This window comes from Tursiops truncatus, chromosome 14 (assembly GCF_011762595.2).
Source record: "Tursiops truncatus isolate mTurTru1 chromosome 14, mTurTru1.mat.Y, whole genome shotgun sequence".
Lineage (NCBI taxonomy): Eukaryota > Metazoa > Chordata > Mammalia > Artiodactyla > Delphinidae > Tursiops > Tursiops truncatus.
Genome location: NC_047047.1, coordinates 7,957,913 through 8,220,849, shown reverse-complemented (window position 1 = coordinate 8,220,849; position 262,937 = coordinate 7,957,913). Strand labels below are relative to the sequence as shown.

Below are 262,937 nucleotides of genomic sequence, written 5' to 3'. Positions count from 1 at the left end.
CGATGAACGGCAGATTTCACACGGACTGCTCCATTCAGCGATTTAGGCGAGTTTGGAGAGACACTGTCTGTTCCTGTGAGTACTATACATGTTTTCAAATTCATTCAATCTTTCAACAGTGACTTGAGTGTCTACTACATGCCATAACATGAAACATTCTGCCTTTCCTGAGGAATTACTCACCTAGCTTGAAAGCTTTAAATGTGTGATATCTTTAGGGAGGTGTTTTAGTTTAAAATACTTTTGTCTTAAGTGTGTTTCTTTCCCTCCAACCTGACCCTTTTTCTCTTTCACTTTTTAAAAAATTGAGCAGAGATAATATAAAAATTCATTCTAAATTAGAAGTGAAATTTTCTCTTCCGAACTCAGTACTAAGGAAAATATTATCAGCTAGGAGCCTTAGGCTAATGAAGGAAAGTTGTTTCTTAGTTCAGAAAACATGTTCTTATCAAAGAGACATCAAAGAGATGCTGTCTCACTTTAAAGAAACCACCAACACAAGTTTATTTTGTTTGGTTTTTAAAGAGGGGCAAAGGATGATTCTCAAAAACATTACGTTGAGCAAAAGAAGCCAGGCACGAAAGAGTACGTATATATGAAATTCTAGAAGACTTGAAACTAATCTACACTGACAAAAAACAGATCAGTGTTGGCCTGAGGCTGCGGCTGAACTGACTGCAGTGAGTCAGTCAGAGGGAACTTTTTGGGAGAACAGAAATGTGCTATATCATGATTGTGACAGTGATTACACAGATATGTACACTTGTCAAAACTCATCAGGCTATACATCTATTTATATGCAAATTATACCTCCAAAAAATTGATTCAAAAACAAGAACATAAATGCAATCTGGAGCTGGGATCTGAATGGACAGGAATTCTCAAGGGAATGAGAATGTATATGTTTCTCTTTTTTTCTTTAAAGAGCTTTATCAAGGTATAATTTATGTATCATAAAAGTCACCTATTTAAGTGTACAATTCAATGCCTTTTAGCAAAGGTACAGAGTTGTGCAACCATTACCACAATTCAATTTTAGAAGATTTGCATCACCCCAGTAAAGTCCCTCATACCCATCTGCATTAGTCCCATCGGAGCGTTTGCTTTATTGTGACTTGAGGAAGTGGGTTAAGCAAGTATCTTAAGTTGTCTGAGCTCATTTGCTAGGGACCCGGAGGACTGTAGCCATTGTGAGCTTAGCTGTGGGTGCAGCCTCCGGTCACTTCGGGGTCCCCACAGAGGCAGGCTCTTCATTTGTGCCTTAATTTTTTCTGCGAACACAGTCACAAGCATATTTTTTATGCCCCTCCACGGACTGCAAATGGCCAGGCATAAGGAAGCCTACGGCTGTCCTTTGGGTGCATCCTGCTGCTCTCTGTGCCCCGAGGTCTGCCGGTCACGGGGCAGCAGAACCCCCTTACCCCAGCTGCCCCTGCCCGGCTCACCTGCTTCCCTTCCGTGCCCAGGCTACAGGGCTCAAGTGCATCGCCTCTGTTCCTGCCAGCTGTCCTGGAGCAGGCCCAGGAGGAGCTTGTCCTACCGGTCAGCTGGTGCTGGACGCAGCAACAAGAGCAGGGCTGAATATCCCCGGAGCAACACAAGTAAGTGGAGAGACCACAGGAAAGATCATGGTAGACTTGGAGCAAAAAAAAAAAGCCCCACTTTGAACAGCAACAGTGTTTAATCTGAAAAGGCTTGCACATCCTCAGGCATAGGGGGGTAACGCTGCAGCCTTGATCTGTGGAAGTCAAGGGTCAAAAGCCAGCAGAAGGTAAGAATTTGGGCATCTCCTCCACGTTTCCATAGAAGGCCAGGGTTAAGAGATGTGCTCAGGACTACTTGTTATGTTCCTCCCAGTGAGTCTACTGAAGGAGTTTAGCAGTGAACAAAATTAACATAATTTATTCATATATAGAATATCACAAATTTAAGAGTATGTGTTACAGCTCCTTCACAGGAAAGGCTGAGCTGAGGCTCTACGTGAGAGAGTCCGTAGCTGGTTTGCATAGTTCTGAGCTGCAGAGCAGGTCAAAGACTGGAGGGTGTTGAGAGTGGTGTGGACAGACTGTTTGTCCCTGGGACACTACTATTAGTATTACAGATATGTCTTAAGTGTGTTGGAGCTTGTGTTAAGTGCGCCAGCAAGTTGCTCAGGGGCTCCTTGCCTGAGCAAGTGGCCTATATACACAATTATGTTGGGACGTTGCTGTCAAGACTGGCTACATCATGTGCGGGGCCCAGTGCAAGATGAAAATGTGGACCCCTTTGTTTACTAGGAGGAAAGGGATTTTTCTTTTCTTTTGTGGTCTCTATATTCTCTCGACCTGATAAGGTGTTTTTAAATTCTCTCTTTTTTTTTTTTTTTTTTTGCGGTACATGGGCCTCTCACTGTTGTGGCCTCTCCCGTTGCAGAGCACAGGCTCCGGACGCGCAGGCCCAGCGGCCATGGCTCACAGGCCCAGCCGCTCCGCGGCATGTGGGATCTTCCCAGACCGGGGCATGAACCCGTGTCCCCTGCATCGGCAGGCGGACTCTCAACCACTGTGCCACCAGGGAAGCCCTTATTTCTCTTTTTAATGTACGTCATGCATGGGAATTGTCATGGGGCAAGTGCAGACCCTCCCAGATGCCTAGCACCCCAACCTACAATTCAGTCACGGACAAGTGTGATTGACCTCGACCTTCTCTGAGTCCAAGCCCAGCCCCCAGCAGGGGTAGAGGGCAGTAGTGGCTGCTGGGCAGGGATGGGGGATGAGCAACTGAGCTCTGGGTAGCTGGTAGGCAGCAGGAGGTGGGACTACATGTGAGCAGAGCCTCCAAGCCCCTGGCATGCATTCCATTGTTCCATTGGACTTTAGCCACAAAACACAAATTCAAAGATCAAATCATTAAGAGTTTCAAGATGGCAACCACAGAACACTAAGCCCCAAGCACGGGGCCCCCTTCTGAGCCTGTGGCGCTGTGTGGTCACACACTGGTCACAGGTCTATGCAGCCGACCTAGATTGCCACTTACCCTTTGTCACTTCTGTCCAATCTCCCACTGGCAGGATTTATCTCCATGTGCCAGGAACCCCTGCATAAGGTTTTGGAAAGGAGCTGGGTTGACGATGGCGTTCCTCCTTGCTCCTTGGAAAACTCAATCTTCATGAATTGAATTCTCCTCATCTACACCGTGTAAATAGCTTCCTTTCAGAAATGCTGTGAGGGTGAAATGAAATAAGAAGAAAACATATATGTTTACACTTATGGTTGTATTATTTTTGAGCCTCTGGCATCAAGCAAAATGCCTAAAATTGGGAGAAAAATTCTTTGTGCCCATGATCCCTGAGTCATTTCTGAGGGCAGTGCCAGCCACGTGCAATATTTTGATTCAAGGCTGTTTATCTTCCAGGTCTCCTTTTTTTTTTTTTTTTTCTTTTTGCAGTACGCGGGCCTCTCACTGTTGTGGCCTCTCCCATTGCGGAGCACAGGCTCTGGACACGCAGGCTCAGCAGCCATGGCTCACAGGCCCAGCCGGTCCGCGGCATGTGGGATCTTCCCGGACCGGGGCATGAACCCATGTCCGCTGCATCGGCAGGCGGACTCTCAACCACTGAGCCACCAGGGAAGCCCTCCTTTTTATTTATCTATGTAACCTCCCCTCCAACTCGTAGCACACTCCTTCCCCTGCTGCCTGCCATCTTGTTCAGTGTCACTCAGCCTGGACTACACTCCCTGGCAGTGGCCTATGGTTCACGCTCTCCTGATTCTCATCAAAATGTACCTGCCTAGCATCCTACATGCTTAAGGCTCTGCAAGGTCTTCAGAGAGATTATGTGGTAATGTACTGATAATTCGAATTATTTTTCCATTGCTTTAGTAGACCGAGACATTAACGATATTTGCAATAAAGCAAAAAACGTTAATATCTTAACCCAAGAAGTAAGTCAGCTAGGAATTTCAGAACCCTTAGAGCCATTGGGGGAGATATTTATGAATAGCTGAGAACACTGAACAATAGAGTTGTGAATAAAGCTGGCTTGCCTTGGGGATAGAAGAATCTTCACTCCAGAGGAACAGCTGTAACACGATTTGCTGGGCCAGAAGCGCAATTTCCAGGCACAGAAGCTGCTGAATTTGGCCCTCTGACAGGCCATGTTTGGTTGCGATTGCCTGGTTTTGTAAAATTTGAATGCAAATGCAATTAAGTGGGGTCAGCCTCTCTGGTTCACCGGAGCCCCACACCCCTATTGTCTGAATGGCTCCTCCTTGGCTGGGTCATTAGGCCACATGCTCATTGTAGAGAGGAGAGGTTGGTTTGGTTAAATGAAAGGCCAAGGCCAGAGGGCCTGGCCCTAGCAAGGCTCTGCCCTGCCCCTCAGATCCTTTGTCAGTTTTTTGCAGGATGGTCCAGGTGTGCCTTCACTCCCAACGGCCAAGACCTGGAGTTTCCCTTGCCTGGTGTACTAGTTTCTAAGGGCTGTAATAAATTGGATGGCTTAAGACAACAGAAATTTATTCTCTCCCAGTTAAAGAGTTTGAAAGTCCAAAATCAAAGTGTTAGCAGGGTTCGTTCCTTTTGGAGACTCTGCAGGAGAAACTGCTCCACGCATGTCCTAGCTTCTGGTGGGCTGCTGGTGACCCTCGGTGTTCACTCCTACTTCTGCTTCTGTCTTCACATGACATTCTCCCCTGTGTGTGTGCATGTGTGCATGTGTGTGTGTATCTGTTTTCACTTCTTATAAGGATACCAGTCATTGGATTAAGGCCCACCCTAATCCAGTATGATCTCATTTTAACTGATTATATCTGCAAAGATCCTATCTTCAAATAAAACTGTGAGGTTCTGGTAGATGTGCATTTTGGGGAGATACTGTGCAACCCAGCAACCCTGAGCTAAAGAAGAACCCAGAATGTCTAGGAATTTACGTCCCTCCAATGGAAGTAGGTATAAATATTCCACCACCTGACTATATAATTTGTAGGTCCCAGTGCAAAACGAAAATGTAGGGCCCCTTGTTAAGAAATTATTAAGAATTTCAAAATGATGGGAGCAGAACACTAAACTAAGTATGGGGCCCTTCCGAGTGTGGAGCCCTGTATGACCGTGGACTCCCGTGAAGCTGTCCCTGCCCTTGCCTCTGATTAGGAAAACACAGAGGGGACTCATGCACCGTCTCCACTGCTCACTGAGAGCTCAAGCTAACGTTACTCTGTGGGTAATGCACCCTTGTTGGCTTCCTTCATTTCCCAGTCCCACTTCCTCACTCCCCTACTGGTTATTTACTTCCTAATACATCCCTTTCACCTAAATCCCCGCCTCAGGTTTACTTTTGGGAACTGACGGTCAGACAGGCTCTGCTCTAATTGGATGACCATTGAAAAGGCCTTCGCAAGGCAACAGGGGCTTAAAGAAAGCGAGAGTCTCTATTCCTTTTATCCATATAAGAAAAACTCCCAAAATAAGTCTTAAAGATACATCAGTGGACTTCCGGGAAGATAGAGTAGGTGCAATTTACCTATTCCTCCCACTAAGTATATCTGAAAGCCATTGACATTGTATACAAAATAAACATAAGGAGACTCTGAAGGGTGGAGAGGAGAAGGCAGACTAGCCTGGGCTTCAGGATCCAAGAAATGACATGGTGGTGAGTTCCCCAGATTTTTTTTTTTTTGACCTTTTACATTCCAGACTTAGAGTAGAAGATGATGGAAGCCTGGAAATGCCAATGGTGCAGACAAAAAAAAAAAGCCTCAACAGAGCCTGCTCTTTTAGCCAAAGGATCAGGAAAGGGACCACCTACAAGACGGGAAACTGTTAGACAATAACTGCTCTCCTCCAGCTAAATACTACAGAAAAGCCTGTGGCCCCACTCCCACCTATTCCAGCAAAGGCTGAGTAGGAAGCCTAGACCTCCACCCTTACCAGGTGTAAAGAAATGCCCCAATCACCCAAGTAGTGTTTCAGAAGCCTAGTGAAGAATCAGGATATTTGCTATTGCCCGGCAATAACTAGGCCACTCCCAGATGGTGTCAGTGGGGAGCAGTAAATGACAAACTCCGACTTCTCCCAGACAGGGAGGTACAGCCTAGTGAGGAGCCAGAATTTTCACCCCCACGCAGTAGTAATGAAGAGCCCCATCACCCTTGAGTGTCAAAGGAGGCCAAATGGTGAACCTGGACTCTACCCTGCCCTGCAGAAAGAAGGTGGCAACCTCACTTCTGCTGGAGTAGTGTCAAAAGAAGCCAACTAAAACAGAAGGATTGAATAAGAACCAGAGTCTCATAACAATACTAAAAATGTCCAGGCGTCAATAAAAAAAATCACTCATCATTGTGTCAAGAACCAGAAAGGTCTCAAACTGAGTAAAAAAATACAATAGATGCTAACACCAAGGTGACAGAGATGTTAGAGTTATCTGATAAAGATTTTAAAGCAGCTGTGATAAAATACCTCAGTGAGCAGTTATGAAAATGCCTGAAGCAAATGAAAAAGTAGAAATTCTCAGCAAAGAAACAGAAGATATAAAGAAAAGTCAAATGGAAGTTTTATAAGTGAAAAGTACAATAACCAAACATGTAATAGATAGGCTCAACATCAAAATGGATGAAATGGAGGAAAGAATATGTGGACGTGAAGATAGAACAACAGAAATTACTCAGTCTGAGCAACAAAGATGAGATAGCTGAAAACGATCAACACAGCCTCTGGAGTCTGTGGGATTGTAACCTAAAATTTAATGCTATTTCACTGGATTCCCAGAATGAGAGGAGAAAGAGAGCAAGGCTAAAATATTCCTGGAAGAAATAATGGCTGAAAACTCTCAAATTTGTTGAGAGATGTAAAACTACAGATTAAGGAAGCTGAGCAAACCCTAAATAGAATTAACATAAAGAAATCCATCCAGGACACAGTACTGTCAAAGTGTGAAAATCAAAGAGAAAGAAAAAAAGTCTTAAAAGCATCCAGAAAGAAACATGTTATCTATGGGGGGAAACCAATCTGAATGACAATATGGTGGCCAGAAGGAAGTGGCACAATATTTTTCAAGTACTGAAAGAAAAGAATTGTTAACCCAGAATCCTATATCCAGTGAAAATTTTCTTTAAAAATGAAGAGGAAATCAAGGACACTTTCAGATGAAGAAAAACTGAAGAAATTTGTTGCCAGTAGAGCTAACCTAAAATAATGAATAAAGTAAGTTCTCTAAACAGAAAGGAATAATGAAAAAAAGAACCTTGGAAAAGCAGGAAGAAAGAGCACAGAAAAAATATAATATATTCTCCCTCTCTTCTCGATTTTCCTAAATTCTGTTTGATGGCAGAAACAAAAATTGGAGCACTATCTGATGTGGTCTAAATGTACGTAAAGGAAATACTGGAGAACATTGTATTGTTAGTGGGAGAGAGCAAAGGGCCATAAAGGGAAATAAATTTCTATGCTTCACTCAACTGGTAAAGTGAGAATAGGACACTGTGACAATTTATGTATGAATAATATAACATCTAAATCGGCTACCAAAAAAAAGCTATAAAAAGAGATACACTCGGGCTTCCCTGGTGGCGCAGTGGTTGAGAGTCCACCTGCCGATGCAGGGGACACGGGTTCAGGCCCCGGTCCGGGAAGATCCCACATGCCATGGAGCAGCTGGGCCCATGAGCCACGGCCGCTGAGCCTGCACGTCCGGAGCCTGTGCTCCGCAGCGGGAGAGGCCACAACAGTGAGAGGCCCGTGTACCGCAAAAAAAAAAAAAAAAAAAAAAAAAATATATATATATATATATATATGAATACGAAAGACGAAATGCCTCCAATCAACAATCTAAGCTCCCACCTCAAGAACCTAGCAAAATAAGATAAACCTGAAGCAAATAGAAGGAAGGAAGTAATAAAGATCAGAGCAGAAATCAATGAAAATAAAATAGAAAAAAATAGAGAAAAGCAAGGAAATAGAGCTGTTTCTTTGAAAAGATCGATTAAATGTAAAACCTCTGGCAAGACTGACAAGAGGAAAAAAAGAGCTAAGACAGAAACTACCATTATCAGAAAGGAAACAGTGGATATCATTACAGACCCTCTACCTATTAAAATAATAATAAGAGAATACTACAAACAACTCTACCCACAAAAATTTGATAAAATGTGAGAAGTCCTCAAAAACGAACTACCACAACTCACATTTATGAAATAACTCAACTGAATAGCTCTATAAATATTATGAAATTGAATTAATAATTTAAAATTTTCCCTCCAAAGAAAAAACTAGTCCCCCCAAATTCTACCATAAGGTTAGAGATTTTACACCAGTTCTACACAATTTATGCTGGGAAGTGGAAGAGGAGGGAACATATCCCAATTTGTTTTATGAAGCTTGTATTACCCTTACACTAAAACCAGACAAAGGCGGGGGGTGGGGGGGCTTCCGGGAAGATGGCGGAAGAGTAAGACGCAGAGATCACCTTCCTCCCCACAGATACACCAGAAATACATCCACACGTGGAACAACTCCTACAGAACACCTACTGAACGCTGGCAGAAGACCTCAGAACTCCCAAAAGGCAAGAAACTCCCCACGTACCTGGGTAGGGAAAAGGAAAAAGAATAAACAGTAACAAAAGGTTAGGGACGGTACCTGCACCAGTGGGAGGGAGCTGTGAAGGAGGAAAGGTTCCCACATACTAGGAAGCCCCTTCGTGGGCGGAGACTGTGGGGGGCGGAGGGGGGAAGCTTCGGAGCCGCGGAGGAGAGCACAGCAACGGGTGCGGAGGGGAGAGCAGAGAGATTCCCGCACAGAGGGTCGGTGCCGACCGGCACTCACCAGGCCGAGAGGCTTGTCTGCTCACCCGCCGGGGCGGGCGGGGGCTGGGAGCTGAGGCTCGGCTTCGGTCGGAGCGCAGGGAGAGGACTGGGGTTGGCGGCGTGAACACAGCCTTGAAGGGGTTAGTGCGCCACGGCTGGCCGGGAGGGAATCCAGGAAAAAGTCTGGACCTGCCGAAGAGGCAAGAGACTCTTTCTTGCCTCTTTGTTTCCTGGTGCGCGAGGAGAGGGCATTAAGAGAGCTGCTTAAAGGAGCTCCAGAGACGGGCGCGAGCCGCGGCTAACAGCACAGACCCCAGAGACGGGCCTGAGACACTAGGGCTGCTGCTGCCGCCACCAAGAAGCCTGTGTGCGAGCACAGGTCACTATCCACACCCCCTTCCGGGGAGCCTGTGCAGGCCGCCACTGCCAGGGTCCCGGGATCCAGGGACAACTCCCCCGGGAGAACGCACGGCGCGCCTCAGGCTGCTGCAACGTCACGACGGCGTCTGCCGCCGCAGCCCCGCCCCTCCCTCCCCCCGGCCTGAGTGAGCCAGAGCCCTCGAATCAGCGGCTTCTTTAACCCCGTCCTGCCTGAGCGAAAAACAGACGCCCTCCGGCGACCTACACGCAGAGGCGGGGCCAAATCCAAAGCTGAGCCCCTGGGAGCCGTGAGAACAAAGAAGAGGAAGGGAAATCTCTCCCAGCAGCCTCAGAAGCAGCGGATTAAATCTCCACAATCAACTTGATGTACCCTGCATCTGTGGAATACATGAACAGACAACGAATCATCCCAAATTGAGGAGGTGGATTTTGAGAGCAAGCTTTATGATTTTTTCCCCTTTTGCTCTTTTTGTGAGTGTGTATGCTTCTGTGTGAGATTATGTCTGTATAGCTTTGCTTCCACCATTTGTCCTAGGGTTCTATCCGTCCATTTTTTTTCCTTAATAATTATTTTTTTATTTAAATAACTTTATTATATTTTATCTTACTTTATTTTATTTTACTTTATTTTCTTTCTTTCTTTCTTTTTTTCCTTCCCTCCTTCCTTCCTTCTTCCCTCCCTCCCTCCCTCGCTTCTTTCTTTCTTTCTTCTACTAATTCTTTCTTTCTATTTTTTCTCCCTTTTATGCTGAGCTGGGTGGATGAAAGGCTCTTGGTGCTGCACCAGGAGTCAGTGCTGTGCCTCTGAGGTGGGAGAGCCAACATCAGGACACTGGTCCACAAGAGACCTGTCAGCTCCACATAATATCAAACGGCGAAAATCTCACAGAGATCTCCATCTCAGCACCAGCACCCAGCTTCACTCAACGACCAGCAAGCTACAGTGCTGGACACCCTATGCCAAACAACTAGCAAGACAGGAACACAACACAACCCATTAACGGAGAGGCTGCCTAAAATCATAATAAGTCCACAGACACCCGAAAACACACCACCAGACGTGGACCTGCCCACCAGAAAGACAAGATCCAGCCTCATCCACCAGAACACAGGCACTAGTCCCCTCCACCAGGAAGCCTACACAACCCACTGAACCAACCTTAGCCACTGGGGACAGACACCAAAAACAACGGGAACTACGAACCTGCAGCCTGCAAAAAGGAGACCCCAAACACAGTAAGATAAGCAAAATGAGAAGACAGAAAAACACACAGCAGATGAAGGAGCAAGTTAAAAACCCACCAGACCTAACAAATGAAGAGGAAATAGGCAGTCTACCTGAAAAAGAATTCAGAATAATGATAGTAAAGATGATCCAAAATCTTGGAAATAGAATAGAGAAAATGCAAGAAACATTTAACAAGGACCTAGAAGAACTAAAGATGAAACAAACAATGATGAACAACACAGTAAATGAAATTAAAAATACTCTAGATGGGATCAATAGCAGAATAACTGAGGCAGAAGAACGGATAAGTGACCTGGAAGATAAAATAGTGGAAATAACTACTGCAGAGCAGAATAAAGAAAAAAGAATGAAAAGAACTGAGGACAGTCTCAGAGACCTCTGGGACAACATTAAATGCACCAACACTCGAATTATAGGGGTTCCAGAAGAAGAAGAAAAAAAGAAAGGGACTGAGAAGATATTTGAAGAGATTATAGTTGAAAACTTCCCTAATATGGGAAAGGAAATAGTTAATCAAGTCCAGGAAGTACAGAGAGTCCCATACAGGAAAAATCCAAGGAGAAATACGCCAAGACACATATTAATCAAACTGTCAAAAATTAAATACAAAGAAAACATATTAAAAGCAGCAAGGGAAAAACAACAAATAACACACAAGGGAATCCCCATAAGGTTAACAGCTGATCTTTCAGCAGAAACTCTGCAAGCCAGAAGGGACTGGCAGGACATATTTTAAGTGATGAAGGGGAAAAACCTGCAACCAAGATTACTCTACCCAGCAAGGATCTCATTCAGATTTCATGGAGAAATTAAAACCATTATAGACAAGCAAAAGTTGAGAGAGTTCAGCACCACCAAACGAGCTTTACAACAACTGCTAAAGGAACTTCTCTAGGCAAGAAACACAAGAGAAGGAAAAGACCTACAATAACGAACCCAAAACAATTAAGAAAATGGGAATAGTAACATACATATCAATAATTACCTTAAATGTAAATGGCCTGAATGCTCCCACCAAAAGACACAGATTAGCTGAATGGTTACAAAAACATACCCATATATATGCTGTCTACAAGAGACCCACTTCAGACCTAGAGACACATACAGACTGAAAGTAAGGGGATGGAAAAAGATATTTCATGCAAATGGAAACCAAAAGAAAGCTGGAGTAGCAATTCTCATATCAGACAAAATAGACTTTAAAATAAAGACTATTAGAAGAGACAAAGAAGGACACTACATAATGATCAAGGGATCGATCCAAGAAGAAGATATAACAATTGTAAATATTTATGCACCCAACATAGGAGCACCTCAATGCATAAGGCAAATACTAACAGCCATTAAAGGGGAAATCGACAGTAACACATTCATAGTAGGGCACTTTAACACCCCACTTTCACCAATGGACAGATCATCCAAAATGAAAATAGATAAGGAAACACAAGCTTTAAATGATACATTAAACAAGATGGACTTAATTGATGTTTATAGGACATTCCATCCAAAAACAACAGAATACACATTTTTCTCAAGTGCTCATGGAACATTCTCCAGGATAGATCATATCTTGGGTCACAAGTCAAGCCTTGGTAAATTTAACAAAATTGAAATTGTTTCAAGTATCTTTTCCGACCACAACGCTATGAGACTAGATATCAATTACAGGAAAAGAGCTGTAAAAAATAGAAAGACATGGAGGCTAAACAATAGACTACTTAATAACGAAGTGATCACTGCAGAAATCAAAGAGTAAATCAAAAAATACCTAGAAACAAATGACAATGGAGACACGACGACCCAAAATCTATGGGATGCAGCAAAAGCAGTTCTAAGAGGGAAGTTTATAGCAATACAATCCTACCTTAAGAAACAGGAAACATCTCGAATAAACAACCTAACCCTGCACCTAAAGCAATTAGAGAAAGAAGAACAAAAAAACCCCCAATGTTAGCAGAAGGAAAGAAATCATAAAAAGCAGAACAGTAATAAATGAAAAAGAAATGAAGGAAACGATAGCAAAGATCAATAAAACTAAAGCCTGGTTCTTTGAGAAGATAAACAAAATTGATAAACCATTAGCCAGACTCATCAAGAAAAGAAGGGAGAAGACTCAAATCAATAGAATTAGAAATGAAAAAGGAGAAGTAAAAACTGACACTGCAGAAATACTAAAGATCATGAGAGATTGCTACAAGCAACTCTATGCCAGTAAAATGGACAACTTGGAAGAAATGGACAAATTCTTAGAAATGCACAACCTGCCAAGACTGAATCAGGAAGAAACAGAAAATATGAACAGACCAATCACAAGCACTGAAATTGAAACTGTGATTAAAAATTTTCCAACAAACAAAAGCCAAGGACCAGATGGCTTCACAGGCTAATTCTATCGAACATTTAGAGAAGAGCTAACACCTATCCTTCTCAAACTCTTCCAAAATACAGCAGAGGGAGGAACACTCCCAAACTCATTCTACGAGGCCACCATCACCTTGATACCAAAACCAGACAAGGATGTCACAAAGAAAGAAAACTACAGGCCAATATCACTGATGAACATAGATGCAAAACTCCTCAACAAAATACTAGCAAACAGAATCCAACAGCACATTAAAAGGATCATACACCATGATCAAGTGGGGTTTATTCCAGGAATGCAAGGATTCTTCAATATATGCAAAACAATCAATGTGATAAACCATGTTAACAAATTGAAGGAGAAAAACCGTATGATCATCTCAATAGATGCAGAGAAAGCTTTCGACAAAATTCAACACCCATTTATGGTAAAAACCCTGCAGAAAGTAGGCATAGAGGGAACTTTCCTCAACATAGTAAAGGCCATATATGACAAACCCACAGCCAACATCGTCCTCAATGGTGAAAAACTGAAACCATTTCCACTAAGATCAGGAACAAGACAAGGTTGCCCACTCTCACCACTATTATTCAACATAGTTTTGGAAGTTTTAGCCACAGCAATCAGAGAGGAAAAGGAAATAAAAGAAATCCAAATCGGAACAGAAGAAGTAAAGCTGTCACTGTTTGCAGATGACGTGATACTATACATAGAGAATCCTAAAGATGCTACCAGAAAACTACTAGAGCTAATCAATGAATTTTGTAAAGTAGCAGGATACAAAATTAATGCACAGAAATCTCTGGCATTCCTATACACTCATGATGAAAAATCTGAAAGTGAAATCAAGAAAACACTCCCATGTACCATTGCAACAAAAAGAATAAAATATCTAGGAATAAACCTACCTAAGGAGACAAAAGACCTGTATGCAGAAAATTATAAGACACTGATGAAAGAAATTAAAGATGATACAAATAGATGGAGAGATATACCATGTTCTTGGATTGGAAGAATCAACATTGTGAAAATGACTCTACTACCCAAAGCAATCTACAGATTCAATGCAATCCCTATCAAACTACCCCTGGTATTTTTCACAGAACTAGGACAAAAAATTTCACAATTTGTATGGAAACACAAAAGACCCTGAATAGCCAAAGCAATCTTGAGAAAGAAAAAAGGAGCTGCAGCAATCAGGCTCTCTGACTTCAGACTATACTACAAAGCTACAGTAATCAAGACAGTGTGGTACTGGCACAAAAACAGAAAGATAGATCAATGGAACAGGATAGAAAGCCCAGAGATAAACCCACGCACATATGGTCACCTTATCTTTGATAAAGGAGGCAGGAATGTACAGTGGAGAAAGGACAGCCTCTTCAATAAGTGGTGCTGGGAAAACTGGACAGGTACATGTAAAAGTATGAGATTAGATCACTCCCTAACACCGTACACAAAAATAAGCTCAAAATGGATTAAAGACCTAAATGTAAGGCCAGAAACTATCAAACTCTTAGAGGAAAACCTAGGCAGAACACTCTGTGACATAAATCACAGCAAGATCCTTTCTGACCCACCTCCCAGACAAATGGAAATAAAAACAAAAATAAACAAATGGGACCTAATGAAACTTCAAAGCTTTTGCACAGCAAAGGAAACCATAAACAAGACCAAAAGACAACCCTCAGAATGGGAGAAAATATTTGCAAATGAAGCAACTGACAAAGGATTAATTTCCAAAATTTACAAGCAGCTCATGCAGCTCAATATCAAAAAAACAAACAACCCAAACCAAAAATGGGCAGAAGACCTAAATAGACATTTCTCCAAAGAAGATATACAGACTGCCAACAAACACATGAAAGAATGCTCAACATCATTAATCATTAGAGAAATGCAAATCAAAACTACAATGAGATATCATCTCACACCAGTCAGAATGGCCATCATTGAAAAATCTAGAAACAATAAATGCTGGAGAGGGTGTGGAGAAAAGGGAACACTCTTGCACTGTTGGTGGGAATGTAAATTGATACAGCCACTGTGGAGAACATTATGGAGGTTCCTTAAAAAATTACAAATAGAACTACCATATGACCCAGCAATCCCACTACTGGGCATATACCCTGAGAAAAACATAATTCAAAAGGAGTCATGTACCAAAATGTTCATTGCAGCTCTATTTACAATAGCCCGGAGATGGAAACAACCTAAGTGTCCATCATTGGATGAATGGATAAAGAAGATGTGGCACTTATATACAATGGAATATTACTCAGCCATAAAAAGAAATGAAATTGAGCTATTTGTAATGAGGTGGATAGACCTAGAGTCTGTCATACAGAGTGAAGTAAGTCAGAAAGAGAAAGACAAATACCATATGCTAACACATATATATGGAATTTAAGAGAAAAAAAAGTCATGAAGAACCTAGGGTTAAGACAGGAATAAAGACACAGACCTACTAGAGAATGGACTTGAGGATATGGGGAGGGGGAAGGGTAAGCTGTGACAAAGCGAGAGAGTGGCATGGACATATGTACACTACCAAATGTAAGGTAGATAGCTAGTGGGAAGCAGCCGCATAGCACAGGGATATCGGCTTGGTGCTTTGTGACCACCTGGAGGGGTGGGATAGAGAGGGTGGGAGGGAGGGAGACGTAAGAGGGAAGACATATGGGAACATATGTATATGTATAACTGATTCACTTTGTTATAAAGCAGAAACTAACACACCATTGTAAAGCAATTATACTCCAATAAAGATGTAAAAAAAAAAAAAAAAAAACCAGACAAAGACATTCAAAAAGAGAAGTTTATACCAATATCCGTCATGAATATATATGCAAAAATCCTTAACACAAGATTAACAAATAGAATTCAGCAATATATAAAAAGAAGTATACAATACAACCAAGTGAGGTTTATTCTGGGGATGCAAGACTGTTTAAGTATCCAAAAACCAATTAAAGCAGTCCACTAAAATACCAGGAGAAAGAGTAAAAATCTTTCTGATGAAAGAAAGAAGAAAAAAGAAGAAAAAAAGAAAAAAAAAATGTTTAAAATCCAATTCATGATTAAAACTCTCAGAAAACTGAATATAGGGAAACTTCCTCAACTGGGTAAAGAACACCCACAAAACCTTATAGTTTAGACTGTACTTATCGGTGAAAGACTGAATGCTTTCCCCCTGAGATCAGTAATAAGGCAAGGATGTCCACACTCACCACTGTTATTCAGCATAGTGCTGGAAGGCTAGCCAGTATAATTAGGCAAGAAAAGGAAATAAAAGGCATGCAGATCAGAAAGAAAGAGCTAAATTTGTCCCTATTTGCAGAGGCCACTTTTGTCTACAAAGGAAACCCCAAGGAACCTACCAAAACCAAAAAAGCAAAAAATTGTAACTAATAAGTGAGTTTAGCAAAATTGCAGGTTGTAGATCAACATGCAAGGACATATATACACTACCAAACGTAAAATAGGTAGCTAGTGGGAAGCAGCCGCATAGCACAGGGAGATCAGCTCGGTGCTTTGTGACCACCTAGAGGGTGGGATAGGGAGGGTGGGAGGGAGACATGAGAGGGAGGGGATATGGGGATATATGTATATGTATAACTGATTCACTTTGTTATAAAGCAGAAACTAACACACCATTGTAAAGCAATTATACTCCAATAAAGATGTTAAAAATAATGTAAAACCTTTGCTATTCAAAAAAGCCCCATTAAATGTATATCAAATCAGAAGAAAATCAATTGTATATTTGGATACTAGCAATAAACACATGGAAACTAAAACTTTAAATGCATTATCAATTTACAGTCATTAAAGAAAGAGAATTAGGTGTAAATGTAACACAACCTGTTCAGGACTTGTATACTGAAAACCACCAAACGCTCCTGGTTTATTCTTCTTTTTCAAATAGTTTTAAATACCCAGTTCCTTTTCCTTTCCTTATATATTTTAGAATAAACACTTGTACCTTGCTGGTAGGGATGTAAAATGGTACAGCAGAAAGACAGTGTGGCAGTTTCTTTAAAGACTAAACCTACAACCGCCAAGCAACCCAGCCATTGTCCTCATAGGTATTTTTCCTAGGGGAATGAAAATTTACAATCACACACAAAAATGTACAGGCATGTTTACAGCCATAATTTATAATAGAATACTTCATTTGGAACTTCATTCCAAAAATTGGAAACAACCCAGATGTCTTTCAACAGAGGAATAGTTAAGTAAACTGTGGTACATCCATACCATGGAATTCTACTCAGCAATAAAAAGGAACAAACGATGGGTACACGCAACAACTTGGATAAATCCCCAGGGAGTTATGCTGTGCGAAAAAAGCCAATCCCAAAAGATTACATGCTGCATGGTTCTATTTATGTAATATTCTTGAAATGACAAAATTATAGAAATAGAGAACAGAGTAGTGGTTGGCCAGGGTTTAAAGAGTGAGTGGGTGTGGGAGGGAAGTAGACGTGGCTATAAAAGTGCGATGTGAAGGATAAGGGAGATGCTCTGTATGTCGATTGTATCCATGTCAATATCCTGGTTTTTATGCTGTAATATAGTTTTGCAAGATGTTACCTTTGAGGGAAAGAGCATAATGGGTACATGGGACCTCATTGTTTTATTTCTTTCAACTGCATGTGAATCTACGATTATCTCAAAATTTTAAAAGTTTAATTAAAAAAAGAAAGGACGTACAAGGGGTTTTCAGTAATGTTCCATTTCAGGCTTTAACTACCCTTGATTTTTCTTTTTTCTTTTTTTCCCCCACCTTTGCAGCAATTACTACAATTGTTCCGTGCCTTCCTAGACAAGGATTTCCACAGGAAAGAGGTAAGAAGTAGACCTTAAAGAAAGAACTCTATCTTTGATAAACAAACAAACAAAAATCTCACCCCAATATTTGTAAAAATGCAGGCTTATTCAAAAAATGCAGGGTATTCAACTCCTCCATAAAATCTGAGAGTGTCAGGACCTTGTCAGTGTCCCTGTTTCTGCTGGTGTTGGCCTCTGCTTTGCCACTGAACGGCCTGGCCCTCTGAGTTTTCCTCCACCAGTTCAGGGAGAGGAATATTCCGTGCTTCTTTGTGACAGTGGCCAAACTCCCACAGAGGCTGACAGTTTCATTCCGGATCCACTATACTCCGCCAGGCCACCAGAGGACTCTTAACTTCCTGGGTGGTGGTTGGCTTCTGTGTCATAACCAATGTTGATGCCAAGTTCACCTTCCTGTGCCTGATCATGAGAGCTACCTTCACCTTGTTCTTGCGCTGAGGTGAGTCTTGGGGCTGTACTGTGAAGGTCAGCCATGTCTCGAGGGTGCTGATGGCCTTCTTGTGTATTGTAGGCTGTTTCTGGAGATTGCAGACCTTGAACTCTGTTACGAAGGCTGTCCGCTCTCCCACAAGCACACTTCAGAATGGTCACCATGAGCTTCTCTTTGTGTCTGAGTCTCATGAGTTTTTTCTATGGCAGCAGCCTGCTTAAAATCAAATAGACCACATATCTGGAGGCCAAGAGGTGAATTTCAGGTCATGCTTTTTTTTTTTTTTTTTCACTGTAGTAATACTCCTTTTGTTCTTTGGAACTTACTGATCTATTTTCTTCCTTAAAGATCTTTTGGAAAGCAGGGAATGGGAATTGGGTTTCTGTAAGAGAGAGCATGGGTTTTTCTTTCCTGGGCGTCACCTTGTGTTTGATGACATTTGGAAACATATTGGATCATGTGTTCTACGTCCTGATTTCCAGAAACACATTTGATGAACTGAGGGCCTAATGTATGTGTTATGTCCTTCTAAGAGGTATCATGCAGGCACTAGAGGAAGATTCTGCCAGGGCCACTGTAAAGTCATAATACAACATTTCTCAAACTGAGATCCCAGGGAATGGTGAATTTATAAGAAATTTAAAATGCTCGTGTTTTTATTTCAATGATGACCTCATAATACCCAATAAAAATACTAATGTAAACATGTTTGGGATCACCTGGATGACTCCTTATGAAGATATCACCATTGGTTGGCTCAGGAGAAAAGAGCAAAGGAGAACATAATACATGAACAGTGCATTCTTCCAAAGTAAAGGCCAAATGATGCCACGGCTTTAAAGAAAGTTTCACAAGAGTTCAAAGGGAGAGAATGGGAGAACGGAGTCGTCCAACAGAACACAGTGGTAGAGGCAGTGCCCTGGAACATTATATTCCAATTGTTAGCAGCAGTTTATGTCCAGCAAAGCAGTATTAGCCATTGAATTGACTTAATACTGTCAATTATTAATGAATAAAAGTAATTGAAATTTAATAATAATATATATTGATTAAAATTTTATTGGATTTGTTGTTTTGCTTATTTCAAAATCTCTAAAATGGCGTGCATAAGGAGTTTATATCTAGTTTTAAGTTTACATATTTAAGTACTATTTTGATTAATATAATAAAAACCAATAGTGGAAGTTCACAAGAATGCTTTTCCTTTAAGCATTATGCTGTCATATAGAATAATTTTTGAACTGGAAAGTTCCTCAGAGATTTAGTAGAGAGGAAACTTAAACCCTAAGAGATTAAAGGATTTTTCCAAGGTCAGACAGCTAATCCCCAGCAAGGCTGTTATAACACCAGGTCTTCCTGGTGTCCAGCCTGGGCCCCCTTCCAAGGCACGGCTTTTCAGAAAAGTGATGCAGGACGGTGGATTATGCAGCCCCAGATGGTTGGATGGAGATGTCTTCTCTACAACAGAGGCTGGTTACTCTACTTGTTCTTTCGCAGACCCCTGACTCACAGAATACACCAACAGTGGGCCAAACACAATTGAAAAACAAGAAGTTCAGAGACTAGATTGGACATCAGGCCCCGCCCACCAAGGCCAGCATTCCCATCTACTCCACCTCTATTACATTTGAATAAGTGCAGAAGATGACAAATGACGTGCTGAAGTGCTATTTTTAACATTTCTAGATGGGTGCCACAGATTGTATGCAACAGAAAATGGGTCACTCTACGGTTCTTTGTTGGTAGGTTCTCTTCTGCTTAAAAAAAAAGACCTATTTCTCTGAGGGCATCATTACTGAAGCAGGCTGATAAATTCTGAAATTTAAGTTTTTTAACCTTGAGTAGATGGTCAAATGACAGACTTTCAAGCTTTGAACTTGTGCTGTTTGTAGATGAAACCCATCTGAAATATTCTAACATAATGTACAGTTCATTGGTTTTAGCTACCCACCAAATGATATAGGAATGTCCCCAGGTAATTTCTAGGGGTGCCCAGGGGTACTTTCCAAGTACTTATATATACATCTAGTTAATTACCAAATGGTGTTGGCCATTTCTACAGTTTAATTTCCCCTGTGCTGGCCCTGTCTATTGGTTAGCCCCATCACTTCCATTTCCCAACTGTTTCTTAGGCCCACTCCTGCCCTGTTTCCTGCTGACTGTTTCTCTGAGAGCCCCACTCCTCCCACCTTGGCCAGGACCCCTGCATCTCTTCCATGGTATCTGCCTGGTCCAGGCTCCCAGAATTTGGCAGTTAAAGGATTTATAGCCTACTTGAAGATGATTCAGTGTAGACGGTGTAGTGACATTCACTTTTTCTTCCCCCAGGGCTGTTAGTTACTGTTGGAAGCTCCCTAATCAGGAATATACTCTCTGTATCCACTGGAGTCAGGGCTTCTTCACCTGGAGTCTGTTGACCTCCCAGGAGGCCAAGGATAGCATTCAGCAAGTCTGTCCCTTTGGATAGGGAAAAAAATTACATCTTCACTTTCACTATCCTCAAACTGAAAAAATGCATTTCCCTTAATTGTGAAAGTAGGTAGCAAACCGCGGTAGAAGGAAAGTACCAAATCTTCTGCCACAGCAGATGCCTCAGGTGTTTGCATGGATGTTACAATTGTTATAGACATCACCAAATATTGTTTATATTCATCACTACTTTAAAATCACAATAATTATTAGACCTTCCACTAGATCTTGTTAAAGTGTTACTGACACAAAAATGTTGAGAACTGTATTTTAATAGACTTGATTGCATTTACAATCTATGTATTTTATTTTATTCATTTGAAAGCTTTTTTTTTTTCCCCTGAGAAGGGGTCCATGGTTTTCCCAGACTGCCAAAGGGGTCCGTGGTACAAAATGCTTAAGAAACGCTTCCCTAGAGGGTTAACTAACACAACAGATGTTAGAAATTATTTTTCCCCCAGATAATCAGAGCTGTTCAAATTATGAGTCTGGTCTTTTCATAACTGGGGCACAAGAATCAGAAGACCTCGCTGTCTAACCACTTGCCAGTTAGACCAAGATCTTGGACCCCACTTGGTCTACCCTTTTACAAAGGACATTCTCTCCTGGCTTAACCAGAAGCCTGGCTGGTCTTGTAGCGAGGACACTGCTGTGTTGGCTTTGGAGTGACCCTTTCTGGCAAGGTGTGTGTCATGATTGAATTGTGTCCTCCAAACTATGTTGAAGTCCTCACCCCTGGTACTTGTGAACATGACCTCCTTGAAATAGGGTCTTTGCAGATGAAATCAAGTTAAGATGAAGTCATACTGAAGTCTAATCCAATATGACTGGCGTCTTTTTTAAAAAATTAATTAATTAATTAATTTTTGGGTCTTCGTTGCTGCGCACGGGCTTTCTCTAGTTGTGGCAAGCGGGGGCTACTCTTCATTGCGGTGCGCGGGCTTCTCATTGTGGTGGCTCCTCTTTGTTGCGGAGCACGGGCTCTAGGCATGTGGGTTTCAGTAGTTGTGGCTCACGGGCTCTAGAGCGCAGGCTCAGTAGTTGTGGCACACAGGCTGAGTTACTCCGCGGCACATGGGGTCTTCCCGGACCAGGGCTCGAACCCGTGTCCCCTGCATTGGCAGGTGGATTCTTAACCACTGCACCACCAGGGAAGTCCCATGACTGGTGTCTTTATAAGAAGAGGAGAAGAGACACACAGGAAGAAGACCATGTGATGACGGAGGCAGAGATGGGAGTGATGCCATTGCAAGCCAGGGAGCATCAAAACTGCCGGCCACCACTGGAAGCCAGAGAGAGGCAAGGAAGGATCCCACCCAACATCTCAGAGGGAACAGACCCTACCAACACCCTGGTTTCAGTCTTGTAGCCTCCAGAACGATGAGAGAATACATTTCTGTTGTTTTAAACCACCAAGACTGTGGTATTTTGTTAGTGCAACCCTAAGAAACAAACTCAGTGTTTGTCAGAGTATCTAACAAAGAGAGTGGAAACTTCACGGAAGTCACAAAACCAGTTGTGTGACTTTTGGAGCCTAGTGGCTAATAAGGTTTGTACATGTGGCAGAATCTCATCTGAGCCTAACGCTGATTGTTAGGTACCATCTGATTGTGAGGTTGTGGGGAAGGAAATATATAGCAGCCACCCATTTCCAACTGGCAGAGCCTAGAGATACCCAAAATAGCAGTAAAATTGTTGGTCCTCGGGGTGAGCTTAGCTCCGTTGAAAACAGAATGCCTCTCCCTTTTTGCGTTACACTCAGCTAAAGCTGCCCCCATCTCACAAACATTTCAAGTGAAACCATCTCCTTACATTTTTACTCATTGCCCCTTCTTTCCCTGGGGCTCAAACTCAACTCCAAGGAAGGTAGGGTGGGGACCAAACTCATGGGCAAAATCTATGCTGGTTCCATGTCACTGTGTCTCCCTTTTCCTTAGGGTGAGTTCCCTCCCCAGGGGAGCTCAGTCCCTTCCACAGGGACGTATGCAAGTCTACCCAATGGGTTGCTAGCCCTCCACCTAGTCTACTTCCTGGGAGTGGGCAGGGTCCTGTTGGAACCCTCTTCTTTATCAACATAATAGCCTATTTACCGGAGAAGTCAAACTAGATTAGGGTACCAGTTCAGACACGCATTTTAGAAGATGCTTTGAGCTCTTAAGCAGAAGTGTTCTGGGGCCTTGACCTTCTTACTTCCTTGATTTGGGCACTCAAGCAAGGGGTGGTGGAGGATGGAGAATCTGTAGGGGCAGGGACATCTTGTTGCTTGGAGCTCTATGCCTCTGAAGTCCCTGTTTCCTTCATGTTTGGCTCTCAATCTATGTCCCAGACAATTCTTTCTTCCACTAAGACATCTGCCTTCTGCTCTTGCCTAGAAATGTGTACTGAAGTCTACTTCCGTGCCCAATATATTCATATCCTTTAAAACATATATCCATATATATATATAGCCTTTAAAATACACTAGAGCATTCCTAAGAGCCACCCAATCTTTCAATAAATAGTTTCTCCCAGGCCAAATACAAAGTCAAATATTAACCTGCATAAATCTATATACATGTAATCCAATCTTCAAACATTAGAAAAATAGCCCTCAACCTTCTCCTCCATTCCAGAAGAAGAAACTCTGCAAGTCCTTTGGTCTCATACCAAAGCTTCTTTAAAACACCTAGTCTTGCCCTCCAAATCAAGTTTTCAGTGGAAGAAAAAGCTGTGGCTCAAAACGTCTGTGAACCAGCCCTTCATGTTACTAAACTACCCGCCTCCTCCCTCTGCTATTTTTGGCCAGTGAACCAGCTCCCATTTATTGATTGATTGAGATATAATTCACATACCATAAAATCCATCTGTGTTTAATATATTCACAGAACTGTGTAACCAGCGGCACTATCAAATTCCAGAACATATTCATCTCCGCAAAAAGAAACCCTCTGCCTGTTAGCAGTCACTTCCCATTCTCCCTTCCCCGCCAGGCCTTGCAGCCACTAATTTAATTTCTGTCCCTTTGGATTTGCCTGTTCCTTTATCTTTTTTTCAACCCTTTTCCAGTCCCAGTTCTACTGAATTAACACTTCTTTAGTGAAGGCCTTGTGAGCGGGGAAGCTCTGTGCTCTGACTTTGAAAGGCCGGTCGTATTCAGTTCTCTTTACTCGTCGTGTAAAGAAAGAGGAGCAGGTGGCTGTGCAGATGGCCAGGAGGGGCTGGGAGTCAGGTGTTAGGGAGGTGCGGTGGAACAGCACAGGCCCCGTGAAAGAACACCCAGCACCCTGACTTTGTCAGCTAAAGTCACACATGCTTCATTAGCAAGGAGGCTTTGATAACCATGGAGAATGTTTGCCAAGCTCAGGAACCTTTGTTTCTAATTCCTGGAGAGTTGCTGTGGGAGGTTGCTAACTTTCAGTGCAAACAGAAACAAACTTAAATGTCCACAGAATGCCTGGAAACTTGATTCTCTTGGGCACAGTCCACTTGGGCCCCATTTGTCCTCATGACAACCATTTGTTGGTTCTGGCACTGCCTGGTTGACATCACTGACGTTCTCCTTCATGGCAGGGCTATTATTACATCACCAGCTAACTAAAGCCCTACAAGATGAAAATAGTTTTAAAGATACCTTTGGAGAATACCATTTAGCCTTAAAATATATAAAAAGAGGTAAATTCATTTTGCTAGTTTTTTTCTAAATGAATCTATAGTTATTCTAGGTTTACTTTCAATTTTGAAAGTATGATATACATTTGCAAATAATAATAGAAAAGGGCATTTGTTTGTTTGTTGCTTTTAAATAAAATTCTGAGCAATTTTCAGCAGTGTTTCTTTCTTTTAATAGTACCTGCTACTAGTATGTAGAATGGTAAATATTTTTACCTTGGAATTTCATTTCAATTAATTTCACTTTCTTTATACATTTCCATATCATGGCCTCATTTATAATCTCATATGCTTATAACAATTTATGCATTTTGTACTTACTGATAGTATATTACAAATTAAAACTAAAAACTTTTAGAAATATTCAATTCATTAAAAAATAACAGTAAACATTTTATGTTACATAAACAATATATTTTTAATAAAAGTAAGGATATTTTCTAAAACAAAAATTTTAGTGACAAGAGTGGCATTGTTTTACATTTTTGCCAGTCTCTTGAATGACTGTCTCAAAAGAAAGTATCTAGATTTTCATATGTACTTTTTAAAATAGCAGCTTTAGGGATTTCCCTGGTGATCCAGTGGTTAAGACTCTGTGCTCCCAAGGCAGGGGGCCAGGGTTCGATCCCTGGTCAGGGAACTAGATCTCGCATGCTGCAACTAAGATCCTGCGTGCTGCAATGAAGATCTAAGACCCAGCTCAGCCAAATAAATATTTTTTTAAAAAAACAGCTTTATTGAGATATAATTTACATAGCATACCATTCATCCATTTAAAGTGTATAATTCAATAGTTTTCAGTATATTCAGAGTTGGGCAACCATCACCGCAATTAATCTTAGAATAGTTTCATTACCCTGAGAAGAAACCTTGTACCCATTAGCATTCACTCCTAGTTTCTCTTACCCTCCACCCCCATGGCCCTGCATTAGGCAATCACCAACCTATATTCTGTCTCTGTGAATTTGCCTATGCCGACATTTCATATAAATGGAACACATTACATGGTCCTTTGTGACTGGCTTCTTTCACCTAGCATAATACTTTCAAGGTTTATCTATTTTGTAGCATGTTTCAGTGACTCCTTCCTTTTTATTGTGAAATAATATCCCATTTTATGCATATACCACATTTTCTTTATCCTTTCATTTATGGACATTTGGCCATATTTCCACTTTTGGACTATTTTGAGTAATGCTGCTATGAACATTTTTGTACAAGTTTTTGTATAGATATATATTTTCATTTCTCTTAGGTATCTGCCTAGGAGTGAAATTGCTCGGTCATATAGTAACTCTATGTTTACCATTTTGAAGAACTGCCAGATGGCTTTCCACAGTCTATTTCCTATTCCATCAGCAATGTATATGGGATCCAATTTCTCCACAACCTCTCTGACACTTGTAATTATCTGCCTTTTTTATTTTTGCCATCCTAGTGAGTGCAGAGGATTATCTCATTATGGTTTTGATTTCCCCAATGCCTAATAACAAGCATCGTTACACGTGCTTGTTGGCCATTTGTATATCTGCTTTGGAGAAATGTCTACTCAGATCCTTTGTCCATTTTTAATTTGGGTTACCTGTTTGCTGTTGTTGCTGAATAATGAGCCTGAATTACGAGGTCTTAAATACAAGACCTTTCTCAGATATATGATTTGCAAATATTTTCTCTCATTCTGTGGATCGTCATTTCACTTTCTCTGACCAGGGATCGAACCCGCGACCCCTGCATTAGGAGCGCAGAGTCTTAACCACTGGACCGCTAGGAAAGTCCCTCATTTCACTTTCTTGATTCTATTCTTTTAGGCACAAAAGTCTTCACTTTTGATGATGAATTATTTATGTATATTTTCTTTTATTGCTTGTGCATTTGGTGTCATATCTAAGAAACCACTGCCTAATACAGGGTCATGGAGTTTAAACCTATGTTTTCTTCTGAGAGTTTTATATTTTTAGCACTTACATTTCGGTCTTTGATCCATTTTGAGCTAATTTTTGTATATAGGAACTTCATTCTTTTGCCTGATGAGATTCGGTTGTCACAACACCATTTCTTTTCCCATTGAGTGGTCTTTGCATCCTTTTTGAAAATCAATAGACAATAAATGTGAAGATTTATTCCTGGACACTCAATTCTATTTTATCAGTCTATGTGTCTATCCTTATGCCAGTATCGTACTGTGTTGATTATTGTAGCTTTGTAGTAAATTTTGAAATCAAGCAGTATGAGTCTTCCAACTTTGTTCTTCTTTTTCAAGATTGTTTTGGCTTTTCTGGGTCCCTTGCATTTACATATGAATTTTAGGTTCAGCTTGTTAATTTCTGCAAAGGTCAGCCGGGATTTTGATAGGGATTGCATTGAATCTGTAGGTCAGTCTGAGGAGTACTGACATCTTAACAATATTTAGTCTCCCAATCCTTGTACATGGGATGTCTTTCCACTTAATTAAGTGTTCTTTAATTTCTTTCAACAATGTTATGCAGTTTTCAGAGTATAAGTTTTGCACCATTTTTTCTTAATTCTACTCCTACATATTTTATTATTTTTGATGCTATTGTAAACAGAAGTTTTTTCTTAATTTCACTTCCAGTTTGTTCATTGTTAGTCTACAGAAGTACCATTGATTTTTGTATATTGGTCTTATATCCCCTAACTTTGCTGAGCTTGTTTATTAGTGCTAATAGTTTTTTGTTTGTTTGTTTGTTTGTTTTTAGTGACTTCCTTAGGATTTTCTATATATGATCATGTCATCTGAAAATTGGGTTTTACTTCCTCCTTTCCAATCTGAATGCCTTTTATTTCATTTTCTTGCCTAATTGACTTGGCTGGAACTGCCAGTATAATGTTGATTATAAGTGCCAAAGCAGATATCCATGTCTTGTTCCTGAAATTAGGAGGAATGCAGCCAGTTTTCACTCTTAAGTCTGATGTTAGATGTGGGTTTTTCATCGATGCTTTTTATCAGGTTGAGAAAATCCCCTTCTATTCCTAGTTTGTTGTGTTTTTATCACGAAGGGATGTTGGATTTTGTCAAATGCATCTCTGCATACCTTTGAGATAATCATGTGGGTTTTGTCTTTTATTCTATTAATAAGGTATATTACATTGAACCAATCTTGCATTCCTAGGATAAATCCCACTTGATTTTATAATATGAAATAAAATAGCAATGTTGATCTCTGTTATATTAAACTCATTGGTCTGTCTTTGAATGGTCTCTTTTGATAACACATAATTTTGTAATATCATGTGTTGGTCATTTGGAAAATATTGGTTCACTGAGTATACAGATCTTTCAAATAGTGACACAATTTAGCATATAATATTTAAAACTGTTGTTAATGTTATAATCAATCTCATCAGAAAAATATTTAGGTGTTGAGAAGCTGTTAAGTTTGTGGTGGTGGACACTAATCTTCCAAAATTCTGATTTTCATTTGAGATCATAAATTTCATCATGAGTAACAAATACTATCAGTAGTTTTCTTAAAGTGATAGGCTCATTTTACTCATTTTTAGGAAAACATCTGCCAAGTACCCAATCCTGAATAATCATAGTTTGTCTATCAGTTGTTCTTTCAAGTAAAAATGATGTTCTGTGAAAAAAGTTCAGCTCACAACACAAATAATCTCTCAATTAGTTTTTCTTTAGGGGGACAGCCACTGTATTTTGGTATACAGCAATGTACTATTTTGTCACAATACATGTTGTCAAAGGTTTGATATTTAATAAAATAAATAATTTTAATTTGAAAAAAACTCAAATGTTGAAATTTAATAAAGTGAATAGATTTACTGCTTCATGAAGGACATTCTTAGGTGAAATTGTCTTTTCTTTCCCCCTTGTATGTAGTGGAGAAGAATATGATGACTTCCAATACAGTGTGGAGCCACTGCGTGGCTCCCTGCTAACATGCTAGCAGTTTTACCCACCATAGCCTTTGTGACATCAATAACAATGTCAATACAGTGATGAAGAAAAATAATATCTTAATATCACTATAAAAATCGTTTTAAATTGCAGATCCCCTAAAAAGGTCTCAGGGACCCCTAGGGGTCCACCGATCACACTTTGAGAACTGCTGTTTTACGGAAATTATGCATAAATGTCACAAGTGACCTCTATAGGATTAAACTGTTTCTTTCCCCTAAACGTGTTCAGCTGTCACTGCTGCACCTTAATAATCCATACTACCGGAAGCGTACGTTTGATTGGGAGAAGTGATCATTTCTAAAGGTTGTCCTGGTCCCATAAATCTAATTTTAGTGCATTTTCACACAACTGTGATGACCATACATGGCTGCAAGCTAGCTTTCATTTTCACTGCTTTGCTTAAATGATGACAGCTGTATCTTTCTCGAGTATAACAGCTTCTGGGATGGAGAGACATAAGCACAGAGAAGTGGGCCAGATTGCCTAAATAGGGAAAGTTTGGGAGCTTACTTATCTTTACTAAGATTTTAGTGATGAAAGCAAATGTAAGTGAGTTTTTTTGGCCATGAACAGTATTCATTTCAGTTCCCCTTTCCTTGGGTTTACACCAAATGGTACTGGATCTAAGTTTCAGGAGTCTGAAACTGCCAACTCCTTCTTGTCTTGAGAAAAAGAGTAAAGAGTTATGTTTCTCTGTTCTGACTCGGGCTTAGAACATGTGAGCATGTGGTTCACACCCATGTAAAGGTGATGATAAAATCATCAAGAATGAAGATGATAAGATTAATAAGGAGCTGAAAATTGCTAAGTACAAAAGAATGCCACCTTGACCATACCTACTTTAAGCAGTAGAACATCTAAGAAGACGTATTCCGAACTATCATACATGAGCAAATTCATCAAATTCTTATCAAAAATCGAGAACATTCTTTCTTTAGCTGCTAAAGTGAGGCATATAATTAACCTATTAAAGGAACTTGAACTAATAGTTAGATCTGTTTTTGGAGTTTCTTGAGCTATTCCTCCTCCTTCACTAAATCATTATTTGATTTTCTTTGGTTTTGTCTGTTGGGTCCACCAGGCTTGGTACCACATGCTGGTAGGCCACAGGCAATGGATGTCTTGAGGCCCTTAGTGAAATAATGTATGTGCTGAGAATAGCGGATGAGGGGACCCATCTGCCTACACATATACCGGTAAAAAGTATGCACCATAAAAGTTTTTCTTAGAGAGTATTTATTGGAATAATTATCACCAAGGGTCAAGACACCAGTTAAGATTTTCCCAACCAGTACAAGAAATTTTACAAAGGATAATGATGCTCTGGAATAGTTTTGACGAGGTTGGACTTGAAGATAGGTTCACTGAAAAACATCAACGTGAAACTTGCCATTGTGTCCAAATGCTGGAAAAGGGCAATGCTAACATAGCACTTATTGCCTGTCATCATAATGATTATAGACATTTGCTAAGTACTATAGTAGGTGGTATAGGAAGCAGGCAAAGCAAACAGTCACTAACTTTTAGAGCGTTAGTGCATATGGTAGATAAGTCCAAAGACAGACACTTTAAAAAAAAAAAATTGAAGTATAGTTGATTTACAGTGTTGTGTTAGTTTCAGGTACAGCGGAGTGATTCACTTATATATATATATATATATATATATACACACATATGTATATGTAAAAATTATTTATAAACATTTATATTATATATAATATATTATATATATTTATGTCTATTCTTTTACAGATTCTTTTCCATTATAGGTTATTACAAGATATTGAATATAGTTCCCTGTGCTATACAGTAGGTCCTTGTTGTTTATCTATTTTATATGTATTAGTATGCATCTGTTAATCTCAAGCTCCTAATTTATCCTTCATCCCCTTCCCCCCACCACCGCTTTCCCCTTTGGTAACCATAAGTTTGTTTTCTGTCAAAGACAGACTCTTAAAAGCCAGAGTTTCTTGAGGAATATGTGGACTCACTTGAAGGAAAAGAAAACAGCCACTATTGCCTTACGGTGTGATATTTCTTAAATATGCAACAACGTAAGCTAGTAGTAAACTCCTTGGGCTTACAGCACACATATAATGGTAAAACCGAAAGAAATTTATAAAATAAACATGAAAAAGTGACCAAACCCAGTATAATTCAAGTTGACTTCTCCTGGGATATGGTGCTGTTGTGCATGAGAATATCACTGCCTGTCCCCGGTGCAGTCGCCACTGCTGGATGTGACGTGATGACTTTTTCCCCACCACTGGTCTCTATCAAACTACAGTGAAAGTTTCTCACATAGAGGTAGCTTTGACAGTCATTTGGCCTTTACTGGGCAGAATGTATCATCTCATATTCATGGTATCCTCCCAGTTCTTGTCTAATTATTTGAGGCATTTAATTTCTGACACCAACACATCAATAAACATGTGTAAATATGGTCACTCAAATCCCACCGGCTAGCAGGACGTCATTCAAATACTCATGAATTCATCAAGAATATAGCTATATATTTTTAAAGAAGGTGAATAATGGAAATGAAAACAAAATTAATAAATTTCCATAGAACATTCATAGATATTCCAAAAGAAATTTAAGGAATATAGGGTTGGGAGTCCAGTTTGAGAAACATTGTTATTGGCTATTCTTTGATGTATTTAAAAATATATTGGTTTCTTTTATGTTTAGACATGGCTAAGTGCTACATTCAAAGGGAAAGGTGAGTGGGCCTGGGGGAGAGGACCCCAGCAGTCAGTTCAATGTGAGAATGCAGTGCTAGAGTCACGGTGCCACAGGAGTGCCAAGTAGCCTGAATGGCCCAAGAGCAGAGCAGTGAGAATAAGCTTCATGGGAGGAGCAGCTGAATGGAGCCTTAGGCAGACAGTACAGAACAGTGACTTGCATCCCAAAGGGTGGTCCATGAAAGGGAGGCTCAGGGCATCCCAGGACTCATAGAGAAACACAACACACAGAAAGATCTGGTATGGCCATCAGAGTAATGATGCTAAGGCTATGCTCAATTTTGATCATTGAGGTCAACATGTTGTACCCAGTCAATTAAATCAATGACTTTCCTTCACCCCTTCTTCTCTCTACCCAGTGAATCAACAACTGTGTAGCAAGCAGAATTAACTGACAGGTTGCTTTGCCAACTGTAGCCCTTATACCACATTAGATTCAATATTCTACCCCCAGCAATCAGGTTCCTGAGAAGAGTAGCCATGACCATGCTTTAGGAATGCGTGGTCCTCTTATGTGTTACTTCGTAGTGAGTGAGTTGGGAAAAGTCCTTACCGGGTGTATTGGTTGTGGTCCCAGGCATTGAAGGTTTGCCAATGACATCAACACAGGGACTTGATTAAGGTTTCTAAAGCTTAGTTTCAGCTAATACTGATTAAATTCTTAATTTTCAAGCTTTACTTTTTTGAATAGGCTACATATTTATATGGTATAACATTCAGAAGACATAAAACAATATTTAGTGAAAAATCTTCTTTCCATTGGTGTCCCTAACCACTCATTTCCCCTCCCTGGAGGCAACCAATATTGCAGTCTTGGTCTCCTTCCAGAGATAATTTATGCACAGACAAGCAATCACATATATATGCTTAAAGAAAATAATTGACTAGCGTCAGATTTTCTTATTGTAAATGACATTAGGAATGTATTTTCTTTCATTTAAGGGGGAAATGGTTATTAGTTTTTCAAATTCTAAAATAGCACATACTTATTATAGAAAATCTAGAAACTACAAAAAGGAAAAGGAAGAAAATGAAAATTCCCCATTATCATACCATTTGGAGATAACCTCTGCTGACCTACAATGATTTATACTTCCTTCTAGTACTTTTACTTGGTGCACACGATATATTACGCTGAGGTCTTTTTGTTTTCACTTATGATAGTGTTTCAACCTTTCCGAGTCATTAAATGTGACTTCTACACCGTTTTTAATGGCTTGTTTGTGTAGACCATAATTTATTTACCAAGGCCTCTTGTTTGCAACTCACGTTGATTACAATTTTACACCATTATAAACCTTCACTTGTTATATATTTAGTCTTTATTGATGATGTGGTAATTTAGGTGCAAGTTTCCTAAGGGAAAAACTGTGCTTATCTTGATTAGTTATCTGCCTACAGCACAGTGCGTGGCTGTGTGAATTTAACTATTAAAAGACCAAATTTGCAATAAAAATGCAATTTTAAGGGAATTAAACCTCAAAAAGTATTTATCTAAGTGAAATTAAACATCAGAAAAGATTAGTTTTCTGATTTCTCATGTAAATTGCTTTTTGGACGACTGGACAGCATTCTTTCACCTATGGCTACAAATCCTGTTGAAGACACACCAAAGGTTTGCTTATTCTCTTGCATAAAAAGAAGAATTGTGACCAGGGCTCTTAAATACAATAACAAGGTCACAAAAAGGGTCTTCATTTTTGGTAAGCTGCACTCTCTGTGATTCTTACTGTAGTAGGACAGAAGGGTACACTTTACACCACTGGAATAAACAGGCTCTGGGGCACCCATATCAGCTGAAAACATCACATAAAGCACTCTCCACATATGACTGTAAGACAGCGCCATTCAACACATTACAAAAAGCTACTTTCTCAAAACAATCCCCTGTTCCTCAGGGAAGGTCTGTTTTAAAAGATGATGGTCACTAGACAATGGTGGTCTTGTTTACTTTTCTTCTAAGCCAGGCAACTGACCCCTTTTAGCTTGTTCAGTCTGCAAAGAAATCTTTTACATCCTTAACTGTGAGTCTCTGCGGTGGGAACAAAGAAGGATGCTTCCAGGGCAAAAGGCAGACAAGGGAGAGAGGAGGGCAGATAGAGCAGGACGTCATGGAAGTTCCAGTTGTGGCTCAGCCAAAGGTTAACACCCGAAGTTAAAAAGAATGTCCAGAGACTGCCCGACCCTGTGTTGACAAAGCCTTTGCCAGGCCATAAAGACATCCACAAAGACCAGGGACACTGAGGGCTTGGTGGTAACAACTGTGTCAGGGACCATGGCATTGGGGCTCCTCCTCTCAAGGGAAACGTGCACAGTCAGGCCCAGGTCTAGGTTTACCCTTGAGCATGTGAAAAGAAGTCCCCTGCAAATCTTTGACTTTGAAAACATTTACAGAGAGAGAAGAGAAACAATTGCAGGCTACTTTCTTGTCTGGCAACTAGACGTTTGTCTACGAGCAAAAGGAAGCTCTTTGCTGCGTCTGTCTTTCCCTGAAGGTTATGAAAAGCGCCTCCACTTCTCTTTAATTTTCTTATAATGATCCTTAAGATGCTGATGGAGAAATTTCCAGTAATCCCGGAATGATACTTGTAACCTTAACTTGGCCCATGTGTACCCCAAATGCATCTGACTTCACAATGGATCCAACACACCAGAGAAATTACAGTTCTGCCTCTGTCAGCAAAAGTTCATAAAGTCAGCTCCGTAAACTTTGAAACATATGCCACCATTCTTTTTTTTTTTAACTTTTATTTTTAAATAATTATAGACTCACAGAAAGTTTTAAAAATAGTAGAGAGAGTTCCCTGTAGTTTTCCCCCAGCTTGCAATATGAACATCTTATACAGCTAGATCAAAGCCAGGAAATTGACACTGACATCGGGACTACTGCCACTATTCATTTTGACTTCTGACAGCATAAGAACTGAAAGTCCTAAAACCTAAGAAAACGAATAAATTCCATCTCCACACTATGGAGAACAGTATGGAGGTTCCTTAAGAAACTAAAAATAGAACTACCATATGACCCAGCAATCCCACTACTGGGCATATACCCTGAGAAAAGCATAATTCAAAAAGAGTCATGTACCAAAATGTTCATTGCAGCTCTATTTACAATAGCCCGGAGATGGAAACAACCTAAGTGCCCATCATCGGATGAATGGATAAAGAAGATGTGGCACATATATACAATGGAATATTACTCAGCCATAAAAAGAAACGAAATTGAGCTATTTGTAATGAGGTGGATAGACCTAGAGTCTGTCATACAGAGTGAAGTAAGTCAGAAAGAAAAAGACAAATACCGTATGCTAACACATATATATGGAATTTAAGAAAAAAAAATGTCATGAAGAACCTAGGGGTAAGACAGGAATAAAGACACAGACCTACTGGAGAACGGACTTGAGGATATGGGGAGGGGGAAAGGTGAGCTGTGACAAAGCGAGAGAGAGGCATGGACATATATACACTAACAAACGTAAGGTAGATAGCTAGTGGGAAGCAGCCGCATGGCACAGGGATATCGGCTTGGTGCTTTGTGACCGCCTGGAGGGGTGGGATAGGGAGGGTGGGAGGGAGGGAGACGCAAGAGGGAAGAGATATGGGAACATATGTATATGTATAACTGATTCACTTTGTTATAAAGCAGAAACTAACACACCATTGTAAAGCAATTATACCCCAGTAAAGATGTTAAAAAAAAAAAAAATTCCATCTCCTGATAAGATCTACTGCTACCAGGTTCAAGTTCTCCACACTTCACCCTGCTCAGACTACTTTCGTTTTGTAATACCCATGCCTTCTTTAGGCAGAGAAATGCAGTTCTTATAATCCCTCATCTTGAATACATGGAGCAGACCTCCCTTGCCCCTCACTCCCTGTGCCCAAGAGAGCCTTCCATCATTCTACCAGGAAGGCAAGGTGCAATCTTTGCGGGGGGTCTCCCCTGGTGCTGTACTTTAATGGTCTTTTGCTTTTTAACATTTTTGGGGAAATAATTATAGATTCACAGAAAGTGGCAAAAATAGTACAGAGAAGTCCTTGGTACCCTTCACCCAGTTTCTCCTGGGCACTTACTTTAATGTTCATTTGTTAGGTTACAACGTTTGGAAAAAACAATCAATTTCTGTTTGGGGTTTTTTTTAACTAGGAAATATAGAAACTTTTCTTTAAGTCCTTTCATCCAGTGAAAGAAAATCTATCATACCCAAGACTCTCTTATTCAAGTGACTGGGGCTAATTATTAACCAGTTAATTGAAAATGTCAGAACCATAAAACGATACACAGATCTTAGATAGATACCTCATTTTAATTTGGCTCATGTCAAGATGTAAAATCAATCTTTTGGTATAGGGCTGTAGAAAAACTATTTGTACCTCAGTGGAAAATGATGTGTTGTCTATAGTGTACTTTTCTGCCGTATCAGATTGATTCTGTAAATCTATAGTGTGGGTAACTGCTAGACATGCAAATTCTGTCCCATCTGGTAGAGATGGGCTTCCCCCTCTCCTGTGGAAGAGCCAGTCTGTGTCTATTTGTATATTCAATTCAAAATTACTCCATGTAATTTTTAAAAATTTTTTCTTTGAAGCACTTATAACATCCGCCTGGTTCTTTCATTTGATGAGTTTAATAGAATCTTAACGTGTGTTCATTTTTATATCTGAATGAGAGTCATGATTTTACCTTTTTGTTAGGGTCAAGGCTACTTCCTTTGAATATTTGTCTACTGTTGAGAGTTACTTCTCTTTTTTTCAAAAATCACACTCATAACATGTCACAGACAACAACGATTTCCAGTTTCACTCTCTGTAAAGTGGAAATAGAGCTTAAAGATTGGCAAGCTGAGTACTTCTAGATTTGTAGAACTGCTTGTTCCTTCCCCCAGTCACTTTCCCCCAGGGTGGGTTTTACCCATTCCTAACTCCATAGCAATGTTACTTAGTGACTCACCTCCATCTAGGACTTCCAAAGCATTCATCCTAAGTTTCACAGAAATACTTTTTTCTTTTGAGACAGGCTGTGATCTGGAACCTGGGACTCTTTGCTGCAGTGCTTGCACCTGGACAAATGTCTCCTCTAGCAACAGAATGCAAAGAAACTATAAGGGACTAAAAATAACTGCACACATGCGCAGTTGGGGTGAATTAGGAACAACAAGACACAAAAAGGCCACCAATCAACTGCCGCTTCTGAGGAGCTGGGAGCAAAAGCAGGGTCCTGCGCATGATCCCTGCGCACGGCACCACCAAGGGGGTGGGCAGACCACCTAAGCCCCCGCTTTGGCCCCCACAGATCTACCCCCACCCTCGCCCCATTTAAGGGACCAGCTCACCCCTCCCCCAGCCCCCAGGGAGCGAGCAAGGGCACCTGTTACTTGTTTTCGCTCCCTGGTGCTACAGCACGAGTCCCAGTAAAGCCTTGCTTGAATTCCTTGTCTGGCCTCTTATAATTTCTATTGATTAAAGAGTCCAATATAGATACGGGGTGTGTTGGGGGGAAGGGGGTGGGATGAATTGGGAGATTGGGATTGACATATGTACACTACTATGTATAAAATAGACAACTAATGAGAACCAACTGTAGAGCACAGAGAGAACTCTATTCAGTGCTCTGTGGTGACCTAAATGGGAAGGAAATCCAGAAAAAGAGGGATATATGTGTATGTATAAGAGATTCACTTTGCTGTACAGCAGAAACTAATACAACATTGTAAACAACTATACTCCAGTAAAAGTTAATTAAAAAAAATAAAGAGTCCCAAGGACCCAGGCCGGTAACACTTTTAACACTTATATTTCATTAATTTAGAACTTATATTTCACTATCTGGGGAAAGAATATTTCAGGAGGACGAACAGTAAATATAAAGGCCTGTCTGCACTCAGGTTAAAATTCTACTTCCATTACCCAGTTTAAAAAAATCAAATCTGGGTTGGGATGGGAGGAGGATTTTGTCAGTGACTGGGCCCCGAGCATGGCTACTGGTGATGTTTGCTTTCTCTGTGGCCCTCTGGACCAGCATCTTGGGTAGGTTCAAGGGCACAAGGAGACCTGGCCACGGCGAGAGTGGATTCTGAGCTGCTGGGAGTGTGCCGTCCAGGGCAGCCCTGGCAGAGTTGGCTTCGCTGGGCCTCCACAGCTGTTGTCCATCGATTTGACTGTCTTCACCCTTCTTGTCAGGCTGTGGGACCTCCTTTAGTCTGTTTGCATTCCATCCTCTGGTTCACAGCCAGGCTCCTTCCAAGTCTGTTCCATGTCTGTCCTAGCAGCTTGACGGACACCTATAGGAAACCCAGACTGACCAGCCCCTTCCCTGAACTTCCTTATTATCTCTCTGCAGCCCTTTTCCTCCAGGTGCTACTTTCCTTCCAGGTGTATTTCCCTGTGCTTTGCCCTTTGGGTCAGTACATTCTGGGTTCTCTGAATCTACAAGCTTATACGTTATTCACAATTTGCTTTCTCCTCTGCATCCATGCTCATCGCTCTGGGCCCAGAAAGAAGTCTCCTGACTCCGTCTCCCACTGAGCTCTCCTTTCTTGAAAGGCAATGAGCTGCAGTTAAAGGCCCACCTCATATGCACACACGATAGTTCATCCAATTCCTGTCCTAGAGAGCTGAGTTCAGATACATGATGTTATTTTGATATACAGAATTTAAGAAGGGTAGTTTGTTTTCCTTCACATTTGTACCTTACATCACCCTGGGAGGTATGAAGGCATGTATGTTTTATGATCCCTGTCAAATGAGACATGACACATGAGAAAAATGATCAGAGACTGTAATTAACCTGACCAAGGTCACACAGCTAGTAGGTGTCTTTATTCAGTGCATGGGCCCCTTGGTCCATCATCTCTGATTCCTATGCCCTACAAACTTCCTTTTGGTACACTTTGGATAGGATAGGTGTGGCCCAGGGGCATAAATTATTTTATTTTATTTTTTTTTAGAAATTATTTTATATTTATCAGTTTTCTGATGTTTGGTTTATAAGCCCCCAAATTGGAAGTTCTATTTAAAATGAAGGGCCGTTGATTACAATAATCAATTATATAGTCACTGAGATACCCATGTGTATCTGAATAGATGAGGGCATACAGAGCAATATGTCCCAAATACTGGGCACCTAATTTTATACCATTAACAGGTACCTTTCACTAAAGGGAGACACAATCACCTTTTTGCTTCTCTATGTAAATAAATTTATTCTTTCACAGAATGGTTCTGTGGAATTTGTGTTTCACATTAGTCATCATTTACTTCTTGTCCTATTCTTTCAGGAAATGTAGCTGGGGTCTTAAAGACAGGCTTGCAGCTTTGCATTAGCACTAGGCTTTCATCAAGAAGATGGAAAAGTTTTCAATAGAAGGAAGAAACCTACTAATTATGTATTCTTTTGAAGCCATCCTTTCAGTTAAAGAGTTCTTCAAAAGACAAAAAAGTGGCCTTCAGGTAAGGACTTTCTGGAGTTTTGCTTAAAATTTCACTGCAGTTAAAAATCAATACTTCTCTGTCCATTATCTGTGAATGATTCAAGAACCAGGTTAATTTATCGGTCAGGAGGAAGGACACGTGTGAAACTTGAGTAGGGTGAAGGGGAGAGCAGGCTCTGGGGCTTGGAAGGTGGGGGCAAACTCCTGCCAACTTAAGCAAAGAGATGGGATCAGGGGCTCCCTCTTGTGGGGGGCTCTGGGTGAGTGAGGCCTGGGGGGCTCAGCTTGCCCCATGGAAGCCTCAGTTACGGCAGGATTCTCCACCTCCAGCGGGGCGGGGAGCTGGGGGAAGGAGCCTCAAGTAAAGAAAAAGGCAGCCGCCTTTCTCCCCGGGACCTCTGAGCTCTGAAATCTGAGTGCCTATTGGCCCATTCCCAGAGGCGGAGCAGTCATCCTGCCTCACCTCATCTTGCAATTCCTGCTCAGCCCCTCCCAGCAACCATGCAGGCTTTGGAAGGCATTGTACAAAGATGCCTTCATTTTTCTGTTTGAGATTTTATTTATGCTCTTCTCACTTCTTGAAAGGCACTGAGCTACAGTTAAAGGTCCTTCCCATACACACTTTCAAAAATGTTGAGACCAGAGTAGAATTATAACAGTTGAGAGGTGAAAGATGGGAGGGAGGCAAATAACCTCAGAAAGATACTTCAGGTGAGCCTAAGGCATAGCCAAAAAAACCCCACAAACAAACAAAAAACAACCCGACAAGAGGCACACTTTTCCATAGCACTAAATTCCTAGAGAAGCTTGTAGGGCATTTGAATTGGGGCTTATGGCAACATAATGGTGTCTTTAATAGATACTTTTAGAACATATAATCTTCAAATGATCATTATTATATTAGCATTTTACAAAAGCCCTTGGCATATGACATTATAAACCCTGTCTCTGTGACAGCATTTCTATTTGAGTAAGAAACCCTTAGTATATAATTGTAGCTGGACCGCGTGTGTGTGAGCGTGTGTGTGTGTTTTCTGAGTTTCCATATACTCCGCGTGCCCTTGCTGCCACATTCCGCCAGGCAGCCTCTTCTTTACTTTATTTCCACGTAGCACAGTGGAAAGCAGAGTGTGTTTGGCGGCAACTCTTTCTGACTGCTGTTCTCCAAAAGCCCAAGCCTTGGTTTATATGGCAGAGAGAAATTCCCACTGCCCAGTGACTCTCCTGTGTTTCCCAAAGTTCCCCACCTCCTAGTAATGAGGTGGGGTCATGTGACTTGCTCTGGCCAATGAGTTGTGAGTGGAAGCAAACATATGACTGCATCAATATAATTGTGTGTGTGTGTGTGTGTGTGTGTGTATACGTGCGTATTAACATAAAATGCATTTGTTCTGTAACTTGATTAAAAAATAACTCAATAACATACCTTGGAGATCTTTCTACATTATTCCAAATAAACTTATTTTTTTTAACTACTATATTACAATGAGAATATACCATAATTTCAACTACTTCCTTATTGATGGACATTTAGATGATTGCCATTATTTTGCTATCATAAAAACTCTTTTACATATTCTCAAGGAAACCAAGTGGAATGGCTTGGTAGAAAAGTATGTACTTTTACAGTTTTTTAAAAACTGATTTAAAAAATATTCTCTTAAATTCAAATTATTGGTATTTTACCTGGGATTTTCACAATTAGATTCATCAGTGAGAATGTTGTAATTTGTTTAATGTTATCCTCTTCCTCTCTTTCCTCTTCCCTTCACTCCTCAAGAAGTGTGAGTATTGATCTAATTGGATCAGATTTCAGGATGCTGCTGGTGCCAAGGTTAGAGCGTGAAGCTGTCCACCAGGTGTGTTTCTCCCTCTGGCACTTAGCTCTTTCGCAAAGGGGAGAAGAGGGCAGCAAAACCAGAGCTTACCTCTTCTGGTGGGCAGAGCCTCTTCTCTCCTCCTCCCACCACATATTTGCCCCTCCAGGATTGGCAAGACGCCGGTAGAGAGATCTGAGCTTAGAAGGAGAGAGAGGCCCCAGCCTTGTGCCCAAGTCTTGTGCACACAAAGTGTTGCCAGGTCACCCTGCCCTAGGGTCAGAGGGCCCTAAAATGAGGAGATGTCTTATCTCCCATTGCCATTTCCAGTTTGTCTACTCCTCTCCTTAGGAACCACAAGACGAGGATGACTCAGCCAATGCAAGATTCAGGCCCCTTCCTGAATATCGCTTCCATGTGATCAAAATCTCATCCCAGGAGTGTTGGTTTTGCCAGCTTTTAGTGTAAGTATCTATTTTGAAGAGTGATTTAAAATTTTCAAGTGTTTGGGACTTCCTCCTTATATAAAATATTGTTCAAGTCTTAATTCAGCTATTGGGATATGACTGTAGACTCAAAGGCATCCAGTTCATCGAAAAGCCACACTGAGCTGCAAAGGGGTTGATTAACAGGAAGTGTGGAAGGCAGAGGCCATTAGAAAATGGGCCTGCTTTATGCCATTTAAAGTTGAAATGTGTTCTGTTAAAAGCCCATTCAAGTCCAGTGAGGTTTTCATTGTGGCATTAATATCCCATTCTAAGGGAATACTGTACAGCTGAGACAGCAGAACATTTCTTTTGGAGAAAGCTAAAGCCAGCAATTGACCATCACAGCACGTAATTACGAGGGTGGGGTGTTGAGGCAGGCTGCCCGGGTTCAGGTTCTCCAGCCGCCTTTTACTTGCTGAGTAGCCTTGGAGAAGTCGCTTGATCTTATGTCTCAGTTTCCTTGTCTGTCAAATGGGGATAATCATGGTATTTCCCTCCTGGAGTTTTTGTGAGGATTGAATGAAGTGATATATTTAAAGCGCTTAGAGCATTGTCTGGCATTCAAGAAATTCTAGCTATTATTTTTAAATGTCGAGTAACAGTGAACATAGTAATTGTCAAGGGCAGAAGAGTTATCCTTAAAAGCCCTGTTCCTCATGGAAGATGTTAGGTTGAGAGCCGCAAGCCTACATTCACTCCTCAAACAAAGAACAGTGAATTGAAGAATATCACAATATATACAAATGTCTGTTTGGACTTTGCCCACCCCAGCTATCTCAGGCAGCCCCTAGGTAGCCAAACTCCCTGGACCAACAGTGCCAACCAAGGTTCAAGAGCAACGGCTGCCTGATCCAGGTGCTTCGCTCCCCACTTCCTCCTTTCTATTTAGGAATGCTACTGTGTAGCATTAATTCTCTCTCAGACTCTTTCTCATACATACATACAATTCTCTTGAATTAACATTTTAATTTTTCTCTGGTTCCAGTTTTTGTGATGGGCTCAGGAAAATTGCTTTTCCTCCTTTTTTTCATTTATCATCATCCTTGCCCCTCACCCACCGAGATTCTAATCATGATCATAAGCCCAGCAGTGCCAGTGATGGGCTTGTTTAAGGAAAAGGAAAAACCATTCAACCTGAAAAGTAACCAGCAAATAACAGGTCAAATAACAATGTAAGGGCTGTCACAAGGCAGGAGGCAGTGCCAGGTGTGTGGCACTGAAAACTGATGCTCTGAGTCTGGACAGGTGGAAAGAAATGATTGGGGCTGTTGTGTCCCCAAGGGTCAAGTGAAGACAGAGGAGCTTGAGCTCGCCCTGTAGGCCCTGGGCAGGTCTGTGGCTCCCAAGTTGTGGTGATCCAGGTGAAGGGGGTGTTGGAGTAAAGGCACGTGTGGTCAAAGGCAGGGACCAGGTTAGTCTTCCTGCTGGAGGGTTTGAGTTGTGGACAAAGAGGCTGAAAGTACAATACGGACCCTGAATGTTAAACTCAGGTTAGACATTACTTGAAGGATGGGAGTGAAATAATAAATGCTAATTACTGAGTTTGATGGTAGGATACAAAATATCTGTAAAATGTAAATTCAAAACAAACGTGTGACAGTTCAGTCCAATGGAATATCACAACTGTGCTAAAGGTATTCTTATGCCAGACCAGCAAACAAAAATGAGGTGACCCATCCTGTGGCTGGCTGAACTGAAGTCCATGTCAGCTTTGCAATACTTCAAAATGGCCTAAACTTCTGCTCACTTATCTGTCTACAGTTTAAATAATTAATATTTAACATTTCCTAAGAATTTATGCTTATAGGCACATAAATGTAAATGACAGAAGCATAGAGTCATCTGCAGTGACTTGCATATAATTGGCAAGTGTCCCAGGGAAGGGAGAAGGCATGGGGTGAAGGTGGAGACAGGACTGCCTGGTGTGACAGCATGAGGCAGTGGGTTTGGTTCAGCGGATGCTGTGCGCTCCATCTCACCCACCTGACCCAGAAATATGAGTCTGGCAGGGTGTGGACAGCAGGGATTAAGGTGGCATTGGCAAACGTGGGCGTGGGCGTGGCCGTTGTGCTACTTGCCTTCTGAACAGAATCTTCAGTACTGCTGAGTTTTTGTTTGTTTTTGGGGGGTGTGGTTGGCAGATGTCATTTGCAGGGCCAATGGTACACAATCTACTACCTTTGCATAATGATTTATGATCTGAGATCAAACCTTTCCGTACTTTTAAAGTTATAAAGGCATTAAAAGAATGTAGGAAAAGTAAACCCCTGTAGATGAAGTAGACTTTTCTGTCGAGGACAGAATTATTCAGTTCTAATATTAACTATGTTTTATTAGATCTTTGAGCCTACAAATAATCTGGTCACTTTTTGAGTTTTAAAATCTAAGACACAGTTTAATATCCCAATACATATAGTAAAACAATTCTTGCCTGTGGGATCTCCTCTTAAGGATTTAAAGACGCTTTTCACAAGCACAATTTTATTTCCGAGTGACTGAAAAATCACAGACGCATATTTTGAGCTCTTTGCTTACTCGTTAAGGTACAAATAAAGTAAGAGAAAATAATGCCTATAGGAATACTTATATCCAAAGATATGAGGAATTTTGGTAACTGAAGCGCCCTCCCCCGCCCCCCCCACCAGTTGCAAATTTGCAAAACCGCAGCACACTGTCCTTCCAATCCGTCTGTCTCAGCTGGACCCGGTACCCAGTCCCGCGCCGCCCCACGGCGGAACCACCTGGGAGCCCCACCCGTTCTCCTCTGGCTCCGCCTCCACGGGGGCCGGCTCGGGAAGCCGCGCCTTGATTGGCGGTGTCCGAGCAACCGCGGCGACGCAGTGGTCCACAGGTCGCGCTCGGGTCACGGAGATATCGAAAAGCTGGAATCTTATTGCGCCAAGCGCGGACCCTGCGACCGCTTTTTCAACAAACGGGATGCGTGGCTTGCCTGTCCTCTCGGGCCAGACGGCGCCCCTAGCATGGGAGGGTGGCTGCTGAACAGGAATCGCCTTGTCATTCATCTGACAGGTTGCCCAGTAAGTGTGGGATACTATCCCCTCACGTCAGAACCTCTGAGGTGCCGAGGTTTCCAGCAAGCTGCATAGGGAAACCTTGGGAGCATACAGTTTCCGAGCTGGACTAGCCCCCGCTTACAGATGCGGAAAGAGACCCAGAAAAGCGCAGCGACTTGCTCTGACTCACTTAACTAATTCCTACGAGGGTCAGACCCAGAAACAAGGGACCGACCCCTCCTATTTCAGAGCTCTTTGCACCATTCCTCACTCCCAGGGAAAGCTCGGTCGCTCTGGTAGAGAACCAGCTTAGAAAAGTTTTGTCTGTACTATAGGCCAGCAGTAATAAGGTGAAGCAGGTAGAGTTTTCCAAATATTTAAGCTGAATTAATGCATAATTAAGTCATGCACGGTCCCTCAACCTCTGACCATATAGGACCTGCTCTCTTAAGGCGTCAGGACTTCCACAGGGGCTCACCCCAGGACAGCCCTGGGGCAGCTCTTGGCCGCCTAGAACCGGCACGCCCTAGCAGCCCCAGGCTGGCTGTACACGGAGCCCCTAGTTACCTTGGCTGGGACCTTTTGGACTGTGCCAGCTTAATCAACTTTATATTTTTTCCCCAAATTCTGCCTGCCCGACCCTGCCTTCAGCTCAGACTTTCACTTCTTTATTTATTTTTTTCTTTTTTCCATTTATACTTTTTCTATTTAGGAAACCCCTTTCTATTTCCCCAAACTTTGGCTCTTGGGATAGCTTTTAAAACTTAGGGAAGTGCTCAACTGGGATTTGTTGTTTCTAACTTCTGGGTTCCTCTATATTGTAATAACCTCAGAAGAAGAAACTGAATTATAATAGGAATAATAATAGCATAGTAATATCTGGGAAATGTCTGTTTAAAGAGACAGCTGTTTCCTGCCCTGAGAGTCTTTGCCTTGTTTGAAGATCAGGATTCTCAGTAATTCTGAGCAATCAATTTAATTCAACTCAACACCTGTACAAAGTACCTGCTGTATATCAGGCACTTTGCTGAGGACATTCATGTAGTTTGTCCCTGTAGTCATTGAACCTTCTTTCAATCTAGGGAGGACAAACCTGAAGTGGCCAAGGCCATATGGGTGAAGTATCAAAGCAAAAACTAGGGCTTTCCCAGGGGGAGGCTGCAGAAGGTTGGTGAGAGGATCTGGAGAGTCTTAACGAAGGAGCAGGGTTGGAAATGGGCCTTCAAGGCTAAGATTCCATGCAGGAGAACGACCTGAGAGCAGCTTAGATGTAGGAAAGCAGGAAGGCTGTGTGGAAGGGTTGCTTTGTCAGTTTACTTGACAACTTTGCTCTCGAAGGCTTCCTTGCTCTGACAGAGTAGCTCTTATCGCATCTGTGTAAATGATCCCTTCTGTCGGAGGTGCCCTTTCTCTCCTTCCTTCTTTGTTTTCTCTGGATAAGTTCAACTTTCCAAGCTTTCACTTCCAACAAAATGGGTATTCTCAAGCTAAAAAGCCTGAAGGATCAAGATCTGAATTAGAATGACTCATGTGGGTTCTCTGATCCAGTAGAGCCAACCAGACATAAAAAACAACTTTTATTTAAAAAAAAATCATTCGAATGCAAAGGAGACTGGGGCATACACCTTAGCTGGAGGATTCAGTTGTCTTTTGTTTGGAATTGAGAACACGTCCCTTTGGCTTAAAAACAAAAGCTATGACTCTTCTGAGATCTTCTTTAAGGTTCCAAATCCAGTTTAGTAGTCTTGACAGTTTATGTAGCTGTGCTCCCTTTTTAACCTAGGGCCTGTAGCTTCCTCTAGTAAGAAGACTACAGGAGGTGGATGAATGTGTTTGAGAAGGAGAAAGATTAACTGGAAATGGTGAAATAGTGAAAAATATTCTGGGACTTCCTTTTTCTTGTTTCTGTAGGAACCACTGGCCAAATTTAAAAGTTCTTCAGCTGGCAGTCTCTGTTGGACAGATCTCAAAAAGAGAGTAGAAGCGTATTATTAGTCTGCCTTCCTTGCTCTTTTCATGTTCTGTGATTCTAAAGGAGGAGGAGCCCAAACTTCATAGCTCTGGGGACATGGTGGGTAAAAAGAGGCTTCAAGAGGGCTTCCCTGGTGGCGCAGTGGTTGAGAGTCCGCCTGCCGATGCAGGGGACGCGGGTTCGTGCCCCGGTCCGGGAAGATCCCACATGCCGTGGAGCAGCTGGGCCCGTGAGCCATGGCCGCTGAGCCTGCGCATCCGGAGCCTGTGCCCCACAACGGGAGAAGCCACAACAGTGAGAGGTCCGCGTACCAAAGAAAAAAAAAAAAAAAAAAGAGGCTTGGAGAAAAAGTGGGTATATGAAACAAAGTACTAAAGGGTAATTACTGTTTTTATTTTAGCTTAAAAACATCCATGTATTAGCTCACAAACATGCAGTAATATAAAGGGTAATGACTTTTAAGGAATTTATTTGTACATAGTTCTTACCAATACATCAAGTGCTCACCCACACATAACTCATGTATTGCCACATTTGTTCCTTGCAGTGGACCTGGGAGTTAGGGTGTATTACCAATGTAGAGAGGAGGAATCGCTTGCCTGAAATGGCAGAATGGACCTACACAGAGTTGTCATTCTAAATCTTCACAGTCCTACACGATGGTCTCCAAGATACTCTTGTAACATTCTCATCAAATTGAGCCCTTGTAGAAAGATCTTCACCAATAGCATGGGTTTGTGTACCTTAGGAATTCAACATATATGGACAATACAAATTCACATAAACCTTAAAATAGAAATCATTATCTTTAAAAACTTGAAAATGATAAGCCAGGAAGTTTATTGAGCCTGAGCTCTGGTAATAAAGGTTAGTGCTCTGTCTTCAGTGAGGACCCAGGAGCCCTGATGGACAGCAGTCTTACTGGAAGGAATCAGTAAGCTTGTACCGTAGGACCAGGCTGGAGGTCACTTATCGCCATGGCAGAGAGGTTAAGAAACGGCTTTGACTTCTGCCTCTGCTTTACTGGCTATGGGTCCTGAACAAGTTCTTTAAATTCTTGAAGCTTCCAATTCCTCAAAGGTAAGTGGGGTGATAGCAGTGGGTAACGGATACCATGATGAGGAATTTGTGGGTAGTGTCTTTAAAAAGCTCAGTTCCTGGCCAACAAATGGAAGTTGCTGCGGTTGGTTGCATTACTGTAAAGTTCACAGAACATAGACTCTGGAGTGGGTGAGAATCTCAGCTACATCCCCCACCAGCTGTGAGAACTGGGCAAGTTAGTTAAGCACTCTGTCTTGGTTTCCTCATCTGTATGATGGGAATAATAGTACTACCTACCTCATAAGGTTATTGTAAGGAAAAGTATATACTACACAGAACATATATAAAGTTAAATCAATGTTTGCTAATAATAATACTTCTAACTTCTTTTCACAAAACCTCCCCAGCGTGGGTCGGATTGATTTCTGTTTGACTGAATTTGCATGTCGTAACACTGATACTTTCAGAAAATAGGGTTAGAGTTTTAGAAATGGGAAAAGCGAGTTTTTCCATTGTTGAAAAATGTTACATTCCAGGGAAACACATTTATATGCATTGCACATTCTAGATACAGAGGGAAGCAGAGGTTTCTACTCTTTCTCCAAGTCATCAGGCCCTGCCTGAAGTTGCAATGAGTGGGTTAAGATTACATTACAGTCAGGCTCCTCCTTCCCTGTGTGTGCACCAGCTATGTTTAGGCAGGTCTGGATCAGTTCAGTGTGTTGTATATTGCATTGAGTCTGGTTTTTCTCAGAACAGCTTGGCTACATGAGCCAGAACGTTTAAGTGCAGCTTTCGAGTGAAGTCCCAGAGAATGAAACGTGGGAAGGTGAGTCCCTGTATTCTATCAGGGCTGAGCCTCTGTCTGGTTGCCCCCATGTCCCTAGCTCCCAGTTAGCCACTCCACCTGAGAAAAGGTTTGTTTCCTTTCAGCGTTTTATCCTCTTTATCCTCTTGGAAGAGAAAGGTCAGGTGTGATTATAACTGGAATACTGATGTGTCATGAAGGTTCAGGAGCGAATGTTTATTTTCCAAAATGGAAGAGTTTTGTATTTTTCTGATTATAAAAGTAAATCTTGTCTTAGAAATGTTTAAGTAGTGTAAAAGTTTAAACAATATAGAAAAGGCAAGGACTACACGTGCTTCCACCACACAGAGAAAACTACTGTAAAAATTGGCACATATCTTTCTAGATGTTTTTCTGAGTGTCTGTGGGTATACACATGTAGACATTGAGTTTTATGGATACCTTTTAGCCATACATGTAGACACTTTCTTTGCCAACAAATATACAGTTTGTATTATAATTTTTACCTGATAGAATTCCAGTGAATGGTTGCACTGTAATTTATATTAAACCAATCCTTGGTTGATGTTAGATTGTTTCCAAGTTTTCGGGAAGTCTGATGTTGACAATTGCCCTTACAGGAGGTCCCTATGACTTAGATCCTAGCTCAGAGATGGAGGTATCAGGCTCATCTTCCACCATCTCTGAGCAGCAGCTGCGGTGGCAAGAGGGACTGAGCCACGCCAGAACAGACTGGGCCAAGCAGAGTCTCATCTCTTCTGAGGAATGGCTTCAACTGCACGGGCTTAAGAGCAACAAATTGACCTTGAAACAGATTTTGTCACAGATTGGATTTCCACGTTGTGAAGGTATAATACTCACAAAGCAACACTGGCTGGAAAACCCAACCAGCATGCTGCCCTTTAGCCTTTGACGAGGTCGCATCAGTTCTGAAGGTCCCTCAAAAGCACAGGTCTCTGAGTTTATTTTGATCTCACATCCTTATGGGTAAAAAAGGTTTGCGCACAGACCCCCAATATATATATCAATATATTATTTAGATGTACAATCATCAACCCACATATTAAATATTAATAATGCTTAATTTCATTCTTTCTTCTTCTAAAGATGAAATAAGAAATAAATAGGAGTTCTACCCCTTGTCCCCGCAGATGTCTTGCTCACCCCCTGGCCTATGCAAACCCTTCTGGAGGCTATGGATGAGAGCAATAGCTGTGTGTGGTTTCAGGGAGAACGTGCTATTTTCCTGTTGTGACCTGCCTGTTAAAGGTCCAGTATTTTCTTAAATGTCTTAGTTAGAATGTTAGTTTTCAACTCCCAGGAGTACCGCCCTCCAACAGGGAGTATGGAAACGTGTGAGGGTTTTTTTTTTTTAAAGGACATGTTGACTTGAGTCGCTACTGAAACGTAGGGCCTGGGGACCAGAGATACTGAGTGTCTTACATTGTGTGATTGCCCACCCATTGGGACTGTGCTGGCCCACATTTCAGCAACACCCCACCTGAGGGAAACACTCCTTCAGTCAGGGCAATTTTCATTACTAGGATTTTATTCTGAATTTGTCAATTAATTAATCAATTAAACGTATTTTTTGAGCAGCCGTTAATACTGTGTTTTTCACATTTTTCACCAGTTCCCTTGACAGCTTTGTTCCATGCTGGTAATAAGGAAGATCTAGGGGATGTGGGCGTTACAGACTGATCTGGGGGCCCATCCTAAGGGCAAGGCCTTGCTCTTCAGGGCTCAAGCTGTGCCTTCTTATTTATCCTTCCACAAAGGCTAGTACAGCCGACCCTGTACCATCTAAATACCTTTTAGATGTGGGGGAGTCTGCGAGAGTCAGGGTCTGTGGGATTCCTTTATAAAGAAACAAACTGAAAGCAGTTTTATCTCATGTTTCAAATAATTATAATTCAGTCATTAATATTAGCAAAATAGCAATTCTTTATATTTTGTCAAGGAGTTTTCCATTTAAGATCATGAAGGATATTGCTCCGTAATTTTCGTTTCATGTCCTTGTTAGGTTTTGGCATCAGGGTTATGCTGGCCTCATAAAATGATTTGGAAGTATTCCCTTCTCCTCTATGTTCTGGTGGTGTTTGTATATGATTAGTACTATTTCAACTTTAAATGTTTGACAGAACTCACCAGTGAAACTTATCTGAACCTGGAGTTTATAGGAAAAGTTTCATAAGAAATTCAGTTTCTGTAATTGACGTAGAACTATTCAGGTTTTCTGTTTCATCATGTCAGTTTTGGAAAGTTGTGTTTTTCAAGAAATTTGTCCCTTTCATGAATGTTTTCTAATATATTGGCAAAACATTGTTCAAAATATTCCCTTAACATTTTTTAAATACCTGTAGAATCAGTAGTGATGTTCCCTCTTGATATTGATAATTTGTGTTTTCTCTCACTTTTCTTGATAAGTCTTGTTAGGGGTATATCATACCTCTTTTCAAAGAATCAAATTTGGGGTTTGTTGATTTTTTTTTTTTCTGTCCCTTGTTTTCTATTTCATTGATATCTGCTTTGATATTTATTATTTATTTCCTTCTACTTACTTTGAGTTTAACTTGCATTTCTTTTTCTATTTTAAGGTGGAAACGTAGATAATTGATTTTAAATCTTTCTTCTCTTCCCGTATAGGTATTTAAAGTTATAAGTATTCCTCTAAGCATTGCTTAGGCTGAATCGCAGACATCTTGATAGGTGGTGTTTTCATTATTATTGAGTTTAAAGTATTTATTTCCTCTTTTTCTTAGATTCATATTCTTAGATTTCTTAGATTCATAATCTTTTTTCTTAGATTCATGTTTTTTAAGAAATGCGTTTAATTTCCAAATATCTTAGGACTTTTAAAGATATCTTTTTTGTAGTTGGATTTCTAATTCACTTCTATTGAGGTCAGAGAGCATCTCTTAGTCTTTGAAATTGACTGACATTTAACTTATGGCCCAACGTGTATCTTGCTGCACATTTCATACATGCTTGAAAACAATGTGTATTCTGCAGTTGTTAGGTGGTATCTATAAAGGTTAATTAGGTCAAGATGCTTGATAGTATTGTAGAGATGTTCTATGTCTTCAGTGTTTTTTTTTTTTCTAGTGGATTTGTCCATTTCTCCCTTTAGTTCTGTCAGTTTTGTTCGTGTAGTTTGAAACTCTAAATGCATACACATTTAAGATTTTCATATCTGTCTGATGAATTGGCAAATTTTAATAATTTTGAAATGTCCATCTTTATATCACATGGTAGTTCTTGTTTTGACATTTACTTTGTCTAATATTAATATAACCACTACAGCTTCCTCGTGCTTCATTTTTACATGGCATATATGTTTAGACTCTTCACTTACAAATTATCTGTACTCTCTGTCTTTAAAGAGTGCCCCTTTAACCCAGTCTCATAATCTGTCTTTTAATTGTAGTTCGGGTCTCTACATTTAATGTAGTAATTGACTTAGTTAGATTTAGGTTTACCATTTCACTGTTTGTTTTCCATTTGTCCCATCACTTTCTTTCCCCTCTGTTTCTCCTTTCCTGACCTCTTTTGGGTACATTGAATATTTTTGTATTTCATTTAATTCCATTTTTATTTTCCATTTGAATTGCAATAGGATTTTAAGGTATACCGTTTTTTAAAAAATAAAGTTTTTTTTAAAATTTTTATTTATTTTATTTTTGGCTGTGTTGGGTCTTCATTGTGGTGCGCGGGCTTCTCATTGTGGTGGCTTCTCTTGTTGTGGAGCATTGGCTCTAGGCACGCAGGCTTCAGTAGTTGTGGCACACAGCCTCAGTAGTTGTGGTGCACGGGCTCAGTAGTTGTGGTGCACAGGCTTAGTTGCTCTGCGGCATGTGGGATCCTCCCAGACAAGGGCTCAAACCTGTGTCCCCTGCATTGGCAGGCAGATTCTTAACCACTGCGCCACCAGGGAAGCCCAAGGTATACCTTTTTGCATTGCATTTTCAGTGGTTGCTCTAGTGATTATATCCATAACTTGTCACGGTCTGGTAAAAGTTAGCTTTGCACTACTTCATGTAAAATGTAAGACTCTTATAACAGTGTAGCTCCACTTATCCCCCACACCTGTCCTTGGTGTTATTGTTTTAGTATATTTTATTTTTACATATATCATAAACCTCACAATCCAGTGTTATAATTATTGGTTTAAAGAGTCATTTGTGTTTTAAAGAAATTGAGTGGGAAAAAATAGCATCTTAAAATCCATATATTTACTGTTTATAATATTCATCCTTCCTGTTAAGATTTGAAATTCCATCTGGTGTTTTTTCCTAAAGAATTTCTTTTAAGCATTTCTTGTAGTGCTGGTCTGCTGGTGACAGAGTTTTCTCAGTTTTTGTTCATCTGGTATTGTCTTTATTTTTTTTCTCTTTTTTTGGATGATTGATTGATTGACATTTTTAAAATTCTGAAATGATATATTCACAGGAAGTTGCAAAGATAATATAAACAGATCCCACATACCCTTCATCCAATTCTCCCACTGGTTACATCTTATAAAATCATAGTATAATACCAAATCCAGGAATTTGACATTGATACACTGTCTGTGACTAATTCTACGTAATTTTATTTCCTGTTTAGATTTGTGTAACCACCACCACAATCAAGATACAGAACTGTTTATCACCACAAATATCTCCCTTGTGGTACCCCTTTATAGGCATACAGATACTCTATCTCCCAAAATCCTTAACTCCTGGCAACCACCAGTCTGTTTTTCACATCTATAATTGTCTCATTTAGAGACTGTTTATATATATGGAATCATATAGTACATGACCTTTTGGGATTGGCAGTTTTTTCACTTGGTATTATTTCTTTGAGGTTCGTGCAAGTTGTTGCATGTATCAATAGTTTGTTTCTTTTTATTACAGAGTAGTATTCCATGGTATGGATGTACCACTGTTTGTTTATCCAGTCACCCATTAAAAGACGTCTAGGTTGTTTCCAGTTTGGGGCTATTACAAGTAAAGCTGCTATGAATAATTGTTTACAGGTTTTTATGTGGACGTAAATTTTCACTTCTCTGGGATAAATGCCCAGGAATGCAATTGCTAGGTGGTATGTTAAGTATATGTTTTGTTTTTATTTTGTTTTGTTAAGAAACTTGCCAAACTGTTTTCCAGAGTTGTTGTGCTATTCACATCAGTAATATATGAGGGATCCAGTTTTTCCACATCATATCAGCATTTGGTATTGTCACCATTTAAAAATTTTAGCTGTTTTAACAGTTGTGTAGTGATATTTCACCGTGGTTTCAATCTGTATTTCCCTAATGTCTAGTTTTGTTGAATACCTTTTCATGTGCTTATTTGCTATATATCATCTTTGGCAATATAAATGTTTCTTCATGTCTTTTGATTGTTTTTTAATTAGATTGGTGTCTTAAATGTTCATTATGTATTCTAGACAGAAGTCCTTTGTCACATACGTGTTTCACAGATATATTCTCCTAGTCTGTAACTTCTTTTTTCATCCTTTTAACAGAGTTTCTCAGTGCACAGGTGATGGGATCCAATTTATTTTTTTTCTTGTATAGATCTTGCTAAGTCTCAGAGTTTTTGTCCCCCCTTCTCTTCCTGAAACTTTTATGATTTTACACCCTACATTTAGCCTGTGATTAATTTATTTTTTGTATAAGGTTGATTTTTTGGGACTATGGATATCCAATTTCTCCAGCAACATTTATTGAAAAGACTATCCTTTCTCTTTTGAATTGCTTTTCTATCTTTGTTAAAAATTAGCTGGTTGTACTTATATGGGGCTACTTCTGGGTCCTCTGTTTTGTTCTATTTATCTGTATGTCTGTCTCTCCACCAAACCCCATACTCTTGATTACTATAATTATATAATGTCTTGACATTGGGTAGACTGATTCCTCCCTCTTTATTCTTTTTTCACAATTGTCTTAACTACTACTCTATTTTCTTTGCCTTTCCATATAAATTTTAGAATAACCATGTCTGTCTACAAAAATATTGCTGGGATTTTGATAGGAATTGCATTAAACCAGTATATCAATTTAAGGAGAATTGGCATCTTTACTATGTTGAGTCTTTCAGTCCATGAATATGGAGTATCTCTTCATTTATTTACATCTTTGATTTCCTTCAACACCTGTCTTGTAATTTTCAGTGTACAAGTATTGGACATGTTTTGTTAGATTTAGTGCGTATTTCATTTTTCTGAGCAATTATAAATGAAACTGTATTTTTGATTTTGGTTTCCACATGTTCATTGCTAGTATGTAGGAATATGGTTGGTTTTTTAATGTTGATCTTTTATCCAGTGACCTTATTGAACTCACATATTAATTCTACGAGGTTTTCTTTGGTTGCTGTTGATTCCTTGGGATTTCTAGGTAGACCATCATGTCACCTCCAAATAGGGAAGGTTTTTTTTTTTTTTTTCGGTACACGGGCCTCTCACTGTCGTGGCCTCTCCCGTTGTGGAGCACAGGCTCCAGATGCGCAGGCTCAGCGACCATGGCTCACGGGCCCAGCCGCTCCGCGGCATGTGGGATCTTCCCGGACCAGGGCACGAACCCGTGTCCCCTGCATCGGCAGGCGGACTCCCAACCACTGCGCCACCAGGGAAGCCCAATAGGGAAGGTTTTTATTCTTCCTTTCTGATCTATATGCCTTTTATTTCCTTGTCTTGTCGTGATGGCTAGAACTTGCAGTATTAGTTTGAATAGAAGTGGTAAGAGTAGACATCCTTACCTCATTTCAGATCTTAGGAGAAAGCTTTCAGTCTTTAACCATTAAGTATGATGTTAGGTTTTTTGGTAGATTAAAAAAAAAAAATCAAGTTAAGGAAGGTCCCTTATATTTCTAGTTTTCTGAGAGTTTTTATCATGAATGGGTGTTAGATTTTGTCAAATGCTTTTTCTGTGTCAGTTGAAAGGTTCATGTGATTTTTCTTCCCTAGCCTGTTAATTTGCTTGATTATATTGATTTTTGAATATTGAACCAGCCTTGTATCCTGGAATAAACATGACTCCATCATGTTGTATAATTTTTTTTATACTATATATTGCTGAATTCTACTTGCTAATTTTGTGTTAAGGAGTTTTGCATCTATATTCATGAAGGATATTTGTCTGTAGTTTCTCTTTTTTTATACTGCCTTTGTCAGATTTTGGTATCAGGGTAATGCTGGCTTCATAAAATGAGTTGGGAAATGTTCCCTTATCTTCTATATTCTGGAAAATATTGTATAGAATTTAATTCTTTCTGTGTTCAGTAGAATTATCCAGGGAACCTATCCAAGCCTGGGGATTTCTTTTTCTAGAAGTTTTTAAATTACAAATTTCTTTCCTTAATAAGGTATAGGACTATTCAAATGATCTATTTTGTATTGAGTGAGTCGTGGTAGTTTGCGTTTTTTGAGGAATTGATTCATTTCATCTAAGTTGTTTAATTTATGTGTGCAGAGTTTTTTGTAGTATTCCATTATTCTTTTGATTCTGTAGGGTTTTAAGTGATAGTCCCTGTTTCATTCCTGGTATCAATAATTCATGTCTTCTCTCTTTTTTTTTTTAAATTAATTTATTTTATTTATTTTTGCTGTGTTGGGTCTTCGTTTCTGTGCGAGGGCTTTCTCCAGTTGCGGCAAGCGGGGGCCACTCTTCATCGCGGTGCGCGGGCCTCTCTTTTTGCGGATCACAGGCTCCAGAAGCGCAGGCTCAGCAGTTGTGGCTCATGGGCCTGGTTGCTCTGCGGCATGTGGAATCCTCCCAGACCAGGGCTCGAACCCGTGTCCCCTGCATTAGCAAGCAGATTCTCAACCACTGTGCCACCAGGGAAGCCCTATGTCTTCTCTATTTTCATCTTTGTCAGTCTTGCTAGGGGTTTGTCAATTTTATTGATCTTATTAAAATACCAGTTTTTAATTTAATTGATTTTCTCTATTTTTCTTTGTTTAATTTCATTGATTTCTGCCTTGATCTTTATTATTTACTTCTGCATGCTTTGGATTTTATTTTGCTCTTCTTTTTCTAGTTTCTTCAGGTGGGACCTTTAGATTATTGTTCTGGGACTTTTCAGCTCTTCTTGTGTCAGGATTTAGTGCTATAAATTTCTTTCTTGAGACTGCTTGAGCTGTGTCCTTCAAATTTTCGTATGTTGTATTATCATTTCATTTCATTATCAATTCATTTTATTGTATATCATTTCAGTTAAGAAAGTATTTTTTATTTCTGTTGAGACTTCTTTGATTCAAGGACTTTTTTTTTTTTTTTAGAAGCATGTTATTTAGTTTCCAAGAGTTTGGAGATTTCTCTCATCTTTTTAAAATTTTTTTTCTCTTTTTAATTTCTATTTTAACTTTTTTTTTTTTTCAAACCCTTGTGTCGAGGGCTGACTTTCAATAGATCGCAGCGAGGGAGCTGCTCTGCTACATACGAAACCCCGACCCAGAATCTCTTACCTTTTTGTTATTGATTTCTAGTTTGTTTCCACTGTGGACAGAGAACATACTCAGTTTCAATTCTTTCAAATTTTTCGATGTTTGTTTTCTAGCCCTGGATATGGTTTACCTTGGTATATATTCTGTGGTACTTGAATGTGTATTCTTCTGTTGTTGTATGGAGTATTTTTTAAAATAAATGCCAATTAGATCCTGTTTATTCTTGCTGATTTTCTGTTTAGTTATTCTATCAATTGTTGACAGGAGTGATATTGAAATCTCCAACTATAATTGTGCATTTGTCTGTTTCTACTTTCAGTTCTATCAGTTTTTACTTTACATATTTGCTGCTCTATTGTTTGGTGCATGTACGTTTAGAATTGCAAAGTCTTCCTGGTGGATTGACACTTTTATAATTATATTATGTTCTCCTCTATCCTTAGTAATATTCTTTCCTCTGTAGTTTACTTTTTTTACATTATATGGCCAATCCTGCTTTTTTTTTTTAATATTTACATGACTTATCTTTTTTGTCCTTTTACTTTTAACTTATACATCATTATATTTGAAGCAGGTTTTTATAGACACCTTATTATTGGGTCAGTTTTTAAATCCTCTTTGCCAATCTCTTTTAATTGTTGTATCTAGACCAATTATATTAAATGTAATTATTTATATGTTAGAGTTTGTTTGACATTTTATTTTTTGTTTTCTGTTGTTTTCCATTTATTTCTTTTTCTTGCCTATCTTTGGGTTACTTAAACATTTTTCAGAATTTAAAAAAATTTATAGTATTTTTTGAGTATCTCTTCACACAGCTCTTTTAGTGGTTGTGCTAGGTATTACATTATAAATATGTAACTTATCAAAGTCTACTGGTGTCAGCATTTTATCAGTTTGAATGAAGAATGGTAACTATTTCCCTTTATGTCCCTTTAATCTCATTTATAATATGCTTTATTGTTTATCTTCATACATTGAGAATCACATTAGGCTGTACTATACTTTTTAATTCAACCATCAAGCAATTTAGAAAATTCAAGAAGAGAAATCTGTTTTATTTACACATATTTATGCTTACTGTGTTCTTCCTTCCTGATGTTTCAAGGTTCTTTTATCATCTCCTTCCTGTTTATAGAACTTCCTTTATTTATTCTGTAAGAATAGCTCTGCTGGCAACATTTTTTTTTTCTTTGTCTGACAATATCTTTATTTCTCCTTCATTCCTGAAGAATAATTTCACCAGATATAAGATTTGGGGTTGACAGTTCTTTTCTTTCAGCACTTAAAAGACATTGTGCCACTTCCTTCTGGCCTCTGTGATTTCTGATGAGAAATCCACTGTCATTAGAATTGATTACCTATATTAGTATGTAAATGTTTTTACCCTAATGTTTCTTTATTCAGTTCATTACATCTCCTTTATACACTTTCATATCATGTCCTCATTTTTAATCTCTTACAAGAATTTATGCATTTTACATCTGTTGATATTTATCATATTGGAAGTTAAAACTAAAACCCTTAAAAATATTTATTAATTCATTTAAAAGTAACAAACCCATTATATGTTAACATAACATTTTTAAGAAAAAAATGTTTTTTAAAATAAAAATGGTAGTGAGAAGAGTGGCACTGTTTTACATTTTTGCAAATCCCTTTAATATTTGTCCCAAAAGAAAACAGCTAGATTCTCATATCTGCTTTTTAAAAAATAACAGCTTTATTGAGATGTACTTTACATACTATACGATTCACCCATTTAAAGTGTGCAATTCAGTATTTACAGATATGTGCAACCATCATCACAGTCAACTTTAGAACATTTTCATCACTGCAGAAAGAAACTGTGTACTTCTTAGCTATGCACCCTGCCCATCAGGCCCCAGCCCAAAGCAGTCTACTTTCTGTCTCTATAGATTTTCTTGTTCTGGACATTTTATATAAATGGAGTCATATAATATGTGGTGTTTTGTGACTGACATCTTTTACTTTTAAAAAAATTAATTAATTAATTTTTGGCTGAGTTGGGTCTTCGTTGCTGCGCGTGGGCTTTCTCTAGTTGTGGCGAGCAGGGGCTACTCTTCGTTGTGGTGCATGGGTTTCTCATTGCTGTGGCTTCTCGTTGTGGAGCACGGGCTCTAGGCAGGCGGGCTTCAGTAGTTGTGGCACGTGGGCTCAGTAGTTGGAGCTCACGGGCTCTAGCGTGCAGGCTTAGTAGCTGTGGTGCACGGGCTTAGTTGCTCCACGGCATGGGGGATCTTCCCGGACCAGGGCTCGAACCCGTGTCCCCTGCATTGGCAGGCGGATTCTTAACCACTGCGCCACCAGGGAAGTCCCTGACATCTTTCACTTAATGTGATGTTTTTAAGATTCATCCATGTTGTAGCATGTGCCAGAACTTTATTCATTTTATGGCCAAATAAAATCAGGAGATGAATTGTATGGATATTCCACAGTTTGTTTATCCACTTACCAGTTGATGGGTGGAGAGCTGATTCTTATTCTAGCAAGCAGTTAACTTGGTTGGACTCAAACTCCAAACTCTGCCTCCCTTATTAAATGAATGCAAATCTCACCAATTTCCTTTTTTCAAGGATTAATGCTACTCCAGTTTCTGCCTCTTCTTGATTGCTCTCTAGTGCCTTCAACTAGCTATTTTAATATTTTGTCCAGGGCTTATAATTTTTTTCTGTGTGAGAGTTAGCCAATAAAATCTACTTCACCATTATTGGATGGGGAATTCATAATGCCTTAATTTTAATTGGCTTTTAATTTAATTTTAATACAGCTATGGAGCCTTATATAGATTCACCTTCTTCAATTCTCAGAAAATAGCCCTCCCTCCTGACTCCAGATAAATGTCTTAGGTAAAGAGAGAATGCTGCTGGTGATTTGACGCTGCTCTGTAGATGTCAGTCAAGATGTTGAAATCAGGGGCTTCCCTGGTGGCGCAGTGGTTGAGAGTCCGCCTGCCGATGCAGGGGACACGGGTTCGTGCCCCGGTCCGGGAAGATCCCACATGCCGCGGAGCGGCTGGGCCCGTGAGCCATGGCCGCTGAGCCTGCGCGTCCGGAGCCTGTGCTCCGCAACTGGAGAGGCTGCAACGGTGAGAGGCCTGTGTACCGCAAAAAAAAAAAAAAATGTTGAAATCAGGGGCTTCCCTGGTGGCGCAGTGGTTGAGAGTCCGCCTGCCGATGCAGGGGACACGGGTTCGTGCCCCAGTCCGGGAGGATCCCACATGCCGCGGAGCGGCTAGGCCCGTGAGCCATGGCCAATGAGCCTGCGCGTCCGGAGCCTGTGCTCTGCAATGGGAGAGGCCACAACGGTGAGAGGCTCTCATACTGCAAAGAAAAAAAAAAAAAAGATGTTGAAATCTTAGAAATGAAGATTTTAAAGATTGAGAGATTTATTGAGTGAGGTTATTGCTGATGGGATTCAAGTATCCATTCTTTGCTCTTTACTATTATGGACACTGAACTTCAGGACTTGTGAATTTTATCATTCCTGGTGATTTGGGACCAAACCTGGTCTCTAAAATTCAGCCTTGCCCCTTCTGCCTTTCCCAAGTAGGCCGTGATCCTGCCTCCCTAGAAAGGCAAAGGAAAGGAAGTGTTGGATCGAAGAGTACCACCACTCTCTCTACCACCTTTGAGACTTAATAATACTAACAATAACGGCAACAATAAAATAATTATCACAATAAAACAGCTCCATGAAGCCTTACCTCATCTCTGTCCTGCCAAGTCATAATTAGTCCTTGAAAGCTTCTGTTAGTTCTGCGAAGGAGTAAACATATGTTTCAGGAAGCACTGTACTCCCATTCTGTAAGCACTGTGTCTAGCGCATAGCGGTGCTCAATGAGTGTTTATGGGACGGATGTTGAACAGCTGAGCATATGCTCTGAGAAGAAAGTGGTCTTGACATCCTGTATGAGTGTTCTGACTCTATTCCCTACTTGCTTCATCTCACTCATTTATTCATGAATCCCCACTCGAGAGAACAGTAGATAATATCTAAGTTTAATTTTTAAAATTCTGAAAACTAAGCCCAAGTCCTGAATAAAAGATCTCCGGAATTAAACACAGTTTCTATGTCATCTTTTTGACCTCTGCCTTAATCATTCTGGACAAAAGAACCAGGAGACCAAGAAACAAACCCTGTTCTTCCTCCCCGTTCATTCATGCATCACAGGATTTCACATGTCGTAAACAGTCACATTTATCATAGCACCTAGAAATACTTCGTTATCTAGAACAGAATACTAAGCATCACGGATTATTGGTGTCCCTGGGGATATAATCTGATGTCAGAGAATAGCATTTTGAAATAAAAATAAGTGTTGATAATGTACCATTTTGACTGCTTTTCTTTATAAACATGCAGATTATGTGACGTCTCTGGGGAGACTTGTGGCTTCCCGGTATGCAGACGGCCTGTTTCCACGGATCTATACAACGGAAGATGGCAGAGCGTACAATGTAAGTCAGAGTTCCCTCGATGGATGGCCAGGTCCTGGGACATGCTACTGAGGTCTACATGGAGAGGCAAGCAGGCCAAGGCCTTATCAGGGCTGGAGGATTTCTTCTGTGTGTAGACAGTGGTGAATGTCACGGCCCAGGAACTGGAGAGAGAAGCACTTGACCCATTAGAGATGAGAGCAGAAAGGTCTTGACCGGAGGTGAAAACCTTTGCATATCAACACTTTGTTTTGCCTGGAAAATAAAGAAACAAAGCAGTATGACAGAAGTTAGCTGACAGGCAAGCACAAGCTGCTGTTATCTGGTAGATGCTCTAGGAATAGAGGACCCCTGATGCAGGTAGTAGTGGACAGAGATTGAGTGGCATCTGTTACTGGAGTCCTTCATTCCCAGCAATTCAACACGTGATTCCTGCGCACCCTTAACACGTCAGGTGCTGTGCACACCCCGGCCACCACAGGGAGCTCCAGAGACACACGTCCCATCATGTTGCTTCCTGGATACTTTTTCATGTCACTTTACATTCACGTACCACCTGGATGGTTATTTCTTAACATTTAAAAAATGTACATTACTTTTATTTTCATTTTTATTTTGGTGGCGCTGCGCAGCTTTTTAAATCTGAACCACCTTAAAATCAATGTGGCAGTATTGAAAACGTCTGTCTTTGCCATCTAATTCCACCCACATGGCCCCTATGACATGGTCCCACCCTGGTTTCTGTGTTGTGGTAGAGGTTTGTAGTAAGTGCCGTGAACTCTGGCGAGGGAGTTAGGAATTCTGCCGACACGGGGGCGTGGGGAGGGGGCTGGGATGAGAACGAAAGGAGTTGAAGGCAGAGGGGCCAGCGTGAAAACGTAGAATTACATGGTGTGTTCCGAAGACACATTTTCCTTAACCATTTAGGTGTTTGGGGGTGTTGTGAAGATTGTTAAAGTTGTTTTTTTTTAAAGTACCAGATCTTTTAATGTCTGATTCTTCACAGCATAGGGTACACTTTTTTCTTATTCCTTTCGTCTGTCTCCTGCCTCCCTACACCCTGAAAGGCCTTGCACGATTTTGCCTGACCTGTGTGAACGATGCTTTATTTGTAAGTCACCTTTCAGGGGCAGCCCCTAGAGTGTTGGTGGCAGCCCTGGGTGATCAAGTGATCCAGGTACAGGGGAGCTTGGCCTGAGAGACAAGAGGACATAGGACAAAGGCTGTGAGCGGGAGGATGGGTAGTGGGGTGGCATCCCTTAGAGGAAGCCAGGCAGATGTGCTGGCATGTTTAGAAGCATTTTCAGAAATATTTTTGGCATATTATGCTTAGGCAGATGTTTCAGTGAGATTTTTTTTTTTCATCTGCCTTTGCTGATCTCTCTTTTCTTCTACCTAATTTCTCCCCCAGCCCAACCCAGTTTTCTCTGGAGTGTCTGAATTTTATCTAGATTTGTTGAATACAAATTTTTTTAATTTAATTTTTTATTAGAGTACATTGTTTATTAACATTGTTGTGTTAGTTTCAGGTGTACAAAGTGATTTAGTTATACATATACACATATCCATTCTTTTTCAGATTCTTTTCCCATATGTTATTACAGATGATTGAGTAGAGTTTCCTGTGTTATACAGTAGGTCCTTGTTGATTTTATATACAGTAGTGGGTATATGTTAATCCCAAACTCCTGATTTATCCTCCCCCCGCCACCTTCCCCCTTTGGTAACCATAAGTTTTTTCTCAAAGTCTGTTGAGTCTGCTTCCGTTCTGTAAATAAGTCCATTTGTATCATTTTTTTAAATTCCACATATAAGTGATATCATATGATATTTGTCTTTCTTGTCTGACTTCACTTAGTATGATAATCTCTAGGTTGAATACAAATTTGATGTCATTTATGAAACGATACAATTCAACGCCAGATGCAAATATGATACAGATGCATTTTTTGTTATATTCATTCGTTTTATTTTTCAGATTCCACATGTGATTACACAATATTTGTCTTTCTCTGTCTGACTTATTTCACTGAGCATAATATCCTCCAGATCCATCCATGTTGTTGCAAATGGCAAGCTTTCATTATTTTTTTATGGCTGAGTAATATTCTATTTATGGCTGAGTAAAATTCTGAGTAATATTCTATTCTATTGTGTGATATATGTATATATATATATATCACATCTCCTTTATCCATTCATATGTTGATGAATACTTACGTTGCTTCCATAGCTTCCATTATCTGGCTACTGTAAATAATGCTGCTATGAACATTGGGCTGCATGTATACCTACGAATTAGCATTTTCATTTTATTTGGATATATACCCAGGAGAATTGCTGGATTATATGCCAGTTCTATTTTTAGTTTTTTGAAGAACTTCCATACTGTTTTTCATAGGGGCTGCACCAATTACATTTCCACCAACAGTGTAGGAGGGTTCCGTTTTCTCCATTTCCTGAGCATTTGTTATTTGTGGTCTTTTTTTTTAAAACATTTTTAAGGCTTTTCATCTCTATTTTAAAAAAAATTTTTTTTTACTTTATTTTTTACTTTTGGCTGCATTGGGTCTTCCTTGCCATGCACGGGTTTTCTCTAGTTGCCGCAAGAGGGGGCTACTCTTCATCGCGGTGCGCGGGCTTCTCACTGCGGTGGCCTCTCTTGTTGCGGAGCACAGGCTCTAGGTGCGCGGGCTTAGCAGTTGTGGCTCTCGAGCTTTAGAGCACAGGCTCAGTAGTTGTGGCGCATGGGCTTAGTTGCTCCGCGGCATGTGGGATCCTCCCGGACTAGGGCTCGAACCCGTGTCCCCTGCATTGGCAGGCGGACTCCCAACCACTGCGCCACCAGGGAAGCCCTATTTGTGGTCTTTTTGATGATAGCCATTCTGACAGGTGTGAGCTGATATCTCATTGTGGTTTTGATTTGCATTTCTCTGATGATTAGTGACGTTGAGCATCTTTTCATGTGCCTGTTGACCATCTGTATGTCTTCTTTGGGAAAATGTCTATTTAGATCTTCTGCCCATTTTTTCCATTTTTTTTTTAATGGAGATTTTTTTCTTTATTGAGAAACTTGGGTAAGACTTGGGTACATCAAATAAAATCAATTTCTGGGGGGAAAAATCAAAACTCACAATAGAAAAAAAAAGTTAACACTGTCTGCGCCATATCAGAACCCAAAGAATATAATCTTTCAATTGAAAAATTCTAGGCGCTTCAGAATTGACCTTTTGATACAAAATGACCTACTAAATTTGCAATTTGTGGGTCTTGGTGTTGAGGTCCATAGGACGAGCTAGGGCATCTTCAAACCTTGAGCTGAATTCCATGAGGGGTTATTTGGCTTTTGAATCGGTTTGTCCTTGTCTAAGAGGTAGCAGCAGCAACAGCGCTCACCTTCTGGCCACCTTCTTTCTTGGCATGATGAGCCTGTAGGACCGCCACAGCTTCATCCACCTTGGAGCGGAGAGACTCAGGGACTCCAGCACGTGCAGCAGCTCCGAGCTGTCAATCTCCAGCAGCATCCCCGTAATCCTCCCGGCCAGGTTTGAGTGCATCATCTGGTTGAGCAGGAACAAACGTTCACCCAGCATCTGCTTCTGTTCCTGGGGGTGTGCTGCGGCCAGCATGGAGACCGTCAGTGGCTCCTGCCCTTGCATATGGACCACAAGCTGGGGTGCCTGCAGGGGCTGGATGGCTGGGTGAGGGCTGCGGACACTGGAGGCGTATTCGTAAGGTGCCACAGCCCGAGCAGCAGCGGCAGCAACAGCAGCACGAGGCGCTAGGTTCTGCCCAGCTGCGGAAACACCTCCAGACTGGCAGCTGTCAGTCAGCCCTTGCTGGCGGCACCAGCCCCACCAAAGTCAATAGCCAAGCGGTCTGGGCACTCAGACCCGACTCTGAGTGGTAGTAGGGAGGCTGCGAGAGGCTGGAGCATTACCAGCTGGAGCCAGATGGCGAAGGGCTGGACGACGCCCAGACTGGCGTATAGCACTTGGCATTCCTTGGAAGCCTTGAGGTCTCCCACCTTGCTGCCAGCGTGGATTAGGCCTCATCTGTGCTAACTGGTTAGGTAATACGGAGGTCTTCCCTGAGCCTGTGGAACTGCTGGCACAAAGTAGCCCCCAGCTGCAGGCTGGAACTGATTTCAGATGGCATTGGCAGGGAGCGCTCTTATCCCAACCACCCAATGCATATACTGGTAGGTCAGGTGAGCCTTTCTCTCTTCCTTTCTCTGGGCCAGGGCGACATACAGTGGCTTGGAGCCCATGATGCGTCCGTTCATCTCTGTGACTGCTTTGGTTGCCTCTTCAGGGGATGAGAAGCAGACAAAGCCAAACTCTTTGCTTCTCCCATCCTCCAGCATCACCTTAGCACTGGTGATTGATCCCAAAGGAGAAAACTCTTTCCTTAACTTCTCATCATCAATGGTCTCATCCAAGTTCTTAATGTAGAGATTCACCCTCTGACAGTGACTAATTCTCTCCTGTTTCAGCTGTTCAAATTTTCGCTTTAACTCGGCCTGCTGTTCCACTTTCTCCTGCGCACGGCCGACGAAAATGACTTTCCCACTGATTTCTTTTCCATTCATCTCTTCCACGGCCTTATTGGAATCCTCGTGCTTTACGTAACTCACAAAGCCAAAGCCTTTGGATTTCCCACTGGGATCTCTCGTCACCTTGACACTTACCAAACTGGCTGAATAGCTCTTTCAGACTCATCATCCACCTCTTCCCCAGAGTTTTTCGTGAATTCCTTGGCTTTGGCTCCAAGCTCAGCTTCTCGCTCTTTTCGAGACTTGAACCTGCCCACAAACACTTTGTGGTCATCGAGGAGCATGCAGTTCATCTTCTCGATGGCCCTGTCGGCAGCTTCCTGGGTCTCGAAGTGGACAAAGACGTAACCCTTAGAGCCGTTCTCATCACACACTACCTTGCAGGACAGACTGTTTCCAAAAGCAGAAAAAGTATCATAAAGTGCCTTGTTATCTATAGATTTGTCCAGGTTTTTGATGAAGACGCTTCCCACGCCAGATTTTCTCAAAGAGGGATCCCTCTGAGACTACGTTACCGATTGGCTTTCTCTTAATCACATCAAAGTTCATGGTATCCAAAGCCCGCTCAGCGTCAGCCGGCTGCCGGAAGTTGACGTACGCATAACCCAGGGAGTGGCGGGTGATCATATCGCGGCAGACCCAGACGGACAGCGCAGACCCAGACGGACAGCACAGGCCCCGGAGGACTGAACTTTTCGTTCAGCACGGCCTCGGTGACGTCTGAGTGCAGGTCACCCACGTACAGGGAGGCTATGGGGTAGCTGCTGGCTGCAGCGTTCATCTCCCCACCACCCTGAGCCCCGCCAGGAGGACTTCTTAGAGGGACCACACAGGACAAAGGGGGTTTCCGCTCGGAGCCGTGGCCCGTGCCGCGGCTCACAGGTGGCAGTGAAGCTCAGAGAAGCTGGAGTGGGCTCCGCGGGCCGGAGAGGAGTCTGGGGGCGGCTCGGAGGAGACTGCCAAACCGCAGACAAAAGGCTCTCAAAACCAATATGGCCCTCCCTGGGAGTTTGCAATTTTCAGCTGTCCTGGTCTGGAAGCTCCCAATTTCAAAAAATGAAAAAAATTAAAACGGGGACTGTCCTCCAAATTACAAAAATTCTTCCAGAGGCAACCCCGTGGTGCCCACGGCGGCCTCCGGAACGTGCGTTTCTCTATAAAAATAGGCCTCGGGCTCCTGGCGGTTTAAGATTACGGCAGCCCGGGAAAACGGGAAACCAAATATTTGTCGGTGCCGACTCTGCAAGCCCCCGGGCTGCCCGAGCGCGCAGGCGCCACCCACGCCAGGCAGGCGAAGGGCAGCGCGGACACGTGCAGCGCGGAGGCCGGCGTGCGGGGGGCGGGGGCGGCGGGCTCGGGCTGCCACGCGGCGCGGCCGGGTGGCGTAAGGAAGTGCGTGGACGCGGGCGCGCGAGCGGCTCACCACCGGACCGACGGGCGGGGACTGACGGGCGGGGACCGACGGGCGCCCGGGGGCGGCGGCGGCGGCGTGGGGCAGGCAGGAAGCGTGCCATAGTGACTTCCCCACGGGTCCTCTGAGGAGGATTCGCTCTTTTTTTTCTTTTTTTTTTTTTTGCGGTACGCGGGCCTCTCACTGTTGTGGCCTCTCCCGTTGCGGAGCACAGGCTCCGGACGCGCAGGCTCAGCGGCCATGGCTCACGGGCCCAGCCGCTCCGCGGCATGTGGGATCCTCCCGGACCGGGGCACGAACCCGTGTCCCCTGCATCGGCAGGCGGACTCTCAACCACTGCGCCACCAGGGAAGCCCTCTTTCTTTCTTTTTTTAAAAGATTTAAAAGCGTTTCCGGATTTCTTTTCTTTTTTATCTTTTTCTGTTTTTTTTTTCTTTCTTCAGGCTGCTAGGCCTGAAAGCGGCGGAGGCTGCGGCGACCCAGGGCGGAGAGTGAGTTGTTTGTTTTTTTTGATATTGATTTGTATGACTCTATATTTTGGATATTAATCCCTTATCAGTCATATCATTTGCAAATATTTTCTCCCGTTCAGAAGGTTGTCTTTTCATTTTGCCAGTGGTTTCATATGTTGTGCAAAAGCTTTTCAGTTTAACTAGGTCCCATTTGTTCACCTTTGCTTTTTTTTCCTTTGCCTTAGGAGACAGATTCAAAAAGATATTGCTGCGATTTATGTCAAAGAGTGTTCTTCCTATGTTTTCCCCCAGGAGTTTTATGGTTTCCAGTATTACATTTAGGTCTTTAATTCATTTTGAGGTTATTTTTGTATGCGGTGTGAGAAAATATTCTAATTTTATTCTTTTACAAGTAGCTGTCTAGTTTTCCCAGCACCACTTATTGAAGAGAGTGTCTTTTCCCAATTGTATATTCTTGTCTCTTTTGCATAAATTAATTGACCATAAATGCATGGGTTTATTTCTGGGCTGTCTGTTCTGCGTCGTTGATCTGTGTGTCTGCTTTTGTTCCAGTACCATACTGTTTTGATTGCTGGCTTTGTAGTATAGTCTGAAGTCAGGGAACATGATACCACCAGCTCTGTTCTTCTTTCTAAAGATTGCTTTGGCTATTCGCGGTCTTTTGTGTTTTCATACAAATTTTAAAATTATTTGTTCTAGTTCTGTGAAAAACGCCATTGATGTTTTGATAAGGCTGGCATAAATATATAGGTTGCCTTGGGTAGTATGGTCATTTTAACAATATTAATTCTTCCAATCCATGAACACAGTATATCTTTCTATCTGTGTCATCTTTAATTTCTTTCATTAGTGTCTTAATAGTTTTCTGAGTACAGGTCTTTTACCTCCTTAGATTTATTCCTAGGTATTTTATTCTTTTTGATGTGATAGTAAATGGGATTGTTTTCTTAATTTCTCTTTCTGGTAGTTCATTGTTAGTGTATAGAACTACAACAAATTTCTGTATACTAATTTTGTATCCTGAATTCATTGATGAACTCTGGTAGTTTTTTGGTGGTGTCTTTAGGATTTTCTATGTATAGTATCATGTCATTTGTAAACAGTGACAGTTTTACTTCTTCCTTTCCAATTTGAATTCCTTTTATTTCTTTTTTGTCTGATTGCTCTGGCTAAGACTTACAATACTATGTTGAATTAAAGTGGCAAGAGCAGGCATCCTGGTCTTGTTCCTGATCTTAGAGGAAATGCTTTCAGCTTTTCACCATCAAGTATGCTGTGAGCTATAGGTTTATCATATATGGCCTTTATTTTGTTGAAGTCTGTTCCCTCTATATCCACTTTGTCGAGAGTTTTTTTTTTTATCATAAATGGATATTAAGTTTTGTCAGAAACTTTTTCTGCATCCATTGAGATGATCATATGATTTTTATTCTTCAGTTTGTTAAAGTGGTGTATTGCATTTATTGATTTGCAGGTACTGAACCATCCTTGCATCTCTGGAATAAATCCCACTTGATCATGATATATGATCCTTTTAATGTATTTTTGGATTTGGTTTGCTAATATTTTGTTGAAGAGTTTTGCATCTATGTGAATCAGTGATAAGCCTGTAATTTTCTCTTTTTGTGATAATCTGGTTTTGGTATCGGTGATGCTGGCCGAATGAGTTTGGAAGTGTTCTTTCCTTTGCAATTTTTGTGGAATAGTTTGAGAAGGATAGGTGTTAACTCTTCCCTAAATGTTTGGTAGAATTCACCTGTGAAGCCATCTGGTTCTACATTTTTGTTTTGGGGGAGTTGTTGGTTTTTTTTTTTATTACTGATTAAATTTCATTACTGATAATTGACCTGTTCATATTTTCTGTGTCTTCCTGGTTCCATCTGGGAGATTTGTGCATTTCTTCTAGGTTGTTCATTTTGTTGGTGTATAGTTGTTCATAGCAATCTCTTATGATCCTTTGTATTTCTGTAATGTTGGTTGTAAGTTTTTCTTTTTCATTACTGGTTTTATTGATTTGGGCACTCTCTTTTTTTCTCTGTGAGTCTGGCTAAAGGTTTATCAGTTTTGTTTATCTTTCAAAGAACCAACTCTTAGTTTCGTTGTTATTTTCTATTGCTTCTTTAGTCTCTATTTCATTTATTTCTGCTCTGATCTTTATGATTTCCTTCTTTCTACTAACTCCGTGTTTTGTTTGTTCATCTTTTTCTAGTTCCTTTAGGAACTTTTTTCCCCTCTGCCTTTGCTAATCTCTCTTTTCTTCTACCTAATTTCTTAAAGTACCCCTGAGCATTTTCAGATAAAAATAATTCTGTAACTAGAAAGGTTAAACACAATCTGGAAACACGTTTTTTTAAAAAGAGTGCTATATTTTTGAATAGATTTCATCACCATGTTTCCTTCTATGGGGAATTATCCAAGGGTTTTTCAGTTGAAAGATTGGAAGACTTCCTCCTGGATTATGTGGAGTTTGAAGGATCATCTATGAAACTGTTATTAATGTACAGTTCTTGATGGCATAGCCCATGACTCAGTGGGCCCTATTGTTCCTGGCTGCAATGTGGTTCAAATGACTTGATTTGGTGTGCTTTTATTAATTTTATTTTATTTTGTTACTTTTATTTTCATTAAGTTGACAGCCAAATCAGAACTGATCTATCAGTATGTGGAACACTTAACACAAGCTGTGGAGAGCTACAAGCAGCGGATGGACTGGCTCACCAGCAACAGCCGGCAGATATTTGGTGTCATCTTGGAACAGTGCATCACCATAGTGCTGGATTGTGGCGGCATGCTGGAGGAGGAGCTTAATCTGTGCCAAGATGCTCTAATCATGGTCCTCCAGGAGCAGGTGGCTCACATAGCCAAGTTCAATATCATATGGTGAGTTCCCATAGGAAAGGAGTATTTCCCTGAAACTTCATGAGGAATTTTCATGTATTTGGAGTTAAGGAGCATAACTAACACAGTTAGATCTGTGGGGAGGGAGGAGCTATAATCTTGTAATTTCCTAGAATATATCATTCCAGCAGAAAACCCACAATGAGTAAATCTTAAAAACTTTTATCTGCTTTGTATATGGCATCTTAGTTTTCAAATTGGAAGATACTTTAAAACGTTGTTTTCTTCAGTGTATGGTATGGCAAGGTCAAAATATAAGAATGTAAATTCTTAAAATTCCTTCATACGTTTTAGACTTTAGGTTCAATAATGAATTCCAGTGTCACAAATTTCACTGCTTTGCAGATTGAGTTTGCAGCTCATATTGATTTCCCCTGTAAGTTGACCCCCTTTAATCAGAACAACAGGTGGCTGGCTTTATAGACTTTCCCATATTTCAGATTTTTCACAATCAATTTTTTACAGATTCTTGTATTCAAGAGAATTTGGACTTCAGCACTGACTTCTCATGTGGAACAGTGGCTGTACTTCCCTGACAGAAAACATCTGGATGAGAGGGACATCTATCTAGTTGAGTTTTTCTTTTTTAAATCTTTTTTTTTTTTTTTTTGGTGGTACGCGGGCCTCTCACTGTTATGGCCTCTCGCGTTGCGGAGCCACAGGCTCCGGATGCGCAGGCTCAGCGGCCATGGCTCATGGGCCCAGCCGCTCCGCAGCATGTGGGATCTTCCCAGACTGGGGCACGAACCCGTGTCCCCTGCATCGACAGGCGGACTCTCAACCACTGCACCACCAGGGAAGCCCGAGTTTTTCTTTTTTAAGTAAAATATTTTCAGCTAAACAGATGACACCTTTGAGGATGCTGCCTAATTGTGTTCTAGCCCAAGTTTCTATTTCTGTCGCAGTTATATTATTGAAGGAATTAAGTGATTAAGTCTACAGTGCTTTAGCTTCCTTGGAAATGTGTAGCATAGATGCCACTCAGCCAGATTCTCTACCCAAAGGGCCACACAGAGGTAAGGCAGCCTCTGTATCTGGAGGTGGGCTAGGAGGGGCAAATCAGGCTGATTCATTTAGTCCAGGATTCACGTAATTCTTATAATTACAAATTCATAAGTGATTCATAAAATTCGTTTAATTATAAACACAGAGATAAACTCAAGTGGCCCTTGTTTTTTGGGGGTATTCCATCACATTTCTAAGCTCAAATTAAATGACTGAATTAAAATGTTCCAGGATTTAAAAACTTACGGTCTGCTGAACTCAGAACAATACTATTTTTGATCCAAAAAAAGGTAACTGATGGGAATCTTTCAGAACAATGAAAACAATGTAATAAAAGAATTAGAAATAAAATTGTGGGGTAACAAAATTGTTGCTGATTTGCAAATCTTAATGCTGTGAATCCTTATAAACTTAACTATTCACAGAAGACAGTTGCATCTAAACCTTCCTATTTTTTTTTTTTTTTTGCGCGGTACGCGAGCCTCTCACTGTTGTGGCCTCTCCCGTTGTGGAGTACAGGCTCCGGACGCGCAGGCTCAGTGGCCATGGCTCACGGGCCCAGCCACTCCACAGCATGTGGGATCTTCCCGGGCCGGGGCATGAACCCGTGTCCCCTGCCTCGGCAGGCAGACTCTCAACCACTGCGCCACCAGGGAAGCCCTAAGCCTTCCTGTTTATGAAAATAACTTTCCTCAATAATTTTTTTGACATTAAAAATTTTTTATTGAAATATAGTTGATTTACAGTGTGGTGTTAGTTTCAGGTATACAGCAAAGTGATTCAGTTTTGTATGTGTATATACATATATTCCTTTTTAGATTCTTTTCCATTATAGGTTATTACAAGATATTGAGGGTAGTTCCCTGTGCACGTTCCTCAGTAATTTTAATGCAATTGTTGATGTTCGAATTTTTGAGATTTTTAAATTCTCCTGTAAGCATTGTTTTTCCCAGTCAGTACAGCTTATGGAAGGTCATAGTGCTTTGGAAACCTGCCTTAAACAGCTCGCCTGTTTTCTCGGTAACTTTGAGAGGGCTGGGAGCTGTGTTTTCTTTCTCTCAGCTCTGGTGACATTGGGTGTCTTGCTGCTCGTAGCTGTGAGACTGAGGGCTGACAGCTACATCGAGCACTGCCAGTGACAGCCCCATGCGGTCCCTTTCAGGGTTTCTCAAGAGCCTGTGAAATGGCAGGAAGGTGCTGTTCCTGTGACTGCACAGTCCATAGCCGCTGCCATCAGCTGGGTTGAGAAATCGCCTTTTGAGCTGGCTCTGAGCCAGACTAGCCGCTTAGACGCTCTGCTGGAGGCGGGGAGAGACGAATCGGTAAGTGTGTGTCTGTGTCTGCTCCCACGTCACTCAGTATCCGCATACTGCCTTCCAGCCGAGCTTGGGCCCTTCCAATTGCATCCCACAGAGACTGCATCCTTGGCATTCAAGAGCCCCAGCAGTCTTAATCCTGTTCACCTCTGAATTTGGAACCAATTGATAAATAGGTGACCGGCCCCAGATGGGGATCAAAAGAGCATCTCTGGTGATGGCAGGGCTGGACCAACCAAAATGAGACTCTAACACCTGAGCCTGGCTGGGCTTCCCCTAGGGGGCGTCATTGGGGCCGCAGGGCAGGCCCTCATTTCGCCGCTGCCAGGAGAGCCACGTGCTGCTCACAGCCCCCGAGCATCGAGAAAGGAAGGGAGTGAGGCCGTGAGTGTGCACCTCTAATGCTTCAGTTCCACTCTTGCTCTCCTGGCAATTAGATAAACCCATCTCTTATGGGAGGAGAGGTTGGAAGACTCGTCACTGAACCTTGAGGATGAGGAAATAGGGTTTCCCAGCATCCATGCTCTGAATCTTTCCCAGTTCCTCTTCTTCACAGATGGGTCTATCATGTGCTTTCCAAGGTGAAGTGTATCCCAGTCAGTGTGTCATCCGTTCCTGAATGCTGATGCATTCACATAAGCTTTTTGATAGGGACCTTTCGGATGTAAAGCTTTACCTGGAAGCAGTGATTCACTGGTGGTGTTTTATATCTCTTTTAGCCACAAGAGTGTGTGTTTTTGTGAGCAGCTCTAATGGTGGGACTGTTAAGGGTAGTGACGGCTAGAGAGGAAGTACTCTGGGCACATGAGGTCCTTAGGCCAGCCTTACTCCCCAGGTAGGGATAGGTCTGCTTTCTTTTGGGATACAGATGCTTAACTAATCCTTACTAATTGATTAATATTAATTAATACTTAATTGCTTCTTCCACTCTGGAATCCCGGGGATTCTGCAGGTTTCAAGCTTTACTCTGCCGCATTAAGAAGTCCTTTCTTGGGCAAGGTGGCCATGTGCTGGCACCTTCAAAGGAGAGCTCCCAGTGGTCACCAGACTGTGTTTATTGATACTGAGGGTGATGGTTTGAAATTGGAAACATACTGCTTATCCTCAGAAACCCAGAGGAACAAATGTTTCCCATTAAAGAAGAATGAAATGCAAGCAACTTTGTTCTTTGGCCTTTTAAGTTTGTTTTAACATCTGTAAAAATTCAAATGTCTGGACACCTTAATAAGCATTCAAGAAATGGAATATTTCACAGGCTCTTGGACGTGTGTGTGTGTGTGTGTGTGCACGTGTGCGCGCGTACCTGGGTGCTTTCCTTCTTTGTCTGTTTACCTGGCTCCCTGGTCATAGGTGGCTCTGGCAACCTGACCTGACTGCAAGATTTCCTGGTGACCTTGACTTTCTGTTTTACTTCCCTCTGGTTTGTATGTCTCCTTTCTCTGGGGGGTTTTTCCCTATCCCAGGGAATGTGTAACAATTTAGTGAGTTCCAGGGAAGTTCTGTAGAAGAGGAATAACCAAGAAAGAAGCTTCCAGGCACTGGTCATCAAATGTCACGCGAAAACTCTTGAGAAGAGACCACGGGGTATGAAAGATGCTAAACATATTCAGACCGTGGTATTCTCCACCCAGAGCTTATATCTGGCTGTGGTCCTGAGGAAGAGTTTAGTAAATGCAACTGCCTCCCATATAAAAATGCCATGCTCTGTGTCTTACAAGGAGTAAAGAAAAGCATGCACGGGGACTTCCCTGGCAGTCCAGTGATTAAGACTCCGTGCTTCCACTGCAGGGGGCATGGGTCTGATCCCTGGTTGGGGAAGTAAGATCCTGCATATCTTGCGGAGCGGCCAAAAGCAACCCCAGAAAAGCATGCATGTGTTAGGGGTGGGGAGAGAAACGGTTCCCATAAAGACCCGCTGCTCTGCCCTGAGCCCCTCACGTCCACCCCAGTGAGTTTCCAGTTGGTCCATGTGGCTGCAGTTTGCTATGAACGGAAAGGATTTAAAGCTTAAGAAGTGTCTTGAACAGTAAATCTAAAACCCCAGCCTTTTCCTGCTCACGATAACCTGCTTTGAGTTTTCATCTCCCTCCGTGAGTGGATCCTGAGAGGAAGCAAGACAGTGGGTATTGTCTCATGTTCAAAGATTAACAGGGAAGTGGGTTTTTGTACCCGTTCCACGTGAAGAGGGAGGGCTGACTGATGGGCTTGGTTACGATGGGGGAGGATGCCCAGAGCCCACTGGCCTCCAGGACTGGTCTTTGTAACCATGGGTGGGCCAGGAAGGTTTACCAGAGACAGATGACAGAGCGTGAGCCTTCGGGCCCAGGAAGAGCCCGGGCCGAGCGTGGGGTCTGTTTAAATCGTGTATCTCGTAGTGGCGCACGAAGAGCACTGTTGGTGGATGAATTACTGGTGTACCCTGTAAAAAAGAACCTGGTGCATGGGAAGGGCAGCCCCTGGAGTACTGAGGAGGTGTTTAGAGCGGCTGGTGTTGCCCTCAGAGCCCAGGCATGTGTCTGGCACAGGGTTTCTACTCTGCAGCGTCCTCTGGTCCCTGGATGCGTCTTTTGGAAGTTGGTAGCTTCCCTGGCCTTGTTGAGGAGGGGTGCTGTGTCAGGGGGCCCTGGATGGCCAGCTGACCCAGGACGAGAAGGGTCCTTAGGAAAGAGATGGCTGTTTACCCAAAGCCCCAGTTCCCAGCTACCTAAGGGAGGGGGACCTGCCTTCTGCTTTCAAAGGCGCCTGTATTTCTCTTTGTGTTCTCTCATCCTCTCTTCCATCTACCCGATAGGCACAAATTTGTTTACTTGTTTTTAAAAAAGTCATATTCACTGAGAGACTAGGTGGGTGAATTAGAGGCAGACCCCCATGATTCCATAAGGAACCTTCACCACTGAACAGTGAGCAGAAGGCCTGGCCACATCGGTCATGACCCTGGCACTTCATTTTCCTCCTTGCTGCGGCTCAGACAGGCATCACATCTTTTCATCTTTGCCTTAGCATTGCCTAGCAATGGCAGTGCCTAGCATGGGCTCGATAAATGTTTGTTGAACAGTGAAGGAATAGAAAGGAAATAATGTCAATATTCTTGAGATTGGGGGTTAGATGTGGATCCAAGAGATTCCCGTCCCCAAGCTATGGTACGGATTTGAGTTTTTTTGAATTGAAGGGAGGTGGTCTGCATGGAACCAGGTGGGTGAATTTGCTGAGCCTTGTATGCCTGCGATGGGGATGTAGGGTTGGAATAGGGATCCTGAAGCCCAGGAGGCCGGAACGTTGGTGGTGGTTAATGGTGTTAGGAGGAATCTGAGAAGGGAGCTGGGGCAAGGGGCAGTCACCACCTTGGGTGCAGGGTGGGGCGGTCAGAAAATCCAAATGGGCTGAACCAGGGAGGGCGGCCACAGGCACAGGGAAGATCTGGAAGTTAGATCCAAGCTCTGGAGTTGGTCAACACTGTTGTAATGGTCAAAGTTGCATGAAGGAGAAGACAGAATTTGCTGGACCTCTCACTGCTGTTCCGGTTGACTTTCATTTTTGTTTCCTAGCAAAGTGGGAATTTTTACACCCAGAGGCCTTGGGAGCTTCTGACAGGCTGGAGCAGATGGCGGGCAGAGTGGAAGCAGCTGCTCCCAGTTTGGTTCTTCTTTTCCCCAAAACCCATGGCTGGGAAGATGGCAAGACCTCCTTGGTCAGGCGGATTGCAGGTTACCTTGGGAAGCTGCAGAACATGTGGCCCGACAGAATAAGACATATCAAGTGAAAACATAAAGGCTCCAACCTATTTCACGTAGTATAAAGTGGCAAGAGTTTTTGAGTCATGGTTAAATAGCTGCATGGAACCCAAATATTTTCTATGTCTGGTGTTATCAAATTTGGTACAAATCAGCATTTAAGGTGATGCTGGTCAGTGAAGAAGCTGCTCCAGGTCCCCTTGCCCTCAAGGAGCACAGAGGTCCTGGTTAAGGAGTGAGGATTCCCATGAGGGTAATTCCCTTGAGCCAGACAACCTCCTGGACCCAACTTTTGGTCAGTGGTAGTGAGATTGGGGGTAGGAGCCTTGGATGCTGTGGGGACCAAGAAAATGAAAACAGTGCCCACCCCTGGCCACCTTCTTGTTGCATGATCTCGCCTCTCCAGTTCTGGGATTCACCGTCATCTCTAACACGCGAGGACCAGTCTTGCCATGATGAGCTGACAGAGTGCAGTGGCTGAAAAAAGCAAGGACAGAAGTTCGTGAGGTCAGGCAGGCTGGGTTCACTGGCTGCTCACCCGGGTCAAATAACCTGTCCAGGCCTCAGTGTCTTCATCTGTAAACTGGGCATGATAACAAGAATTCAAATTTATGTTAGCTTATCATCCCCAATAGCAGACGACCTCAAAGCCATTTCACTTTCAAAGGCATTTTGCCAAATTTGGGGGGATAGTAGCAGGTAGCATATTTATCGTCCTCTTTGTTTTTCTAAATGTCATTATGCGAGCAGAAAGGAGAGGCAGAAAGGCAGTGTGCAGATGGTGGTGAGGTAGCTGGTCTCTGGGAAAGCATACTCCTGGAAATCTGGAGCACAGATAACTGAGAGTTGACCGAAAACACAGGCAACTAAGAAGCTGAGTAAGGACCTTAGTGAATAGTGAATAACCCCATAGCCTTAATTAATGAAGGAAAGGAAATCCTGACTCACTGCTGGCTATAGCAATTTCTGGTTTGCTGAAGTCTCGAGGGAAAAAACATCTCTGTGTGAGGATTTCAGGCTCTTGGGTTATTGCCAGAGCAAAGAAGCTGTCTCCACAGCATGCGGTGGAGACAGAGGGAGTCAGAAGCTGCCGACAGACCAGCCAGAGTTGTTTGTCCTCACTCACTTCCCTGTTGATCTACCAAACCCTAGAATATACTCCCTGGGTCTGTTCCCCTGTCTTGAGCCATGTGTGTTCTTAGACCCTCTGAGAGGATGAAGCTGTCCTCATGCTAAACTTGGGCACCAACACAGCTGGAAAACTAGTAACTGCAGCTCACTGGAGCCTATTCAAGACGTCTTACAGAAGGTAATGTCTAACACCAGGAAGAGAACAACATAGAATGCATTTTCTGGAAGAACAGTATTAGTTGTATAATTAGGAATCTGGAGAACACTTTCTTCCTCCTGTCAGTGTGTTTTCTGCTTCTCAGGTGACTGACTGGGAGAAATGTACAACCTTCCTCAGTCTTTACCTCCCATGAGGTACTTCTGAAAATCAGGGACTTTGTGATGAAGGGCCTGAGAGAGAGAGTCACGGGGGCAGGAAGACTCTTTGTGCCCAGCCTGGGGAGGAATGTTGCTGAAGTAGGCTGGGCTCAGCTCCCACCCCGGCGGTCTCCTAACTCCCAGCCGGGCCCCTCTGCCACCCTCTCCCCACCTGCCTTCTTGGGCACAGCCTGCCCCCTGCTGCCACAGACGGGGTGTCCTAAGCAGCTGGGAGCTGACCCTCAGCCCACCTCTCTCTGGGCCAGGTAGCTTTAAGTCCCAGCTTTGAAGGCAAGGTGAGGTAATTGACTATTTACCGTCAGCTAACTGGGGATGTGTGATTAGAAGCTCATGAATCCTAAAGGGCTGGTGACATCTGTTTATCCCTTAAAACACAATACAGGGACTCCCCTGGTGGTCCAGTGGCTAAGACTCCCCTCTCCCAATGCAGGGGCCCACACTTGATCCCTGGTCAGGGAACTAGATCCCACATGTATGCCGCAACTAAGACCCGGCGCAGCCGAATATATAAATACTTAAAAAAATACAGTATATTTTCTGGGGGTTTCTGCCCCGTTATCTGTGGAGACAATCACTTAGGCTGCTGTTAGGGGCAGGTTTAGGTGATATGTGTTCCTGGCTCTACCTGTGGTTTTACTTTGTGTGATTAATATACATACCTAAGCGTATGCCATCTCGTTGAAGCTCAGTCATGAAGTCAGCTGCATAATCTCCCTTTTCACAAGTGAAGAAACTGAACCTAAACCACTTGCCCGAGGTTACAGAACTCCTCAGTGGCAGGGGAGACCCTTAGAGCAGTGTGGTTAAGGGTGAGGCCCAGTGGATGGCATCGACATCTTTACATTAAGCAGGGCATCGTCTCCTACCTGGGTGAGGTATGCATCTCCCAGGTTCCTGGTTTAAAGCTGGGGTGTGTGTGTGTGTGTGTGCGCGCGCGTGTGCGTGTGCGTGTGCGTGTGCGTGTGTGTGTGTGTGTGTGTTTCCTGACTCCTGGCCTGGCGTGGCTCCTGACTGGCCGTGTGAAGGCAGGACAGCCTCACCTCCCCAGGCGAGTGTGTGTCCCGGAGGTGAGACCAGCTGGGAATATGCCCTCCTTCCCACACGCAGCCTCAGACGGAGGATGCCTGAGCCGGCCCTGCAGAATTCTGGCACCGCCATAGGGAATGGCTAATAAGCTTCCTGCCCCCAGTGGCCGGCCGACACTTCCTTCATTCGTGGACTTGCATAACTTATTCGTGGGCTCGGAGGAAGCTCTTCTCCAAATCCACCAACCATATCCTTCCCATGCAAAGCCTGACACTTCTTAGCACCGGGCCTTGAATATCTTACTTCCTGACTTTGGCCCCAACACATCGTCATGAAACATTGAGCGGTGCTGCTCTTCTTTCTGCCCGCTTATTTTTTTAAAGAGGCAGGTTTATAGAGAGTATATTGCCGATGAGTCTGGTTCACAGCTAGGGTGCCTCAGGGAAATAAACTGTTGGTATCACTGTTCTGCAGGTTGAATCCATTTATTACTTTGTGGCGGGGGATGTTCCAGAGGAATCCAAGGAGCTTCTCCTTCAGGGGGCTTTGGAGGTCCCATATCCTGTCCACATGGTGTCCTTCAATGCCAGACGAGAGGGCACGACAGCTTTCTTAAAGGATCTGAGTGCCAAGACCCGAAGCAGGTAGGCAGAAAAGGTGCTCTGGGAAGACTGCGAGCGAGCTGCGTGCTTGCCTGTAGTCGACAGTGGGTCTTGATTCCTAGCGGTCTTCCTGACCAGTCGGTTGCTGTGTTCTCCTCTTTCCAGTAGTCTTTAGTCTCCATTCACCTTTGCTCCTCTACCTGGCATTAATCTTGACTTTTTTTTCTGACGCTTTGACATTTTGGGGTCTTGCTGACCCTGGACAGACCGCGCCTCCCAGGTTAGCTGATTCGTAAAGACAGTTAAAAGACTCACCCGGGACGGAATGCACCTTTTATGTGCAAACTAACAAATCCAGCCCACACTCTCAATCCAGGCTCTCGTACCCTAAACGCTGTCTGTCCCCTGTCCCAGTCACCCCAGCGCCAGGTACCAGACAGCTCAGGACAGCCCCTACACTCCAGCACCCGCTGAAATCATTTCAAAGTAGCCAATCCTAAGCCTGCTTACTCTGCCTCACCCATTTCTTTCTGCAGGATCCACAAGAAAGACTTGCCCATGTTTTCCCCTTGTTCTCTCTGCTTCCTGACCAAACCTGGGGCTTCCCTGTGTGGCCCTGTGTGGTGTGGCATGCCCCCATCTCTTTGGAAAAATATTGGTTCTGGCTGCCACAAGAAAACACCACAGACTGGGTGGCTTAAATGACATATTTATTTCTCACAATTCTGAAGGCTGGGAAGTCCAAGATCAAGGTGCTAGCAGATTCTGTTTCTGGTGAGAAATCTCTTTCTCTCTTGTAGGCAGCTGCCCTCTTGCTGTGTCCTTCCATCCTTCCATGGAGGACAGAGAGAGACAGAGAGACAGAGACAGAGAGAGAGAGAGGGAGACACAGACAGAGAGACAGAGAGAGAGGGCATGTAAACTCTTCGGTGTCTCTTCTTAAAAGGATACCAGTCCTATTGGATCAGGGCCCCACCCCTATGACCTCATTTAACCCTAATTACCTTCTTGTAAGTCCTGTCTCCAAATACAATCCCATTGAAGATTAAGGCTTCAACACAGATATTTGGGGAGGTGATGGGCGGGGGGCACAATTCACTCCATAGCAGAAACTGTGAGTGGCAAACTATCTTTTCTTTTTTTTAACATCTTTATTGGAGTATAATTGCTTTACAATGGTGTGTTAGTTTCTGCTTTATAACAAAGTGAATCAGCTATACATATACATATATTCCCGTATCTCCTCCCTCTTGCGTCTCCCTCCCACCCTCCCTATCCCACCCCTCTAGGTGGGCACAAAGCACTGAGCTGATCTCCCTGTGCTATGGGGCTGCTTCCCACTAGCTATCTGTTTTACATTTGGTAGTATATATAAGTCCATGCCACTCTCTCACTTCATCCCAGCTTACCCCTCCCCCTCCCCGTATCCTCAAATCCATTCTCTACTTCTGCATCCTTATTCCTGTCCTGCCCCTAGGTTCTTAAGAACCTTTTTTTTTTTTTTAGATTCCATATATATGTATTAGCATATGGTTTTTGTTTTCCTCTTTCTGACTTACTTCACTCTGTATGACAAACTGTAGGTTCATCCACCTCACTACAAATAACTCAATTAAGTTTCTTTTTTATGGCTGAGTAATATTCCATTGTATATATGTACCACATCTTCTTTATCCATTCATCTGTTGATAGACACTTAGGTTGCTTCCATGTCCTGGCTCTTGTAAATAGAGCTGCAGTGAACATTGTGGTACATGACTTTTTGAATTATGGTTTTCTCAGGGTATATGCCCAGTAGTGGGATTGCTGGATCATATGGTAGTTCTGTTTTTAGTTTCTTAAAGAACCTCCATACTGTTCTCCATAGTGGCTGTATTAATTTACATTCCCACCAACAGTGCAAGAGTGTTCCCTTTTCTCCACACCCTCTCCAGCATTTATTGTTTGTAGATTATTTGATGATGGCCATTCTGACCGGTGTGAGGTGATACCTCACTGTAGTTTTGATTTGCATTTCTCTAATGATTACTGATGTCGAGCATTGTTTCATGTGTTTGTTGGTGATCTGTATATCTTGTTTGGAAGAATGTCTGTTTAGGTCTTCTACCCATTTTTGGATTGGGTTGTTTGTTTTTTGGATGTTGAGTTGCATGAGCTGCTGGTAAATTTTGGAGGTTAATCCTTTGTCAGTTGCTTCATTTGCAAATATTTTCTCCCATTCTGAGGGTTGTCTATTTGTCTTGTTTAAGGTTTCCTTTGCTGTGCAAAAGCTTTTAAGTTACATTAGGTCCCATTTGTTTATTTTTGTTTTTATTTCCATTTCTCTAGGAGGTGGGTCAAAAAGGATCTTGCTGTGATTTATGTCATAGAGTGTTCTGCCTAGGTTTTCCTCTAAGAGTTTGATAGTGTCTGGCCTTACATTTAGGTCTTCAATCCATTTGGAGTCTATTTTTGTGTATGGTGTTAGGGGGTGTTCTGATTTCATTCTTTTCCATGTAGCTGTCCAGTTTTCCCAGCACCACTTATTGAAGAGGGTGTCTTTTCTCTATTGTTATAGTCTTGCCTCCTTTATCAAAAATAAGGTGACCATATCTGTGTGGGTTTATCTCTGGGCTTTCTATCCTGTTTCGTTAATCTATATTTCTGTTTTTGTGCCAGTACCATACTGTTTTGATTACTGTAGCTTTGTAGTATAGTCTGAAGTCAGGGAGCCTGATTCCTCCAGCTCTGTTTTTCTTTCTCAGGATTGCTTTGCTATTCGGGGTCTTTTGTGTTTCCATACAAATTGTGAAATTATTTGTTCTAGTTCTGTGAAAAATGCCACTGGTAGTTTGTTAGGGATTGCATTGAATCTGTACACTGCTTTGGGTAGTATAGTCATTTTCACAATGTTGATTCTTCCAATCCAGGAACATGGTATATCTCTCCATCTGTTTGTATCATCTTTGATTTCTTTCATCAGTGTCTTATGGTTTTCTGCATACAGGACTTTTGTCTCCAGAGGTAGGTTTATTCCTAGTTATTTTATTCTTTTTGTTGCCATGGTAAATGGGAGGGTTTCCTTCATTTCTGTTTCAGACTTTTCATCATTAGTGTATAGGAATGCCAGAGATTTCTGTACATTAATTTTGTATCCTGCTACTTTACCAGATTCATTAATTAGCTCTAGTAATTTTCTGGTAGCATCTTTAGGATTCTCTATGTATAGTATCATGTCATCTGCAAACAGTGACAGCTTTACTTCTTCTTTTCCGATTTGGATTCCTTTTATTTCTTTTTCTTGTCTGATTGCTGTGGAGAAAACTTCCAAAACTATGTTGAATAATAGTGGTGAGAGTGGGCAACCTTGTCTTGTTCCTGATCTTAGTGGAAATGCTTTCAGTTTTTCACCATGCGAACGATATTGGCTGTGGGTTTGTCATATATGGCCTTTATTATGTTGAGGTAAATTCCCTCTCTGCCTACTTTCTGGAGGGTTTTTATCATAAATGGGTGTTGAATTTTGTCAAAAGCTTTTTCTGCATTTATTGAGATGATCATATGGTTTTTCTCCTTCAGTTTGTTAATATGGTGTATCACATTGATTGATTTGCATATATTGAAGAATCCTTGCGTTCTTGGGATAAACCCCACTTTATCATGGTGTATGATCCTTTTAATGTGCTGTTGGATTCTGTTTGATAGTATTTTGTTGAGGATTTTTCATCTGTTTTCATCAGTGATACTGCCTGTGGTTTTCTTTCTTTGGGACATGTTTGTCTGGTTTTGGTATCAGGCTGATGGTGACCTCGTAGAATGAGTTTGGGAGTGTTCCTCCCTCTGCTATGTTTTGGAAAAGTTTGAGAAGGAGAGGTGTTAGCTCTTCTCTAAATGTTTGATAGAATTCACCTGTGAAGCCATCCCGTCCTGGGTTTTTTTTTTTGTTGAATGATTTTTTTTTTTTTTTTTTTTTTGTGGTATGCAGGCCTCTCACTGTTGCAGCCTCTCCCGTTGCGGAGCACAGGCTCCGGATGTGCAGGCTCATTGGCCATGGCTCATGGGCCTAGCCACTCCGCGGCATGTGGGATCCTCCCGGACTGGGGCACGAACCCGTGTCCCCTGCATTGGCAGGCGGACTCTCAACCCTTGCCACCAGGGAAGCCCTGTTGAATGATTTTTAATCATTGTCTCAATTTCAGTGCTTGTGATTGGTCTGTTTACATTTTCTATTTCTTCCTGGTTCAGACTCAGAAGGTTGTACTTTTCTAAGAATTTGTCCAGTTCTTCCAGGTTGTCCGTTTTATTGGCATACAGTTGCTTGTAGTAATCTCTCATGATCCTTTGTATTTCTGCAGTGTCAGTTGTTACTTTCCTTTTTCATTTCTAATTCTACTGATTTATTTCTTCTCCTTTTTCTTGATGAGTCTGGCTAATGGTTTATCAATTTTGTTTATCTTCTCAAAGAACCAGCTTTTAGTTTTATTGATCTTTGCTATTGTTTACTTCATTTCTTTTTAATTTATTTCTGATCTGATCTTTATGATTTCTTTCCTTCTGCTAACTTTGGGGTTTTTTTGTTCTTCTTTCTCTGATTGCTTTAGGTGTAAGGTTAGGTTGTTTATTTGAGATGTTTCTTGTTACTTAAGGTAGGATTATATTGCTATAAACTTCCCTCTCACAGCTGCTTTTGCTCCATCTCATAGGTTTTGGGTTGTCGTGTTTTCATTGTCATTTTTCTCTAGCTACTTTTTGATTTCCTCTTTGATTTCTTCAATGATGTCTTGGTTATTAAGTAGTGTATTGTTTAACCTCCATGTGTTTCTATTTTTTACAGATTTTTCCCTGTAATTGGTATCTAGTCTCAAGGCATTGTGGTCAGAAATGATACTTGATACGATTTCAATTTTGTTACATTTACCAAGGCTTGATTTGTGACCCAAGATATGATCTATTGTGGAGAATGTTCCATGAGCACTTGAGAAGATAGTGTATTCTGTTGTCTTTGGATGGAATGTCCTATAAATATCAATTAAGTCCGTCGTGTTTAATGTGTCATTTAAAGCTTGTGTTTCCTTATTTATTTTCATTTTGGATGATCTGTCCATTGGTGAAAGTGGGGTGTTAAAGTTCCCTACTATGATTGTGTTACTGTTGATTTCCCCTTTTATGGCTGTTAGCATTTGCCTTATGTATTGAGGTGCTCCTATGTTGGGTGCATAAATATTTACAATTGCTGTATCTTCTTCTTGAATTGATCCCTTGATCATTATGTAGTCTCCTTCTTTGTCTCTTGTAATAGTCTTTATTTTAAAGTCTATTTTATCTGATATGAGTACTGCTACTCCAGCTTTCTTTTGATTTCCATTTGCATGGAATATCTTTTTCCATCCCCTCACTTTCCATCTGTATGTGTCCCTAGGTCTGAAGTGGGTCTCTTGTAGACAGCATATATACGGGTCTTGTTTTTGTATCCATTCAGCCAGTCTGTGTGTTTTGGTTGGAGCATTTAATCCATTTACATTTAAGGTAATTATCGATATGTATGTTCCTATTAACCATTTTCTTAACTGTTTTAGGTTTGTTATTCTAGGTCTTTTCCTTCTCTTGTGTTTCCTGCCTAGAGAAGTTTCTTTAGCATTTGTTGTAAAGCTGGTTTTGTGGTGCTGAATTTTCTTAGTTTTTGCTTATCTGTAAAGGTTTTAACTTCTCCGTGGAATCTGAGTGAGATTCTTGCTGGGTAGTGTAATCTTGGTTGTAGGTTCTTCCCTTTCATCACTTAAAATTTGTCCTGCCACTCCCTTCTGGCTTGCAGAGTTTCTGCTTAAAGATTAGCTCTTAACCTTATGGGGATTCCCTTGTATGTTATTTATTGTTTTTCCCTTGCTGCTTTTAATATTTTTTCTCTGTATTTAATTTTTGATAGTTTGATTAATATGTCTTGGCATGTTTCTCCTTGGATTTATCCTGTTTGGGACTCTGCACTTCCTGGACTTGATTGACTATTTCCTTTCCCATATTGGGGAAGTTTTCAAGTATAATCTCTTCAAGTATTTTATCAGTCCCTTTATTTTTCTCTTCTTTTCTAGTACCCCTATAATTCAAATGTTGGTGTGTTTAATGTTGTCCCAGAGGTCTCTGAGACTGTCCTCAATTCTCTTCATTATTTTTCTTTATTCTGCTCTGCAGTAGTTATTTCCACTCTTTTATTTTCCAGATCACTTATCCGTTCTTCTGCCTCAGTTATTCTGCTATTGATTCCTTCTAGAGAATTTTTAATTTCATTTATTGTGTTGTTCATCATTGTTTGTTAGCTCTTCATTCTTCTAGGTCCTTGTTAAACATTTCTTCTGTTTTCTCCTTTCTGTTTCCAAGATTTTGGATCATCTTTACTGTTACTACTGTGTGTTCTTTTTCAGGTAGACTTCCTGTTTCCTCTTCATTTGTTTGGTCTGGTGGGTTTTTACCTTACTCCTTCATCTGGTGTGTGTTTCTCTGTCTTCTCATTTTACTTAACTTACTGTGTTTGTGGTCTCCTTTTCACAGGCTGCAGGTCTGTAGTTCCCGTTGTTTTTAGTGTCTGCCCCCAGTGGCTAAGGTTGGTTCAGTGGGTTGTGTAGGCTTCTTGGTGGGGGGGACTAGTGCCTGTGTTCTCGTGGATGAGGCTGGATCTTGTCTTACTAGTGGGCAGGACCGCATCCAGTGGTGTGTTTTTGGGTGTCTGTGACATTATTACGATTTTAGGCAGCCTCTCTGCTAATGGGTAGGGTTGTGTTCCTGTCTTGCTAGTTGTTTGGCATAGGGTGTCCAGCACTGTAGCTTGCTGGTCATTGAGTGGAACTGGGTCTTAGCGTTGAGATGGAGATCTCTGGGAGAGCTTTCACCATTTGATATTCCATGGAGCTGGGAGGTCTCTGGTGGACCAATGTCCTGAACTCAGCTCTCCTACCTCAGAGGCACAGGCCTGACACCTGGCTGGAGCACCAAGACCCTGTCAACCACATGGCTCAGAAGAGAAGGGAGAAAAATAGAAAGAAAAAAATAAATAAAATAAAATAAAGTTATTAAAATAAAATATTTTTTAAAATTATTAAAAAAAATTAAAATGTAATTTAAAAAAAGAAAGAAAGAAGAGAGCAACCAAACCAAGAAACAAAGCCACCAATGATAAGTGCGAAAATCGATACTAAAAAAAAACGGACAGACAAAACCCTAGGACAAATTGTAAAAGCAAAGCTGTACAGACAAAATCACACAAGGAAGCATACACATACACACTCACAGAAAGAGAAAAAGGAAAAAAAATACATATATATATATTTCGGAAAAAAAAGGAGGAAGAGCAACCAAATCAATAAACAAATCTACCAGTGATAATAAACTCTAAATAGTAAAGTAAGATAAACATAAAACCAGGAACAAATTAGATGCAGGAAGCAAACCCCAAGTCTACAATTGCTCCCAAAGTCCACCACCTCAATTTTGGGATGATTCGTTGTCTATTCAGGTATTCCACAGATGCAGGTACATCAAGTTGATTGTGGAGATTTAATCCGCTGCTCCTGAGGCTGCTGGGAGAGATTTCCCTTTCTCTTCTTTGTTCCCACAGCTCCTGGGGTTCAGCTTTGGATTTGGCCCCGCCTCTGCATGTAGGTCACCTGAGGGCATCTGTTGTTGTTTCAGACAGGACGGGGTTAAAGAAGCAGCTGATTCGGGGGCTCTGGCTCACTCAGGCTGGGGGGAGGTAGGGGTACGGATGTGGGGTGAGCCTGCGGCGGCAGAGGCCAGCATGACGTTGCACCAGCCTGAAGCGTGCCATATGTTCTCCCAGGGAAGTTGTCCCTGGATCATGGGACCCTGGCAGTGGCGGGCTGCACAGGCTCCCGGGAGGGGAGGTGTGGATAGTGACCTGTGCTCGCACACAGGCTTCTTGGTGGCGGCAGCGGCAGCCTTAGCGTTTCATGCCCGTCTCTGGGGTCCACACTGGTAGCCGCGGCTCGCCCCTGTCTCTGGAGCTCATTTAGGTGGTGCTCTGAATCCCCTCTCCTCACACACCCTGTAACAATAGTCTCTTGCCTCTTCGGCAGCTCCAGACATTTCCCCGGACTCCCTCCCGGCTAGCCGTGGTGCACTAACCCGCTTCAGGCTGTGTTCCCGCAGCCAACCCCAGTCCTCTCCCTGGGATCCGACCTCTGCAGCCCGAGCCTCAGCTCCCAGCCCCCACCCGCCCCGGCGGGTGAGCAGACAAGCCTCTTGGGCTGGTGAGTGCTGGTCGGCACTGATTCTCTGTGCGGGAATCTCTCTGCTTTGCCTTCCGCACCCCTGTGGCTGCGCTCTCCTCCGCGGCTCCGAAGCTTCCCCCCCCACCACCCGCAGTCTCGGCCCGCGAAGGGGCTTCCTAGTGTGTGGAAACCTTTCCTCCTTCACAGCTCCCTCCCAGAGGTGCAGGTCCCATCCCTATTCTTTTGTCTCTGTTTTTCCTTTTTTCTTTTGCCCTACCCAGGTACGTGGGGAGTTTCTTGCCTTTTGGGAAGTCTGAGGTCTTCTGCCAGCATTCAGTAGGTGTTCTGTGGGAGTTGTTCCACATGTAGATGTATTTCTGGTGTATCTGTGGGGAGGAAGGTGATCTCCATGTCTTACTCCTCCGCCATCTTGAAGGTCTTCTTGTTAACTATCTTTTCAATGGTAGCTGTCTCCTGATCTGTTGGCCTCACTATACCTGAATAATAATAATAATACCTGCATTTCAAAACAGCCCCGTCTGTGCATGTGAGAGAGTTTGTGTCTCTTGTAGAGAGAGACCAGCTCCTTATGTGGTAACAAGGAGAATGGCTGAGTTCTTTCCTAAGTCAGCCTGTCTAAAATGGGTAAAATGCCCACTCTTGAGCATTTGTTCTCAAATTTAGCTGCTCATCATATTGGCCTGGGAGACATGGGCTTCACCTTGCAGGCTGATTCTGCACACTAGAGGGGAGTCTGGGAATATGCAGTTAGGCTTTCACTTTGCAAAGGCCTTTCACTACCTAGGAATCTTGATTAAAATGCAGATATCTTGACCACGGTCCCAGAGATTCTGATTTTCAGGGTCTAGGGAGGAACAGGGATATGCATTTTTAACAGGATCCCTGGTGATTCTGAAGACCAGTGCTCTGGCTTCTCATAAAGCGCTTTGAAATCTTTCAACAGCAGGTGCTTGGCTTCAATTCTGGGCTCTTGAAACCCCCAAATACAGAAGGGGCTCACTGCCCCCACTTTTGCTAGTGGAGAGAGAAGAACCCAGCTGGCAGGGCCACCTTTCTTGCTGGTCCTCTGCTCAGCTCATGTGGGACACTCTCTGGGAAGGTGAGAGGCCAGGGAGTAGTTTAACACGGGAGAAGCTGCAGTTCAGCCCCTGACTTTCAGGTCATGCTCCGTGGAGAGCGGATTCTGCAGAAGAGGACGGGGTACACCCGGGCCCTTCTGTCCCTCCTCTAGTCCTGGGAAGTGAGGCCAGCCCACGACCAGCAGTGCCCCTGCCCGCTCTGCTACCTGCCAGCCCACCTCCTCCCGGGGGTCCTGGATGGTCTCAGTGCATCTTTTGCTGTTGAGCCCCAGCTGAAGAGCAGTTATTATCAAACTGTAAAGGGCGTGTCCTGAGCATTTCAGCTTGCAGGGAGGCTGGACTCTGTGTCCCCCGGTGCCTGAGGCTGTGTCTGGACAGAGCCACCAGCTCTCAGACACAGCGCTACACTCCTCAGACTCTCCAAAGAGCCTGACTTAATCGTGATTTGCTTTCTGCACAAGCGAGGCTGTATTAGCCAGAGGAAATGTCTGCCCTGTTCTTCAGAGTAGAAAATTCTGGGCAAAGGCCTTGGCACTCAGAGTGTGAGGCCTGTCAGGACAAACCTCGATCATCCCCCCGTCTGTCCTGCAGGGAGGTTGTGGTGAGACAGGTGGGGACCTGGGACCCTTTACTGCAGTGCCTGCAGCTGGACAAACGTCTCCTCCAGCAACAGAATACAGAGGAACTATAAGGGACTAAAAATAACTGCATGCATGGGTAGTCGGGGCAAATTATGAACAATAAAATACAAAAAGGCCAAAACCCAGCTGCCATTTCTGAGGGCCTGGGAGCAAAAGCAGGGTCCCGAGCATGATCCCTGCGCACAGCACCACCAAGGGGGTGGGCAGACCACCTAAGCCCCCCCTCCAGCCCCACCCACTGATCCACCTCCACCTTCACTGCTTAGCAAGGGAAGCTGCTACTTGTTTTCATGCCCTTGTGCTGCAGCAAGAGTACCGATAAAGCCTTGCCTGAATTTCTCTGGCCTCTTTTATCAATTTCTATTGATTAAAGAGTCTGAGAACCCAGGTTGGTAACAATGGGACGAAGGAAACTGGGCATTTCTGTTTTGGAGGAAGCCCCTGCTTTCATTGTCCCAGTGTCACCTGAAACCCTTTAGAAATAGACGAGACTGAGGCCTTCTATGGCCCAGGCAAGGCCCACAGACCTCTCCCGCCATCTGCCCATTCTTCTGTCCATCCCAGCTCATGTTTCAGGATTCTTTTTGCGTCATGAGTGGCGATAGGCAGGGATGGTACTCTTGAGAGGCCGGAGGAGCATTACTCAGAGATCTCCTCTGCCATCTGAGAGAAATTTCCTGCTATTACTGATTTTTTGGATTCCAGACAACTGGCTTTGAGGGTGCGATTTAGCCCATCATCACCTGCAACACTACACCAGTGCTTAAAAAAAGTTTTTTAAATTGAAATACAGTTGATTTCCAATGGTGTGTTAGTTTCAGGTATACGGCAAAGTGATTCAGTTTTATACACATATATGTGTATATATGTATACATGTGTGTATATATATATTCTTTTTTAGATTCTTTTCCATTATAGGTTATTACAAGATACTGAGTATAGTTCCCTGTGCTATACAGTAGGTCCTTGTTGGTTATTTTATATACAGTAGTGTACATATTTTAATCCCAAACTCCTAATTTATGCCTCCCCCCTTCCCCCTTTGGTCACTATAAGTTTGTCTTCTATGCTATGAGTCTGTTTCTGTTTTGTGAATAAGTTCATTTGTATCTTGTTTTTAGATTCCACGTATAAGTGATATCGTATGATATTTGTCTTTGGCTCACTTCACTTTGTATGATAATGTCTAGATCCATCCATGTTGCTGCAAATGGCATTATTTCATTCTTTTTTATGGCTGAGGAATATTCCATTGTATATATACACACATCTTCTTTATCCACTCCTCTGTCAGTGGACGTTTAGGTTGCTTCCATGTCTTGACTGTTGTGAATAGTGCTGCTGTGAACATTGGTACATGAGCGCCTTTTTAGCTTCAAGCTGCTTATGAATCCCCTGGGGATCTTGTTAAAGTGCATATTCTGACTCGGCAGATCAGGTGGGGCCCGGGGAATGTGCATCCCTAGCCAGCTCCCAGGTGCTGCTCCTAGGACCACACTCTGAGAGGCTGCCTTAAAAACGTGCCCACACTGAGTTCTTTTCATTAGTGCTGATGCTCAGGTCCTGGGGAGGTGTGTATTTGCCAAGTGAAAGTTGACTGAAGCCCCTCAGCAGTGGGCAGATGAGCCAACGCTGCCTCTTGTCACCAGCTTTCAACAGTGAACCCGCAGGGCTCTGGGCACTGTTGGGCCCCTCATTAGCCTCTGGGCTTGTCCAAACTGTGTTTACATGATTGAACCCTGGGAACAAAAGGATAAGTCTAAGCACAGGGTATCATTTTTCCAGGGTCGATAAATACCATTTGGTTGAGCTAAGTATCCTCTAATGAACAGAAGAGTCATCAGTTAAAGTCCCAGTGGCTCCGCAATTCTCTGGTGCCTTCCACCTTCCTGTCTTTTATTTGTGGGAATTGACAAGGCACAGGGAAAAGCAGTGAACACTTGGAAGATGCCTAGCACCACAGAAGAGCAAGTTCCCAGTCTTGGGAGGATGAATAGATAATGCGCAGATACCACTTACTAGCCTGATGTGGCCTATCTCTTCCTGTTTCAGATTCCATGCATTTGCAGAGAGAACAGAGTGCGTGGAACTTCCTGCCTTCCCCATTAAGGATGGCGACAGTGTAATTACTTGGAATTCAAGGAAACTGAAAGGAAAACTCCCTCCAGGTACCTGGGATGGAAAAGAAACAGTGTACTTTATGTCTTAATAACTTCAGATGATCCCTAGCCTTAGCTCTAGGGCAGGACTCACCCTACCTTTTGTATTATTCCTGTGGTGCAAGGGCAGAGTTCTTGGATGTTAGTGGAGAATTTGGCAGCCTGGCAACCAGGCATAAGTGTATTACCTAGGGAAGTGGCCTCAGTGAGATGTGTCTCCTAACTTGGGAAACTTCTGGAGACCTGGCCCCAGGCGTGTCAGCGCACTCTTAGTTCTTGGCAAGGCAGAGCTGCTCTGTTGCCCAGGTTGGCTGGAAGCTGTAGCGAGGATGCCCTCACTTCTTGTGGGTTTTCTGTTGCTTCCCCATCAGTGATGGCGGTGTTTCTACATGCACATGAGGGATGGACCTGCCTCTTGTGAGGGCCAAGGCCACACAGGAACCTCTATGGAGGCTGAGTGAACTTCCCCTTTCATTCAAAGGATGTGATCAGAGAGTTTAACAGGCGTAGAGAACGAGGTCAGGAAATAAGTGAGAAATAGTACTGTGATTCGGGAAACCAGCACTAGAAGGTTCCTCAGGAAGCAGGAGATGGGAGTTTCTTCGGGGAGCTGATGAAATTGCCAAGTGCCAACTACACTGAGTAAACGCCGCCGAGAAGAGCAGGGACGGCAGCTCCTGTGGGACCGTGACATGATGCGGCGCGGGGGTGGTTAGAAGTCTGAGAAAGCCCACCCCCACCTCCACCTTCCTGCTCGTTTTTACTAATCAACAGAAGGATTTCTAGCTTCAAACAAGGCAGGAATTACTCTTTGGGGGTTGTTTGGGGCTGGGGGAGAAGCTGCAGGATACACGTGCTTGCAAGTTTCCTCTGTTTACATAACAGTGTTGCAAAGGCTCCTGGGAGAAGGGCCCTGGGACTGGGTAGGAGGCATTTGCAATCCCGGGCTAGGGGGTCAGGTGGAGACCCAGGCAGGGGGTTGAATCACAGAGTGTGTCCTAGACACACACTTTGTGGATTCAGATTCTTAGTGCCCCAAAGCAGAGCTGGGGAGAGGTTCCCGTCGAGCTCGTCAGGGCCGCTGCCTTAGGTAACTTACAGCTTTGCTCTGATGGTGAGGTGGACATTTCCAGGGAATTTGAGAAAATGTCAGTTGATAAGCAAGATTGATGCTAATCTAAGAAAAAAAGTAATTTAGGATGTATGCCATGCCTTTGAAAGTAATTTACAAGATTAAGCCTAGTGGGCAATGAATCAATGAAGTTAAAGAATGTGAGATGTCACCAGCTCCCCAAGGTGTGCCAATGACCATAAATGGGGTTTCATTTGGGCCTATGTGTTCCTTGGCAACTTAGTTATAGAGGGAAGCATGTCTGGCTGCATAGCTTACATTTTCAACAACCACCGTCTTTCCAACCCCTGTGAAGCATACGAATCAAATTACAGATAAAAACATTTTTCTTAGAATGAAATGCTCAGAGCGTGGCCTGCCATTCTAATGCCATTTCAGTGATCACATGTTCTGAATTTGGGAAGAGTGTCCCAGATCCTAAATATGTGATCTTGTCTCCTCAATCCTTCAGAATGTCCCAGGAATGCCAACATTTCAGAGCCTACCTCTCCCACTCAAAAACTGGCCAGAAATCCTTGAGACGATTCTTGTTTGCAAAATGTGTGGTTTTCAACCTCACTCGGGCTCAGAGGCAGTTCTCCAATCTTTCCCTGATCAGTTTCCCCTCCCTGCTTCCCCATCATTTGTCTCAAGCATTAATCAGTATGAGTTTCCTCAGGCCCTCTCTAGTTTGGGTAGGGAGGGTGTCTCCTCGGGAGATAATTTTGCCTTCTGTTGTGTAGAAAAGACAGACCATCAAGTGAGGGGCTAGAGAAGCATTGCTCAGAGAAGTGAACTGGCAACTGAAAGAAATGTCCTGCTGTTTCTGACTTTGAGTTTCTAGACAGTTGGCTTTTTAGCCTGTGAGTTACCATCACCCCATGTACCACATCAATGCAAAAAACCTCTGTAGTCAAAATAATAGTTTTAAAAATTGTTGTGAAATGCACATAACATAAAATTTACCATTGTAACCATTTCTAAGTGTTAAGTATATTCCCTAAATCCAGTAGTGAGGTGTCAAGTACATTCACCTTGTTGTGCAACCCAGTCTCCAGAACTCTCTCCATTTCGGAAAATTGAAACTCTGTACCCATTAAACAACTTCCCATTTGTCCCTCCCCACAGCCCTCAGCACTTAACATCCTACTTTCTGTCTCTGAATCTGACCGCTCTAGATGCCCCATATAAGTGGAGTCATACAATACGTGTCATTTTGTGACTGGCTTACTTTATTTCGCATAATGTTCTCAAGGTTCATCCATGTCATAGCATGAGTCAGAATTTCCTTCCTTTTAAGGGCTGAATAATATTCTGGTGTGTGTGTGTGTGTGTGTGTGTGTGTGTGTGTGTGTGTGTGTGTGTGTGTGTGTGTGTGTGTGTGTGTGTGTGTGTGTGTGTGTGTGTGTGTGTGTAGGGTGCAATATCTCATACTATCTCATGACATGATCCCAGCCATCCACATCTCCTGAAGCAAATCTCTCTGTTTCTAGAAAGGAATGGCTTCTCACCTGCACGAGGGCGGGGCTGGAGCAGTGGCTTTGCACCGGGATCCCAGGACGTTGGCAGCACTTGGCTGGGTGGGTCATAATCTCAGGCTCCCAGGAGTTGAGTTCATGAACCTGGGCACTGAGTAGACTTCTCCCCTTTCCCTTCCAGGGATGACTTTCTGCCTTAGAAATTCTGCTTTCTTCCGGCGCAGGCTCCATCCCGTGTAGGAATGCTCCATCAGCCTCGGATGGATTCCCCTCACTGGGGGGAGCAGGATCTGTGATTTAGATGTAAGAAGGGTGGGGGATCTAATATGGCAGGTGACGCTGACCTGAAGCTGCAGCTCTACACTCTTCCTCCTCACGGCCATCCTTCCCCTTGGCTTTCCGCCCAGAGTTGGGTGGGTCCCTGCTCATGTTTATATTCACGGGGCATACAGCAGGGGCTGGCTGCTCTGTTGCGTAGCCAGCACCTTCCATGTAGGTGTCCTTGCCTCTTTCTCTGTTTAACTGCTCTCTTTGACTATTTACTGGGGAGGGGAAAGGTTGCCAACAGAGCCTAGATTGCTATGGGACCAGAGTGATGATGCTACCTTCTGGAGCTCCTCTGAGCCACCCAGTCCCCTGAAGTTTGGCTTTCCTTCCCCGTTAATGAGTGTGGGTTCTCGTCACAGTCTCTGTGTACTGTGAAATATTCATCTCACTTATAAGCAAAATAAAAGAGGCATGTTGACTTTCCCCGAACTCCAGGCATGTTTCCTTGGGAAAGATTTCTCTCCAGGACTGAGCAACACTTTCCCCATTCTTGCCCTGGGTCTGGGCTCTCCCTCCCCCACAGTCTCCTAGCAGTCACTGACCGCCGGTTAAGGAGTAGGCCTGATGGGCAGGTAGCGGGGGTCTCCTTGTCTTGACACCTGGCTTGTAGAGATCTGTGGACAGTGCTCCCGCCTATCTTCCTAAAGTCTTTGAACATGGTGTTACTGAATGCAAGTTCATGTGCCTGATCCGTAGTGAGGCCAAACAGTACTGAAATGTCCGAGTTTGGAGCAGAGAAAGGTTTACTGCAGGGACACACAAGGAGATGGGTGGCTTGTGCCCAAAAAACCCCAAACTCCTTGAAGGGTTTCAGCAAAGCACTTTTAAAGGCCAGGTGAGGGAGGGGTGTGGTTAGTTGTTGCAGACTTCTTGGTGTTGGATTCCTTTGCCCTTGCAGCTGTCCACATAGGTCAGGTCACGATGTTCCTGTAAACCTCCAACAAGGCAAATGTTATTCTCTGTCCTGCAACCTTTTATCTCTGTATGAATGGACTCTTAAAGGTCAGAGCCCTGAGAGTAGGCTATCCTGTATACTTCAGGCTACAGGCAACATTCTCTTACAAAAGATGCAGAGCCAGCATGATTAAGCACAGGCAACAAAGCACAAAGGGTTACAGTAAAAGGAACAGATCTAACATGGAGTCAGATTTGTTCTTCCTGTTACAGTGTCAGCCAGGGCTTGGCTGCAGTGATGGTCTTCATCTGTCCTGTCTAGTAGAGCTATGGCTACTGCTGCTGCTGAAATAGTCCTTCTTTCCTCAGAGTCTGAAATAGTGGCCTGAAAATCATCTTCTACACCCCTCTATTTCTGGGTCTTCTCAGGGAGTCAGGGAAACTCATCATTTAAGCAAACTCCAACAAGTGGCCTTTTTGCTGATTGCTTTGTGTCTGATCAGGACTTAAACGTATTCCGTGATATTCTTTGAAACTCGGTTTCATCCCAGGCCACTGGTGTTCCCCAAGTCAGCAGTGACTTCTGAGAGGCCACACCCCTCAGCACTCCAGTTCCTCCTGGGTTACAGCCGTCCACTGGAGATGAACTGGCTCCAGTGTAATGGTTTGTGGGGGGACACTGCCCACTGCCCCTGACGGGCTCAAGTGAGGCTCCCTAAGTGGCAGATATGAGTGTCTGGTCACAAAAACAAGTCCAGCCAGACACTTTCTTTGATTTCTAGAATTCAGTTTAATTTTTGATTCCAGTGCCCTTCTATCCCAGTGGATTGGGGGGACATTAACCCCAGTCATTCCCAGGGACTCCTCCTGAGCTTTTCCCACAGCTTGGAGATCCTAGGCAGTGCTAAGGCATTGGGAGGGGTCTCTAGTAATTAGACATCTCTTCCTGCAAACCGCCCTATAAATACCCATTGTCCCCGTCTCACGGCCACTCCAGGTTGAGCAGTTCTCTGCTGCTTCTGTGCTGGCTTCGGATGTGGGAGTCGTTTGCAGACTCTGCCCCACCCCCGTTCACCCTGCGCCTTGCTCCCAAGGTGCTGCAAAGACGCGGAGCCAGTTCCCACCCTCTCCTGGGATGCTCTCCTCCTCTCCCCCAAGCCAAGGGGAATGTCCTTCTAATCTGGGATGACTCCTCTCTACCTCCTGCTTCTTAAAGCTGCCTGCTCTGTAAACCCCAGCGCCTCTCCTCAGGGGTTAGGCTTAAAAGGAAAAAGCCAGAATGTCTTGCAGCCTATTTCATCTTTCTGCTCTGCCTTCTTTGGGGCAAGGAGAGAATGGCTGCTTGAATGTGGAGGGAGTGGGTAGGGAAGAGAAAGTAGAGGGAGAACAGATTACCATCAAAAATATGATCCAACGACACGCATAAATACGACCTTTTTGTAAGAGTGAAACCCTAACCCCAGGATGGGTTTTCTGTGGAGGTAGATAATATAACTAGTTACTTTGTTTTTTGATTTTATAAAATGACACTTCAGGAATCAGTGCTGGAGAATGGAAAATGGAGGGTTCGTGCGTTGTTAAGTTGGTGCCACATGTAGCTTTGGAGCTGCTCTGTTAAATATGGGAGCCGCTGACCACCTGTGGCTACTGAGCACGGACATGTGAGTCCGATTTGAGATGTGCTGTAAGTATAAAATACACCCTGGATTTCAAAGACTGAGTGAGGAAAACATGTGAATTATGACATGAAGAGTTTTTAATATAGATTATATGTCACAATGATAATAGGAACATATGGGTTACGTCAAATATATTAATAAAATTAAGTTTTTTCTAAGATTTGGCTACTAGAAAATTGGAAATTATACTTGTGGTTCACCTACCATTGAATTAGTATTGGATAGCGCTGCTCTAGAGCCATGCTAGCTGCCCCGTCGACTACGTAGCTGTGTAACTTTGGGAAAGTCATTTAACCTTTCTGCTTCCTTTCCTCATCTATAAAATGGGAAAAATAGATTGTTGTTATTATATTATATTATGCTATATTATATTATATTAGTTGTGTTAAATGATGAGGAGGCAGAGAGGAATAAGGCTCTGTCCTATGTTCAATGAACGCAAATGCGGTAAAATCAAGAGCCTGGGCTTTGGAGTCAGGCCTGGGTTTGGATTTGTCACTTAGCTGTGTGATCGTGGTCGAGGTACTTAACTAATCTGAGCTTTAGCTTTCTTAGTTATGAATGGGGATGATGATGTTTACCTTATGGGTTGTTAGGGATATATATATATATATATATATATATATATGCGTGTGTGTATATATGTGTATATGTGTGTATACACTGTATGAAACACTGTGTGTATACACACACACACACACACACACACACACACACACACACACAGTGTTTTATGTAGTACCTGGCTCATGGTTAGCCAGTCAATAATTATAACTGCTGTTACTGCCATGACCATCATCATCCTGTGGGTTACCCTACTGTTATTACTACTAGGTAAGCAACTTAAAGACTAAGTTCTTCTCCCGTTGCAGAGCAACAGGCTCCAGACGCGCAGGCTCAGTGGCCATGGCTCACGGGCGCAGCCGCTCCGCGGCATGTGGGATCTTCCTGGACCAGGGCACGAACCCATGTCCCCTACATCGGCAGGCGGACTCTCAACCACTGCGCCACCAGGGAAGCCCTTAAAGACTAAGTTTTTTTTATCACCTTTACTTTTCTTCTGTCGTCCCAATTCCCATGTTTGTTTTAGTTTTAATATTTCTGCTATTAAGTACATTCTGTTCTCACTTGTAGTCCATCTCCTTTGGTTTCCCCAGCCACCTCTTGGTTGGCTAAAATTTATCTTCTAATAGGTTCCTCAAGGAGGGAATCAGAGGAACAATATTGCCAGGGTTTCCAAATGTTCTTTTCTCCGTTTTTATACTTAAAGGACAGCTTGGCTGGATAGAACGCCCTTGGCTCACTTTTTGTTTGTCTTGTGTGTGTTATGGGTGGTGCTGCAGTGTCTTCTCATAGTGTGTGCTGCCGAGAAGAAATCCAAGGCCAACTTGATTTTTTTCCTTTGTAAGTGACTTTATCTTTTTGCCTGGTTGCTCAGAGGTTTCTTTTATTCCACCAGCTTTATTGAGATAAAATTGACGTATAGTATTGAGAAAATTTAAGGTGTACAATGTAATACACATATATATTGTGAAATGATTATCACAATAAGCTTAGTTAATGCATCCATCACCTCACATAATTACGCTTTTTTGCGTGTGGTGAGAACATTCAATTAGAAACCTTCAAGTGTATAATACTGTATTGTTAAATGTAGTCACCACACTGTACATTAGATCCCCAGGACTTAATCATCTAATAACTGAAAGTTTGGACCCTTTGACCAATTTCTCCCCATTTCTCTCAGCCCCAGCCCCTGGCAACCACCATTCTACTCTCTCTTTCTATGAGTTTGGCTTTTTTTGTTTCCACATATAACTGAGATCATACAGTATTTGTCTTTCTCTATCTGACTTATTTCACTTAGCATAATGCCCTCGAGGTCCATCCATGTTGTTGCAAATGACAGGATTTCCTTCTTTCTCATGGATGAGTAATATTGCATTGATATATTTCAAATTTTTGTACCCATAAAAAATATATAAAATCACATTTTCTTTATCCATTCATCTGTCAGTGGATGCTTCGGTTACTTCCATGTCTTGAATATTGTAAATAATGCTGGAATGAACATGGGAGTATAGATATCTCTTCAAAATAGTAATTTCATTTCCTTTGGGTATGTACCCAGAAGTGGGATTGCCGGATCATATGGTAGTTCTATTTTCAATTTTTTTGAGGAACCTCCATCCTGTTTTCCATAGTGGCTTCACCAATTCACATTTCGCACCAACAGGGCACAAAGGTTCCCTTTTCTCTACCTCCACACCAACACTGTTGTCTCTTGTCTTTTTGATAATAGCCATTCTAACAGGTGTGTGGGGATATCTTTTGCATTTCCCTGGTAATTAGTGATGTTGAGTACCTTCCCATGTATCTGTTGGCCATTTGTATATCTTTTCTGGAAAAATATCTATTCAAATCCTTTGTCCATTTTAATTGGATTGTTTGTATTTTGCTATTAAGTTGTATGAGTTCCTTATATATTTTGCATATTAACTTTCTCTAAGATAGATGGTTTGTAAATATTTACTTCCATTCTGTAAGTTGACTTTTGTTTTGCTGATAGTTTCTTTTGCTGTGCAGAAGATTTTTAGTTTGATGTAGCCCCACTTGTTTATTTTTGCTTTTGTCGCTTGCTCTATTGGTGTCATATCCAAAATAATTGTTGCCAAAACCAGTATCAAGGAGCTTTTCGCCTATGTTTTCCTCTAGTATTTTACATTTTCAAGTCTTATGTTTAAGTCTTTAATCTGTTTCAAGTTAATTTGGTGAGTGGTATAATATAGGGGTCCAATTTCATTCTTCCGCATGTGCATATTCAGTTTTTCCAACACCATTTATTAAAGAGACTATAATTTTTCTGTTGAGGATTCTTGGCTCCCTTGTCAGGTATTAGTTGACTGTATATGCATGGGTTTATTTCTGGGTTCTTTATTCAGTTCCATTGGTCTGTGTGTCACTTTTATGCCAGTACCATATTGTTTTGATTACTATTGTGTTGTAATAGAGCTTGAAATCAGGAATCATGATGCCTCCAGCTTTGTTCTTATTTCCCAGTATTGCTTTGGGTATTCAGGGTCTTATGTGGTTCCATATGAATTTTAGGATTGTTTTTTATATTTCTGTGAAAAATGCCTTTGGAATTTTTAAAAATTAATTAATTCATTAATTTATTTATTTTTGGCTGCATTGGGTCTTCGTTGCTACTCACGGGCTTTCTCTAGTTGCAGCAAGCGGGGGCTACTCTTCATTGCAGTGCATGGACTTCTCATTGCGGTGGCTTCTCTTGTTGGGAGCACAGGCTCTAGGTGCGTGGGCTTCAGTAGCTGTGACATGCGGGCTCAGTAGTTGTGGCTTGTGGGCTCTAGAGCGCAGGTTCAGTAGTTGTGGTGCACAGGCTTAGTTGCTCCACGGCCTGTGGGATTTTCCCGGACCAGGGCTTGAACCCCTGTCCCCTGCATCGGCAGGCAGATTCTTAACCACTGTGCCACCAGGGAAGCCCCCTTTGGAATTTTAATAGGAATTGCCTTGAATCTATAGATGGCTTTTGGTAATATAGACATTTTAACAATGTTAATTATTCTAATTCACATACAAGAGATATTTTCCCATTTATTTGTGTCTTCATCAATTTATTTTTATCAATGTCTTATAATTTGTCAGTGTACAGATCTTTCAACATCTTGGTTAAATTTATTTCTAAGTATTTTATTATTTTTGATGCTATTATAAGTGGGATTGTTTTCTTTATATCTTTTTCAGATAATTTGCTGTTAGTATGTAGAAACACAACTGATTTTTGCCTGTTGATTTTGTATCCTGCAACTTTACTGAATTTGTTTATTAGTTCTAATAGGTTTTTTGGTGGAGTTTTTAAGATCATATCATCTGCAAACAGAGACTATTTTACTTCTGCCTGTCTGATTTGGAGGTATTTATTTATTTTTCTTGCCTGATTGCTCTTCCTGGGACTTCCAGTACTATGCTGAATGGGAGTAGTGAGAGTGGAAACTCTTTTCTTGTTCCTGATCTTAGTGGGAAAGCTTTCAACCTTTCACCACTGAGTATGTTAGCTGTGAGTTTGTCATATATGGTTTTTATTATGTTGAGGTATATTCCTTCTGTACCCAATTTCTTGAGAGTTCACTTCATGTTCATTTATCATGAAAGAATGTTGAATTTTGTGAAATGCTTTTTCTACATCTATTGAGAGAATCATGATTTGGTGTATCACATTTATTAATTTGTGTATGTTGAACAGTCTTTGCATCCCAGGGATAAATCCTACTTGATCACAGTGTATGAACCTTTTAATGTGATGTTGAATTTGGTTTGCTAGTATTTTGTTGAGAATTTTTGCATACATATTCATTAGTGATATTAGTCTATAGTAAACTTTTCTTGTAGTGTCATTTTTTGGCTTTGGTATAAGGCTAGTTCTGGCCTCATAAAATGAGCTTGGAAGTGCTCCCTCTTTTTCAGTTTTTTGGAAGGGCTTGAGGAGGATTGGTATTAATTCTTAATCTGTTCAGATTTTCTTTTCTTTTTTTTTTTTTTTTTTTTTACAATTTAGATTGGTTTAATCTTGAAATGTAATCCAGTAGGACTAAAAACTAAACATTTCACGTCCTGTACCAAACAGTAAAATACTCGAAGGCCGTCAGGATCCTTTGACTGATTAACATCAATAAGGGAACCTATTTTTGATGTGGTAAAAGAAATGTGTTCATCTCCAATTACAATTTCAAGCTCCTGCTGGCCAGCCCTGTCAGAGGGAGGCCACAAAGCATCATCTTCTTTTGTAATTTACTGTCATCAATAATTCTCTTCAGTTCTTCCATTACACTCTTGTGTACATAAGCCTCCCTTCTGATCATGACATCATTTTTATAATTGCTGTTGTTGGCATATCTTAAGTTTTCCATCTGGCCAAAACTCCAACTCCAGAAACTCGTGTCCAAACTTGCCCTTGTGCCCTACATAGTAGTGTAGGTAGAAATCACTGGCTATAGCCATCCTTGTCCCCGAAAAGCCCACCGAAGGACCAGCTGACATGCCTCCAGGCACCTGGCCCAGATTTTCTTTTTCTTCATGATTCAGTGTTGGTAGTTTCTATATTTCTAGGAATTTATCCATTCTTTTAGGTTATCCAATTTGTTGGCATGTGATTATTTATAATAGTCTCTTATGATCCTTTGTATTTCTATTGTGTCATATTTAGATTTCATTTCTAATTTTATTTGAGTCTTTGCTCTTTTTTGGGGGGTGGATGGGTCCATATGGTTTATTGAATGGATGGATGGAGAGAAAATGATGATGAGGAGCAGCTGCCAACTCAAGAAAAAAATCTCTTGGTTATTGAAGTCATCCAGGCACAGCAGAGGGACCAGGGTCAGCCTTCCCTGGCCCTCCAAGGGCACTGCTGTCAGGACTCAGAGCCAGCTAAAGGGGATGCCAAGCCCCCAGTCCCAGTGCTTTGCCCCTGATCTCTCATGCTGAGTGAACAGTTCTCCTGTGATGCTCTGAGCAGGCAGCAGGGAGCTCTTCACATGGAGACCTCACTGTCCATTCTCTGCCCCACTGGTGTCCATGAACAATAGGAATCTTGGGGAGAAATACCAGCAATCCCAGATCCCACGTCACCCCAAGGTCACTGACTCATGGGACTTCCTCAACAATCTCCAGATCTAAGGCTGACCTGTTATCTGGGAGCCAGGCATGCCTCTTGGGGGCACCATGTTGCATCTGTGGAGTCTACTAAGCAAAGGCACTGTCACAGGGTTTCTACCTCCCACCGAACCGACCTGAACTCGTTCCAGTGTGAGATCCAAATATAGATGTGTTGACTGGTTTCTGTCAAGAGACTCCTTAACTTCAAAGACAAAGTGAACCCCTGCAATCTGGGCGCCAGCCTGGTCACCATATCACGGAGGGGGGCAGCAAAGGCCTGAGCTCTGAAGGGAATGGCAGGAGAAAAAAGATAGTGTGTGAAAGATCCAGGGTTTGGAAGGGACAACTGGGCCCTTCAGACATGGAAAAATGTCTTTCAGTAACTCCTCTCCCTGTACTATCGATGACCAGGGCACAGGCAACCCATGATCACTGAGTCTTTGCTCTTTTTTCTTAGTCTAGCTAAAGGTTTGTCAATTTTATCTTTTCAGAATACCGTCTTAGTTTTGTTGATCTTTTCTATTGTTTTCCCTGTCTATATTTCGTTTATTTCTGCTCTGATCTTTGTTACTTCTGCCATCTTTGGACTCATTTAGTTCTTTATTTCCTTGAGGTGTAAAGTTAGGTCATTTATCTGTGATCTTTCTTTTTATCTTTTAAATGTAGGTGCTGTTGCTATACACTTCCCTCTTAGAATGGCTTTTGCTGCACTCCATAAGTTTTGATATTTTTTTGTTCTGTGTTTCCATTTCTATTTGTTTCAAGATATTTTTTGATTTCTTTTTTGATGTCTTCTTTGACTCATTTGTTCAGGAGTGTGTTGTTTAATTTCCACACATTTGTGAATTTTCCATTTTCCTCTTTTGATTAATTTCTAGTTTCATACTATTATGGTTGGAAAAGATACTTGGTATGATTTCAGTTTCCTTACATTTGCTAAAGCTTATTTTGTGACTTAATATATGATCTATCCTGGAGAATGTTTCAGATGCAATTGAGAAAAATGTGTATTCTGGTGCTGTTGGTGGTATGTTCTGTATGTGTCTCAGGTCCATTTGGTCTAAGGAATAGTTCAAGTACAGTGTTTCCTTATTTACTTTCTGTCTGGGTGATGTAACCATTGTTGAATGTGGGGTATTGAAGTTCCCTACTATTATTACATTGTTATCTATTTCTCCCTTCAGTTCTATTAATATTTGCTTTAAATATTTAGGTGCTTCAATGTTGGGTGCATATATACCTACAATTGTTATATCCTCTTAATGACTTGGTCTCTTTATCACTTGGTCCCTTTTTACATAGCGACCTTCTTTGTCTCTTGGGACCAGTTTTGATTGAAAGGCTATTTTATCTGATATAAGTATAGCCACTTCTGCTCTCCTTTGGTTACCATTTGCATGGAACATCTTTTTTCATCCCTTCACTTTCAACCTGTGTGTGTCCTTAAAGCTAAAGTGAGTCTCCTATAGGCAGCATGTTGTTGGATGTTTCTTCTATCCATTCAGCCACTTTGTGTCTTTTGATTGGAGAATTTAGTCCATTTACATTTAATGTAATTATTGATAGATAAAGACTTACTATTACCATTATGTTATTTTAATTTTTTTAGTTATTTTGTTCCTTTCTTCCTCTCTTACTGTCTTCCTTTGTGATTTATTTTTTGTAATGGTATGCTTTAATTCCTTTATTTTTTGTGTAACTGCTAAAGGTCTTTGTTGTATTTTTTGTATATGTGTGGCCACCACAAGGCTTACGTAAAACATCTTGTAAGATATAACAGTTTATTTTAAGCTGATAACAACTTACTTTCAATTGCATACAAAACCACTACTCTTACTCTCCTCCCCACATTTTATGCTATTGATCTTTTTATCTTGTGCATCCATTAACAAATTATTGTAGCTTATATACTGTATATAATTATAGCTTATACATATTGTAGCTTATTTATTATTGTAGCTTATTATAGTTGTTTTTAATATTATTGTTTAACTTCTGTGCTAGAGATAAAAGTGATTTACGCACCATGATTACAGCATTTGGGTATTCTGAATTGAACTATATAATTACCTTTACCAGTGAGTTTTATACTTTTATGTATTTTTAAGTCGTTACTTAGCATCCTTTCAACTCCCTTTAGCATTTCTGTAAGGTAGATGTAGTGATGATGAACTTCCTTAGCTTTTGTTTGCCTGTGAAATTCTTTATCTCTCCTTCATTTCTGAAGGACAGTTTTGCTGGGTATAGTTTTCTTGGTTGGCAGTTTTTTGCTTTTAGCACTGTGAATATTTCATATCAGCTCATTCCCTCATGGCCTGCAGACTTTCTGCAGAGAAATCTGCTGATAGCCTTATGGGGGTTCCCTTGTTCATGATAAGTCATTTTTCTCTTGCTGCTTTCAAAATTTTCTCTTCATCTTTGACTTTTTACATTTTGATGATAGCGTGTCTCAGAGTGATCTTCTTTGGGTTCGTCTTGCTTGGGGTCCTTGGGATCCTTTGAGATTCTTCTACTTAGATGTCCATATCTCTTTCTAGATTTGGGAAATTTTCAGCTATTATTTCTTTAAATAATCTTTCTGCCCCTTTCTGTCTTTTCCTTCTGGGACTCCTATGTTGTGACTATTCATTTGCTTGAAGGTGTCCCATAATACATATAGGTTTTCTTCACTCTTTTTCATTCTTTTTCCTTTTTGTTCTTATAATCGGCTAATTTCAAATCATCTGTCTTCAAGTTTTCTGATTCTGCTTCATGATCAAGTCTATTGTTGAGGCTCTCTAAAGAATTTTTCAGTTCTGACATTGTATTCTTCAGGTTCAGGATTTCTGTTTTGGTTGTTTTTTATGGTTTCTGTTTCTTTATTAAACTCATTTTGTTCATGCATTGTTTTCCTGATTTTGTTTAGTTATCTGTGTTCTTGCATTTCACTGAGTTTCTTTTTTTGTGTGTGTGCGGTATGCGGGCCTCTCACTGTTGTGGCCTCTCCCGTTGCAGAGCACAGGCTCTGGACGCGCAGGCTCAGCAGCCATGGCTCACGGGCCTAGCCACTCCACAGCATGTGGGATCTTCCCAGACTGGGGCACGAACCCGCGTCCCCTGCATCGGCAGGCGGACTCTCAACCACTGTGCCACCAGGGAAGCCCTCACTGAGTTTCCTTAAGATGATTATTTTGAATTCTTTTTCAAGTAATCTGTAGGTCTCCATTTCTTTGGGGTCAGTTACTGGATCTTTATTAATTCCTTTGATGGTGTCATCTTTGCCTGATTCTTAATGATTCATGTAGCCTTGCATTGGTATCTGTACATTTGAAGAAGCATACACTTCTTCCAGTCTTTTCGGACTGGTTTCCATAGGTAAAAACCTTCTCCTGTCTGTTCCCTGGGCTGATGGACTACCTCTGAAATCTCAGTTGTGCTGGGTTAGACCCAGTTATATGGCTGTTGCTGGGTCTGTAGTGGGATCTTAAGTTGGCAGGCTTGTTATCAGGGGCTGGGACAGGTGTGGATCCTGTCTCGTCTCTGGGTGAACGGGACTGCCTCCAGTACCTTGTTCAGTAGGGTGTTCTGGGATAAGGATCCTCTTCGGGTTCCACAGTTGGGTCCTTAGACAGCAGGTCTATTACTAGGTGTGCAGGGGGCATGGCTCCCACTAGATCCCTGGGAGGACTGATGCCTGGTCACTGGATGGGCCCCTAGGTGGGCAGGACTGGCCCTGGACCATGGCTGAGAGGGGCTGGAATGGGGCCCCAGGGTTGTTTGAGATTCTATAGCCATGTTTGAGGTCTGCAGACCTGGCCCTGGAGGCACAGATGTGTATGTCTCCCACCAGGTCCCTGGGCAGGTTGGGCTCAGTGGTGTGGACTGAGGCTGGGAGGACCTGGAACTGAGTATATGTCCTTTTCAGAGTCTCTTGGAGCACAGACAGTAGTGTGTACTACTGGGTCCCTTGCTGGCAGGTCTGCTGGTGGACTGAAGCTGTGTTGAGGTTGGAGCCCAGTACAGGGTCCTTCTGGGGGTTCAGACTGGAGAGTCTCCCACTGGGGCCCTGGACCCTAAGGACTGCTGGCAGATGGAGGCTGTGAGGGGTTTAGAGGCAAGTATGGGGCCCTTTCTGGATCTCTGGGGGTATAGACAGGTATTTCTCCTGCAGGATCCCTGTGCTAGCAAGACTGTGGACAATGGCTGGGATGGGCTGGAGCCCAATTACAGGGCCTCTTCAGAATCCACAATCTGACTGAGTTTGGGGGCTTACCTCCAGGGGCTCCCAGACTGTGGCCAAGAGGGGCTGGAACTGGTTCACGGGCCAATTTAGGGTCCACAGCTGGGACCGAGGGCTGTATGTCTATCACCTGATGCTCGGGTGAGCATGGCTTCTCCTGGGTCCTTCGGCATATGGTGCTGGAGACAGGACCAAGCCAAACAGGGCTGTAGCCAAGTTCTCAGGGGCACAAAGCTGTTTCTGTTTCTGTAGCGGGGAGCATGGTTGGTAAGTCAGCAGCATGGGGCAGACCTGCCTTCTCAAAACACCTCTCCTTGGTCTTGGACTTCGCAGTCTCCTACCTGGATCCCAAAGCTCCTATGAAGACACTTTCAAAGCTCCTGTGAAGGCACTTCTGTCCGTGGGTGGATGCCAAATTATTGTTGTTGAGGCAGGGATATGATCAAGGGATATCTTGTTCAGCCATTTTGCTCCAAAGGATTCTTTTTTTTATCTTTAAATCCACTAAGTCCTAGGATATGTCTCAGCGTTGACTGCTGTGGTTGATATTCCCTGGTATGTAGTGTGCCCTTTAATATGAACCTCTAAGACTTCTATTTCAGGCAAGTTTCCTTGAATTATACTTTAAAATACTTCTTCTGCCCTGTTGTTTTATTTATTACTATTTTTAAATTTAACAAACACTTGGACATTGCTTGGAATATGCCAGGCACTGTTCCAGCCTCATATCAAATTTTAACCCACTTAAACTTCCTAACAGCCCTATGGAGTAGGTACTAACATTATCCTCATTTTAGTGACGGGGAAACCAAGAAAAAAAGTGGTTAAGAAACTTGTCCAAATTCACATTCACTTCATTGACATGAAGTCAAATACTTCATTTTCTTAACCGTTGTGCCAGGCTGGTTTTCTTCTCTCTTGGTGACTCACTTTGTGTGTTAAAGTACGATAGCTCTCCTTTGACTGTCTCCTATTATTTTCTCTCTGATGTTTTAGAATACTTTATTTCTGCTTGTGTTCACCTTTTCTAGTTTCTTATAGTGAGTTCCAGCGTATATTTTCTTCGTTGATTTCCCACCATTTTCATATTAATTTCTGTGATTTTTTTTCTTCTTTCCTGACTTTTTCATATTTCATCTCTTCCTGTTATCTTGCCATCACATTCTTGAGTTTTTGCATGTCTGCTTTGTTTTCTTCCTTCAAGGAGATGATGGCTTCATATATATTTTTAAATTCTTGGTGAAATATTGGATCATAATTTTCATGTATTCCCTGATAATGTTTTTAGTGAGTGTTATTCATCTCTTGGTAATTTTGCTGCTCTTTCCCTCATTTTTTTCTTATGTTGTTCTTTGGATGCTGTGTGCTGGCTTCCTCTTTACTATTCACCACTGAAAGGACACAAGATAGGTATCTGCTGGTGGTTCATATGGGAGATGGTGTGGGGAAGGGGCTATGCTTCATGGCTAAACGCACTCTTCTTTGCTGTTGCTGAGAGTGGTTCCTGCAAATAAGTTTTCTCTGGGTGATAGTTTGTGATGCTCTCCCTCTTGCCTTTCTGAACCAAGTCGGCAGACCCCAGCAGGTAAATGGGCAAAAGAAGTTAAATACAAAAATGTTCAATTTCACTACTGTTCACTACTAATTGACATTAATTTCTTTATCAAAGCAAATTCAGCTGGGAACGGTGAGATATTATTTTTATGCTAATTCAGGTTCAGTGAAATGGGTATTCCATATACACTGCTGATGTGACTTAGATTGTCTTAAAACTTTTTTTGGAAAGTAATTCAGTGTGAGACATGACCCCAAAATGTTTAATCATGTTGATCCAGTATTTTCACTACTAGAAATCTATCTCCCCCAGAAGTCTAAAGTACAGAAAGAAATACACCACCAAAAAAGATATTCACACCATTCACTTATTAATCTTTCTTTCTCCACTGATGTATGTGGATTCCTTTGCAATATATCGATATTACATTCCTGTATGTGATGGGCTTGCCCTGGGCCATCTACTCTGCTTCATTGCCCGGTCGCACTCTACTCTTGATTGGTAATGACCTTTTGACATTCAATTTGTTTTTCTCTCTGCCCTGTATATTTACTGTAGATGTGAAAAATGGGTTTGATGTTATCCGAATAAACCTTCATTTTGTGTATTGCTGGACTGAATATTCTAAGTGGTGAGCACGTATATTCTCAGTTTCTGTGCTGTCTTATTCAACACACACTTTTTCAACACACACACATGGGAGCACATGTATTCTTGGTTTCTGTGCTGTCTTATTCAATACATGCTTTTTCTCATACTATACACTGGCTTTTAAAGCTTTTCATTTTTTGCCCCCAATATATTTTCCTTTCTTCCTTTCTCTTTTTTCTTTTCTCCACTCCTCCCCTACCCTGTTTATTAGTATAGATTTGGGTAGGTCTAGTGATATAATTAGAAAGCAAATAAAAGATTGAGTTGTGAGGAGACATTCAAGATGGCAGAGGAGTGAGACCTGGATATCGCCTTCTTCCCCACAAATACATCAGAAATACATCAACATGTGGAATAACTCCTACAGAACACCTGCTGAATGCTGGCAGAAGACCCCAGACCTCCCAAAAGGCAAGAAACTCCCCACGTACCTGGGTAGGGCAAAAGAAAAAACAGCGACAAAGAATAGGGACGGGACCTGCAGCAGTGGGACGGAGCTGGGAAGGAGGAAAAGTTTCCACATACTAGGAAGGCCCTTCGTGGGCAGAGACTGTGGGTGGCGGAGTGGGGGAAGCTTCAGAGCCATGGAGGAGAGCACAGCAACAGGGGTGCAGAGGGCAAAGCGGAGAGATTCCTGCACAGAGGATTGGTGCCGACCAGCACTCACCAGCCTGAGAGGCTCGTCTGCTCACCCGCTGGGGCGGGTGGGGGCCGGGAGCTGAGGCTCGGGCTTTGGAGGTCGGATCCCAGGGATACGACTGGGGTTGGCTGCATGAACACAGCCTGAAGGGGACTAGTGTGCCACGGCTAGCCGGGAGGGAGTCCGGGAAAAAGTCTGGAGCTGCCAAAGAAGCAAGAGACCATTGTTTCGGGGTGCGTGAGGATAGGGGATTCAGAGCACAGCCTGAATGAGCTCCAGAGATGAGCACATGCCGCGGCTATCAGCTCGGGCACCAGAGACAGGCATGAGATGCTAAGGCTGCTGCTGCCACCACCAAGAAGCCTGTGTGCGAGCACAGGTCACTCTCCACACCTCCCCTGCCGGGAGCCTGTGCAGCCCGCCACTGCCAGGGTCCCGTGATCCAGGGACAGTTTCCTGGGAGAACACATGGTGCGCCTCAGGCTGGTGCAACGTCATGCCAGCCTCTGCCGCAGCAGGCTGGCCCTGCGTTCCATACCACTCCCTCCCCCAGGCCTGAGTGAGCCAGTGCCCCCGAATCAGCTGCTCCTTTAACCCCATCCTGTCTGAGTGGAGAACAGACGCCCTCAGGTGACCTACATGCAGAGGTGGTGCCAAATCCAAAGCTGAACCCCAGGAGTTGTGCGAACAAAGAAGAGAAAGGGAAATCTCTCCCAGCAGCCTCAGGAGCAGTGGATTAAATCTCAACAATCAACCTGATATACCCTGCATCTGTGGAATACCTGAATAGACAATGAATCATCCCAAACTGAGGCGGTGGACTTTGGGAGCAAGATATCACAAAGAAAGAAAACTACAGGCCAATATCACTGATGAACATAGATGTAAAAATCCTCAACAAAATACTAGCAAACAGAATCCAACAGCACATTAAAAGGATCATACACCATGATCAAGTGGGGTTTATTCCAGGAATGCAAGGATTCTTCAATATATGCAAATCAATCAATGAGATACACCATATTAACAAATTGAAGGAGAAAAACCGTATGATCACCTCAATAGATGCAGAAAAAGCTTTTGACAAAATTCAACACCCATTTATGATAAAAACCCTCCAGAAAGTAGGCATAGAGGGAACTTACCTCAACATAATAAAGGCCATATATGACAAACCCCCAGCCAATATCGTTCTCATGGTGAAGAACTGAAAGCATTTCCACTAAGATCAGGAACAAGACAAGGTTGCCCACTCTCACCACTATTGTTCAACATAGTTTTGGAAGTTTTCTCCACAGCAATCAGAGAAGAAAAAGAAATAAAAGGAATCCAAATCGGAACAGAAGAAGTAAAGCTGTCACTGTTTGCAGATGACATGATACTATACATAGAGAATCCTAAAGATGCTACCAGAAAACTACGAGAGCTAATTAATGAATTTGGTAAAGTAGCAGGATACAAAATTAATGCAAAGAAATCTCTTGCATTCCTGTACACCAATGATGAAAAATCTGAAGGAAAAATTAAGGAAACCCTCCCATTTACCATTGCAACAAAAAGAATAAAATACCTAGGAATAAACCTACCTCTGGAGACAAAAGACCTGTATACAGAAAACTATAAGACACTGATGAAAGAAATTAAAGATGATACAAACAGTTGGAGAGATATACCATGTTCTTGGATTGGAAGATTCAATATTGTGAAAATGACTCTACTACCCAAAGCAGTGTACAGATTCAGTGCAATCCCTATCAAACTACCAATGGCATTTTTCACAGAACTGGAACAAAAAATTTCACAATTTGTATGGAAACACCGAGTAGCCAAAGCAATCTTGAGAAAGAAAAACAGAGCTGGAGGAATCAGGCTTTCTGACTTCAGACTATACTACAATGCTACAGTAATCAAGACAGTATGGTACCGGCACAAAAACAGAAATATAGATCAATGGAACAGGTTAGAAAGCCCAGAGAAAAACCCATGCACATATGGTCACCTTATCTTTGATAAGGGAGGCAAGACTATACAATAGAGAAAAGACAGACTCTTCAATAAGTGGTGCTGGGAAAACTGGACAGCTACATGTAAAAGAATGAAATCAGAACACCCCCTAATACATACACAAAAGTAAACTCCAGATGGATTAAAGACCTTAATGTAAGGCCAGACACTATTAAAGTCTTAGAGGAAAACCTAGGCAGAACACTCTAGGACATAAATCACAGCAAGATCCTTTTGACCCACCTTGTAGAGAAATGGAAATAAAAATAAACAAATGGGACCTAATGAAACAAAGGCTTTCGCACAGCAAAGGAAACCATAAACAAGACGAAAAGACAACCCTCAGAATGGGAGAAAATATTTGCAAATGAAGCAACTGACAAAGGACTAATCTTCAAAATTTACAAGCAGCTCATGCAGCTCAATATCAAAAAAACAAACAGCCCAATCCAAAAATGGGCAGAAGACCTAAATAGACATTTCTCCAAAGAAGATATACAGACTGCCAACAAACACATGAAAGAATGCTCAACATCATTAATCATTAGAGAAATGCAAATCAAAACTACAATGAGATATCATCTCACACCAGTCAGAATGGCCATCATCAAAAAATCTAGAAACAATAAATGCTGGAGAGGGTGTGGAGAAAAGGGAACCCTCTTGCAGTGTTGGTGGGAATGTAAATTGATACAGCCACTATGGAGAACAGTATGGAGGTTCCTTAAGAAACTAAAAATAGAACTACCATACAACCCAGCAGTGCCACTACTGGGCATATACTCTGAGAAAACCATAATTCAAAAAGAGTCATGTACCACAATGTTCACTGCAGCTCTGTATACAATATCCAGGACATGGAAGCAACCTAAGTGTCCATCGACAAATGAATGGATAAAGAAGATGTGGCAATATATACAATGGAATATTACTCAGCCATAAAAAGAAACAAAATTAAGTTATTTGTAATGAGGTGGATGGACCTAGAGTCTGTCATACAGAATGAAGTAAGTCAGAAGGAGAAAAACAAATACCGTATGCTAACACATATATATGGAATCTAAAAAGAAAAAAATGGTTATGAAGTACCTAGGGGCAGGATAGGAATAATGACGCAGATGTAGAGAATGGAGAATGGACTTGAGGACATGGTATGGGGGAAGGGTAAGCTGGGACGAAATGAGAGAGTAGCATTGACATACATACACTACCAAATGTAAAATAGATAGCTAGTGGGAAGCAGCCGCATAGCACAGGGAGATCAGCTCGGTACTTTGTGACCACCTAGAGGGATGGGATAGGGAGGGTGGGAGGGAGTTGCAAGAGGGAGGACATATGGGGATATATGTGTATGTATAGCTGATTTGCTTTGTTATAAAGCAGAAACTAATGCACCATTGTAAAGCAATTATACTCTAATAAAGATATTTAAAAAAAATTATTGAGTTGTATCAGCAGTTTGCTTACTGCAGCTTTCCTTGCCAATGTATTAAAAAGCCTTTAAAAATTTGGACCAATTATATTGCATTTGTGCCCATTATCAATTCAAGATTTAAAAGGCTATAATTATTCTCTAAGGTTTCTGAAGTCCTTTGGACTACTCCAACTCAGATTAGTGGAGACTGGATAGATTAGATAAATGCATAGCTACAAGTTCTTATTTCACTTAATTTTGATGTGTGATACTTGTTGATAAATAGCTATTTGTAGGAATCTGCATTTCTTGTAATGGGTTTGATAAATGAATTGTAATAGTATCTACAAATAAGTTAATTATGTGTGAATTTTAACGAACTTTTAGGCCTCATGTTTTGGGGCAAATCCGTACATCATCGTCTTCCCCTGAGATAGCAAAAAGTAGTTGTAGGCTGAGAACAATTTTGTCTTGTTTCTTGCTTCCTTGCAAAGACAGCACTAGATACATCGTGTACAATCATTTCTTTATTCTGTGCCTGCTTTGGATTCTTATATGTACTTGGAAGAATTTCCCCCCCAGATTGAATTTTTTCCTGTCTGCTCATTTTCCCAGGACTGCTCTTTTTGGGCGATAGAAAGCTTTTCCAGTGTTTTGACACAGGCAATATGTGCTGCCTAGGGTGGTACCTTAAATAGTGCATTACAGTAAAATTTGTTTCTACATTACTTCCTAAGAGTTCCTGGGCAGTTTTCTTTGGCTGTCAGGAATATTTAGAGAGAGGACGGGAAGAGGGCTAAGGTTCATGGCACCTACTGCATCAGCCCCGCTGAGCTCTTGTGCATATGGTGGTGCCTGCCCGCCTCAGGAATCAAGAGTAAATTGCCTCTCACCTCTGATTCTGTGGCCAGGTGCTGTCCAAAGACCTTCCCCTGGATTTCTGAGAACTCTTAGGGGAGGGGGGATACCCTTCTATTCTCCTTGCCCCCTGGGATCCTCTGTTTGCCTGGCTCTGTGTCTAGTTTTTCCATGATAGTCTGGATGAAAATTCAGCTCCTCTCTTTATTCCCTCCCACCATCCTCCTCACATACTCTTCATGAGGTGTGATATTTTTTTTAAAAAATATTTATTTATTTATTTGGCTGCGCCGGGTTTTAGTTGTGGCGTGCGGGATCTTTAGTTGTGGCATGCAGGATCTTTTTAGTCGTGGCATGTGGGAATCTTTCAGTTGCGGCACGCATGCAGGATTTAGTTCCATGACCAGCGATCGAACCCTGTCCCCTGCATTGGGAGTGTGGAGTCTTAACTGCTGGACCACCAGTTAAGTCCTCATTAGGTGATATTTTAATAGCTGCTGCTGAGCCACTGGAGGAGGAAAGAGTGACATACATTCTCCCTGGCTCCTCCCTTCTGTTTCTTCCTTTTGCCTCCTGAAGCTTCTCAACATTTCTTTTCAAGAGCAAAGCCTGCCACTGAGTCTCCCCTCCAAGCCTGACAGCTGTGTCTTGTCCTTGGGGTTCATTGAGCTTCTTGGACCTGCTGGTTTATAGTTTTCATCAAATTAGTAATACTTTCGCCATTATTTCTTGCTCACAGGTCTACAGGTCAACTGCAGATTGATTAATTGAGGAGGGACGTGTCCTCCTTTAACTAGTGCTCTCCAGGATATAGTTCTGTTGTGGCCGTCAGCATGAGCAATGAGCACAAGCGCCAGGCCAAGCCGTGCAGCCCTACTTACGGCCTCTGCTCATGTCACACCCACTCATATTCTGTTGGCCAAAGCACATGACATGACCAAGTCCCACATCAAGCAGATGAGGACATCTACTTCGCTCACACCGAGGTGGGGAGGGGAATGAATATTTGCTAAACAGCAGTGCAAAAGCTCTCACAATGTTTTGTTCTTGCATGATTCTTTTTCTGGCTCTGGCAAACAGCGTTTGCTGGAAAGTGAATCAACTTTGGAGTCAGACCTGGATTCAAACCCTAGTTAGTTTTGCCACTAACTACTTGTGTGACTTTAGGTAAGTTACCTAACCTTTCTGAGCTATGTTCTCTTAGTTGTAAAAATGGGAAAAATCACATTTACCTCATATGATTGTTGGGGGAGTTAAGGCATATAACACCCATGGTAATGTTTAGTACAAAAATGACATTCAATTAATATTAGTTTCCTTTTAGGATTCCAAGTGGGCTTTTATTGTAGACATTGGCTCTAGAAAGTAAAATAATCCAACAGGACAGTGAGCATTTTCAGACTAGTTATGATACTAACCAGTTTATTCGCATGCATAGTGATGGATGGGAATCGGAATTTGGAAGTAGGAAGTGAATACTGTACTGATTAGCTGCGTCCCGATTGGAGGTGGATCCATTTCCAAGGTTTATATTAAGGGTAGGTGACCAGGACCTTTCTAGAGGAAATCAGGAGCACCTGTTCATCTACTAGCAGTGGTACCTAGGATTATACTGTGGGGCCCTTTCTCGGCATGACTTTCCCCCACTTCCCTATTGTCAGATTGGGTGCAGTGAGAGGTGTGAATGGTGCAGGAATATTTGTCAGTTGGATGTGGTAATTTTCAGTTCTCGGAAGCTTTCATGATTGGATGGGATGGATTGTTCTGCATGGGAGCTGGGTTATTGCTGACTTGGGAAGGAACTTTAACTGCTGGTCCTTTCCAGGGACTGTATCTTTAAGGGGTACAGTCCTAATTCCATGGGAAGCTGCTCCTTAAGTTAGGAAAGCCTTGTGGGCCCAGAGTGAGGGGTCTACGTAGTGGTCTGGGGGCTCCCTCTCAGGAAGGAAAGAGGCTTCTGATCTCTAGGGTTCGGAGCAGACCTCATCTTTTACTTTGGTTTTTCTCTTCTATTTTGTCCTCAACATTTTAATTAAACTGAAATAGTAAGTATGGACTGAGAAAATCACATTAGAGTAAAATTTTTCACTGAGGGCCTGGCACCAGCCTAAACAAAAGTCAATCATTTTGGCATTGATGTGGCTAGCTCGAAATCTGGACTCATCGGTGAAGCTGACAGTGGACTCATTTTCCACGCCAGGCTCTTCAGAGTTGAGAATGCAAGACATCCAGTGGTAGGATGAGCACCCAGGCTGATGGCCGTGGTTGGAGCTCTGAGCTCCCACTTCAAGCCAGAGCTGGTATCTTATACCAGAGGAGGAGGAAGGGGGGGGGAGGGGAAGGAAGAAGAAGAGGCAGATGCAGACACTTGAGGGGCAGTCTTAACTTTAGCGTGTTTCATATGTACAGCCACACCCACAGCTCAGGACCCCCTCATGGTTCCAGATCAGGGTTAGGCAGCTGAACACCTTTCACTTCTAGCCCCGTCTCCCACCATCAGCCATCATTAGTAGATCTGTGATCGCCTCTTCCTTCTGAGCCTGGACTCCCCTCGGCCAGCTCAGCCCAGCATGCTGGCCAGCCTCTGCTCCTTGAGCAGAAGCGGCAAATAGGTTCAGTTGCTGATCACCATACTTTGCTCATGGGATAAGAGAAAGACTGCAATGAATAAGTAAAAAGCAGTGAGTTTTGGAAAAGATGAAAACTCTAATTTGAAAAGATACATCTACTCCAATGTTCATAGCAGAACTATTTACAATAGGCAAGACATGGAAGTAACCTAAATGTCCATTGACAGATGAATGGGTAAAGAAGATGTGGTACATATATATGATGGAATATTACTCAGGCATAAAAAGAATGAAATAATGCCATTTGCAGCAACATGGATGGGCCTAGAGATTATCATACTAAGTGAAGTAAGTCAGAGAAAGACAAATATGGTATCACTTATATGTGGAATCTGAAAAACGGATACAAATGAACTTATTTGCAGAACAGAAATAGACTCAAAAACATTGAAAACACACTTATGGTTACCAAGGGGGGAAGGGTTGGGGAGGGATCAGTTAGGAATTTGGGATTAACAGATACACATGACTATATACAAAATAGATAAACAACAAGGGCTTACTGTACAGCACAGGGAACTATATTCAATGCCTTGTAATAACCTATAATGGAAAAGTATCTGAAAAAGCATATACACACACATATATGTATAGTATAACTGAGTCACTTGGCTGTACGCCTGACATTGTAAATCAACTATACTTCAATTTTCTTTAAATGGGGAAAACAGGAGTGAATTTCAGGTAATAGGAAAAGACAGTGTTTTTCTGAGAGTGTTTTTGTTTGTGTCCAGTACTTCTGGCAAAATGGTGTTAGAAAATCTGTTCTGCTCAACAGTATTATTCTGAAGTCCGAAAATGGTGTAGCTGTAAAAATTGGATGATTCTACCTTTGGAAACTGCAATTTTTTGTGTGTTGGTGGAGAAAAATGCATGAACGAAACTCAGTATTACAAAACCAAAATTTATGTGTTTTAAGGTATGTTCAGGCTGACAGCCTTAAGGAGAATAAACAACCAAGTCCTCATTCTTGGAAGACACTTGTGATCTTTAACTCGATATTTCAGGTTTGCTGGCCCATCACTCAGGCTTGACTTGGCTTCTTTGCTGCTAAGCTCTAATTTAATATAGAAGCACTGACTGGCGCCTGTTTATGGGCTACTGAGAGCAGTTCTCTCAGAGGTCTCCTTTCTGCTCCCTAGACCTCAGTTTAATTCAATGGATGGAGCTGGAGCAGCTGCACGTCCAAAATCGCTGCCACATTCCAGTGTACAAGGCTGAGACTTTGTCTCCGAAGTCCTGCTCCTTCTAATAATGGCTTGCCTTGGATTTCTTGAGACAGTCCTCTTGTTGGCAAAGCATTTATGAAACGCCTTCTGTGTGCTTTAGTGTCTCCCTAGGGGCGAGGAGGAGATTCAGAAGGAATAAAAGACAAGTTTCCTCTTCAGGGAACCCTAAACTCTTAGGATATCAATTATGCTTCTGCTTGATGATTTCCAAGTTGCTCCTTCACAAAAAGGAGGGGATATTTGTATACGTATAGCTGATTCACTTTGCTGTACAGCAGAAACTAACACAACATTGTAAAGCAATTATGCTCCAGTAAAAATTAATTAAAAAAAATAGTAAAAGTGGGAAAAAAACGTTGCTCCTTCCCATCACAGCTGCAGGATCTCAGTTTAGGATTTAAGACTTGCCCACCTACACTCAACCCTCTTGTTCCCTTAGTTCACACCTTCACCTAATGTGTAGGAAGGTCTAGTTTTCCCCACCAGAGAGTAAGTCCCTTTAAGGGCAGGGACCCCCTGTATTTTTTTCCCCCATAGTGGGTTTAAATCCTGGGTTCCTTGTTTATTCTTAGCCTGTCACCAGGACCCCTGCACTGCTCACTGGAACCCTCTCTTGGCACCGGGCCGTGGTGGACTCAGCCCAGTTCTTTAGTCACCAAGATAATCAATCTCTTAGAATCACACTGAAATAATCAAGTGGGTTCAGACATCCTGCATCACCTAACAAAACACTGAAGCATAGAGAAATCTCTGAAAAATCTTTTAAAAATTAACTTGAATTACCAGGAAAAAGAGCTAGTGTAGATTCCTGATTACATTTGAATACGCTTGTTCTGGTTTCAAGGTGAGGGATCTACTCCACATATATTACTTGAAAGTGGAGCATTGTGCTGAGCTCTGGGGTTACAATGATGAAAAAAGGGGGTCCCTCTCTTCAAGAAGCTGATGTTCTGGAGCAGCCTACAAGGTGTCAGGGATGTACCAAGGAGAGTAGTTACAAAAAGGGATAAACGTAGTTCTGTCCTCAAAGTAATAACAGTTTGATAAGGGATGCAGTATGCCGATAGTAGAAGCTCAACCCTGGAGAGCTCTCAGAGTTAGTAAAACCCATCGGGCCTGCCCGTGGGTGACCGCCCATCCCAGCACAGGTAGATTACAGCTAAGCAAGCAAGTGTGTGCTACAACTCAGCAGAGTGCAGCTCACCAACCATCATCGTCTACAGATCACAATTACAAACTGGGTGGTTTCCATACCAGGAAGAGATGAGCCTATAAGCCCCTTGAAGGAAACTAAAAGCAACCAGTACATAACAGATGAGGTTTGCTTACACAAATCCTGCATTGTGGTAATTTTTGAGGATATACAAGGACAGTGCTCCACATGGGAAGAGTACGGGGAGGGGGAGTTGGAGACAGACAGACCTGAGGCCGAAGCCTGACTTTATCACTTATTAGCTGTGTGGCCTTGGGCAAGTTCCTTAACTTCTCTGAACTGCAGTTTGCTCATCTGTTAAGTGGGAGTGATGAGCCCTACTTGGGTGATGGCTGTAAGAACAAATGAAGTAGTATGTTTAAGTGCCCAACATAGTGACTGGCACATAGTAGGTACAAAGTCAATTTTACTTTCCCCCCCTTCCTCCCTCTTTTTGTATCAGCAGGAAGCAGCCATTATGAAATACATCTAAAATAAATGACACTCTTAGAAATAGTAGAATATTGTGAACCATATCAATGAGAGTGGCCTGGAACGGGATCTGGAAGATGGTATGTCAAGGACTCTCTGACACCTTGAAGGTCAGACACAAAAAAGAGCTCTGACTCTTTAGGAGCATTTCTTTAGGGCAGAAATAGGGACATCAGGGTATTAGAATACCATTCCCAGAAATCACCCAACTTTTTTGTTTTTTCTCCAAGCATATGCTGGATAGAAATGATAGAAATAAAAGCTTCGCAAACTTTTGTTGCAAGAGACTCACGGGGATGCTTGTAAGAGTCCAATTTCCTGGATTCCCACCCTCAGAGTGAGTCTGGGGTGCGGCCTAGGAATCTGCCTTTTGATAAGCTGATGGGGGGTTCTGACACAAGTTCTGAGGACCACACTTTGGGAAGACCACCCTGGAGGGGGAGCCGCTTCAAAGCTCACACTGTTTCCTATTCACTCTGTATTTCCAGTGCCCAGATATCATGGGCGTTGATTGAGTTTTGTTGAAGAAATGAATGAATGGTGACTCTCCGAGAAGATGTCCTGTTGTGAAAAGGATATTTTTAAATGATTGGCTTCCTGGTTTCTAGGTTAGTCTCTTGTGAGTTTAGAGTGAAATAATGAGTCTCCTAAAACTTACTCATTCCTGAATGACCTGGCAGAGCTGGGAAGAGACCCCTCTATGTGAGTGAGACCCAGTCCCCAGTAGCCCATGTGACCTACCATCCCCGAAACAGGTTTCCATTGAGGTCAGGAGGCAGAGCAGATACTAGCGTGGGATCACTCCTGCAAAACAACAGTCCTAGCCTTACTGTTTCTCTCTTGGTTCAGAGTTGGTTGACAGAAATCAGTGAGCAGCCCTGTGAGCATCTTATAATTCTTTTGGGCACTGTAAGTCCCTTAGAACCGAAAGAAGTGCAGGCCTTTTATGTGATTAGGAAAGCTGAAAAACAAAAACTTTGATAACTTTGCTCTAAAGGAAACTCATAAAGTTCCTTCGAATTTACCATTTCGTTAAAACACTTACCTTTGAGTTGGTGTCTTCTGAACGGCATTAGCGATTCTAAATAGAATAGATTTATCCAACTAAACTTTATTCGTGGGCATTTGGGGCATTTTCTCTTTAGATATTGCTTCTCTATTCTTGTGCCTGTGTCTTTATCACCTGTTTGCTAGTAGCCCACAGAGTCTGGGCTCATGCTTCTTACTGAGTTTTGTGGAACACTTGCTCTCTACCATGGGGAGAAGAGTTATGGTTTATATACAGGTTTTCTATGTGAATATTGGACAATTAGACTGCATTCCATTTGCATTGTACAGTGTTTTACTTAGAAGAAAGAGGCCCCAGGAGATGGTACCATAGCCGCCTATTAAGAGTTGTCCATACTTGGTATTTGAAACTGCTTTTAAGGCATCATGATGTTTGTGAAACACATATATTCCTTGTCCCAAGAAAACATTAGACATTTATCAAGATGGTGAAATGACTCTATTTGCTTTAAATTCATTAATGGTTAATTTCCATAGGGCGAGACTGAGCAAAATATCTTAATATGTAATTAAAACAAGGAACTGGGAATGCTTCCATTACAACAAAAACTACTGATTTCACCACTTTCAATCCCTTTATGGATGTAATATACACCCTTTTACCAGACGCATATTGTAATTTTAGGTCTCTGGGGATTTTAATTACCTCATTGTTTATTATTATTTTTAAATGTTATATCACTTTCTGAAAATAGAGGTGCTGTGTTTTCCTGAAAATACTGCCTTTTATAGTCATATTCAACTCTTTCAGGTCCTGAAGACTGAGTAGGCATTTAGGGCTCAGGCAGTCAGCAGAGTCTCCACCCAGGGGGGCCAGTTCTTCCCCCAGGAGTCCCGGCGATGGGGAAAGGGCCACAGCAGGACTCAGGGGGTGGTCTGGGATTCACGGTTGCTGAGGGTGGTTTTAATTTAATTTAATAGCCCTTCCCTTCCTGCCCCTGGTATTGCTAATATTTCAGATATGGGGGTGAGGGGGTGGGGACCTTGCCTTGCTGTGGCACGAGGACCTAAAAAGAAATGACTTACTGCTCTAGGGCATGTCACTGTTAATGTCTGAAACACCTAGGGTATAGCCATATGCTCAAATGATATAAGTCTGTTACCATTTAGAAGAGTTTCTTGCATTATTGGGGGTTGTCGGTTATGAGACAGAGCAATCCCTTGAGGAAAGAATGCATTAGGTGCTCCATCATTGTTTCTTTGTAATAAAGAAAAATGAAAAGAAGGAAGGATAGGAATCCTTACTGGAAACCCTGGACCCTGTGCTGAGTGCCGTGGAGGATACAAAGGGAGAAGAGACATTCTGCCCTTGCAAACATAAACCGTAATCCAACACAGCAGACTGATACTGCAGGAAAGCTGTCGATCACAGCTCTCGGCCCCAGGATGGCCCTGGACCCACCGCTGAGTGGTGAGCTGTGCTGTAAGCAGCTGCTTACTAAAAATAAAGCTTCGTGTTTGTGAAGGATTGACTTAAATGAGCCTGGATTCAAGGTCTGGATACACTAATTCACCATCTCTGGCTGATGCTTCTTTATGCTCTTTGGAATTGGAGGTTGGCCGGCCAGGCAGCCAGGAATTGCATATGGCGCCAGCCTCTTTAATTGCGTGTGTCCTGGCAGCAAAAGCACCGAGAGCAGTGGCTGTGGCTGGTTCATTTCATGGGAATTGAAAAGGAACAGGAGGCAGATGGCTGTTTCCTGGGGTGGCGGGGCAGAGTTTGATGGTGGAGTCAGGCTGCTGCCTTGAATGAAGGGTGGGGCTGGGTGAGTGCAGTGGAGGGCTCTGAGCCCCCTGATAGGGAGCATGGGGGAGTGCAGGGGCCCTGGAGGGCTGGGAGGATGGTGCTCTTACTGGGTTCATGGTGACAGACTAATAGAGGGGGTGTCATGGCGGGGGCCTTGAACCCTGGATTTGAATGCCAGCTCAGGGTTCACTGGCAGTGCCCACCCACCACATATACTAAGTGCTCAACAAATATTTGCCACGTGAATAGATGACTGACTTGGACTCTGACAACGGGACTTTATCCTACAAGTGAGACAAGCAAGATTTAACAGGGAGGTGGTGTTTGGTGGCAGGTGGGTCTCCTTCATATGTTAAACAAGCCAGTCAGTACCGGGTGCTGACAACAAACAGCAGCTTGATGTGACGTCACCTCCAGCTAGTGTCAGCATTCTGTGAGCCTTCAAGTGGTCACCACAAGGCCTATGGGGGATGTCAGGGGTTGGGGTGGGAGGGGGCCGCTGGGGTTGGAGGATCTTTTAGGTCACCTGGGTGTCTGTCTGAGGAACCATATCCTGTCTCTGTGCGCGGCAGGATCCGCTGTGGTTTCATCTCCTTTCTGGTTTGGCCTGGAGAACTTCAAACTCACAAAGCTCTCTGAATACTGCAATCTCCTGTGCCCTGTCCTCCACGCTCTTCTGTTTCCAGTGGGGCCGTCCTCCTTGGCTGCAGCCGTCTGATTTCCCAGCTGAGCTCCTTAGAAATGACCCAGATAAAAATGGCAGCCCTTCCTGACTGCCTGTCGAATAACTTGAAATAAAACCTCTCCCTTCTAAGTTAGGCTTTTTTTTTTTTGGTTGCGGTACGCGGGCCTCTCACTGCTGTGGCCTCTCCCGTTGTGGAGCACAGGCTCTGGACGCACAGGCTCAGCGGCCATGGCTCACGGGCCCAGCCGCTCTGCGGCACGTGGGATCCTCCCACACCCGGGCACGAGCTAGCGTCCCCTGCATCGGCAGGCGGACTCTCAACCACTGCGCCACTAGGGAAGCCCTAAGTTAGGCTTTTTATTGCCTGTGGTTTTTCTTGTCTGCTAGCTGGTTTTGTTTCATTATGTTTTGTTCTTAAAGCAAACCAAGTTAAATGGGTAGTTTTGAGTTGTTTTGTTTTCTGATCACCAGCGTAGGAATCTGTAGCTGCCGGATTATAACGACTAAACCAGTGGAGTGAGAGTCTGATGACTGCTTGCTCAGGAGAGCACATCCCAGGTCACTGCTGCCCCTTAAACGGACTTTCCTGTCCTTGGATCAGCCAGCGGCAACTGTATTTCCTTGGAAGTTTTTCCTTTGAGGCTGAAGGAGTAGTCTCCTCCTTCTTAAGATGTTATTGACAAGCCTGGGGGAAATGGAAAGCCTTGACTCATTTGAAACTTTTAAAGAGAGAATTCTGCTACTTAACACCTCCAGGCTAAAGCAAGCAGCTGGAAGCCAGTTTTGCTTTCACAGGGTCAGAAAATCCTGGGGGCTCCAGGTTTGCAATGGGTAGCAGCCTGCGATATTTTTGGAGTTCCAGCGTGGAGCTGGGTACTCATCACGTTTCACTCCTCGGGCTATTGATGGCTGTGGAGCCCTGGTGGCCATCCATCTCTGTCAGGGCTTGTCACTTGCTTCTTAATAAATATAGCTATTAATACTCTCTCACTTGATCTGGCCAACTTCAGGAGGGCCAGAGCTCTGGTTTCCCTTAATTCCGCCCCACCCTTCCGGACTACATTTTAAAAGTCAGAAACATCAACTCTGGTCTGCCCTGGTAGCTTAAGGTCAGTCTTTTGGCCCAGGGTGGACGAATCTCCTGGGGCGGCCCCTACACCTGATGGCTGTTCTCTTTCTCTGTGGTTGTGGGATCTCAGGCATCTGTGGACTGTTCAGTGGGATGCCATCAGCAGCTTGGGTAGGGACCTCTATAAACCAGCCGTCCCTTTTCCAGGACACCTAGTCAGGGTGGCTGAGTTGGTACAGTTACACCAACTTGGGTTTGACACCTTGCTCTGCCACTCTTGAGGGTATGACCTTGGACAACTAACTAGCTCCACCTCAGTTTACACAGCTGGGAAATGGGGACAGGAATAGAATTTGCCTGGAGAACTGTGAAGAGAGATGAGAAAATGTTTCGAAAGGCCTAAGCACAATGCCAGGCACGTAGCAGATACCCCAAAAAGGTGTTTATCATTAGAGAATCGGGACTCAGCTTACTTAAGTAATAACAGCATCCGTGTTCTCTGAGCCGACTGTACACAGTCTGTGAAGTAGATTTCTTGTGCATGTTTGTTTTTAAATAAACTTTTACTGGAATGGAGTCTTTAAAACTAGAGAATACGCCTGCTAAATTCTTGTCTGAGCAACCTTTTAGAAGCACCCCAGAGCAGGGACTCCCCTGTAGCCCCCACGATGCCGTGAGTGGTGCCAGGCTGGCGGCTGGGCCCGCGGCTGCCACTGAAAATGGGTGAGTGGCATCTTCTAAGCACGGTTGCCTGTTGGAGTCACTGCTGGCCTCGTATGCACAGCGGGCTCTGGCGGAGAGAACTGTAGGTTCCCATACAGTTGTAAGAAATAACAGAAATGCCCACATGCTCTTTACTGGGTTTCCCCCATGGTAGCATCTTGCAAAACTATAGGACGGTATCACAACAAGGATATCGATATTGATGCTCTCAGGATACCACCCCAGGTTCCCATGTGTTGCATTTTATAGTCATACCCATCCCCCTCCTGCTCCTATACCCTCCTTAACCTCTGGAGGTTACTAATCTATTAGAGCCAGGATCCTGGTGGAGGCAGAGCCTCTGTCCCAGCCTTGGACTTCTTACCCATGGGATGAATGTCTATTGACTGATTGCTAAAATGATATAAATGTCTATATTAATTAAGCCATATCATTAAAAAAAATGTCATACAGCCAAACCAAACCCTTAACTGAGACACGAGAGGTCCAGAAAAGGAGGCCAAAGAATTGTTATTACATTAGGGAAAAACAGAGTTGTGAAGGTGGTTTCAAAGAAGCAGGGAATCTCAGCTTAATCAAGAGAGGTGAGGGGTTGTTACTTCCATATACCGTTGTTTCCCTTGCTCACAGTGATCACCCTGGCTTTTATTGGGTGCCTTTGAATATTTTTATTCTTTATCTTATTTGAGTATTATCAATAAATTCATCTTAAAATATCCTGACTGCCACAAATATTTACTTTATAAGGATTTATTACCTCCTAAGGTCTGCATTTACGATTTCTTGAGATGACAGCGTTTTCTTAGGGATCTCACTTCTGAATCTCAGAAAGACGTTAGTGGAGCAAATGGAAGAGGGTGTTCAGAAATATTCTAGAAACTTGGCCGGGCTGTGCCAGGCTTGCTAGGACCACCAGAGCATTCTGGGGCCTTCCACAGCTGCCTGCTCACACGTGTTTCCCTTCCAGGAGCTGGGGTCAGAGAGGACGTGTTTCTCATCTGGAGGGAGATGCAGGAAGCCAGCAGCACGTTGGCCCAGATCCAGAGTCTGGTGGCTGAGCCTCCCAATACCGACGTGGCCACAACAGATCACGGTGGGTGCTGTTTACGGGCACGAGTGTAAAAGAGTCATAACTGCTACTGGTTGGGGATGGGGGCTGTTTCCATGTTCCTCACCAAGGAGAGCTCCTTAGCCCAGCTCCTGAGGGGACTCTGCAGAGCTCTGCTGTGCTCCGTGTGTGTGTGTGTGTGTGTGTGTGTCAGTGTGTGCACATGTGTGTGTCTGCAGTTTGTCAAAGCAAAATCAGAGTTCTATTCAGGGACTATTGCAAGAGGGGAAAAGAGACCTCAGTATGGAAGTGGGCTCAGTTATGAATAAACATGGACCAGTGGGGATTTACAGGCAAGGAGCAGGGTGGAGGGTTGGTGGGTGGAAAATTACCAAGAAGAAACATCAGGGTTAAAAGGGAATTTCTGGCTAAACCTATCTGATAGGATTCTTGCTGAAGGCGGGCCGAGATGATCAGACATCACCTGGGGGACAGGGGGAATGAGGAATTTGCTCAGGTATGGGGGGTGGGGGATCCTGGTAAACTGTCTTCTCAGGATTTTTGCTAAAATTAGGCTATGCAGAGACAAACACGGAAGTCCATAGGTCAAGATCCAGTTGAAAAGAGGATTCAGAGGAACCTGGGTTTGCAGTGAGAAATCTGGTTGTAAATCCCAGCTCCATCACTAGATTAACCTGAGTCTTATCTCTTTGAGCCTTAGTTTATTCTCCTGTTAAATAGTGATAACATCAGTCTTAAGAGATTATTGTAAAAATTAAGTAAAATAATGCATGCTTTGCACCAAACAGGTACTTGGTAAATGTTAGCTCCATCTTTTCTCTTTCACAGTTAGGGCAGTGAGAATACTGATTCTTCGTCCTGAGTTCTTGAGTTAGTAAAGGATTTTCCTCTGTAGGGGACTGGTTTCATTTAGGGCACGGCTGGTAATAACAGTAGTTAACAAAGCACATACCTTACACGTCAGGCACTGTTCTAGGCACTTCACAAGTATTAGCTCATTTCATCGTTACCACAATCTTATAGGATAGCTGCTACTTTTATCTCCATTTAAGGTTAAGTAACTTGCCCAAGGCCATGCCAGAAGTAATGAGGCCAGGACTCAAAACCTAGTTCTTCAGTAAAAATACTGATGTCTGGCTCCCAACCCAGACATTCTGATTGAATCCATAAAGGATGCAATCTGGACATTGGGAGTTTTGAGAGTTCCCCAGGCAATCCTAATGTGCAGCAAAGTTTGGAAGCCCCTGCCATGCTGTATTGCCTCCTGGTACCCTGCCTGTGTTACAGAGGCATCAACAGGGGAGGAGAGCAAGAAGGCCAGGCTGGCTGGGGTCAGGGATGCAGTTGAAGAGGAGAAGCGGGGAAGGGGACACGAGTAGAGGGAGGAGGAGGTAGAAGGCATGGGTGAGCTTGCCCTGTGCGACTTAATAAATTCCTGGCAACAGTGGCTTTTTCCTGTGAGTGGGTGTCCTGACTTGGGTCTGGGGCAGCAGCAGCTGCGGTTGCTTCCCCAGGACCAGCTGTCTGGGGTTTCCAAGGAGGGGCCCAATCAGGCTTGTCTGGAGGGGCTGCTCACTTGTGGTGACACCCGTCCCCCCTCAACGTGAGCTTAGAGTCAAGGACTCAGAGAGTCCTCTGTCATCCTGAGAGAATGAAAATGAAGCAGGGGACCTGGGATAAGGCAAACATTCATGCCAGACAAATACTCGCTGCTAAGGTGTCTGGGGGAGTGCTATGGACTGAAATCTGTCCCGCCAAATTCAGATGTTGAAGCCCTAACCCCAGTGTGTCTATATTTGGAGAAAGGGCCTTTAAGGAGGTAAAGTTACATGAGATCGTAAGGGTGGGGCCCTAATCTAATAGAACTGGTGTCCTAATAAGAAGAGAAAAGAGATACTGGAGACCTCTCTCTCTTCACACATCACATGAGGACACAGCCAGAAGGTTGCCATCTACAAGCCAGGAAGAGATGCTTCACCAGAAACCAAACCTGTAGGCACCTTGATCTTGGACTTCCAGCCTTCAGAACTGTGAGAAAATAAACTTCTGTTGTTTAAGCCACCCGGTCTTTAGTATTTTGTTATGGCATATTGAGCAGACTAACAGAGGGAATATTGAAGCTTGGGGTAATCTTGAGGGTTAACAGAAGGTTTTTAGATGTTGTTTCTAAAGGAAACAGAAGAGCTATTGGCCTATGTAATCTTTAGAAAGATAGATTGTCATCCCTTTGTTTCAATCTAAAACATACACAGAACTAAAAACCAAAATAACTCCAAGCATAAACTTTCAAAACATGCTTTTTTTTGGGGGGGGCTGTATTGGGTCTTAGTTGTGGCGCACAGGCTCTCTCGCTGAGGCACATGAGCTCAGTAGTTGTGGCATGCGGGCTTAGCTGCCCCGCAGCATGTGGGAACCTAGTACCCCGACCAGGGATTGAACCCGCGTCGCCTGCATTGGAAGGCAGATTCTTTACCACTGGACGACCAGGGAAGTCCCAAAAGATGCTTTAAATGTACCGTTTCTATTTTTTTTAGTTTATTTTATTTAATTTATTTTTATTTTTGGCTGCATTGGGTCTTTGTTGCTGCACACTGGCTTTCTCTAGTTGCAGCGAGTGGAGGCTCCTCTTCGTTGCAGTGCACGGGCTTTTCATTGTGGTGGCTTCTCTCATTGAAGAGCATGGGCTCTAAGCGTGCGGGCTTCAGTAGTTGTGGCACGTGGGCTCAGTACTTGTATTTCGTGGGCTCTAGAGCTCAGGCTCAGTAGCTGTGGCGCACGGGCTTAGTTGCTCCGCGGCATGTGGGATCTTCCCAGACCAGGGCTCGAACCCGTGTCCCCTGCACTGGCAGGTGGATTCTTAACCACTGAGCCACCAGGGAAGTCCCTACCATTTCTAAAAAGGAAAATTTGGTCAGGACCTTTCCACTGTTGGATACCAAAAGAAGCTTTTGTAACCTTGCTTTGGCCCCAAAGGCCACATGTAGCATCTGACTTGCCCCCATTGCTGCCCACAGCCCAATGTTATTGAAGCAAAGGCTGTGTCAGCCCAAGACCCTGCGTCTGCTTTGTGTGAGGGCAGCAGCCATTTTCCATGTTTGGCTGCCCAGGGCCTGCAGGCCAGAGGAGATATGGTAGCCATCTGGAGAGGGGAAGGGTAGGATGGAGGAGATCAGGTGAGCTGTCATTACACGTGGAACCTTCATGTGAGTTAGACAAAGTCTTCCTTCCTGGACATAGCAGCCCCCACCTGCCCCCTCGGCTGGGTGCACTGGTTCAGGGACCAACTGGCACCTATAGGACCAGGACCGGGAGGGCAGTTCCTGGCAGGGATGACTCATCAGCCTGATACCTGGAATAAGAAGATGGGGAGGCCACACAATCTGGCCATTGGTAATTTTGACCTCTTTTAATTACCAAGAGCGGTGCATGATAATTCCCTGAGGGAAAAAAAAAACTGACAAAAATATATGAAACATTGGTTTTTAAAGGCGCTTGACACCAAGCAACCAAGGCCAGTGGTCTCTGAGATACAGGAAAATCCAAGGTAAACTCTGATTGTCCCAGCTTAATGCTTAGTGCTCTGAGAGAGTTTCCAGGCCATGGTGTAGGGAGAAGGATCCCAGGTAGAGCAGAGCAAACTTCCAGGTTTGAGAGGCAGAGTTAGGAGTCCAGGGAGATCAAGATATCAAGATTTCACGGGACAAAGTACCAGAGAGGAGAGAGGTGCACAGAGAGAGAACTCTGGAAATCTGCAATGAGCCCCTCTTGTGATTTCTGCTCAATATTGATCATTCTATGAGGAAACTACCCGAGGCTGGGGAAGATCCATTGGAAAGAATTAGAAAGAAAGGGTTTAGAGCTCACACAGGGCCAGGAACAGTGCCTGTTCTTACCAGCCTGATTGGAAAAATTTATAAGTCACAGAGCACTGGGTAGACTACTTGGGAAGGTCTTGCCTCAGTAATGGGGACTGACTAGCCTTAAACTGAGCTCTGGGCCCTTCTAAGAAATCATCAAAGCAAGACATGAAAGTAGAGAGTTCTTTATGGGTAACTTAACTGCATCTCAGAACAAAGCTCAAGAAGATTTATAAGAATATAAAATCATCCAGTACCTAACAAGGTAAAATTCACAGCAATTGGTATCCAATCAAAGTTTACTAGGCATGAAAAGAAGAAAACTGACACAGATGTTAGAATTGGCAGAAAAAGACATTTAAACAGTTACAACTGTATTCCATATGTTCAAAAAGTTAAGTGGAGACAGGGAAGTATTTTTAAAAAATACATGTTGAACTTCTAGAGATGAAAATTCTTAGGGAAGAAAATATCTTACTTGGAAACATGCTGAATGGGATCAATGGCAGATTAGACATTGCAGGGAAAAAGATTAGTGATCTTGAAGGCATAGCAATAGAAACTATCCAAAATAAGACATACGGAGAAAAAAAACCCAATAATAAATAAAAAATAAGAACAAATAACAGAAGAGCATCAGTGAACTGTAGGACAACTTCAAGTAAACAAATGTAGATGGAATTCCTGAGGAGAGGGGAGGAGGGAGAACAGAAATATATTTGGAGAAATAAAGATTGAAAAATTTCCAAATTTGATGAAAATTATAACTTAGAGATCCAAGAAATTCGATGAATGCCAAGTACAAGAAGATGAGGGGAACTGTACCAAAGGACATCACAATCAATTTGCTTGAAACCGCTAAGGAAGAGAAAATGTTAAAAGCAAGCAGAGCAAAAAAGACATTTTCTGTAAAAGGAACAGAGATAAGCATGACAGCAGATTTCTTGTTGCACGTGAAAAGACAGTGGAGTGACATCTTATTTTTTTTCATTCAATACCTTAAACTCTCAATCTAGAATTCTAGATTTTGTGAAAATATCTTTCAAAAACAAAGGCAAAATAAGGACATTTTCAAATGTACAACAGCTGAAAGAATTTATTATCAGCTCATCTGCACTGCAGGAAAAGTTAGAGGGAATCCTTCAGGCAGAAGGAGCATGTAATACTTTGATATGGAAAGAAATGAATGGCGACATGGTTCTACACAAAGGAATTAAGGACACTGGGAATAACTGCATGGGTAAATAGGTGGTATTTTTCTATTCAGATACCGTTAAAAGACAGTTGACTGTTTAAGCTAAAATAATAACAGTGTACTGTGGGGTTTATACCATGTATATAAAAGTTAAGTGTATGACAATAGTAGCATAAAAGCAGGAGGGGAATAGCAGCATTATTCATAAGTTCCAAGGATGAACAACCCAAAAGTCCACCAACAGATGACTGGATAAACGAAGGGTGGTATATACAGACAATGGAATATTATTCAGCTTTAAGAAGGAAACTCTGACACATGCTACAACACAGATAAACCTTGAAAACACTATGCTAAGTGAAAAGCCAGACCCAAAAAGTGGTTACCTGGGGCTGGTGGGATTGGGGAATGGAGGGAGTCATTTAATGGGTACAGAGTTTCTGTCTGGGATACTGTAAAAGTTCTGGAGTTGGATGGTGGTGATGGTGATTCAACAGTGTGAATGTACTTGATGCCACCTAAAACTGGTTACAATGATACATTTTGTGTTATGTGTATTTTACCACAATTGTAAAAACAGCAAACCACTGCATTGCAAAAAAAAAAAAAAAAAAAAAATCCAGGAGGGGAGAAATGGAAATATGCTATTGTAAGGTTCTTACACTATGTGTGGGGTGATATAATATCAATTGAAATTAGACCATGATACATTGAACATGTGTACTATAAACTAAAATAACCACTAAATAACAAAGCAAGCCAACAAACAAGATAAATTGGATTTGAAAATACTCAATCCAAAAGCTGTCAGGAAAAAAAGGGAGAGAATTAAGGACAGATGGGGCCAATAGACAACAAATAGCAAAATGATTGACAGAAACCTAACCATGCATATGGCAAAACTTACCAGTTTGTACATTTTAAATGTATATGGTTTATTGTTATCAATGATCAATTATACCTTAACACAGCTCTTAATAAAGTAACACAGGAGGCTGTGCATCTCTCCTGAAGTGCTGAGCTGTTCAGAGACATTGGTGTTGGCATATACGAGCATTCTATGTGTTTGTGTGTGTGTCTGTGTGTGTGCCAGGTATGGCTCTCAAACGATAATATGGCCTTTCTCACAAAACGTTCAAGAATTTGTCCAAAGTTAGGGAGACTTTACTCTTCTTTGGATGATGCTTCAGCTCAAAGCATTTCAGGAACTCTGCATTTGCAGTAACCTTCACAGACATTTTGTGACTCACTAGAGATAATTAGTCTAATCATGTTGTGTAGTGATGCCGAAATTGGACTCCGCGTACTTGTTTGGTTCAGAATATCAAACTCAATGTCAAAAGACAAGGAAAAGGCAAAAGGTCCACTCAGGCTCTGTAGGAAGTTCCGTCAAGGAGCTCTACGGGAGTTTTGAGCACTTTTTTTAACAAGTGGAGAAAGAGATAATGCTCATTTTTATTGGCATTGTATTAAATAACTGGCTGGATTTCCCTGTAGTCATTGGTGATGGTGAAGTACACAGGTTTGGAGTTACAAAGACATTAATCTTGGCTCTGCCCACTCCTGTGTGACCCTGGACAAGACATTTATTATCTGTGCCTCAGTTTCCTTATTTGCAAAATTGGGATAGTGATAATACCTACCCAATGTGCTGTTGTGAGAATTAAATGAGAAAATATATGTAAAACACTCAGAACTGTGCTGACACATAGAATGTAATGATAGCATAAAAAAACTTTGATCCATTTATTTATTCTTTTGTTTATTGAATGCTCACTGTACATAGCTCTGTGCTAGACAGTGAGTATAATGACGAAAAACAGACATGGAATGGCCCCTAATAAAGCAGGATCTTGTACCATTTCTTGTTCAGGAAGGGTAGAAAATCAGAAGCACATGGAAGTATAATTCCCACCTGGGGAAGTATGACTAAGGAAAGGTGTGAGCTCCTGAGGTTTTTGGGGTAAAGGAAAGCCTCGCTGAGGAAATAACATTGGAGCTGATATCTGAGGGTTGAGGGGGTGAGTTAATGAGATGAAGGGTGGGAGTAAGGGAAGAATTTACGCTAGGCAACAGAATAGCGCATGCAAAGGTCCTGAGGCAGGAAGGAGCATGGCACTTTAGTAGAGCTGGAAAAGATGAGTGTGGCCAGAGCTCAGAATTCAAGTTAGCAATTGGCCTATGATGAGTCTGGAAAAGTACCTAAGGACCAGACCATGCTGGGTCTGGAGTCCATGGCATGAGAAGTCAGTTCTTCTTTTTTTTTTTTTTTGCGGTACGCGGGCCTCTCACTGTCGTGGCCTCTCCTGTTGCGGAGCACAGGTTCCGGACACGCAGGCTCAGCGGCCATGGCTCACGGGCGCAGCCGCTCTGTGTCATGTGGGGTCTTCCCAGACCGGGGCACGAACCCGTGTCCCCTGCATCGGCAGGCGGACTCTCAACCACTGCGCCACCAGGGAAGCCCAAGAAGTCAGTTCTTAATTTCAGACCAGTGGGAACCCAGTGGAAGCTTTTAAGCAAGGGAATGATAAGATCAGATTTGTATTTAGAAAAAAACCACTTTGACTATTGTGTGGGAAAAGATTGGAGGGGAGGGACCAAGTGAGGATGAGGGAAGAGAGTTAGGATGTTAATATAGACAAGAAATGAAAGAATATTGGACTAGGGTGATAGTATGTGAAGATGATGCTAAGTGGGCAGATCTGAGGGAGAATTCAAACATTGAACCTGGCAGGACTTGGGTTAAAGAAGATATAGGTGTCGAAGCTAAGCTCCTAGATGAATATTGACGAAGCTGATTAATAAGCAGCAAGTGAGAGTGCTAGAAAGGGCCAGTATTTTGTTTAACTCAAGCATACGTTTTCTCATGTGTAGTGAGCTCTGTATTTTCTAGACAAAAAACACAAACATACAAACATCTGCATAAGAGTAGCATGTAATGCTTCCACAAATCAGTGTTAAGGCTCTCACTGAAAAAATCCCCCCAAAATGTGGAAGAAGAATTATTTCATTAGGATTCTGTAGATGTGGTGCATTTAATTCAGGAAGGTTATTGGAATGTAATACAAGATATGATGAAATGTCAAAGCTAGAATCATGTTAGAAAGTGACTGTGTTAAATGAAAATAAAAATTCAACTTATCAAGATTTGTGGGATGCAGCAAAAGCAGTGCTTAGAGGGAAATTTATAGCATTGAATGCAATTAAATTAAAAGAGAGGACAGATCCAAAGTCAATAAGCTTCCACCTTAGGAAACTAGAAAAAGAGGAGCAAATTAAATGCAAAGTACACAGAAGGAAAAAATGATAAAAACTGGAGCAGATATTAATGACGTTGAAAACAAAATCTGTAAAGAAAGTCAACAGAATCAGAAGCTGGCTCTGGTTCTTTGAAAAGATCCATAAAATCAATAAACCTCTAGTCAGGCTAGCTAAGAACGGAAGAGAAAACACACAAATTACAAATATCAGCGATGAAAGAGGAAACATCACTAGGGATCCCATATTAAGAGGGTAGTAAAGGAATATTATGAACAACTCTGTGCCTACAAAATTGATAACCTGGATGCAATGGACCAATTCCTTGAAAGGCACAATCTGTCAAATCTCCTACAAGAAGAAACAAACAATCTTAATAGGCCTATATCTGTTAAAGAAATTGAATCAATAACAAACAACTGTCCACAATAGAAAGCACCAGGCCCTAAAAGTGACTCCTGAAAGCATCAAGAGACAAGTGACTCATCACATGCAAGTGATCCCCAGTACAATTAACAGCTGATTTCTCATCAGACACCACAGAGGCCAGAGGCAGTGGGATGAAATATTCAAAGTGGTGAAAGAAAAAGTCTGTCAATGAAGAATACTATATCTGGGAAAATTATCCATCAAAAGGAGGAAAGATTAACACATTCAAGATAAAAACTGAGAGATTTCATTGCTAGAAAACTTGCCCTATAAAAGATAATAAAGAAAGTCTTTAAGGATGAAATGAAAGGGTATTAGAGAGTAACTTGAATCCACATTATAAAGATAACTACATGGGGGGCTTCCCTGGTGGTGCAGTGGTTGAGAGTCCGCCTGCCGATGCAGGGGACACGGGTTCATGCCCCGGTCCGAGAGGATCCCACATGCCGCGGAGCGGCTGGGCCCGTGAGCCATGGCCGCTGAGCCTGCGCGTCCGGAGCCTGTGCTCCGCAACGGGAGAGGCCACAACGGTGAGAGGCCCGCGTACCACAAAAAAATTAAAAAAAAATAGATAACTACATGGGTAAATATAAAAGACAGTATAAATGTAGCTTTTGTTTGAACTTATTCTCCTATTTGATTTAAAAGACAACTGCACATGGCAATAATTATAAATATGTGTTGATGGGCACATAATGCATAAAGATATAATTTATATGAGAATAACAGCACAAGGAGTGGGGAGAGAATGGAGCTATATAGGTGCAAAGCTTTTGTGTACCTATTGAGATTAATTTGGCATTTATCTGAACTAGATTGTGGTAAGTTAAGATATTAAGTGTAGTCCTGAGGGCAGCCACTAAAAATATAACTCAAAAAAATTTAGTAAAAGAAATGCCAAGGGAATTAAAATGGTATACTAGAAAATATCTTTTTGGACACAAAAGGCAGTAATAGAAGAATAGAGGAACAAAAAAGATTTAAGACATATAGAAAATAAATAGCAAAATGGCAGATGTGAATCCTACCATATCATTTACTATATTACATAAAAATGAATTATACACTTCAGTTAAACAGCAGAGATAAACACATGGATTAAAAAAAAAATGTTCCAACCGTATGCTGTCTACAAAATACACACTTTAGATTGAAAGATGCAAATAGGATGAAAGTCAAGGATGGAAAAAGACATACAAATAGTAACAATCAAAGAGCTGGAGTAGCTATGCTAATTTTGGACAAAATAGATTATAAAACAAAAAATTTTTACAAAGAGATATCTGATAATAATAAAAGGGTCAAGTTATGAAGAAGGTATTATAATTGTAAACATATATGCACCTAACAGCAGATCTTTAAGCAAAAACTGGCAAATTGAAAGGAGAAATAGTTCAACAATAATAGTTGAAGACTTCAATATCCTACTTTCAATAATGATGGAGGGACTTCCCCGGTGGTCCAGTGGTTAAGGCTCCATGCTTCCATTGCAGGGGGCACGGGTTAGATCCCTGGTCAGGGAACTAGGATCCCACATGCCGCAAGGTGGCAAAAAAAAAAATGAGTGGAATAACCAGGCAGAAGATCAATAGAAAACTTCAACAACACAATAAATCAACTAGACTTAATAGATATCTATAGATATCTGTTCCACGCAACGGCATTATAATACACATTCTTCTCAAATGCACCCAGATTATTCTCCAGAAGAGACCATCTGTTGGACAATAAAATAAGTCTCAATAAATTTAAAAGGATTAAAATAATACAAAACATGTTCTCTGTTGATGCAAGATCAAAAAAGTGGCAAATATTTTAATTTCCCAAGGGAAGCAGATTCAGATCTCTGTCTTGGTTTAATTCTAGTATTCCCACTCTAAGAGTTGCCATTCTCACTACCGCAAGAATTTCAGGTTCTTAACCTTAAATTCCCAAACTCCATTAATCCTTTGCTCGTTTCTTAATCTTGATTTTTCCACTTTATACTAAACATCTTGAATTGGTCTGTGTTTCTCTTGCCGTGTCATGCTATCTTATAAAGAAATAGTTACCTCTGGTATAATTTGTGGCCTATGTCACTGATCCTCAGCTATTTTCAATTTATTTTCAATGTCATTTTAGACATAGACACATGAAATGTGTGGCTTTCGAAATTCTTCTCTTGGAGTCTGTGCTCTACTGGTGGGTTCTTCTTAGCCTTCATGCAGGTTTGTCATGAGCTATTGCTCCTTATCTCTCAGTGTCTAGTTGCAGGTATCATCAGAAAGTAAACATTCTTCCTGCAGCTGCCTCATCCACAGCCTACTCGTAATTTTTTGTAAGCTTCCTTCTTTCAGAATCACGGGGCAGAAGAAAAAAAATTAGAAAACAGAACGATATCTTTGAGAGGCATTAGCTCCTCTCCCACATCCTATCCATTATCCGTGCTTTATGTTCTTTATTTTTACATCTGCTTCTTTTTTGCCTCTTTGTTCATTTAACTTCCTTCCCCTCCTGCTTACACCCCCTGAAGATTATAGGAGTTAGAGAACTCAGGGTTGGGATCTTTGTTTTGCTGGTTTATTGAAGTTGCATAAACCATGGAACCCTTCTTTTCAACGGATTCTACTTTGATTTTTACAAGCATTACAGGTAGGAAGTAAAAATCATTTTCAGGGGAGAAAGGGCCTAGAATTCATCAAGATTCTTTCCCAATCTCCCATGAACGTAATGGTTGCACACGCTAATCATCACTCCCAAGATTATTCAACAGTCCACTCGGGGCAGACTCTATAGCTGCCAGTTTGGACCCAGGCACATATTAGAGATGTGACGTCAGGCATGTCACTGCATCTCCTTGTACCCCTGCCCTCGTGTGTGCACCCCCTGGGGCACTCCAGAGAACCTTTACCCCAATCTGCCCGGTGAATCAGTTGTGCAGAGTATCAGTGGGTACCTTTCTCTGCCCTTCCATCTCCTCCTCCCCCTGGCTTGGCTCCCCTCCCAGTGCCAGGCAAACGTGCTCAGCCCTCGGTGCTTTAACAAGTGTCGATGAACAGAAGATATCAGTCCGTCAGCAAGTGCAGTGCACAAAGTGTGTAACTGCCCGGAGACAGTCTACTCTCCTGAGCCACGCTCTCAACACCTGTCTCTTGGGCTCCCGACCCAGGTGGGCCTCATCATCCCACCTTCAGAGAACCCTCAGTCCTACCAGCTGCTGCCTGCGGAGCCTGTTGAAATCTCACCCATCTCACCAGCAGGAGTGTCTGGATTTCTTTCCCTGGCAGTTGCCCCCTTTCTCCTTCCTCTGTCTCCCTTCCCAGCTGTCCTCAATTCTTCCCCCCCTTTCCTTCTCTTCTCTTCTGTTTCCCTCCTTCCTCCCTTCCCTCCTTCCTTCCTTCCCGCCTTCCTTCTTTCCCTCCCTCTTTCCTTCCTTCCCTCCTTCCCTCCCTCCCCTCCCTCCCTCCCTCCCTTTCTTCCTTCCTTCCCTCCTTCCTCCCTCCCCTCCCTCCCTCCCTCCTTCCTTCCTTCCCTCCTTCCTTCCTTCCCTCCTTCCTTCCCTCCCTCCTTCCCTCCCTCCCCTCCCTCCCTCCCTCCCTCCCTTGCTTCCTTCCTCTCTCTTTCCTTCTCTCTCGCTTGCTTGCTTGCTGTTGGACACCACTTCCAGCTTCTTTGTAACTGTCTCACGGTGCCACTTCCCACATGATGTGCTACTTTTCCTGTGCCACTTCCCACGTGCCACTTTTCACATGGTAGCCAAGGGCTGGTTTACTGTCTCATGACACTTGTGATAACAGGGATGTTGGACAGTGTGTACCAAGCTGTGATCTATCAAATAAAAGCCCTACAAAATGTTCTGTGGAGAAAGGGCTTAGACTAAATGCCTTTAGGAAATACTATGCATGCCTCTGCTCATGGTGAGACCCACTGCTGATTCCTACAACAAAGGCTTTGACAAGCCCTTCATTGAAAAACCTGTTGAAACTGTTTATTTTCAAGCTCTCCAAACTTTTTGCTAAGGAACCCTCTTTCTGAGTAATAGCCACTGACATGCAGTAGAAGTAGAGTCTGTGGAATACACTGTGGGAAACATTGAACTTGATGCTCTGTGAGGTTGGTTCCAGATCTAGAGCTGTAGTTTAGTCATTAGCTGACTGTTCCCTTGAAAGGCACATGGGCCATGGCAGGAATGAGGTGCTGGACAAGTAACTTTCAGTGGAGGAGGATGGGCCTCTTAGTCATGGTTCTTCAGAGACACAAAACCAATAGGATATGTGTATATTTAAGTGTGTGTGTGTGTGTGTGTGTGTATGTGTATGTATACATGTGTGTATACATGTGTATATAGAATTAGCTCACATGACTGTGGAAGCCAGCATGTCCAAAATCTGCAGGGCAGGCCAGCAGGCTGGAGACCCAGGGGAGAGCTGGTATTGCAGTTTGGGTCTGAAAGCAGAATTCCCTCTTCCTCAGGGGACGTCAGTCTGTCTTCTACTAATGCTTCAGCTGAATGGAGATGCCCACTCACAATACGGAGGATTATCTGTTTTACTCAGAGTCTGCTAATTTAAATGTTAATCTCACTTTTAAAATACCTTCATAGAAACATCTAGAATAATATTTGTCAGGTATCTGGGTAGTGTGGCTCGGCTGAGTTGACACATAAGATTAACCATCGCCAAGGGGAGGGTAGTTATGGTGACTCTAAGTCATTGATGGCTGTGAGCCTCTAGAGGAGGAGTGGGCACTGACGGACTGTGTCCAGTTTGTCTCTTTGCCGTGGCCCTGGCTGTAGCTGTGATGTTTCGAAAGCACTGGCCGGTAGGTCTTACTCCTTGAAAAATGTTCTGAGATTGATAAGTAAGACAGGGGCCGGGTGGCAGGTAAGTTATCCTGTGACATGGATGTGATCTGCCCATGGATTAGAGAGAATCTAGGATGCACTGTGAGGTCACATCTCTATCATACATAAAGGTATTATCCTTGGCTCCATAGGTGAGAATTTATGTAGCACATTTAATTAAGACAACTGCAGGGGAAAGGGAAGGACCCCTTAGTGACTTGTAATGAATGGATGACTCCCTCGCCACTCCTCTCCTCTCCATGGGAAAATGAGGCTCAGATGGGGGTGGTGTAATTAGCACTGAAAGTGAAAAGATTTCACCCTTTCTCTCCTTTCTTCAGCTTTGGGGCACCTATGCTCTTTGGTTTTGTATGCTTGGCTGCCCCTCCTTTCCTTTATGAAGTTCAAGTTGCTTTGGGGTCTTCCTCCAACCCCTTTTCAGAGGGTAATTGGGAGCCTGAATCATACCCTCAGGGTGACTGCACTGCCTGGTCCTGGGTGAAGCTACAGTCAAAACTTAGTCTCTGGCTCTTTAAAAATCCCTTCTTAGAATTTGTTTGATGTGTTTTTAGGAAATTCTTTTATGATTGGCTTGAATTTATAATTGATAAAAGGCTCTTGTCTTTTCAAAAGAAAGCAACCCAAAAGAGAGCAAAGCATGTGATGGGTGTGTGTGTTGCTATGGAAATAATTGAATGAAAACTTTATTTCCTGCTTACACCTATTGATCATAAAGGAGGGAGGAGAATAAAGTAGGAGTAAAGAGGAGACAAAGGCTTAGAATGTAATCAACAATAATTGAGGAAAAATGGTCACCCAAAGGGTTTCTCCAAGGAGGCTGACCCCCCTGACGAAAATGCCTCCAATTTCCTTTTGCTTTTTCCCTGCGATGCAGGAGAACTTGCAGGAGAACCTTGGGATCAGAAGCTCTGGGAAACCTCTGATTTCAGTCCCCTGTGCAGATTGAAAAGACACTTTGTGAATCACGTAGAAACCAACTGCTGACATCGGGGATGGTGTCCAGAGGGGCTTTTGATGCCAGATTGGTTTAAAGTTCAAAAGCCAAAATCAAGCTTCTTTGAGAAGTTCCAGCTCCAGTAGGTTTCAGAGTGCGTTATTTAAAAGCTGTTCTATTAAAATTTGAGGACATACGTAACATTAATGGACAGATCCTTTATGTGTTATTGAGAAATAATTGGCTCTCAAGTGTTTTATTTCTTCAAATATTATTCTAATTATATATCCCCTTAAATATAGTCATGGATAACTATGGGTAATATTTTTGTTTCCCATTAAAAGTATAATTTAACATGAATCTGTCTGACAGAAGCATAAATGGAGCGATCGCCGAATCATAATTTAGAAAGCTCTCTTCATCTCACCCTAGTGTTGGCTGCACAGTATAATCGCCTAGGGAACTTTGAAAAATCTCAACGTCCAGATCAGTTAAAACAGAAGCTAATGCATGGGGCCCAGGCATCAGTATATTTTTAAACTCCTCAGAGGATTCCAGTGTGCAGGGTTGAGAACCACTGATCCAAGTGAAAATAAACTCTGTAGGGCTGGTGGACCTGATACGTGGTAGTACCCGTTTTAAAAACCACCTCTCTGCACAGCACCTTCTCCCGGTTCTCCTGAGGCTCTACTGGTCCCACTGCGGCTAAGAGCTTCTTAGCCTTTCTGCCTTCCTTGCAGGGGCCTCATGCAGACAAATGTTATCGGCCTCTCTCTGGAATAAGAAAGCCCTCATTTGTAGCATCTGCTGATTTTCAGATTTTGTATTATGCTCCCGGCAGGCATGGTCAGTTTCACCACGCGCTACCACTGAGCCTGGAGTCGGGAGGGAAAGGGGCACAGTCAGCTCTCACGGGCCAGCTCCAGACACCATGCCTCCTCTGTGCCCGCCCTCAGATACCCCACTCTCCCTTAGGTGGCCATAGGGGTTTTGAGCCACATGGATAGATACTTTGCTGTTTGTATGATAAGCTGGCTTCTCCGGTGTTCTGCTCAGGTAACATAACACCTCCTCCCCCTTAGAGAGTACAGATAAGATTTGGCAAACACCAAGGGAATGCGCCTAAGGCTAGGGATACTTGGGCAATTGGCCTTCTTGCTGTAATTGATCATGTGAGCCTGAGGCGCCTGAGCTGACCTGAGGTTCTTGAGCCTGCAGAGTTGAGAGCCAGGCTCTGAATCAGGATAAATTCACCAAGTTAACAGGGGAGCTCCTGTCCCTGATTCCCCTCCCCACTCGTTACTACGCACTTTCACATAACTTTTCATATTGAGTCACTTCGACACCCTTAGGAAGGCCAAGCAGATGCTATCTGCAGGTGAAGAATTCCACTGAAGCTCAGAGAGGTTAAATGGGGTGACTCACCCAAGTTTGAGCAACTTGCCCAAGCTAGTAAGTAACGGGGCCAGGACTTGAACCCAGAGCTTCTGACCCTACGGTTAATGCTCTCCTGCCTTGCCTATCAGCCACCTCCCCCTCTGCATGCGTCCAGTCAACTTAGGTAGCAGAGGAAGTGAAATGAAAAGTAGCAGATTCCTGCCTTCCAGTCTTGTGAACCAATTCTCTGCCAGTCCTGCTTTGGAAAGCATGCTTCCTGAAAAGAATGTGAGCTAACAAAGAACATGTTTCTTTAAAATATTAAGTTGAGGATGACATATGAAAGTCTTGTGTCATATGAACGGCTGATGAATTGTGATTCCAAAACTACAATTAGGAGCAACCTCTGCCGAAAATGAGTCGAATCCAGAGGACACCTGGGACTCTGAGAAGTGGCTACAGAAATACGGTTTGAAATCCCAGAAGCTGTCATTTTATGATGTCATTGCTGACTGCTCCTTCCGCCATGCTGATGGAGTTGTTGATATAAAAGCCAAACCAGAGGACGAGTCGGTGCAGACCAGTGCGGTAAGTGAAGTGAACCCCTAGACGGGGATGCCCTGGGAGGGGCATCGAGGACCAGGGCTGGACCCAGGGCAGGACCAAGGTTGAAAGGCAGCATGAATGCTGCCTTTGAAGAAGGATGCCCTTCTGCTCCCTGCCTTACACTTTTCTGAATGCTACTTGTGGGAGTGGAGCTCAAGTCTGAGAATGGCTTCTAGATATAAGTGAATTAGACAATCATTATACATAAGCCAGGAGCCGTGCTTATGGAAATTCAGGCATTGTGTCAAAAAAGAAGCCCTTTGTTTCCCCGTATTGAATGGAAGAGAGAAACTGCTGGTGAATATGCCCCAAAGCAGGCATTTCTCCGGTCCTCTTGGACCGTCACTGTATTGGAGCTACATTATTCAAGTGGCTACCAGCCAGCATTTACTGGATTTCCAGTAAACATAAAATTATATTCTCTAAGGGGTTATAGCGTGGTAAGGGTCTATGCTGTAAACTTTTGAAAGGTGTAGTTCCCTTGTGACAGTGGGTCTGAAAGGAATACAGCTTCTCAAAATGCCTGGCTCTGGCTCGTAGTGGAAGGATAATGATCTGTAGTAGTGGCTCCTAACCTTTAGGGTGCATGAGTCACTGGGTTGGAGGCCGGGCCCAGGAAAGTGCATTTATAACAATCCCCAGAGGATGCTGAAGCTGCTGATCTGGGAGCCACACTTGGAGAAACACTGGTGTGTAGAACAGGACCCAGAAGACTGTCCGAAGTTTAGAATTAGAGAAAGACTGAAAAGTGTCTCCATATGAAACAGAAAATCAGGGTAAAATGAATATTGTAAATCTGTAAAACTGAGGGACATCTCTTTTAGAAGTTAGTGAAAACCCAGATACACACTGAAGTGAGAGCTAAAATGCAAGCCACGGAGCAGACATGTCAGTCACAGCAGCCCAGCAGAGACTACTTGGAGAGGAAGTCAAGGTCCTTCCCAAATGCAGTGTCCCTTTATGTATTCTCTAAGGCTCTGATTCAGTGTCAAGATCATCATTGCGAAACCTCTCAATCCTACAGAGGTGAAACCCCCGTCTCCTTGACACTCCCTCTTAGGCTGCATGGCCACTGGTTCCACACGTCCACCCGAGGAAGCGCTGTTTTCCTTTGGGGCCACGTTAGCCACATGACGTTGTGTTTTTGCCCCCTGATTGCCGTTTACAATGAACTGCAAGGAGGAGAATGTCAAAATTGAATGAGAAAAAATGCAGAATTGACGCAAGACTTGTTTCCTGGCTTACATATTGGGATCCAGAGTAATTGCTACATTGCAGGGAAATCTCATTTGTGGGTTTCCTCCCTCAGTACCGTTTTCTGCTTTTGTAGACCTTTTTCAGTAATGTTATTAGTTCAGGAAATCATACCTAATTAAATTTTCATTTTTAAAATACGTTAGGCCCTGAATATTTTAAAATATGAATTCGTGTCAATTTGAACATAGCTTACTGCAGGCTCCCAACAGTGTGGTATGCACAGGTCTTCTCTAATACTGATTTTTTCCTTTGCTTTCTTGACAAATTTAAATGAAATTTTACAGGGATGGTTTGAAGAATTTGGCTTTATAAATGGGGAATTTTACCTCAAACTTCTGACACTAACAAATTATAATAAGGTAAAAGTTGAGAAGTGTACAGTATAGCTGCCCTCGTTCACCAATGAAAAAGGGACAATTTTATTATTTATTTATTTATTTTTTTGTGGTACACGGGCCTCTCACTGCTGTGGCCTCTCCCGTTGCGGAGCACAGGCTCCAGACGCGCAGGCTCAGCGGCCATGGCTCACGGGCCCAGCCACTCCACAGCATGTGGGATCTTCCCGGACCAGGGCACGAACCCGTGTCCCCCGCATCGGCAGGTGGACTCTCAACCACTGCGCCACCAGGGGAGCCCGACAATTTTATTTTTAGTATTTGGGGCTACGTATCTGAAACTGGATTTATACCTAAAACTGTGATGTGTGTGTAAGGTAGAAAGAAACTGAAGCTGTGAAATAGGTTGATTCTTTAGGGTTCCCCCAGACTCCCACTGGGAAGGACCCCCTAGACTTTTAACTATAAAAACTGCTTTGTAGGTATGGATCCAGGAAATTGAGACACTGAGAAATAAATGACGAAAAATGCCTTGTTGTGTAGCATTTCTAAGATGGATGAGCAGGGGAGGAGAGGAGACAAAAATGCATTTCTAATTAGGGAATTTGCAGGCAAAGTCTAGTAACTTGATGTCTTGGGGCACCCCTTGAAGTCACGTTGCATTCATGGCCACTTATGTTGCTTGAGCACAAAGCCAGCCCTGATGTTCAGAAACCCACTCTAGTCTCATCACGTATTCCTCCAACAAATATTTATTGAGCCTTCACTATGTACCAGGCAGTGTGGTATGGTGGAAAGTACACCGGAGTTGAATGAGAAGACTTGAGTGTAAATACTGCTTCTACCAGTTGCTAAATATGAGATGTTGAGCAAATAATTTAACCTGTTTGAGTCTCACTCTCCACATCTGTAAAATGGGCGGTGTAAAGTCTGAATTTGAAAATTGCACGTATAAGCACGATGCCTGGCACTTAGGAGATGCCCACTAGATGTTGCCTTCCTTGTTTTCTTTATTACAAACATGGTGAGTCAGAAAGGAGCATTTATGGAATGCCTGCTCACTTTATATGCAAGGTGAATATTTGTGCTCTTGTATCACACATGAGAAAATGAAGTCCCAGGGCCTCCAAGGGGTTAGACAACTCAGCTGAGATCTCGTGGCAGGTAGAGGCAGGGTTTGAATTCACATCTGTTGGGCTCTCAACGCTGTGCTTTTCCCATTTGGACACTCTGGTGCCGGACACCTGTGTTCTCGTAACTTCTGGTCTGGTGTGTTTCCATTTGGAAATGCACAGGGCACAGTTGGGAAATGCCACCTGATGGGATTCAGTGTAGGGAGCACATGGTGAGACTGAGAGAGAGGATGTGTTTCTCCTTCCATCTTTGCACTGCGGTGGAGACATGGTTCGCCTTCCTGCCTGCCTTGAGAACATCAGGACTGATCCCATTATGTGCTTCAACCCTGCCTACATCAGTCACCCCTGGACCCCTGGATTCTCATCCCTGTGTGGCTCTGGCATCCCTTCTGTGAGCCTCTTCCATCCCCCACTGACTCCTAAAACCCCTCCACTGTGCCCTCTGGAACTGGAAGTCATCAGCAGACCCTCCGTAGCCTCACATACTCTGAAATGTTCCCTTCACCTGCTTGTCTGGGTTCTTGCTCAAGGACCCTAGTTTCTCTCCCATTCTCCCTGGGTCTGTGGGCACAGAGGTGGGTGGTGACCTCCTTGCTTCTCTTTGCTGTTTCTTGATCATTCTCCCTCCCTCTTCCCAGGTCATCAGAATGTACCACCCAAGGTACCTTCTGTATCTGACACCCACTGAGCCTCAGGTCACCTCCATCCATCCTTGAAGATTATAGCTTCTGGCTTGCTGTCACTGGCTCCAGCTGTTTCAGTCCTTAGTGATGTCAGTTTTTTGTGGATGACCCTTCCCATACCCAGACCTTTCATTTCTCTGACCTGTTCAATGACCTTCTCCTCCATTCCTTCTCTTCCATCCTGCCATGGCATACCCTTGACCTCGTCATGGCAAATAACTGTGTAATCATAACCCACATAATCAATTCCAAAGGTCCCACTCTTTTTAGGTCATTTCCTCTACTACACTAATTCCAGTCTTTCAGCCCCATGGGGATATACAGCTGGTTGTTTCTGTGACCTTTTCTCTGTCCTCTATCCTTTGTCCCTTTCATAATCCTCAGCTACTCCCCATGCCTTACATTCTTGCACTCATCTGGCAAAACCCCAACCTTTGTTAAACCCAGCTTTCTGCCTTATACTCGTGCAGTTGACTCTGATGAAGGAAACTGGAGAAAAACACACAGCCACCTGGTTTCACTTTAAATTCCTGACGTCTGATTTCAGGCAGATCTTTTGTGCCGCTGCCCCGCACTCTGCTCGGGTTTACCATCCACTCTGACTCCTGTTCTCTGAGATGCCTGCCTCCTCTCTCCTCACACCTCCAACACCTCCTCCTCCCCACCCGCCCTTAGCAGGAGACCTTGCTTCGCAGTTCACTGAACACTGAAGTGAACATCCGTGAACATTTGCCTCCACGTTACAAATCCCCGGGCATCTGCACCTGTACGCTCTACCCCTGTTTCTTCTAGGATGGCTGAATTGTCCTCACCAGCCAACCCTTCCACGTGTGCACTGACCCCTCTCCTCTCTTTCATCCATTCTCCCCCTTTCTAGTCTGTGTCATTATTATTGTCCTCATTTCTAGATCTTTCCTGTCAGCATAAAAAACATGGCGGTACTCCTCCCATCTTAAAAATACAATTCGTTGACCCCCGTCTTCGTCTCTGGCTCTGCCTCTTCTGCCTTATTCCTCTGTTCATGTTTGGAACCCAATGCCTCCATAGTTTTGTAAATTCTTTTTCTCTAATCCCATAGTTCTCCCGTGCTCTCTTGAATATACTCCAGTGAGGCAAAGGTCTCACTCTTTCCGAGGAGCCCTGAATTGCTAAATTCAGAGGTTAATTCTCAGTCTCTTTCTTACTTGACCTGTTATCACCAGTTGCTATTGTTGGTTACTTCCATGAAATTCTTTGGCTTGCAGAAAATACACTGTCTTGTTTTTCTGCCCAGCTCACTGGCTAACCTTTTTTTTTTTTTAAATCAGAGAATTTTATGAAACATTTTATTTTTTAAAAAACTTTTTATTGGAGTATTGTTGTTTTACAATGTTGTGTTAGTTCCTACTGTACAGCAAAGTAAATCAGCTATATGTATACATATATCCCCTCTTTTTTGGATTTCCTTCTCGTTTAGGTCACCCCAGAGCACTGAGTAGAGTTTCCTGTGCTACACAGCCGGTTCTCATTAGTTATCTATTTTATACATAGTATCAATTGTGTATAAATGTCAATCCCCCTCCCCCAGTTCATCCTGGCTAATCTTTCTCAGTCTTCCTTGTTGTTTCGTTCTCATTTTCCCAATCTCTATCTGCCGAAGGGCCTCAAGGCGCAGTCCCTGGACCTCTTCTCTATCTGCTCTCATTCTCTGGATGACCTCATCTGGCCCCGTGGCTTTTAAACTGTGTGCGTGCTGGTGACTTCCAACTTTAAAGCTCCAGCCCTGAGTCCTTCCCTGGCCTTTGCCGGACTACTTGCCGTGTTACTGGGATGTCTAATAGGCATCTGGAACCTAACACATCGACACTGAATCCCCATCTTTCCCTTCAAGGCTGCTCTCCCATAATCTTCCTCCCATCAATTTATTGCCACTCCACTCTTTTAGTTCTTTGGGCCAAAAACCTGGAGTCATTCCTGACTCCCCTCTTTTATCTCATACCCACATCTGACCTCTCATTAAATCCTGTCAGTTCTACCTTCATACTATATCTGTAAATCAGCATCTGGCCACTTCTCACCATTCCTACCCCTGGTCCAAGCCACCTCACTGATCTCCTGACTCTGCCCTTGACTATCTACAGTCTATTCTCAGCAGAGTATCCACAGTTATCCTTTAAAATGAAAAAAGGGGGCTTCCCTGGTGGCGCAGTGGTTAAGAATCCACCTGCCAATACAGGGGACACAGGTTCGAGCCCTGGTCTGGGAGGATCCCACGTGCTGCGGAGCAACTAAGCCCGTGTGCCACAACTACCGAGCCTGCGTTCTAGAGCCCGCGAGCCACAACTACTGAGGCTGCGTGCCACAAATACTGAAGCCCACATGCCTAGAGCCTGGGCTCCGCGACAAGCCACCACAACAAGAAGCCCGTGCACCATTCACTGAAACTAAAGCCTGCGCACAGCAACGAAGACCCAACGCAACCATAAATAAATAAATTTATTTTTTTAAAAAACCCGAAAACTGGTTAGAAATGAAACTTTTAAATTGTGAGTAAGACAAGTATAAATTGTGTCATTTTTCTAAGAGAATAGATCTGGAAAGTTCTCATCATAAGAAAAAAATTGTAACTGTGGGGTGATGAAGGTTAACTAAACTTACCATGGTGATCATTTCCCCGTATATCCATATATCAAATCATTATGTTGTACACCTAAAACTAATAAAATGTTAAATGTCAGTTGTATCTCAATTTAAAAACATTGTGTCGCTTCTTATGTTAAGGCCCTTGGATGGTTCCTTTTTTCATTCAGAGGACAAGCCAGAATCATTTCCGTCAGTGAGCAAGCTTCACAGCATCTGCTTCCTGGTCCTCCTCCTCCTGTTTCTCTGGCTTCATCTTGCTCTTTCGCTCACTCACTATGTTTCGGCTATACTGCCCTTCCTAAAAGTCTACAGACATGCTAGGCAAACACTTACCTAAGGGCTTTTGTCATTGATGTGTCCTCAGACTCCCCCTAGACCTCCGAAGGGCCACACGCTTTGTTCCCTCAGATTTCAGTCATATTTCATCTTCTCTCTTTTTTTTTTTTTTGCGGTACGCGGGCCTCTCACTGTTGTGGCCTCTCCCGTTGCAGAGCACAGGCTCCGGACGCGCAGGCTCAGCGGCCATGGCTCACGGGTCCAGCCGCTCTGCGGCATGTGGGATCTTCCCGGACCGGGGCCCGAACCCGTGTCCCCTGCATCGGCAGGCGGACTCTCAACCACTGCGCCACCAGGGAAGCTCTCATCTTCTCTTTGAGGCTTTCCCTTCTAGGTTTTAACTTGCCCCTTCCCCTCCCCTGTCCCTCAGCATTCTCTCTTCTCCTTCCTTGCCTTATTTGTCTCCACAGCATTTGTCATCCTCTGACCTGCTAGATGAGTATTGGTTTATCATCTGGCTCTTTTCCTGTCATGTGAGCTCCATGAAGGCAGGGATTTTGGTCTTCTTTTATGGACTGTGTTCCTGGTGCTTAGAACAGGGCCTGGCGGAGTGGTGCTTGATGCATTTATAAACTGGTTGGGTGAGTGATAGAGACAGTCCTTCGGAAAGCTCTCTTTGTGGGAGGACTTTGTCCTTGGGCCAGTTCCGTATGTCCAGGAAGGACCCTAGATGTGGCATGGGGTTCTTTACTACTTTTCTTCATTTGGCGCTGGGAGTAACAGTGGAAAGATGCTTGGGGTGTCTTAAGTCCCACCTCCTCTAGATCTCCCTGACCCTCTAGTCCATTGTGAACTCTTTCTTCTTTGCCAGAACTTGCCCAATCATTACTGTCTCAACCCAGGACCAGGTACTGGGTGCTAGTATTCTACACTGCTACTTTCTCTGTGTTTGTATATATTGGTGTGTGCCTGTGTGTGTGTTTAGCATCTCCCTGCTGGAAACATTAGCTTCTCTGGGCACAAGTGGGATTGCCCATGTCTTGCTGACCATCATTCACGACATCCAGCGCAGGGCTCCATATGGAGTAGGCCCCGGTAATAAGTTTGGTTGAACCAACTGTTGAATGATTTTATGGTGGGAGCGAGTGCTAGGAGCTGTGTAATAAGGCAGAGGTGGAGGTACCATCTGGGGACTTTTCTTCTTTGAAAGGTTTCTGAGTGGCTTCTGTCCTGTGTCTTTTCCTTAGGAGACCAACAAGAAGACAGTGCATGCGAAATACTGCAGCAGATTTGTCCATGCTCCCTGGAAGGATGGGAGCTTGGTCCACGTCTGCATTACCAAGGAGAAGTACACATGGTACAGTGAGAGAATTCATGCAGTCCTGGCCCGGATCCAGAGAAGGTTGGTGTACTGCATGAGGGTACATTGCATGATCCAGTCTCTCTTGAAATTCAAGTCTGCTTGAGCCCTTGGTAAAGCTCAACCAAGAGAAATGGCCAATAAGCATTGTTACATCAAGGTTGCCATCTGATGGTTTGCTGTTGGCCTCATTGTTAATAACCAAAGGGGATGTTTGGATGCAGATTCTGAGCTGCCTTGATGCCAGTGCAGACTCTGAAAAACAGCAAACAAAGATGTAGTTATCATGTTGATTGTGCATCACTGTAGGAGGCAAAGGAACACTTCTGCTAATGTCTTGCATTTTCTGTGGGCCTCAGGTGTATAGCGGACTGTATGACACCTGTCCTCTGTACTCTTGAATATTACCTTTCAAGGCAACTGTTACAATGTTGTGAAACATTTATATGCAATGGAATAATATATATATACATATTAGAAATCTGCTAAAAATAACTTCATGTGCTCCCTCTCAACCCTGCTGGTTCTTAAAATATGGTAATGCTCCTAAGAGTCTAGTGTACTAGGCTGTGACCTCAACATCAGCTCCATGGGGTGACCTAGCTCAATGCTTTCATCTCGCTGATGCCAAGGGAGGTGCTCTAGATGATGCTCTAGAATATGAAGACCACGCCCATTTAGGTGCATGGGCCCTAAGGTCAGGTAGAGCTGGATTCTAACCCCAGTCTGCTATTTTCTGTGACCCTGGGCAGGTTAGTCAGTGTCTGTGTGCATCAGCTTTCTCATTTATAAAGCAGGAATGATCATGCCATTTACAGATGTGTTCTGTGGATTAGATTAGATACTAAGTCTAATGAGTTTAGGCTAGTACCCAGCCTGTAGTAGTCACTTGCAATCAGAGCTTTTTCCCTCCTTCCCTGTTTTCTGTTATAAACCACAAGCTGCAGACACCTGTCTCCCCCCGTATATACTCTGCAGAGCCCCAGTTTCTCAAAACCCAGCTGATGACGGGTTACTCAGAAAAAGTAATCCTTGCTTCTGGAGTCTTCTGTGCTTATGGTTTTGGGATTGACTCCCTTAGGAGAGTAGTTTGGATTTCAAATCTGGGGAAAAGGAAGCTGCTTGGAAGACACCCCACCTGGCAGCTCCTGGGTCTGTTTGTCCCTCTCCTCCCACCAGGTATCAAGGGTTGCCGGGAAGGTTTCTCTCCTCTTGTATTTTCTGGAAGACTTCATGGAGAATTAGTATCATCTCCCCCTTAAATGTTCATGGAATTCACCATTGAAGCCATCTGGGCCTGGAGCTTTTCTTTGTGGGAAGGTTTTTTTTTTTTTTAACGCTGCATTCAATTTCTTTAAATATACATAGAGCTGATGTTGGTCATTTATGTCATCTTTATTTTCTAAGTCTGACTGGAGGTTATCCATCCTATCAATCTTTTCAAAGAAATGGCTTCTGGTTTCACTGTTGTTGTTGTTTTGTTTTGTTTTGTTTCTCTGTAGGGTTTTCTCCTTTCTATGCCATTGATTTCTACTCTTATCTTTATTATTTCCTTCTTTCTCTTTACTCTGGGTTTGAGTTTTTTGAGATAGATACTTAGATCACTGATCTTGACCTCCCTTTCTAACATAAACATTTAATTTTATACATTTCCCTCTGAGTAGTGCTTTAACTGTCTCTCACGAATTTTGATATGTTGTATTTCATTTCATTCATCTCAAATCATTTTCTCATTTCCCCTTTGATTTCTTCTTTGACCAAAGGGTCACTTCCCAAGTATTTGTGGATTTTTCCCGATAGCTTTTAATTTCACTGTGGACAGAAATATTGTATGATTTCAGTTCTTAGAAATCTGTTGAGATCTGTTTTGTGGCCCAGAATATGAAGAAAAAACCACTTTTGTTGGGTGGAGTGTACTTTAAATATCTCAGCTCAAGTTGGTTGATAGTATTATTCAAATCTTCCATATTATTACTGATTTTCTGCTTAATTGTTCTATAAATTATTGAGAGAAGGGTGTTAGAATCTCCAACTATAGTTGTGTATTTGTCCAATTTTTCTTTCAGTTCTAAAATTTTTTCTTCATGTAATTGGAAGCTCGATTAGCCAATACATGTACATTTAGTGTTGTTAGGTCCTCTTGATGAATCAACTCCCTTATTGTTATGAAATGTCCCTTTTTATCTTTGGTAATATTCTTTGTTATGGAGTCTGCTTTGTCTAATATCAGTATAGCTACTCTGGCTTCCTTTTGTTATTTCCTGCAGGATTTTTCTTTTTTCTGTCCTTTTACCTTTACCTATATGTATCTTATATTGAAATAGGCTTCTTGTCAACAGAATATGTAAGGATATTATTTTTAATCCAATCTGACAATCTCTGCTTTTCATTGGAGTGTTAAGATCATTTATATTTAATGTGATTATTGATTTAGTTGGATTTAAACCTAAGATCTTGCTGTTTGTTTTCTATTCGTTCCACCTGTTCTTTGTTCCCTTTTTACTCTTATTCTGCCTACTTTTGTTTGAATATTTTTTACGATTCCATTTTATCCCCACTGTTGGCTTGTTAACTCTGCCTCTTTGTTTGGTTTTGTTGTGGTGTGACTACTTTAGCATTTACAATATACATCTCTAACTTATCACAGTCTAGCTTCAAATAATAATATATTGCTTCATGTACATCATGAAAGTCTTCAGCTTCCATTCCCTTTCTGACTTGTCTGTTGCTGTCCTACACACTTTACTTCCACATATGCTATAAACCCCAAATACATTATAAACAATCAATTGTCTTGTAAACAGATTTAAAATGAGAATAAATGTATCTTGTATTGATTCACATATTTGTGATTTCTGTTGCTCTTTAGTCTGTTTGTACAGATCCTAGCACAGGTCTGTTGGTGATGCATTCTCTCAGCTGTTTTAGTCTGAAAAACTCTTGAATTTACTTTTATTTGTGGAAGGTATTTTTGCTAAGTATAGGATTCTAGGTTTACAGTTTTATCTTTTAATACTTTAAAAATTGTTCCCCATTCTTTTTGGCTTGCATGATGAGAAGTCACCTATTATTCCTATGTTGTCTCTGGTTCCTTTTAAGATTTTTTTCTTTATCACTAAATTTCAGCCATTATATGATGACGTGTCATGGTTTTTTTTTTTTTTTTTTTCTTTCTATTCGGGTTCTTTGAGCTTCTTGGATCTGTGGGTGTATTGTTTTCATCAAAACTGGAAACATTTGATTGTATTTCTTCAAATATTTTTCTGTGCCCCTTTCCCCCTCCTTAGTGTCTAATTACACATGTGTTAGACTCCTTGATATTGTTCCATGGGTTGCTTATTCTGTTATATTTTTTTAACCTTTTTCTCTCAGTGTTTTATTTTGGATTGTTTACTATTACTGTGTCTTTCTTAAAATTCCCTGATCTTTTCTTCTGCTAGTGTCTACTTCACTGTTAATAGCATGCAGTGTATTTTTCATTTCAGCCATTGTATATCTCTAGACGTTTCCTCAGAGGATTCTTTTTGGATCTCCCGTTCCTCTCCTCATTCTGTTCCTACTTTACCTTCTTGAACGTATGGATTATGTTTGCAATAGCTGCGTAACATCCTTTTTTGCAAATTCTATCATCTGTGTCATTTTCAGGTACATTTCTTTTGATCTGTCTTTCTTCTGGTTATGGGTCATAGTTTCCTGCTTCTCTGTGTGCCTGGTAATTTTCTACTGGTTGCCAGATATTTTGAATTCTACATTGTTGGGTACTGGATTTTGATGCATTTTTTATGTGTGTTCTGTGACGCAGTTGTTACTTGGAATGCAGTAAGTTACTCTGGGGCTTGCTTTTAAGTTCTGTCAGCGTAGGTGCAGGGGAGCCTTTAGTTCAGGACTAATTTGGTCCTACCATTAAGGCAGTACCGTTGTGAGGACTCTACTTGAGGCCACATGCATTACGGAGGCTTTTCCACTCTGGCTGATTGGAAGATGAACTATTTCCAGACTTGCGTGAGCTCTGAGGGGTTGGTCCATCTATTACTTTTTTGGTGATTTATTCCCCGGCTTCAGTAGTTTCTTCACGCACATGCCCTGATCATAACTTAGCCGAAGTCTCCAGGGCACCCTTCTGCAGATATCTGGAGCACATTCTCTCTCCCTTTCAATCTCTCTTTCCATCCCTCTCTGACGCTCTTTCTCTCCTATGTAGTGATCTCCTCTTCAGTGTTTTGCCCTGTAAAGTCTAATTGACTGGGCCTTGCTGAACTCTGAACTCAGTTTCAAGTATTTTTTTAGTCTGCCCCACCCTCTCCCCCAGGGTTTGCCTGCAACCATGAATTTAATCTACATCCTGTGATGGGATCCTGAGCCTGGACCACAGAAGCAGTCCTGCTTACACGACCACCTAGCGCTTGGTTATTCCTGGGATCTGGGGTTGCTTGATTCTATCCATAAGCTTCACTGAAGCTTCAGGAATGTGCTGGCATGACTAGCTTGACTGCAGTCAGCAGGGTTAGAAGAATACATGGTGTGAAGTCATAGCTAAAGGCCTCAAAAATACCAGATGACTGGAAGTAATTTACTTTTGGCTTTGGAGCCCAGTATTGGATTTATTTTTCTGTCCTATTGGTTTTCCTCTGTAGACGTATCATTAAGTTCTTAGGACGATGCTCTGAGTGCCACAGGCTCTAACCATTCCCTTTCAACTATTTCCTGCCTAGGATTCAATGGCTACAGGATGGGAGTCAAGTCCTTTTTGGAAAAGTGCCTAGTGATTGTGTCTACATTCTCATTGACACATCTCACTCAATGAAGGGGAAACTGGACCTGGTGAAGAACAAGATCATCCAGCTCATGCAGGTGAGATGGAGCTCTCGGGACCAGGCACCTGGGGGCCGAGTATCACGAGTGCATCTCCGCCAGTCAGCACCTGTAGTGGTTGTCAGAGATGCCCAGGCCAGGTGTGCACTCAGAAATCACAGAAAAGCCACGTCAGAAAAAGGCTCCCTTTTGCCAGTGAGAGCATCATCTGTTCTTTGCAAGCAGACCCTTCCTTCTGTGGGTCCTTCCTGTAACACATACGGGTTGCTAAGGAAATTTCTATGTCCATTGCCCCAGGTTTTCTCTATCCTGGAATCTGTGGTGTGCACACGCCTCCGCTGACTCCCAGATACTCTTCAGCTCGTCATGCTTATTTTAATTACCAGTGCGCGTTAGGGATGCTGCATGCACTGGCCCCAGAACTAATGTGTGGGAGGAGCGTGGGCTGATGGTCAGGAGCTTCTGGTCCTTATTCCACCTGTGCTGCCTCTGAGTTGTACTACCCAAAGCAGGCTGCTAACACTCCCTAACTCCTAGTTTCCACACATATAAACGGGTATCAGAGTACTGTCATGACTTGGTAGTATTGATGTGAGTATGAACCATAGTAAACAATTGCAGGGGGTGTTTGACAAATACAAAATAGAATTTTTAATTTGATGAACTTCTGCTGGAGGAACATGAGCTGATTGATGGAAGGCAGGTGAATAAAATAGCTTTACCAAAAAGATGCTGACCAAAGCGGTAACACTGTTTTGGATTCTTTTAAGCATTTAGTGTGCATATTCGGTATACCATTAATGTCAGTATTAAACACAGGATATAATATCACATTATACATATAAACTTATATGTGACATATATATATGTGTTTATACATATATACATTTGTAAATTTTTAATATCCAAACTGTGTGTAAATTTTATTTAAATGCCTTTTGAACTAGAAAACATTTTCTCTCTTGAATGTAATTTTTAGCTTCTAGAACTGAAAAGAGGTATCAAACGATTAAAATGTATCAAACCCTGACCTGTCCTAATCTTTTCTCACACATAAGTGGTTTCATGGCTAAATACTAATTGTCTCTTACAGGAACAGCTGAAGTATAAAAGGAAATTCAATTTTGTGCAGTTTGATGCTCAAGCCGTTGCTTGGCGGGAAAAACTTGTTGAAATTGATGAGGATAATTTGAAAGGGGCCCAGGCCTGGGTTAGAGACATTAAGGTAAGAAGGAGCCTGGGTCCAGGAGAAGAAGGATGGAGATCAGGATAGAAATGCTTGAGAAATGCTTTGAACGCCAAGGATAGCCATGGCTTCACATAGACGTTCATTTTGCTTACAGAGGTCATGTTAATTCAATCTTTTCTGTCAATATCTAACATTTAGATAAGCTTCTATTGACAGCACTTCTCTTGGCTCAAGTCTCAGCACTTTTATGAAAACAAATTTCAAAATATAATTTTTTTTTTACTTAAACATTCATATTTGTTTCTTCTGACGCTTCATTCTTGCTTCAAATGATATATTACAGCTGCTTTTAACAGTGGGCTTTGTTCAAAAGTAATGAACTTGTGGAAACATACAGTACAGTGTGAGTGGTAAGGGCTGAAAGCAAGGAGAGAGATAGGGCAGCAGGATATCATAAGAAGGTGAAATACTTTCTTCAGGCCTGCATTTTACTTGGAGAACTTTAAAGCTTCTGCTCTTGGCATTTACACAGACTAGGGAGAATTTGCCTTTCCTCAAATTTCCTCTTGCCTTGAACTTCATTTTAAAAGTTCTTTTTCTAGAACCACATAGCATTCCAGATATTTAAGATATACTAAAACTGAGACCAAGATTTATTCTTAGAGGTCCAATATGGATCGCAAGTATCTTTAAAATAGTTCAGTGCCTGAGTTTAGAGTCCTGGATTTGACAAGAAGCCACAAATGGGCGTTAGTGACTCTCCCTGAATATTAACCAAGCAGAACTTGCACTGTCATTGGGATGTTCTAGAGTTCCCTTGGGATTTGTTTTTTAAAAATGGAAGGGGGGGAATTCAGGGGCAATACAGTGGTTAGGATTTGTGCTTTCACTGCCAAAGGCCCGGGTTCGATCCCCGTTTAGGGAACTAAGATCCCATAAGCTGCACAGCATGGCCAAATAAATAAAATTAAAATGGGAGGAGGAAATCTATAAGAAATATTAACGCCTGTAAAATTTTGTCCTAACTGGCTACCTTATGCTGGGAAAGAATATTAAATTCATAAACAATTTGTTAAATTAGTTCCTTGGGACATATGTTGTCTTCTTTTACAGTAGGAAATATCTTAAGTCAGAGCCCACTAATTTAGAGTTTGTGATAACAAGATATTATATATGGAATCTCATTGGGTGAAAACATAAGTGGGTTCTGCTTCGTGTAAAAATCACTGATGAATGGTATCAGCCATCTACGTGGCTGAAAATATGTCAGAGCATTTTTTTGTAAAGTGTGATTCTGGTCTCTTCAAAAGTCTTCATTGAAGAACCCTTGCTTGCTTGCTGAATGTGCAAAATTCATTTTCAAGAAGACCAGATTCCTCTATTATTCTTTGGACTGGTTTGGTCCAGGAATCAACCCAGTAAGTTCAGGACAACACTCAGACATTCTGAGCCTGCCGTGTGCTGGTGTCGCAGAGCAGTGGTCAGCTGGCATAGACAGTCCTTGGGTAAGAGAATTTTAAAAATTTTAGTTATCGTTATTTTTCTTTTGCGGCACGCGGGCCTGTCACTGCTGTGGCCTCTCCCGTTGCGGAGCTCAGGCTCTGGACGTGCAGGCTCAGTGGCCATGGCTCACGGGCCCAGCCGCTCCGCGGCATGTGGGATCTTCCCGGTCCGGGGCACGAACCCGTGTCCCCTGCATCGGCAGGCGGACTCTCAACCACTGCGCCACCAGGGAAGCCCAGTTATTGTTATTTTTAAGTTCTAAAAGTTCCATTTGATTCTCCTTCATGTCTTTTTTTCTTCTCTGATGAGACCTTCTTTTTCTTTGCTGATGCATTTTAATTTTCATTTGTTTCAAGATTGTTGATAATTGCTAGCTGAAGTATTTTTTTCATGGCTAATGTAAAATTTTTGTCGAATAACTCTAACATATTTGTCTTCTTGCTGTTGGTATCTACTATCTTTTTCATTTCAGGTTGAGCGCTTCCTGCTTCTTGGTGCGATGGACTGATTATCAATTGACTCCTAGACATTTTTGTTTCATGTTATGAGGCTCTGGGTATTCCTCTAGCCTTCTGTTTAGTTGGCTGTGTCTCACACTGCGCTGTCAGGGGGATGGGTGGGCCCTGCCTCATACTTCCAGGTGCAGGTTGAAGTTCAGGTTCCCCACTCGAACTCTGTTGACACCTGATGGGGAGGAGTACCTTGTTACTGCTGGGTGGGAGGGGACATCACTGAGCAGGGAGGACGTGGTACAGTTGGTGGGGATGAACGTCCCAGCTCACTACTTGGCTTCCTTGTATACCACTCTGGCAGAAGTGTTAGGTGATTTATTTTATTTATCCTACTTGGTGTTATCTGACCTTCTTGGGTCCATGGGGTTATGTCTGTCATTGTTTTTGGAAAATTCTCAGCCATTATTTTTTTTTCAAATATTTCTTCTGTCCTGTTTTCCCTCTTCTCCTATGTTTCCAGTTAAGCGTATATCAGACCATTTGATACTGTTCCACAGCTCTTTGGTGCTCTTTTCTGTTTTGATTTGCTGTTTTTTCTCTTTGTATTTTAATTTGGGTAATTCCTATTCCTCTATCTTCACGTTCACTACTTCTTTCCTTGGCTGTTTTGAACCTATAGTCATTCCTCTGTATCTGTAGGGTCCTCATTCATGGATTCACCCAACCCCAGATGGAAATTTTTTTTTAATTCCAGAAAGTTCCAAAAAACAAAACTTGAATTTGCTGCATGCTGGCAACTATTTACATAGCATTTGAACTGTATTAGGTATTATACATAATCTAGAGACGATTTAAAGTGTACGGGAGGTTGGGACTTCCCTGGTGGCGCAGTGGTTAAGAATCCTCCTGCCAATGCAGGGGACACGGGTTCGAGCCCTGGTCCGGGAAGATCCCACATGCCGCGGAGCAACTAAGCCCGTGCACTACAGCTACTGAGCCTGCGCGCCTAGAGCCTGTGCTCTGCAACAAGAGAAGCCACCACGATGAGAAGCCTGCGCACCAAAACGAAGAGCAGCCCCCGCTCGCCACAAACTGGAGAAAGCCCGCGTGCGGCAACAAAGACCCAATGCAGCCAAAAATAAATAAATTAATTTATTAAAAAAATAAATAAAGTATATGTGAGGATGTGCATAGGTTATATGCAAATACTACGCCATTTTATATAAGGGACTTGGGCATCTGCAGATTTTGGTATCTGTCCGGGGGAGAGGGTCCTGTACCAACCCCTGTGGATACCAAGGAACAACTGTACTCTGAACTCTTTGAAAGACTTCTTCACCGTCCTACTGAGTTTTTTACTGTTAGCATTTTTATTCTATTATTTCTTAAGGTTCCATCTCTGCTGAAATTACCCACCTGGTCTTGAATGTTGTTCACCTTTGCCATTATCACAGTTATTTTAAATTTCCTGTCCGATGGTTTCAGCATCTGTGTCATGTGTGTGTTTGTTTCCGATGAGTACTTTTGTCTCTCGGGAGTACGTTGTTTGCTCTTCTGTTTATGTGCTTATTTTCTGTTAAAAGCTGGACATCACGTGCAGTATATAGTGACTGAGATAAATATTTTTCATGCCTGGAAATGGGCATGCCTTTCTTGGTGGGGTGGGTTAAAATGACTCTGATTAGGAGTTGGGCTGGCTTCGAGGTTTGTTTGCACCGCATCCCTCAAATTCTTGCAGCGACACTTGGTGTTGGGGTGGGGATGACGTGCCAGAGGGTTGTCTGCTTCATCTTCAGCTTTTGATTTTTCCCTTCATACTGGGCCTCAGAGAGAGCGTTTCTCTTGAAAGTTATTTGTTAATTGATGTTTCTAGGGGAGTGATGGGGGTGGGTGTTCTCTGAATAAGCCTCAGTCTTGATCAGGCACGGTGTCTAGGAGTCTCAGGGACGTGGCCTTCTCAGTGTCTCTGAGCCCAGCACATAGCCCTGCTCCTTCCGCAGGTGTAGAGAGTGTGTTGTTTCCCCTTTCCTTCCCCCAGCCTTCCTGGGTTTTGACCAGCGCCCTAGGGTGAGCGTGTTCATTGTTGCCCCCCACCCCATATACACACACAGATTAAGGCTTTTGTTCTGCTGGGGAGAGCGAGGAGAGGGTCTCTATGGAGATTCCTGTGTTTCTCTCCCCCAGTTCTGCACCGTGAAGGAGACTTTCTCTAGACTCTCCCAATCTATTCTGTGAGCACCCTGTGGGGTTTGTGGCAAAACAGCCTTCAAGAGAGCGCCGATGCCCCCATATCTGTGGCCTCTTGCCAACATACACCTGGCAGCCTCCGCTGATTCACCAGTCACCCCAGCCCAACTCTTCTTCTAGTGTCTGGCTGCATCCTGTCCCAGAAAGCCAGGGCTGGCCTCTTGCCTGACTCTCCCCAGATTTGGGGCCACTTGGTTGCCCTGTGACCTGAGCCCTCTCATGGGCATAACAAAAGTCATGTACTTGCTGTTTGTCTGGCTTTTTCTCATTCTGAGTTTTGGAGTGACAACTTGGCCAGTTCGGTACCTCCCTGGGCAGGAACTGCAGGCGTTTTACAACTTTACAGTTTCCTGTACCTCTGGACTGCTCATGACACCACACTCATGTTTGCTGAGTACTGGGTGTCATGAATCAATCCTGGTTGGAAGCTAACATGGTCCCCGCCTGGGGGGAATTCAGGCTGCATGTTTAAGCCGTGCTGACAGCTGAATGAACAGTAACTGAGTTAGTGCCTGCCACAGAAACACACAAAGATAAAATTGAATTAAGAGCTCTGTCATCAGGACAGGAAATCCATCGTCCTGGCTTCTAGCTATCCTGGAACTGTCTGCATAGATGCTTTTACGACATATTCAGAGATTTGTCTTCTTGGAATTCCTGGACTTAAATTATGATCTCAGTCTAATTTAAATATATCTTTTATTTCACAAGTACTTTTCTTTTTGGAAGCAGAGAATAAATAACAGTTGTTTGTGAGATCTTTTTTGAGATTCAAGTTTGTACTTGGTATGTCTCTCTCTCTCTTTTCTGTAGATTGGAAGTTCCACAAACACCTTGAGCGCCCTGCAAATTGCTTTTGCTGATAAAGAAACACAAGTAATCTACCTTTTGACGGATGGGAGACCTGACCAGGTACTTATCAAAGTTGGGAACAAAGAGGGACTCACTAATCCCCTGAAAGTGAATGCTGAGAGTGGGTTTGGGGGACCTTTTCCACTGCCACTAAAAAGCTGTTGAGAGATACTTGCCTGGCTTAGGGACGCAGAACTGAGGTAAAAACACACACACTGAGAAATTCCTTTGTCTACTACAAGAGTGAGGAGAATTTAAGTGACAGTGAGTGTTGTTTGGTTAATTTGATGCCCACCCATAGACCTGGAGACAAACCCGATGAAAGGAGATGTATGCCTTCCGTGGAAGGCTGGTTTATATTTTATTATAAACAAAGAGTGAGGAGATTCTTTGTGATGTTTTTTCCTTTGGGGACGCTGAATCTAAAACACGTCACTGCACAGTGTCCTTGGTTTTATCCCTAATTTTAACTTAGTAATCATTTAAACAAAAGCATGCCTTTCTGGTGAAATGTTCTTTGTTTAGCCTGACTGGAAAATATTTGAAAAGTTTTAGCGGCATCTGTTCATCTTCTTTTGAGCTTTGTGAATGAAAGGCTAATGCTCTGGGCATTAAATAAATATACGGATGTGCAGGCCAGTACAATGTAAATTAACCACTAAAGTGAATTAGTATCAACTTGTTTCCTTCATTGTGAAGTGTCTGCATGTGAAGACTGCTAGGCAAATATTGTACAATACCCGGTGTCAAACGGTCCAGGGCTTAAATACTAGAGCAGCTGGATTTTACTACCGTGTTAGATCTATGGCCGCGAAGTTGTATAAAGTGAAATTGTATTTGGAACGATTTTCCTATCAACGTCACTGCCCTTCCTATTCAGAGGCGATTTATCGTGCCTTGTTTACGCTCCTTGTGTGGCAGCTGCACGTTTGAGGCTGCAGAGATGAATAATATCCTGCCCTAGGGGAGCTTACGCATCGGAGGATGCGCTGGCATATACAGTTAATTCTGGTGAGATAGAGGGAGTGGAGTTGCCTGTGCTACGGGCTGTACGGGAGCACGGTGATGAATTCTGCTGTACACGATGGAGAGAAGGCCAGGCAAGGTTCCACCGAGGAGGGTGCATTTCAGCTGTGTCTGGAAGGAGGAGAAGAAATTTCCTAGACGGGGGAGATTACTGGTATCCTGGGCAGAAGGAACAGAGGTGTGAAAATACGTGGGCTGCTCGAGGGAACATCCCGAGAGCAGTGAATGGAAAAGTGTCAGGGCCGAGTCTCGGAGGTTTGGTTGGGGGAGATTGTGAAGGTCCGTGAATGTCACACAGAAAGGGTGGGCTTTACCTCAGTAGGGACTCTCAGAGGAGCAGATGGTCCCATCCGCCAGTGCATTAGAGATATGCCTCTAATGCACAGGTGGATGGGAGAGCCAGGGAAAGACTAGATCTTGGGCTGGTGAGGTCCCACCTCAGGGAGGAGCAGCAGAAATGCGGAGGAGGGGACCCTCCAGAGATGAGATCATAGAAGTAGCATCAAAGGACTTGGTGGCCAGTTTGGGGGCAGGAGGTGCGGGGCTGGGTGAGGAACAAGGGAGAAGGGGGTCAAGATGACTGATTTCTGCTTTCTAGTAATTGTTATTAACTGATTGAAATCTAAAGAAGGAGAGACCTGGGGGTTTCTGGTGGAGGAAGCTGAGTTTGAGCACCTGGAGTTCACGGCTGTCCAAAAGCCCCTAGAAGGATGGGGCTGGCATTTGGGGAAAGAAGTAGGCTGCAGGTTCTGACTTGCAAGTCATCTGGACAGGGGATCTTTTTCTTGTTAATAAATCCCAACTGATTTTATTGTAATTTAGAAAATATAAGTAAGCATATAATCATAAGGAAGAATAAGGTGTAAATTGTTCATAATTCAATTTTCTGCTCCTTCTCATCTAATATATGCGTTTTTCCAAGTCATGAGACATTCTTCAGAAACATCATTCTCAATGAGTGCATCATATTAAATGACACAGATTTAATAAAACTACCTTAAAAATTGACTTGATTTAATTTTTGAATAGTAATACATTCACATGGTACAAATGACGAAGGTACGAAAGGATAGAATGTAGAGAAAATCCTCCCTCCCACCTCCCTTCACCAGCTATGAGGCAGGTGATATGTGTATTACCAGTATATTACCAGCTTCTTGCATCTTCTTTGAGAGATAGTTTGCTATGCAGACAGATATTTGTTTATGTATATTTCCTTTTAAAATACATAAATGGTAGCATATTACACGCACAATTCTGCGACTGTGTTAATAAAACAATATACCTTGGAGATTGCTTAATATCATTTCATAAAGAGCTTCTCACTTTTTCTATAGCTGCCCACTATTCCATCACACAGCTACTTAGTCATGTCCCCCGGTGATGAGTGTCATGTCCCCCGGTGATGAGTGTTTAGGTTATTTCAATCTTCCTGTTACAGACAAGGTTGCAAAAGTAACTGTGCACATATATCATTTTGCACATGTATATCTGTAGCATAAGTTCTGAGAAGTGGACTCAGTTAAAAGGTATATGTTTAGATAGATACGCCAAATAGCCCTTGAAGAAGATTTACCAAGTACCACTGTGCCAGCCGTGTGTTGAGAAGGATTCTTGGTCTACAGTCCATCATAGACTTAGGAGGGTCTGGAATCTCCCAAAATTATATAAAAAATGCACTCGTACATTTTTCTGGGGAGAAGATCAGTAGCTTGCCCCCACATTCCCAGAGGGTCGGTGGTCCACTTAACGATGAGGCACTAGGGAAATGAACGAGCTGGAATCAGAAATAAGCAAGTTACTGAAAAAGTGATTTATAAACTCTTATTCAGGCATTTCATATTTGTATCTGCCTTTTCCCCACAAACAATCTACTTATTTTGCATTATTCCTCAGACTCTCTCAAAAAAACAGATGGATATTTGATATTCATGTTCTATGTAGAGGACATTAAGATGTACCACTCGATCTCGATTTGGTTTTGAATTTTCACTGACTGTATGACCTGAATATGTAAGACCAATGTCATTATTCCCGGTACTCCGCAGAATTTCCAACTTGGAAGAACACACAGAGATGCTGTTCAGGATTCAGTTCCATGGACATCAGCATGCTGCTTGTTTATTAAATGTCCAGGGCAGAATTATATAGAAGACAAGTCTTTTAATTAGTCAAGTTCAGAGGGTTCTTCATGAGCCTGGATTGCTAGGTGTCCTTGGGTGGGCATCTGTAGGTGCAGGTGGACACTGCAGGGCCTCTGTCAGGAGCAGCCCAGCACATCTTTGGCTGTGGTTATTTTGGGACTTCTTTGAAGTTAGGGGCTCACCCTCGCAAGAATGGACGTGAGGAAGGTATCTGCACCGTTCTAAACAAAAACGGATGGATGATAAAGCCCCACGTGGGGTATGCGAGGGATGGGAGCAGGGGAGGGCACAGGGTGACCCCCTCTGCACAAACAAACCTCCTTCAGGCTGTTGGGAGAACCGTCCCTGCCTTTCTTGACACCCCAAGTTGACCTTTGTGGTGAAAGGAACATCTGGCCGCACACCTGTTCTAGACTCGGGGACGAGGGCACTGGGGGAGAGTGTCTCAGGTGTGCTGCTTGGCCCCAACTTAGGGATCGACGGGACCTCTGAGGGGAACAGACTAAGGAGTCCTGGGCTGAGAAAGGCTTCCTCGGTGTCCTACAGACATGGCCCCCGCATGGCACAGCCCCGCGAGCTGAGCTACTATAGTAAGTGGCTGGGGAGAGTCAGGGTGACTCAGGCTGTGGTGGTGAAAGGATTACTTCAACATACTGAGTCTTCTTTTAAGCTGTGAGGACACCCACCAGCGAAAAGGATCCTTGGGGGCTGCAGGGTTGGGGCGGGAGGACAGGCGTGGCTCTCTTCTGTTGCAGGGCTGGAGCTCCTTCTGCAGTCCAGGTGCAGCCCCGCCTTCCGCCCAACTCGCCACCACCACGCTGGGCACTAGAACCTCGTGCCAGTTTAGCAAACACTACCTGGGGCTGTGTGCTGCTGGGGGGCTCACAGCGATACACATAAGAGACTTGCTCATGCTCTCCTGAGCTGTCAGGACTGATGGAAATAAACAGCTTTAGAGCCAGAGACCTGGGTTAGAGCTCATCCCCAGCACTGCCCGTCTGAATGACCTTGGGCAAGTGCCCCCGATGTGAATTTCCTCATCCGTGACTTAAAGCTAATGCTCCCTCCTCGCAGGGTTGCTATGAGTGAATGAGGTGATATTCTCGTGAGTGCATTACATGGAGATTATACATATATATATATATATATATATATTTTTTTTTTTTTTTTTTTGCCACCCGGCATGTGGAATCTTAGTTCCTCCACCAGGGATCGAACCTATGCCCCCTGCAGTGGAAGCACGGAGTCTTAACCACTGGACCACCAGGGAAGTCCCTAAACACTGGGTTTTTTTTTTGGGGGGGGGGAGTTGTTTTTGTTTTGGCATTCCACGGATATTTACTGAGCACCTTTTATGTGCCAGGTACTGCTATCAGTCTGGGGTACAGTGAGGAGCAAGATAGACAACATGCCTGCCTTCAGTGAAGCTTCTGTTTTATGGAGAGATAGGCAAGGAGCAAATGACCATATGAAATAATGTCAGGTAGCGTATGGAAGATGAAAACGCTGTCCACAGTCCCTGGCACCCACACCACTGGCACTAAATCAACGTTAGTTTCTTTCCCTTCCCAAATATCTCAGCTGTAAGTCAATATAGGAGTAATTTCTAGCTAAAACCCTATCTATCAAATTAACAGAATGTAGGTCTAGCATCTCCAGTCTGGTATATGGGGCTGAGGGGCAGTGGCCAGGAGTCCTGTAAGAAATGAGGATAATGATAGTACCTTCCATGGTGGGTTGTGGGGGGGATGCAGGGAGAGAGCACAAGCAGAGCCCTTAGTGCCCAGCGCATGATAAGTCCTCAAAACGGAAGCTAGGTTGAAGGAAGAGCAGGCAGCAGAGAGGGCTTTGCTCTGTCCTTGAAGTTGACAAGAGGGATGGGATCAGCCCTCAGCTAGGTTAGGTTGCTGTTTGGTTAGGAACCAGCCAATGGGCAGAGGGGAGGGGAGAGAAGAGAGGAGGAGACGTGTGGGTGGACTTATGGGCAAGGACAGGTTCAAGGCTGGTCAGATACAGAGACTGAAGCCATGTGTAAGTGGTGGCTGGAATGAGACCAGTCTCTGGGGGACCACTCAACTGGCCATCTCCCAGTGGTGAGTCCAGAGGCCTCCCTCATCCCCCTGCCTCCCCAGGGCTCATAGCAAACGTATAGGAAGGGTTAACAGTCAAAGGATAGGAACTGGGGGTGGAGAGTGGGAACTGGCCACTCTCCAGTTGGAGCCAGCAATTTGGGTCCATCAAAGAGGGACTGAGAAACACAGAGGCAGTGGAAGCAAGACAATCAGAGGCACTTCTGAGGGTGCTCAGCTGGGTGTGGTGGTGCTGGTAGAGAGGTGGCAGGGCAGTTCATCAGTCATCTTTCCTGAGAATCGGGTAATGTTTACGGAGAGTCAGTCCTTAGCAAGAGACGGTCTTTATTGCAAATGGCGGGGAAACACATCGTCTGGCATTGCTTCTAGGAGTAAAAACTCTTTGAATCTAGTCTTACCACTTAAGAGGTTGATGACCCTAGGAAACTTAGTTCTTCTGAGCCTCAATTCCTCTATCTTTAAGTGGAGTCCATATCCGTACCTACTGTGCCAATTAGGGTTTCACGTTACTGGGAGGAAAAGCAGAAGAGCAGACCAATGATGGCTGAAACAATGGAGAGGCCTATATCCTATGGCTGCGAAGCCCAGCAGAAGGTAGTCTGGGTTATACAGCTATTCAAGGACGTCTCCAAGAAATAGGCTTCCTTTAATCTTTATGCTTCACTGTCTGTGTGTGTGACGTCCACCCTCATGGTCACAAAAGAGCTGCTCCACTTCTAGGCAGAGTGTCCACTTTCCAGGGGGCAGGGGTGAAAAGGGAAGGATATTAGCTTTTTTTGTTAAGTCTTTGTCTTTTTTATTGGCAAAAAAAAGTCTCTCCCTTGAGACTTCTGCTTATATCTCAATGGACAGACCTGGCCACACCTAGTTGCAAAAAAAGTGTCAGAAGATGAGTGTGTATGTGTGTATGTGTTGTGTTTGTTTGTTTGTTTTTAACTAAGTATGTTGCTACCATGAAAAGAAAACCAGGGCTCTGACAGTAAAAAAAAAAAGGAGAGGTAGGCAACTAGCAGTCTTTCCAAAACTCTCTCACAAGATGGTTGTGAGGATTAACTGGGATATTATTGTCCCCAGCAGAGTGCCCAGCGCAGGGAAGGACCCTAAGTCAATGTCTCTTTTTTCACTCTGTGGGAAACACATTGACCATGGTCTAGAAATTACTTTTTGGGAGTAGATGCTTTGGAAGCCACATGGAGATCTGGTGACCTCACTCTGTAGAATCCCAATAGCCAAGGTGTATTACCCATGACCCTAATACTTTAAGTGCTTAGAAGTATAGCCCAGCATTTCAAAAGCATGGACTTTAGGTTTAGGTGCCCTGAAATTGAGTAGTTTGGTTAGTCAAATATTTCTCCCAGATTTTTTCCCACCAAACTGTGAGCCCTCAGAGGGCAAGAGCTGAGTCATTGGTCTTCATACTCTCACTATCTGGCAATGTTTGCTTTGTTTATTGAATTGAATTTACACCTTTCCAAGAAGTCACTCTCCACTGTATACAGGATTACTATTTGAGAATTTCACTATCTAGAGCAAATACTAGGAATTTTCACGTCTTTTTTTTTTTTTCTGTCTCTTCCTCTCTCTTTCCATCTCCCCTTTTCCCCTCAAAATTTATCATTTCAGCCACCTCAAATGGTTATAGAGCAGGCCAAATGTTTTCAGAAAGTCCCTATTTACACCATCTCCTTCTGTTACAATGATGAGATTGCAAATGGATTTTTGAAAGAGCTTGCTTCTTTGACTGGAGGAGAGTTCCATTCTTACAATTTTGGTTACAAGGATCCCTGTCCTCCAGAGGCTGTTCAGGTAAGAGCTTAATGGGCTGAGAAGAGAGTGTTCACTTATTTCAGCACTAATGGCTGGAGGCCCATGGATGAGACTTTAATTGGGAAAACAGCAACCACAAGGACACCTAAGTGGAGAAAATGAATCACTTAACAGTGAGCATACTACAAAACGTGGCCTAAGGACCACCTGAGCTAAGGCACCTGTGACAATGCAGATTCCTGGGTCCTACTTCAGAGCTACTAAATCAGGGTCTAGGCATAGAGGCCTAGGAATCTTAATATATTTTGTTTTTTTCTATGCTTTTTATTATGGAAAGTTTCAGACAAACACAAAAGTAGAAGAGTATATGGACCATGTACCTATCAGTCAAATTTAACAATTATCAACATTTTGCCAAACTTCAGGAGTCTGTATTTTTAACAAGCATCCTGGGGGTCCATACATAAAGTTCATTAACCACTGCCTGTTTACAGACATTTGTGGGAAACTTTCAAAAAATTCAGATGTTAGGTAGTTGTCTTCTGACTTCTCAGGCTCTATAACCACGTGGCACCTGATAAAGCAATCCATTCTAATGCACTAATGGGAGAAAGTAAATAAAATCCTATGCTCCAGTCTTCCAGTCTTGGCCTGAAGATATGCATTTCAAGAATTCCCTCGTATGGGCTTCCCTGGTGGCACAGTGGTTAAGAATCCGCCTGCCAATGCAGGAGACATGGGTTCGAGCCCTGGTTCAGGAAGATCCCCCATGCCACGGAGCAACTAAGCCCGTGTGCCACAACTACTGAGCCTGTGTTCTAAAGCCTGTGAGCCACAACTACTGAGCCCGCATGCCTACAGCCTATGCTCCGCAACAAGAGAAGCCACCGTAATGAGAAGCCCACGCACCACAACGAAAGAGTAGTCCCCGCTTGTCACAACTAGAGAAAGCCTGCGCGCAGCAACAAAGACCCAACGCAGCCAAATGAATAAATAAATAAATAAATAAATAATCCTTTAAAAAAAAAAAAAAGAGTGCCCTTCTAGAGAATGTGGTTTTTGTCCTACTGTCTTCTTTAAGGAGTGACAAACCAGAGTACTGATCAGTGCTTACATGTGAGGAAACTACCAGAGTCTGGGGAATGAATCATCCAAAGGAAATGGAGGGAACAGTACTCTGAGCTCACACAAGGCAGAGAATACTGACTACTTCCATCAGTCATACTGGAAAACCTCATAATCTATAGGCATTGGGTAGAATTTAAAGAATGATCTTCTCTAAGCAGTGGGAACAACCAAGCACTGCTCCAGTTCTGTCTAGAAAATCTTAAATGCAAGACCTGAAAGGATCAGTCCATTTCCAAGGAACTTAACTGCATCTCTGAACAAACCCCAAGAATAATTATAGGAAAGCAAAAATATCCACCACTCAACAAAGTAAAATCGACAGTTTCTGACATCCAATCAAATAGTACCAGGTATGCAAAGAAGCAGGAAAATACAGGTCCATAATGAGGAGAAAAAACAAACAGAAAAAGTGAAACATGTAAAACTGACTCAGATGTTAGTATTAGAGCATGAAAACAGTTATTGTAACTGTATTTGATATGTTCAAAACGTTAGGGAGAGACATGGAAGATACAAGTAAGACACAAATCAAGCTTCTGGAGATAAAAAAGTACCATGTATGAGATAAAAAAATACATGTAAATAGGATGAACAGCAGATCAGACATTGCAGAACAAAAGATTAGTAAACTGCAAGATAGCAATAGAAATATCCAAAATGTAACATAGGAAAGAAAGAGAACTAAAACCAAAAAACCAGAAAAATAGAAAACAAGGCATCAGTGAGCTGTGGAAAAATTCAAGTAGCTTAAACATATATGAAGCAATAGTGACCAGAAATTTTACAAGTTGGATTGAAACTGTAAATCCACAGATCCAAGAAACTCAGTGAATCCCAAGCACAATAAACACGAAGAAGACGACACCAAGTTACATCAGAATCAAACTTCTCAAAACAGTGACAAAGAGAAAATTTTAAAAGAAGGTGAATTATGTACAGAGGAACAAAGATAAGAATGACAGCAGATTTCTCATTAGAAACAGTGCAAGTGAAAAGAGAGTGACGTGACATTTTTAAAGTACTGAAAGAAAAACATCTGTCAGGGTAGAATCTATATGCAGAATGTATTTCAAAAAGCAAAGTTAATAAAGATATACAAAAACTGAAATAAGTCATCACCGATAAACTTGCAATACAAGAAATGTTAAAGAGAGTACTATATGTAGAAGGGAATCATACCAGATAGAAATACAGACCTACACCAAGGCATGAAGAGCAAAGGAAATGGTAACTGCATGGGTAAATAAGTTTTTTTACCTTGTTATTTAAATCTAATTATAAATAACTGGAGGGATTTCCAGTTCCAGCAATAATGGAGTAGCCCCATTCCTCCTAGGTCCTCTGTCTTACAGCTTAAAAGCCCTGGACATAAAACAACAAACAAGCAAAGGAAGACTCTGAAAAGTAGAAAGAAGGAGGTGGAATGCCTTGGGGACCTCAGAACCTAAGGAATGACATGGCATGAGTTCTGTGGGTTTTATTATTGTCTTCCATATACCCCAGATGGGGCACTGCCAAAGCCTCCGACCTGGAATCCCTAACAGGCACAGACCCAAAAAATGACCCAAGAACAACCTATTTCCTCTAGCTTAGCCAAAGACCTTTTGGCTGCCCTACTCCAGCCATACATCAATGGGGAGACTACATCCCCTTCCCCAGGATTTCAGTGGAGCTGAACAGGGAGATGATCTTCCGTTACCACCCACCTGCTCCATGGAAGGAAGTGATGGTGCTTTGATATCCCTGTCAGGTGGTATCAGTATATCTGCCCAGAGAGCTAATATTCCAGCCCCGACATGGTGGAAGCCAGTGGCAATGCTTCTCTGCTGGGGTAGTGTGAGTGGGGCTGAATGGAAAGTTGATTCTCCAAACCCCACCAGGCAGAAGCAGGTGTGCTGCAAATCCTGCGCTAAGGTGGTATCAGAGGATTGAGAGGGAAGCTGGTCATCCATCCCGCCCCACTCCGGTAGAAGTAAGCAGTGCCCTCGTTCCCTAAGCAGGGTGTTGTCCAAGGCGTCCAGTGGGCAAGCTGAACCACCGTCCCACCAGGCAGCGCTGAGACTTAGCAAGGCACTGTGAGATCAGAGGCATCACTGCTATTCTTCACCACAGCCTTCATGGCAGAGGGATCAGCAAGGAGCTAAGCTTCCACAAACACCCAGCATCAATGAAAATGAAAAAGTAAGTGTGGGCTGGGGATAGGTGACACTCCACTTTCCCCCATCCTTTGTGTCAGTGAGGCTTGGTGAGAAGCTGCCTCCACAACACCCACCAGCATAAGATAGTTGAGGTGGTGTGAAATAGGACTAACCCCACAGCGCTCCTCCCGCAGTGGAGAGCTGAGCCTCTACCTCTATCCGGCATCAACAAGGTCAAAGGAGGTGTGCTATGTGGGGCTACTCAGTGCTCTGCTAACCCCTACCCTTAGGAGCCTCTGACTGTGAACAAAGTGGAGATAACTGTCCCACGAAAAGAGAGCTGAACTCCTGACTCTGGCCGCTGTGACAGTTCGCCTTGATGAAAACAGCTGAAAAAAAAAATCACCAGATACACAGGTATGCCCAAATGAAAATGAACTTTAACTATAAAAGTTCCCAAATATATAAAACATGTACCAGAAAAACAGGTTTACTGGAGTAAGTGAGAGGACTAGTCAAAGGGACACAGCCACAAGTGGCCCCCTCTGGGAAGCCTCTTTACCCCCATGGTCCTGAGACTCCACCTCTGTACAGAGATGCCAGAGTGGGAGGGAAGAATAGGCAGGAGGGACCCAGCCCAAGCAAATGGTCCACTCCAGGAAAACCCTTTATCAATGGGTCAAAGAAAAGTTCTCAATTTGCTTAGAACTGAATGAAAACAAAAATGCACATCAAAACTATGTGGAACGCAGCGAAAACAGTGTTGGGAGTGAAATTTATAGCACTAAATGCTTATATTGGAAACAAGAAAATGTATTGAATCAACAATCTGCATTCTCACCCCAAGAAACTAGAACAAGAAGAGCAAAATAAACCCAAAGCAATCAGAAGGAAGGAAACAATGAAGATAAGAGCATAAAATCAGTGAAATTGAAAATAGTAAAACAGTAGAGAAAATCAATGAGACAAAAAGCTGTTCCTTTGAAAAAAAATTCTCAAGAATTTGATAAAACCTCTCAGAAGGCTGACAAAGACAAAGAGAGTAGACACAAAGCACTAATATCAGGAATGAAATAGGGGACATCACAGTAGATCTCACAGTCCTTAAAAGATAATAAAAGGAATACAACAAACAACTTTGCATTCATAAATTTGACAACTTAGAAAAAACATGGACCACTTCCACAAAATCCACCAACTACCAAAACTCAACCAAGATAAAATGGACAATGTGAATAGCACTGGCTAAAGAAGAGAAATCATATGGTCGTATTATTGTGCGCAAATAGCCTTGACCAAATGCAACACCCGTTAATAATAAAAAACTCAGCAAAATAGAAACAGAGGGGAACTTCCTCAACTTACATCAACTTAATACCTACGAGTAAAATCATACTTAATAGTGAAAGATTGAATAATTTCCTCCTAAGATCAAGAACGTGGCAAAGGCATCCACTCTCACCACTCATATTTAACATACGACCGGAAGCTGTACCCATGGCAACAAGGCAAGAGAATAAACAAAAGGCATACAGATCGGAAAGGAAGAAAGAGACCTGTCCCTATTTGCTCGTAACATGTTGTCTACACATAAAACCCCAAGGAGCTAAAAAACAAAGCAAAACGCCTAGAACTATTAAGTGAGTTCAGCAAGGCCACTGGTTACAAGATCAGCACACAAAATTCAATCACATTTTGAGAAGTCAAAATTAAATATTCCATATTATTTACAATTGCTCCAAAGAATATGTAATACTTAGATGTATATTTTAAAAATATGTACAGGATTTTTTGCTGAAAATTACAAAAGGCTGAAGAAAGAAATCAAAGAAAACCTAAATAAATGGACAGGCGTATACCTTGTTCATGGATTGGATGACTGAACGTATTAGAGATCTCTTTGATTTATAGATTTAATCCAATTCCTGTCAAAATCCCAGAAAGGTTTTTTACAGACGTGGTCAAGCTTATTCTAAAATATATATGGCAAGTCACAGGCCCTAGAAAACCCTACAAATCTTGAAAAAGAAGAATAAAGTGGGAGAAATAATTTCAGTATTAAGGCTTACAGTGTAGCTGCGTTAGTTAAGGCAGTATGGCTTTGGTGGAGAAACAGACACCTAGACCAATGGGTAGAGTATAGAACCCAGAAGTATACCCAGCATGCCAGTATGCCAAACTGATTTTTGACAAAGGTACAAAAGCAATTCAATGGGGGAAGGAGAGCCTTTTCAAAAAATGGTTGGAGCAGTTGGACATTCACAGACAAAATAGTGAACCTCAACCTAAACCTCACCCTTCATGCAAATATTAACTCAAAATGGATTATGGACTTAAATGTAAAACATAAAACTATAAAAATTCTGGAAAGAAATATGGAAGAAAATCTCAAGGACCTTGGGCTAGGCAAAGAATTTTTAGCCTTGAGAACAAAAGCATGATCCATAAAAGAAAAGATGGATAAATTGGACCTCATCAAAAATAAAACCTTTTGCTTTGCAAAAGACCCTGTTAACAGGATGAAAAGGCACTGGGAGTGTCTGCCGTTCCCTTGGGAGAAACTGGGCGAAGAGTACATGGGATCTCTCTGTGTTATTTATTACAGCTGCATGAAATCTACAGTTATTTAATTTTAAAAAGACAATTTACTGGTAAAGCAAAAAATAATCATAAATTCAACATCTAGTGATAAACTGCTCAAAAGACCCAAATTACCAAAACTCTCTCAAGAAGAAATAGAGAACCTGAACAGCCTTACATCTATTTAAGAAATTGAATTTGTAGTTAAAAACCTTTATGCATAGAAGCCTCCAGGCCCAGATTGCTTTACTGCTGATTTACATCAAACATTTAAAGGAGAAAATAATATCAGTTCTACACAAACTCATCTAGGAAAATGAAAGGAGGGAATACTTTCATATGAGGCAAGCATTAACCTGATACCAAACCCTCGCAAATACAATCAGACAAGAAACTTATCGGCTAATATTCCTTACGCATACAGAAGTCGAATGCATAAGGACCAAGTTGGGTTTATCCCAGAAATGCAAGTTCTGTTTAACATTTGAAAATTGATATACAATTCACCAAATTAACATACTTTATTAAAAAACTTACAGTCATCTCAATTTATGCAGAAAAAGTTTTGACAAAATCCAACACACTTTTCTAATGAAATCTCTCAGCAAAATATGAACAGAACAGACTTCCTCATTCTGTTAAATGGCGCTTAGGAAAAACCTACAGCTAGCACCATACTCTAATAGTAAAAGATTGTACGGTTTCCCCCTCACATCAGTAAAATGACAAGGTTGTTTGCTTTCACCACTCCTGTTCAACAGTGTAATGGAAATTCTAGTTAGCCCAATAAACCAGGGGGCAGGAAAACCATCCAGAATGGAAAGGATGAAGTAAAACCGTCTTTATTTTCATTCAGCATGGTTATATGTGTAGAAAATCCAATGGAATATACAAAAGTGCTGCTGGAGCTAATCATTGAATTTAGCAAGATTGTAGGATACAAGGTCAATATACAAAAATGAATTTTGTTTCTACATATTAGCAAAGAAAAATAAAAATTATCATTTACAATAGCATCAAAAGTATGAAACATGTAGGGACAAATTTGTCAAAATATGTGAAAGGGCCTGTATACTGAAAACTACAAAACATTGCTGAGGGATGTATCTTGTTTACAGGTCAGAAGACATCACAGTGTTAATATGTGCATTCTCTCTCAATTGATCTTTAGATTCATCACAATCCCAATCAAAATCTCAGCAGGTTTTTTCAATTAAAAATTGACAAACTAATTCCATGGAAACTTTGAAAAAGAAAATCAAAGTTGGAGGACTAATACTGCCTGATCTCAAGACATATAAAGCTATAGTTATCAAGACAGGGTGGTATTAGTGTAAAGATAGGTATATAGATCAGCAGAACAGAATAGCAAGACCAGAAATAGACTGACACATATGTAGACAACTGATTTTCAACAAAGATGCAAAGGCAATTCAGTGGAAAAGGATATAGATTTTTATTCCCCCCCAAAATGGTGTTGGAACAATTGGACAAAATAAACACAATTTCCTCCATACATCATGCCGTATTCAAAAATTAATATATACATGGATCAAAATGATACATGGATCCAAATGTAAAATCTAGGTCTTTTTCCAGGTAGAGGAGAACATATGAAAAACCCTTCGAGACACTGTGTTAGCCCCAAAAAAATTTTTAATAGGTTATCAAAAGCATAGTCTATATAAGAACAAACTGATAAATTTGAGTTGATCAAAATTAAAAGCTTCTCTTTAAAAAACAATGCTAAGATAATGAAAAGACAAGTTGTAGACTGGGAGAAAATGTTTTCAAATTGTATATCTAATAAAGGACTAGTATTCAGAACATATAAAGATCTCTCAAAACTCAAAGAAACAAAAAATAAGCAAAAGATTTGGACAGACATTTCATCAAAGAAGATATATGCATGGCAAACAAGATCATGAAAAGATGTTTAACATCATTCGTCGTTAGGGAAATACACATTAACCATGATGAGATACCACTACACAGCTATCAGAATGACTATAATTAAGACAACTGACCTCATCAAGTGTTTGCAATTATATGAAGGAACTAGAACTCTCATTCATTACTGGAGGGAATGTAAACTAGCACAACCATTCTGGAAAAGTTTGATAGTTTCTTTAAAAGTTCAACATCACCAACCATTTGATCCAGCCATTCCATTCCTATTTATTTACCCAAGAGAAATGAAAGCAGATGTCCATACAAAGACTTGTGCACAAATGTTCACAGCTTTAGTATTTATAATAGCCCAAACCTGGAAACTCAAACGTCCATCCACAGGTGACTAAATTTTGAATTCGGTATATAATAGAATACTACGCAGCCATAAAAATGAATGTACTACTGATTTATGCTACATCATGGGTGAATCTCAAAATAATTATAAAAGTAAAGCAAGCTAGACCCAAAAAGGGGTATATACTATATGAGTCCATTTAAATAAAATTCCAGAAAATCGAAACTAATATAGTGACAGAAGGGAGATGAGTAGTTGGTTGGGGGAAGAGAGGTTTTGAGGCAAAGGAAAGGCAGATTTACAATGGGAAACTAGGAGGCTTTCGGGGGTAATGGATATGTTTATTGTCTTCATTGCAGTGATGACTTCACAGGCGTGACTGTCGAAACTACTCAAATGGCACACTTCACGTACATTCAGTTTATTATAATATAAATGAATTATACCTCAATTGGGCTGTCTAAAAAAGGAATAATATAAGAACTACATGAAATTCTTTAGATTCTACTTTTCCTGATACAGTTCGTTTTCTGTTAGAAATGTTTGAAATCTGAACTCTAATCTCGTAATGCATTAACTTATTTTGGCAGAATGAAGATCTGACTCTTTTAATTAAGGAAATGGAGCAGGGACGCAGTGACCTGGAGAAGGTACAAGACCTTTACTCGGAGTCCTTGGTCATGGACTGGTGGTACAACGGAGAAAAGGATGGAGACAGGTGAGCACAGCAGAGCTCCCACTTCCCCATCGCAGGATGCTCTGCTGGATCTCTTTGCCACTTCTTTCTGCAATACTTTGTGAGATTTCTTTTAAAGAATCACATAGTATAATTATGTTAGGATTTTTGTTTAAGCAAAGGGAACTCATAATCTAGTAAATTAATAATGATTGGCGGACTTTCCTGGTGGCACAGTGGTTAAGAATCCACCTGCCAATGCAGGAGACACGGGTTCGAGCCCTGGTCTGAGAAGATCCCACATGCCACGGAGTAACTAAGCCCGTGTGCCACAACTACTGAGCCTGCGCTCTAGAGCCCGTGAGCCACAGCTACTGAGCCCACGTGCCACAACTACTGAAGCCCACGCGCCTAGAGCCCGTGCTCCGCAACAAGAGAAGCCAGCGCAGTGAGAAGCCCGCGCACCGCAATGAAGAGTAGCCCCAGCTCACCACAACTAGAGAAAGCCCAGGCACAGCAACAAAGACCCAACGCAGCCAAAAATAAAAATAAATAACTTAAAAGTTTTTAAAATATATTAACAAAATAATATTGATTGGCTTAGAGAAGCCACATGGTCATCCTTATAGGTAGATTCTGAAACCCTTGCATGAGCCCTAAGGATGTCTCATTTCCACCCAGTGTGGACAATACCCCCCACCAACCGAAGCAGTGATGGAGCAGAGCAGGAGTGCTGTGTCACGAAGGAGATCTGACTCAGGGTCAGGAGGCCAAGGTCCAGACTTCACTCTGTGTGACCTTGGTGGATCTCCATATTGTCCATTGCCATGGGTCTCAGTTTCCTCATCTTTAAAATGATGGGTGTGGTGGTACGATTTGGGATAGATGATTCCTCAGGTCTTTTCCCATCCTATATTCTAATATGTTTATTTTGGGGGTTTTTGTGTTTGTTTGGTTGGTTGGTTTTGGGGGGTTTTTGGCCGTGCCACATGGCTTGTGGGATCTTAGTTCCCCAACCAGGGGTTGAACCTGGGCCCTCGGCAGTGAAGGCGCAGAGTCCTAACCACTGGACCGCCAGGGAATTCCCTCTAATATGTTTCTAACTAGTAGTTCTTAAATAAAGATCAAAACCACCCTAACAAACACTCAGAAAGTGTGTCAAATCTTATTTAAATGATTTCACATTGTACACATATTCAAGTGTCACAGCTTCATATAAATACCCCATCAGGAAGATGTCTTTTTATTTAAAAGAGTGATAGCAAAATGGAAAGAAGTTGAAAATACATATTAATCAGGATTTCTGTCTTCCTCTTAGCAAACTAAGCATTTAATATGGGCTGGCGGCAGGGCATGAGCATGGACTCAGTAAAAAGATAAATGTTATACCAGGCATCTCTTTTTTTTTTGCAATAAGTGGGCCTCTCACTGTTGTGGCCTCTCCCGTTGTGGAGCACAGGCTCCGGACACGCAGGCTCAGTGGCCATGGCTCACGGGCCCAGCTGCTCCGCAGCATGTGGGATCTTCCCAGACCAGGGCACGAACCCGTGTCCCCTGCATCGGCAGGTGGACTCTCAACCACTGCGCCACCAGGGAAGCCCCCAGGCATCTCTTATAATAAGATTTTACAGCATTATTTTTTTTTAATTTGTTTGGGAAAGCTTAGATACATCTCCTAAATCTGGAGAATTTAAGCAAATAAACTAAGAAATAAATGAGCAGCACATCAGTGTCAATTATCTTCTCTATACTTTTCAGCTAGTACCTTACCTGTCTTCTTCCCCTTGCTTAATCAAACTAAAAAATGTCAGGACAACATGACCAGCTATTGCTTGGAAGTTGGTTTGGTCAGTTGACTGTAGCTGCTATTGATTGACTAGTAGATGTATTCTTGGTTTTTTATATGTATATATATTTTAGGGGCTCTAAGGAGCAGGTTCTAGAGTCATGCAGAGGAGTGTTTTAATCCAGGCTTCCCACCATTACATGTTAGTAACTTTGGGCAAGCTACTTAACCTCACTGAGCCTCAATTTCCTCATCTATAAGAGGGAAGTAATGGTCATCATAGGGTTGTTGGGTGGATTAAATGAGGGCATGCCTGGCACATAATAAGAGCTCTGAATTAATATAAAGAGAAGAGTAAAATGCAGTGCCTCATTCTATAGATATTATGCTTCTGTACTTCCTTATAACATATCATTAGGAAAAGTTAATTTGCCTACCTAGCTGTGGTTGAAAACAGATTGAGTTTTTTACCAGGTGGAATAAATGTTACAGCCTCCAAATCTCATCTCCCTTCTTTCTTTTTTCAAACATTTACTGAGTACAAATCATACGCCAGGCGATCTGGGGTGCACAGATGAATGTAAGCCTGGGCCCTTGTCACAGGATGCAGTGTGGTGGGGCATCATGGGACACTGGGCGGGTGCTCCATGGAGATGGGCTTGGAGGGGGAGGTGAAGGAAGGAGGGCGTGCTTTACAGTGTTGGAGCAGGAGGTTGTTCTGGAAACTCCTTTCTGTGGTTGCTGTGTTCAGAGTGTCAGAGAAGGTGTGTCTGGGAAAATATTTAGGAATTTTGGGGGATCCCTCCTGGCCCAAGATCTTCAACAGAATGGTTTGCCATGATCTGGTGCTGGCAGAGGGTTCAAGGCAGGGGTTTCCCTTCTCTGGCTTTTATAAGAGCTAGCTGTTCAACCCTTTAGTTAGAGAAAAGAGTTTCTATAATGCTTTCTGCTTTACAACAGACTCTTTCTGGAGTTAATCCTCTCATCAGCTCCATGCTGTTAGGGCCCAGCTGATGTTTCCTTCAGTTTGTGGGTGAGGGAAGTGATGAAATTTAGAGGATTGAGCGACTGCACTTAGTCACATAGCTGGGAAGGAACAGAGCTGTGGTGTGAGCTAGGGCTGGGCTCCTGTCCACTCTTCTGCGGGGGCAGAGATAAATGACTATTCTTATTTTAACCAAATATAAGGTGAGTGGCTCACTTCTTAAGCTTGCAGCATTCAACACGATTGTATTGATCTAGCTCTGCCTTCTTGATGGAAATTTTGTTTCCCCCTCCTTTTTTTTTTCTTTCATCTTCTTTGTCTACTTTTTATCTAAAACAGGCATCAAAAAGAAATCTGTTCCATTGTTTCAACCCCAGAAAAATGTGCAAAATCTCACGCTGATGTTGAATCAACACGAATGTCGAAAGTACCAGAGGACCTGTCAAGTCAAAAGATTCAGAAAAAGAAAGTCCTCCACGCAGGTATCAGTGAACAAAATGGTTTGACTCTCATTACCAGTTTTCCTTTAATGCAAGAAGGTAGAATAAAACTAAAGCCCCATAATATTTTAAAAGAAGCCTAAACCTGTGTTTATTAAATTGAAATTTTTATAGAAGTGATTATACATTCACATGCAGTTATGAGAAATAATACAGAGAACTCCCGTATATCTGCTCTTCCCCCAGCTTCCCCCAATGGTAACATCTTGAAAAAATAGTACAATTTTGCAACCAGGAGATCGACATTGATACAATCCATGATCTTACTCAGATTGCCCCAGTTTTACATGTGTTCATTTATGTGTGTGTGTGTGTGTGTGTACTTCTATATGATTTTATCATACGTGGTTTCATATTTCCACCATCACAGTCAAGCTACAGAACATCTCCATCACCACAAGAATCCCTGGCATTGCTCTTTTATAACCACGGCCATCTCCCTCTGACACCCTTTCCCAATTCTTGGGGACCACTAAGTTCTCCATTTCTAAAATGTTGTCATTTCAAAAATGTTATATAAAATGGAATTATACAGCACATAACCTCTGGGTTTTGGCTTTTTTCACTCAACATATTTTCCTTGGGATTCATCCAGACTTTTGGCAGGTATCAGCAGTTCAATCCTTTTCATTACAGAGTAGTAGCCTGTGATATGGATGTACCAGAGTTGGTTTAACCATTCATCTGTTGAAGGACATCTGGGTTGTTTCCAGTTTGGGGCTATCACGAATACAGCAGTTATAAACATTTTTGTACAGGTTTTATGTGAACATAGTTTTTCATTTCTTTAAGATAAAGCCCAAGGGTGCCATTGCTGAGTCATATAGTATTGAATGTTTAGTTTTATAAGAAACTGCCAGACTATTTGCTGGAGTGGCTGTGCCATTTTAAATTATCACAGCAAAGAATGAGTGATTCAGTCTCTCCACACTCTCGCCAGAACTTGGTATTGATTGTCGCTCTTTTCTATTTTAACTGTTCTGATAGGTGTGTAACATCTCACGGTGGTTTTTACTTGCATTTCCCTAATGGCTAGTGATATTGAACATCTTTTTATGTGCTCATTCACAATATATCCTCTTCAGTGAAATAGATATCCTCTTCCATATATCCTTTTCAGTGAAATGTCTGTGCCCATGTGCTTTGCCCATTTTCTCTGTGGATCGATTTGTTTTTTATTGGTGAATTTTGAGAGTTCTTCATGTATTCTAGACACTAGGTCTTTATCAGATATGTCGTTTGCAAATGTTTTCTCCCAGTCTGTAGCTTGTCTTTTCGTCCTCTACTTAGGGTCTTTGGCCAAGCAAAAGCTTTTAATTTTGATAAGATCCAATTTATCAGTCTTTCCATTATGGATCATGGTTTTGGTGTCAAATCTAAGAACTCTTTCCCTAACCCTAATTCCTGAAGATTAGCTTTTATGTTTTTTCCTACAGATTTTGTAGGTTTATATGTTACATTTAAGTCCATGATTCACTTGAGTTAATTTTTGTATAAGGTGTGAGTTTTAGATCAAGGTTTTTTATGTTTGTTTGTTGTTTGGCCTATAGATGTTGCTTCAGCAGCATTTGTTGAAAAGGCTATACTTACTCCATTGAATTAATTTTGCACCTTTGCCAAAGATCATCTGGGCATATCTGCGTGGGTTAAATCTAGACTGTATGTTCTGTTTCAGTGATCTATGTGTATATCTCTCCACATAGATCACTGATCAATGTCTTCATTAATGTAGCTACAAGGTAAGCTTTAATATCAGATACAGTGATTCTTCCAACTTTATTTTTCTTCTGCAAAATTATTTTAGCTATTCTAGGGCCTGAAATTTCTGCTTAAATTTTAGAATGTGTTTGTCTCTGTTTACTAAAAATCCTCTCAGATTTTGATAGGAATTGCATTAAACCTGTAGATCAATCTGGGAACAACTGACATCTCCACAATGTTGATTCATCCAGCCTCTGAATGTGGCATGACCCATGAACATGACCCCTGACCTTGACCATGTATTTAAATCTTCTTTGATGTCTTACAAGCAGCATTTTGTAATTTTCAGTTTACACATCCTGTACATATTTTGTTAAGTATATACCTAATTATTTCATTTGAGTATTTTGAACAATTACAAATGGTATTGGTTTTTTAATATAGGTTGCTGTATGTTCATTGTTAGTGTATCAACATGTGATTGATTTTGTGTGTTGATCCCATAATGAACAACCTTACAGAACTCACTTAATGGTGCTAGGAGTTTTTTGGGTTTTGTGGGTGGTTTTTTTAAAATTTTGGTGTGTGTGTGTGAATTCCTCACTGTTTTCACATGTACAATATGTTATCTGCAAATTTGGACAGTTTTATCTTCTTTTCCAGTCTTTCTGGCTTTATCTCTTTTTCTTGCCTTGTTGGCAGAAGCTAGAACTTCCAGCACTATGTTTAATAAGGGTGATGAGAGTGGGCATCCTTGCCTTTATCCTGGTCTTAAGGGGGAAAGATATTCAGTCTTTCCCCAGTAACTATGATTTTAGCTGTAGGTTTATTGTAGATATTCTTTATCAAGTTGAGGAAGTTTCCCTCATTCCCAGTTTTCTGAGAGTTTTTATCATGAGCTGGTGCGGGATTTTGTCAAATGCTCTTTCTGTGTCAAATGATATATCATATGGTTTTTCTTCTTTAGCCTATTGATATGATGGTGGATTACATTGATTGCTTCAAATGTTGAAGCAGCCTTGTATATCTGGAATATCTTCCACTTGGCCTTAGTGTTTATTTGCAGTGCTTTTGAGTGTAACTCTTTGTATGGTTTCTCTGGGTATAGCAGCATATAAACATGACTTATAACACTCTTCTGGTATCAACATTTTACCACTTTTTGTGGGTGTGGACATCTTACCTCAATTGAGGTTTCTTTGCCTTCCCCAGTTTCAAATATCATTGTCTTGAGTATCAGGTGATGCTACAATTTTTATTTAAATCATCAAATATGATTTCTAAATCTCAAGAGGAAAGGATAATCTATTGTATTTACCATATTTTTGCTCTCTTTTGTTCTTTCTTCCTTCCTGATTCTCCAGAGTTCCTTCTTTTATCATTTCCTGTCTGTTTGAGGAACTTCCTGTGTTCAGTCTTTAAAGGTAGGTCTGCTAGCCACAATTATTTTTTATTTTTTCCTTGTCTAGGAATGTTTTTATTTTCTCTTCATTCCTGAAGGACATTTTTGCCATATTCAGAATTTGCAGTTGATTGTTCTTTCCTGTCTGTAGTTGAAAAACATAGTGCCTCTTCCTTGGGCTCCTACTTTTTAAATGTGAAATTTGCTGTTGCTCAAACTGGTGCTTCCCTCTAGGTACTGGGTCCTTTCTCTCTGGCTTGCTTTAAAAATTTTTTCTTTGTCTCGAATTTTCAGTGTTGAACTATAACGCATCTTGGCATGGATTTCCTTGGGTTTACTCTGTTTGGGGTTTGCACAGCTCCTTGATTTGTCTGTTGTATCTTTCACCAGATTGGGGAAGTTTTCATCTATTACTTCTTCAAATGGTCTCTCAGTCCCACTTTTTTCCTCCCTGTCTTGGGACTCTGATAATATGAATGTTGGGTATTTTGCTATTACCCTACAGGTCCCTCAGGCTCTGTCTATCTTTTCTTATTGTATTTGCTCTCTGTTGTTAAAATTGGCTGAATTCTATTTTTACGTCCCCAGAGTTCTCTGATACTGCCGCCCTCTGCCATTTTCAGTCTACTACTGAGCTCATCCAACAAATTTTTTTTATTTCTCATATTTTATTTTTCAGTTCTACAATTTCCACTTGGAAACTTTTATAACTTCAGTTTCTTAGCTGAGATTTTCTATTTGTTTATTTGTTTCAAGAGAAATTGTAATTAATTGCTGAAGCATGTTTCTGACAGGCTTTGAGATCCTTGTCAGGTAGTTCCAGCTTCTGACTCATCATGGTATTGGCATCATTTGATTGTTTTTTCTCCATCAAGGTGTGATTTTCTTTATTCCTGATATGATGGGTGATTTTTTTTTACAGTATCCTGAATGTTTTGTCTATTATGTTAGGGACGCTGGATGCTGTGTAAATCTTTATTTTAGGAAGCAGTTGTCCTGTTTAAAGTTAGCCCATAGGTCATGGCCTGCTCTTGTGGGTTGTGGTTCCGCTGGTAATTTCATTTTCACAGCCTTTGTGGTGTTATTTCGGTGCTTGGTTTCCTGGTGTCACTGGGGCTCCTACTGGTGCTGCTGAGGGAGCAGAGGAGTATCCCAGGCCAGGATGCTAGATGCCTCTCAGTGGAGGAAGGTTGTGGTGGCTTCCCCTGCCACACACACACTGTCTCTTGCGTGTCCCCATGTCTCTGGGCAGGAGAAGAGAGCCTCAACCCTGTAGGGACCAAGAGGCATTGGCTGAAGCTTGGTCCCTCTTGCATGATCTGTCCATTTGCCCTGGTGTCTCTGTCTTAAGCCCATGGGGACAAAGAGGATTCCCATACTGGGCCACTTGTGCAGCAGCATCCCTTGTGCCAGTCCTGCCTGCCCATTCCAGTACACGTGGCTTTTGCTAGAAATGCTGCTTGCCGCTCATCCTGAACATCTTAATGGCCTTTGGTCATTTGTACCCAGTCACTTAGATTTGGGATCGTTGCTGTTGGTAGGCATCCCTGTGCTGAGTTTTTATTCTGTTTCAGTTTTTAATTTAGAAGAGTGATGAAATGTGGTGACTGACTGTACAGAGCTGGGGGAGTAGTTAAATGCTTGAATCCACTGCCAGATCAATATACTTTTACTCCTTATTTTCAGAGTTTGGGAATAGCACAGTTGTTATGTTTGGGGACTTCGGGAGCTAAATTTCATTTTCACTTGGACACACCTCTTGTGTTTGCCCAGCGAGTTTGATCGAGGTGGCCTGCCGGTGTAGTCAGGGGCAGGAGCTCAGCTCTCGTATATGGATCATTCATCTCTTTTGCTCACAGACGTAGCTCCTGAGAAAATATATCCTTCTTAATTCCTTGTTACAGAGGCAACCAAAACAGCAATCTCCCTGTCTGTTGCCTAGGAAAACAAATAACACATAGCACACTCCTAACTCCATGTGTGGAGACCCTTGTGTTATCTTCCTGTGCAAAAGATAGACAAGGCAGGGCTTCCCTGGTGGCGCAGTGGTTGAGAGTCCTCCTGCCGATGCAGGAGACACGGGTTGGTGCCCCGGTCCAGGAAGATCCCACATGCCGCGGAGCGGCTGGGCCCGTGAGCCATGGCCGCTGAGCCTGCGCGTCTGGAGACTGTGCTCCGCAGCGGGACAGGCCACAGCAGTGAGAGGCCCGCGTACTGCAAAAAAAAAAAAAAAAAGATAGTGCAGATTATTAGCTAATGTTCACTCTAATTGTCTAATTTCTTGTAAGAGAGGGTAAGTCCCTTCTTGTCGAAAATAGGACGCATTTCATTTATGAATACCACACAATGCCTTGGTACTGCAGAAGGCATCCAGGTCATGAAGCACAGAACACATTTACAATTAGTCTGGTTTCTGTGACCACATGGGAAAAGTAATCAACGTGTCTTGGTACAAACTTATTATCCTCTAAAGCACACAGATTCAATGTCAGAATTTGATAAGTGTCTACTTGCTAGTTGAAAGGACCCAACAGAGGGTAGAAAATCATATAAATAAAGGCTTAGACAGCAACTGTGGTCAGCAGAGTTTATAAAATGAACTACAGAGATGTCCCGCTCTAAACCCTGCAAGCTGTGAGTGTGATGGGGCATCACTCCCATGATTCTGGGAGTGATAAGAGTGTTATGTGACCTTGGCCAGGTTCTCTAGGAGAGCCCAGTGTACTCACGTGAGCCCCTGAAAGCAGGGTATTTTACCAGCTGGTGGCAGAAGAGGAAGTCAGAGAGATTTGGGGCAGGAGGGCCATCGGTGTGCCATTGTTGGCCTGAAGATAGAGGGGGCCCATGAGTAGGAATGGGGGTGCCTAAGGAGCTGAGACAGGCCCCCAGCTGACAGCCAGCAAGGATATGGGACCTCAGTCCTGCAACTGCAAGGAAATAAGTTCTGCCAACAACCTGAATGAGCTCGGAAAGAGATTTCTCTCCAAGAGGGGCAGAGTTGGAACTCAGATGAGTGGAACAAGCCATTACCGCAGCATTTACTTGGTGGCAGTACTGTCCCCCTGAGGGTTGGGAGACTGAACCTGCTTTCTTTTTAAAGGATCCAAGAATGTAGTTGCATCTCATGAAATACCTCCTTCCAACCCACATTCCTTTAACCCTTCTCCCTGTGGTACCCACAGAACCAACCAAAACCAGCCTACTCAGGAGCCAGCTGTCCACCCTCAGGAGCTCAGCTTGCAGTGAGAGGAAGGACGGCCTTTCCAATTCCAGCAGCTGGAACACTCCAAGCGACAGAGGCAAGCCAGCAAGGGTCTCTAGGTCAGGAAGCCTGGAGTGGTCTCCTCTCCCCAGTGTGTCTGCTCCTGAAAGAGCTGGGTAGAGGTACTTTGGGGGGAAAACAAATCATTTTTAAGTGAGTCCAGAGAGCTTCCTCTTCAAAGGACTCCCTTGTAAATCAGGTCATCTTGCGTTAGTGAACTGGATTTTCTTAGGGTCAGACTTGCATATATGGTGCCTGGGTGTTTAATACACCCGTGGCTCGTACAACCGCGGCACTAGTGGTGATGCTCGCTGTCACTGCGTGGTTTGAACTTGAAAACCTAGTACTTCATAGCTGGTTTATTTTCTTCCCCTCGTTCACAGGTGGCGCCATCCGGCAAGCCCCTCTCCGATCCACACTGTCAGCCTTTTGGGGGCTAAATGTGAGGAAAACGAGACTTTTCCACTCAGTTGTTATGACGACTGATAATGTCATTATTCTTAAAATAGTAAATTTTAAGAATAAATTTCCTGAAAGTTTAATTCCTGTAGCACTTCTCCCTATCTTTCAAAGAGTTGATAAATAATAAATCCCCAGCTAAACACACACATCCACACAAGCCCCTAAGTAGTAGGAAGCGCCTGAGGGACAAATTTACACCTGTTGTTACTGAGCCGTAGCTTAATCAAACCTTGTGTTCTTCAGTGCTGATCGTGGGATGCCTTTTCCTCTGTTTCAGTTAACCTGCCCTATCTCCTAAATCTGCTACGTGCACAGTCCTTTAAGGGGCTTATCCCATGATAATCAGGATATGATTTCTTAGGCATTTAACTAGCTCACTCCCAAACACCCCTTCTTTCTACATGCTGCTGATTCAACTAGCTCATATCCCTTTTCATTTACGAATCCAAGATTCTATAAGGATATACATTAAAAACTCCAAATAGTAATTTGAAAATGTGAACTTATAACTAAACAGGACCTAGTAGGGATTTTGGGTTTCTGCACAGAGCTGAGGAATTACAGAATAAACTATCGAAACCTGAAACGTTGAACAAGGCTCTCCTGTGTAATTTGGGGGAAGTCTAATGAGGGCCACATTGAACAATTATTGGTTCATGGTATTCTTACTTGACATTTTAAAACTATGTTTTCTGGAGAATGAATTTGTCTCATCCTTTTATGGAGAGAGATCTCAATGGGTATGGGGTGAGATAGATTAGCAAAGCAATGAGAGTACCCTATTTACTCTTGCATTGGTCTTTAGCGTCCATTGCAAAGGAATCTTGCCTAGAACCCCCTCTGACAGATCAGTTCTGGGAAAAATAGTCCATTTATTAGCCCTCAGTCACAACTGAACTCAGAGATAAGTGTGATCCTTTTGCATTTTTGATATAAACCCCATATATGAGGAAATTATACAGCTGCCATTTCCCTTTCCACAGAAATGGGCATCCTGCTGACAAATGAGTTTCCAGATGACAAGTCATTAGAAAGATTGACTCGAGAAGGAACCCAAGTTTATGACCAAGAGTGAGTAATTTTACTGGGACAGTTTTGTTGTGTTTTTGTTTGATACAAGTTTTAAAAGGTCACAGTCTCGTGTTCTTAGTTCTGCAGGAGTGTCTTCAGCAAACTGGCTCAAGATCCATGGCTTGGTGGCCAAGAAGCTCACCATCATGGATGCTTTGTCCATGACCGCCATCCCTCACAGTCCCACCTACGTCCCCATTCTGGACAAGCATGTCGTTTCCAAGGTCTTTGATGAGGTAAAACTGATTTTCTGTATGTCCCTGCTTGATGTAGTTCTCATTTCCTGCCTAAATAAAGAGTAGTGCACTTGACGTCTTGTACAGTTGTCACAGAAATGTATTTCAGCGATTGGGAAAAAATTATTTGCAAAGGCAGTAAAAAGGAGAGAGAGAAGCTCTTAAGCATTTTTGCTTCTAAGCTGAGAAGAACAATTTCTTCTTTGTTCGGTTGGCAGTTCATGGCTCGTTGCTGATGGGTGGCATTGTGGAGCTGCAGAAATGTCTGAAAAGCCTCTAGGTCAGAGTCATGAGTCACGAGTGAATAGCAGTCTGTATCAAAGGACAGGGAGCGCTTGCGAGAGATTTTGTCCATCCTTTGCTTACCTTCTCTTCCTAAATACAGTGACATCTTTTCCATCCTAAAAGTCTCCAAAGGAAAACGTCAGAAAGAGGGAGGGAGAGAGACACAGAGACAGAGATGCAGAAAAAGAGAGGGATTGAGAGAGAGGATCGGGAGTGAGCCAGAGCACAAGAGCCATGAGAAAGTGAGAGTCACGTCCTGGGAGGAGAAAAAGAGCTTCCAGTAGGAGGGCGCAAGTTGGGGTTAACTGTGGAGGAAAGCCAAGCACTGTAAAGTTTGCCTTGAATTGGGCAACTGGAAGGTCCTTGCCCTACGCAAGAACGGATCCAGTGGAGCAGCCAGATTGCACAGAGATGAGGAACACAAGAGAAACAAGAATAGGAAGATTGAACCCTGGTGCTTCCTGGCAAATATAGCAGTAACTCATGATTTAAATAGGAACGTATCAAGCTTTACAGTCAGTAAATTGAAATAATATCCTTAAAAGCCCTTATCTCATGCTGAAATTTTGCAAAGGGTATATAGGAAATTTGGGATTTGCTTCCAAATAATCTGGATGGTGGAAATAGTTGGGGGAAGGGAGGAGTAGATAAAGCAAGATTGGCCATGAGCTGGTAATTGTTAAATTTGGATAATAAGAATATTGAGTTGGGGGAGGGTCATTCTACTATTCTCTCTGCTTTTTTACGTATTTGGAAGTTTCCATAGAAAAAGTTGAGAAAAAGCAAAGGCAGGAAAATTAAAAAAAAAAAAAGGCTTTATCTAACTGGTCTCGCAGTAGCTGACATTTGATGTATTTGGAAGTAGCAGATGAATTGGTGGACTTTTTCTGTTAGTCACATTTAAGAGATTATACCCATGGAGTTGGATATGCATCCTGATTTGACATGACCAGCAGTTCTTGCTCTGGAGGTTGGGTATATGACCCCTTAGGCTGGGTTCCTGATGACTTTGCCTCAAGGTGAGCGGTCCTATCCCTGGCTGTGACCTTGTGACTGGAAGATTCTATTTCTACCTTCAGTGAACTCTAACCTGAGTTAGTCAGGTTAGATTAGTCAGGTACCAACTTAGTCAGATACCAACTTATCATTTGAATTTGACTTCTTCCAAAAGCAAGAGAGAGAAACCAAATGCTGATTTATTCCTTCTAGGAAGTTTGGTGACAGCTTCTCATATTCTGTGCACTTATTTTATTACTATTCTTGAGTTGTGTTTGAAAGAAAATATATTTGGTGAACTATCCCTGGAAATAGAATGTTCTGGTACTTACCATGTCTCCTTCTAAGCCTCCCAACAACCTGAGATACATTGAAAAGTAAATACTCAAAAAACAAATATGAGAAGGTAGGAAAGCAAGCACATAAAATCAAAGGGAAGATTTATAGATTGAATACCTAAAAATGTTATTTTGCATTAAAAACATATAACTAAAATGAAGGCAAATCTCAGAAAAATATTTTTAACGTATACAACAAAGAGTTACAGGAGTAATATGTTAAATATGTGTTTGCATGTGTGTATCCATGTAAGTTAGCACATGCATATGGTGTGTGTGTGTGTATAAATCAGGGTTCAGTATACACACAAAAATGCACATGCACCCATACCATAAAGGAATAAGAAAATGATAACTATCCCAGTGGAAAATCTAGGGGAAAAAGTTTAAAAATAAGAAGTCAAAAACCACATAGAAAAATATTTCTTGCTGGTAACCAAATAAATGCATTTTTGAAAAAATGCAAATTAAAAAAAATTAGACAACTTCCCCCCATCATCAACTGTGTAAGGTTAAAAAATACTAATAAACAGTCGTGGTGAAAATAGGATGGAATTAGAACTTTTACATCCTGCTGGGGGGAGTATAAGTTGGTATAACCTTGGCAATATGTTCAGAGGTGTTCAGGGCTTACAACTTCTCCTCCAGCAAATCCATAGGTAGATATTCCATAATCTACAGAAGGAAATAATCAGAAATACTGAAGAATATATTCCGAGAATAATTATTGCTGCCTTATATCTAACAATGAGAAAATTGAAAACGACCTAAATATCCAATGAGTACACCCATATGATTGAATGTCATACGTTCATTAAATATCATGTTTCTGAAGAATAAGTAATGACATGGGGAGAAGCTCTCAATACAATGCTAAATGAAAAAATCAGGGTACAGAACCGCACAGATAGAACATTAATTTGGTCACATATGTGTATGATGTAGACATAGCACTCTTTGTCTCTCCCTTTTCTCTTTTGCCAAAATGTTACTAGTGTTTATCTGAGGGGTGAGATTATTGGAGATCTGGGGGTTTGTTTATATAATTTTTCGTTTTTGTTGTAGTTCTTTCAACTCTGAACATACATTAATGATAGGCTGAGAAAAAAAAAGTTAAGAAAAACAGACCTAAAACAAGAGATAAAATAGTTTAAATGCAAAGGACACTTGATTTTTAATTAATTTATTGGTTTATTTTTGTTTGATGAGTAATATATGAGTACATTCTTGTATAGAATGACCATTTAGAAGTCTTTAGAGGAAAATGTCAAAGTTTCTCTCTCCACCAACCTCATTTATGAAGGAAACACTCTGAATAGTTTGGTGGATATCCTGCTAATCCTTTTCAACACACACACACACACACACACATATGAATACATTACATATATTTTTACACATACACATAACAATTTTAATATACAAAACAGTTTTTATAAGGTAATACCATGGATTTGCTATTTTATCTTTTAAAAACCTATGTCTTAGAGACTTTTCTCTGTGCGTAGATATGGGTCTATCTCATTTTTGTTAGTTGCAAATTTCTTCCCCATTGTTAATGGACATTTACATTGTGTCCTTCCTCCTCCTATTACAAACAATCCTGTAATGGATTTCCTTGCACAGAGACTTCTGGGCACCTCTACAAGTCTGTCTTTGTGATAGATGGATTGCTGGACCCAAAGGATGTGTACATTTAAATATTTGACAGATTAAACCAAATCACCCTCCAGATAGATTCTATATTTCCACTAGTTTATATTCAGAAAGACAGCCATTTTCCTAAGAGGAACTGCATATCATACTTGTTGATAAGCATTAGTTCTACAAGTATAGAGATACTTTGAAAACCCTAAAAATAGTGTGCAGACCTTAGTGTGCAGATATCTTATTCAACTTGTCCTCTCCTCATATTTAGAAGAAATAAACATAGTAACTCACTGCAGCACTTTGAAATTTGCTCTCCAGGCTGTATGCAATGTATCTGGACTCTGGGGATAATAATATACCTACTCTGAGACTGTTATACTGTGTATAGTATAGTGAATATATATAGTATAGGTATATATATATAGTATAAAAAGAAGTAATGCATATAATGGGCTGCAAGCACTGAATGAACGTTGGCTTTTTTTTTGCTTTTTTTTTTTTTTTTTTTTTTTCAGTACGCAGGCCTCTCACTGCTGTGGCCTCTCCCGCTGCGGAGCACAGGCTCCGGACGCGGAGGCCCAGTGGCCATGGCTCACGGACCCAGCCGCTCCGCGGCACATGGGATCCTCCCGGACCGGGGCACGAACCCGCGTCCCCTGCATCGGCAGGCAGATTCTCAACCACTGCGCCACCAGGGAAGCCCAAACGTTGGCTTTTATTATAAAAATATTCAATAAATATTACATTGCCTACCGTATGCAGGCTCTGAACTGGGCTAGACTACAGCCTACCCAATCACAACTTACAATCTCATGGAGGAACTAGCAATTAAAATAAGAAGTTCTAGTTAAATGTGATGAGTGGGAAGAGCAGAGTGGAGATGCCAGAGAGGCCCCTAACCACCTTGAGTTGGCAGAGGGCGCTTTGGACCTGGCCTGGGAAGTTCAGACCTGGGGGATCTGGTCAGTCCAGGTTTGGACCTAGGGGAGGAGGAGTTACGAGGGTGATGAGGTGGAGGGGAGTGAGGAGTGACCTAGGGGGAAGTCTAAGGGTCAGAGGACGTTTGTCGTTCCAAAGAAAGTTTAGTGCAACTGGAGGAAGGTGTGAAAGCTGGTGAAGGTCGAGTTAAGGATTTTCTGAAGGTCATCCTGAGGGAAGCCAAAGGGTTTTTAGCAGAGGACAGAGAAGATCAGGTTTGGTCTTTGGCTACTATGTGGAAAAGGGTTGTAGAGGTTCAAGGCTGGAACGAAGCGGGACAGTCAGGAGGCAAGGTCTAGGTGGCTGTGACCCAGGTGACAATGCTGAGGATGGATCCAAGGCTCTATATAAAGTCAAGTCGACAGGACTAAACCACATGGGGCTGAGAGAGAGAAAAATGTTGAGTGACTTCCAAGAAGGAAAAAATGGAAGAGTAGTGAGGGTCCTGTTTTTCTGGAGAACCTGTCTTCTGACTCCAGAAAACAAAGCCAAGGGAAGAGGCTGTATATTTTTTCACGTGCATTCCACCATGGGCACCTGTGCTCGTGCCTTCTGTGGCTTTGTAAATTCTCATCACAAGCCTGTGGGTACATAGCACACGACATGCTCTCCCCCCTCCATTATTGCTCATAAGAGCAAGAATCATGATGATGAAGGAAATATACTGCAATAAATTCCCATTTCACCCTCAAAGCCCACTTAACATCTTTTATTTAATATTTTCTCTGATGGAAAGAATGGGAAAACAGTGATCGAAAAATATAATCCCACTGAGTGAGATATATAGCTTTTTGAGATTTGGACCTAACAGTTTTCTGAAAAAGTAGACTGGAGCTGAAAAGGAGACATGAATCTTAACCCACTTCACTGAGAATTGTAATTGCCTTTTACTCCTGTGTTCTGTGTGCAGCCACATCTGTCTGGGTAGAATCGTAAAGCAGCATTTGGCTTTATCCCCGGCTACTTGTTTCATTCATGACTTATGTATGGGCTGTTTCTTCTTCTGGAACACAATGCTATTTTGGTTTTCATGTTTCTTGGGCCAGCATCAAATCTGTCACCTTGGAAATGAAGTGTTGAGCAGGGAGGTTGCCCTAGCAACTCTTCATTACAAGATGCTAACTGGCACTTTCAGTGGACCAGATAAATTTAATCTTAGCTCTTTCAAAAAGATTAATTCATCACCAAGTCATATACAGAGTCAAACTGCTTTAGGTATTTGATGAATCTGGAATTTAAAGCTCTTTATTGCCAATGCCTTTGAAAAAAAAGAAACAATTTGGGAACATTAGTTTGCATCGTTGAAAAGTCCACTACATCACCACCACCACCATCATCATCATCATGTCTTACCAGCACTGCATCCAGGCTTCCTGCTTTGCCCTAATCTGGGTTCAGCACATAGCTTTGTGATCAGGTAGCCTGGGCCTGCACCCCAGCTCTGTCACTGACTCCCGATGTGTCATGGCAAAGGTCCCTAATCTGGTACGTGGTGAGCCCTCAGACTAGGTTTTGAGAAAAACATTTGATCTCATCAAAGTATCTGATGGAAAATTTAGACCAACATAGTGAGGTGGCTTTTTATCTCATCATTTAGCTGACGAGGAATGTTAGGGATGCTGCTAAGGGCATGGCATCTTGTTGCTTTCAAATATAGTAGCAATGAAAACGATACTGATAGAAAAGTTTATTTTAATTAAAAAATCTAGAAGGACAGTTAATACAAAAGCTATACGTATTCATTGTGTAGAAAAATTAGAAACTACAGATAAGTAGAAAAGAAACAATAGAATATAATTCCTCACATATGAATTGTTTGGTGGTTATCTGGCCAAAGTTTTTTCACTACATATATAGCCTTTGTTCTTTGTTTTTGTTTTACCAAAATGAAGTTGAACTAAAGATACTCTGTGCCTTGATTTTTACTCAACAGTCTATTTCAAATATTATTGCATGCCAGCAAATACTCATTTACTATACCAATTAAAATGCTAGTGACCTCACTAGCAATTTAATTGAAATTTATATTAAAATTTTTTTTTTCTAAAAATTTAGATTGAAATTTGTGAGATATAACCTACACTGTAGTAAGCAACATATTTTCATGGGTTTATGAATGATCTGATTGACACTTCTCTTTCCCAGTTCACTTTGTAGCCCCACCTTCAATTTGTTCTGTGGAGCCTGGAGATGTTTCTGTTTAAGCAGAGGTTTAAGCTTCAGCACTCAGCAGTTTGCACAACTATGAGGTCACTGCACCGTGTTCAGGGTCAGCCACGTGGGATTTGCACAGCCTTTGCATTTTCATTAGTCACATCCAATCAGACCCCTCCTTGGCCAGTCTGACAGCAGGCTCTGGGATATTTATTGGAAGAAATGATTTAGTTGAAAAACAGTGAAGTTGGTGAATTCAGTTAGTGTTGACTGAATATATAAACACCAGTTTACACTGTTTTCTCATTTTCAAAATGTTGTGGGATGGCTTACAAACACAGCCACAATGTTGTCAGGTAGAATTCTTCCTGTACTACTTTAACAGCTAATAACTGTGTGTACAGTTCTGTATCCCCCTTTCTTCATTTAGCATATCTCATGAACATATTTCCCTGTAATGACCAATTTTGGATGAATTTTAATGGTTGTGCTAATATTCAATAACATGAATTACTACAATTAATTGAACTATTCCCCCTATTATTGGGCAGTTTACTTGGAATTTTAAGAGTGCCTATTTTCCTACATCTTTGCTGTCACTTAGAGCAGTAACATTAAAACAAACAAACAAAAAACACCTGCCAATTGCTAAGTGAGAATGGCATTCAATTTTAATTTTTTTCTTTTATTGTTTGAGAATAGTTTTCTTGTGTAAGCTAAATATATCTCTTAAAATCTTGGTTACATCATTAACCTTCTTGGCCAACACCTCTTTTAAAATAGCAAAGGTACGCTCATCTCGTGCCTCAATCACCGAGAACTCAAATTTGGTAGACTCCAAACACAGTATTTTATAATAGAGATAAACTTCTAAAAATGTTGGGGCCTCAGCCATTATTTGAATTTATATAACTTTAGTCTTTTACGTATTCAGTAAGTGGTTACTTTGTACATGCATTGTGCTAGAAACTAATGTTTTTTAAAGGAATAAAAAACTAGAGTTCAGTGGAGAGGAAAACCAAATAACAAAACTGCATTTCAATGTATACATCTATAGAGGGATTGAATGAGAAAATATATAGATTGCCTAGTACTTGGCAAAGAGTAAGAGATAAACACTATTATCATGTTTTTTAATTTTTATTTTGTTATTTTTTATACAGCAGGTTCTTATTAGGTATCTGTTTTACACATATGAATGTATACATGTCAATCCCAATCTCCCAGTTCATCCCACTGCCACCACCCCCAAAATCCCGCTTTCCCCCCTTGATGTCCCTACGTTTGTTCTCTACATCTGTGTCTCTATTTCTGCTTTGCAGACCAGTTCCTCTGTACCATTTTTCTAGATTCCACATATATGCATTAATATATGATATTTGTTTTTCTCTTTCTGACTTACTTCATTCTGTATGACAGTCTCTAGGTCCATCCACGTCTCTACAAATGGCCCAATTTCGTTCCCTTTTATGGCTGAGTAATATTCCGTTGTATATATGTACCACATCTTCCTTATCCATTCTTCTGTCGATAGGCATTTAGGTTGCTTCCGTGACCTGGCTATTGTAAATAGTGCTGCAATGAACATTAGGGAGTATGTGTCTTTTTGAATTATGGTTTTCTCTGGGTATATGCTGGGTAGTGGGGTTGCTGGGTCATATGGTAATTCTATTTTTAGTTTTTTAAGGAACCTCCATACTGTTCTCCATAGTGGCTGTATCAATTTACATTCCCACCAACAGTGCAAGAGGGTTCCCTTTTCTCCACACCCTCTCCAGCATTTATTGTTTCTAGATTTTCTGATGATGCCCATTCTATCCGGTGTGAGGTGATACCTGATTGTAGTTTTGATTTGCATTTCTCTAATAATTAGTGATGTTGAGCAGCTTTTCACGTGCCTCTTGGCCATCTGTATGTCTTCTTTGAGAAATGGCTATTTAGGTCTTCTACCCATTTTTGGATTGGGTTGTTTGTTTTTTTAATATTGAGCTGCATGAGCTGTTTATATATTTTGGAGATTAATCCTTTGTCCATTGATTCGTTTGCAAATATTTTCTCCTATTCTAAGTGTTGTCTTTTCGTCTTGTTTATAGTTTCCTGTGCTGTGCAGAAGCATTTAAGTGTCATTAGGTCCCATTTGTTTATTTTTGTTTTTATTTCCATTACTCTAGGAGGTGGGTCAAAAAAGATCTTGCTGTGATTTATGTCAAAGAGTGTTCTTCCTGTATTTTCCTCTAAGACTTTTATAGTGTCTGGTCTTACATTTAGGTCTTTAATCCATTTTGAGTTTATTTTTGTGTATGGTGTTAGGGAGTGTTCTAATTTCATTCTTTTACATGTAGCTGTCCAGTTTTCCCAGCACCACTTATTGAAGAGACTGTCTTTTCTCCATTGTGTATGCTTGCCTCCTTTGTCACAGATTAGTTGACCATAGCTGCATGGGTTTATCTCTGGGCTTTCTATGCTGTTCCATGGATCTATATTTCTGTTTTTGTGCCAGTACCATATTGTTTTGATTACTGTAGCTTGGTAGTATAGTCTGAAGTCAGGGAGTCTGATTCCTCCAGCTCCATTTTCTTCTCTCAAGATTGCTTAGGCTATTCAGGGTCTTTTGTGTCTCCATCCAGTAAAAAATGCCATTGGTAATTTGACAGGGATTGCATTGAATCTGTAGATTGCTTTGGGTAGTATAGTCATTTTCACAGTATTGATTCTTCCAATCCAAGAACATGGTATATCTCTCCATCTGTTTGTGTCATCTTTGATTTCTTTCATCAGTGTCTTACAGTTTTCGGAGTACAGGTCTTTAACCTCCCTAGGTAGGTTTATTTCTAGGTATTTTATTCTTTTTGTTGCAATGGTGACTGGGATTGTTTCCTTAATTTCTCTTTCTGGTCTTTCGTTGTTAGTGGATAGGAATGCAAGAGATTTCTGTGCTTTAATTTTGTATCCTGCTACTTTACCAAATTCATTGATTAGCTCTAGTAGTTTTCTGGTGGCATCTTTAAGATTATCTATGTACAGTATCATGTCGTCTGCAAACAGTGACAGTTTTACTTCTTGTTTTCCAATTTGTATTCCTTTTATTTCTTTTTGTTCTCTGATTGCCATGGCTAGGACTTCCAAAACTATGTTGAATAATAGTGGCGAGAGTGGACATCCTTGTCTTTTTCCTGATCTTAGAGGAAATGCTTTCAGTTTTTCACCATTGAGAATGATGTTTGCTGTGGGTTTGTCATATATGGCCTTTATTATGTTGAGGTAGGTTCCCTCTATGCCCACTTTCTGTAGAGTTTTTTTTTTATCATAAATGGGTATTGAATTTTGTCAAAAGCTTTTTCTGCATCTATTGAGATGATCATATGGTTTTTATTCTTTAATTTGTTAATATGGTGTATCACATTGATTGATTTGTTTACATTGAAGAATCCTTGTATCCCTGGGATAAATCCTACCTGTTCATGGTGTATGATCTTTTTAATGTGTTGTTTATTCTGTTTGTTAGTATTTTGTTGAGGATTTTTACGTCTATATTCATCAGTTACATTAGTCTGTAATTTTCTTTTTTTGTAGTGTCTTTGTCTGGTACCAGGGTGATGGTGGCCTCATAGAATGAATTTGGGAGTGTTCCTTCCTCTGCAATTTTTTGGAAGAGTTTGAGAAGGATGGTTGTTAGTTCTTCTCTAAATGTTTGGTAGAATTCACCTGTGAAGCCATCTGGTCCAGGACTTGTGTTTGTTGGCAGATTTTTAATCACAGTTTCAATTTCATTACTTGTGATTGGTCTGTTCATATTTTCTATTTCTTCCTGGTTCAGTCTTGGATGTTATACCTTTCTAAGAATTTGTCCATTTCTTGCAGGTTGTCCATTTTATTGGCATAGAATTAGCTTGTACTAGTCTCTTATGATGCTTTGTATTTCTGTGGCGTCCATTGTAACTTCTCCTTTTTCATTTCTATTTTTATTGATTTGAGTCCTCTCCCTCTTTTTCCTGGTGAGTCTGGGTAAAGGTTTATCAATTTTGTTTATCTTCTCAAAGAACCAGATTTTAGTTTTATTGATCTTTGCTATTGTTTTCTTTGTTTCTATTTCATCTATTTCTGTTCTGATCTTTATGATTTCTTTCCTTCTACTAATTTTGGGTTTTGTTTGTTCTTCTTTCCCTAATTCCTTTAGGTGTAAGGTTAGATTGTTTATTTGCGATTTTTCCTGTTTCTTATTGTATTGCTATAAACTTCCCTCTTAGAACTGCTTTTGCTGCATCCCATAGGTTTTGGATCATCATGTTTTTGTTGTCATTTGTCTCTAGGTATTTTTTGATTTCCTCTTTGATATCTTCACTGGTCTCTTGGTTATTTGGTAACATATTGTTTAGCTTCCATGTGTTTGTGTTTTTTACATTTTTTCCCCTGTAATTTATTTCTAATTTCATAGCATTGTGGTTGGAAAAGATGCTTGATATGATTTCAATTTTCTTAAATTTACTGAGGCTTGATTGGTGACCCAAGATGTGATCTATCCTGGAGAATGTTCCATGTGCACTTGAGAAGAAAGTGTAATCTGCTGTTTTCGGGTGGAATGTCCTATAAATATCAATTAAATATATCTGTTCTATTGTGTCATTTAAAGCTTGTGTTTCTTTATTAATTTTCTGTCTGGATGATCTGTTCATCTGTGTAAATGAGGTGTTAATGTCCCCCACTATTACTGTGTTACTGTTGATTTCCTCTTTTATAGCTGTTAGCATTTGCCTTATGTATGGAAGTGCTCCTATGTTGGGTGCATATATATTTATAACTGTTATATCTTCTTGGATTGATCCCTTGATCATTATGTAGTGTCCTTCCTTGTTTCTTGTAACATTCTTTATTTTAAAGTCTATTTTATCTGATATGAGTATTGGTACTCCAGTTTTCTTTTGATTTCCATTTGCATGGAATATCTTTTTCCATCCCCTCACTTTCAGTCTGTATGTGTCCCTAAGTCTGAAGTGGGTCTCTTGTAGATTACATATATATGGGTCTTGCTTTTGTATCCATTCAGCGAGCTTGTGTCCTTTGGTTGGAGCATTTAATCCATTCACATTTAAGATGATTATCAATATGTATGTATGTTCCTATTACCATTTTCTTAATTGTTTTGGGTTTGTTTTTTTTAGGTCCTTTTCTTCTCTTATGTTTCCCACTTAGAGAAGTTCCTTTAGCATTTTGTTATAGAGCTGGTTTGGTGGTGCTGAGTTCTGTTAGCTTTTGCTTGTCTATAAAGCTTTTGATTTGTTTGTCAAATCTGAATGAGATCCTTGCCGGGTAGAGTAATCTTGGTTGTACGTTCTTCCCTTTCATCACTTTAAATATATCATGCCACTCCTTTCTGGCTTGTAGAGTTCCTGCTGAGAAATCAGCTGTTAACCTTATGGGAGTTCCCTTGTATGTTATTTGTCGTTTTTCCCTTCTGTGGTATAATTGTTCTCCAGTTTGTGAGTCCAGTGGTTATGGGATTTGATTTTATTGTGATTGCACCCCTCCTACCATCTCATTGCGGCTTCTCCTTTGTCTTTGGATGTGGGGTATCTTTTTTGGTGAGTTACAGTGTCTTCCTGTTGGTGATTGTTCAGCAGTTAGTTGTGCTTCTGGTGCTCTCGCAAGAGGGAGTGAGAGCACGTCCTTCTACTCCGCCATCTTGAAGCTACAATCCCATTATTGATAAAACTATTCTTAGTAGAATTGATAAAACTATTCTCACCTATTGACAAAATTAGTGGTTAAGGTGTATCTCTGGTCTAACACTGGGAAAAATTCTAACAGAATCAGCCCAAACTAGGGCTGTCCATGAATTCCAGGAATTATGGTCAGTATCTCTCTCTCACTCCCCGCCTCCCCCCTGCCCCCTCTTCCTCCCTCTGCCCTCCGTCCCTCACAGTTAAAATCTTCTCACACAGGGTGTGATTAGCATCAATTTGGTAAGGCTTCTAGGTTTACCTCAAGAGAATTGAAGTAGGTAATACCTTGAGGCTCCCTTTTATTTTCAAACACTGTCCAGAAGCGTCTCCCATTAGTTGTTAATGCTTGATTTGCATTATAAGAGGTAGCAAGTATCTTTGACCAATAGAATGAAACGGAAGCAAGGGTATACCAGTCCCAAACCCAGGCATTAAGGCTCCTTGGCTATTTCTGCTTACTCATTTGTGCCTGGGAACATGCCTGGTCAAGCCTTCTAGAGACACCTGGAGCAGAGCCAAGTCCCCCCCAGTCATTCCAAGAAGTCATTCCTAGATCAGCCAATAGCTAGTTGGTTGTTCCATTACTTTGTTTTGAAAACATAAACAGTTATATATATGTATTCCTATCTCTGTATTCCTTTCCTAGGTTTGCTGTGACAAAGTGTGCCGCAAACCGGGTGGCTTAGAAATTTGTTTATTCTTTCACAGTTCTGGAGGCTGGAAGTCTGAAATCTAAGTGTTGGCAGGGCCGTGCTTCCTCTGACTGCTCTAAGGAAGAGCCCTTCCTTGGCTGTTCCTGGCTTCTGGTGGTGGAATCCTTGGCATCCCGTGGCTTGGACCTGCATTACTCCAGTCTCTGCCTCTGTCATCACATGGCCTGGACTTCTCTGTCTCTACATTTCCCTCTTCATATAAAAAAAAAAGAGAAAAAAAGAAAGAGGTAACAAGTAAACCATGTTCAGGAGGTGTGACCAGGTGGTTTCATTCCCTCTCACATAGTATCAGTTTCCTCATTAATCACACTCTCCTCCCCACCTGCTTCCCTACAGAAGCTGGGAAGCCATGATTCTGATCCCCCAAGTCCCTGTGAGAATGCCCCTTATGACCTCATAGTCACACTAAACTTGACATCATAAAGAGAATAGCCCATGGGACCTCCCCGTGACTACCGTGTTGCAAAAACTAAGACCACAGACTGAAGGTGTGGAGTATGACTTTGTCTTTCCCTAAATCTGCATGCAGAAAGGCACGAGAGTGGGTACCCACGAGCCAAATTTGAACTCCTACCACACTGAAGTCCATGATGGCCATGCAAGGCCTGAGATCCAAATCCACCAAAGAGGGAGGTAGAACGTTAAACAATGGGTTTTCTTTACGCACCGTCAGTCAGGCATCCAGTGGACCCTGGTGAAATGGTGTAATGCTGCTAAATACTTCGTGGGGTTGATTTGCAGTTGAGCCATAAGCTGGCAATTTGCAGAGCTATTTATAGACTTCTAGGGGGGTCTTTTTCCCAGGGGAGATACCTATGTAAGGGTCTTTCATTCTGTTGAGACTGATTATTTTTCCTCTGAAAGTTTATGTGAAATTTTAAGAGATGGTGTTTTTTGTTTGTTTGGTTGGGTTTTTTTTTTCCACTTCTGCAAATTTCATTAAGTTTTCAAAGTCCAGTCACCTCAGCTTTTAACCCACTGTTTTGGCTTCTTCCCTTTGACAAAGACTGCTTAGAAGCCACATGATGAATTCTTGTGTCTGACAAGTAGCACGGTTCAACTATTCAGCCAAACCAAATGTCTTGCTTTTCAGCCTTCTGAATCTTTGGCTATTTTGTTTGTCTCTTTTGGTCTTGATGTTTTAATTGCAAAATTATGTAGTTTGCAATTTCAGTATCTATTTTTTTTACATGACTTTATTATTTAAAATACTGTTCTTTTTCTCATCCATTTGTTCTTAACAGCACTCTGTTCTTACACTTTTATATGACTGTTACATCTTTGAACAACCTAATCATACTTAATTTTAATCATAATTCATATAAAGTTATTGTTAGGTGGCTCGTAAAATTAATTTCTACTCACGTGAATTGATGTTCTGATTGTTGATTTGCTCAGCTACTGTTTTTAGCATTTTTGTATGTGTATTTAGGAATTTTAGTACGTTGGCACATTTGTGTTTTTTTTTGCTGTACGCGGGCCTCTCACTGCTGTGGCCTCTCCCGTTGTGGAGCACAGGCTCCGGACGCGCAGGCTCAGTGGCCATGGCTCATGGGCGCAGCCGCGCTGCGGCATGTGGGATCTTCCCGGACCGGGGCACGAACCCGTGTCCCCTGCATCGGCAGGCGGACTCTCAACCACTGCGCCACCAGGGAAGCCCGGTTGGCACATTTTGACAAGATTTTTAAAAACCTGTTTTTTTCTCTGTCTTCTGTTTTGCAGTTACCTAAATCCATCCCCTTGTACCCCAGTCATTGGTATTTAGAGCTCTTGTCCCATGATGATACTGGGATAGTGTAGATTGAGGATGGCTTGGTTCAGTTCTTGGTTGTTAGACTGCACTAATGTCCTCTCTCACCAGGCAGGGCCTTCTTGCAGGGGTGAGAGAACCTCATACTAGTGCTGGCTTCAGGCACTGAGCCTGACTCAGAGTCCCACTTGCTTTCTGGGTGTTGAGCTCCCACCGCCCCTGCCATGTTTGCCCACGAGAGTCAACAAACACACAACTTCAGCCCTGCTGACTTATTCAACTTTTTGTCTCTAGAAATACATCAACCATGCATCTTTCTTTTTCCTTCTCTCCTTCTTCCTTTCCCTTCTCTCCTTCTTCCTTTCCTTCCTTTCTTTTTATGCATTTTTTCCTTAAATAACAACAATACAATTTTTGTATGATTTTGAAGGCAAAGGGGAACATAAAACATGAGCTCTGTATCATCTGGATTGGAAGTAAAAATTTACTTCTTAAAAGTGATTCCCACATTTTTTTAAATTAACATATCAATTTATTGAAATTACTGATAGAAAATATTCTGAAAGTAAATATCACAGGTCCCTGTTGTCAAGGCCAAAGCTTTCTTTCATCTTATGATTAATTGGGTTTTTTTAAATTAATTTTTATTGGTGTATAGTTGCTTTGATTCCCCACATTTCTAAAATGCCTACATGCTCCTCGTGGTTGGAATCATACACAGTATCGAAACACTGTTAGACCTTGTATTTTCCTGTTAGACTTCTTCTTTTTATGTAAATAATAAGACATGGAATAAGCCTTTTTGCAAGCATACATTTATTCATTTATCAACAGATATTTGTTGAGGGCCAGGCACTGTTCTAGGTGATAGGAATACAGCAGTGAATGAAACAAAGTAATATGCAGACAGGTAAATGTAAAATATTACAGGTGCTGTTAAGATAGCATGGAATCAGAGGCATCCCCAAACCCAGAAGGAAGCATCAGACACAGACAGAAAGAACTCAAAAAGATGCCCTCTCATTCTGGTACTCTGTTGTTCTTACAGAAAGTGGTTTCATTGATCACTAAGCCTTCTTTATTTGACATGTATAAGGATCTCTTACAAATTGATAAAGAAAATGGTCAAAAGATATTAACTATAATCAGATATTCTTAAGAGAAAATCAAATATAAAATAAATATGTGAGAAAGATGTTTAACCCAGCTAGTAGTTTACAAAGCAGCAACAATGATATTCTATTTCTTATCGCCTATGCCCTTCAGTTTGACAGAGGCTTATTAAGATAACACTTGATTCTGATTTGGGTTTCCTGAAACAGGTTTGTTTGGGGGAGGGGTATTTTTTAAATATATAGTTTTAAAAATTGGAAGGAAAAGGTTAGCAATGATATCTCTGATTCTTATTTTTTTTATTTTCTCTATTTTCTAATTTCTCTACAAATATAATGTATTGATTTTATAGTCAGAAAAACATACTGTACAGCCATGAGATCCATTTCTGAAGGCACGTGTTAACCTATCAAGTGACCCTTTCCTTTGGCATTGGCGTACAGGTGTTCCCTCTGGCACATGTGTGCAGTGACACAAATAAGATGACTTTAATTAACCCCCAAGGAGTGAAGCTTAATATCTACAAGCAAAAAGTGGAACAGGCAATTAAGTCCTACGACAAGTGAGTATTACACCTGGCTACTCTTTAATGGATGTGGAATTTGTTTTGGCTTGTTTTCCCTTCTTTTACCTTAAATTTTTCATCTGGTGCAGCTGTTTAACTGTGGTCCGTGAGGAATATTAACAGCAGCAGCAGCTAACCTAAGGGGCTTCCTCTGTGCCAGCACTGCGTTAAGTACTGGGCTGGCCAAAAAGTTCGTTCGGGTCTTTCCGTAAGGTGTTACAGAAAAACCCGAGCAAACTTTTCGGCCAGCCCAGTGCTTTACCTGAGTATGTCTAGCGGGGTTTTCGAGAAGCCATCTTCCCTTTCCAAACTCTGCAGAAATCTCATGTTTCCATGAGCTCTTTAAAGCTTTGCTTTGTAGCAGAGCGAATTGGACCATTTTAGTATCTAACATTCTGTAAAGTGACACCACGCCACAATAATGAGATAATTGATTTAAACAATTTTTTAGCAAAATCAAGAAGATGACCAAGTTGACTACAGTGAAAACTGTACTCTTAAGTAGCCACTGTGTTAGTACTGAGTGAGGGGGCCTTTTTTCCCAAGGGCAGATAACCCAGGGTTTGCTGGAGAAGGAGACCCAGGGTCCTTGAATCCCAGCCCCTTCCTGGGGCCTGGCTCCTTCCGGCCTGACCTGGGAGCCTGCCTCAGAGTGTTGGTGGAGAACACAGCTCTGGGGCTAGAATCTCACCCTCTCCCAGCTCTCTAATCACCTCCGCACCCTGCCCCTCAGCACTTAATCAGTCCTTGGTGCACACGCTTGATTAAACGCTGAGCTACCCAGCTCCTCCAGGCAAGCCTATTCTTGGTTCTGGAAGCTGTGCAATTGGGTTTTAATTAATACCATGTGGTTGGGGAAAAGGTAATAAAGTACGCCAAAGTGAACGACGGGGCCCAGGCCAGCATTTACTGATCTGTTGTCATTTTGCAGCGTGTCTAGTGTGTGTTCAAAAAAAGTATAAAGCCTGACTTCTGTTGCCTGGAGTGCACGACCCAGCCCAGAGGCTGGCCTTTCTGCCCCACACCCATCATGGTCCTCTCCAAATCTCCTTACACTTGAGCCTCCTCCACTGCCCTTGCCTGAGAACTGAGGCTGTGTCGCATGGGCTCCTGCAGCTGCCTCCACGGGCTTCTCAGGACTTCTCTGAGTCTTTGTGGGCCCTTCGTTTCTCTCGAAGGCAGGCTGAAATCTGCCAAGGCTCGCCCTCCCCTGTGGGCCTGAGACTTTGCTCTGTAGTTACCCTCTTACTGGTGCTGGCCCTCTTCTCCGCCTCCCCGCCCCTGCACCAGGCAGTCCTTCCCTTGCCTTGAAGCTCCACTGCCCCTCTTCCTGCCCCCTCCCACAAGCTGTCCTCTTTCTTCCCTTCTCGCCTCAGCGCCAACGGCCCTCCCCAGAGAGGCCTTTCCCCAACGACTCTGCACCACCCACCTTGCGTGTGGCCCTTGGAGCGCTCACAGCTTCTGTACAGGCCTGTCCCTTCCCTGCGAGGATGTTGGCCCCCGAAGGCAGGCGCTGGGCTGCCTGCTTTCCCCCTGGTCTTCTCCTCTTCCTAGCAGGTGTCACAATATATATATAATATATATATATATATTTTTTTTGACTGTTGGAATTTAATTTGAATTTGATCTAATTCAAGTTTACTTATTAAAATTGATCCAATTCAGTTATTCAAAATGAAATATAATATCATTCATATTGTAATTTAATTTGCTTGACTCATTCAAATATTTGAGTGCTGTGATTACCTGGCCTGTGAAAGCCTGATGCTAGGCCATGAACTGGGGCTTTGAGGTCAGATAGCTACTTGACAGGTCATAGGACACTTGTGAGCTTCACTTGCAAGATCTGGCCCACGGGGCAGTTGTGAGGGTTACGTAAATTATATACAAAGAGCAACGCATGTTAATTATTTCCCTCTTTCATTCCCTATATCTGCTGATGCTAAAATAACCATAAATGCATGGAATGGAAGGGTCACACAGCTCTTCCCACTGAGCTGACCCTTTCCCGAGAGTTTCCAGGACAGGGACCCTTCCTTCCCAGGCAGAAGAGAGTCCTTCGTTAATGGCAAAACCAAAATACAGACATAGTAGTGATTTGTTCCAGTTCTTACTTCCAATGAGTGAATCCGGAAAAGCCTTTTAGTACCCTTAGAGGAATATTATACTATATTGTTTATTAAAATGATATTAATTTAAATATGATCATTAACATTTATTTTAATATGATTAATGTTTGATATTATTGATTGCATTAGTATTAATTATTTGGTATTAATAACTTGATGTTTATTTTAAATGAATTATTTATTTAATTTTGTTATTTAATAATATTAACATTAATATTATACAGAACAAAGCTTCCTGATCTTTTGTATTCAGTAGTGTTGAAGAATTTTGCTGGCATAAATGTCAGTTCCCTTTTCCATCTTGCTTCATCTTTCTAAAGATATGCGGAATATGAAAAGATGAAAAGTAATTAATGAAACTTAGTTTATCCCCATCTCATCCCCAATACAACATTTCTAAGGAGTTTCCCACCACAAGTAAGCCAGATATAACCCTAAGTCCGTATGGTTAGGGATGACCAAATGAGTGGGAAGTTCACAGTCCTCTGGCCAAAATAGTGACATAAACTAGCAGTTTTGGTCACACTTAGTGCCCATGTGTAGCAGTCCTTCTGGTTCAATATTTTAAGAATTGCAGAAGCAGTTTTGGCTTTGTGTGTCTGAGCATAAGCTCTGAGTGAGGATTACCAGGGTTGGCTGGATTCTGGGGTGACTTTTCCACAGCCTGTGTTGTGAATCTGAGGTCAAGGTCTCAGCCCTCAGATCCACAGGAGAAGCATCAGTTCTGGCTCAGGGACCAGGCATAGTAGCCTCTGCTTATCATCGATTTGCTTGGGCCGCTGACTAGACTTCTGAAGTGTCATTAGTTACAAGTTGCTTTGCAAATGAGCCACTCGGTACAAGTGGATTTACAAACTAGAGGTAGAGAAAGCTTCTAAACGCTACACTTAGCCAAATTTCAGTCTCCTAAAGCAAAGAGGAAAACTGTGGTTTGTCAAATCCCAGCATCCCACAAGGACTGCCCTCGTCCCGCACGCTTAGAGGCTTTCCCACGGTTGCCTTCCAGGACAGTGGAGCCGGGATTCACACACTCTCTGCTGCCCTCAGCTCACACCCACTCGCTTTTTCTGCCCTGTGTGCTTTGAAATAGTTCAGTGAAGGCGGAAAACAGAGGAATAATAGAGGTTATGGAAATACCCTCTTGGAAAAATATTTTCTGAAGAACCAAATTAAAATTAGAGACATGTCCTAGCTAATTGGACCCACATTCACCAACTGTTTCTGAGTGTCTAAGTCTCACCCTCCTTCAGAAGCTGGAGGGAATGAGCCTTAGTTATTCCTGGTCACTTTATACATATAGCTCACTTAATCCTCACAACTGCAAGGGTAGGTGGTGTTATCTTTGTTTTATCAATAAGAAAACAGTGTTTCAAAAAGTTATGTAACAGGTTCACATGGTGGCAAAGTGGAGACGCTGAAATTTGAACCCAGACCCACGTAGCTCCCAAGCCCTCATCACACCCCTAGCCTCCCTACTCTACTGCCTGCACTTTCAAGGTTTAGACTTAAAAGGATTTACAGTTTTGTTTTGTTTTGTTTTTTCCCCAGAAATGCACACAAGCCTTAGAAGCCCATTGTTTCATCAACCACATCATTAAAGAAAACCATTTCCAAATAGACCCCAAAGAACTAAAAACATCAAGAGACACAGGAGCCGAGCTGGCTTATTTCCCACTTCCTGACTCTTCCTGTCACTTACAGAGCGTTTACCTGTGTGAGACACAGTTCTGTGTGCGGTGCACATAACTTGCTCATCGAGTCTGCACTGCAGCACTGGGAGGGAGGTACTGTGATTACCCCCTTTCTACAGAAAAGTTGGCTACTGGCCCAAAGTCTCCCAGCTAATAAGAGGAGGAGCTAGCTGAGCTTTGGACCCAGGCAGTCTGGCTCCAGGGTCTGTGCTTTTCACCCCCGTGCCAGAGCCCCTTTCCATGATCTCACCAGGCCTGTGATGGGAGATCAGGGCAGGATAACACCACCCAAAGTGTGCTCCCAGAGCCCTGTGCCACGGACTCTGGGTCCAAGGATTAGAAGCATGCCTCCTGGGGAGAGGCAGTATTCTCCCACCCCATTTTATTGAAGCTTTTTTGCTTCATGGAACACCAGCTCACAACCTGTGGAGCCAGTGTTCTGTGCCCTGTGCCCTAGTAAGCCTGATTTGGGTGATGATGTAGCACTACAGAACTGGGCTGGAAGCTCTGGAAAAAGCACCTCTGATTAGTAACAAGAAAAGGAGCTGTAACTACCTGATAGAAAGCACTGGCTCCAACTTCCTCCTTCCTTCTTGGGCTGCCAGCATCTCTCTGCAAACACGTTCGGTGAGCTTTAGTCTCAGCCCTACCAGCTCTCGGTGCTGTAAGTAAGGCGCTTCATCTGTCTGCCCCTCTTAGCGGCTGCATTTGGAAAACAAGGAGATCAGGCTGGTTGATCTCTAAAGTGTGTCCCAATCCTCTTATTTATGACCCTATTAACCTTTTATTTTTGCTCTGAGAATCCAGACAGAAGAATGTCTCCAGAAGGCAGGCTAAGGGCACACATATTTTTCCTTATGAAGAAAAGCAGTGGGTGTTTAGAAATATCTTCATGCAGAGATAATGAGGAACAGTTTGTTTGCTGCCTTTTCTCAGTCCGGGTTTTACCTGATCCAGCTGAGAGCTGTGCCCTCCTTTAATATTTAGCATGATTGCCACAAAGCCCCGAGGCTTCTGCAGTGATGCTGAGCGTGGGAGACACTCACATCCAATCTCTTTGAGCGAGTGGCAATGACATGGTCCAGCGGTGGTGGTGCTGCATGACTTGGGATCTCCCTGCCCGGGGTCAGCTTTTTGTCATGAAATGAACTGTTGCTACTAAATAACTATTGTTGATTTTTTTTTAAACAGGCGCCTGAATAAAATTGTTTGGCAAGCATTATCTCAAGAGGAAAAAAAAAAGTAAGCCAGTTTCTTCTCACTTGTTAAAAATTTTTTAAATTTTGGTGAAATTCACATAACTTACAATTAACAGTTTTTAAATGTACAATTCAGTGGTATTTAAGTTATTCAAAATGTTGTGCAAACCACCACCTCCCTCTAGTTTCAAAACTTTTTTATCATCTCAGAAAACACCTTGTACCCATTAAGTAATCCTTCCCCATTCCTCTCTCCCACTTTGGTAACCACCAATCTGCTTTCTGTCTCTGTGAATCTGTGTATTCTGGATATATCATATGAAAGGAATCACATATCATGTGACCTTTTGTGTCTGGCTTCTTTTACTTAGTTAATGTAAAAATTTAATGTTTTCAAGGTGCCTCCAAGTTGTAAGCATATGTAGCATTTCCTTCCTTGTTATGCCTGAGTAATGATCCCTTGTATGTATATACCACAGTTTGTTTGTCCATTCTCCCATTGATGAATATTTGGGTTGGGTCTACTTTGGGGCTTTTATGAACAATGCTGCAAAATACGTAGACGTTTCTGTGTGGACATGTGTTCTCATTTCTCTGGAGTACATACCTAGCCGTGGATATTCTGGGTCACAGAGTAATTCTGTGTTTAACTTTTTGAGGAACTGCCAAACTTCTCATTTACTTTCCGCAACTGCATCTTTTTACATTCCCACCTCGTACATACAGCAATGTATGAAGGTTCTTGTTTCTCCACATTGTTGCCGACACTTGTTATTTTTCTCGTTTTAAAAAACTGAAGTCGGGCTTCCCTGGTGGCGCAGTGGATCTTTTTACATTCCCACCTCGTACATACAGCAATGTGTGAAGGTTCTTGTTTCTCCACATTGTTGCCGACACTTGTTATTTTTCTCGTTTTAAAAAACTGAAGTCGGGCTTCCCTGGTGGCGCAGTGGTTAAGAAACCGCCTGCCAATGCAGGGAACACGGGTTTGAACCCTGGTCCGGGAAGATCCCCTTAGCAGAGCAGCTAAGCCTGTGCGCTACAACTACTGAGCCTGTGCTCTACAGCCCACGAGCCACAACTGCTGAGCCCATATGCCACAACTACTGAAGCCCGCGCACCTAGAGCCCATGCTGCACAATAAGAGAAGCCACCGCAATGAGAAGCCCATGCACCACAACCAAGAGTAGCCTCCGCTCACCACAACTAAAGAAAGCCTGCGTGCAGCAACGAAGACCCAGTGCAGCCAATAAATAAATAAATAAATTTATATAAATAAATAATAATGTTTTGCTAGTAATATGGTGAGGCTATTTAGTTCTATATTCATAAGCAGAAATAATCGTGTAGTTTTCTTTAGGATCTTTGTCTGGCATTGGTATCAGATGAATCTTGTCCTCATATAATATATTTGGAAGTGACTCCTCTCTTTTGTTTTTTTGGGATTGAATAGGATTGATGTTAATTGATCTTTTTATGTTTGGTAGAATTCATCAGTGAGGCCTTTTGGTCCTGGACTTTTCTTTGTTGGGGGATTTTTGATTACTGATTCAATGTCTTTATTATAGGCTGTTGAGATTGTCTATTTTGTGTGAAGTCAGTTTTGGTAATTTGTGTGTTTCTATGAATTTGTCCATTTGTATAGATTATCTAATTTGAAAACATACAGTTATTCATATTATTTCCTATAGTCCTTTTAATTTTTGTAAGATCAATAATAATGTCCTTGCTTTTGTTTCTGATTTTAGTAGTTCTGTCTTTTCTCCTTTTAGTCAGCCTAGCTAAAGCTTTGCCAATTTTGTTGATATTGTCAAAAACCAACTTTTCATTTTGTTGATTCTGTTATTTTTCTGTTCTCTCTTTTGTTTATCTCTGCTCTAATCTTTGATATTTCCTTCCTTCTGCTGGCTTTGGGTTTAGTTTTCTCTTCTTTTTCTTGTTCCTTAAGGTGTACACCTAGGTTGTTGATTTGAGATCTTTCTTTCTTTTTACTAGACATTTACAGCCAGAAATTTCCCTCTGACCATTGGCTTTGCTGCATCCCATGTGTTTTTATATGTTGTGTTTTCATTTTTATTTATCTCAACGTATTTTCTAATTTCCAATTTCTAATAGTGATTTCTTCTTTGACCCATTGGTTGTTTAAAAGTGTGGTGTATATTTGTATGTATATACTTCCAGTTTTCCAGTTTTATCTCTGTTATTATTTCTAGCTTCATTCCACTGTTCTGGAAAAGGTACTCTATATGATTTGATCGTTAAAATATTTTGAGAATTGCCTTATGACCTAACATATGGTCTATCCTGGAGAATGTTGCATGTGCATTTAAGAATACTTATTTTACTGTTGTTGGGTGAGGTGTTCTATATATAAGTCTAGTTGTTTTATAGTGTTTTCTAGTTCTCTATTTCCTTTATGATCTTCTCTCTGGTTGTCCTATTATTGAAAGTGGGATATTGAAGTCTCCTTTTTGTACAACTGTCTATATCTTCCTTCAATTTTGTCAATGTTTGCTTCATATACTTTTGGGCTCTGTTGATAGATGATATGTATTTACAGTTGTTATGTCTTCTTGATGATTTGACATTTTTATTAATATAAATAATGTCCTTCTTTTTCTCTTGTAAAAGTGTATGACTTAAAATCTATTTTATCTGATATTAGTATAATCATTCCAGCTCTCTTTTGGTTATTATTTGCATGGAATATCTTTTTGCATTTTATCATGTTCAACCTATTTGTGTCTTTAAGTCTAAAATGGGTCTCTTTATAGTAGCATATAGTTGGATCATGGTTTTTTTAATCCATTCTGCCTATCTCTGTCTTTTAACTGGTGAGTTTAATCCGTTTACATTTACAGTAACTACTGATAATGAAGGACTTACTTCTGTCATTGTGCTGTTTGTTTTGTATATGTCTTGTCTATTTTGTTTCTCAATTCCTCCAATATCGCCTTCTTTTGTATTTGATTTTTTTTCTAATGTATCATTGTGATCCCTCTTCATTTCCTTTTTTGCATAGTTTTTCATTATTTTCTTAATGATTACATGGAGATTACAGTTAACATCCTAAATTTATAACAAAGTAGTTTGAATTGATATCAACTTATTTCCAATAGTGTACATTATCTCTGTCTCTATCCAGCTCCATCCCCTCTTTATATTGTTATTGTCACAAATTACATCTTTTACATTATGTGTCCATTAACATAGCTTTATAGTCATTGTTTTATGCATTTGTCTTTTAAATAATATAGGAAACAAAAGAGGAGTTACATACCAAAAATACAAGAATATTAGCTTTTATATTTACATATGTAGTCATTTTTGCCAGTCATCTTTATTTCTTCGTATGGCCAGTGTAACTTGTCTTCCAGTGTCCTTTTATTTCATCCTGAAGAGCTCTCTTTAGCATTTCCTGTATGGGGAAGCCCTACTAGCAACAAACACCCTTAGCTTTTGTTATGTGTTAACAAATGTATTAATTTCTCCTTCATTTGTGAAGGATAGTTTTGCCAGATATAGAATCCTTGCTTGATAGTGTTTTCCTCTCAGCATTCTAAATATACCATATCAATGGGACATCTCTGGTGGTCCAGTGGTTAAGACTCCACGCTTCCAATGCAGGGGGCTTGGGTTCGATCCCTGTTCAGGGAACTAAGATCCCACATGCCATGCGGCGTGGCCTAAATAAATAAACAAACAAACAAACCCTATCACTGCCTTCTGGACTTCATGGTTTCTCATAAGAAATCAGCTGTTGATCTTATTGAGGATTTCTTGTTCATGAGCCACTTTTGTTCCTTTCAAGATTCTCTGTCTTTGTCTTTGTCTTTCAACAGTTTAATTATAGTATAGTGTCTTGGTATAGCTCTCTTTGAGTGTATTCTGCTTTTCATTCACTGTGCCTCTTGGATCGTGTAGATGTATGTCTTCCATCAAATTTGGAGAGTTTTTGGCCATTATTTCATTTTTGCCAAATATTTTCATGCTTTTCTCTCTCATTTCCTTTTGGCACTCTCATAATGCATATGTTGTTAAGCTTGATAGAATCCCATATGTCCTTTAGACTCTTCTTCATTCTTGTATTCTTTCTACTCCAGACACTATGTAATCTCATTTGATCTATCTGCAAGTTTGCTGATTCTTTCTCCTGCCTGCTCAAATCTACTGTTAAAACCCTCTAATGAATTTTTCATTTCACCTATAGTACTTTTCAGCTCTAGAATTTCTATTTGGTTCATTTTCATAATTTCTCTTTATTGATATTGTCTAGTTGCTCATATATCATTCTCAGGATTTCATTTAGTTCTTTGTCCATGGTTCCCTTCACCTCTTTGAGCATATTTAAGACAGTTATTTTAAAGTCTTTCTCTACCAAATCCAGTGTCTGGACTTCATCTGTCAGTTTCTTTTTTTCCATGTGAATGGGTTATATATATACTTGCATGTTTCTTTGTGTTCTTTGCAATTTTTTATTGAGAACAGAACATTTTGGCCATTGTAACGTAGTAACTCTGGAAATTAGATTCTCTACCCTTCCCAGAAATTTCTGTTGTTGCCTGATGAAGGCTGCACTTGTCTGTTTAGTGTCTTTCCACACTGTTTTTGCAAAGACTATATTCCTTGTCATGTGTGTTCACTGAAGTATTGTTTCATCTCTGTGGTCAGCCAATGACCTGACAGAGATTTCCCTCAATGCCAGCCTCTGTCTTCATCAAGCATTCCCCTGGATACTGTAAGTATTCAACTAGATTCCAGAATTTCAAAATAGCTAATTCTATCAATAGTTGTTTTGGTGAAAAGACAAATTCCTTGATTTCTCTACTCCACCACCTTTCATGACATCACTTCCCTCCTCACTATCTAAAGCAAGGTTTGAGTAAGTTATGAGGCCTTTATTATATTGAGATAGTTTCCTTCTATTCCTAGTTTGTTGAGTGTTTGACTTTTTAATCATGAAAGAGTGTTGAATTTTGTCATGATTTTGCTGTATCAATTGAGATGATCAAGTGGTTTTTTTCCTTCATTCTGTTACTGTGATGTATTATATTGATTCATTTTTGTATGTTGCATTCCAGGAATAAAATCTCACTCTTCATGGTGTTTAATCCTTTCATAATATGCTGTTGAATTTGGTTTGCTAGTATTGTGTTGAGGATTTTTGAATCAATGTTCACAAGGAATACTGGGCTGTAGTTTTCTTGTAGTATCTTTGTCTGGCTTTGGTATCAGGGTAATGCTGGCATCATAGAATGAGTGTCAAAATGTTCCCTGCTCTTAAATATTTGGAAGTATTTGAGGAGGATTGGTGTTAAATCTTCTTTGAATGTTTGGTAGCACTCTCCATGGAAGCTACATAGTGCTGAGCTCAAGCTTGTTGGAAATTATTTGATTACTGATTCAGTCTCCTTACTAGTTATAGGTCTGTTTAGATTTTTTATTTCTTCCTGATTCAGTCTTAGTTGGTTATAATTTTATAGGAATTTATCCATTTCCTCTAGGTTATCCATTTTGTTGGTGTATAATGGATCATAGGAGTCTTTTATGATCCTTTTTATTTCTGTGACAACAGTTGTAATGTTCACTGTTTCCTTTCTGATTCTAGTTATTTGAATCTTCTCTTTTTTCCTCTTAATCTAGCTAATAAGCATTTGTCAGTTTTGTTGTTCTTTCCAGAATGTAACTCTTAGTTTCATAGATTTTTTCTATACTCTATTTCACTTATTTCTGCTCTAATCCTTACTTCCTTCTTTCTGCTAACTTGGGTTTAGTTTAGTTTATTCTCCATTTTCCCAGTTCCTTTAGGTGTAAAGTTAGGTTGTTGATTTGAGATTTTTCCTCTTTTTTAATGTAAATATTTAGCACTATAAATTTCCCTCTTATGACTGCTTTTGCTATATCTTAGACATTTTGATATGTTGTATTTTTATTTTAAAATACCTCAAGATATTTTATAATCTCCCTTAGGATTTCTTCTTTGACCCATTGGTTGTTTAAGAGTGGGTTGTTTAATTTCCACATATTTGTGTATTTTCCAGTTTTCCTTCTGCTAATGATTTCTAGTTTTATTCCATTGTTATTGGAGATTATACTTTATATGATTTTATCTTAAAAACCTTTAATACTTGTGTTCTTATATGTGGTTTATCCTGGAGAGAATGTTCCATGTGTACTTAAGAATATGTATTCTGCTGTTGGCTGGTGTTGTGTTCTGTATATGTCTGTTAGGTCTAATTAATCTATAGTGTTTTTCAAGTCCTCTGTTTCTTTATTGGTCTTCTGTTTGGTGGTTCTATCCATTATTGAAAATGGAAATTGAAATCTCCTTTTATATTGTTTCTTTCTATTTCTCCCTTCAATTCTGTTAATGTTTGCTTCTATATTTGGGAGCTCTGAAATTAGGTGCATATATATTTATGATTATCAAATCTTCCTGGTGGATAGACCCTTTTACCATTATATAATGTCCTTCTTTGTCCTTGTAACAATTTATGACTTAAAATAGTCATAATTTGCTAATTTATTTCTTCTGATTGACGAAGTGTGCTTTTGAAGCTCTCTAGTGAATTCTTCAGTTATTGTATTATTTTTCTATATATATCTTTATTGGAGTATAATTGCTTTACAATGTTGTGTTAGTTTCTGCCGTACAACAAAGTGAATCAACTATATGTATACATATATCCCCATATCCCCTCTTGAGCCTCCCTCCCACTCTCCCTATCCAACCCCATTAGGTCGTCACAAAGTACCAAGCAGATCTCCCTGTGCAATGCAGCAGCTTCCCACTAGCCATCCATTTTGCTCAGTTATTGTATTCTTCAGATCCAGAATTTCTGTTTGGTTCTTTTTATAGTCTCTATATCTGTTGATATTCTCATTTTGTTCATGCATCATTTTCCTGATTTCATTTAGTTGTCTGTATTCTCCTTGAGCTCATTGAGCATTTTTAAGACAGTTATTTTCAGTTGTTTGTCAGGTAATTCATAGATCTCCTTTCTTTAGGGTAGGTTTTCTGGAGATTAGTTTGTTCCTTGGATTGGGCCATCTTTCTCTGTTTCTTTGTATGCCTTAGTATCTTTAGGCAATATTTGGGCATTTGATAAAACAGACACTTCTCCCAGTCTTTACAGATGGCTTCTTACAGGGGAAGACCTTCACCAATCATTCTGGCTAGAGATTCTGGGACCCTCTCACACCTTTTCTGGGGATATGTCTTCTCTAGGCTTGTGCATGTCATTTCCCAGTTGAAGAGGTTTTGCCCCTGTTTTTTTCTTAGGAACCCGTAATCTCTTGCTCTCCCTGGTGTCTGTCTTTAGTACGGCAGTATCTCTGGTGCTGTAACCACCCATGAAACTTGCCTTTGTTCTCAGGTGCCCCAACCTGGCATCCAAAGTATACTGCCATTTTTATCAACATTCTGAGTCAAGTGAGACAGAAGCCAGTCTCCCGGGAAGCCCCACAAAAGACCAAAATGTTGGATACATGTTGAATAGGAGTTTTCTCCCAGTTGCTCTGCAGTGTGCCAGGGAAGGGGAGGGGCTTGGCCAGACAAAATGCAACACATGTTCCTACTCGCTTCAATGCCTACTCTTCTTGGCTTTGTGGTGCTGGAGGGCAGGTACATTTTAACTGGTTTCTAGAATTCTCACAAAGGCAGTTTGGTCTTTATATGGTTAGTCAGCGTCTTTGTGGGGGAATGAGGGCCTGGGGTTTCTCATTTCACCACTTTGCTGACATCACACCAATTTAGATTTTTTAATAAGAATTTTTGCTGTCTTCTGTTGACAAGTTTGTTTGTGGATTGAGTCCTGTGAATGTACTGGTTTAACAGTGTGCTCTTCCAACACCCGACATCTAAAAAAATGCCATGACATTTTCAACAATAAGAGAATGACAGTTATGAAATGTTTTTCCTCCCCCATGTCCCTCAATCAGTCAATCTCTGTACCCTCTTCCATGAGTATCTGACTCATAAGTACTGGGACTGGAAACAGAATCCAGGACTTGGGACCTCCACACCCCACTGGGTTCCCCTGGAATCACACAGCTTGTTCATCAGCTGATAGAAAGTTTGGCTTCTGTTCTTTGTGTACCAAAACAGTGAAGGTAGAAAGTTTAGGTCTATTTAGGCTTACAAGAGGAGAGAAGATAAAAATAGCTAACATGAGCTAATAGGAGAATTACTGCACTGAGACAAATATTTGAGTTTAGGGTTTGCTTTGTTTTCCAGAGTCACTGCTAAGCATAGTTGTGTGAAATGTCTTTGAAACTCACTGTTGGTTCTGCCAAATGTTAGACCCAGGGAGAAAGGAATGGGTTCCAAATACGCTGAAAAAACTGTTGAAAAAATAACTTACGTGTATCAAACTTCTGTAAAATCAGATCATCAAATTAGGTAATGGGGAAAAGTGCCTACCGTGACTCGGAGATGATTGTTTCTGACTTGCATAAACTACCAAAGCCAGAAGGCACGGCTGTGATTCTGTCAACTGACACCTGACATCTGCTTTGACAGATGTTTCTCAGGGGAGGGTTTACAGAAAAAACATCTTTCCATATGTTCTACTATGTTCTACTATGATCACTTTATGTTTCTCTTTCTTCTTCTTTTTTTAGGTTAGGTGCAAACAAACCAATGCGTTACTTAGAAAACAAGGCAGCTTTAAACAAGGCATTAGAACGGTTGAATTGGCCCATTTCATTGAAGGAGCTGTCAGTGCTGGAGAATGAAATCCTAGCTGGGAAAATGTATGTGCAGCAGGCCATGGAGCTCCAGGAGGCTGCCAAGAAGGAGAATCATGTGAGCAGGGCCCTTGAAGAGGTGTGTACCGTGGAGGTTGTCTGTATTTCCTCCCTCCCTCCTATCCCAAGCCCTTGCCATTCCTGTGCTGGCCTCCCCTCTCTCCCACCTCCCACTGCACTGATTTCTAAGAGTTACAGCCAACCCATTTAAGGTCTCAGGACTTCTTTCAACAGAAAGGAAATGCCATTTGATTTTACTCTGGCCTTATTTTTTAAACAATACGTGTTTTAACTGAAAAGTAAATCTAAACAGAAGTATCGTTTAGTGATTAAAAGCCTGGACTTTGATATGCGCCGGACCAAAGTCCAGCCTCAGACCTACCACCTAATCCCTGTGTGATCTTGGCCAGTGACTCTGTCTCTCTAAACCTTAGGGTTTTTTTTTTAAATCTGTAAAATAAGAGTGTTAATAGTATCTGCCTCATAGGCTTGTTACGGAAGCAAAATGAGCATTTAAAGTACTTAGTATTGAAAGCTCCCCACATAAGTGTTTGCAATTATTATTACTAGTAAAACAGACCTTCTACAAGGAAAATTTATTTTCTGGCAGCCATATTATTTATTACCACTTTGTATCATTTACTTTTAATTGTTTCTTTTCCTTGAATAAATTTTACACAGAATTGCAGTTAGAGTATCCATAATCATTTTATGGTCTGCTTTTCAACGTCTCATATATTTTCTCAGTGTTTTTGCTGAATCATCAGACTGATATTTTTTGTGGTTACATAATATTCCATGGTGTGTAAATGCCCTGATTTGTTTAACTCTTCACTGGATGTTGGACATTTGAGGGTTTTTTCCAATTTTCTTCTCTTTCACATCATGTTTTATTGCTTCTATAGTGCATATAGTTGAACTATTTTGCTAGGATAAATTCTTAGGTGTGGGATTCTTGGACCAAAGGACATGAACATTTGGGGGCTCTAAATACTTGCTGCCTGTGTAATATCCTCTTTCTGACTATAGTAGGGTGCGTGTAAACCTGGAACAGTTCATCCAGAATCTTACTGAGTTCTATATAATTTTAATATATTTACCATATGATAGTCTAAAAGATATATCCAAGGAACTGACCTTTGAGATTCATCTTTTTTGATTTCAGTCTTTGCTAAGTGATACCAGCTTTGCCTGGTTTTAAATTCTGTATTTGCTGTTCTAGATTCTTGTGTTTTATTTGCTTATTTTTATTTAAATTTATTTTTCCCCTGCAAATGGCTTTTTTTCCTTCAGTGTAGAAAGCGATTTCTTTTGTGCAGAGTGCAAAAGTTTTATCATATCTTTATTTATATTTTTGTTTTTATTTATTTATTTATATGTATTGGGGGGGGTCGTTTTTATTCAAAGTGACCTCCTCAAAGAGTTGTTCAGTCTTTCCTTGGAAGGCACCATCTGATGACCCCAAACATGTGGCTGTATATTGGCCTTCCTCACGTAGGTGCCCTGTAAACACCGAGAAGACTGAATTCAATGAGTTAAATCCCTCTCCCTGGAAATCTGCTCTTCTTTTCCTCACGCTTCTTCCTCTCTGTTCTTTCATTTATTCGTTGAAATATGTATGAGTTCCTGTGAGGTACCAAGCCCTATTCTAGGCACTAGAGGTACCTCAACACATGGACCAGGCCCCACTCTTATTCTAGTTGAGGTGAACAGATAGGTTCTAAATGATGGACTTTCGCATGTTGAGCTCTGGTGACATTACTGCCTAACAGCAGAATTTGCAAGCATTATTCTTTTATCTGTACTTTATATTAAATGTTAAAATGGGAAGTGTTGCTAATGAAGTGGAAAGAAGCCTCTTGTGTTTCAGAACGTAGTGTAGTCTCCTGAATTTGTGGGAACCAAAAGCTCATTGTTCATGGGATGTGAATTATTTGCTCTGTTTTTTTATTCCCTTGTCCACAGAGTGGGAATTAAAATAATTTCCACAATTTCTTCATCCAGAAACATTTGTTCACTCCCGACCATGGGTCAGATTCTGTCCTTGGCACAGGTGGTCTCAGCCTGCCACATTCTTCTTTCTTTCCTTGGGGCCTCCCAAGGTGACACTATACATTGGACACAAAATAGGGGTTTGTTAACAGCAATGGAGACATGGATCCAGCCTAGTGGAGGAGACATACTGGCATAGAACGTAACCTATGTGAGAGCTGAGGTCTTGTCTGGCCTTACTTGTAGCTGTATCCATAGCTACATTCACTGAGAATGATGCCTGGCACACAGTGGACACGCAAAAATATTTATTGAAGGAATGAGACCCAGATCCTTATAGCAGAGTATTATAAATATGACAACAGAGGCGTAGCCATAGAACAACTGGAAGATGGGAAGAAGCGAACGATTCTGGCTGAGGCGTTGAGGAGGTCTTCATGGAGGGGATGATTGAATTTGGTCTGGAAGGATGTGTAGGAATTTGAGGGGGAGAGTGTGAGAAATGTTCTGAGTGAGAGAAACTGTTTGTGCAAAGGCAGGAAGGTGGAAAGAGCATGGCATGTTCACCAGGGGCGTGGCAGGAGACAAGACGGGAAAGGGAAGATGGCCCCAGAATACAAGGAACTTGGAAATCTCCCCTAGGATCAGGAACCAAGCCTGTAGGAAGTGGGTACCAGCGAGGGCTTTTCAGCAAGTGGAGGACATGAGCAGATTTGTGTCTTGGAAAGATTTTTTTGGCAGCAAGATGAGGCTCAGTGTAGGGGGGGAAGACCAAAACCAGGTGCAGCCTCCACTGAGAGGTGTTGAGTCCTTGAGTCAAGCCGGTACAGTGGGGAGGGAATGGGTGAAAGAGACACCAGTTGGTGGAAAGTGAATGTGTGGGGTGAGCCAGAGGGCAACGTTGAGGATACCCACAAACTTCCCGTCTTGGACAACTGGGAGACAGAGGCATGGTTAGCCACCACATCCGTGTCACCTCTGCTCCGCAGAGAGACAGCCCCTCTAAACACCCTGTCATTCTCTAACCCCTTCCCACATTTTTGTTTTCTTCACAGCACGTTTCACCACCTGACATCATGTACGTATTTGTTCATCATCTGTCTCCTCCGCTGGAATGAGGGTGGGACTTGGTCCGTTGTGTTCTGGGTATACCTAGTGTTGCTGCAGTATCGCGTGGCACCTTGTAGGCACTCCCAGGTATTCGAATGAATACATGAATGAAAGAACAAGAGGAAGAGGTACCATGGGAGGCAGAGCGGATTTTCAGGGAAAGGTAACTCACTTTAGGTCCTCTTGATCCTTAGATGTCCACAGGGCATCCCGGCGAGAAAGCCCGATAGGCAGCCATGTGTTTGGAGCTTAGGAGAGAAGTCCATGTTACAGAGATAGATTTGGAGGTCATTTGAGGTGCTGAGAAAGGAAGAGGAGACTGTGGAAAGGGCCAAGACAGGAAAGCTAGAGGAGCAGAAGGCGCAGGGTAGGGAGCTATGATGTCAGAGCCTGAGGAGGAGAGATGGCAAGAGCCCTGGGTCTGGAGTCAGACAGACCTGAATGCAAGTCTCAGTACTTCCAGATGTGGACCTTCCTTAGGCACTCTAAGCCTAGATCCCTCATCCTTAAATTAGAAAAATCATAGTAGCCACCTGCAAGATGGTTGTGAGACAACGCGCGTAATATGCTGAGTACAGCGTGCCACGCTAAATGCTCAACAGGAAATGCCCTCAACCCACCTTGCCCCTCATTGCTATTTCCGTTGTTAAAATATTACTGAGGAGTTTGGAAAGTCAGACAGGATGATGTCTGAAAACCATTTGATTTTCAAGAGGGAGATCGTTAGTGATCTTAGCCAGAACAACTTCGGTGGCATTTTGGGAGTGGGAGCCAGTGTGCAGAGGATGGAGAAGTAGAGAGCAGTGGAGAAAGTAAATACAGGAAGTGCACTTTTTGTTCAAGATCTTCCTAGAAAGCAAAGGAGAAACAATGGAGGGAACTTGATGTGGGAGCCAGAGTGAGGAAGACATTGAGTTTGTGTGATGGTATTGATGGGTCCACTGCTGCCCCCTTTCTTGGTCGGGGGCTAAGGCTGTCCTTTCACTGCCCTGTCCCTACATAGGGTGACCAAAGCCCCCACTGTCAGTTCAGGAAAGCACCCATGTGCCCAGGACAATAGTCCGTAGGTAATGAATGGGCGGGGAGGGGTCCATAGTTGGCAGCTCATCTACAGAGTTCTTTCCACTCTGAACATGGCCCTCTGCAATGGAAGGTTTTCTGTATTATTTTCTTAAAACGGTACTTCTCCTTACCATGTGTGATGTATCGTGTGGTATTTTTATTCCATTTTTATCGTGCTCTGTTGAGTTGATTTCATGACCTGCTAACAAGTCTCATCCTTCAGCGTGAGAAATGGTTCGGACCAAAGCTCAAGATTGCCAGGCCTTTTGCGATCCTGCGGTGAAAATGCATCACAGGTGCAAGGCATTTTTATTGACTCATATAAAAAAGTCTCACTTTAAATGTTTTTAGCAGAGGCCGAAGATTTTGATCAATGACTGTAATTTGGAGAGGAAGAAACCTGTTTTTCATTAAGACCCCCTAAAGTTTATTGATAAGAAGTAGCAAAAGGTGATCAAAGTTGGTCGGAATGGGATGCCCAATCAGAAACGCCCACGTGTGTTCAGAAGGGAGTGGTCACTGTTTGATCCACTCCAGAATATGTTATGGAGTCTGGAGGTCTGTGGCTCTCTGATTCTTTCCCCTACAGTACGCTGGCACCCACAGTGGCTGTCCTATTGGTTCCTGAGTTTGGGACAACTTCCTGATTTTTCTGCTGGTGAGGATCAGAGGTGGGGAGAAGTGGCCATACATGCCAGTGTCTGGCTAGAATGCGCCCTGCTTTTTCCACTCAGGCTTTCACTGGCAGTCCCTTGCTGGCCCCAGGATCAGACGTAGGGCAAGCATCATTATCCCACCTGCTCTGCCCAGCACCTTATACGGGACACATTCCATGATTAATTGTCCCTCCCTATTTCTGTAATCCCCTAGTTTTGTGGCATCCCTGGAGACAGATGCTTGGCTCACTGACTGCATAATGAAAGATCTTAACTCTGAAATTGTAAATGCCACTTGAAAGCTCCCTTCACGAGCACCCTTCTTGTTGCCGTGATTGCAGAGTCCAACGTCACTGGCCACTCCCGAGCCCTCGGAGCTGCAGTATGGTGGAAATCACCAACGACATCTGAGTTGTAATTAAACTTCCCAAGTTTTCGCTGGGAGCCTGGTCTAGGGCAGCTCCAGCTATGTTGTCCTGCAGCATTTCCTTAGTAAATAAGGATTGTTCTCCAGAGCAAATCCCACAGAATCCAGGCCCAGAAAGATCCAACGGGCTTTCTGCACCCAACCTTGGCTGCCTTGAAAAACTCGGAGGCAGAAAATCTTGTTAAATTATAAGTAGCTCTAAACAACCCTAAGAGAGGCCTCGGAAATGTACTTACACAGCTGGCTGCACGTGGTTACTTTTCCAAGTTGAGACTGGCAAGGAATGTGGAGTCTCTAGCTTTGAAGAATGACTAATTGAGTGGTCCACTCCATGGAAAACTGTCAGAGAGTGTTAGGAAAATGCACAGCAGGAGGGAGGATATGGGTGAGGCTGGGTGAGATGGGAATGGGAGAATGAAGGGACGAAAAGAGACCACTTGCATTTGAAAACATTATATTGGGTTGTGACTTTGACACTACACAGGAGAACATTAGTTGGGGAGACTTAGAGAGAAATTTCTTTGAGTTGTATATAAAATGAAGTCAGAATAAGTAGCGTCATTTGTTATATCTGCTCCCAAATAATAATTGGACCAGTTGTCATTCTTGCATTGTAACCCATCCTTTTGCAGCTCTCATTATTCCCTCTTTAAGGGGAGAACGGAGGCATCACACCTTAACCCTTTATGACTAGCCAGCCTTTCTCATTCCACAAGTAAAACCTTTAGTCTCTTCTGCTGATACTTGGGTCTGGTAGGAGGACTGACTCCTTAGTGACAGTGACACAGAAGATCCCCTGGTGCAAGGGTGGGGAATTAGCAGGTGTGGGTTGTGCATCAGTGATGCCATCACACAAAGAATGACACGTGCACGTTCAGGCCAGTGCCTTGGTGATACATTAACATATGGAAAACAGACCCCCGATGGGTTCCTGAGAGATAATGGTAGGACATGTGACCAGGGTGAGACTGAAATCCCAGAGAGAGTGAGGTGCCTGGATGGGATGGGCGAGGATGCCAAAGAGAAGATGCTGCCGTGCCGTGATCATGCCCCAGTTAGCTGGGGATTTAAGGAGAGGATCCTACTCAGGAAGGCCAGCCACTGAAGGAAATTCACAGAAGGGAAGAAAAACTCCCACCAACTCTGAATAGTATCCAGAAAGGTTTCTGTCTAGTATCCTGATGTTTAGGAGTGGGAAGGAGGGTATCAGCTCCAGGGACAAAAATCACTGCCAGATTGTCTTTTCATTCTAAAGCTGAGGACAGCCATCCTGGCTGGAGATTTCAGCTGGGTGGACCCTGGCACTCTTTTGCCACAAGGCTCATCTTTTTTCATTGGCATAAGTTCTACCCTAAACAGGTTTGGGGATGGTCATTGACCTCCCAGTCTGAAGGAGGAGAACTGAATGTGGAGGGCTTATCAGGAGGGTCCAGGCAGGAAACAGAATCCCATTCAGTCACTTCAAGTGAAGAAACATTAATGAAGGGACTATTTGCAGAGGCGGAGGCAGGTCTAAGGCAGCCAAAAGGGGATCTCACCCCAGCACTGGCAATAGCAGGAAGTTGCCACCACCCCCAGACTTGAAGGGTGGAGGGAAATAGTGCTACTGGAGCCTGTAAGAGTGAAGGCCACTAGCCAGAGTAGGGGGTATTCCTAGAGAGACAAAGGGCACGGAGGGAGCCCAGAGCCAATACCCCTGTCTTCTTCCCCCTGCTGCCCTCCAACCTCTCGCCTCCCATTGGCTCACCCTATTGGAAAGTCAGCCAGCAAGAGAAATTGGGTCACGTTGTCCTTGGGGGGTCAGCCTCCTGGGGCATGGAGCAGGGCAGGGAATGGACCTGGGGGCAGGTGGATGGCCCAGAGTAACCAGCACAGAGATCTCTTGAAAAGTTTTCTTAAAGGCTCAGCATTTCTTTTTATGCCATCACCTCGTGTGAGGTATCTGTATACAACCACAGCAGACAGCTGGCGGTGGTCCACGCTGCAGGCAATGACACATAAGCGGCTCCAGTGTATGGCTGTGGTGCATCTCTGGAGTAGCTGCCTGTAGATAACTACGTCAGTAACATCCGAATTGCAGGCCACAGCGCTGTAGTAATTTTCAGGTTTAAATACTTAAAACATTCCAAGTTTTTCTCTCTTTGATTCTTCCCTAAAAGAGCAACAAGGGAGTGTTCCCTGAGAAGATGTTGCAAGTGTGCTCTTCAAGCTAGGGAGATCGTTCGATTCAGCATCTAATGCATATTTATTAGGTTCCTTTGCTGCTACCAAAAAAAAAAAAAAACCACCCAAAATAAGTTAGTTTAGCCTCCCACAAAAGCCCTTTGAGTTGCTATTGACTGAGATTTGACTGGAGATTTGACTGTCAGAGTGGTTAAGTCTTCTCCCTTGCTCAGTGCTGGGGACCTGTCTGGGGGCTGTCTGGTAGTTCAGGGCATCATCCTGTAATTGTTTCCTGTGCTTCCTAAGCAGCCCCTCACACAGCACAGGAACCACATCGGGAAGAGGGGAAGGCCAAGCAGCTCACCAGTCCTGATCTGCTCAGGAAGCAGCCCCCGGAGAGGGGAAGTGGAAACCCGCACAGAAGTTTTGGGGACACGTGTTGCTCACGCTGTGTTTCCTAAAGTTATGATGTTCCCTGAGGAGGAGGGGGAAACAGCTCGGAACAAGCACGTCCCTATGCTGCTTTGGATTTTAAAGCACGGCTAAGCGCCCGAGGCTTCTGAAAGGGGACGATAATTCTCTCTGCACGTCCTCCTGGCCGCAGCTTCCGCCTTAAGCCTTGGGCTCACACACGGTGTCCTCAGGGTCCCCGGGAGCCCAGCGCCGACCTGCTGTGCTTGTGAGAGGTCTTGCAAGGAGTCTTAGCTTCCTCTTCAGACCGGAGGGGCTGAGGCAGGAAATTCCACCTAGAGCTTCACTTCTTTAGCCTTATGGTTTGACTCCTGTTAAAATGCAAATAGCCTATCCAAGTCCTTTCAGTTCTTTACCATGGGTCGGTCACTCCGCTGCCTAGAGGGGCTGGGCAGGAGTTTGCCATCCCTGATTTATGTTTTCCTGTAAGGTCTTTTTCTCATTTTCTCTCCAGAACCCATTTCCAAAAGGGATGCAGACCCTGGATACTCTCATGGTGGAGAAACCCCTCTAAATCTAAATGAAGGGAGAGATAGTGAATGTCAGGAAATGCTCCAGGCTGGCTCTGTCCTCCTCACCGAGGTTTTAAAAAGAGTTGAATTATTCAGAGACAGTTTGCAAGTATTCTGGTCTTACAATTAGGTATCCTAGCGAGAGGAAAGGTCAGAACATGCCTGACACTACGTGTATTATCTTGATTAGCACAGTCACAGACTTTACTTGGCTTTAAGGACAAAACATGGACGGACAAGCCATTGGAACTGCCGCTAGTACAGTTTGGGGATTGGGTCCAGCAGAGTTCAGTGATTTGGGGCAGGAAAAAATATAGTGGTTTTACGACAAGATTTTGAGCCGAAGACTAGTTCTAGTTACATCATGGAAGTGCATTGTGTACCTGATGTGAAAACATGTCGTTTGTTAAATGGAAAATTCTAAAGCATCAAACATTTAGTAACTTTACTCCACCAGTGCAAACCTGAGAGCATGACCTTGAAACTAAGTAATGAAATGAAAGGAGGGTAAACCATGTTGGATCCTGATCTGCACCCTCTGATAATTGAATCTGGCAAAGAAGTGAATTGGATTCTCTGAATTTTGGAGACAAGGCAAAATCAAATTATCCGGTGGACAGCATCCCTAACTGCCAGCATCATTGCCTATCTGACTTCCTCACTGAAACTGGCACGCAGTGACTCCCAGGCACTTGAACCTAGAGATGGGTCAGCTTATTTATCTAGTGCTAGCATTTCTTGTTCTCTCATTCTCCATCCCCTTGTCCTCCATAGATTTCTTTTTTTAAATTTATTTTTGTAAAGAATGTTATTTTATTTTATTTTATTTTTAATTTTAATTTTATTTTATTTTTGGCCGCACCGTGCAGCATGTGGGATCTTAGCTCCTGGACCAGGGATCGAACCCACACCCCCGGCATTGGAAGTGCAGAGTCTTAACCACTGGACTGCCAGGGAAGTCCCCATAGATTTCATTTTAAAGCCCAGTAGCATGCTTGTCTTGTGCACGTGCATAGGTGACTGATGGCAGGAAAGGAACAGGGAAGCTAATGTCCTCTAGTATGGGCTGTAAGGGGTCTCTAAAGTCTTTGGCAAGACTCAAAAACAGCGGGATATCATCTTTCTGGAAAGGTGCTGTCAACTTTGTGGCTGAAGGGATGGTGTGTCTAGCTGCCCTGATCGATGTCCTTCCATCCTGGGAGACCAATGCTCTATTTCTGTGAATGAACCATTGTATTAATGCTGGCCCTGTTGATTTGTTTCACCACGGCTTCTCTGCTCTATCTGTGGTGTAGCTGAGTTGCCTCTGCAGGGATATGGAAGAATCACTGAGTGTACAGTGAACAGTTCCTTCCATAAAGCTACGTGCTGTGGAAACAGCCAGAAATGAATTCTTGCCAATAGTAGTAACTGTTGGAAACAAGAGCAGAGTGAATGTGAGTACGCAAAGCCCTTTAGTAGCTGTAATGATTCTTTCAGGTAAACTCACAGATGTGTGAATGACTCGAATGGGAGGTGATACTTTTCAGCGATTTAAAAAGGCAGTTTCTTAGGTGGCATTTTCAGTGTGTTAAAAATGAACACCGGCAGCCCTCTGTATTGCTTCCGTCCGTTGCTGCTGCCCTTGCAGGGAAGGTCCTCACAGAGTGAGTGGTTTTCCTATATCAGATGAATTGGGAAGTGAGTGACAACTCACTTGAGGTCCCTGATGATTTCTGGCAACTGACTTCAGATTTGTACATGTGAAACTGTAGAAAGCAGTCACATTGGTTAGCTTCTGGCTAGTATATTGAGAGAATCAGTATTTGGAATCCAGAGATTAAAAGGGGCTATTCAAATAAATTATGTGATTACACTCATTTAGAATTTTGAAAAGGAGTTTTAAATGTATCTAGGCATAGGTTCTAATAAATGTCTGGTCTGTTGATGAAATCTAAAGGGGAAAAATCGCTTTCTGGAATCGATGTGGACATCTTTTGTAGTAACAGGTTGTTACTGGTCTGGAGGTGATAAGACTGTCTGATGCCTCAGGGACCAACAGCACCTCCCTGGCTGATTGGTCTTTGATATGAACACTGATGGTGTGAAGTAAGGTAGCTTTGGAGGTTCACTTTATGTACAGGTGAGGTATTTATGCAACAGCTGATGGAATTTGGCTTATTCCAAATTCTCAAGATTCTAAATTGTATCAATAATGAGAATATACTGTACATGGAATCTTCCATCGAGGAACTGACTGTAGGAAACTGGTGTGGGCATCTATTTGGAGTATTATGATGGAAAACACTGCTATTCATGTCACAGTTCTGGCCATTACATTTCCCTTATATTGTAAAAACTACAAGCAAGGGTATCCTGCTTGTGTTCCTGTCCACATACACACATAGCCTGACAGTTTTCCCAGCACTGCAGAAAGGCTAGTAAGGCCTAGACTCTCCTGGACAGATATGAGAGGATGTTAGAGATCATTTATTTTATCCCCGTATTTTGCACATGTAGAAACTGAAGCCCAGAAATGTGAACAGACTGCCCAAAGTCACACAGCCACCTGGACAGCACTCAGTCCCATTTCTCCTGTCCCCTGGTCCAGTCTCCTCCCTTTGAGGCCATTTCAGATGGGCAGGAGGTCATTCTGATTGCCCACGGGAAGGAGTGCTTAGGTTTCTTCTCTGGGTGAAGCCCAGGAACAGGCAGATGACATTCACCAGCTACCAATGATGTTGGGCCATCCTCTTTGACGTATTGAGTACATCTGTAAAAATAGGAATTCCATGAGAATAGAGGGTCCCCAGCAAAATTCAACTAGATGGGAACATCATAAACAAAAGGGTGGTGTTCATCTTACATTTTTGTCTGTGACCACATAGGCTACAAGCAACACAGGTCTGAAGACTTGATCATATCCCACCATCCTGCAAGAGACTTTAAGCCCTTAGTTCATTATTTCTTCCCTGAGGACCTAGCTCTAACTTTGCAGCTCCCAGGAAATAAAGCATACTCCCACTTCTTTTAGTGAACCTGAAAAGTATCACCAAACAGATACAAATGATAGATGGCTGCAAAATGCTCAGTTATGTCAGTGCACCAGGGAAATGAGCTGCAGGTTTCAGGAGCCCAAACCATACTGAACATGAATCACGACCCAAGAGTAAGTGGTGTTCACACCACCTGAAGTTATTTAAATTTTTATTGTCAATTGCCTCATAAATTAGAGACTTGCTTAAGTGAAGACCAGCAGATGAACTCATAAAATATGCATCGAATACTTTATTGACGATATAGCTATAGCAGTGCAAAAAAGATGGCATCAAAGTGCATGTGAAAACAGTTTATATTGGCTTTGTGTCATGGAGAAGAGGGTCACTTGATGGTCTGCAAAGATGAGAAGCTGGTGAATGATGTCACTGGGTGCTTTGATTGGGTTGGAGGACTAATTTCTTTGAGAAATCCAAAAATTAGTAAGTTAAGGGTCAAGAAAGGAAAAAAAGGAAAAAAATCTGGGTGGGAAAACCCCCATTTTCTACAATACAGCAATTTGAAGAAAAAGGCCTATTTTGTTTATTTTTTGATTTAAGAGTAGATTCAGAAACTTCTATGTTCATTTGCTTCTTCAGCCCACTATCTGCAAAATACCTTGAGCAGTTACACAGAGGAAACAAGAAGTAGATGGCTGCCTATTTTAACCTTTTTTAAAAAGGCAGATGTATACAAATATAATTTTCACACCATAAAATTCGCCTATTTCAATTCAGTGATCTTTAGCAAAACTGACAGAGCTTCAACCACCACTACAATCCAGTTTCAGCACATTTCCATCACCCAGAAAAGATCCCTCATGCCTATTTGGAGTCAGTCTCCATTTACACCTCAAGCCCCAGGTAACCACTAATCAATTTCTGTCTCTATAAATTTGTGTTTTCTGTAAGTTTCGTATATAAATGGCTGAGTAACATTCCATTCCATTGATATACCACATTTTGTTTACCCATGTCCCCAGTCCACTGACGTTTGGATTATTTCCATCTTTCCATTACTGTGAATAATGCTGATATGAACACTCACATACAAGTGTTTGTGTGATAAAAATTTCTGTTTCTCTTGGCTAGATGTCTAATAGTGGTATTTCCAGGGCATACAGTAATTTTATGTTTAATTTTTAAAGAAACTGCCAAAAGCTTTTCCAAAGTGTCAAAAATCAATTGACCATAAATGTAAGGATTTATTTCTGGACTCTGAATACTGTTCCACTGATCATATGACTATCCTTAATTCAGGACCACACTTTCTTGATTACTGAAGGTTTACAGTAAGTTTTGAAATTAAGAAGAGTAAGTCCGCCAGATTTGTTCTTTTTCAAAATGATTTTGGCTCTTCTGGGTCATTTACATTTATGTGTAAATTTTAAGATCAGCATCGCAATTTTGGCCAAAAAAAAATTCCTGGGATTTTGTTTGATTTATGTAGAATCTATAGATCAGTTTGGTAAAAATGACTATTTTAACAATTTCAAGTTTTCTCGTCCATGAACATGATATTCAACTTCTTAGATCTGTCATTTCTCTCAGCAGGGTTTTGTAGTTTTCAGTGTATGAGCTTTTCATATATTTTTGATAAATTTATTCCTTAGTCTGTTCTTTTTGATTCTATAAATGGAATTCTTCTCTTAATTTTATTTTCAGACTGTTCATTATTAGTACATAGAAATACAATTTTTTCTTTTTTGTATATTTAACTTGCATCATGACATCTTGCAAAACTTGTTAACTCTAGTAGTGTTTATGTGCTTTCCTCAGGGTTTTCCACATATAGGGTTATATCATTTATGAAGAAAGACAACTTTACCCGTTCCTTTCCAATCTGGATGCCTTTATTTTTTTCTTGCCTGATTGCACTGGCTAGAACATCAAGTACAATGTTAAGTAGAAGTTGCAAGAGTACCTGGCCTTGTTTCTGATCTTAAGGGGAAATCATCCCATATTTCACCATTAAGTGTCATGCTTGCTGTAGGCTTTTTACAGATGCTTTTCATCAAGTTGAGGAAGTCTCCTTCTATTCCTGGTTTGTTGAGCGTCTTTATCATGAAAGGCTGTTGGATTTTGTCAGATGCGCCTTCTTCATGCATTAAGATAATAATATGGTTTTATTCTTTACTGTATTAATTTGGAGTATTACATTAATTGTGGATGCATAATTATGGATGTTAAATTAGCTTTGCATTCCTTGGATGACTCCTACTTGGTCATTGTGTATAATTCTTCTCATATGTTGCTGGATTTTTTGCTGATATTTTCTTAAGAGATATTTGCATCTATATTCATGAGGAATATAGGACTGTAGTGTTCTTTTTCTTGTGATGTCTTTGCCTGTTTTGGTATTGGGGTAATACTTGGCCTTCCCTTTTCTAATATAAGTGACCTTCCCAGTAATTTCTGGTTTCCTAGGGTTCCTCTTTTCAATCCTTCAGCCAGAAATCCAGGGTTTTATGTCCCTAACTCAGTCGCGTGCTTCCACATATTGTGCTTGCCTTTGGGACCAAACAGAGGCTAGATACATAGAGAGAGAGAACAGTGGGGGTTCACCCACCCTGTTGGAGCAAGAAGATTCCACTCCTGCAGGGTTTTGGCTCCTGCAGGCTCGTATTGCCAACACTGCTGCCACTGCACAGAATTGCTTAGGGACTTAGGTCTGAGTATGGAGGGAGAAAGAGGAGAAGGATTTCTGTATTCTCTCCAAGGGTTAGGAGTTCCTTTTCCCATTCCTCAAGCCAGAACTAGAGGGCTTCTTTTAGAACTCTCTCTGTCTATACCCTGGAGCCCACCTCTGTGTTTTGGGCTGTCTTGAGGTCAGGCCAGGGAATACCAGAGGAAAAAAATGGTAAACACCCTACCAATTTGGTGGTACTTTGAATTCTTGTCTTCTTTTCCAACCCATTTGCTACCAGTTGCTTTTCGGAATTCTTAAATAGATTTTACCTAGAAACCCAAACACTATATGTCTGTTTTTTATTTTGTTTTCTAATAATTCATTTTAAATTTATTTTACAAGATCGTTGGTCCTCACATTGATTGGAAATCAAAAATAATGACTTTTCTGGATGATGGAATGGAGGCTTTTGGGGGTTTTTTGGAGGAGTAGTGGAGATTGGGTCTCTCTACTAATGATCAGTCATCTAGCGTAGAAAATAGGACTTTAGATAGAATTGGACTTTACAGATCAAAAATGAAGCTACCAGTTTCTTCCTGTAGTGGACACAACAATCACATTCACTCCAAGTGTTGATTCAGGTGGTAGCATTTGGAAATAACAGAGCAGTACTTTCCTTTGTTTTTTCTGAAATTGCCTGGGGGTGAAGTCTTCCTAGAGAGATTATAACCGAGCTGGGCTTTGAAGGGGTTATCTGGAACACGAAAGCCCTTGCTTATTTTTAAATATCTTTTTTCAGATTGGATGATTTCTGTTCATTTGTCTTCAGGTCTCTTTCCTCCATCGTATCAATTCTGCTATTTAGCCCTTCCAGATATTGTTGGGGTTTTTTTTTACTTCTAAAATTTCCATTTGTTTTTTTTATAGTTCCTTTTTCTCAGCTGAAAACAACTACCTTACTGTTCATTTCAAGAGTATTTACCTTTACCTCACGTACTATGGTTATAACTGCTGATTTGCATCTTAATCTGATTATTCCAACACCTGAGCCATCTAAATACTGTGATCTGTTGATTTCCTTTACCTTGAGAATTGGTTATGTTTGCTTGCTTCTTTTGTATGTTGCATTTTGGATCGTGTATGCATATATTGGATATTATAGTTTAAAACTCTGGATCCTGTTTAAATTCTCCAGAAAAGGCTGCCTTTTTTTGTTTTGTTTTAACAAAGCTTGATTAGATTTAGACTGTAAATTCTGCCTCATTTTCTATGTGCAGTGTTTCCCATATCAGTTCAGTTTTAAAAGGCTGTTCCCAACAGCATAGAACAGAAAGTACTCCAGAGTATACAGTATATGCATGTCCTGTAATTCCTCAACAGTGTGATTCTAAGTAAAGACTCGCACGCTATCCTGTATCTGTGACTTTCACTGTCTGCACTTACTTTTTCTATTAACTATTAATGTTTTATTTATTTTTTTAGCAACAGAAAATTCAAGGAACTCCAACAAAGAAAAACAAATCCAAAAAACTGGATCCACTCAAAGGCCAGAAGGTTATTGCAAGATGTGATGAAAATGGCTTTTATTTTCCAGGTAGGTATTTTATTTTGTAAGATTCCTTTGTTACATAATATGATATTGGGAACCAGAAGTTCTCAAACTGTGCTTTCCCTAGCGCACTGACACGTCATGAGCTATGCTGAGGTATTCCACTTCTAAAATGAAATGATGAAGTTTCTCCCCATATTTGTGGGGAAGTAACAGCCAGAAAAACTTACTTTAATCTTTCTTTTGTTTAGTAAAGTTTTCCTACATACCTACTATGTTCCACGTGTGTAATATCCCTAAGGTGCTGGTCTAGCGTCGTGAGCAGACCCCAGAAGAAAATCCTTGTTTTCATGAAGCTTACATGCAAGTAGAGGAGACAGACAAGCAACCAAATAAGTAAAATACGTAGTGTGTCAGACACAGGGCTATGAAGGGAAATGAAGCCACGAAGAGGGTTGAGCGTGTCAGAGGTGAAGCTCGCGATTCTAGATATGGTGGTCAAGGAAGAGCTTCCAGGGAAGGCAACATATTACTAAGGACTTTAAAAAGGAGCCATGAGATTATCTCAGGGAGAGTTCTAAACACAGGGAACAGCAGTACGAAGTCCTGAGGATGGAGTGCCCATGACACCCTCTTCCTTGAAGGAAGAGGCCAGTGTGACTGGACCCGAGGGGTTTGCCCAAGACTTTCTGGGGCATGTGATCCTGAAGGAATCAGCCAGGTGAAGTTAAGCAAGAGCTTCATGAATAATGAAAATGATACGTGTGAAGATCTAGAGGTGAAGAAAAACACTTTATGCCTGGAGAAATAAAATAGATTATGGCTGGAACCTAGAATGCAAGGGAAGGGTAGAAAGTAAGAAAGCTCTTCGGAGAGGTGAGTGTGTGGCTGTTCATAAAGGGTTATGTTAAGAGGTTTGAACTTTATTGGGGAGTCACATTTAAAGCAGGAAGAAACACAATCACACTTGAAGTTTTAAAAAGATCCCTCCCAGCGCTGTGTGAAGAGTATATACGGAGTGGTTTAGGATGTCACTCGGGTCCCTGGTGTGGGTCATAAGGTAAAGATGGTACCTGTAGGAGATGGTGGTATGGACAGGAAGATAACGAGGTGTGTCTGGGACGTGACGAATTGTAGGTGCACCACAAGATGCTAAAGTTGTCAGAGAAGCAATTGGAGATAATGGGTCCAGAGTCTGGAGGAGGAAATCTGTCGGGAGATAGAGATTTTTGCCACGTCAGCACAAAAGGAGTCATTGAAATCATGGTAAAGGCCTATTGGGAAAGAGAGCTTAGAGAAAGAACCCTGAGGAAGAGCTGTCAAGCAGAAAGACTGTACCTCAAAATATAGCTGATCTTAACGTAGGCATTATCTGTCAATCACCAGTTAAGTAGTTCTTTATTAAACTTAATTTAATCTGCTTTTTAAGTGAGAAAAATACTTCATCAGGAGTTTGGGTTGCCAGCAGGCATATGTGTAGAACTTATAACTAGGCTATTTTATTTGAAATTTGGTAAATGTGCTTTGAAGTTGACTGGGTGAGAGAAAAACGGATCTAGGCATTTGAGATGAGCTCCTAGGCGGAGGCATGAAACTCTTCTTTGCAAGAGCAGGGCCTGAGAACCTCCTATTTCTCTGGGGTTTAGATTCACTGAGAGGTGATCATAGGAGGCCACCCCTGCTTGGTTTTCTGAATCTGAGTCACGGAGCAGGACCCAAGGCTAATTTAGCAATTGAATGAAAATGCTGAAAATGACAGGATTCCAAATGGCTGGACTAGGGCTTGAGATCAGTTTGCCGGCCAGGGTCCCAGAAAAAAATAATACTGCTCAAACTTTTCCCCCAGCCATCCCTGCGTAATAAGGAAATGCAGAAGACCTACCACTGCTGATCTGGGGGAGTAGAGGAAACAGGTAACATGTAGCCACATGCAATACCTAAGGCCATGCCAGCAATGATTATTGCCCTGGTTGTTTTTAAATATGCAGCTAGAAGCAGAGAACGCACAGTCCTAATAGCTCCATGGGATTTGGCCCTTTGGGAATTTTTAATCTGTGGCTCAGATAAGTCACTTGAAACGTAATAAATATTTGATGGGAATCCCCTGGCAGTCAGGTGGTAAGTGGTTAGGTCTCGGCACGTTCACTGCCAGGTCCCGGGTTCAGTCAATCCCTGGTCAGGGAACTAAGATCCTGCAAGCCGTGTAGTGCGGCCAGAAAAAAAAAAAAAAGGTAATAACATAATAAACACTTGAATTTAGTCATATAATCAGTTATTTTGATTAGTGGCTAGTTAGTAAATATTGACTCAGCTGAATTAAATGATGATGCATCGGTTAAGGATGGACTTAGTTTCTGTTTCCCTCCCCGCAGCCCCCCTTTACACTCCCCTCCCCCCCACAAAGTCAATGTATCTTGTCTTTAACTGGGAACTTCAACTCTATTTTACCCTCATAGAGTTATTTTTTCAAAAAAAAATAATTTTAAACTTCCAGAAAATTTGCAAGAATAATAGAGAACTCCTGTATACTTTTACCCAGATTTACCAATTTTTAACATTTTGTCACATTTATTTTACCAATCTATTATTTTATTTTTCCATTCTCTCTGTCTCCTTCCCTCTACCATAACACACACATTATTTTATCCTGAACTATTTGAGATTAGGTAACATCATGCCCCTTTGCCCCTTGATACATGTATTTCTCAAGAACAAGGGTATTGTCTTAATATTACCACAGTCAAGTTATAAAATTCAGGAAAGTTAATATTATATAGTTTTATCTATATATTTCAATTTGGTTAATTATGCCAAGAATAGCCCTTATAGCATTTTTTTCCTCTAGTATAGGTCCCAATTCAGAATTGTTATTGCATTTAGTTATTTCTCTTTAGTCTGCTTTAATCTAGATCATTCTCTAGCCTTTTCCATCATCTTTCATGATACTGACATTATTTAACAGTAAGGTCAATTATGTTATGGAATGTTCCTCAATTTGGGTTAAATTAGATTCAGGTTAAGTGTTTCCAGCCAAAATGTTATGTGATATCATTGATGCCACATCCCTCTCAGGGCAACCTATCCAAAGGCACATGATGTCCAGGTGTCCTCATTAGTGATGTTCATTTAGATCACCTGGTCACTGCAGGTGACTATTTTTACCCCTTACAGAAAAGAAGGCCAAATAGAGTTTTGTGGCATGATATTCACTGATGACTCCTTTTCTGATAACTTTTGTTCAAAACCTCCTAAATGTTTTTAATGAAAAATAGCTTTAAAATGTATCTGAGCAGAAGGTGGCTTTGGAGCGATGGGATCAGAGCATCCATTGCTCGAGGCCAGGTCTACACTGGAGCAGAGCTGACCCAGTTGTTGCTGCCATCCTTGGGAATCAGGGCAGGGATTTCCGTCTGGCTAACTCTATTCAGGGGTCAGTGTGGATTCACTAGTTGAGGAAGGATTGCGTCGTGCAGAACAGAAGGGACAAGCTGGTAGCCTGGCTTATTAGGATGCTGAAAGGCAGGGAGGCAGACACACTTCAGAACCTTATTTTAAATCATTATTTGTAGGAACTGGGTCATCCTTCCCATTGTTTAGCAAGAAGCAGCATTTTATCTCAGGAAATTCAGTGACGAAAAGTCTGGGTTGCAAGATTTCTGCACTATGTCGTTGGAACAAGTTATAACGGAAGAAAAAGGTTGGGGCGGGGGAGGACTGAATACTTTCTCAGGGGTCATGATTTAGGGTCAGACAATCCTAAGTTTTTATTTATTCGAAGTCTGCCTCTTGCCTCTACCAGCCGTGTGACTGGAATCACTGAAGTTCTCTGAGCCTGTTTCCTTATCTTGCCAAATGAGATTTAAAACAGTTAAACCCCCCGTAAGATCATGGTGTAGATTAAATATGATAATGTACAGCATCTTGAAATTGGCAAGTGTTCATTACCTGTAGAGTATTTCTATTATCTCCTCTTGGGAGATATAAACAACTCACCTGGGGTCCTCACCTGGGGGTAGAGGGAGCGCTTGCAGTTTAAAAACTTTAACAACAGCTTTCAAACTTTAAGAGCAATTTGAAAAGGCAAAAACCAGCACAGTGCGCTCTAAAGGAAACCTCTGAGACTAAAGAAGAAGAGAATGTGATGACTAGACGTGTAGGCTGGCATTCAGTGGAGGGGGACAGGTGGAGCGGACGCTTCTGGTGGAGCAGAACTGACGCCCTTTTCAGGAAATGGGATTCGAGCCGGGCTGTGAATATCGGAAGGTCCTTATAGCCAGAGGTTAAAAAAAAAATCCGCTGTCCAGCCTGAGAAATTCCTGTTTGGAGCGAAGATTGAAAACCATTCCTGCTTTTTTTGCCAAATGAACTCACCCATGCTGTCTGCCTAGACTGTTTCTTCACTCCCCTGACCTCTGGGCATAGGCAGTGTTTTTGCTGAGGGTCTCAACTAAGGTGTGCCCCCTTTTCCCTCGCACCTGGGTATAGGAGAGCCCCCTGACTGAGGTGGGGAGGCCTACTCGTACCCAGGAAGATGACGGAGTAGAGATGCTTCTTTCTGCCTGCTGGTCCAACCTCCAGAGCCCAGTCCCCTAACATGGTCCCAGGAGACGTTTCAGAGCAGGAAACACCATCTCACCTCTCTGAGGCTGAGGGCAAAGAGAAGCTGCAGTGTAAGGGCAGCCAAAAATCGGAAGCTGATCTTGAATCAGGGCCTAGAAATGGTAGCAACTCCTTAATGAGGTGGAGAAGGGGTAAGTGCAGAGGCTGAGCCATGACCAAACAGGCCAGCAGCTCTGGGTCCTCCCGCCTTGGAGGACAGCCAGGTGTCAACACCGTGAGGCTGGTTCTAGAGTTAGATTGGAAGAAACTACACTGATTTCTGGAGGCGAACAAAGGTCCACATCTGCAGGGATTGGAACATAAAAGATCTGGTAGTCTAAATTGCCCGTCGACAGATGAATGGATAAAGGTGTGGTACATATATACAATGGAATATTACTCAGCCATAAAAAGGAACGAAACTGGGTCATTTGTAGAGATGTGGATGGATCTAGAGACTGTCATACAGAGTGAAGTAAGTCAGAAAGAGAAAAACAAATATCGTATATTAATGCATATTTGTGGAACCTAGAAAAATGGCACAGATGAACCTGTCTGCAGGGCAGAAATAGAGACACAGATGTAGAGAACAAACGTATGGACACCAAGGGGGGAAGTGGCGGGGGGAGGTGGTGGTGGGATGAACTGGGAGATTGGGATTGACATGTATACACTAATATGTATAAAATGGATGACTAACAGGAACCTGCTGTATAAAAAATAAATAAAATTAAAAAAAAAGAATACAAGACACTAAGTGAGCTATTTTGCTTGTTATCAGAATAAAAGATGAGGAAAGAGATTAAAAAAAAAAAAAAGAGCTGGTAGTAACATACCAAAAGTCTAGGTCTAGCGGTCTCGAGCAGGGGTCGGCAGCCTTTTTCTGTAAAAGGCAGCCGATACATGCCTTAGACGCCGCAGGCCGTCCAGTCACACAGCTACTCACCTGAGGCAGATACCTGAAAAACTGCATCCCAGGTTTAAGACTGGATTCTGCAAAGTCCCAAAGGCTAAGAATTTGAGGAGGGTCCCACTGGCCAACAAGGTCATCTTGGCAGCCCAGACCTTTACCCCTGCCTGGGGCAGGGCCGGGGTCGGGGTGGGTTGGGATGGGCTTGTGTGCTTGGGGATGCTAGGATTCTCCTCAACTCAGAGAGGTTCTTCGTTTTCATAATAGGAATTCTTTCTAAAAAATAGTGTTCGTTTTCCTAATTAAAAGGGTAGAGTCAGTTTATGGTAGAAAATGTGTGAACTATGTGTAAAGAATATTTCAGAAGCCAAACCGAACATCTAGTCCAATAAGAAAACAGACAATATAAAGCTGGTTTTCATGTGTGTGTGGTGTTTTTTAAAAAATAAGTTTTCCCTTTCTTTGGCCATTTAAAACAAGACACCTGGACTTGAGATGAAAATCAGTAGCTGTTTCTTTGCCACCTGAAAGCACATAGGACTTTGCGAACGCCGGTGTGTGAGCTGGGGCGAGGATGGCGGGCACTCACGCTGTGGGAGCCCAGTGGGACGAGCACATTTCTGTCTCAAACTAGGGCGTCCAAGTGCAGCTGTTACTGCCGGGGAAGTCAAAACGTCCCCCCAGTATTTATAATCCCTTTTAAATGGGAAAATATAATAAATTTCAACTAGGATAAATGACAAAATATGTGAACCTTAACACCAATATTTTCTTTTCCTGTTACAATAATCTCTGCACGTAACTAAAAGACGAGAAAACTTCTTGCTTCCTTTTTTCTTCCTTTTCTGATTGTACATTTTAGGGACACTGTGGGGTGTATAATATTAGATGAAAAGCTGAGGATGAAAATTCATATTTCCTTTCACTTTCACAATTTAACAATGATTTTCCTTTTTTAAATTTTTATTGGAGTATAGTTGATTTACAATGTTGTGTTAGTTTCAGGTGTACAGCAAAGTGAATCACTTATACATATACCTACATCCACTCTGTTTTAGATTCTATTCCCATATAGGTCATTACAGAGTACTGAGTAGTGTTCCCTCTGCTGGACAGTAGGTCCTTATTAGTTATCTATTTTATATATAGTAGTGTGTATACTAACAACGATTTTCTGTCTCCAAGTATTATAGAAGGAAATATGACTAAAATAAATAAGGGAATCAGACGTTAGGAAGCGTCCAGGGAAAGGATATTTCTAGGAACAGTGTTCCCAGCAGGATGGCCGCTGGTAATGCTGGTTGAACAAGTTTCCACGCATTCTCTTAGCTTCCCAGCTCAGCTCTAGAGCAGAGCACGGAACTGCACTCTGAGTTGGTCAACCCCAGCAGGCATCATAGAGTATCCAGTGTTATCTGGTGGAGAAACCAAGGGGCACAGTGATGTAAGCAGGCAAAGTGCTGTAACTTAGCTTGACCAACGGGATGGGGCAAGCCTAAGGGAATAAGCATTGCCTTTCTGTTTTATTTTAAATGTGATTCCTTACAGGGGTTGTGAAGAAGTGTGTGAGCCCCACCCACGCGCTCGTGGGCTTCAGGTATGGCGACACCAAGGTCGTGCCCATCTCGTTCATCACACCTGTGGGGGGCGCCATGCCCTGCCCACTGCTCCAGGTACCTGCTCCAGCCATCTGTTCCTGGGCCCCCTTTTTTTTTTTTTTTTTTTGCAGTACCCGGGCCTCTCACTGTTGTGGCCTCTCCTGTTGCGGAGCACAGGCTCCGGACGCGCAGGCTCAGCGGCCATGGCTCACAGGCCCAGCCGCTCCGCGGCATGTGGGATCCTCCCGGACCGGGGCACGAACCCACGTCCCTTGCATCGGCAGGTGGACTCCCAAGCACTGCGCCACCAGGGAAGCCCCATGGGCCCCTTTTCACCGTTCCTAGAGCTCTGGATAACAGTGACCCCTCTTCCTATGACCCCTTGCCTAGCAATTTCTTTGCTCCTGACCCTGATCTGCTAACGCCCTGTTAAGCAGCTCAGGACTGCACAGACCTGCTTGCATTGCCCTGAGGCTCTTGTTGCTTTACAGACAATGGATGGTCGTGGGCGGGAGTTGCTGTAACTGCTGGTGCTCCTGAAGCTTTCACTGCAGAAGATTATACTAAAACAGACTTAATAACAAAGGCAGAGGGAGCCCTTTCCTTGACGTTGTAGTCAGTTGATGCCAGCCCTTGTTGCCATAATGCAGTTACCCCTGAACATGCATTCCAGGGGTGAGCCGGGCTGACGTGTTCTCTTCTGCTTATAAATTCATCAGAGCTGTGCCGTGTCTGGCACATCCTCCTGTGCTATCCTCATCCCCGCACCAAGGCGAGAGTGTAGAGAGAAAACCCCCCAGAGCTGCACTGCTGCTGTTTCTTGGATAGTGTGAGCCAGGAGGAAGAGTGCTGAGGAGTGCTCGTAGGATTCACATTGGTTGTCTGTTCCCACCTCCCCTTGGGCAGACTTAGAGGGCACATCAGTGCACTTTCCCCCTGACCGTGAATCCTCTCCATCTGACAGGTGCCCTGCAGCTTTGTATGACCCTTCACAAGACTTTCTTTCTGCTGGAAGTTATCTCTTGGGACTTTTTCCCATGGACGCCAGGTGTGAGCTTTGGAACCACATTAAACCAATCTGCTCCTCTCCTCTGTCCCCGATAACCCTTCAGACACAGGAGGGCACTGTCCATTCTCTCCCTGGCCCTCATGTGAAACATTACAGCTTCCTTCGACCAGTCTTTGTAAGATATGGTTTCCAGACCCCTCACCATCTTGCTGACTGTCCCTGAGACCCTTGTCAGGGGAAGCCCTGCTAAAATGCGGCTTCCCCAAACTGGTCACAAAATTCCAGCTGTGGCCCAATGAGCCCAGGGAATTTTGGACCTAGCGACTCTTTCCAACCGAGGAAAAAAAATATGTATTTGAATTCTAGCATCAGTACTTGCTAGTCGTCTTGGGGTGTTTTAAAAGCAAGCTTATATGAATATTGTCTCTAAGATGGATAAGCGAAATATTTGCCGTGAAAGATGTTCTCATCTACAGGTTGGAGATTATGTGTTTGCCAAAGTTGTGATACCCCGAGGGTTTGGCTTCTACGTGCCCGCCGTTGTCATAGCGGTTCCAAATCAAGATGTGGCCGAAGATAAAGTCTACACAGTCTTAAAATGTAACAGCCGGAGAGTAAGTAGACTTTCACTCAGAAAAGAACATTCTCGCTAGGCAGAGAGTGGCTTCCTTTTACCCCTGCCTTTCTTGCAGGCAATGCCTGGCTCTCTCCTGGCACCGCCAGATGTCTCGAAAGAGCGATCTCCCTGGCTGTTTCTATTCCCCCTGCACATCCACCCGCTGTGGTTAGAGTCCTGTCCGCTGTACAACACAAAATGCGCCTTTGCGAAGGTCACCGTGACCTCCTCACTCCTCTGTCAGATGGTCTTTGGGGCTCTCGTCCCACATTTGGGGTCTGGGGAGGCTCGCACCAATTCCGGCTTCGTCAAGGGCCTCCCCAGGTTCTTACAGCCCCACTTTCTCTCTCTCTCCCTGCTGCTACTGCTGCTGTTCCCTCTGTATTTTTCCTAAAAGTTTTAGGAAAAAAATCATTATCAGTTTACAAATCTGATGATGTCACTTGCCTACCTGATGTGCCCCCTGTCCCTCACCCGCCCTACACACATGCGCACACACACACTTCTCGGCAACCTCAAGGAAAAGCCCAGCCCGACCCCCGCCTGACCCCCCCGCCTGCCCCGTGAGCTTGGCTACCAGCCCTATGGAAGGTTCACCGCTTCCCGAACACAGTGGGCTTTCCCAAGCCCCTGCGTTTTAACCCTTCCTGGACCACCCTCCCCATCTTCTTTCTGTTACCCGAAGACGCTGCCTGATCTCTGCTGAGGCCCTCAGGTTCCCCTGCACACTGTCCTGCCTTCCTTCCGCCCCGGCTCCCTCACCAATCTCCCAGCTCCTTAAAGGCAGGGACCGGGCCCTATCCATTTTTGCATCCCTGGTACCGCTGCTGGTGAAGAACAAGTTCTCACAATTGCTTTATGAGGTACTTGAATGAACGATGTTTTCTAATGGAAATAACATGTTCTGATGGCCCACTTAATACGCCTGGAAAATGGATTGGCAAGCGAAAAACAGCAAACGAAAGAGTCGTGCTAACTTATTCAGCACTTACTGTGTGGCACAGGTACTAACCCAGGTGCTTCACACCTAGTGAACAGCTGGCTGCTCAGAACGCTGTGAGGTAGGTACTCTTATCCCCATTTTCAGATAAGGAACCTGACGCAGAGAGGTGAAGTCACACCCAGGGTGAGCGGTGTTACAGGCTTTGAACCCAAGCAGTCTGGTTCCGTGGCCTGCACTCTAAATGTCTGTGCCCAACTGCCTAGTAAACAGAACAAAAATATCTAATCAGTTCTTTTTTTTTAAACATCTTTATTGAAGTATAATTGCTTTACATTGTTGTGTTAGTTTCTGCTGTATAACAAAGTGAATCTCTAATCGATTCTTGACTGTAGCATGGGGTATGTCCATAAGGGAAGGGGTCATGGTGAATGAATTTTAGGATGAAGGGATGAAATGTAGGATGGATGAGTGAAGGCCGTCAGAGCCAGTGGCCGCAGGAGCACTGTATCCCATCCGACAGAATAAGAGGGAGAAAGGGCATCTTCTCATCAACCCAGGAAAAACCGCGAGAGATAATGGACTTTCCTGGAGCTGTTTGGATGACATTGAAGGAGCCTGGAAGGGCAGCGGGTGGGAAGCATCTCTGCCAGGTGGCCCTGGTCTGGGGACATCTACCAGGCAAGAGAGGAGAAAGCAGATCAAGGGACGTTTGACGAGATGCCTGTGGGTGGGTCCCAGGTGTGGGGAGAGATGTAGCCGGTGACCCAGGATCCCTGAGGAAGAGCCTCAGAGCCCAGGAAGGACCTTGCAGGTTACCCCCCTTGGCAGTGGGGCCCTGGACTAGACGGCATGGTCTTGGGGATGGATGCTGAGAACAGTTCTGATAGAAATTCTGGGAGACCCAGGGGCTGACAGTGGGACATACAGCGTGGGGTGGTGGTGATAGTTCATAAGTCCAGGAAAGAGATGGCCAAGGCTGGACTTAGGCTAGAAAGGAAGGTGGTTATATGAAGGTGTGTGTCTGTGTGTGTTTGTGTGCGCGCGTGTACTACGTCAGTGGATGCACGTGCACACACACACACACACACACCCCTTGACAAATGGTGCACTTGACAAATGATCCAGGATGTGGAGAAATGACAGGAAGGACTCAATGATGACTTTTATTCAGCGTAAACTTATCAAGCTGGACTCTGCATTTACGCTGCCCGGAACAGGATAATGGCTGGTAGCTGTTACAGTGGGTTGAGCTTGATTAAAATTACATCTGAATTGTGGACATTTCTGATTTAAATTGAATGAACTCTTTTGGTATCATTACAGGGATTTTGCCCTCGGAGTGCACTTATTAAGATCAGCCAAAACAAATACGCCCTCTCTTGCGCTCATATTAAGTCACCCCCAATTCAGGAGGATTCAAAAGCGTAAGTGGACCCAACTTTCTACTTTCTGAATGTTATTTATATCTTGGCACTTTTAATCTGTTTCTGAGTTGAGACCCACTATCTCTACATACTTGGGGAGAAAAGCAAAGGTGGAGGACTTCCTACCAAAGTGCAAGTCTATGATGATTGTTCCTTCAACGTCACAGCTTTTACCTGCTGGTTATTTGTCTAACTTGTTCTAATCTCACATTCAACATTATGTATTTTACTGACCCTTCAGCAAAGCTTTCAATCCTGTCGTGACTCTGAAGGAATTATTTTCCTCTTATTTGTAAGGATTCAGGGTCTTCTAATGAAGCCTCACTGTAAAGCACAGGTTAGATTAAGTTGCACTTGGGACTAATCACCCATCACCTCTCCCTGTTGGGGGTGAGAGTGAGGTGCTGGCCCTGGCTTGCCTGTGCCCAGGTGAGTGTGGGTGGGTGGGTGGGTGGTGGTTTCCAGGGTCGACAGTAGGGTAAACACATTTTCATCTGAGGCAGCAGGATGGCTAACAGCTGGAAAGGTGGATTAAAGCAAAATCAGTAAGAAAAAGCTGAGGCCTGAAGAGCCGGCAAGACCAAGTCCATGGGGCCAACGAGGGGCATCAAAGTTGGAGTCAGAGCCCTGACCTTGGAGGTGAAGGTGGATTTTGAGCACGGGTTGAGCCGTCTTTGGGTGCCAACCTTCAATCTCCCAGTGGCCTCACCTTGTGCTTCATAAACAGAAACCACCAGACATTCTCTTCCTGCACTGCTTTCCTCACCTCTGGGCTTGTGGAAGCCTGGATCTCTCCCCCTGATGTCAGAGTCCCTCCTCATCCAATGCTGATCCGTCCGGCAGGCCTGTCCCCCCCCGCCCAGGTCCTTGCTCTGTGATTTACCCCTGGACTCTCCTCCCCTCTCTCCTTAGCTCCTCTCCACCGATTCCTTCACCTCTGCAAAACCCCCAAATTGCCTCATCTGTTTACACGCACACATGCACGTGTGCACACACGATCCTAAATAACTAGACCTCCTTGCCTGCTGCAATGTGACCCAGCACCCTCCTCTCCCTTCGCCACCCAGATCTGAAACCGCACAACTCAGACTGGGACTTGAACCCACGGGCTGGGACTCGAATCCAGCCAAAATCCAGATTGGGAGTTGAACCCACTGTATTTTAACTGAGATCACACACCTGGTCTCACACACCTGGAAGCTCAGGTTCTTTATGTCGCATCACAGAATTCAGTGAAGAGACAAAGTGATAGGTAAGAAGTGGATTTATTTAGAGATATACACATTCCATAAACAGCTTGCAAATATTTCTCAGCTTGGCGGCACAAGTGCTCTCATTTCCTGAGGCCTCCTCCTCCCCTGAGGTCCTGCCATCTTCCCTAAGTGCTGAGGAGAGGAATCTTCCTCACGTGTAAATCTGCTCTTGCCCCTCTCTGACGAACCCCGCCCCTCATCCCTCTTCTTATCCTAACTTAGCCTTTTGTTGCCCTGAACCAGGCCTGCCTAGCTGGCCTTACTTCTCCCCTAGCCACTCCCCAACAAACATCCCAAAAGCCCCTCTGCACACTAACCATATTAAATTTGTAAACTAACCATTAAAAAAACTTGCAGTTTTTTCCCCATGCTGTGCTTTTTCAAGGCTCTGTACCTTTGCGGAGACTAAGTATCTCCTCCCTGGAATGCTATTCTTGCCCTTGGCCACCTGGGGAACTCCAACACTGAACGCAAGCCCTGTGTTCCAGGACTCCAGCCCTATGTGGTGAGGTGATTCCACTGCATCCTGTAGACGTTTTCATTATAGGAATTTTACCTTGTGTTGGGCCATGTACTTTCAGGACCATCACCCCTACTAGGCGTCAGTCCTTGAAAGCGGGGGCAAGGTTCTATCTGCTTCTAAATCCTGGTTGCCAGGGTCCAGCCCACAGGATGTACCCAAGGACTCTTTGAAGAATGAACCAGTGAACACACAAATACTAGGGGACGCCCAGCAAGGCTCCTTGAGGGGCATGTTAGGTATGATTGTTGAAAATATATTCTACAATCCTCCAGTCTTTTTCTAGATGAATATATCATTTTAAATAAGAGCACTTTTGTTGTCTCAAAATCCTACTCAAGCAATATGATATCCAACTTACAGTACATCATAAAGGACTGTGGATACACGTGTCTAGGTATTGTCTAGGTACCATCTTCACTAAACTCAGTATTATCCATCACTATTTTAGAATTGAAATTCAGTTCTTTCTATGTTGAGAAAAACCTCTCCTTATTTTCTGCCTTAGTACTACCCCAGGCCTTATTTAAAGCTCTGCGGCTAGTTGCCTACCCCAGCTCCTGGGGCTTTACACAGCGGAAGCGTTCATTGACCCCCCCCCTTGTCTCCCATTGTAATTTCCACTGTTCTGTTGCTCTAGCTGCCTCTCCGTTAGAAAGAGACTGCATTTAATTCTCCTAAGCAGAGGTCGCATCCAGCCCGCTACGTTCAGAGCTTAATCTGTCTGTTTCCATAATCAGGGCTGGTAGATGTGAGCACAGAGAATAAAGGCGTAGGTCTTATTTTGCATCTACACTGGGATTTCCTTCTGGTAGGTCCTTTCTCATCAGAAACTCTTTCTCACCTCCTTTCTAAATGTGCCACCTCCCTTTGGTTGTTCTTTAGTAAATCTTCACACTCTTACCCCAGATGAGACCATTGAAAAAAAAAAAAAGATCGTGGTGCTTTCTTCATGGGCTAATTAAAGAAACGTACTTTACAACTTCAACGGGACATCGTATGGCCAAATTTAATTTTAAAATACTGAATCCACTATAACCATCCATTGGGGGTTGGTAAGACAAGGGGTATATGGTCCCAGACAGCTGTGGACCAGGATGCCAGACATCCAGCTCTCCACCCTCTGCCCCTCCTCTTTTTCTTCCTTCTTGGGGTCTTCAGTTTGGGGTCACTGAGAGTATTTTCTGCAAGCCCCTCCTCTGGTTCCTAACAAGGCTGGTACACAGTGAAAGGCAGGAAGAAAAGTATTTGGAAGGTAAAGGGTTCAAACTTGATTGAATATGGCCACAGCTGATACAAATTTTCATTTTCAATTCAAAATTCGACACAAATGATTCTTTTTTTTTTTTTTTTTACGGTACGCGGGCCTCTTACTATTGCGGCCTCTCCCGTTGCGGAGCACAGGCTCTGGACGCACAGGCTCAGCGGCCATGGCTCACGGGCCCAGCCGCCCCGCGGCATGTGGGATCCTCCCGGACTGGGGCACGAACCCGTGTCCCCTGCATTGGCAGGCGGACTCTCAACCACTGCGCCACCAGGGAGGGTCGACAGAAATGATTCTTGAAGACTTATAGCAAGGTTGTCTTGCAAAATATGTTACCCATTTTGCTAAATTCCAAATAACTAGTCCTTAAAGGAGAGAGTTTTAGTATTACCATGTTTGTGATATGAAGTCAGGTGAGGCTCTTCCAATTTTCTCGTTCCTTTGAAACCTGACGATTGCATTCTCTGACAGCACCACTGAGAGAGGTGTGTCTGGTGGAGGGAAATGATTGCTCTTGCCTTGCCTTACCTTCAGGAAAGTCCCTGAGCTTTTTCTGCATTTCACACCATCAGAGATGTCTGTTCTGAATGCAAATAGTCCCTAACCTGTCAGTAACTTTCTCCATTTAGAGAACACACATGTAATTTCTCCTAACTCCAAAAGGCAAGGGAGCCAGAAGGAATTTTCCTTCATTTTGGCATCCTCCCTCCTTGCCAGGCCGGAGATTCACAGCACGAGGTCTTCCCTGACTGCCTGCCCTGGGGTCCTGTTCACATCAGAAGGCTGCGGCCTCCGGCTCCTTCAGGGAAAGCGTGTTTGCTGGGCTTCATGCTCTGACTTCCGGTTTTCTCCATTGAAGGGAAGTGCCTCTAGCAGGTGTTGCTCAACCACCCACAGGTGGGGACCACGTGCTCCTCTGGGCAGGGCGCCTCTGGTGCCATGTAACTGGCAGGAAACCCCTCGCAGCCGAGCTGGAATCCATCCTCCCTTCCTTGTTGACAGAACAAGGCTTGGGCAAATTACCTTCAAGTTTCCTCTTTAAGAAGATTCACCACAGAGGGAGTTTGATTTCTTGAAATAATGAGCGACATTCTAAATGGGATCACAGGAGAACCAGATTGGACTAGTCATTTCCTCTGTGCTCCGGAAAAATCACTGGGCGTCTGAAGGAGGTTGTTGAAGACAAGAGTGTTCTTCCCTTGGTGCACAATTGTAACCATGTGGTCTTGGGGATGTGGCTGGGTAGGGGAATCCTGGAGGGGAGAGCCCCCTCCCAGCGTTCTGATGTGGTGTGTCTGGGTCTGCAGCCAGCTCTTAATTCCTATTACACAAAATATGAGCCTCTCGTTACCTTTCTTTGAGCAGTTTAGCAATTTTCCATCAAGCTATTCGGATTTAGGACTGTGCCCCCAAAGGAAATGATAATTCCCATATTGTTGAACCCTCCTCCCCTTATCCACATAGCATGGCCTCACATTGCCTTCCTGACAGCAGGGATATTAAGTCATCGATTAAAACTTCAGGATTCAGTGCTGCCTCTGAGATGAATCACTCCCATCCTCTCACCCGGTCACTACTGACTGTTTTTCCCTTAGAAGGAGCTGTGCCTCTGGAAATCATTAAGCCTGTGTATGTCATCAGCTCCCTCGGTCCCTTCTGGCCAGATCAGGAGCCCCATTTCCTAAGGCCTGGAAAACAAGCAGTTCCACCATAACCCTGTCTGTGAGTGTCCTGCCTTATCCAGAGGGATAGGTGCCATTGCCTGGAAGTGTGCTTGTACTTGGGAAGTACTTGGGAAGGAGGCGTGCTTGTACTTGGGACAAGAGCACAGACAGTCATGGTGATTCATTACCCTGAGGGCCAGTGAGAGCAATCTGGATAGCAAAAACTGCCTTTTCTTCTCAGTCTCTCCTTTTTCTGCCCCTTCCGTTGTTAAAACTCAGGGTCCTCCTGGCCCTCATCAAACGTGTATCCGGTACCTACGCCAGACGTCCTCCTGTTCTTTATGTTCTAAGATGGCCTTGCCAACAGAGACACACTTAGGGCAGAATAGACATGAGGCCTCAGGGAGCCAGCAAGAATACGGGCAGACCGACGATGCCCAGGTCAGGTGAATGCGGTGGATTTTGACCCAAGGAGAGCATGGACAGGATGCTCAGAACTCTTCCCCATAGCGGAACGAGCTGCTCTGAAGAGCCAGTGAAGGAGGGCACAGTGCCTGGCTCCTCCACGATCCCCTGCAGTGTTGACCAACTCTGTAGCCTAAAATAATTAATAGGGCACTAAATCGAATTCAGTTTGGGCATGAAATAGGGCAAAAGAAAGCCACTTAGCAGGGCCCTTCCGGGTGTGCTGGTGGAGAATGTCCACTGGCTGAAGTCGGGAGCATGGCCGCCCTTCCCCTTCCCACAGAGCAGAGTGAGGGCGCGTGGGGGGCCGGGGGGCGTGGATAAGAGCTTTCACATCAGATTCACACCTACCCTGCTCCCCCATCCTATAAGGGGACATTTCCTTGTGGAATATCTTGAACTTGGTCGACATCAGTCATTCTGGAGGATATAATAGGGTAGCCTAGCAGCATCTACTTGGTTGATGTAAAGGCTTTTCCTTGATCAAAATCCCGGCCCATTTTTATTCGAATCATGCTAACTTATACTGTTTTATTCTTATTCAAAAAGTAATGCATAGTTAATATAATTTAGGAATTAAAAGCAAAAAACAAAAGGAATATAAAAACCATCCGTAGTTCCACATTTCAAGAGTAATCATCATTTGCATTTTGATGTATTTCCTTCTAGAGTTTTCTCTGCTATTTTGCTTCTCTTTCCTCAAAACAGAAACCTTTGTTTCTCTTAATCATTTATGACAGTTGAAAAAAGACTTCTTAATGTGGAGAAAGTGGCAATTCTCCTGGAATCCATTTCTCTGAGGCAACTATTAAGAGACAGGTGTGAAGGTTTCCAGTCATCCCCCATATTCACAATCTTAATAACAGAAATGAACATGTAACGTACGTTCTGTTCTGCACCATTTTTTCTACTTAATATGTTACTTGCATCTTTACAGGACAAGGGCACTTCTTGTTTCATTACTGCCTGCCTCAAATCTAGTTGTCCAGGTGGTCCACCACTTATGTGACCAACCCCCTACTGAGGGAGGGCTGGACACACGTTGCTTCTCGGTCTTTCATGCTCTTCTTCCTGGGTTCCTTCCAAGATCATCTCCTAGTGTCCTTCAGGTGGGCCGCTAGGCCTCTCCTCTGCCTTACTCTTTGGGTGCCTTCGGTACACCCAGAAAACTCTCCTCTTCGCATTCCTTCCTTGCTGCTCTTCTGTCGGAGAGCTGAGAGGTTATAGACTGGACTGCGACCAACTCTAATATATGGGAAACAGAGAAAACCTCTGAAAGGCAATAGTATGTATCAACTTAGTCTCCTCTGGAGCAGCGTAGTGATTTGCGGGAGAGTTGATGGTGGTGCGGTGGATAAGATTGTAGATTTCAAAGAACAGGGTTGGTGATTACAGTCTTGCGGCGTGATTTCGAGCCTCTGAGAACCTGGCCTCACAGAACTTACCCATCCACACAGGCGCTGGCCTTACATTTAAAGAGAATCCTGTTGGTGGCCTCCTGGGGAGCCTTTTTCCAATGCTACTGCTATTGCTAAGGCCAACTGTTTTATTGTAGTAAAATATACGTAACCTAAAATTGACCATTTGAACCATTTTGAAGCATATGCAGCTCAGTGGCAGTAAGTACATTCACGTGGTTGTGCTACCATCACCACCATTCATCTCCAGAGCTTTTTCTCAGTCTCTCAAATTGAAACTCTGCACCCATGAACACGAACTCCCCACTCCCTCTTCTCCTCAGCCTTTGGCAACCACCGTTTTATGTTCTGTCTCTGTGATCTTGACGACTCCGGGTACTACCTCATCTACGCGGAATCATAGTGTTTGCCATCTTGTGACTGCCTCATTTCACTCAGCTTGACGTTCGTCCACGTCACAGCAAATGCCAGAATTTCCTCCCTGTTTAAGGCTAAACAATATTCCATTGCGTGTATATATCCTATTTTGTTTGTTCATTTATCCGTCAATGAACACTTGGGCTTCTTTTACCTTTTGGCTATTGTGAATAATGCTGCTATGAACATCAGTGTGCAGATATCTGTATCTGGGTCCCTGCTTTTATTCTTGTGAGTACATACCCATAAGTGGAATTTCTGGATTATATAATTCTATTTTTAGTATTTTGAGGAACTGCCACACTGTTTCCCACAGCAGCTGTACCACTTCACATTCCCATCAGTGCACAAGGATTCCAGTTTCTCTACATCCTTGCCAACACTTGTTACTTCTTGATTTTTTTTTTCTTCTTTTTTTGGCAATAGCTATCCTAATGCGTATGAACTGGTCAGGCCAATTTTTTAATGTCTCTTGGAAATCACCTCCTGAGTCCTTGAGCCAATCTTTGAAAAGTATCACATGTGGTGAATCTTGATCCTTTGAAGAGGAATTTGATTGATGAAATTTTCTGTTTAAAAGTAACTAAAAATCTTTTTCCACTCTGCTAATTTTTTTCTGGACAATTTCCTAAAGGATCTGAAGAAGCCATGGCAAAGTTACTCAGAGTGAAAGATGGGTGATCAAGGTGGCAGGTACTGATTATGGGACAAAATAAGGTTGAACAGCTGGTGTCCTTACTTTACCCTAAAGGCCCTGAAAAAGGCAAGTTCCCGAAATGGTATGCCATGATGGCCTGGCTGAGATGGGGTCGTGGTGTTCCCAAGATGCCTTCTTTGAAGGATGACACTTCTAGATAAATAAACTGCCCGATATATTTTCTTTTATTTTTTTATACCCTTTGACCAACATCTCCCCATTTCTCCCACCTCCCCAGCCCCTGGCAACCATCATGCTATTCTCTGTTCCTGTGAGTTTGGCTCTTTTTAGATTCACATATGAGTGACATCATACAGTATTTGTCTTTCTCTGTCTGATGTATTTCAGTTAGCATAATGCCCTCGAGGTCCATCCATGTTGTCACAAATGGCAAATTTCCTTCTTTCTTATGGCTAAATAATATGCCATGTATATCACATTTTCTTTATCCATTCGTCCATCAATGGACACTTAGGTTGTTACCGTGTCCTGACTATTGTCAATAATGCTGCAATGAACATGAGAGTGGAGATATCTCTTCAAGATACTGATCTCATTTCCTTTGGGTATATACCCAGAAGTGGAATTGCTGGATCACATTGTAGTTCTCCTTTTAATTTTTTTGAGGAACCTCCCTACTGCTCTCCATAGCGGCGGTACCAGTTTACATTCCCACCAGCAGCGCACGAGGGTTCCTTTTTATCCACATCCTCACCACACTTGTTATCTCTTGGCTTGAACATTTCTGTAGACACAGCAGCCAGCAAGACCAGGATAACCCTGATCTATCTCTCTCACTCTCTTTCTCTCTCTCTAGGGAAGACATGGAGATAAAGAACTCTACTCTCCTAATATGGCCAATCAAAGAAGTTAACACTGGGGATTTACAAGCACTAAGACAGGAGAACCCGAGAAGGAAGAAAAAGAAAGCCACCAAGAGGCTACCTCTCCAGGAGATGGTCTCCTCGGACTCAGATGACTCTTCCCATGGAAACAGGTCCCGAGAGTCCTACCCCAAAACACACCCCAAGCCCAGGCTGGGAGAGGGACAACATCATTTCTTTCAGGAACACCCTGAAATGTCTCTCAAGGATAGTGCACGTAAGATCACTCCCCAGTTTCCGGGCCAGTTTAGGCGCCAGGACAGCAAAAACTCTAACACCCTTAAGTAACGCTGACATCCACTTCCCCAGAGAAAGTCCCCGGCGTGGGGTCTAGGAGTCAACCAGCCACACCGTCGCTGCCACACCTCCACCTCGAGCAGCCCTGCCCTGCCCTGCCCTTATAAAGCCACCCACAGCAGCAAAGCGCTGAGGAGCATCGCTGAGAAACCTGAAAGCAGTCTAGTGGCAACCATGTTTAAGAGAACCAGTGTTCCTCCTGGGCTGCCCTCAGCCACCAGACATTGTAGAACTAGCCCCTCTGCTGAGGTAAGGCCATGCTTCATTCTACCTCTGCCTTCCCCGGTTGTAACAAAGGTAGACTTCCCTGCCATCCTCCACCTGGATCTGTTTGAGCTTATTGGTTCTGGCTTTCCTGGACCATTCTTTATCCTATTATTTTCCCTGCCCCCACAGAACTGATTGAATACCATCTTCTGGTAGACTCCCCACACCCAGAAATTTAACCTGATAGATTACCATCACAGGATTTTCAAGTTTTTTAAAATCTGTAGTTCTAATCTTGAAATTATGTAGTTCTAATCCAAGCCTGCAGTCTTGTTTTAAATTGATTATCTCATCAGAATTAGAGATTTTATCATTAAATGTTAGGACTGAAATTCAGACCTAGTAACTTGTCTGAGAGCTGCAAGACTGAACATTGCCTATTTTACTGTTTTCTGAAAATTTTTATTGAGCCCTCCCTAATTAGTTTTATCTGTAGTCTGTTGTAGGTACCTCTGAGCATGGAACCAGAATAAAAACTCTTACATTGGAAACATTTCAGAACTATTGGGCTGTTACTGTTTTCTCTGAACACATTTTAGCAATGAGGTACCAAAGTATTCACTTCAAAAAAATTTTAGTAAAATTAGCATCATTAATTTTAAAAATGAAATAGCCTCCCAAATTGTTTTCTTCTAGTCAATAATAGCCCTAGGGCTAGATAATAATAGAGTACAGATTATTAATAAGAAAAATATTGGATGCTTTTTGCAAATAGAAATGGTAGGGCAGCGTTGTGATACTCTAAAATCCACAATCTAATTAAAAGTGATACTTAACATTCTCAAAAGCTAAGGGGTCGCCAGGGTTATGGTGAAGAATTTAACCACTTCCAAAAATATGTAAGAAGAAGGGACATCAGCTCAGCGTCAGGCTAAAAGTAGTAAGGCAGGGAGGAAGAAATTGAGGAGTGAGGAAATGATCTGGAACAAGGCCGGGGACAGTGTCCTGTCACTGGACATCCTGTCACCCAGAACCCGGGCAGGAAGGCTCTGGAGCAGTCGTCTGGGTTTGGTCTGCACAGTGGAGAATTTGGGGGGGGGGGGGGCGCGGGTAGGAAAGAATCCATTCACACAGTCAAAGTGATTCATTCATGCATGAGTGCATTCATGTAAGCCTGCATGTATTCATTCAATTATTCAACAAACAATTGAGTGCTCACAGTGGGCCAGGCTGCAGAGAGACCATTAGACTATTCTGCCCTCTTCATCTCCACGGGGATGCAAGGATGAACCACAGGACAAATATATGAAATAGTGTATTGATATTATATTACAATGCATGATATGCTCAGTGACATCAAGTGATATGTTCAGTGTGTTGTCCTTCAACGATCATGCCCAGTTCTATGTGTTGGGGAAGACTGCATTAATGACTACGTATTTCCACTTCCAGCCAGCATGGAATAACAGGAACTGGATTTCCACCCCAACCCCCATCCCCCACTTGAAACAACTAAAACACCTGATAAAATGTATGTAACAACAGTTTCCAAAACATTGGACAGAAGCATTGATCTCTGAGAAACAAACGAAGTGAGCCCTGTGAGTGCCCGACTCACTGTCTAGAGACAGTTTCCAGGCTGCAGCAAATGGAGGGGATGCATGACCATCCATCCTTCTTGTGCATCTGTGTGCATTGCCTCAGGTAATTTATGTATTTGATTTTCACTGAATAAATCTGCACTTTTAGCGTGTGACAGAAGAAGCAATAAAAAGGATTCAATCTGGTAAAAATAATAGCTATATATCCAGATTTTATAGCCTACCCTATATAATTGGCCTGGATCATAAGCCAGGTGCAGAGGCATCAGGATGAAGTGACGGGTAGCCACAGAGAACTGTGTGGAATGCATACAGGGTGATAAGCTCTTACCAGAAGAAAGGGAACAGATGGTTCAAGAAGAGACCGGATGACCACTTGAAGGATGTAAAAAAGATTCATGCATCAAGTGGCAGGATCACCAACATTACCTCTAAGTTCCTTTCAACTTCAGGAATCTATGGATCAATAACCTAGGCCATTACGAGCTCAGAGCAGTTCAACATAGATGAAAATACATCCTTATAAAAGGGAGGAGGAGTTGTAGCAAACACAATTAGATAAGAAGAATTAATTAGGGAAATAGAATTGAAAAAGAAGTAAAATTATATTTGCACATGATAAGAGAATATACCTGAAAAACCTGAGAGAATAAATAATAATACGAATTGAAACAAAAAAATAATTCAGTGAGGCGGCAGGATAGAAATTTAATATACAGAAATCAATAGTCTTCATATATACAGATAACGATCAATTAGAAGATATTATTGGTAATGAAAACCTCATTTACAATAGAAACATAGAAAACTAAATATAGTCAATTCTCATAAATCTCATTTTTAAAATGGCAGTTCTGTTCTATAAAGTCATCTCTAAAACTAAATTGAGCAAATACTGAATTATGGCCCTTAGGGGTTAGGTTCCTGTGAGCCTCTGGTCACATCATTTCCACCAGCTGATCAATATCTAACCTTCTTTTATGTGTGTTTCTGTTTAAAGACACCTTATTTAATATGTATTATTGAATTATTAACATAGAATTCATGGCCAACAGCACTATAACTCATGCCTGAAGGAAACTAACACGTATTTTCTTTGTAAGGCACGTCACAGCCTTCTTGCACTTAAGAACACTAGACAGCACTTCAACGCTACTTCATTTTAAACAGTGAAATCACCAGTAGTAAACACAAAAATGTGAAAAACATGGCACTAAATATGCCATGAAAAGGACACTATTTTACAGTAAGAGAGCTGAAACGAGACAGAAAGGTGACTCAGATTTTCACCACTCTGAGCATATGCATATCTACAAAATACTTTGAGTATTGAGTTGGAGTTAGGAATAAGTTTTAGTGACTAGGTGAATCACAAATATGGAATCCATGAATAATGAGGATCAACTGTAGCTTGAATAAACTTAACAATAAACAAAAACAATATGGGGAAAACTTAAAGACACAAAATTCGACTTAATAAATATCCCTTGTTTTTAGATAGAATGGCTCAACATCATGAAGATGTTAGTTCTCCCTGAGCTCATTTATTTATTTATTATAAATTTATTTTATTTGTTTATTTTTGGCTGTGTTGGGTCTTCGTTCCTGTGCACGGGCTTTCTCTAGTTGCGGCGAGCGGGGACTACTCTTTGTTGTGGTACGTGAGCCTCTCATTGCGGTGGCTTCTCTTGTTGCGGAGCACGGGCTCTAGGTGTGCAGGCTTCAGCAGTTGTGGCTCATGGGCTCTAGAGCACAGGCTCAGTAGTTGTGGCACATGAATTTAGTTGCTCTGCAGCATGTGTGATCTTCCTGGACCAGGGCTCGAACCCGTGTCCCCTGCATTGGCAGGTGGATTCTTAACCACTGAGCCACCAGGGAAGCCCCTGAGCTAATTTATTAATGTAACACAATCCCAATAAAAATAACAGCAAATATTTTATAAGGCTTGAAAAGTTGATAATAAAGTTCATATGGAAAAATAAATATGTGAGAGTAACTATAAAATTCTGAAAAATAAAAGCCATGAGGAGGGACTTGTAAGAACACATAAAACACTATAATATCTTCACGCTTAAAATTGTATGGTGCTAGCACAAGAAAAGACAAATAGACCAATGGGATAGAATAGAGTCTAGAAACAGACCCAAATAAAAATGGAAATTTAGTATATCATAAAGAGTTTAGTATATCATAAACTCTTAAAAATTGAGGGAGAAAAATGACCAAAAACATGGCAGAAAAACAGGCAAAGGACATCAACTATTTGCAAATATATAAACCTAAAAGTTTGAAAAGATATTTAACTTCACTCATGTTAAGAAAAATATAATTTAAAACTACATTTAGAGAACTTCCAGAAATGTGGCAATGTGAAGTGGTAATCCAAATCCCTTAACTAATCCCTTAATTAATCTTAATTTAAGACCTGGATGAAATGTTTTTAAAAGTCAACAAGTATTGAAATTCACAAGAAAATGTTCAAAAGCATAGAGTTTAGTCTCCAAAAACTGCAACTGGAAGAGGTAAGAATTGTGAGGTGGTGACACTCTGGCCTAAGGGCACTCCCCAGTTTTCATGGCCAAGGCCACAGAAAACTACAGCCTGACTGGCTCAAGGTGCCAGAGATAAGAGTTCAAGGGTAGAAAAGAAGTGAAAATTTAAAGACAACATCTTGGCAGCAAGAAACCACAGTAAGAGTGAGTCATGAAATCTAAATATAAACTGTTTCTATTCCTGGCTGATCACTAAACTACTTAAGCATGAACAGGGGAGAACCCAGGGAGCCCTATTCAAAACCAAAATAGGCAGAAAACAGGAATTTCGTGAGATAGAACTGCATGGAGCAAAGTCTGTGTGTTTGCTCCTTGTTAACTGAAATGTATTTCCAAGTCATGTACAGCTTGGGCAGCAGTAATCTAGTCCTGTGGAATTATAGTGTCAGGGGACAGACTCCAAGGCTGGCAATGCAGTTGAAAACTTAAGGAGGGAAATCACTGAAAGAGTGAGCTCCAAAATCTGCCACCAAATTATGTAGCCATAGAGGAAACACCCAAGGTGCCAGGATAGAAAAGCAGCAATGACAAACCATAAAAACAGAATTAAAATGTGAGCTGCTTCATATTACAGCAGAGAAACGTTTGCAGTTTGAATACAGGCAAGTTAACTTCCTACTAGAATAGGAAAAATAAAAAAAAACAAGCAGACAACAGACCAAAAATAAATAAACAAAAACCTTGAAGAACACAGTAGACTACAACATTGCTAGAATATACTGCCTACAGTGTCTGATTTCTGAATCAAAAAACTTAGACATGAAAAGGAATGGGAAAATGTGTTCCATTCTAATGGCTAAAAGACAGTCAATAGAAACTTTTGAGTCCAGATGTTGTATTTAACAAACTTCAAAGCAACAATCATAAATATGTGCAGAGAATTAAAGGAAAATCAATGAAGAAATGTATAGGGAATCTCAATAGATAAATGAAGGTATTAAAAATGCAAAAGGAAAATTCTAGAGCTGAGAAGTACAACAAAACATATTAAATGGACTGAACAGCAGGAGGAGAGATCGGAAGAATCATTGAACTTGAAGATAGATTAATAAAAATTTCCCAGTTCAACAAAAAGAACAGAAAGGGGATTGGAGAAAAGTAAACAGAACCTCAGAGACCTGTGGGATGATTTCAAAATATGTGAAATTGAAGACCTAGAAGAAAAGGAGACAGGAAAAGAGAAAGAAAAAACATATTTAGAGACAATGACTGAAAACTTCCAAAATGTGATGGAAAACATGAGTAGATCCTAGAAGCCTAAATAATCCCAAGCATGATAAATACAAAGAAAACCACTCCAGGCACGTCACAGTCAAACTGCTGAAAAATGATAGCAAGAAAATCTTGAAAGTGACCAGAGAAGAACAGTGTGTTACATTCCAGGAAATGATGACACAATATCAATGACCTCTCAAAAAAAACTATGGCAACCAGAAGATATTGGGACAGGAAAGTGCAGAAAGAGGAAAATAACAAAAATATGTAACAAGGAATTGTATGTTCAGTGGAACTAACCTTCAACAATAAAGGCAAGAGAAATTCCACTTCCAGTACATTTGAAAACGTAAACTCTTAACACAGAACCCTCTGACAGACAGCATACAAATAACAACTACCCAGAGATCCTGAAAAGTGAGCAAAGACAGGCAGATTCTGATGTAGTGAGTTTCCTATTATTATATTTTTTTAGCTTGAGGGAACCTGAGGCAGGACGTGGTCAGTACCATATGGGCAGGTTTAATCTCTGAATGAAAACATATAGTCTTTCTGTCTTGAAAAACCAGAAAACAGTTTGGAGAAACTATAGCTTCTGAAAGTGCAGAGAGAATCCCAGCAAGGAGAGAGCCAGAGACAGGGAACCAAAAATATTGTGTATACAGACTCTTACCATATTTCTGACTGACATCTTAACCACACATGCACAATCAGGTTACAGGATCACCATCCAAAGTTAAAAAATTACATGGAAATTTGAGCTGCCGCCAAAGAGGCAGAGATTTCCATTTAAGTTCAACAAAGTTAACGTCTGTTAAAACAAAAATAACTAGGCTTCTGAGGAATGTTACAGAATCCAGCATCTCTACAAGCTAATATGCACAAAGTCTGAGATACAATTTTAAGTTATTCAATATATAAACATGTGATCCAGTTTCAAGAGAAAAGGCAACAAACTAACCCTGATATGACCCAGATGTTGGATTATCAGACAAGAACTTTAAAGCAGCTATTATAACTATGTCCATTAAGGTAAAGAAAAACATGCTTATAATTAATGAAAAGACAGGAAATCCCAGCAGAGAAAAAGACTGTTAAAAATGGAAATTCTAGAACAAAACATTATATCTTAAGTTTAAAGAAAAAAAACCACTGACTGGACTTATGAGCAGAATAGACCAAGGAAAGAGTTAATGGAACTGAGATTGATCAAAGAAATTGTTTGGTCTGAAAAAGAGATAAAAGACTTTTTTCATGGACTTTGGGAACTTTGGAGAATATCAAAAAATCTAATACCCTTTGTAACTGGAGAGGAAGGAAAGGATATTTGGAGATACACTGGCTGAAAAATATCACAAATTTCTTGAAAGATACAAACTTATAGATTCAAGAAGTTCAGTGAACCCCAAACAGAATAAATAAGAAGAAAATTACTCCATGTGGGTAAAATGTTGAGAACCAAACATAAAGAGAAAATCTTGAAAGCTTCCAGATGAAAAACGACACATCACATAAAGGAACAATAACTAGAAATCACTGACTTCTCATCAGAAACTATAGAAGCCAGAAGGCAGTGAAACATCATTAAATTGTCGAAAGAAAACAAAACCTCTCAACCCAAAATTCTGTATCATCTGAAAATACCCTTCAAAAATGAAATAAAAATAAAAGCATTTTCAGATAAAAGTAAATGAAGAGAAGTTATTATGAGAATACTTGTACTGTAAGAAATGCTAAAGGAAATTCTTCAGTCTGAAGAGAAATGGTGCAATATAGAAAATCAGATCTTAAAGATGGAATGAACAGCTTCTGAAATGGTAAGTATCTAGGAAATGTTTGTTAACTATTTTTCCTCTCAGTTTCCATGGTATACATATAGACATAATACATATGACAACTATGGCTTGAAAGGCAACTGGTAGATGGATTTACATGACTGCAAGGTTTCTACATTTTACATAGGTGTGGATACTAACTTTTTTCTTTTGGCACTTAAGTAGACTAAAATAAAATTTAAAAAATAAAAATAAAATAAAATATAAAATAAATTAAAATAAACAAGATTATCTTAACCACCTCAACTTAAATTCCAAATCCTGGCAAACTTTCTTTTCCAGCATGCGTGGTAGATTTACCAAGATAGCCCATATGCTTGGCCATAAAATAAGTCTCAATAAATTTAAAGGAAGTACAATCATACAGAGCACGTTTTTGGACCACAGTGAAATTAAACAAGAAACAAATGGCAATAAGATATTCATTAAAATCTCAAAATATTTGGAAATTAAACACATTTCTGAATAATTGATAGAACAAAGAAAAAACTACAAGGTAAAATGGCACATTCTAAAGTTAGTCCTTTGAAAGACATCAACAAAAGAGATGAACCTCTAATTAGTAAGACAGAAGAGAAACAACACAAATTAACACGAAGAGGAATTATCACTAGAGACCCTATAGGCGTTAAAAGCATAATGGGAGATTGGTTCAAGATGGCAGAGTAGAAGGACGTGTGCTCACTCCCTCTTGCGAGAGCACCAGAATTACAACTAAATGCTGAACAGTCATCGACAGGAGGACACTGGAACTGTTTTGGTGACAAAAAAGATACTCCACATCCAAAGACAAAGGAGAAACCACAGTGAGACGATAAGAGGGGCACAATCACAGTAAAATCACATCCCATAACTGCCGGGTGGGTGACTCACAAACTGGAGAACACTTATACCACAGAAGTCCTCCCGCTGGAGTGAAGGTTCCGAGCCCCACGTCAGGCTTCCCAACCTGGGGGTCCAGCAAAGGGAGGAGGAATGCCCAGAGAATCAGACTTTGAAGACCAGCGGGATTTGATTGCAGGACTTCAACGGGATGGGGGAAACAGTAACTCCACTGTTGGAGAGCACACACAAAATAGTGTGCACATCAGGACCCATAGGGAAGGAGCAGTGACCCTACAGGAGATGGAACAAGACCTACCTGCTTGTGTTGGAGGGTCTCCTGCAGAGGCGGAGGGTGGCTCTGTTTCACTGTGAGGACAAGGACACTGGCAGCAGAAATTCTGGGAAGTACTCCTTGCTGTGAGCCCTCCCGGATTCTGCCATTAGCCCCTCCAAAGAGCCTGCTGGGTCACCTCAGGCCAAACAACCAATAGAGACGGAACTCAGCCCCACCCATCAGCAGACAAGCAGATGAAAGTTTTACTAAGCTCTGCTCACCAGAGCAACACCCAGCTCTGCCCACCACCAGTCCCTCCCATGAGGAAGCTTGCACAAGCCTCTTAGATAGCCTCATCCACCAGAGGGCAGACAGCAGAAGCAAGAAGAACTACAGTCCGGCAGCCTGTGGAACAAAAACCACATTCACAGAAAGGTAGACAAAATGAAAAGGCCGAGGACTATGTACCAATGAAGGAACAAGATAAAACCCCAGAAAAACAACTAAATGAAGTGGAGATAGGCAACCTTCCAGAAAAAGAATTCAGAATAATGATAGTGAAGATGACCCAGGACCTCGGAAAAGAATGGAGGCAAAGATCAAGAAGATGCAAGAAATGTTTAACAAACACCTAGAAGAATTAAAGAACAAACAGAGATGAACCATACAATAACTGAAATGAAAAATACACTAGAAGGAATCAATAGCAGAATAACTGAGGCAGAAGAACAGATAAGTGACCTGGAAGACAGAATTGGTGGAAATCTCTGCCACAGAACAGAATAAAGAAAAAAGAATGAAAAGAAACAAAGACACCATAAGAGACCTCTGGAACAACATTAAACACACCAACATTCACATTACAGGGGTCCCAGAAGGAGAAGAGAGAGAGAAAGGACCCGAGAAAATATTTGAAGAGCTTAGAGTCAAAAACTTCCCTAACATGGGAAAGGAAATTGCCACCCAAGTCCAGGAAGCTCAGACAGTCCCAGGCAGGATAAACCCAAAGAGAAACATGCTGAGACACATAGTAATCAAATTGACAAAGATTAAAGA

General features: G+C 42.2%; 1 protein-coding gene, 1 non-coding gene and 2 pseudogenes across 6 annotated transcripts; 1 reads left to right on the top strand and 3 right to left on the bottom strand.

Annotated features, from left to right (window-relative positions):
* The first annotated feature begins 43,459 nt into the window (after positions 1–43,459).
* On the top strand, positions 43,460–254,684 carry VWA3B (von Willebrand factor A domain containing 3B). Of its 5 annotated transcripts, XR_012325581.1 has the most exons (29): positions 47,352–47,451; positions 48,051–48,278; positions 60,250–60,344; positions 66,733–66,780; positions 69,392–69,642; positions 71,828–71,987; positions 78,722–78,891; positions 90,842–90,957; positions 125,254–125,379; positions 141,646–141,836; positions 149,411–149,565; positions 154,236–154,374; positions 155,429–155,560; positions 160,540–160,638; positions 167,462–167,644; positions 176,290–176,417; positions 179,486–179,628; positions 185,932–186,048; positions 187,457–187,544; positions 187,624–187,780; positions 203,921–204,039; positions 209,054–209,104; positions 217,684–217,888; positions 233,328–233,439; positions 240,452–240,576; positions 241,987–242,124; positions 244,393–244,493; positions 253,009–253,621; positions 254,076–254,684. XR_012325581.1 is itself a non-coding variant. In XM_033838164.2 (28 exons), the coding sequence occupies exons 2-28, from the start codon at positions 48,083–48,085 to the stop codon at positions 253,361–253,363; spliced, it is 3,900 nt and encodes a 1,299-aa protein (XP_033694055.1). In that variant the 5' UTR covers positions 43,460–43,633; positions 48,051–48,082; the 3' UTR covers positions 253,364–254,684. The 5 variants fall into 5 exon arrangements, 4 of the variants coding, with proteins under 4 accessions (XP_033694055.1, XP_073647175.1, XP_033694056.1 ...); XM_033838164.2 differs by lacking the exon at positions 47,352–47,451 and adding an exon at positions 43,460–43,633 and having other exon boundaries at positions 253,009–254,684; XM_073791074.1 differs by having other exon boundaries at positions 253,009–254,684.
* Positions 63,570–65,659, bottom strand: LOC109549304 (polyadenylate-binding protein 4-like; annotated as a pseudogene).
* On the bottom strand, positions 100,974–101,456 carry LOC101317482 (protein mago nashi homolog 2 pseudogene; annotated as a pseudogene).
* Positions 102,425–102,547, bottom strand: LOC117308004 (small nucleolar RNA SNORA71). The gene has a single exon (XR_004521943.1). It is a non-coding gene; the product is annotated as a small nucleolar RNA SNORA71 (small nucleolar RNA).
* Positions 254,685–262,937: the final 8,253 nt, after the last annotated feature.

Coding starts and splice junctions, on each gene's coding strand:
- VWA3B (XM_033838164.2), top strand. CDS start 48,083: ATGGAGGTATCAGGCTCATCTTCCACCATCTCTGAGCAGCAGCTGCGG. Junction 187,545..187,623: donor ACCCAAGTTTATGACCAAGA/GTGAGTAATTTT, acceptor TCGTGTTCTTAG/TTCTGCAGGAGTGTCTTCAG. Junction 217,889..233,327: donor TGAGCAGGGCCCTTGAAGAG/GTGTGTACCGTG, acceptor TTATTTTTTTAG/CAACAGAAAATTCAAGGAAC.